A 288,358-nucleotide genomic window follows, 5' to 3' on the forward strand; every position below is an offset into this window, starting at 1 on the left:
ACAAACACCGATACTTTCACAGTTAAAAGAAAATTGTATAGAAACGCTATTATTCGCTAAAAGATTTTGTTAAAGTTATAATAACACTTTTATTGTCAGCAGTAAATGATTTGTTTGCGCATTTGTGGATTGTGCGTGTTAGTAATACTACGTTTAAAATTATAATATGATATCACGTAGTGCCGGTTAATGTTTGTAGTTGTAGAATCTGCTAGTTATTAAGGTAATAACATAAACTTGTAATTTTAGTTTTTAAATTTATCAGTTTCAACTGTTTTTGACGGAATATCTATGGTATGTGGATAGTGTATCTTTGCCAAGGTGAAGTAGTGTCATGGGTTGTTTTGATTTTGGTGTATGTATGGGTGGGCGTGTGTGAAGTTTTAGAATTTTGTGCGAAATAGTATTTGTTTGTGAGGAATAGGTAATTTATGAGCAGGGATTGAAAGTTGTCAATTAACATCATGGCGAACACTGGCGTGTTACCGTTTGTTAGAGGTGTTGACTTCACAAGAAATGACTTCAGTGTAAGTAAACATTTTACTAATTCATTGTGTAGCAACAGTTGCTCCTATTTTGCATCCGGAACAGCTTATGCGCTTCGTGAGTTTTATTCCATAGATCTCGTTGTTATTTATAAAAGGTGGAATAAGTCATTGACCTTGCAGTTGTCAAAATTGTAAACAAATTACGTTTATCATTGTCACCCCGAAAACGGTGGGGCAGATCTCCAGCAATAGATGTTATTGACCATTATGCTCAATACTTGAGCTGCAGTTTGTTAAAATTTGGCCCCTGTCACACCTAGAGAAATATCGATGGGCATTGTCAGTGTCACTATGTTTTTTGTAGTTGATACTGTGTGTGTGTGTGTGTGTGTGTGTTTTGTTAACATTTGGCATTCATGTTTAGATACTTACGCATTATATGCCACTTCTTAACATTTGGCCCTAAGACGTATGAACTGTTAATTCTAGGAGAAAGTGAGGAGCTGTTTGCCATCCATTCAGTAATGTTAGCAATCTGAGCTGTTGATGATAAAATCTATTGAGCTAGGCTATATCAATTTCTCTTTGAAGTCTTTCAGTGCTCCACGTTTCCCTCTGCTGGGATCTTCATAAGGATTGCACTGATTTCTCTCGATGGTTGAACAGTTTTCTTGAAGAAGAAAGTTTACTTTGGAAGAATTTTGAAAAGGCATATGACCTGGCCTAGCGGCTCATAGGATTTTATCATCAGTGACAGTGGCTTTGAAAGCATGTAAACTCATATAAATCTAAGCTATTGTCAGGAGAAATTCCCGGGCAAACATTGTAACTGTGTTGTCAGTTGGCTGGAATGAGCTGCATTCCACGCATGTGCCTTATTGTTCAGATGCAGTGCTTGTCAAAGGAGAGGAAAATGACCATGACTCACAATATCAAATCAATAAATAGATGCATGTAAGGGTACAAAATAAAAACACCTTTATGAATTGAACATAACTACAGATGCATTTGACTATAGTTGGTTTTGTAAAATATCACTTGCTCCTCAGTAGTGCTTTCGGAAGCAAAAACTAAATGTCATTTCAGTTATGGTGCAATGATTACCATGATTGTTAAATTTGAATCTGGTCAAGAGGAATGTTTGATGCTCGTCATCGGCTTTGACCACTGTGAAAATGTTAATCACTGCTGTGATGTTATATTTTGTTGCATCTATTCACAGTTTTATTGTTGTTTTTTCAAAGTCAATGAATGTGAAAGCAAAATAAAGTGTTTGTGGTGATAAACTGATGTATAGCTTAGCGCAAGGTCTAGGTTAGTTATGGTGGTGGGGTATAGAGGAATGTTTGATATGAGTGGTCAGCTCACCAGGGACATTGGAAGCATGCAACAATATGATGACTACAACATGTTACTGGTGTTTTTTTCTAACGGACTAAGCAAAAGATTAGTGTGTCAACACAACCAGGTTTTTTAGTATCACATTCATTGGCTTTGCCAACTCACAACCAAACAATTACCTTCTGACCTAACCTATACCTCGAGGTAAACTACAGATTAATATGTCACCATAGCAGGCTTCTTCCCCCCTCCCCCCCCCCTCCCTTTCCCCTTCACACTTACTTGTTAGCTTTGCCAACTAACAACAAAATGGTGAATATATGTGCCAAAAGGTGACTTGACTGCAGCCATTAACATTATGTCACTTGCCAAAGCCGATGACTTGTACTGAACATTCAGCTTGACATGGAAGATGACAGTTTGATTGTGAGTTGGTGAATCCTACTAATATGAAAGTTAAAAAACCTGGTTGTGGTGAGATACTGATCTTTAGCTTTGCTTGAGGTCTTGGTTAATTGCCGAGTGTGAGAAGTGTTATGTTTGAGGAGAAGATATGAGATTGACCAAAGTCGCTGCACCTCAAACCAGGTTGTCCAGTGTATGTGGGACCGACCAAGGTGGCGAAGCAGTTAGCACATTGGGCTTGCACGTGGGAGGATGACTGTTCAAATCTGCATTCAGTTATACAAATTTAGGTTTTCCCTGATTTACAGAAATCACTTCAGAAAAATGCCGGGATGGTTCCTTTGAAAGGTCATAGCTGATTTCCTTCCCCGTCCTGAAGACAATTTGAGGGAAATGTGTTGCATCCCTGGCTGCTCATGTTGTATGTTGATGACCTTGCAGACAATATTTATAGTAACATCAGGATATTTGCAGATAATGCAGTTTTCTGTCGGAGGAAAAGTTCATAAATATTCAGTCAGATCTTGATAAGATTTCAACGTGTGTCATGACTACTTTCATTGTTTTTCATGATTTTTTGCTAGTTTTATCAATTGTGTCTTTTTTTAAAGTGCTATTTGGTTTAGGATTTTTTGTATTGGTAACCTATTGGTCTTTCGAATGTACTTATGTAGGTTAATTGCTGTTGTTGATACTGCCTTTAGTTATGTTAATGATTTATCAAAATATTGTTGGCCTTTCCTATTCGCTTTGTGTAGTGTGATCTAGTTGACCTTTATAGCTCAGCAGATGTTTTAGATACCAGCTCAGCTGATGCTCTCAATACCAGTTACAGTTTTTTTGCTTTTATTGCTCTTTTTTGCTTTCTTGAAACTATTGTTTTTCCCTGTTTATGTCACGGTTATGCTCTGTATATTTGACTATTAATAGGATTTCCTATTTGTTGTATTAGATTTTAGCACAAAACCCCCACTTTCTTCCAGTAGTCCCATTAACTTCAACAGCCTGTTTGTTGTTACAATTTATATGATTCTGTGCTTGATGTTTGTATTTTTGCACCATAGAAACAATTAAGGTTAATGGTCACTATCTTGAAAGTATGTTTTTGCATTGCATCTTGGGGCTTGATAAGAGTGACATCATTGGTCAAAGCCGATGAGTGGCATTGAACATCTTGGTTTATCTGAAATATATGTACACACAGAATATGTAAGTAGGTTTTTACAATGATAGTATAGATGGTAGGACATGGTCTTGTAGAAGGCACTATCCAGGCATTTACCTTAAATGATTCAGGAAAAAGATGCACAGACAGAGCAAACTGCATCTTTTTGAGTATGAAATCAGAGAGATAACTGCACTACCTCAGTAGGTTGGGCCCTGTTCAACAATGTTCTTTTGACCATACTCAGTTTTCAGTTGATAACTTTTGTGCAGATGGTTTGAAAAGTCTGGTTAATTTCCATTGAAGAATGTAACATATTTGCTGCCCATTCATGATTAGTAAGCTTGACCATATAATTTCATAATGTACAGCATACGGTTCATTTTTGACAGCTATTGTAATTGGTCAATGTGTCGAATGTGACTGAAAATGGATATAAGCGACTTTCATGCTGCTATTAAGTATTTTCATTTGAAGGATTGGACTGCTGCACAAATCAAAACAGAAATGGATGGAATTCATGTGGACTCTGTGCCATTGTTGAAGATCACTTACTTTTGGATTAATGAAATTAAGCACGGTTGGAGAAGCACTGAATATGACACATGCTCTGGCTGCCCAAGTGAGGTCATCACAAACTAAATGATTGAAAAAATCGTGGTACTGCAAGACCACCGAATAAAAATTTACGAGATTGCTGAGACTGCAGGCATCTTAACTGATTGGATAATATCCCGCTTGTAGAATTGGCTATGAAGAAACTGTTTGTCCGGTGTGGGTTCTTCGATTGCTTACAGTTGACCAAAAGTGCATCAGGCATATCATTTCAGCACAGTGTCTTGTGGTGATTAAACACAATCCACAAGACGTTTTGTGCCAATTTGTGACTGTTGGTGAAATCTGGATCTGTCATTGAACACCAGAGTCAAAACAAATGACAAAGGCTGGTGAAAGTGAACTGAAGAAGGCAAAGACCATTTTGTCAGCTGTTAAAATGCTGGCTACTGGTTATTGGGATTCCCAAGGAATAATCCCCAAAGGTTACTTGGAAAAGGGCAGAACCAGAACTGGACATTAATATGCGTCAGTGTTGAATCATCTAAAACTCGCTTTGGCTGAGAAAATACCAATGTTGGCAAAGAAGTGCTCTTTGACCAGGATAATTCACCGTCCCACATATCAGCAGTAACAATGGGGAAAGTGTATGAATTGGGCTCCTCATCCACCAGATGTAATGCCAAGTGATTTCTTCCTTTTCCCTAACTTTGAACTTTTTCTTGCTGGTTATAATTTTTTGTCAAATGAGGAAGTGAAGCTTCCAGTCAGTCAATGAGTATTTTGCAGAGTTTGACAGAAACTATTTTTCCAATGGGATGAAACAGATAGAGGATTGCGGGACAAAGCGTGTATCTCTCAAAGGAGACTATGTTTAGAAGTAAGATGAGTTGCTTACAAAACAACTCTATCTTTCTTTCTTTCTCTTTCTTTTTTTTAAACAAAGCTGACTTATCAAACCTGTATTGGAGGAAGGGAAGAATCAGTCGTAAATTTTTAATCTGTTTATTGCAGATTGCATTCCGCAACTGTGTAGTTATCTTCAGTGCTATTATATCCAAGTCATGATGACTCATCATACATATAATTGCACATGGTACCATTTGATGTTACAGATAAGAAACCTCTGTATCTGTAACTTCAAGTGGTACCATGTGCAATTATATGTGCGACGAGTCATCATGACGTGAATATTATTTCATGGAAGATAGCTACATAATAGCTGAAATCGATCTACAATAAACTGATTAAAAATTTATGATCAGTGCTGCCTTTCCTCTGATCTAGGATCTCATTAATAAGATCAAAAATTAAAGCAATGAATTCAGAGAACTGAGTACTACATTATCTTCGACACAGACTTCAACTCAGAATTGATTTGCCAATGATCTAGAAACAATATGTATTTTTTGTCCTGAGAAGACCTTTATTGTAGGCCTGCAGTTTTGTTGGCTTTACCAAACCTGTCTTTAGCTGTATTATCCAACAATAATGATCAGAGTGTCTAAGGGCTTGTATAAATACTTTACAGTAGCACATAGTTGAAGACTGATACTGAACTTTTTGGTACCACTCAAAGTAGCAGTGTTTAACATTCGTGCCATGCTAAAAGTGTTCAAAATGTTTAGGACATTATTATCAACTTTACACTTAATACAAGTGGTAATATGTCTCCACATTTTAATTGTGTTAGTTTTTGAGGCTGAGACTCTTTTCAGAACTTCCACTAACTTATTGAAAAATTGTCCACGTTACCACCAGGTAATCAATACATGCACAGAATGATTTAACTTCTTCAGGGTTTCTAGCTTCATTAGTTGAACTGCTGCCAGTTCAAAATTTTTGTATGCACTAATTGTGGTCAGATCTTTTCTGGCTTTAAATGTATTCTACTTGAGATGTAAATACATGATCCAGCACCCATTAAGGTAGCTTTACGGTAGCAACTTGACATTCATATTATGATAGCACAGTACTGTTAGGTTGATGCCTAAGTTCGTAGCATCTTTTTGTTGCAAGTTGCTATTCTGGTTCCTATGGGTTTATTTATCAATTGCCATTATTTTTATTTGTTGTTCACTGTTGCTATTTGAGTGTACGTATTGTAATTTTGTCAATTGGGATTAGTGAATGGAGCTGTGGACTCTTAGAAAATGGAGTGCCGAGTGGAGAAATTGGAACATTTCCAACATATTCTTCTTGTTTGAGTTGAATAGACAGGTAACAGCAGTGGAGCCATCCAGAGACATTTTGGACAGAGCACTGCAAGAAAATGGCTTTCTCATTTTAAGGAGGATTGTTTTGACATTAGTGAATCTCCTCATTCAGGAGGACATTTGGCAGTTGATGATGATCATTTAAATACAGTAATCAACAATGATCCACATCATTATACTCGAGAAATAGCAAATGTGATGAACTGTGATCATTGCACCATCTTGCATGCAATGGGGAAAGGTCAAAAATCGGGCGTATGGGTACCGCATGCTCTAAACCAAAATCACAAAAAACAGCAGATGGCCATAAGTGCATCTCTATTTGCTTGTCATCAATTGGCTCATAAACAACACTGACCATCCCTCTCCTTTATTATTACTGGTGATGAAAGTGGTGCCTTTATGCTAACAAAGCCCACACAAAGCAGCAACTCAATATACAAAGATATGTGTGCATCCAAAAAAGATAATGTTATACATCTCTTGGAACAGTGGCAGTGTGGTGTACAACAAATTGCTTCCCTGAGGTGTAACCATCATTGCAGAAATTTGTTGTCAACAACTGAGACATCTTGCAGATGCAACCAAAGAACAATGACCAGGAAGACTGTGTGAAGTGATGCTACTCCACAATAGTGCCCACGTGTTTCCTGCTGGGTTTACAAAATACTCTTTATGGGAGTTGGGTTGGGAAATCGTTCTGCACCTATCTTATTCCCCTGATCTTGCACCCTCAGATTTCCACCTTTTCTACTCTCTATCAAACAACCATCAAGGAACTTACTTTCTGGATAAAAATGCGCTCCAAACATAACAACAATATCTTCACCTCAAAACCATGTGATTTCAACAATCATGGAATCATAAAGTTACCCCAGTGTTGGTAGGCTGTTATAAATAGTGAAGGAAAATATATTACTGATTACTAAAATGTCTGTTATGTGTATCTGTCCTATTGATTTAACTTACAAATAAATATTACGAACTTATGCACTGAACTCCAGTTCATGTGCCTACACCAGTGCTCTGTAATGTATATCAGTGAGCTATTTAAAGACTGTAATTGACCTAAAGCTGGTATATTTTATTTTTAAATGATTACTTATATTGATGAAAAATTGGTACTCAGCATTACTTACAAGTGCTTTGTTGTGTTATTTACAGAATGAAAGATTTCCAGAGGCCGTGCGCCTTATGACAGGAGTCCAGTGGTTGAAACTAGATAGAACTAACCTCTCACAAATTCCAGAAGAGCTTGGGAAGCTGCTTAAGCTAGTAAGTATAAGAATTTGACGTAGTCATCTATTGAATACTGAAATAAAATTACTTTGCCTTCCAATATCTTCTTCAAATAAGAACATTTTAGATTATGCTTAACTGTGAATATTAATTGAAACTGCAAATTATTGTAAATAGACATAATATGTTTTTCCTTCTTTCTTGTATAGAAAGTGAATATAATGTAAATACAACTCTTGTAACACTGAAGGACAATGGCACAGGTTATGTGAAAATCAAACACAGTACTTTCATGGCTCATTAATTGATTTAAATCCACCTGATAGTGGCCAGCTATAATCCTGTGTAGTTTGTAGTGGAAAGAATACTGAATTGTGAAAGGTTAGAATAATTTGTGATATTAATTGATGTTTTCTTTAACAGATATTTGTGACACATTAAAACAGTGTAAAGCCTAAAGTTTGCTCCTGTGCCGAGGAATTTTCCCATCACTGAATTTATTTGCTCACTGGGGCAAGCAGTGTCCAGCTTTCATGAGGACCAGCCAGAAGAAATCGGGCAAGAAGTTGTGTACACATTACATGCCCCTCCCCACAGTAATATCTTATCTGTCAAAGGGCAACAATCCACTCCATGAGAGAAGATCTGTATTTATTAATCTTACCAGCAGACAAAGCTAACACTATGATTCTCCTTTCAATGAACCATTACCTAGACAAAAACATTTTTTTTTTTACTGAAGCACTCAAAGTACTGAAGATTGCAGAATGCTCGTACCAAGTTAGTAAAAGGAAAGGTACCTTCACTCCTGAAGAAGAGTGTGTTAACGAACTATGTGCTTAAGCCTAATGTTGCTGTTCACTGTGATGATACAGTGTGTCAAAAGTTCATAAAGAAGCTGTTGCACTGTATCCCATTGTAAGTAGTTTTAATGTGCCCACTTACAGCTTGGTCAAGTATTTAGCATCTGTTCTTGGGCCTCATGTCAGAAAATGTTAACACCATATTTCCAGTTCTATGATCTTTATTCAGTGGTTGAAGTCGTCTTGTCTTGGTCTCTGTGATTTTCTTGTGAGCCTTGTTGTAGTTTCTTTGTTAACTCTTCTTTTTCTTGAAGAATATTGATGTTAATTAGTTAAAAACTGGACATCAAACTGATAAAATTTTGTCATCATGTTATGACATTGACATAGATTTTCTTGAATGACAAACATACTGAGTGGGTATGGGTGGTAGGTACATTATCCCCAGTAGTCGCCAATTTATTTGTGGAAGATTTTGAAGAAAAGACACTGAGGATGGTGTTTTTAAAACATGCCTGTTTTTGGAGGTACATCAGCGACATCTTTGTGCTGTGGCTACATATAACAGATGCTCAGAATTGTTTCCTGTATCATTTTCATTGCTTTCATTCCAGCATCAGTTTCACAAGGAAGATGTATTGGCCTACAGAAAGGGTGATGGGACTCCAGGATATGGTGTTTGTCAAAAACTGACATAAACAGGGCTTACATCATCTCAGATGCAGAAGCTTGACACAAGAGCTGGAAAACTGTAAGCTCAAGTTCAAGCGGAATGGTTACACAGACAAATAGCTCTGTCATGCCTTTGAGTCTGAACATTCACTAGAACCAGTAGAAGATCAATGGGTTTCCTAACGTGCTGCGGGCCTGTCTTCAAGGACAGGTAGCATTTTAAAAATATACTTGGATCAACCAGCCAAGGTTAAAGCACTCCTTGGCTTGGTGAAAGATGACCTAGGACTGAGGATGACCAGCATGTTCCAAATCCTTTGCCATTGTGTCCAAACAATAGATTGTCCTGACTATAGATGTATTGAGCACCATCACCATTTGGGATTATTGCAGCCTGAGAAATCTGCAGTGGCGGAGCACTGTCTTATGAAGGGCCACATAATGTTGTATAATGAAAGACAACTGTTTGTCTATGCATCTAACTGTTGGGCCTATGTTTTAAAGGAGCAGCTGAAATTGGACTACCAGACAACAATATAAATATACACAACAGTTACCTTTCAACTAAAATTTGAAACCCTGTTTTATCTGACATTAAAAAAACAATGGTTCTTGTCTCAGTGGCAGAAAGTATTGACAGTGGTACTCTGTAGTGATTCACTGTTTTTACCAGCTTACACCAATGTGGTTCTGTACCTTCTCTTGTGTCGGGCAGCAGTGAGAATTTCTGGTGTGCACACAGTTGGTCTCCCACAGCGTATTAAAGTGCTCGGTAAGCCTCGGTAAGCCTTGGTAAGCCCTTGGTATGAATCAGTTTTGTAATGATTGGAAGACAGTTTTCTTATGTGGTAATGGAGGTCAGATGGACTACAGATATATTGTGATTTAAATGATTAATGGAAAATCTCATATAAAGATGTGAAACAAATACTAACAAAGAGATAGAGGGGCTGGCCAGTACTTACCTCGGCTCAGTACAGCTGATAGATACACATAAAACAGAACCGAAAATTTACATTCCTAGCTTTCGGAACAAATGTTCCTTCATCAGGGAGGAGAGAGGGGAAAGAAAGGGAAGAAGGGAAAGGAGATTCAGTTACTCACAACCCAGGCTATGAAGCAACAGGGAAAGGAAAATAGGTAGGGTAGCAAGGATGGAGGCATGGTTGTCAGAGGGAAGCCAAAGATATTCTACTGTAAGTACTGTGCCAGCTTCAAACCAAAGAGGATGCATACAGAAGTAAAGAGGTATATAGTATAAAGATAAACACAACTATGTAGGATGAAAAGATGCGTGAATGGCTAAAGAGGAAAGGGAAAGAGGAGAAGACTGAAGAGTAAATGGGAGTGAGGTTGTTTAACATAGGTTCAGTCCAGGGGGATGGCGGGATGAAAGGATGTGTTGGAGTGCAAGAACTGCGGAGATGGGAACTTGCACTCCAACACATCCTTTCATCCCGCCATCCCCCTGGACTGAACCTACGTTAAACAACCTCACTCCCATTTACTCTTCAGTCTTCTCCTCTTTAGCCATTCACGCATCTTTTCATCCTACATAGTTGTGTTTATCTTTATACTATATACCTCTGTATGCATCCTCTTTGGTTTGAAGCTGGCACAGTACTTACAGTAAAATATCTTTGGCTTCCCTCTGACAACCATGCCTCCATCCTTGCTACCCTCCCTATTTTCCTTTCCCTGTTGCTTCATAACCTGGGTTGTGAGTAACTGAATCTCCTTTCCCTTCTTCCCTTTCTTTCCCCTCTCTCCTCCCTGATGAAGGAACATTTGTTCCGAAAGCTAGGAATGTAAATTTTCGGTTCTGTTTTATGTGTATCTATCGGCTGTACTGAGCTGAGGTAAGTACCGGCCAGCCCCTCTATCTCTTTGTTAGTATTTGTTACAGATATATTGTATCTGTTTGTTTATTTGAAGCCCAGAAATCTTGTACTTTGTAGCCACAAAGATATGGGCCTGATGTTAATTACATGTCTGTACATTGTATTTGCAAACAACAGCAAATGTTTAGTAATGACAGCAATAACCGAACATTTATCTTAAGCAGCTAAATAGATTAAAATGTACATGAAGATTCAGGACACACATTGTGCAAAATACTGCAGTGGCTACAATAGCATGAATGGCCAAAGACTCACAGTCTATTTTAATATCCTAAAATATAGAAGCTACATGATAATATCTTAATAAGACTTGTTACATATAAGTGCAAGCATATTATTTCTGTATACCTCTACAAAGCAGTGACAATTATAAATTCTACCTTAAGTGGGAGGAAAGCATAAAAAGTAATTATCTAGATGATCAGGCTGCAGACCTGACAAAAATATCATTAGTTAATATGCCAGGTAAGTCTACGTAGTTTCATAAGTCTCACTTGCCCTCAGAGGTAAAAGCTTCAGAAAGAATTCATTGCCATGCTGTTCGATGAAGGTATCATACTTAAAATAAAAGTGCTGGCTAGCACAAGAGGTTTTCACATGCTAATGTAAAAAATACTATGTTCAGAAGCAACCTTTGTGATAATCATGCGGTTATTAGCAATATCTAGCACTAACACTGAAAAACCAGATGATATTAACAATGACACTGACTTGGTGTACTCTCTTGGTTGTAAATAGAGCACTGCCGACGCTAAGAACATGACTGTAGTGTTCTTAGCTACTTCATGGTGACTGTATGCCATTTGACGATAAATACATAATAGTGGTCCAGCTTAATAATTTTATTTTTAAAATATACCCTTCTTAGATGATATGTTTTAATAGTCTTGAAATTCGTGAGATTTGTGCTGCAGAGCACCATGTATCTAAAACATTCCAGTGTTCTTTTACAAGTATTCCATTTCCTCTCTATTAAGATTATCACTCCTTTTAAAGCAGTATTCAGCTAAAATGCACTTACAATGTCCACATTGCTAGTGGTATGTGCTGATGTTGGCAATTTATTTATATTGGTCACATTCAGTAGGGTGATAGTCTGTGGAAGCCAGTGGTAGCCAATGATAATAATTGGATCTAATGACTTCTTTTGGTGAAAGATACTAATTTGACTTCTTTTGGAGAAATATACTAATTGATTACATTTGTTTTTTAAATGGAGAGTGGAAAGAAAACTGTGCTGAGAAGAGCGAGCAGTAGTGAAGCCTGAGACCCACGTTATGTTGGAATGTGACAATTTGGTTGTGAGTTGGTGAAGCCAGCAAATCTCATCACAGTAATATAACTGCTATAATAGATTTATGTGTAGTGTAGACCGATTACAACTTTCATCATTATAATAAACTAATTGTGTGTCTTATTTCCAATCTTGCCAAACATGGTTAAATTCTAAACTACTGGAACAAAATGTCAGCTAACTTTATTTGTGAACCATGGGAATTTACGAATGAGTATTGTGACTGACTACTGGTTCTCAGTTTGCCATATTCAGTTCCCATAGCTCATCACGTGAGATGTTACCAATATCGGCATACAATGCAACAGCCACAGTCAGCATAACTGCACTTTTACCCTGTATTCTTAGTATGTTTCAATCTACTTCTTATCTATTTGCTCTTAATAGCACCTCCGTAGGCACAAACCATTGCACGCTGCTCCAAGCCGGCCACGGTGGTCGTGCGGTTCTAGGCGCTCCAGTCCGGAGCCGCGCTGCTGCTACGGTCGCAGGTTCGAATCCTGCCTCGGGCATGGGTGTGTGTGATGTCCTTAGGTTAGTTAGGTTTAAGTAGTTCTAAGTTCTAGGGGACTGATGACCACAGAAGTTGAGTCCCATAGTGCTCAGAGCCATTTGAACCATTTTCACACTGCTCCAAGTTATAACTTTAGCTCAGCCTTTGCTACGAATTTTGAAATTTATATTTTATAGGCCACAAGAAATGAAAGGTTGTGGAAATCTTTGTTTCGTGTCAGTTGCAAATAGGATTGTTACATAATTTATTCTGAATTACATTGTTCTTTGAAACTTCAGTCTTCCCCCCCCCCCCCCCCCCCCCCCAATTTTCTGTTTGTTTCCACTTACCTTCAGTGGATGTGTTTATTCTCATGGCTGGGGAATGTTCTTATATGGAAATCCAAAACTTATGTAGAGCATAAGCTCTCTTACATTCTTGAGCAGTACCTGCATTAGAAGCTAAAATGGATAACTAAATCAAGGAATATTTACAATATATGGTTCTTTCTTGACATATGTCCACACACCTGCAGTCTATTATATCAAGGGACTGATGACCTCAGCCGTTTGGTCCCATAAGACCTTACCACAAATTATTATTATTATTATTGTTGTTGTTGTTGTTGTTGTTATTGTTATTATATCAGTCGGACTTGTTTCCAGTTGAAGTTGGTGTCATATATCCTCATTTTATCCTTCCTGGTTTCTTGAAGACAAGGCTGAAGGTATAATATTTCATTTTCTTGGAGATAATACTGGCTAATGTAGCCAGTGTAACTCTTTCCATGTCATCTGACAAAATTGAGGAAGCTATGAGGAAGCTATGTTTCATAAAGTGTGGTCATTGTAGATAAAGGTAAAGTTTTGTCCTACAGTAACTCATGAATGACAAATGATAGAATTTAGAAGCTGCTTGCATTGTGTTGGTGATTTTACACTTTGTGGTGATGTCTGAACAAAGAAAGCAATCTAAGTATTTGAAGTTCTCTACTATGTTAATTTCCTAATTACCAAACTTCAAGGGGGTTGTTTAGGGATTTCAAGTTACTGACAAGCAAGCTGTTTTTGTTGTACTGCAGATCTTTTCCATTTTCTGAAACTCTATTTGCCAGTGGCCTAGTATGTCATGGATAGCTTCCGATTCTCCTCGTATAAAGTCTTGATCGAAAAACAAGACTTCTGCAATGTGATCTTAACTGTTTTTATTACTGCATCCTTTATAATTGTGAAGAGAAGAAGTGATAAGCAACTTCTTTGTTTGACTCTATTTATAATTTTTAATCTTTTTGTTGTTATTTGAATACAGCTCTTTGTGTTACAACATACTTACGTTATTTGAGACGCGAGTTGAGGTGCCACTGTTATGGATTTCAAACATTCTATTATGTATTATTGCCCATTATGCTGGAAACAACTGCACTGTGGTAATTAAAATTTATTTATAAATCCTACCTATAGCCACAAAAATAAATTTATTGAAAGTTACAAATTGTCACCCTTGAGAATCCGTGGATCAGTTTACAGATGCTTTGGCTATCATATGGTTTCTTGCTTCAGAGTGACATGGAAAAAATGAATGTAACGTAACATAGTTCTTAATTACAACACACATGGAAACTACATGGTATAAAATGTTTGTATCAAAGTCACTCACGTACTGATAACTAGAAACCAGATTATGTGCATCATAAAAACCTTAAAATATGCGTGCAAATATGCATGAAAAATGCTTAAAAATGAATGAAAAGTGTCAAAATATGCAAGGTCAAATAATAATAAACATGGTAGTTACTGCTTGCATTATACCTCAAAGTCGAACCTGTGCATATCAGTTATGAGGAAGAGCGCTGGCCACGCAAAAAATTGGCACATTTAGAATGCTGATATCATTTTCTGAATACTTTGTGGTAGATGTTGGGAAGGAGGCCTTTCTGGGATTATTTTCTAAAAATTTACAAAATGGGGATGCATACTGTGTTTCAAGAATTGTTCCTTCTACGCTGTTGTTGTTGGTAATAAGCGGATGCGTTGCGAGTGAGTTGCAGTGAAACAGTCAATATGTGCAGGACCATCTTTGAGATATATCACACACAGAGGGATATGCTCAAAAACTTCATAATATTTTATTTAAAAAACAACATACAATCATAATTTTTTTGAACAGTATTAACTTTTGATTAACACTGTTGGACCAAAGCATCATTTAAAATTTATTTTACATTTTTCTACTATTGTAAACATCAGTGACCAAGTACTGTTCCAAATGTTTGGTAGTAAGTTTGTCTTTGTTCACTCTAAACATTTTTATAAACAGAAAAGGACCGTTCTACATCAATTGAGGTAACTGGGCTGTACAGTATTTGAATTTAGGTGCTCACTTACTGTTTTTCATAAAAGTTCACCAGTTCCATTAATGAAACTATCAAATTGGCACAAGGGTTCAAACTCCGGGGTTATTGTTTTAAATGTTTTCAAACTTTTGTTGAAGTTTTGTTGGGAATACCTCCGGCAATGTTGACTTCACTAGAATAATTTTATTCTTGAAATGATAATTAAATGGATACCCTCGCTGCAAACAGGCGTTTATGTACTTCATTGGGGACATGTTGAAAATGTGTGCCCCGACCGGGACTCGAACCCGGGAGCTCCTGCTTACATGGCAGATGCTGTATCCATCTGAGCCACCGCGGGCACAGAGGATAGTGCGTCTGCAAGGACTTAACCCTTGCACGCTCCCCGTGAGATCCACATTCCCAACATGTCCACACCACTACATTCGTAGTGTGCCTAATAGATGTTTGCCCATCATACTGCCTGTTTGCAGCTAGGGTATCCATTTAATTATCATTTCATTTCTAGCAAAGCTGCGTGGTCATCCACGGTAACTGTTCTTTCGGGAACAGATACTACTGTCATACATAATTTTATTCATTAACTGAATAGACTCATTCAATGCCAAACCTTGAGTTTCAAGCTTTTTAATTCTTGCAGATAAATGGGAAAAGTGAGTGCTAATCACAGCAATGTCTTTTTTAATACCAGAATCATTAAAAGCCTCCTTGCACTGGCAAACTGCCGAAGTCTGTGTATTATCAAAGTCGTTTACTACCCATTTAATGGCCTCGAAATGTTCATTTTAAACAACACAGCTTTGACCCATGTACCCCAACGAGTTACCACTGGTTAGGGAGGTAAAGGCTCACTTGGTAGTTTCTCTTTGTAGGTCTTGATGCGAGGAACCTTTAGAAACACTTTCTTTGAGGATGAAATCAGTTTATTTACATTCACAAACATGGAATGTACTTCTTCAGCAAGGTGATGTACTCCGTGAGCAAAGCACATCACATGAATCAAATTGGGATAAAATACTCGGAGAGCTTTTCCTGCTTGGATCATATGGGGAGTAGCATCTGAAATAAACACAAACACCCTTTCATCTGCAGAAGATTCTGGAAATATTTTACTAATACCCTCATTCACGAATCTGACGATCGTAGAATGATTTACTTTTTCAAGTTTTTTTGCAGACCGCTAAATAGGAAGAAGGAGGCTCTTCTTTTAAATCACTAACAGTTAAATATTGTTCCTATGTAATTTTTACGCAATGTTGATTCATCTGCTTTATTTTGATTTAAGCAATATTTGCGCAGAAAGTCTTTGAGGATAGGGTTTGTAAGTTTGTGAAGAGAAATATTGCTTGCAATCAGTGCTTCACATAGATCTATGTTAAACTAACTTTTTAGGTTACCTTTGGATTACCTTTTTGGTTACCTTTGGACAAATCCCTGCTTTTCCAACTAGCTGTTGTCAGAAGTTGTTGTCATGGTCCTTTCTTCTGTATTCCTGTGATATGAAGACTTGTCAAACCTCTTTTTTTTTTTTTTTTTTTTTTTTTTTTTTGCATGAAATGTTTTTCTCTCAAACTCAACAATATAAAACAATTCTGTCATATGTACCTTTTACAGGATGGTCAGCTATCCATGACTCGATGTTTTTTTTTTTATTTATTTATTTATTTATTTTTTTTTTTTATTTTCGGGTGGCATGGCACACAACACGTTACACGCTACATGTCGTAAACACGTTCAACTGTGTACAAGTAAATAGAACACTAAATTGAAACAATGGATATGCGGCTGAAAGCTTGCATAATTTAATTTTATTGTTGCTGACACATACAGTATGACAGCGGAGGGGATTAACCGTGGGCACAGGTGCATTGACTCTGTCTACCTGTTCCTGTTCATCCTCTGTAATGATTTTGCTAGGCAGTGGCCTCTCGGTTAGCAATGGCATGCAGTTCTAGGTCGCAGCCAATCTGAGAGATATCAAAACTAGATTGAGCTAGAGACCGCCTGTCTAAATTTTTAAAATATTGTAAACATAGAGCAAAAATATGCATCGTCACTAGTTTTTAGTTGAAATATGCAATAACTGGTGAAAAGGAGCCAAATATGCAAATGCTTATGCAACATGCAAATGCATATAATCCAAGTCTCTACTGAGAACTGTGCCCCTTTGGTGTCAGTGAAGCACATAGACACTAAATTTGCATTTTATTTAATGAATATTCATTGGTTGAACTATGTTTAACACATTCTCTGTAGTCACATTTGCACTGTCTTATATATTATCTAGTTTGGATTCATTCAGACCATTCTTGACAAATGTTGGGTTTTCACAAATGAACACACATCACCCCGGTTTCCAGAACTCCTGAAGATAGACATTGACTGTGGATATTGTATCACAGGCACAGTCCGTTTGACTGTTCAGAGATGTCACTAAACCCTCCAAAAGATATAAAAAACCATGCACGAGCAGCGCCTATTGGACGGAGGGGGTCCGACAGCCGATCAGTTCCAGTCATTCCACCAGGAAGGAGGTGCACGGCATGTGTTGTCTTTAGTTCAACCATACCTAGACGGTCAATACTGCAGTTTGATCACATTCGTATTGTTACTTTTTGCCAGGAAGGGCTCTCAACAAGGGAAGTGTCCAGGCGTCTCGGAGTGAACCAAAGTGACGTTGTTCGGAAATGGAGGAGATACAGAGAGACATGAACTGTCGATGTCATGCCTCGCTCAGGCCGCCCAAGGGCTACTACTGCAGTTGATCACCGCTATCTACAGATTATGGCTCAGAGGAACACTGACAGCAATGCCACCAAATTGAATAATGCTTTTCGTGCAGCCACAGGATGTTGCATCACAACTCAAACTGTGCACAATAGGCTGCATGATGCACAACCTCACCCCCGATGTCCATGATGAGGTCCATCTTTGCAACCACGACACAATGCAGCACGGTGCAGATTGGCCCACAACAAGCTGAATGGACTGCTCAGGATTGGCACTATCGGACATGCCTAGGATAGATTAAAAAGGGCTGTTATGGACAATGTGACCTACCAACCACTCTAAGGTATCTACGCCAAATCGCCGTTGAGAAGTGGGACGATCTGGACCAACAGTGCCTTGATGAACTTGTGGATAGTATGCCATGACGAACACAGGAATGCATCAGTGCAAGAGGACGTGGTACTGGGTATTGGAGATACTGGTGTGTACAGCAGTCTGGACCACCACCTCTGAAGGTCTTGCTGTATGGTGGTACAACATGCAATGTGTGGTTTTCATGAGCAATAAAAAGGGTGGAAATGATGTTTATGTTGATCTCTATTGCAGTTTTCTGTACAGGTTCTGGAACTTTTGGAACCAAAGTGATACAAAACTTTTTTTGATGCGTGTAAAATAAGTGTGTGTTATCTATGCTAGCAGTCTTCCCATGTTATCTGCATACATGTCTGTATGCTGTCTCATTATTGACCAAGCCCTGATGAAGCATATTATTTAAACTATTCATTTCCTGTTTTACTACTAAGTTCACAATTTTTTTGCCTTTTTGTTTGATTCCTGATCAGTCATAAGTTACGGAGCTTTTTACAGTGATGTGATACCATAAGTGACTATCTCAAATCCATAATGGTTTTCAATTGTTTTGAAGTGTTAGCAAATGAGTGGTGTCAAGTAACAGAAGTTACATTGGGATTGGAGGAAATATTAAAGACAGTGATTTCAGAGGTTAGAATGAATAATTCGCCCTGCAGCACACTACATGCGGTTGTGAAAGTCCTCGACATTTAAAATTGCACAGGCAGTGCATGTATTGTATGCTCACATATGGTTTTAATTTTCCAGTAAATTTTTTTTCAGTATCTACTGTATGTACAGTCATTATAAGTGGTCCATAATAGTGATTAGTGGTATTTAATTTCCAGGAACATTTGTCCCTTGTACGGAATGATTTGGAAAAGCTGTATGGTGAATTGACAGAACTTGCATGTCTAAGAACACTCAACATCCGCCATAACAAAGTGAAAAGCTCTGGAATCCCAGCTGATTTGTTTAATCTTGAAGAGCTGACCACACTTGACTTGAGTCACAATAACCTGAAGGAAGTGCCAGAGGGTCTAGAGAGAGCAAAAAGTTTACTTGTCCTTAACCTGAGTCATAATCAGTAAGTATTTGCTTTAGGTGTTTGCATAACTGCATTAGTTTTAGTTAATACTATATATTTAAAAAAAATTTGAGTCTTTTCATGATGCATACTTGTTCACAATGAACAGTTTGTATTTGACAAACTTTTCATATGTAATAATTAGTTGTTTGATTATAATACCTTTCATATTAAGTTGGTACAAAATTCATAGTGTTTTTGTTTTGCATGTTACTACTCCTGTTGCTACGAGTTTTATGTATCGACTGTCAATTTTTATTTGTAGTTCACTGTTACTGTTTGAGTTTATTTATTGTAATTTTGTGATTTTGAGTTAGTGAAGTGAACTGTGGATGCTAGAAACTGGGGAGCCAAGTGGAGAAATCTGAACATTTCTGACATATTCTTCCGTTTGAGTTCAGTAGAGGGGTGACAGCACTAGAGTTGGTCAGAAACATTTGTGCTGTGTATGGGGATAAAGCAAGTGGATAGTGTGGAGCAAGGAAGTGGTTTTCTTGTTTTGAAGAGGATCATTTTGACATTAGTGACTCTCCATGTTCAGGAAGACCGTTGGAGTTTGATGATGATCATTTAAATACATTAATCCACAATAATATACATCAGTATACTCGAGAACTAGTAAATGTGATGAACTTTGATAATTCCACCATCATGTGACGTTTCCATGCAATGGAGAAGATTCAAAACTTGGTTGTATGGGCACCACATGCTCCGAGCCACAAACATAAAAACCAGTGGGTGGTCGCATGGGGTTTCTGCTGGCCCGCCATCAACTGGCTCATGAACAAGAACAACCATTCATATCCTTTATTGTTACTGGTGATGGGAAACAGTGTCTTTGTGCTAACATAAGAAAAAGAAAGGAGTGATCGAACTCAAACAAAGCAACAACTCCCTGTACAAAGACCTGTGCGCATCTACAATAGATAACACTATGCATCTGGTGGAACAGTAATAGTGCAGTGTACAACAAATTGCTTCCCCCAGTTGTAACCATCAGTACTGACATATATTGTCAACACCGAGATGTCTTGCAGATGCAGTACTAGAACAACAATCAGGAAGACTGTGTGAAGTGCTGCTCCTCAGTGATAATGATCGCCTGCTTTCTGCTACACTGACAAAAAACACTGTGCAGGAGTTGGGTTGGAAAGTTATTCCAAGCCTTCTGTATTCACATGATCTTGCGCCGTTAAGAGTTTCACCTTTTCCACACACTATTGAATAACCTTCAGAGAACTTTTTTTCTGGATGAAAATGCTCTCCAAACATGGCTCGACAATTTCTTTGACTCAAAACCACATGATTTCTACAGTTGTAGAATCAAACAGTTACCCCAGTGTTGGCAGACTGTTGTAAATAGCGAATTAGAATATAATGTTATTGTTGGCTAAAGTCTCTGATGTGGGGATCTGTTGTGTTTATTAAATTTATGGATAAATGCCATGGACTTATGCACCAACCTAATACATTGTGATAATTTCTCTTTTCAGTTGATTGATTGGACGGGTGAGAAACTTTAGCCTCTAAGTCTCATTTGTAATTTCTCTCACTTCAAGATTTTTCCTTAACATTTATGCTATTTAAAGAAAGAATTCCATGTTTGGGATCCTGTCTTTAATTTTATATTTAACATGTCTTGCTTAATTTATTAGCTTATAATTTCTAAGTATCTCTTATACGAAAGTGAGAAATATTTTATTTATAACTACAATGGAAATTCCTGGATTGCGCAGTGCATAAAATAAGGAAAAGGCAATCATTCACCAATAGTAGATCGATGCACAGAGCACAGTAACACATAACAAGTTACAGCATTCACACTAGCTTTCGAGCACTAGCTCTTTATCTAGCAATAGAACAGTAATTGTGTGTGTGTGTGTGTGTGTGTGTGTGTTCGCGTGCGCGCGTGCGCGATCACACGCATGCAAGCTAAAAGAAGAGCTCGTGCTTGAAAGCCAGTATGAATGCTTTTTTTCTGTTATATGTTACTGTGCTCCTCGCATCGATCCGCTAGAGGTGAGTTGTTGACTTTCCCTTATTTTATGTACTGCTAAATATTTTGTTTATGAGTTGAAGAATTATAATTTTCAAAATAATCACAACAGCATTTTAGGCATCTCTTCCATTTGCCCATGATTCTTTTTATTCCTCGTTCATAAAAATTATGTGACTGCTGGAGGCATGGTTACATTAATCATTTGTGTATCCAGTGCAAACTTGCACCATCTTGAATCATTCTTCTGACTACTAGAAAAATGAAAATTGCAACATGATGCGTGTAGGGCATAAAGCATAGTCACTCTAATATCTATGCCACTTTTTCTTTATTTTCTTCTTTTTTGTCCCTCTTTCCCCAGGAATGGCACAAAAGTGCATGAAAGGTTACGGAATATCAAAAGAAAGCAATTGATTGACCCATCCTGATAGCCACACTTTGACTTGCTGCTTCTGGTGTTCTGGGAAGTCTGCTGGTTCTAGATCAAATTGTCCTGGTGGATTAATGACGAGGACCAGCGTGCCAGCTAGCCTGGATGTGATTTTTAGGCAGTTCCCCACATCTGACTAGGTAATACTGGGCTAGCACCCGTGTCTCGACTCAGTTATACAATTCGCTAACATTTAAAAAACGTTCCCACGCTCCTACATGAGATAACACTATTTGCAGACAGTTGGGGTACACACATTCCTTCCCAGAGGAGAGGGGGCAAGAGGTCTGGGGTGTGGGGGAGGAGGGGATTAGTGATGACAGGAAGGACAAACTGCCACTCTCTACCATTAACACTGGTAATACCAGTAATTAATATGCTGACCCCATAAAGATGTGGGATAAAAGACCAGGGAAAAGAAGTAGAACAAATCCATTAAGACGGAAGGGATCTTCACACGACATTCAGAAGTTGTTAACAAATTCATTGTCACTTGGTTATTTTCTAGCATTCGTTCACAGAACTGTCATCACATCAGAAGAAGTAGAAGAAGAAGAAGAAGAAGAAGAAGAAGAAAGTAAAAATTATCAGTTTGTAATGAATTCATGCAATAGTAGACTGTATTAGTCAAAGGAAAGGACGAATATGATTTTACCTTGTGTTTGGCAAATGTGTAAGACTCTGAAGGTCGTGTCATGTCGTATTGCACTGCAAGCTGGTTGCTTCCTGTAAAACAACATTCACAAACACTTTACCATCCAATGTGTGACATTCATGACATACAGGATGCAATGGAGAATGACTTTTTCTTTGTTTGCAAATTACTACTGGTCTGAAACTTTGAAAGATGGATCTTGGAGCTAAACATAGACCAACACACCATTATGTTACCGTATTTACTCGAATCTAAGCCGCACCTGAGAAATGTAACTCGAAATCAAGGAAAAAATTTTTCCCCAATCTAAGCTGCACCTGAAATTTGAGACTCAAAATTCAAGGGGAGAGAAAAGTTTTAGGCCGCACCTCCAAATCGAAACAAAGTTGGTCCATTGTAATATGAAACACAATTTAGGTCGAATGAATGACGATACAGCTACAGTTGTTTGGTTCGAGTCGTAAGCTTAGCAGTTAGCTTTACCAGGTAGCCATTGCTATGCGTCAGGCGCTCCGTCTGTGTTTATACGGGTACCCTTCCTTTTTCGCGTGCTTTGTCTGGTTTGAATTGATTGCTTATTTTTCTTTGATCTGACAAGTGCCGTTCTCTTTGTTATAGGTGTTTACGTCACTCTAAGCTGAAAATGCATTACTGTGCTGTGTCATGCATTGTTTGTCGCATTCTGATAATGAGTGTTTACGACCTGTCACCACTCGCGGCATGGCTTGCTCTTGTGCACACTACCGCCGCTTTTTTTTTAAAAAAAAAAGGAATCGTCTTATTGGCGAAACAATGGCAAGAGACTGCTATTTGCTGTTACTTACAATACTGCTTTCTTTGATAATGATCAACAAGAACCAAATAATAGACTGCGTATAATAGAAGATGTTCTGAACGAGAGTTTAGCGGAAATTTTTCTCCATTTGAAAATCTTTGCAGACGCCTCTTTAGTACATTAAATTCTGCACAGAATTTAGAGTCATCTTAGATTTAAAAATCTAGTCAATTGCCGTGCTTCATTTCTGACTGTATCACTATTAGGCATAAGAATAATACGAATATAAACATGACATGATATGTATATTCTTCCGCCTTTGCTGTTGTCTCACTCTGGTTTTGTAGTTTATTAGGCAGACAGGATTTAAATGAGATAGCAGCAAACACGAAAGAATACATGGCAAAATGTTTATGTTCGTATTATTCTTATGGTAAAGAGAATACTGCATATGATTCACAATTCATAATAGTTCCTATTAGCAACCATCTCTTCTCACAGGTAGGAAAAAAATTCAGAAATCAGAATGTAGAGTTGGCCATATTGACAAACATCCCAAACAGCTTTGCCAGTCAGATTTTCGTAGTACATTAAAATGCTGCTGCATTCGAAGATGAACAAAACGGAATTTGTATTTACTTCATTGGATAATGTATGAAAATGCAGTGGTCGAAACTCATGGCGGAGAAAAAAAGCTCGTCTTCCATCTTTTTTTTTAAAAAATTTATTTACTGACGCAGAGGTTTTGGCGCCAGTATTTATCTTTGTGCCTGCAAAGCATGCCTGTGTAGCGCTACATATATTCGACGGCAGAAGTTAATTGTGGCGGCACCTACCAACATTTTTCAGAACGTCCACTTACTTTGCACTCGAATCTAAGCCGCAGGCGGTTTTTTGGATTACAAAAACCGGAAAAAAAAGTGCGGCTTAGATTCGAGTAAATACGGTATACAAAATGAAGGGAAAGATTCTACTCTAACTGTGTATTACTTGTTGCACATATATTATCAGAAGTATCCTAATTATTATTAGATAGTTTATTTTCATTAATTCATACTTAAAAAGCATTAAATAAATGTAAAAAAATGTTTGCCAATTGCAACACATTAATGAACACATAATGGAGCCAGTTCTTACATTACTTTTTGGGGCCATGTCATTTTTCATCCATCACAAGGGAGAAGATAATTTGATTTTTCTTTGCCCATGATTACTACAAAACAAAATGTAATGCCTTGCCTCAACATTAGAAATATGGTAACTAAACACCAAATTCAGTTGTGTTATGTTTTACAGTCTTAACCAGTTTCATTTAGTGACTAATAATCATGAAATGTTGTACCTATATTGGAAATTCTTACCAAACCTTTGAGTCAGTTGAAAGAACAGTGGGACCCAAAAGAGGAAAGATATGAAGTCAGAATTTAGTCATTAGGCTGATTGATGAGTAGTGGGGCTCCCATCTGTAGATCAGAATTGTTCCTAACAATGGCCATGTGCCCTAACAAACACCTATCACAGTTAAATTTTTGATGAAAAGCTTATACAGTTAATGTGGAGAAACTTGGAAATAAGAACAGTTCCTGTGTAAGTTTCACTACAGTTATTTTGTAAACACCAGTTAATTGTTCTTATTAGGTTTAAGTCATACATATTCACTTTTGAAATCACAATACTGCTTTCTTATACACATAAGTCCTATACCATAGACATGCGTTTATTGATTCTCTCTGAATAAATCACTCTTGGTTGCAAAATTTTGTAGTAAATTTCCTACACTTATTGCTATTACAGACATACACTTAAGCATAAAGCTTAATTAAACCCAACACAGTTTGGTCTGTTGTACTTCAATGGGAATGTAAAACTTTGCCAAAAGTCAGTATTTACAGAACACTCTTGATTTTAAGTATGTTTTGTGCTAACCATACTATATGAATCCACTTCGGACTTCACCATCAAAATACGTCGTCATTCACTGCCATGGCAGTTTCCATTCTATAAAGGTTTTCAGCACGTCACATCTTGCATCTCTCAACTGTTGTTGTTGTTGTGGTCTTCAGTCCTGAGACTGGTTTGATGCAGCTCTCCATGCTACTCTATCCTGTGCAAGCTTCTTCATCTCCCAGTATCTACTGCAACCTACATCCTTCTGAATCTGCTTAGTGTATTCATCTCTTGGTCTCCCTCTACGATTTTTACCCTCCACACTGCCCTCCAATGCTAAATTTGTGATCCCTTGATGCCTCAAAACATGTCCTACCAACCGGTCCCTTCTTCTAGTCAAGTTGTGCCACAAACTTCTCTTCTCCCCAATCCTATTCAACACCTCCTCATTAGTTACGTGATCTACCCACCTGATCTTCAGCATTCTTCTGTAGCACCACATTTCGAAAGCTTCTGTTCTCTTCTTGTCCAAACTAGTTATCGTCCATGTTTCACTTCCATACATGGCTACACTCCATACAAATACTTTCAGAAACGACTTCCTGACACTTAAATCTATACTCGATGTTAACAAATTCCTCTTCTTGAGAAACGCTTTCCTTGCCATTGCCAGTCTACATTTTATATCCTCTCTACTTCGACCATCATCGGTTATTTTACTCCCTAAATAGCAAAACTCCTTTACTACTTTAAGTGTCTCATTTCCTAATCTAATTCCCTCAGCATCACCCGACTTAATTTTCCATTATCCTCGTTTTGCTTTTGTTGATGTTCATCTTATATCCTCCTTTCAAGACACTGTCCATTCCGTTCAACTGCTCTTCCAAGTCCTTTGCTGTCTCTGACAGAATTACAATGTCATCGGCGAACCTCAAAGTTTTTACTTCTTCTCCATGAATTTTAATACCTACTCCGAATTTTTCTTTTGTTTCCTTTACTGCTTGCTCAATATACAGATTGAATAACATCGGGGAGAGGCTACAACCCTGTCTTACTCCTTTCCCAACCACTGCTTCCCTTTCATGCCCCTCGACTCTTATAACTGCCATCTGGTTTCTGTACAAACTGTAAATAGCCTTTCGCTCCCTGTATTTTACCCCTGCCACCTTCAGAATTTGAAAGAGAGTATTCCAGTTAACATTGTCAAAAGCTTTCTCTAAGTCTACAAATGCTAGAAACGTAGGTTTGCCTTTTCTTAATCTTTCTTCCAAGATAAGTCGTAAGGTCAGTATTGCCTCACGTGTTCCAACATTTCTACGGAATCCGAACTGATCTTCCCCGAGGTCGGCTTCTACCAGTTTTTCCATTCGTCTGTAAAGAATTCGCGTTAGTATTTTGCAGCTGTGACTTATTAAACTGATAGTTCGGTAATTTTCACATCTGTCAACACCTGCTTTCTTTGGGATTGGAATTATTATATTCTTCGTGAAGTCTGAGGGTATTTCGCCTGTCTCATACATCGTGCTCACCAGATGGTAGAGTTTTGTCATGACTGGCTCTCCCGAGGCCATCAGTAGTTCAAATGGAATGTTGTCTACTCCCGGGGCCTTGTTTCGACTCAGGTCTTTCAGTGCTCTGTCAAACTCTTCACGCAGTATCTTATCTCCCATTTCGTCTTCATCTACATCCTCTTCCATTTCCATAATATTGTCCTCAAGTACATCGCCCTTGTATAAACCCTCTATATACTCCTTCCACCTTTCTGCCTTTCCTTCTTTGCTTAGAACTGGGTTGCCATCTGAGCTCTTGATATTCATACAAGTGGTTCTCTTCTCTCCAAAGGTCTCTTTAATTTTGCTGTAGGCAGTATCTATCTTACCCCTAGTGAGACAAGCCTCTACATCCTTACATTTGTCCTCTAGCCATCCCTGCTTAGCCATTTTGCACTTCCTGTCGATATCATTTTTGAGACGTCTGTATTCCTTTTTGCCTGCTTCATTTACTGCATTTTTGTATTTTCTCCTTTCATCAATTAAATTCAATATTTCTTCTGTTACCCAAGGATTTCTATTAGCCCTCGTCTTTTTACCTACTTGATCCTCTGCTGCCTTCACTACTTCATCTCTCAGAGCTACCCATTCTTCTTCTACTGTATTTCTTTCCCCCATTCCTGTCAATTGTTCCCTTATGCTCTCCCTGAAACTCTCTACAACCTCTGGTTTTTTCAGTTTATCCAGGTCCCATCTCCTTAAATTCCCACCTTTTTGCAGTTTCTTCAGTTTCAATCTGCAGTTCATAACCAATAGATTGTGGTCAGAATCCACATCTGCCCCAGGAAATGTCTTACAATTTAAAACCTGGTTCCTAAATCTCTGTCTTACCATTATATAATCTATCTGATACCTACTAGTATCTCCAGGATTCTTCCACATATACAACATCTCTCTCAACTATTGAAAAAGAAACACTTTTAATTGTTTGCACCAAAGCTGCTACTTATTTATTGTGTAACTAATTTCAGGCTTTCCCCGTTTTCACAAACCAGCATGACACACAATAGAACTCCATCAAGTACAAATTCTCCAATATACGAGGGTGGTTTGAAAAGTTCTTGGAATGGAATAGAAAAAAAGTACTTAGATGCTGAAACTTTTTTATTTTTCAATGCAGTCTCCTTGTAGATTAATGCACTTGGTCCATCGATGTTCCAGTGCCTTGATCCCATCTTGAAAATGAATTTCCTCCTGGCCTGCAAAATAGTTGTCAACTCTGGCTATCAATTCTTTGTTTGAAGCGAATCTTCATCCACCAAGAAAAATTTTCAGTTTTGGGAAGAAATGGAAGTCTGATGGAGCCATATCAGGTGAATAAGGTGAGTGTGGCAACAATTCGTACCTTAGTTCATGTGATTTTGCCATGGCGATGGCACGTGTGTGGGCGTGCATTGTCTTGTTGGAAGATGACTTTCTTCCTTGCCAAACCTGCCCTTTTTTCACCTATTTTTTGTTTCAATTTGTCCAGGAGGTTAGCATAGTATTCTCCACTAATTGTTTGCCTAGTGGGGAGACAATCTAGAAACAGAATCCCCTCCGCATCCAAGAACACTGTTGCCATGACCTTTCGCACTGAAGGAAATGTCTTTTCTTTCTTTGGTGGTGGAGAATCAGTATGTTTCCACTGCTTTGACTGTTGTTTTGTCTCTGGGGTATAGTGGTGCACCCAAGTTTCATCTGTGGTCACAAACCAGTGCAAAAAATCTTGTTCGTTTCTTCTAAAACGGGCCAAACATTGTTCCGATATGTCCATTCTCGTGTGTTTTTGATCCAAAGTCAAGAGTTGTGGCACCCATCTTGCAGATAATTTTTTCATTTCTAATTCTTCAGTTAAAATGCATAAGTTTCAGATGACATCTGGCAGGCGTGAGCAATTTCACGTGCTTTCAGTTGGCAATCTTCCGTGACCAATTTGTGCTCTTTTGCAATGATTTCTGGAGTAGTGACACATCGTGGGTGACCACTGCGTGGATCATCATCTAAGCTCTCCCAACCAAATTTAAATTCATTTGTGCACTTGGCAACAGTTTAATATGAAGGAGCAGAGTCCCCCTGTGTATTCTGGAAGTCGACATGAATGTCTGTTGCTTGCATACCTTTCTTTACGAAGTAGTTGGTCATAGCTTGAATCTCAATTTTTTCCATCTTCACAAATCACTATGTGGGAACAACAACATGGCCACGTCGCTGCCACAGCTCTCTTCCAAGAGCACTAATGTGGCATGTGTTTACAGACAACAGTCCAATGAATATTACGTGAATAACTTGCTGTGCTAGCACTGGCCTCTTGTGATTCTGAGAACTTTTCAAATCACCCTCGTGTAAGAAATATCATTGTCACATGAATCAGATCCGGTGATGATGATGAAGATCTTAGCTAAATCTCCAGTGTGGTGACATAAACTGAACTGTCAATGCCAGGTATATCCCAGATACAAAAGTATGTGGCTTGTGAAACTTTGCAGGTCTTGAAGTAGTCAGCCAATAAATAGACAGCAGCTTTGGATGCAAAAAATTAAAAATGTATTTTTTTCAATGTCCAAACTTGCATTAGCCATGTGGCAACCCTAAAGAGAATTACCAGTGGGGAAAAAAGGTACACCATTCCAACTATGTGGAGCCTGTGTAGTACACTTAGAAGCAGCAGAGCGAGTTTTTGACAAGTTAGAACATAAGTATAGGTGCATAAAGAACTAAGTATAGGTGCGTAAAAAACTAAAGAAAAGCATAGGTAATAACAGAAATCGTAAAATATGAAATATAGAGCTAATTAAATTCAGAAAAAATATTCATCAAATTGAGAGATAACACTAAGGTGCAAGGGAGTTATGGGAGAGAGACAGGAATAACAGTAATATAATAAAGACTAGTGTGAGTTGAGACTGGGTAATTCAAAGCTAACATCAGTGACACAGTATTCTTCTGATTAAGTTGATGAAAAAATTGATTTGAGAGATGTGAATGAGAGAAGATATTGTTGCATAAGCCTTGCCTTCTTTTTACTCTAATTTTCAGACAGTCAAGTTTTAAGAATATGATTGTGATTAAATGTCAGGAAATATGGGTGTAGAAAAGTACTTTACATAGAAATTTTGTAGGAATGTATAGGCCCATTTATTGAAAATATTCTTCTTGACTTCGCCAGCTGCTTTCCAGATTCTTTTTTTATGATGTCCATAATGTTTCTGTTCATTTTATGCTAGATATCTTACTTTTGTGGGATAGTTTTTGTGCCAGTTTCCATTTCAAAGTCATAAAGTCATGATCAGAAGGTGCATGGAAATCCCTGTAAGTCATCTAGATTCAGATTTTCATGATTTCCGTAGATTGCTTCCAAGTAAATGCCAGAACAGCTCCTTTAGCCAAGCTAGGCCCCCATTCAATTCTTCCTACACCTTTGTTGACACTAAGCTTGTACTCCATCTTTAATGATTGTGACTTCTATGACGTGTTAGTACAAGCGCTGTTCAAAAAGTATCCAACTTTTATTTATAAAATCAGTCATTATTTAGTTACAATTGTTTTACACTAGTCATCTTCAAAGTAGTCCCCTTCAGCTTTTACACAACTCTCCCAATGCTGCCAGCACTGCTTGAAGCATCACTGGAAAGCCTCTTTTGGTTGGTCTGCAGCTGCTCCATCGAATTCTGCATAATGTCTTCTCTGTTTTGAAATCTGGTCCCTTTTGGAGTCTTTCAATTTAGGGAAAAGACAGAAGTCACTCAGTGCTAGGTCAATAGAATAGGGAGGCTGACAAATCACAGCAGTCTTGTGTTTTGTCAAGAAACTCTGAAGGGTTGCATTATCATTGTGAAGGTGCTAACTGCCCTCTGCCCACAATTCCGACCATTTGCTTGTCAGTGCTTCATGAAGGTGTCACCAAACCTCTTGGTAGTACTCCTTATTGACATTACTACCTTCTGGGCTGTACTTGTGGTGGACCATGCCGTTGGAGACAATAGAAGTTAGCATGACTTTCACATTGCTATGGACCTGTCTCCTTGATTTGGTTCTTGAGGATGACGAATGCTTCCATTACGATGAGTGGAACTTGAGTCAGTATTACTGCTCAGGGCACATATTTGTTGAAAGCACCGATGATGGCTGTTAATCAATTGAAATCTATTTGCAAAAGTGAATAAATAAAACATGATTTTGTGACTGGTTGCTGCTTATTTGGTAATTTTATGGTTTACGGTTGCTGCACAACTTGGGAACCACGTGGAGCCCACCATTCATGAGTGGAACTTTGTTTATGGGCTGTACCCATAAATGCAGGACTCATCACTAGTGATCACAGCGTTAGGAAAGTTTGGATTACTGTTCACAGTATCCAGCATGTCTTGTGTGATTTCCGAATGAAGTTGCTCCTGTACGGTTGTTTGTAACTATGGCACTAATTTTGCTGAGTTCCTCTGGAGGTCCAGGTGTTCCATTAAAATGGAATGAATAGATACAGTACTAATTTTAACCTTATCGGCAAGTTCTCTGATTGTGATTCATCGATCCTGCATTGCCAGGATTCTTACGTGATCAATAACCACCTTATTTGTGGATGTTAATTGCCTACTTGAATGTGCTTCTCTCTTCATTGATGAGCGGCCACGTTTGACATGGTTGTACTACTCCTTTATCTGTATGGTACCCATTGCTTTGTCCCCAAACACTTTATGAATTTTGTGGATTGTTTCAACTTCAGACTCACAAATCTTAAAACAAAATTTGATGCAATAATATTGTTCCACTTTTTCTTTCATTTTGTCCACAGCACAAATTCAGTTGTATACCACTCACATGTGTTCATTTGTCAATATATAGCCAGTGACTTGTTGTTTCCGTAGTCATGAAAAAAATCAGGCACGCGCACTGCATACGCCTACAAATGTTCAACAACAAAAAATAAGGTTGGATACATTTTGAATAGCCTAAATACTTCATTCCATTAGCAGAAATATAAAATGTATATATTCCAATGAAAAATATGTAGTGGACAATAGGTGAACGAATGTGTAAAGTTGAGTTGTGGAGTTGGCTGGTCAACAGGAACTAATTAATACTGAGTACACATACACTTACACTGAACCAGCATTGCAGCTCTATGCCTATTTTAGTGTTGTGACCCAATGAAACTACTTTCATCCAGCTATAACTGTGGGATCTTTGATTGCTTGATGAGGTGGCATGTAAGAACTGTAACTAATGAAATATTGGTTCACTTTATTACATTAATGAATAAAAGATTTACTTAACTTCAACAGACTTCTTTGCCACAGGAATACTGTATAATTTACAACCTTCATTGACTATAAGAGCATCACTTGATGCGCTAAGTGTAACAGACTGTTCTCTTGAGGTACAAAATTCATCATTTACAACAGTAGAAGTACAGGGTCTACGTAATGTCTGGGAACACTTTCAATTACAGTAGAGCGTCGATTATCCGAAGTAATTGGGGGACATGGGTGTTCGGAAAACTGGTTTGTTCGGATAATCGAACTGTACATGTTTATTTGCCAAAAAGAAGTACTGTACAGTAAATTTATTCATAAAATCCTTCAAACTGTGCGGAGCGGCACGCCTCAACTCTAAGCTGGCGCAGCTGTTGCTGTGAACAGCTTTGATACTGCCGCTACTTCTACTGCCAGTGCCGAGCCGACAGAAGTGTGCTGATTGTTGAAACACAGAGACTGGCAGCTTGGCCGCCTTGTGAAGGCCCCATTAGAAGCAATGTTCCGCCAGCGGTGGCCCAGTGCAGCGACTACTATGGGGAACTTGGTTTGGGAGTGAGGGGGATGATGGACAGTAGGGTGGGAGAGTAACAGGTGCGAGCGAGTACACAGTTCGGTTAAGCGGTCGTTCGGTTGACCGACGTTCGGATAATCGACACTCTACTGTATTTATTGCACAAGAACCAAACATTGTACAGATATCATAGATATGTCATTTTGAAGAGAAACCCTGAAAGTCTTCCCCCCCCCCCCCCCCCCCCCCCCCCTCATGTATACCGCCACAGCGTAGTTTGGTAACTTTCCTATAGTCAGTGCTAGTCACAAACATGGCGAATTCAGGTGCGGAGCAAGCTTTCTGTGTGTTGGAGTTTGACAAAACAAGTGTGCAACAGCTGTTCAATGGATGTTTAGAACCAAGTACAATAAGTAGCCACCAACATCTGGCCATTTACCACTGGCACAACAAATGCGTTACGACGGGTTGCTTGTGCCGGACAAAGAGAAGCGGACGTCCCAGTGTTGCGTGAAGTGAATGTGTAGTGCATACGAGAGACATTCCTAACGAGTCCAAAGATGTTGGTGCATCGTGCATCCCTTGAACTTGAAATGGCTCCAATGACAGAAGCTGTCTATGAAACCATTCAAGTGCAGAAGCTCAATGACGATGACAAGGACAATTCGCAGTTGGAACAATTGATTGAGGATGGGGATGGCATTGTTGATCACTTAATTTTTTGCAACCAAGCCACTTTTCACAATAATGGGAAAGTGAACAGGCATAATTGTCGAATATGGGGTACGAAGCATCCAGACGAATGCATTGAATTTGAGCAAGATTCCCCAAAGGTAAATGATTTTTGTGCCATTCTTCTTCGCGAAGAGCACTGTCACTGGATGTTTCTACTTGGACATATTGCAGCAATGGCTGATGCTTCAAATGCAACCTGACTCTCCATTCAACTTTCAGCAGGATGGGGCTCCACCCCATTTTCATCGTGAAGTTGGTGGGTACCTGAACACGGAGCTGCAGCATTGATGGATCGGCTGTGCTACAGAAGGGGACAGCTGTTTCATGAAATGGCCTCCCCCATCATTAGATCTCACTCTGTGTGACTTTTTTCTGTGGGGACACATTAAAGAGCTGGTTATGTACCGCCTCTGCCACGTGATGTTGCAGAGTTCTGGGAGAGAATACGGGAAGTGACTGCCACAGTTGACGACGCCATGCTGCTATGGGCATGTCAAGAATTCGATTACTGTATTGACGTCTGCCAGGTCACTCATGGTTCGCATTTCGATTGTTTGTAAAAAAAAAAAAAAAAAAACTTTCAGAGTTTCTCTTCAAAATGAAATATGTATGACTTCTGTACAATGTTTAATTCTTGTGCAATAAATAATTGAAAGTGTTCCCGGACTTTATGTACACCCTGTACATCTGAAACTTGAACAACTCAATGGTCGTACACTGTGATGTTGACTGCTTCAGAGAGCATCACAAACTGACAGGAGCACTTCTGTGCTTGGCTTTATGTTGACCTCTGGTGCAATAATGCTGCTGTGCAGAGAGGGGAGGTATGGTGTTTAGTAGTGCCTCCCATCAGTTGTTGTGGATTGCAGTGAGGCCTCAGTAATGTCTGTGGTATCGATATATGTTGCCGAGTTTAGTGTGGCTTGCATTCACAATGGTCTGCCCGTCACGTCCAAATTCATCCATCATGGATTAAGTCATGCAGTAACTGCTGTAACAGCAGGATGGAAACGATGGATTGCTGCACACCACTCAGAGGAGGTGTTGAGTTACAGACAGACACAATGAAAAAGAATTCTACAAATACTTCAGCTTTCAGACAATGTCATTCTTCATTGTGCTTGTCTCTGACTCAACACCTTCACAATGTGAGGAGTAGCAGTCTGTCCATTCCATATTTTTATTATTCCACCCTGGATTTTCCATTGTATCAAGTAACTGCAATACTAGAGGAGCATCCTCTTGGTCCCAAATTATTGTCCCAAGAATAAATTTGCTGTGATACATTTTCACATCCTTGGGAACTTTTTCCCAAGGCATAAGCTGTTTAACAGTATCCGTTGAATATTTTGGTATAACTAAAGTTATTTCTCTCTTTTACAGTATAGACACAATTCCAAATCAGTTATTTATGCAACTGACAGATCTCCTTTTCTTGGATCTGAGTTCTAATAATTTGGAAACTCTGCCTCCACAGACACGGAGACTTGCAAATTTGCAGACACTAGTGTTAAATCATAATCCACTGGGACATTTTCAGCTAAGGTGAGTAGTTTGCTTCGGTTTTGATGTAAAGTAGTATATAATAATTTGCATGCCTCAGACATAATTGGGTGCTAAAACAAGGGAAGTTAATCAATGATAAAAAAAAGTGACACAGGTTGTGTAGTTTTAATAACATTTAATTGCCACGGAATAAATATGAAAAAAAAACCACTTTGAACTTGTAGGTGATTAAAAGCAAAATTATAAGTGTAGGATAACCATAATCTATGCAGCAAGGAAATGAGTCAATGAATTGCCTTTGTAGCTTTTTTACTGCAGATTTACTGTACTTATTTCATTATTTTAAAAATAATGTATTGAAATTCATTCTGTTAAAGTATAATATATAAAATTATAGTTAAGTGAGGAATATTTTTCATTTGTGTTTTTTTTCTTTCCATATGCCATTTGTCATTAGGTCAACGTGTGCTTGTAGATATAGAGATGTATTGAATCTTAAGATCACTTTGTTTTACTCATTATTATTTTACAGGCAGTTACCATCATTAATGAATCTGGAAACTTTGCACATGCGAGACACACAGCGCACATTAAGTAATATACCATCAAACCTTGACAGTCTCACAAATTTAAGGGACCTGGATTTAGCACAGAATGCATTACCAAAGGTTCCTGAAGCCCTGTATGCTCTCCCAAACCTAAGAAGATTGAATCTAAGTGCTAATGAGATAACGGAGCTTTCCCAGGCTGTTGGTAATTATTTTTCCTGCATTTGTATTCTGATGTATTATGGTTTCTGGAGTTATTTAGGACTTAGAGAGTTTGCACAATGGTGTTCCCATAATATATTTTTATTCTAAGTTTGTAACAGCTGTGTAATAATATATAGGACATACTTGTAAATTAAGCAGGAATATTGTTTTGCATATTACTGACAGATATATAAACACACTACGTGAGTTAAGTTACGCACATGTCCAACATCTAGACATTCCCTCTTGTCTGCCAAATTTCTTCAAGCTGTACAGTTATTTTTCTCAGTTTTACCTTACAGTGATACAGTCTTTAGACTCAAAGAAGTTTTTATCCATCTGATGCAGTTTCTCAATTTTGTTTTTTCACGACACTGCGGTGTGATTTGGTTTACTTCTGTCTGGGACAGCTGCAAAGGTGGAAATATATGCACTATCATTCTTGGATTTAAAGTTTGCTTTCCAGATAAAGTAATTTCAATTTATAGTTAATTTATGTATGATTTTGTTGATTTATTGATGTATTATTATGTTGCAAAATGTGGAATCATACATTTTGTTGTAATTTTAATTTGCTATTTGATTTTTCAATTTTCTAGATTTGTGGCAACATCTTGAAACATTAAATTTATGCCGGAATAAATTAACAGCATTGCCAGCCTCATTATGCAAGATCAACACACTCAGGAGATTGTATGTCAATGACAATCAGCTTGACTTTGAAGGAATTCCATCTGGGATTGGGAAGCTGAGTAGTCTCGAAGTTTTCTCAGCTGCCAACAATCAACTTGAGATGATACCAGAGGGTTTGTGCAGGTATACAATGAAGTATTGCTGTAATATGTGCTACCATCATTATTAATTTTCATATAAAGAAATGTTTTTGTATCACATTATTCATTCCATGTTGAGCTTAGCTGTCTCTGAAATAAGCTTCTGAATATTGGAGGGTTTACTCAGCTGTTCTTGTCGTAACAATGTTGAATTTCTCTTGTAAATCTGTTGTTGTTGACATTTAAATCAAACTTGTAACATGACATTGAGAAGCTGCTGTACACACAACTGCGTTCCACAGTGGGACATTCTCCCTTTAAATGGAAATGTTTTGATTAGATCTGACCATTACATTTGTGAAAATCAACACAAAATACAAATTACAGTAATCAGTCGCCAACCACGGTCTGGACTTAAATTGAAGCAAAAATGGGAATAATAGAACAGCCAGCCATTGCAAATGACTATAGCAGCTACACAGTGGACACTTCAAAATACTAAATAATGACTAAGATCAAAGTTTAGGATCTGTTCTACTCAGCTGAATACCCGATATGTCCTGCATTGCAGGACCAGAATATTAAACTCATTCTTGGCTCATGATGGAGTGCTAAGGGCTTGCTCCAGCTCTATTGCAGATTGCCCCAGCTTTGCAGTACTGCTGGGATTGGCCCACCTAAAAATCAATTCAAACATTGTCTCAAAGTCTGAGATGACTTAATGTTCTCAAATGATAGGATAAACTGGGAAAAGGGCCTTGCCAGTGTACTTAAATGCAAACATACAAACATATTTTTCATCACCCACATGAGATTAAGCAGAAATTATCTTATAGCAGCTATACAAGAAACTCAGTACACCATACAGATATGTACAGAATCAGACGTTTGTGGCTGCTTCTACATAGGTGAAATTGGTAGATCATTTGACATCAGATTCAAGGGACACCTGGTAGCAGTAATAAACAAAACAAAAATCACACATCAGCACTAGCCATGACCTAAAAGAAACAAAACACCATGCTACTAACTCAAGCATCAGTATATGAGCATCCTACATATCCAAACTATAGGGAAAAAGCTAGACATCCGGGAAATTTTCAGAGTAGACAAACACCTAAGAAAACCTGGTCCATCCTAAATGGCATTTGAAACAGCCTACATTTTAAAATATGCAGACACAACATGCATGCATCCCCCCCCCCCCCCCCCCCCCCCCCACACACACACACACAGAGAGAGAGAGAGAGAGAGAGAGAGAGAGAGAGAGAAAGCAAGGTGCTTACATTCTACTCTGCCTGGGATGCATTTTTCCCTTTTCACTTCTTTATAATACAACCAATATATGCGAAGTTCGAGTGATTTAGATTGTTAATTTTTTTTAAAATGTAGAAATAAATGAAAGCTTCATTTATTGTATTTAGTGTTACAGAAAAAATTCATGCCTGTGTGATCAGTCATCAAAAGTGTTTTTGGACAGATTTGTGAATATTAACAAACTAAATTTCAAACACTGTAATGATCTGTCTCTGATCAAAAATGCAAAGTTACTTCTAATTCCTTGTTGACTGGGATTGCCTGCCTGATTACTGTATTTTGTCTTTCTATTCGATCTTATATTAACTTTAGTAAATAAGTATTGTGGATGTATTAGAACATTGCAACTGTTGAAATTGAATATAATTTGTAATGAATTAGCTGCAACTAGTTGCTTTTATAGGCATTTATTTTTCCATGATGATGTTTCAAACTGCCTGGCACACCACCTTCAGATATTTACGTATCATAAACATTATTCCTTTCTATTGGCGTCGCAGAATTTTGCAACATGGGTTTTTAAGACAGCTGATGTGGAAACCTTGTATGTAAAGAAACAGTGTTGACAACATGCAAGTAAATGTAAACATCTGAAAACAGGTTGGATATAAGATGAATGTACTCTCAAAAACTTATGTTTTGAGGCATAATTTGTTGGTGCGTGGTGTCAGGAAAATGGTACCATTCATATTGGTGCAATACACCTAAACATTAACATCACAGGTGGTATAGTTTTGACTATGCACTAGGAGCATTACTGTTGTGTTGCATGATGAGCTGGGCCTGTGAACTTAGGTAATCACGTGAACAGTTGCTCTTCTACATACAACACTCAGATTTGCACCAGTGTTATCGTATTGTTTTGTACATACTGGTTTTAAAAAAGAGGCTCCTTGAGAATAGTAATTTTTGAGAACATTTCTCATGGGGAACAGCAGTCTGATAAAAAGTATTTTAAAAATGAACACAAACAGTCTCGACTGCAAAGAGACATTTATTTTGTGGTAACAAATTTTGGTCAGTTTTTGACCATCTTCAGACCTTATATTGAAATATGAACATAGAATGAGGGTAGAGAATGGATTTGGACGGATATATCAAAATAATAGTAACATATAAAATATAACAAATATTACAAGATAAAAATATACCCATTATGGTATGAGGTGGTGATGAACAGAGCATGTGTTATGACTCCAAGAACGTCAGCTGCTAAGGAGAGCAATGCAGCTGTTGCTTAAATATGTGACGCTTCGCCCACTGCATACCAGATTACATTGCTCCCAGATTGTAATGCCAATGAAAATACTGCTTGAGTGAATGAGTGAAGCCACTATTACCATCGAAGCAGCATGGAGGTGTTGATGTTGCCTGTTTCAACAGAAGACGATTTCAAAGTTGCAACAGTGAGTAATTGTTACAAAATAATGGCAACAAAGTAAGACGAATCTCGTAATGCGTGTCAGGTCACCCAGGTGACATTGACCAACCAACTAACAAGATAACAAGTAAAGTAAGGTACGTAATACCTAAAGCATGAAAAAAATATAAGTTACATCTAAAGAGATACAGCACAAAATCTCATTGACAGTCGAGGTAGTCAAAGACATAACACAACGAGCATAAGAAACTGAAGTTTAAAAGAACTGTGAACATAGCTGTTTACAGTCGTAAATATCCCACAAAATTCCATAAAATAGGATGTACAGAAATATATGTTACATCATTACGATATAATACATCGTAGACACATCTAAGTAGTCATAAATGTAAAACAAACACATAAGCATCCAAAAGTTAAAAGACTGAAACCAGTTACTACATAATAAATGGCTTTTGTGGTTGAGGTTGTTCATGTGAATTTTTAAAATCGTTGAGAATAATTTATTTTGAACATATTCTGACTAATCAAAATTACAAACTGTTATATTGACATAAAGTATCTGCCTGAAAAGCTAACATTATACCTATTCTAAACTTATGGCATTTATTGAATTCCTAGATTTTGAGAACACAAGAAGAAAGAAAATAAAGGTAAAGAAATGGTATACATTAATTTACAGACCATTTTCTTTTCTACATTCTTCGTTTATTAACCCTGTCATCTGTGGTATCACTATTTTTAATCATTGTCATAATAGCACGGTTGCGAATTTTATATATTTTTTGTCGCAAATATTTGGATGTTTCTTCAGGTATGTTGTGATTTTGAGGCTTGGTTACAGTGGGGTCTGAGAATGCATCCTATTTTATTTCTTTTTTGATGATTTATTTATCATTCCCCCCCCCCCCCCCCCCCCCCCCCAAATGCATAATGGATTTTGCTTCTATACTGATATTAGTCTGTTACACTGCCTCTCTTGCATCCAAATATATCATCTACCTGCCACTCCCTCATTGGCTGCATAGAACCAGCAGCTGACATACTCCCTTTCATTCCCATAATACGTCATGGTGAATGTTGACAGCATTGTGATACAAAACACTTAAGTATGCCTCTGGATCCTTTCTAGGCTTTTACTGTCTCCTGCAGAAATAATACTGTTGTTGAGTATTTGTATAACTTTAAAATCAATTAAATTCAGACTACAAATTGATTCAGGCAAACCTAGTTAAAAGTGGTAGATGTTCATAAAGAGCTAAAGTATGCAGTGTAGATTTCCATGGTTGGGAGCATGACATAATTGCTGCCCAGTTGCTATTCCCCTCACTTATCGTAGATCTCAGCCAAGCTGGTGTCACTCTTTCCCTTCCAAATTTTCCTTAGTACTGTGCTTGAGCAACTGTGAAATATGGACTGCTGTATCCTCTAGGGTACAATTTATATGTAACAGCAACTAATACATAAGTAAAAGATCACAACCACGATTCAGTCCAATTCTTGAACTTCTGCTTGTCGCACAATCTACTGACATTTGTTGGTATATCTCCAAGATGGGTCTGCCACTGTAATTTAATCTCGCAGTAACAATTACAGTCAGTTTAATATGGTTTGTTTTGTTTGTTAGATATTTCATTCGAGATTAATTTTTCCTTTTTGTTTCATCTGAATGTTACCATCATGTTCTAAAGCTGATAATGTTTTTACCCGTTATACTAATACACAAATAGTGATCAAATTTCTCGTTTGCAACTCACTTAGTAAATCATTACAGTCTCATAATCAAAGAAAATATTGATCTGGGTTCGAAGCAAGTTTTTTGAAGGACAACATTTTCACTTTTTGATGTTACCTTTACTTAAAAAGCAGCATTAATGTTTGTATACAGCGTCTATACATGTATGAGAACTTTTTGTTGCAAATCTGTTTAAATATGACATGAGGCACCGCCTTATCGTAGCACTGTCCGTGTGGGCGGGAGAGTTTGTGTGCTCTAAGGAAGCTGAGAGCTATATCGGCGGTAGCGTAGCTACTGGCAGGTTCAACCTAGCCGGGCAGGTCTCAGCAGAGGAGCCAGACAAAGTGTGCCTCACAACAACCCGTCTTATATCCTATATCCTATTCCCTACCCTCTCCTCAGTTACCATTCCTTTTCTTTCTCTAATTACCTTAACACACCACTGCCTTGTGGTTGGTCTCGGGAGGGATGAAGGCTAAGGGAGAAAACCCTGAAAGAAAATCTGGAGTGGGGCCCCAAAGGCGGTTGGAAGGCGTACTACGTCCCCTTTCGGCAGCTCCTGCAACCGAAGTGATACCGGACGTATTGGCTTGCCTTTCCTCTGGATATTATCACTTGGGTCGAGAGGGAGACCGTGATGATTGGGCAACTCACAAGTCTTCATATTTATCACTCAGGCTTGTAGCATCCTGGAGAGGACACTTCAGCGACATCCAAGGACTTCGGCACAACACGGGAAGAGGCAGTTACTGGTTATAAGCTCTGTCTGATTGGCGTAAGACTTGAGTGCCAGGGGCGACTTCCGACGGTGGGAGAGATCATTGCATCTCATTGGACAGCTACCGCCCGCCTCAAGCTGGGCAGCCCCCAGCCAATAAGGTGCTGTCCGGCCACTATCCGCCTGCTTCACTGGGTGTGTGAAGCTTAGAAGTAATCTTCGACAAGCGGGTTGATATAGTACACCTACCAACAACAAAAATGAAATAATAAAGAAATCACTATTTCGTATTGCCACCTGGAATGTTAGGACCATGTGTCCAAGGTACATTGACGATGCCCAAGAGGTTGATTTCATCCGTAAGACTGCCGTAATTGACAGAGAGCTCCATCGTTTGAATGTAGACATCGCGGGACTGCAGGAGACGCGGCTTCCAGACGCGGGCTCTATCAGGGAGGATAATTACACATTCTTCTGGCAGGGGAAGTCTCAAGACGAGCCAAGACTTCTTGGCGTAGGATTTTCTGTTAAAAACGCCCTCCTGGACTGTACTGTGCCACCATCCGGTGGAACAGAGCGAATTATTGATTTGAAAATATGCTCCTCAAGTGGCACTGTCAACATCCTAAATGTGTACGCTCCTACCTTATCATCCAGCATGGAAGAGAAGGATCTGTTTTATGACTTACTCAGTGACAGAATAGCCAAGGTACCTAGCACTGAGACACTGTATATTCTAGGGGACTTTAATGCTAGAGTTGGATCAGATAACTACATATGGCCGAATTGCCTGGGACATCATGGGGTGGGAAAAATTAATTAAAATGGCAAGAGACTGCTTGAAGTTTGCTGCTTTTATGGACTCTGTACCACAAACACATATTTCCAGCTTAAGGATCAGCACAAGGTGTCTTGGAGACACCCGTGCTCTCATCACTGGCATCAACTTGACTTAGTCATAGCTAGGCGTACTGGTCTCAAAAATGTGCTACTGACACGAAGTTATCATAGTGCTGATTGCAACACAGACCACGCCCTAGTGGCGTGCACATTGAGGCTCACTCCTAAGAAATGTCACCACGCTAAACCGAGAGGTCATCCCCGTATCAATACAGATCATGTTCATGACACACAAAGAAAGCAGGATTTTGCCAGTAATTTTGAAAGTGCTTTCCCAGGAAACGTGCAAGCAGAAAGGAATGTTGATAAGAAATGGGCAAAACTCTCGGGTGCAATCTACAACTCAGCAGTATTGGCCTATGGAATAAAAGGAAAAAGAAATAAGGACTGGTACGAGCAAAATTTGGAAGAAATGGAACCAGTCACTGAGGCTAAACGGAAAGCACTGCTTGCTTACAAAAGAAACCCAAATGAAAGAACTCGAGATGACCTACGAAAAGCAAAGAACAGGGCACAGCTAACATCCAGGAGATGCGCAAATAACTACTGGCTGAATTTATGTGCAGGTATACAGAAAGCGGCCAACTCTGGGAATGCTAAGGCAATGTACGATGGTATTAAGAAAGCAATTGGACCAACTATCAGAAAAACAGCTCCTCTGAAGTCCAAGACAGGTGAAGTCATTACTGATGAAGGCAAACAAATGGAACGCTGGGTTGAACACTACCTCGAGTTGTATGCAGCCGAGAATGAAGTTAGCAAGGATGCATGTGACGCCATCAAACAAATGCCAGTTATGGAAGAACTAGATGCAGTGCCTACTATGGAAGAACTTAGTAGAGAAATAGATTCTCTTGCTAACGGAAAGGCCCCAGGTGAAGATGGGATCCCTGCAGAGGTTATTAAGTATAACAAGTCTGTTCTTCTCAAACATTTATATTCACTTATCACAACCAGCTGGGAAGAAGGTTATGTCCCGATGAGTATGCGGAATTCGAGGATAGTTACTCTATATAAACAGAAAGGGAACAGAAGTGACTGTAACAATTACCGAGGCATTACATTACTAAGTGTAGCCGGGAAAGCTTATGCAAGAGTCATCCTAATGCGATTACAGATCTTAGCTTCCAGAATATACCCAGAATCTCAGTGTGGCTTCAGGCCCGGCCGATCAACCGTAGATATGATCTTCTCCTTAAGACAGCTACAAGAGAAATGTCGTGAACAGCAGAGGCCACTTTATATTGCTTTCATTGACCTTGTTAAAGCGTTTGATTTAGTGAGCAGAAATGGGCTTTTCAAACTGTTGCAGAAGATTGGATGCCCACCTAAACTACTACAGATAATTGTCTCTTTCCATGAGAAAACACAAGCAACAATTTGCTTCAATGGTAAAACATCAGAAGCATTCCCTGTTAATAGCGGTGTGAAACAGGGGTGTGTGTTAGCTCCTACATTATTTGGGATTTTCTTTTCCCTTCTGCTCAGATTTGCCTTTGAAGACTGTGAGGAGGAAGTGTATCTACATACGAGGTCTGATGGAAATCTTTTCAACATTGCTTGCCTCAAGGCCAAGACCAAAGTAAATACAGTTGTTATCCGTGAGTTGTTATATGCGGACGATGCAGCTCTAGTAGCGAACACAGAAGATGAGCTGCAGTATATAATAAACAAATTATCAAATGCCTGTGAAAAGTTTGGTCTTCTCATCAGCCTTCAAAAGACTAAGATCATGGCGCAGAGCACTACCAACCTTCCATCCATTAGCGTTGATGGCAATCCTCTCCAGATAGTTGATGACTTTACCTACTTGGGATCTACAATATGTAGCAACTTGTCCATGGACACTGAACTTACCAACAGAATCGCAAAGGCATCATCTGTCATGGCTAGATTGAAAAACAGAGTATGGAACAACGGACTGCTTACCACAAAAACTAAATTAAAAGTCTACAACGCTTGTGTTATAAGCACCCTTCTATATAGCTGTGAGACATGGACAACTTTTTCTAGGCATGAATCTCGACTAAACAGCTTCCATCTCCGCTGTCTCCGGAAGATCCTTCAGATCTCTTGGAGAGATAGAGTATCCAACACCGAAGTCTTTCATCGTGCAAGCACAACCAGCATCTTTGCACTCCTGAGTCATCGACGTCTAAGATGGTTGGGACATGTCAGGCGCACGGATCCTGAACGGATACCGAAACAACTGCTGTACGGAGAACTTCAGGAGGGTGTGAGGCCAGTGGGATGACCGCATCTGCGTTTCAAGGATGTCTGCAAGAGAGACCTGACCGAGACCAGAATCAATCCAAGTCGCTGGGAAAGCATTGCAGATGGCCGTGTCAAGTGGCGAGTAACTGTGCGCAACGGCGTCAAGCTCTCAGGAACAAATCAGGAAGAGGACAAAGCGAAGAGACAAAGTGGCTTCTGTTCCAAGTCCCTCAAATTTCACATGTCCAAACTGCAGTAGGGACTGCCACTTCCGAGTGGGTCTTTTTAGCCACAGCAGACGCTGCAGACTCTAAACCAAGCATGCTACACCATCATCCCTCAAGGATGGATGGATGCCATTATTATATTGTCACATTTTAAGCAGGGCAAGAGATTGTTGTAGTGACTAGTTCACAGTTTCTTGCATGTCACTTGCACTAGTGTCGCGTGAGCCAAATGACACATGATTGTTAAAACAGCTTTGAAACTGTATCGAGTACTTCAGGATATTGGGAAGTCTCGAGCCTGTTCAAATGAGAGTATAATGTGCCCAGCCCTGCGCTGCCAAATTCTTCAGAATAATCTGCATGTGACTTCAATAGACAAAGCTTAACCTGTAATATAAGACGACCCTTGTATACTGTATTAAACAATGTAAAAATGTTGACCACAGCAAGAATAGTTTAATCTGCAAGTATAAGATAACCTTGTATTTTTTGAATGACAAATTTGGGAAAATATCCTCATCTCATAATCGGGTAAGTATGGTATCTAATATAGATTTTCCTGTTCCAACAAGAAAATTTGTGGATGTACCCCATTTGAGATTAAATTGTGGACTATGTAATCAAAGCTAAGAGGTTCTTAAATTTTTGCATAATAGTACTGTGTAATCATTTACATAAAGAATTCTGTTTAATTAATAGGAATTTGTCATATTTCTCTGCAGATGCGGTTCTTTGAAAAAATTAATACTGGCATCAAATCGCTTAATAACACTTCCTGACGCTGTTCATTTGCTGTCAGATCTTGACGTCCTGGATCTCCGTGATAACCCAGATCTTATCATGCCTCCCAAGCCTGTGGAAGTACAACGTGGAGCAGGCATTGAATTCTATAATATTGATTTTTCTTTACAACACCAGCTGAGACTTGCTGGGGCTAATGTTCCTGCACCAACTCCTTCAGGTGGTAAGTAATGTACAGTAGACAAATACTGTGAAAATTGTTGTTACTGGTTGAAATTATGAGGTGTGTTGATGGGAAATGTATGAAAAAATGTTTGATATTGGCTGTGTGGACAGTACTACGTGACAACCTCCCCCTCCACCTCCCCCTTTATCTTTCTCCCTCCTCGTCTTCATATCAGGTGGGCACATTTCATCCATAGTCTGTGTGACCAGTTTCTCCTTCCCAACCTTCTGGAGTCCATTCCTCTTTCCTCCTGGACTAGGAACTAACAATTCTGGAAACTAGGAATAGATATTTTGTAATTTTTGATGTATCTATCAGTGGTATGGGTATTTTTACTCCTGAATGTAAGTACTGGCCAGCCCTTGTAATTTTCCAGACATTTCGAATCAAGACATCTATATATGGGATTTGTGGGTCCATCTTAAAGGAAAAGCACTGTGCACGTAATGACTAGATTTTTCACATCACATTATAGTGTGGATCAAGTCCGCTGAGATTTCTTCCGCTTTGCGGAACTAAAACAAACTATTTTGTGGCATCAGTTTGAGTCTTCATAAATCTTCCTCACTGAATCATAATATGATGTCTTGACAAATTGTTTTGATGGGATGTGCAAGTGCATTAACAGTGATTCAAATAGAGTACTTTTGATAAGATGTGAAAGCAAGTTCTTGTAAAAAAGTTTCATTACTTTCTCAGAATGCTGAAAAATTCATTCATAGATTTTTGGTGTGAAATGAACAAACAGAACATGGTATTGATTAGTTTTTTGCTAAAAATATGACTTGAGATTAAATTATGTATTTGCAGAATACTGTACCTTATACACTTCTCTTTAAATGAAGTTTTTCCTTCTTGTTTGTCATTCTGTACTGTTCTTCTTTTCTTTTTTTTTTTGCCACTTTTTACTGAGGATCAGAAAATGTGACACATCATCATAATTTTGTATCTTGCTTGTTCCGTTGGTTTTCCTGGTATGTATTACTTCAACAAGTACAGTCAGCTATTTCTTTAAAGTAGTCTGAGGGGATTTCAATTTTTTAATAAGGTCATCATAACTGACTGATTGAATTCAAATTTGTTTTACATTAAGCAAACTGAAGCGTTACTGATGTACAAACAATATTTTAGGCACCAGTAAGGATCCTATTGCAAGGAAGATGCGGCTCAGGAGAGGACGTCGTGACCAGGAAGAAGCAGATCAGGACCAAGCAAAAATTCTTAAGGTAACACAATACAAGATTTTAAGCTTACGAGATGAGAAATAAATGAAAGAATACCCACCAAGTAGAAGACACATTGAGCAGCAAACAGGCACTCACAAAGGACTGTAAGTTACACGCATGTCTGAAAAAACAGATGGTGTTGATGCTCCACAGTTGTGAGAAATAATTCAAAATTATTTCACTAAATGTGAAGTCCTTGATATCAGCTGTGCTGGGTGTAGTTCTACCACCCAGTAGTGACATATGAAAATTTCTACCGGACCAGGACTCAAACCCGAATTTGTTGCTATCGCAATTGGTCACCTTAACACTTTTGGCTGTCCTTGGACTGACCCAAACTTCCATATGTCTCACTGTCTATCACTTGCTTATATTGCAGTCCACTGAATTCGTTACCTACTGCTTGCAACATTACTTGGATTCTCACTTCAAGGGCGTGCCCCCCCCCCTCTCTCACCCCCCCCCCCCCCCACACACACACACACACACATTATGATTCTCACTATTCTATATGATTCTCACTTGAGAGCCAGATACTTAATCATCTACTGTTATCTATATCAGCCATATTTTGTACCATTGTTTCATTGGCCTAATTTTTATTGTAACAGTATCATATATAGGTAAACAAAGTCTAGCACATAAACTGCAGAACCTCATAGGATTTAAGGGAACAAGAAGTGTACATTGCATTTTGAAGTTAGTAGACCTCAGTAGATTATTGAATAGTACAGTAGAATTCTACAACATTTTATACTAAAATATTACACTTTTTTGTGATTATCATAATCTTCAATGGTTTGATGTCAGTTGCTTGATAAAGGCCACCTCTAGACTTTTCCATTTGTTTTGGTCTTTAGTAGTTTTCATCTATTTTGTTTTTGCAGATTTTCTCATGTGATATACAAGCCTTCTGTTAAGTCAATGTCTCAGTATTTTCTTACCTCTTAGAATCCGGCAAAAAATTTCCTTGGTCTATTAATCATTCGTTCACCTGTCTGAATATTTCAACCATCTCCATTTCATTGACATTACACTCGTAATCACATTTCCCATTCCAATCTCATTGGACAAATATATTATACTAGAGCATGACATGTGATTACATTTTCGTGCAATTTGGGTGCATAGATCCTGAGAAATCAGTACCCAGAACAACCACCTCTGGCCATAATAACGGCCTTGATATGCCGGGGCATTGTGTCAAACAGAGCTTGGATGGCGTGTACAGATACAGCTGCCCATGCAGCTTCAACACGATACCACAGTTCATCAAGAGTAGTGACTGGCGTATTGTGACGAGCCAGTTGCTTGGCCACTATTGACCAGACGTTTTCAATTGGTGAGATATCTGGAGAATGTGCTGGCCAGGGCAGCAGTCGAACATTTTCTGTATCCAGAAAGGCCCATACAGGACCTGCAACATGCGGTTGTGCATTATCCTGCTGAAATGCAGGGTTTCGCAGCAATCGAATGAAGGGTAGAGCCACGGGTCATAACACAGTGTAACATCCACTGTTCAAAGAGCCGTCAATGCGAACAAGAAGTTACCGAGACGTGTAGCCAATGGCATCCCATACCATACACGCTTCCAAAAGTGCATTCACCGTGATGTCGTCAAACACGGATGCGACCATCATGATGCTGTAAACAGAACCTGGAAGCATCCGAAAAAATGACGTTGTGCCATTCGTGCACCCAGGTTCGTCGTTGAGTACACCATTGCAGGCACTCCTGTCTGTGGTGCAGCGTCAAGGGTAACCACAGCCATGGTCTCCGAGCTGATAGTCCATGCTGCTGCAAACATTGTCGAACTGTTCATGCAGTTGGTTGTTGTCTTGCAAACGTCTTCATCTGTTGACTCAGGGATCGAGACGTGGCTGCACGATCCGTTACAGCCATGCAGATAAGATTCCTGTCATCTCGACTGCTAGTAATACGAGGCCGTTGGGATCCAGCACGGCGTTCCGTATTACCCTCCTGAACCCACCGTTTCCATATTCTGCTAAAAGTCATTGGATTTCGACCAATGCGAGCAGCAATGTCGCGATACAATAAACCGCAAACACGGTAGGTTGCAATCTGACCTTTATCAAAGTCGGAAACGTGATCGTATGCATTTCTCCTTCTTACACGAGGCATCACAACAACGTTTCACCAGTCAATGCCAGTCAACTGCTGTTTTTATATGAGAAATCGGTTGGAAACTTTCATCATGTCAGCACGTTGTAGGTGTCGCCACCGGTGCCAACCTTGTGTGAATGCTCTGAAAAGCTAATCATTTGCATATCACAGCATCTTCTTCCTGTCGGTTAAATTTCACGTCTGTAGCACATCATCTTCATGGTTAGCAATTTTAATGGCCAGTAGTGTATTTCCCAAAATGTAATCTCTTCATTTCTTGCTGAGTAACCCTAAGTTTTTGAGTGGTTTCTACACCAAGCATCTGTGTGTTAAGTGCTGTGAGTCAGAACTGGTAATAAACACCATTGGTGGTTTGGTTTTGAAGTTCTATTTAGTTTACCAATAAAAAATGAGCCTGATGTCACAACTGTTTACATTTCTAACAGGTTCTGGGAAAATATTGTGAACGGTGTTTTGACATTCATTTGAGATGTAACCCTTGATGAACAGCCATTTAGGAAAATTTTAGGCCCAGAAGACCAGCCATTATTTAAAATATTAGTGGCACATTTGTGTTTTGATATATCTTAAAGGGTAACACATGCCAAAAATGACCAAGCTTCAAGATTAGTTTTTTGTACTTACTTTAGTTCTTTTATAGATTACAAATTATGCAATAACAATGGCAAATAGTGTAATTATCCTTAAAAAAGTGTGAGGTGAGTTCTTGAGCAGTTTTCTGTGGAAAAGTGGAAGCACTTGATGGAACATGTTTTCAACCAGATAACCCATGAAATGTTCGGTGCTAGCGTGGAAATTTATCATCATGCTTGTCAGAATATTCAGCTGCTGCAATTTAAGCATTTTCCTAGGATCCTGCCTAACCACAACCCTGGAAAAAAACCAGCAAAAAATTTTTAGTGACCAATATTATATGTGAAAGCTAAGCTTTTGTTATTGCTATACTTTATGTATTATTAATTTAAACCATTAACTCTTCCTCATGCTGCTTAACAGTGAGGTTGCTATTGGCCGATTACATCACTTGCCCTATGTTCTGAATATCTGTTGTCATTGTCTGGTGAGGTCACGTGACACGAGCTATGATTGCCTGATAAAAGCGCGTCATGCAATGCAATCTCGATTTCAGTGCTTCGGAAGCTATGTACTGTATTTCGTGCAATATGTATTTATTCTTTTATAATATGAAAACATGCAGTGTACATGTTGCAATGCATCCAAGATCGTTCCAAATTGTGTTATTTTTTGCTGAGTTTTGTTTTCTAACTGCCAGAAAGTTCTGTGCCAGTGTATAGATACTTTACCATTCAGAGGATTTATAAGTTTTACAGTTCCAAGGGAAAGTATACTATCACTTGACACAGAATAAATGGACTTTTGCCTGGTGTCTAGTGTATTTTCACCCTGTAAGAGGTGTATGTTCACCCAGGAGAAACTGTATTTTTAATGGGGGAAAAATGCAGGGATTTTTTTCTTCTCCACATGTACACCCTGTTATTGCTCAGTTCTATAATTTCATTGACGACTTGTAAATGGATCATTGTGATATATGATTGATCTTCAATGGTTTTCTTGTATATGGTTGGTGATAATTTTAGTGAATATTTTGTGCATTACAGAGACAAGGCTGATAGCTCTGTTGTTTTTCATGCCATTTCTGTCTTGTTTCTTGTGAAGTAGAAGAATTACAGCATTATTATAGTTTTTGAGATGTGTCTTCATCCACAGACATTATGTAAAAATAAAAATTATTGTAGCTCTTGTTGCTACTTGTTCTGTCAGCCGCCAACAATGGAGGGTGAACCTTTGACAATGCCAATGCCTTGTTTGGCCAAACATCAGAAAAAATTACTGAACAAACAAACGTTGCCAGTGATTCTGTAAAAGTTTTGAAAGTTCCTTTGGTATTACTTTGCCTACATTCTTAACCATTTCTGTTGAAATTCTCTATATTCGTGCCATGTAAAACAGATTAAAAACTGGAGCTTTTGAAGATAATCTACAGTTGACTGTCATAACTGCTGCTACAGTGTCACTGTAATCGACCGTGATTGATCAGCCTACATTATGACTACTCACTGCCAAAATAATGTCGATGTTTGCAGTACTATTGGTGGCCATACAAACGTAAAAACCCTGGTGAATCTCTGTTTAGATTCTCAACGTAGTGTGTTTCAGTGGACCATAAGATTACAGCTACAATCCCAGTTATTGTTGTACATTCTGATTGCTACAGCCTCTTTGATAACAGAATCCTAGTAGATTGATGTGAGGGACAAACATAATTTTGTGTTCATTTGTGAAGCTTTGCTCAGAAAGTGCTGATTTTCCTCTGATTTTGAATCTGCCATGGGTGTTCTATACAACATTCAGAAATAGTTCAAATTGACTGGAAGATACAGTTGTTTCCTCACTGATGAAGCTTGTTGTAAGCTCAAGGGACTGTGAGGTTAAGTATCACCTTAACTGGGTGTGAGGTCTCTTATCGTCTTGAGCAGAAATAAAATGCGTCTTATCCTGTGTCTGCTGTGGATGATACTCTCTATTTGTTAGAAATAAACGTCAAAGAAAAGAAGCAGCACAATACATGAATCACCTTACATTGTTGAACATATATGTTTTTTCCTTTTTTGGAGAGTGATAATTTAATATCACAACTGTGACAACCATTCTTTTGGGTACATATGCTTAAGTTATTTTATCATGGAATCCAAGTGGTACTTAAAAGAAACAGCTGTAGCTCTGTGAGCAACATATCTGGGCTAGGTGATGGAAGCTCTGCACGCTGAGATTTAAGTCAGGATGCTTTGGTGTACAGTACACACATCTGGTGTAGATTCTACTGAAACACTTAAAAATGTCACCTTTGCTGCTCTTGACACTGAACTAGATGTTACGGTGCATGCCATTCATACACTGGAGAAAGTGCTGAAAAACTTTGATGCTGTGTGACCAGATCATAAACATATCATAAACACAGTGCTGGAATGAAGGGTCCCGACCTATTGCATGGCAATTCTTCATACCCCATGTTGCAATTTGCCCCCCATGCAGAATACATAGTCTCTGATTCATGAACTCTGCCACTTTTTTTATGCAGACTGAGCTTATCCAATGTTAGAGCTGAAATATATGTAGCAATCTCTTATTGTGCCTGTATGTGATTCAATATCTCCTCTACCAATAAACACCTAGCACTTTAAAGAATTGAACTACTATTTATGAAACAGCTTCAGATGACTGACTACTTTACAAATAGATTAAATATTTGATGTTAACTGTGCAAGCAAGAGAAAGTTTAGAAGAGGTTTGAAAGTTTGTTGGAAGTTGTGAAACATTCTCATTGGGAAATACTGGATGAATATACTTCGGGTAATTTACACTCATTTTCAAACAAAAGCTACTTTTTTATACTTCTCAATGTTTATGACATCAAATCTCATGAACTGTGTGTCATACAATGATGTAAATTTGCAGGTCTGTTCAGTGATATATGTGGATACTGACAGCAAACTGTATTACGAATAGGCGGAGTAGGAAAGAAGCAACAAACTAAAATATCATGCCTAATGTTGAAATTTGGTAACATGAACAGTGAAAATGTATTAAGCAATAAACATTTTTTCCTTTAATCTTTTTGTGGAGGATATCAATGAGAGAAATATTTTGTAAAATTTTGAAATTATGTGTAAAGTTTGTTGGATGTCACCACTAAGTGATTGTAATCTCAAATACTGGATGAATCAAGGTCAGGTATTTGCGCGCCATCAGTACTGCTGCTCCAAGACAAATGTACCGTTCCTAACTGCACCACATACTTGTCTCATTGTGTTAATCTTTAACAGAAGATCATATCTCGTAAAGTGACTTGCAGTCTGGCCAAAGTGGCCGGAGATAGTGGTCTGTGTGCATGAGGTGTGCCTGCTTGTGTGATTGTGTGTTTGTTTTCCTTTTTTTCTGAAAATGGCTGTGCTCAGTGTGTAACAGTCTTTCTGCTGTGCCTGTCTGCAACTGACTGTGTCATTCTTACAGTTAGTAGTAATTTACCCTTTTTATAATTGTTGATATTCCAACGTGGACTTTCCATTCTTTCATTTGGTAATTGAGATGGAACCTATTAGAAATTTACAATGATTTGTACTTTGCTTAATGAGGAAACTGAAAATATATGAGTTGTGTTGAGTAAAGAGCCATTATCATCATCATCATGACTGAAATAGCAGATTGTGAAGTGGAAGATGACAAAAGACGCTGCTGAGGAAAATAACAGCATCACTGTGAAAGGTAGTTCTGTGTATACTGCCATTAAAGGCCAGATAAGGATACTGTGTGTCACGATTCTGTTGGCATATAGACCTACAGTGTGTAACGGCACTCCACTTGTAAGAATACTCGAGTAATCACTATTACTACCCTATCGACACACACCTCCCCCTCCAACAAACCCCCAACTTGTAAAGGGAGTGGGTGAACAAGAATGAGGAAGAGGTGACAGGACAGGGACTTGAAAATGTTGGATGAAGGTTATCATAAATTGAGGCCAGGTAATTTCTGGAGCAGAAAATGTTTTGTAAGAATAACTCCTATCTGTGCAGTTCAGAAAATCTGGTGGTGGGATAGAGGATCCAAATGGGTTGGGCATTGAATCAGCCCATGAAATCAAATGTGTGATGTTCAGCTGCAAGTTGTGCCACAGGGTGGTCTACTTTGTTCTTGGCCACAGTCTGGCAGAGGCCGTTCATCCTGGTGGACAGCTGGTTGGTAGTCATAGCAATATAAAAAGCTGCGCAATGATTTCAGCAGAGCTGGTATATGACATGGCTTCTTTCACAGGTGGCTTGGCCTCTGCTAGGGTAAAATAAGCCCGTGACAGGACTGGAAAGTGTTGGGTGAATGGATTGTGCAAGTCTTGCACAAGGGTCTTCCACAGGAGTAAGGTTACTGTGGCAAGATGTTGGGATTAGGAGTGGCATGGAGATAGACTAGGATGTTTTGGGGGTTGGGTGAGTGATTAAACACACCTTAGGAGGTGTGGGAAGGCTCTCGGGTAGGCTGTCCCTCATTACACCGTATGATGACAGGAAATCAAAGCTCTAACAAAGAAAGTGGTTCAGTTGTTCCAGTCTAGGGCGGTATTGGGTGAAGAAAGGGGCCTTTGTGGCTGGTTTTTGCGTGTGGTGGGAGGATAGGGGATGTGTGGGGAAATGGCATGGGAGATCTGTTTGCAGACTACGTCTGGGGGATAGTGCCTGTCTGCGAAGGTGATACCCTTAGTGTACTGGGTAAGTGAGTTGTTGTCTCTGCAGATACACTGTCCCCTGGTGGTAGGCTGTATGGGAGGGATTTTTTGTGTGGAAGGAATGACAGCTGTCAAAATGCAGGTACTGTTGGTGGTTGGTGGTTTTAATGTGGACAGAGGTGCAGATGGAGAAATCAGAGAGGAGGAGGTCAACATCCAGGAAAGTGGCATACTAGGTTGGGGGGCACCACATGAAGCAGATGTGAGAAAAGGTGCAGAGGTTGTGAAGAAATGAGGATATGGTGTCTTGGCCCTGAGTCCAGATCATGAAGATATTATTAGTGAACCTGAATCAGACTAGGGGTTTGGCATTTTGCGAGGCTAGGAAGGTCTCCTCTAGATAGCTCGTGTGCCATTTCCCCCAATCCTCCCATCAAACCCAAGGACCAGTGACAAAGGAATTCCCCCTTTCTCACTATTACCGCCTCAGACTGGAACAACTGAACCACATCTTTCATCAAGGCTTTGGTCACCTATCATTATGCCCTGAAATGGACATCCTGCCCAAGATCCTTCCTACCCCTCATAAAGAGATGTTCCATCACCCACCCGTCCTCCACAACGTCATAATCTATCCCTATGCCACTCCCAAACCCAACCTCTTGCCACAGGGATCATATCCCTGTGGAAGATCCAGGTGAAGGACCTGCCCAATGTGCCCACCCAGCAGTTCCTGTTCCAGTACTGTCACAGGCTATCCTACCCCATCACACCTGTGAAGGCAGCCATGTCATTTACCAGCTCTGCTGCAATCATTGCACAGCTTTATATATTGGAACGACTACTACCCAGCAGTCCACCAAGATGAATGGCCACTGCCAAACTGTGGCCAAGAGCAGAGTAGACTATCCTGTGGCAAACGTGCAGCTGAACATAACATACTTGATTTCAATGGCTACTTCATTTCATGAGCCATCTTCAATCCTCCCCTCCACCAGCAGCTTTTCTTTATTGTGCAGATGGGATTTATCCTTACATCACATTCTGTGCTACTGAAATTAGCCGGGTCTCAATTTATGGTAACCTACTGTCCCCACACCCTCCAACCACCAGTTTCCATCCACTCCCTCTGCTCTATCACCCCCTCTCTATTCTCGTATGCCCATCCTCTTCATGTGCTGCCCTCTGCCAATGCAACTGCCTGTCTTTCCCCTTTTCTGCTCCTCTCTTTTTTTGGTCTCCTCCCGTCCCCCTCCCAACCTCCCTGCCCCACAGCCTCCAGATGCTGTGCCTGTTGACTGTCCATTTCCCACATGCTCTGCCAGATAGTGCCTTCTGTTCCACCACCCATACCCTATCATCATCCCTTCCCCTTACCCACCATTGATGCCTCCTTTCTACATGAAATTTGCATTCTGGTCCAAATTGTTGGAGGTGGTACTCGTGTGTGTGTGAGGTGTGCTTGCTTGTGTGAATGAATATGTGTGTTGTTTCCTTTGCTGTAAAAGGCTTTGGCCAAAAGCTAATGTTTAAGTGTCTTTCCATTGTGCCTTTCTGTAGCCCAGTGTGTCATCTTTCTACTGAAAGTGTAGGGAAAGATAAGATTGCTTCTTACTATGAAGAAGACACACTAAGTTGCAGGCAAGCGCTATTAAATGACACTTACACAAAACTTTTGGCCACAGCCTTCATCAGCAAGAGAGAAATAGAGAAACACCCATTATTCATACACAGAAGCAAGCTCACAGTGTCTTTTAATTGTATAAAATGCATGTTTGACCATCAGCTGCTTCTTATGTCTGCTTGTGTCTGTATAATGTGTGGATGGATATGTGTGTGTGTGAGTGTATACCCATCCTTCCCCCCCCCCCCCCCCCCCCCCCCCCCCTCCTCCCTAAGGTAAGTCTCTCCGCTCCCGGGATTGGAATGACTCCTTACCCTCTCCCTTAAAACCCACATCCTTTCGTCTTTCCCTCTCCTTCCCTCTTTCCTGACGAAGCAACCGTTATAATAGAGGGAAACATTCCACGTGGGGAAAATATATCTAAAAAGAAAGATGATGAGACTTACCAAACAAAAGTGCTGGCAGGTCGATAGACACACAAACAAACAAAAACATACACACAAAATTCTAGCTTTCGTAACCAACGGTTGCCTCGTCAGGAAAGAGGGAAGGAGAGGGAAAGACGAAAGGATTTGGGTTTTAAGGGAGAGGGTAAGGAGTCATTCCAATCCCGGGAGCAGAAAGACTTACCTTAGGGGGAAAACAAGGACAGGTATACACTCGCGCACACACACACACACACACACACACACACACACACACACACACACACACATATCCATCCACACATATACAGGCACAAGCAGACATTTGTAAAGACAAAGAGTTTGGGCAGGGATGTCAGTCGAGGCGGAAGTACAGAGGCAAAGATGTTGTTGAAAGACAGGTGAGGTATGAGCGGTGGCAAATTGAAATTAGATATTAGCGGAGATTGAGGCCTACTAGAAATTCCGCTAATTTCTAATTTCAATTTGCCGCCGCTCATACCTCACCTGTCTTTCAACAACATCTTTGCCTCTGTACTTCCGCCTCGACTGACATCCCTGCCCAAACTCTTTGCCTTTACAAATGTCTGCTTGTGCCTGTATATGTGCGGATGGATATGAGTGTGTGTGCGAGTGTATACCTGTCCTTTTTTTCCCCCTAAGGTAAGTCTTTCCGCTCCCGGGATTGGAATGACTCCTTACCCTCTCCCTTAAAACCCAAATCCTTTTGTCTTTCCCTCTCCTTCCCTCTTTCCTGACGAGGCAACCGTTGGTTACGAAAGCTAGAATTTTGTGTGTATGTTTGTGTTTGTTTGTGTGTCTATTGACCTGCCAGCGCTTTTGTTTGGTAAGTCTCATCATCTTTCTTTTTATATATATAGAGGGAATCATTCCACATGGAAAAAATATATCTAAAAAGAAAGATGATGAGACTTACCAAACAAAAGTGCTGGCAGGTCAATAGACACACAAACATACACACAAAGTTCAAGCTTTCGCAACAAACGGTTGCTTCGTCAGGAAAGAGGGAAGGAGAGGGAAAGACGAAAGGATGTGGGTTTTAAGGGAGAGGGGTAAGGAGTCATTCCAATCCCGGGAGCGGAAAGACTTATCTTAGGGGGAAAAAAGGACAGGTATACACTCGCGCGCGCACACACACACACACACATATCCATCCGCATATAAACAGCACAAGCACTGTGAGTCCAGATCATGAAGATGTCATCAATAAATCTGTACCAAACTTTGGGTTGGCAGGCCTGGGTAACCAAGAAGGCTTCCTCTAAGCGACCCATGAATAGGTTGGCGTACGAAGGGGCCATCCTGGTACCCATGGCTGTTCCCTTTAATTGTTGGTATGTCCGGTCTTCAAAAGTGAAGAAGTTGTGGGTCAGGATGAAGCTGGCTAAGATAATGAGGAAAGAGGTTTTAGGTAGGGTGGCAGGTGATCGGCGTGAAAGGAAGTGCTCCATCGCAGCGAGGCCCTGGACATGCGGGATATTTGTGTATAAGGAAGTGGCATCAATGGTTACAAGGATGGTTTCTGGGGGTAACGGATTGGGTAAGGATTCCAGGTCGAGAAAGTGGTTGGTGTCTTTGATGAAGGATGGGAGACTGCATGTAATGTGTTGAAGGTGTTGATCTGCGTAGGCAGAGATACGTTCTGTGGGGGCTTGGTAACCAGCTACAATGGGGCGGCCAGGATGATTGGGTTTGTGAATTTTAGGAAGTAGGTAGAAGGTAGGGGTGCGGGGTGTCGGTGGGGTCAGGAGGTTGATGGAGTCAGGTGAAAGGTTTTGTAGGGGGCCTAAGGTTCTGAGGATTCCTTGAAGCTCTGCCTGGACATCAGGAATGGGATTACCTTGGCAAACTTTGTATGTGTTGTTGTCTGAAAGCTGACGCAGTCCCTCGGCCACATACTCCCGACGATCAAGTACCACGGTCGTGGAACCCTTGTCCGCCGGAAGAATGACGATGAACCGGTCAGCCATCAGATCACGGATAGCCTGGGCTTCAGCAGTGGTGATGTTGGGAGTAGGATTAAGGTTTCTTAAGAAGGATTGAGAGGCAAGGCTGGAAGTCAGAAGTTCCTGGAAGGTTTGGAGAGGGTGATTTTGAGGAAGAGGAGGTGGGTCCCGCTGTGACGGAGAACGGAACTGTTCCAGGCAGGGTTCAATTTGGATAGTGTCTTGGGGAGTTGGATCATTAGGGGTAGGATTAGGATCATTTTTCTTTGTGGCAAAGTGATACTTCCAGCAGAGAGTACGAGTGTAGGACAGTAAATCTTTGACGAGGGCTGTTTGGTTGAATCTGGGAGTGGGGCTGAAGGTGAGGCCTTTGGATAGGACAGAGGTTTCAGATTGGGAGAGAGGTTTGGAGGAAAGGTTAACTACTGAATTACCAGATTGTGTTGATTGGAATTTTGAGGTTTTTAAGGGAGTGGAGCTGGAAGTGGGAGATTGAGTAGATGGGAGAGACTGGGTTTGTGTGCAATGAGAGGAGGTTGAGGTTTGCTGGAAAGGTTGTGAAGGGTGAGTGAGTTGCCTTTCCGGAGGTGGGAAACCAGGAGATTGGATAGTTTTTTGAGGTGAAGGGTGGCATGCTGTTCTAGTTTGCGGTTGGCCTGTAGGAGGATGCTCTGAACAGCCGGTGTGGATGTGGGAGAGGAAAGATTGAGGACTTTTATTAAGGATAGGAGTTGATGTGTAGGTGAAGGATTAGGTGGGTGAGGGCAATGGATTGTTCAGTTTGGAACTGGTATAGGGACTGATGGAAAGAAGGGTTGCAGCCAGAGATGGGAACTTTAAGTGTGAGGCCTTTGGGGGTAATGCCAAATGTCAGACTAGCCTGAGAAAATAAAATATGCGAGCGTAATCTGGCTAGGGTGAAGGCATGTTTGCGGAGGGAATGTAAATAAAACTTAATGGCAAAGAGTTTGGGCAGAGATGTCAGTCGAGGCAGAAGTACAGAGGCAAAGAGGTTGTTGAAAGACAGGTGAGGTATGAGCGGCGGCAAATTGAAATTAGAAATTAGCGGAGATTGAGGCCTGGTGGATAACAAGAAGAGAGGATATACTGAAGGGCAAGTTCCCATCTTCGGAGTTCTGACAGGTTGGTGTTAGTGGGAAGTATCCAGATAACCCGGAGGGTGTAACACTGTGCCAAGATGTGCTGGCCATGCACCAAGGCATGTTTAGCCACAGGGTGATCCTCATTACCAACAAACACTGTCTGCCTGTGTCCATTCATGCAAATGGACAGTTTGTTGCTGGTCATTCCCACATAGAAAGCTTCACAGTGTAGGCAGGTCAGTTGGTAAATCATGTGGGTGCTTTCACATGTGGCTCTGCCTTTGATCGTGTACACCTTCCGGGTTACAGGACTGGAGTTGGTGGTGGTGGGAGGGTGCATGGGACAGGTTTTACACCGGGGGTGGTTACAAGGGTAGGAGCCAGAGGGTAGGGAAGGTGGTTTGGGGATTTCATAGGGATGAACCAAGAGGTTACCTCCTCCCCATTCTTGTCTCCCATCCTGTACATTTGCTGGCCTCTACCAACAGACCAGCCCACTTCCCCCACTCCTCTCCTTTTTCACTCCTTTTTCTCCCCGCCTTCCTCTCCCTCGACATCCAGACACAGCACCTGTTGGCATTCTAGTCATTGCAGTTTCCACCAGACAGCATTCGTCTCTTTCCCCACACATGCACTACTATTCTTCCCCCTTCCCTGCCCCCTACAAATTGCAGCTTGCAGTGCATGTGATAATTGTATTCCGGCCTGAGATGCTGTAGTTAGCTGTCATATGTGCATGAGGTGTGCTTCCTTGTGTGTTTGATTTTTATCTGTCTCTCTTTTACTGATGAAGGCTGTTGCCAAAAGCTTTATGCAACTGTCCTTTAATTGTGCTTGACTGCAACTTGATGGGTCTTCTTTAGGGTAAGTAGCAATCTGTCTTATCCTAATTGTTTATATTCCTTCGTGGAGTTTCTGTTGTTGGAATTATCTTAGAAGTTTTTACATAAGCGTAGTTACTTGCTTGGGGTGAGCAGTCAGATAAGTGTTATGTGCTTCATTTAGGTTTAGTACACTCTTCTGTAACAATGTGTAGGGACACCATCAGTCTGTGCAGAGCTGGAGATAGTTAGTCCTTTTGTTACTTTTACCATTTCATCTTGTATGACAGTGCTGATGTACACTGACCTATTCTGTGTGCTTATTGTATATTTTTTGGGCTGGATGTTTCATTTAAGCTTGAATTTTTCACATTATGTTCAAAACCTGTGAAAAGTTGTTAAAGTGCAGCTGTTGGAGGTGGATTGTTAAATTTTCTGTTTATGTATGATAATGTTAATTTTGCTAATGATCCTTTTTTCACCAGTCCCTATATTTTTATGTAACTCTCGGCGTGAATTTTGCCTTATTTGTTCTGTTGCTTTACCTCTTTTTACCTCTCTTATTACTGTCTTTAATGTTTTGAAATTCTTTTATAGTAATTGTGTAATTAAGGTGAAGAATTATAAACAGTTGCACATTTTAAGTTTTCCCTTCTGACATGGTATCCTTATTCTCCTTCTGATCCAATTGTTTATTCTAGAATTTCCCCTTGTGGTTACAGTTTTCTGGTGAAATGCAATTTGAAAATAATGGGTCAATATGGGGTACAAGTCCAACAAATAACTGAAAGTATGGACTATCTTTGTGTCTATGTTTTTGATGATCCAACAACATCGTTTATATGTTCATCTTGCCTTTGGAGGATCTCTCTTTTTTTCTCCCTAGTGTTTTGTTCCTTGATTTTTGGATTTGACTAAAGCAATAAGGTCATAATTTTTACAATGTCTGTATTCTGTTGTGGCTTATAGTTTCCACAAGTGATGACTTTGACTATGACAGATGCTAAGCTAATCAAGAGCAAGATCATTTTGCTAACTAACGTGGACACTGCACCTCCAAGACACATATCATATACGTTTCAGAAGACCTATAGACTATTCCACAGACGATATTAACTTCTGAGGGAGTCCCGACACTTCACATTATATGCAGTTCACAGCTGCATTACGCCTTCCACACCACATAGTAAATTTGTCACACCTGCTGTACATGCACAAGAGCTTTCTTTTGTGGCCTAGGGCATCTCAGGTGATAACATGCAATTTGTTCTCACTGTTGGAGTATTGGACTCACAAAATTTTATTGTTATTATTAGATGTGGTGCAAAAGAAACAACCTAAGAATGAATACACATACGTCAATATCTGTTTCCTTCATCGATTGCACAAACCGACGGACATCAGCATTCAACAAGTGGAAACTGTTAGTAATGGAGTACCTTCCACTTCTTACATCATCTGCCATCACTGGTTTCCATGACTGAGGTTTCTGATACCACATTCAAATAAATTTGGATGAGCCAGTTACCTTTTGTGGTGAAAAACGGAATGATTTCCAGTATCTCCTCACCTTTCGACTCATAATTACTGATAGCAGATCAACTTTGTCATTCTTGATTATTCAGTGACACAAGTAGCCCCCATAAAGTGGAAAACATGGCATTGTGGAGATGGTTACGGGCACCAGTGCTAAGGAGTAGCAGCACTCACTAGCGGAACAAGTGAGTGCACTACCTTGCTGAGTCGACACTCTTCAGCAGTAACTACAAGGAGCTCCAGCCACTTCCAGCAGCACTCAACCTACCAGACACCGTAGTGCATGAGCTAATGTCATCTAGCCTGCAAAACCGTGTCAGTATCATTATTACTTTGGAAACTTTGTGCATAAATGTGTATTCCCACATTATTACCCAAATGGGAGCAACAATTGGAATTAGGCACAACTGATCGCTCAGTTACTGCAAATAGTTTTGCCCCCACTAGAAGAAAGTGGGTTGCCAATGCTCCGCTATGTGAGAACAGCGTACTCGCTTGTACTGGCGCTCTTGTCTGTGTCAAACACAGCTGACGGGCACTCTATTCTTCACAATGTTCTAATGTCGCAATGACTGCACATCAAGGATAGATGGAATGAGCTAGTTTATGTGATTGACGCAAGTTTCAGTGCCCTACCTACAACGTCAAGAAGTCATTTATCATGGCTCACAGCAGTGCAAAATTTGAGAATTCCTATGTTCTGCCCCCATGATACAGTCATGAATTTACGATTCTCACAGAATTTTCAGTGAATTATCCTGATCTCTGACATCACTGAGCCCATAATCAGTGCAGATTTTCTCCACTGTTATGATGCAATTGTGTCCATATGGGAGGCTGCACTTCACTAGAACAATGAAACTGTTCATGGACACATGATAATTTTGCAACACATTTTTGTGTCCGCAACTAGCACACTCCCACATGAAAGGACTTCAGCATCAGCAGAACACCTGCCCGTGGAACAGTTTCGAGAAAAACATAACACCGTACACCTATATTCCCACTGTGGCAGGGGCCTGTGCTATTTACAAGGTCCTTCAATTGGCTCCTGGTAAATGTGCTGCTGCAAAGAAAGAGAGAAAGAGCATGAAGAATTGTTGGCTATGGTGGTCAACAGACATTCTGACAGCTCTTGGGCATCACCCCTACATTTAGCTCAAAAGACAGTTCACGGTGTTGTGTGAGGTCTGTCGCACTTTGAATTCATGCATCACACCGTATTGTATCCTGTTCCTCACTTACACGATTTTACGGTCACTCTGGCAGGCTTGCAAATATGTAGTGTTGTTGAATTCCTGAAGGCGTATCATCAAATTCTGGTAGCACCGTAGGATATACGATATACAGCAATAATCACGCCTTTTGGTTTGGCCTCTTTGAATATGTTCGGATGCCATTTGGTCTTCAGGATGCCGCAGAAACGTGGCAGCGTTTTATCAGTGAGGTCCTCCATACTCTGGATTTCTGCTTAGTGTCGCTTGCAACATGCCGATTTTTTTCTACATCTGCAGCTGAGCAAAAATTCACCTACAGACTATCTTTCAGAGGCTTTCCAATTATGGATTGAAGATAAACGGTGACAAATGTGTGCTGCTCAAAAGAGGCAATGGACTTGGTGGGACATGGAATGACTCCCAAAGTTATTAAGCTCTTATGATCTGACATGGACTTGTTTCAGTCAGTTCCCCTACCAGAAACATATCAGCAATTACCCCATATCATAGGTGTTACTAATTTCTACAGGCGCCATCTACCGTGAACAGTGATGGTCCAGGCAAATCTCTCAGCAGCGATTTCCGTCAATAGTTCACAAGGAAAATGTCCAGTTGTGTTGACACCTGAAATGTCTGCTTTCCACATAGTGAAATCCTCATTGCAAAAGGCAGTTCTCCTTGCTCATCCTCTGTCTTAAGCGCCACAGGCTGCGGTTGTAGACGTTAGCCAGGTAGCTATAGCTACAGTGCTGTGACAGAATGTAAAAGGGTCATGGCAGCCCCCTCGATTTTTTTTCTCACGAGTTGTCTGACGCGCAGACTAAATGGACTGCCTACGACCATGAAATGTTTGCAGTCTACAAAGCAATTAGATATTTCCGACCACAATTTAAGGGATGCTGCTTCACACTCTTTACAGACCATAAAGGTATTTCATTGGCATTTAACAAACCACACAGTTTGGCTCTCCTTAGCAGTTTCTCCAGTTAGAATTTGTCACACAATTCACTACCAATTTCTGTCGCATGCGAAGAGTTGCAAACATAGTTGGTGACTACTTCTCTAGAATCAACACACTCTCAGCAAGAGTGTATCTAATCCAGCCGGCTATGGCATGGGGAACAGTCGAGAATGTACATGAGTTCCTTACGAAGCAAACAATGGGAATGCAGCTGCAAGAAGTACCTACGGACAACTTCCTGATTTTGTGTGACATTTCACATAGCTGACCTCGACCTTCTGTTACTTTCCATTGTAGGAAGCGATTCACAGTCTCACACATTCTGGAGCCAACACGACTATTCATATGTAACAGACAGATATGTTTGGCTGGGGGTAGGACATAATTGTCATTTGTGGGTTAAGACATGCTTTCCTTGTCAGTTGGCCAAAGTCAGATGCCACATCCATGAATCTCATGGTTCCTTTCGACAATCAATAGGCCATTTTCCTCATGTCCACAGACATCCTGCAGGGCCATTACTGTGGTGCAAGGATTCAAAGATATTCTGATGGCTATTGATAGATCTACTTGCTAGGTCAAAGTCCTGCCTACTATGGAGATTTCTGAAGAGACAGTTGCAAGAGCATTTTTGACAACATAGATTTCGAGTTTTGGGTGCTTGACAGATGTGACAACAGATCAAAGGTGACAATGTGAGCCTTCTTTGTTCAATGAACTAGTTGATTTATGATAGTTCACTCATCAATGTTTCTTCAGCTAGCATCTTCTACCATCTGGCAAGCAAGGGCATGGTAGAATGCTTGAACAGAACATTCAAGTCGTCATTAATGTGTCACAAGTTGTCCTGGTTGGGAGTATTGCCACTGGTATTGCTCAGGCTATGGACTGCTTTCAAAAGCTACCTCGGCACTTAAACAGCAGAAATGTTATACAGTGAAACTCTAAGACTCCCATCATAGTTATTTCTGCACAACAGAGAAATGAAGCTGAAGATTGTTGCTCGTTGGTGCTACAAATTACTACATCACATATTTATGACATTCAGTGGTGTCTCATTGCCATGCAAACTCACCCATTTTTGTTCGTAAAGATCTCTCTCTGTGTACCCATGTCTTTCTCCATATGAATGTCATTAGAGCACTCTTCCAACTGCCTTACAGCAGCCCCTTTCCAGTTGTAGAAAGAGATACTTATATAATGAGGCTCTTAGTTAATGCTTAGCCAAACATGGTTCCCATTGAACTGGTAAAATCTGCATACCTGCTTCTGTTGGTTGACACTGTGCAATGGCAGCCTCTCAATTGGCCAATACCTTCTTCTAGATCTTCTCCTGCTGAGCAGGCCCCCATGCCACTGGCTCCAGATGTCACACTGCTGTCGTCAAAAGTGGAGTCAGCCACTGCAGATGCTCATGTGTTGAAAGCCGTTCTCCACTCAACGAGCACTCACACCCACTGATATCAACACCAGTTCGCACGAGAGCATGCAAGATAATGGTACTTGAACTCTGCTCTACAGGAGGAGGGCTGTATGGCGATGCAAGCAGTCCAACAAGTAACGGAAAATGTGTACTGCCTTTGTGTCTATGTGATGGATGAGCTAACAGAATCTTTGTTTACGTTCTCATTCCTTTTTAAGGTCTCCCTGTTTTCACTACAGGGTATTCCATTCCCTGATTTTCGCTGTTGACTAAGGTAATAAATTTATGATATTTATGACACATATATTCACATGTAGATTATTGTTTCTGCAAATATACCAATGAAAATGTTAAATTTTATCATTTGGATCATTAAATTTATGAACAAATGACAATTTTACTTTGTGTAGTAGTTTGTTATCCTATTTATAGCATCCAAATTTTAATTCTTGAATATATGTTGTTCTCAGTACTGCCGTTTAATAGAAAATACTTTCAGGATTAATGTTTGTTGTTTCTTAAGTGTTACGTAAAAATGAAATGTGTTTCTTCCTGATGTGAAAACATATTACTGTTAGCAGTGTTTTTAGAGCTAACAGTAATGAGAGTGGCTGCTTTGTACTAGCAAGAAAACCACACACAGTTCACCATGTGGCTCAAAGTGAACGCTTAAGTATTGAAAAGCATTCTGAACACTGTGCTGTTGAAATCAAACAATCTACATATACTGTTTATCTAATGGCAGTTAAGTTATCTGAATATATGAACAGAGTTAAAAGTGTTATCTGTTTTTACAAATAGAAATGTAAAGAGATCATTTTATGATGATATTTCATAAATTTCACAAATATCTCATTCATGGTGAGTGCCGTCAAAAATTTCTTGACAACTTTCAGTAACCCAAAACGTAATAATAGAACCAACTACGATAACGTATAATTCAAATACTTAGATGGTGTGTTCTTGGACCCATAATTTGTCTTCTTTATTAATATTCTTAATTAGTCAGTGACCTTCCTGACTATCCAGGTTTCCTTTCAAGTTCCTAGTTCATGATAGTTAAAGTCCATGTAATCATTAGTTTCATCTACAGAAGGTATATCAAAGACCCTGAGATTACCAGCATATTTAAAAATCTATTGCAGTCTCGGTCCTGAGACAGTTGTACAAAGAATATTGTTCTTACAATATTAAGCTGGCTAAATTGTATAAGTGTACAGTAAAATATGGCAAAACAATTTTAATTTAATATATTGTATTCCTATTTGTAATTAACATATTCCATTAGACCACTGAGCTGAAAAACCACTGAAATATGTTTATGCTGGTCTTTATTCTTTTGATCTTATTGTTTTGCAATGTTATGTTTACAACTACAGCTCTAATTCTTGATATCGTCTCTTTACAGGGAATGAAGGATGTTGCAAAAGACAAAAACAAACAGAAGACTGCTGAAGAAGCGAAAGCTGTATCGCTGAAGTAAGTGATAACTGTTATGGGAAACAAAAAGAGAAAAAATAGATTTTTACACTTAATTATAGCATATATTGATTTACTCCTTAAGAAATGGATTACACTTTATTCAATCAAGTTTGAACTATCTTCTGGGCAGTACACCCCCCCCCATTCCTCCTCCACTGCAGGTAACCCCCCCCGACACACATTTTTTAAAAATATTATTATTTGTCTTGATTCTTACGTGTTCCATAAATCCCATCGTGAGTGACAGATTTCAGGGATGTGGGGAGGGTCAAATTGTACACCACATGACAGAAATGCTGGCTGGCGCAAAAGCTTCAGGAGGTGACATGTGTAGTACTGCCAACAGATGCACATAAAAGTGACACATTACCTAGTGTTTCGAACTAACAATTTTATTCATCAGGGAGGGGAGAGGGATTGGTTGGGAGAAATGTAAAAAGGAATGGCTGGTCACTCAGATTCCAAGAATGAGAGGAAGCCACTTGTAATGAGGATGAGGAGAGAGTAAGTCAGAGATGGTACATTGGTAAAACCTGTGCCATCTTCAGTCCAGAGATGAGAAGGGAAGTGTGAAAAGTAAATATAGATTAGAGGGAAGAGAGGTGAATTATGCAATTAAGAAACAGGGGGAAAATGGACCAAAATGTGTCCTGTTATCATCTGAAACATTATGAGCATCTGCTTAACAGCATTGTGGTCCACCTCTGGAATGCAGTACACCAGAATTTTGCATGGCATGGACTCTACTTGAGCTGGTGCACTGACTCGGTGATGGGGCAGATGCTGCACAGGTTCTTCATATGGCTGTGGTGGAGAGCAAGGCCAGCCAGCAGCGTCCCCCATATCTGTGGTGTCCTGGTGGCAGTTGTAGGTTTGCAAACTGGTGGCAGCAGAATTATGGTGACTGAAACAGACTGGGTGTCACTTAACAGCAGAGCTGGTCAAACGTTGATGGGCTGGTTCACGTATCCTTTAATACTGCTTCTCTTTGCTGGTTCCACAGTAAGTGTGTTGCATAACAACCTCTGGAGTGTGTTGATGTCTTGGAGGTGTGGCGTAATCCGGAAGTAGGTCAGCAAAGCTGCATCAGTTCATAGTTCTGGTGCTCATAGTCTTTACTACACAGGAGCTGATCACATAGTTCAATGACCAGCGTCTGTTGTCTGGCTCTGACCTCATTGCAAGTTTGGACTGTGACATCTGCTACAAGTTCTCATATTGTTTTGTCCCCCTTTCAAGCCAATGATGATGTATCCATACATAGTCATCGACCTGGCGTAACAAGGAACATTATTCGTATGATCTGGCAACACTGATGATTCTGTGCCCCCTGCAATCACAACTGAAACCCCCAGGGGACTGGCCGCTCTTTGGTGGGTTTGTGCTTGGCTATCATGGGGCTCCAGCCTTTGCAGCATCTTTTCCCTTCCATGCAGTATGTCTATCCTCTTGCTGTTCTTTTTCCCCTCCTTTTGGAAACATGTCTGGGCTATTTTTGGAAAAGTATTCTGTATTTTCGGTAGTCAATATCAGAACACTCTCCACTGTTTTTTGTTCCTTTTTTTTCTTTCTTTGTTCACCTTCTCCTGTCCTTCCTCCGCTTTCACGTTTGATGGTGTTCTTCTTCTTCTTCTTCTTCCTCCTCCTCCTCCTCCTCCTCCTCCTCCTCCTCCCCCCCTCCCCCTCCCCCCCCCCCACCTTCATGTCTGATGCGTAACAGGTGACTGAATAACGCGTAATTCCCAGCCCTGTGTCAACAGCTAGGGCTCAAATGTACCCATGGTACAGGCCAGGCCCAGGGAGGGGTGATTGCCTGAGCAGCAACCATTCCAAATTGCCGAATGGTCCCTCTGCCACGTGTTTGGGAGGTGTGACCTGAGGTGTGAATCATCACCTAAATTGGGTGAGGCCCCCTCTGAGAGGGGCCCCCAGTTGGAAGGAGTGCGCTATGGAGACGCTGCCAGTCGTGAGGGATTTTCTTGCAATGAGCCAATCATTATGTTTACAGTCCACGTGTACCAAACATAAATGGAATGGAGCTCCCGATTCAAAGACCCTCCCGTCTGCACCACTGTTCCTCACGGTTTCACGTACTCGAGACAGTCAACAACCCTTTGCAACAGTAAATCCAGTAAATGGCAGTTTGCTTTTGGAGAATACTTCTGATTCTTGAGCACAATAACTGCTTGCTGCTTCGCTTCTCCACGGCTATTCTATTCGTGTCGAGGCCCATAGAACTCTCAAATTCTCCCCGTGCTGTTATGTGCACTAGGCTGCTCAGTGGTCTGACAGTGGCAGAAATCCATACGTACCTCTCCGATCAGGGTGACATTGCCATCCGTCGCGTGATGAAAGAGGTAGTGCATCCTTAGTGCCACACAGACTCTTTTTCTCACCTTTGATAGAGTGTTGCTTCCATCCGAGATCAAAGCAATCTGTAAAGTTATCAGTGTCTGACCGTACATTCCGAAGCCGATGCGCTGCTACCGGTATTATCGTTTCAACCACACTCAAATGTCTTGTTGACACCTGGTCAGACGTGTAACCTCTGCTTGCAATTGCCTGCCCTCTTGTTCCCTTCTCTGCAGTGGCGACCGTGCCACCTCCTCCTGCGATTGTTCCGTGTATCTAGATGAGTGGACTGTGTAGGAGATCCTGGTAAAGGAAAAAGTCACTCTCAAGTTATTGGCTAGTCACAAGCTCTGTGCGTTCTGCCATCTGGCTCTTACAGTACTGTTATTGCTGCATCTTGCTTCGTGGAGGACGTGCAACTTCATATTCGGCACTGTGGTTGTGAAATCAACCAGTGTCGTGCTAGCATCGCTGTCTCCTTGTCCGACTGTGCATTGAGCCACCGAATGTTCACCTCCCAGGGTGAAGTCACCAGCTACACAAGTGACACGCAGGAAAGAACAGAAGGAATACTCCCGTGAAGACTTCCTACATCCTTCCAGCCAACAAACATCTAAGTGTTCCTCTGCCAACTGGAAAGGCTCCGAGAAGTCCAACAAAGGCAAACGGTCTTCTCTCTCACCGACTCGGAGATTCTCTTCGACGCTATTGCTGGGTGATACCCTCGCCTAGCCGACCTCCGTGTCACCGGTGCACACTGCCAATTGCTTTTCTGCCCTGGACTGTGCATATCAACAGAGGGAGAATGCCAACACCTCTGTAGAGATTAATTTTAATTTTAAAAATCGACAGCCTCAGTTGCACAGATTACCTAGATTTACCTAGGTCTCAGTCGGGATAACCCAGCCTTCTTCAGAATAAAAGTAACTACCGTTTGTCCGTAGTGGACATCGTCAAGCTAAAACTACAAAGCCATAAATTATATTCAGACTGTAAAAACTTATCTGAATCTGCCTCGGTCCCACTTCACGACCGTGTTGTGGCAGCCACGAGTGCTGTACAGTTCCGGTACATTGGGTGCAGCCTGTATACTAGTGTTTTCAGTACCCCATTCCTCTGTGAAGGGTGGTGACAGTGGTCTGCTTGCAAATAAAGATCAATGTGTGTTTTCTTCCAGTACACACGATGGCCCGGGGTACCGTATGCTCCTCTTAATCGTGACGTCCAGGAATAGTAGTCTTCCTTGTTCTTTGGTCTACATAGTGTGTGACGCCAGGGCCTCTTCCTCAAAGTGTTTCTTATACAAATTTGCAACGACTGCCAATTGTGAATCTTTCCATGTGTTCACCATATTCCCCATTAAGTAGAAAATGGATGGAGGTAAGGACATGCCTGAAAAGGTCAGTGATCTTCCCATTGAATTTCTGACCAAAGAGCTCTAGAGATGCTTGTAGAGGCACTTTGGTGAGCAGCAAACCGATGTCAGAGCTCACCGTGATATCTGAGTCTTTCAGCCTAATGTTGTTGAGGCATTTCACAAAATCCACAGAATTGCAGATGGGATGTGGGCGTTTATCCATATCAGGGCTTAGTATTTCTGACAAGTATTTTGCCACCAAATGTGTTGGAGTCGTGATGTTTTTGACAGTGGGGTGTATCGGCACTCGCATCTTTGTGGACCTCGGGGAGTCCATAAAGTCGTGGTGGACAGACCTTTGTGCTAACAATTTCTTGATGACCACCTCTGATAACTCTGAGTCCTGAGTCCTTTAGAAGTGCCCTGTCTTGTTCTCCGCCTTCTTGGTGGGATCAGCATTTATTGTCCTTTAGGTGTCATCATCTATCAGACCCAGCATCTTCTCAGTGTAGCCCTTGTGGGAGACAACAAAAGTAGTGTTGCATTTGTCAGCAGGTAAGATAACAATCTCAGATTGCTCTCTTGTGTCCCGAATATCCACTCTCTCTCTGCTGGTAATGTTTGACTTTTTAGTCGTAGTTCTTTTCAGAATGCAAGTTTCATGATATACTTCTTCAGCTGTTTCTGGTGGTGGTTGCACTGCAGCTTGTTCAACTGTGATAATGATGTCCATGACTGGTGTGAACTTATGGGTGGGAGAAAAGTTAAATCTCCTCTTCAGAACTGAAACAGTATCACCTCTCAGCTGCATGTTGTCAGATAGATAACAGCTGATGGGGGAGGGGGGGATTTACATCAGCGACATACACCCAGCAGCTCAGTTCATCAACACACCACACACCCAACAGTGACATGTCTGACCATTGAAATATTGTGCCCGTTGGACACTATCAACTGGTAGTACACTCGTGGACTGTTTGTCAGTAGAAAATGGAGAATTACATTTATAGAATTTCTTAGTTATGGTGAAAATAAAGTTGAGTAGATCATTAAAAACATGTTACTAGTTTTATTATTATCATTACTTTTGCTATCTGTATGTTACCAATAATAATTTTCTTGAAAAAAGACATGAAGTTACTAAATGTCATCATTAGCCCTTTGTGCATTGATGAGTGTTCTGACCTCATTTCTGAAGTAATTTTATCTAAACTAAATGTCTTCACCACTGTGGTTCTGCTTTAAATTTTGCCTTGTGAGATCATCTCTTCAAAATGATTCCCCACTTTTCTCAAAATGTGCCCAAACAACTGGAAGTATCTTTGACTGACATGGGAAGATAAAAATCTTGTGATGCTTAGTTTCTTTATAATGGAAGCATTGGTTCTTTGTGCTGTCCTTGGTACACATAACATCTGCAGCCAAAAACACATCTTGAAGGCATCAATTCAACTCTTGTCCTTAGCTTTCATGGTCCAGGTCTCACAGTTGTACAAGAACAAAGGGAACACTAGTGATTCTGCCAAGCATGTTTTGTTGTTTTTGATATTGCCTGTTTCTGCCACATCGTAGTGAGCTTAACCATTCCTACTCACCCATGGCTGATTTCTCATTTTATTTCCTTATCATACTTCCACCGTTATGTGTTTGAGTTTGGGTCTTATTCTTTCTCCAAATTCTTTGAGATAATTTTATCTGTAATATGAACCTGTCTTATCCTTATCTTCTTGAACAATTTCAGTTTTAGCCACATTTTCGTGGATAGCATTGTGTGGTCACTGCCATAGACTGCACCAGGATAGATCTCCCAATCTGGGACTGAAGTATGCTAATGTTTCCTCACCAAAATGAAATCATCTGATTTCTAATGCTACCACCAGGAGAAATCCATGTTTAGTTATGTGAATATTACAGAAAATAAATTATTACTGCAGTAACCACTCTCCACATTCATTCCTCATGCCCAAACTGTAAAATCCAACCACAAGACCCATGTGTCCATCATTTGTAGTCTCACCTGTGGATGGTTTAGACTGATCTCTGCATTCCGAAGATTCTCTCAGCGTTGTCCCCATCAGAGACTGAACTGAGTAACTTACTCTGGAATCTAATTCAAGACTGAGTACAGTCATAAGATTATCTTGAAAAATATCAGTGATGTGTTCCCGTTCCCTTCCTTTATTTAAATATGGCCACTCCTAATGTGAAGTCAAAAGCCTTTCATAGATGCACTTCTTCAGTACAGACTACAGGTTTGTCTCTTCTATCACTGGCACCATACCTTCCCAGCCACAGATACGACTGATGTCTTCACAGTGACCCAGGCAAGGGACCCTCAGACAGGATGCTACCATCCAGCGCCAGATGTACCTCAGTTTATTTAACAAGGTTTAAACTCCTCCCACTAATCTTTCCTCATTATTTACAAGATGACACCTCAGGTTTGTGACCAATAATAGCAGATCTATGAATAGGAGTGCACAAATTCATAATTACAGTACAACACACAGAAGAGACTTTAATATGGTCAGCAGGATGCTGACATTGCAGCAAATAGCTCATATATCAGGGGAGTGATATGTAATTATTAACTGCCAAGTGAACTCATACCATTGTTTTGGACTAATGTTAAAATGAGCTCAAACAATTGCTTGTATTAAAATGAACATATGTCATGGAACTAGAATGAATTTGCCCTGGAAACATGATGATAAACATCCTCAAATGATAAATATCATGTACTGTTGTAGTACAGAACTTGAAGTGTGTGACTTTGGCATGCAAATACCATACATATCACGGCATGGCGTTTGCACATAACAATGTGTGTCAGGAGCAGAAAATTAAATTTGCAGTAGAATATAAAACTTCTCTGTGAATGGTAGACTTGACAGGGATGCTTATCTACATGGAAATTATTTTTACTTCACATATTTTCTTCTTTGTATTCTTGTGCACTTTTACAGATTAGGCCTGTCAGCCCGTTCTGTCCTCAGTTTCATTTTCTAACTGGTCATCCTGTGTGCCTCTTTCCTTTGTGTTTGTATTGTAAGGTCATCTGTCAAATCCCTGTTTCTTCCATTCATTCTACATTTTCCTCCCAGTTTTGTTTGTGTTCTTCTATTTTGTCATTTGCTGTAAAAATAATCAGTTCTTGTTTAACGTTTTCATTAGGAATCATGTCCACCCTATAGTAGACTTTGACTGCTGATAAACATTCCATTTCATCCACCTAAACATGGCTGGAATCTTTTCTCTCCATAACCCAGGATTCAGTGCCTTACAGTAGAACATGTGTAGCTTTTACCCCAGAATTTAATTTTTGTGTCTCTTCATATATTTTTTAATGTTCTGCTTATAGTGGTGCACAGACTTTATATCTCTGGAATTTAACATCTGCATCCTTATCTTCTGCTTCTACATCTGCATCTATTCTATGTGAACCATCATGAAGTGCATGACAGAGAATACATCCAGTTGTACCAGTTATTAGAGTTTCTTCATGTACCATTCATATACGGAGTGCAGGAGTGTACATATTGTAATTGTTCTAATCTTGTCCTTACAATCCCTGTGTGAGTCCTATATAGGGAGTTACAGTATATTCCTAGAGGCATCCTTTGAAGCCAGTTCTTGAAACTTTGTTCAAAAACTTTCTTGGCATAGTTTACGCCTGTCTTCAGGAATCTGCAAGTTCAGTTTCATCAGAATTTCCGTGACACTCCCATGTGTCAAAGAAAGCTATTGCCATTGATGCTGCACTTCTCTGTATATGTTTAGTATCCCCTGTTAGTCCTGTTTGATGTGTGTTCTACACACTTGAGCAATACTCTAGAATGGGTCACACAAGTGATTTGTAAGCAATTTCCTTTGTAGACTCATTGCGTTTTCCCAGTATTCTACTGATAAACCAAAGCGTACTACCTGCTTTACCCATGACTAACCTTATGTGGTCATTCCATTTTATATCCAGGAATTTGTATGAGTTGGCCTACATTAACTGTGTCTCATTGACATTATAATCATAGGAACTATGTTTTTCTTTTTTCATTTTGTGAAGTGCACAATTTTACATTTTTAAACATTTAAGACAAGTTACCCATCTTTGGATCACTTTGAAATCTTATCAATATCTGACTAAATATTTATGTAGCTTCTTTCAGACAGTACTTCGTTATGGATAACTGCATCATCTGCAAAAAATCTGAGGTTATTATTAATATTGTCTGTAAGGTCATTAATATACAATATGTACTTCAAGGGTCCCATCCAACACACTTCCCTGAGGCATACCTGAAGTTACTTTTACATCTGATGATTACACACTATCCATTCACACATGCTGTGTCCTCGCTATCAAAAGCTCCTCAATCCAGTCATCAATTTCACTAGAGATTCCATATGATTGTACTTTTGACAGAAAAAGTACTGGTGTGATACTGAGTCAAATGCTGTTTGGAAATACTGCATGTATGTAGGCATGACAACCAACAAGCTGTCTGTCCACATGAACGGCCACCAACAAACTGTGGCCAAAAAACAAGTGGACCACCCTGTTGCTGAACCCACTGCCAAACATGATATCCTTCATCTCAATGACTGCTTCACAGCCTGTGCCATATGGATCCTTCCCACCAACACCAGCTTTTCTGAATTGTGCAGGTGGGAACTTTCCCTGCAATGCATCCTACGTTCCCGTAACCCTCCTGGCCTGAACCTTCGTTAGTCACGGTGCTCACCCATCCAGCCCCTTGCCTGTTCCCATTCCAGCACTACACAGCCGTCATTTCACCACCACATCCAATCTTTTAATTTCTTTTTATTTCTCTCCTTACCGCTACTTACATGTATTAGCACTGTGGTTCTGAAACTGTTTTTAATGTACAAAAACATAGAAAGCAATAAAATTAACTTATTGTTATTTCTTTCACAGCACAGCTGTGGTAGTAAAATTTTTGGTCTTTGTTAGCTTTAACTCTAACAGATGACTCTAAGGTGACTTTAATTGTTCTGAAACTTTGTCAGTTTTAGCAAACAGGTACAGATTTCTGCTCATACTGCTTGCCAGATTATTTATGTACTGTATCTAGAAAATAATAGGGATCCTGTCAGTCGGCCTGGGGCACTCCTGATGAGGCCCTTGTCTCTGATGAACACTCACCCACAAGGACAACAGACTGGATTCAGATATTTAAGAAGTCTTCGAGCTTGTACCTTTGTTAACAGTCTGTGGTGGGGTACCATGTCAGATGCATTTCAGAAATGTAGGAATATGGAATCTGGCTGCTGCCCTTATCCGTAGTTCGCAGTATAACACATGAGAAGAGGGAAAGCTGAGTTTCACACAAACAATGCTATCTAAATCCGTGCTGTAGATGGACAGAAGCTTCTCAGTCTCTAAGAAATTTATTGTATTCAAACCAGTATATGTTCTAGGATTCTGCAGCAAACTGATGTTAAGGATATTGGTCTGTAATTTTGTGGTCCATTCTTTCACCCTCCTTATATAAAGGAATCACTTGCACTTTTTTTGCACTGGGTGAGAGATTCACAGTAAATGTAAGCTAAGGAGGGAGCCAATGCTGAAGAGTACTCTTTGTAAAACCGAATTGAGATTCCGTCAAGACCTGGTGACCTACCTGTTTTCAATTCTTTCAGTTATTCCTGTATGCCTGATATGTTTATTACTAAGTCATCCATATGGGACCCTGTGTGATGGTCAAGTGATGTTATATTTGTATAGTTGTCCTGCATGAATGATTTCTTAGACACGACAAGACTTGTTAGTGAGTGACTGGATGGAAGCTGTAGACCAACACAACAGTTTTACATTGGATCAGACTCCCAAAAAATTTTGGGTTTTGCTGTCATGATCATGAGACAATTGAGTATATACAAGAGATAAATGAATTGTTGAGTGAGTTTGTGCATTGTTTCAATAGTGATGATTTTGATGTTGAGATGCCAAGCCTGAAATTATCTGTAGTTTTTGTTTGAGAGAAATTCACCCAGCTGCAATTTGTGAATAGACTCAAATCCTTATCTTTAGAAAATACTTGATGCTCTTTCTGATACCAATGATGCATGTACACTTGACAGTAGACATATTGTTTATCTTACTTACTTTCTTGTGAGCTTAGGTTTAATTTATGATTTAACTACTAGTAAATAAAATGTATGGGTGTAAACTCTCAGATTTTCATGATGTTTTTGCATTTATTTATTTATTTATTTATTTATTTATTTATTTTCAGACCTAAGCGCTGGGATGAAAGTCTTGAGAAACCACCTTTGGATTATTCTGAAATCTTTGATGAAGATGCTGGACAGATACCTGGCGTAACAATTTGGGAAATAGAAAATTTTCTTCCTAATCAAATTGAAGAAGCTGTGCATGGGAAGTTTTATGAAGGAGATTGTTACATTGTTCTTAAAACAATAATTGATGAGACTGGTTCTTTATCCTGGCAGATATATTTTTGGATTGGAGAAAAAGCAACAGTGAGTTTTTAGAGCTCTTACTGCTTTGGTAGATGTTCTAACAGCATTCTTAAATATAAAAATGTGAAGTAGATGCAGACTTGTGACTGTCTGTATAACAACTTGTTCTCCACTGCAGTAGTTAACATAAATATCAGAAGCCATTTGCTTGTCAGTTCACCCTGACCAAAACTTCAATTCGGAAAAAAAAAAGAATTGTCCATCAACATGAATCACACCAATTGATTTAAAATTTAAGTTCCAATAACAAAATTTCGTTTTGACCTTTAGGTTTCATAACATCTTGCTGGCACCAGTGAGTAGTTCTGTCAGGTGCTAGTAGTCTGCTGTAGTGTACCTCACTATTTGACAGTGCTGGACATTGGTCATAGTGAAATATTAAACAACCAGAAAGACATCTCCCAGGTTAAAAATTAAATCAATGTTGTATGGCTAACTGTTCATACAATAGCTACAAAAACCTCAATAATGTGCTCTGTAAATGTTTTGGCAGAGAGTATTGTCTGTACACATCTGTAACTCTGAAGCTCTGCCCCATAGTGGCTTCTGTCAGAACATGACAGGAAAGACAAGGTGATAGGCAGTTACCCATACTATTGCAAGGAATCGTAAAAATGAGTGATGACATAATAGCTATATAACGACGTTCAGGAAGTGAAATGTATGGTATTGTTGATAAGGCACCTGTAAAAGTAAGGGGGAACATTACCTTACCTTTTGGAACTAATGATTTCTTCATTGGGGAGGAGAAATGGATATGTTGAGTAAGTTTACAAGGAAGGCAGGTCACTCATCCTAGGGTTTGCCCTTTTAACTTTCTCTAATATCCCTCTCTCCTACTTGATGAAGGAACTGTTACTCATGAAAGCTGTGTTCCTTTCATCTTTGTCTTATCAGCAGCACTGTACATTTTGCAACATGAAGGTTAGGTTTTTTGATTGAATTTTCCTGTGACATGCTTACATATAGAATGATCATTAACAAGTCATCCAGTCTTTGTAAAATAATTGTGCATTAAAAAAAATCCTTCCCCACGAGTCACACACACATTGTAGTGTGATGGATTCAACTTCTAGTGCATACAGCTCTTCATAAGAACTGACTAAAGTCCTGCCAGCATAATTGCATGTAACATCTGAAATAGCCAGCAAAAGCAACCACATTGCTTACACTGTGTTTTATCCTTTGATCTGCTGTACATTTATGCATAATGATATGTATGTGTCCCCTAGAATAATATAAGGAAAGGGTAGATTGCTACTCACTCTAGAGATGAAACGTTGAGTTGCACACAGGAACAACGAAAAGACAAGTTACACATTTAGCTTTTGGCCAAAGCTTTCTTCAGAAAAGGAAAATGGCAGTTCGGATGGTAAATCGTTTCTTGTGGACAACTCTTTCACTTTTGTAGATGAATTTTTATTTAAAAATTGGTAGCTTAGGAAAAACTAATATTTATGTGTAATATGACTGAAAAATAATGTGTTAATGTTAAAACTGACTTGTTCCACACTATTTTAATCAAAAACGCATTCAGATCATACAAGCAACATGTAGCTGACTCAATAACTAGATACCAATCTCGTGTGTCTTGTCACAAATTGTTGAACATACACTACTGGTCAAAAGTTTTCGATTGTCCGTGATGAGAACTATATACTTTATTTCAGTTTTCAAACACTTCATACAAACTAAATAGACCAACCAAAAATGTTTTCTCTCATCATCGTGAAGTACAATACATTTTGGTTTAGACTTAGCCTCTTCATAGAAACCACCTGTTGCCCTTAGAAAGCTGTACAAACTCTTGGCATTCTGGACATTAGATTTTGTAGTGTTTTTGCAGATATTGCAGTCCAACACGTGTGTAAATTATTCCATAAATCTTCAACATTAGTATTGTGACATGCCGATCATTCAAAGTGCCGCCATGCAATTACACGCGTCCTCTACATGTGGCGCTGTCTGCCAGCCATGCAGTAGCCGCGTCACCTAAGTGGCCAGCGGCCGCTAGACTTGGACTCAGTGCTCATATGAATATTACCGTGTTCACATGTCTTGCTTTGTCAACTTGCTCAGTGACTTATATGTGTTGTGTCGTTTTGTAATATATGTGTTCAACTTGACGTTACAACAATTGGCGACGAGGTTGTGGATTTTTCCTTTTCATCGTTGACCCACAAGTTTCCATGGCTACTGTCGAGCAACTATTGTAAGGTCTCATTGAACAGCAAACACTTCTAACATCAGCGATTCGCGATTTCATCGCATCAAATGCGGGACGTTTCTCGTAGTTGTCTATACCTCCTTACGACGAGACGGTGGAAGACTGCTCTGATTACGAAAAACGTCTTCGACAGCACTTCGTGGCATTTCATGTCACGGATGAACAAACATGTTTGTCTCTGTTCCTTTCATGGATTTCACCTCAAATGTATCGGTTGTTGTCGCAATTGGCTCCTTTGAAAGATCCTGCATCTTTGTCCTTTGCTGAAATCTGCTCACTTCTGTCTGTCTATTTTCAAAAGCAAACGCATGTGGTAGCCTCTCATGTTGCCTTTTATCGTTGTCAAAAACAACCGCATCAAGCCTATTGCTCTTGGGCCGCTGAACTTCACGGTCTCAGTCGAAAGTGTCAATTTGTTACTGGCGTACACAAAGAATCCTATGCTGATTCCATGGTACGGGACGCTATTATTCGGTCAGCGCCCGACAAAGAAGTTCGGCAACGTGCCCTTCAGTTGGCAAATCCGACTCTAGATGAAGTCCTCTCCATCGCGCAGTCTTTTGAAATTTCTCACGCCACTGGGGTGCAAATAGAGGCGTGGGGTGACGTCGGGGAAATACAACCTCTGTGCGCTGTTGACGACGTCTGCGGTGCATCCCCGCCAGCCGACGTGGCCGCAGTACGCTCCCACGCGCAGTCTCGGCCTAACCATAAACAACCCTCTAAGAAGCTGCAGCAAAACCCCCGGCAACTTCCTTCATGTCCGCGGTGTTTTACGAAACATTCATGGGATATAACTCTTCAGGCTTTCCCGGCAATCTAATGACATCTTGGGTTGTCTGGTGTTCTGCCGGATATCAGCGTCATCCTTGCACGATATTTCGGTCACGTAGCTCGTGATCTTCATCAGGTGTGACCTGAGACTGCTCCTCGAGTGGACCTGGTCCAGTATTTATGCCTATGGCCTTCCCCCTCCACCAACGGCTACAGCCGCTTCCCTGTGGTCCACGCCAATTCCCTGCGACCAACCAGAACACCCAGAAGTGGGACTGGTGGGTGCGGACCGCAGAGGGAACATCCAGAGCTGCAGCGGATGAAAAACGGAACGGCAACGCTCCAACAGGTCATGATGAGCGGGCGCAGAACGCAGGGGAACGCTTGGTATCCCAGACCGTAGATGACACCCCCAGGAGTGGGTTTGTTGGGTGTGGACCACAGAGGGAACACCTAGAACCGCAGCGGACGGAAAACGGAGTAGCAACGCTCCAGCAGGTCGCAGGGAATGGGCGCGGACCACAGAGGAAGCGCCTGCAGCCGTTGGTGGAGGGGGAAGGCCATAGGCATAAATACTGGACGAGGTCCACTCGAGGAGCAGTCTCAGGTCGCACCTGATGAAGATCACGAGCTACGTGACTGAAATATCGTGCAAGTACGACGCTGATATCCGGCAGAACACCTGACAACCCAAGATGTCATTCATGGGATGATTGTCCCCAACGTTGGGCCGTGTGTCACAATTGCAAAAAGAAGGGTCATGTGTCTGCAAATCCGACCGCATACATGATGTTCATGACTGTGACGCTGATTCTGCTTCTGTGTTGTCTGTCAATTGCACTTCTTCCCTTTCAGGGAAGTTATTCCTCACTGTCCAAATCCTTGGTCGGGATGTTCGCATGTAGGTATACTGGTTCTGCTGCCACTATAATTAATTCTCAGACGTATCTTCAGTTGGGTTCTCCCCTCCTATCACCTGTCACTCAGCAATTACGGACGTACAATAAACAGAAGATTTCTCTCTTGGGACAAGTTAATGCTGAGGTATCTTACATTGGTCATTTGCACTGTTCCCGTATTTGTGGTCGACCAGAGTAACGCAGAGAATCTTTTTGGTTTCGATGCCTTACGTGTTTTTGGATTCTCCATAGATGACTCTGTCAATATTGTCTCTGATGCTATTCCTTATGCTCAATTGAATTCCTTGTCGACGACATTTTCGTCCCTTTTTTCTCCTGGGTTAGGCCGTGCAAATGATTTTGAAGCTCATATCACGCTGAAACCCACTGCTCAGCCTAAGTTTTTTTGGGCTCGGCCCATTCCTGTGGCCTTTCATGATCGGGTAAAGCGGGAGCTAGATCATCTCACTGCTTCAGGGGTCTTGCTTCCTGTCACTTCCAGTGAGTGGTCCTCTCCTGTTGTCGTTGCTAAGCCCAATGGTGATAATCGTCTCTGTGGCGATTTTAAAGCCACTGTAAATGCACAATGCCTCATCGACACTTACCCTTTGCCCCGACCTGAAGAAATGTTCACTAAACTTGTGGGAGGCCAGTATGTTTCTAAAATTGACCTGTCAGAAGCTTATCATTGACTTCCTCTCGACGCTGCTTCCCGGCAGTTTCTGGTCCTTAACACGCCTTTCGGCCGCTATCAATACCAAAAATTGCCATTCGGGGTTGCCAGCGCCCCTGCTCTCTTTCAGCGATTCTTGGAACAGTTATTGCTCCCTGTCCCTGGGTGTATAAATTACGTGGACGACTTTGTTGTCACTGAAGAACATCTTCAGAACCTCCGCACACTTTTTCATGTCTTACAGACTGCCGGTCTTAAGTGTAATCTTCAGAAATCACAATTTTTTCAGGCATCTATCACATACTTGGGGTTTCAACTCTCTCTCGGGATGGTATTCATCCGCTTCAGGAAACTGTCGCTGCGATCGATGCCCTTCCTCGCCCTACATCTTTTAAGGAACTGCATGCCTTCTTGGGGAAAATAGCATACTATCACAAGTTTTTACCGTCTGTGGCTTCGGTGGCTCAGCCGTTGCATCACCTGTTGCATAAAAACGTGCCTTTTCACTGGTCCGCGTCATGCGATGCGGCTTTCCAGAAATTGAAGACTATGCTGAAACAGGCCCCATGCCTGGCTACTTTCCAACCTGGCCAACATCTTGTTCTTGCCACAGACGCCTCTCAATACGGGGTCGGTGCAGTCCTTGCGCACCATTTTTCTGACGGCTCTGAACAACCCATTGCTTAAGCCTCCAAAACGCTCACGGATGCCCAACAAAAGTATTCTCAAATTTAAAAAGAAGCTTTGGCCATTGTTTATGCTCTTCATAAGTTTGGTGTTTTTCTCTATGGATCCAAATTTCATCTTGTTACGGATCACAAACCACTTGTTTCCTTGTTTCATCCATCATCGTCACTTCCCGACAAGGCTGCACACCGCCTCAGGCTGACGGCTCAACATGAGAATGGTGATGCACTGTCTCGTCTTCCCATGGGTCCTGCATTCGATAGGGACGAACTTTTGTGTTTCCACCTGGATGTTGCTGAGCAGCGGGTTGTGGACGGGTTCCCCATCACTGGGGACAGGCTGGCAGCTGCTACGGGTTCTGATCCTACCCTCTCCCAGGTTTTACGCTGTATTCGGAAGGGTTGGCCAGATTGTCCGTCCGCTAAGACTTCTGACCCACTGCGGAACTACTACACTTTGCGCTACCGCCTCACGGCTAGGGATGGTGTTATCCTCCTTTCCACCCGACAATGCTTCGCTGCGAGTTGTGGTACCTGCGTCTTTGCGTGCTTCGGTCTTGCGCCTCCTTCACCAAGGGCACTGGGGTGTGTGTCGCACAAAATCTCTGGCGCTCCGTCATGTGTATTGGCCGCTGCCCCAAAATCATCTTTGTCACCGTGGCCTTCGCCTGAGATGCCCTGGGAGCGCATTCATGTTGACTTCGTGGGACCTTTTTTAGGTACTTATTGGCTCCTCGTAATTGACGCCTACTCTAACTTTCCTTTCATTGTCTGTTGCATGTCGCCTACCAGCGCCCGCCTACCACTCGCCCGCATTTTTTTCTTTGGAAGGCCTTCCCTCTACTCTTGTTACTGATAATAGTCCGCAATTTGTCTCTTCCGAATTTGCGGATTTTTGCGCCCGTCACGGCGTTATGCATGTCACGGCCCCGCCATTCCATCCACAATCAAACGGTGAGGCTGAACAACTGGCCCGCACATTTAAGACTCAGATGTGGAAACTCCTGACTTCTTCTGTTGCTGATGATGCTCTTCCCCAGTTTCTGGCTTCTTACCGTTTCACCCCCATGGGCGACCACAGCCCGGCTGAGCTCTTACATGGCCGACAGCCCCGCACGCTACTTCATCTTCTGCAGCCTTCCACCTCACGGCCGCGGGTGCCTTCGCTTGGCCGGTTCACCGCTGACGACCTCGTCTGAGTACAGGGATATGGCAGGCGGCCAAAATGGAGTCCTGGCCGCATTTTACGACATCTTGGCCGACGCCTGTATGAAATCCAGACGGACACGGGTGTTGCAGTGCGTCATTCAGACCAGCTTCGGCCTCGTGTGCCGGCAACGCCTGTTCCGAATGCCGCTACACCACCTTCGGCTCTACCTGACGCTCGGGATCTTTGGCATCTCTCATTACTCACAACGCAGCCTTCTCACCGTCATCTCGGTGCCAGTACCAGAATGGACGCCACCAGGAGACGTGCCTATGCAGGATGACCATCATCTGTCGGAGCGAATCTCCTCGCCTCCTTCTCCTACGGGTGCCGACACATCGGCCATGTCTCCTGTTATATCAGCTGGACGTGCCACAACAGATTGGTACATGGGGCCCCAGCAGATTCGACCCCTACATCTCCTGTCATCTCGACCCGTTATCATCGGAGACACTTCCGTCCGTACGGGAAGCCTCCTCCTCGAGACTTTACGGCCAGTCAAACAATGCCTATGGACGTTAGCAATCTACAGGCCACCTCCATCAAGACCAGTGCAAAAATTTCAAAGGGGGGAAAAGTGTAAAAGTGTTATGACTCGCCGATCATTCAAAGTGCCGCCGCGGAATTACGTACGTCCTCTACATGTGGCGCTGTCTGCCAGCCATGCAGCAGCCACGCCACCTAAGCGGCCAGCCAGCCAGCGGCCGTTAGACTTGGACTCAGGGCTCATTCAAATGTTCTGTGTTCAAATGTCTTGCTTTATCAACTTGCTCAGTGACTTATATGTGTTGTGTCGTTTTGAAATATATGTGTTCAACTTGACGTTACAACAATTAGATGATCTCAAGTTTCTGATTTCCGTGTCAAGTGCATCCCATAAGAGTTCTGTGGGATTTAAGTCATTTTATTGACTTGGTCAAATATCAGTCTTCTGTTCCTCACATTTCTCTTTTCTATTGACCTATCCTCCGCATAATTTAGAAGCATGTTTGGGATAATTGTCCTGCTGCAGAACAAACCCACTAGCAGTAAGTCTCTTTCAAGGTTGATTGCATTGTTGATCAGCATTCTCTGCTAGCATTCCTTCTTTAATGTTGCATTAATTTTCAGTAGATCACCGACTTTATCACCCACAAAACATCCCCACACCATGACTGACCTGCCATCGTGCTCCACCATTGCCGTCACATGCTGACTCTTTGTACGTTCTTCATGAAGTCGATGAACATACATTCAATGATGGCTTCCAAATTCTTCACACACAGATTTGTCCATGAAGAACACTATGTACCATTGTTGTACTCTTCAGTTTTTTTGTTTTTGCACTCATTGTAACCATAGCAAAAGTTTTTTGACTGCTATACACTCCTTTAAATCTTGTTCAGGAAGACAGCGATGTACTGTCGAGACATAGATTGAAAGTGCTCGCATACTATTTACTTAATCACATATTTCAGGCGCAGTATGAGTCTCTGAAATTTATTCTGTGCGCATATGAACTGATCTTTCATTTATGGTTTTACTCAGGGCCTTCAGATTGTGAAACTTTTGCATTGGTACTAGTTTGTCTGAACCACTGCAAGGTAGACACTGCTCTAGATTGGGCTACATCAACTTTTGTTGCCGTTGCCAACTAGAATAGCTTTTGTGATGCAGAGCTACAGGTATAGCACATTTTTCAATTCCAGTCTCCTGCTTCTCTCTCCTTTGGAGGCTATACGGCTTGAACCTGTCGAGACATACAAACAACTTCTAGATGCACCCAGTGCACTGTAAACTTAGCACAGACTGATTGCTGCATGGACAGCTGAAGGATTGAGGCCTGATGAAACAGAACAGTCTTCTGTAAAGGCACACCAGTGTTTTTGTGGATTGTCATCAGCACCCCTCTATGCGAACAACCGGCCAATTACATAACAAAGCTACCTAGTCTTTACATGTTTGTATTTGTTTTATTGAGTGGGGCTATGATAGAATATTCAAAATGAAAACCCTGTTTTAAGTACAAATCCATAATTGTCTTAGGTGATTGAAAACTTGTGACTGTAGTGTAGAGCATTGCCAAGGCTTTCAGTTGCCAAACTTACATCAATTTCTTCTACAGTAGAAATATCGTAAACTGTTTGACAGGATTTTCTTTTCAGTACACATACTGCATACTTCAACTCCAACATGGGTGAATGGAAAGAAAAGTCACATGGCAAGGCATCCTCATCTTTCTCCTTTTATTAAATTTCACACTTCTCTTCTTTTATGACTTTTGACTCTGTGTATCTCCATTTTCTTCTCTTGTAACAGGTGTCCATCACCAGAATTTCCATTTTCATGCATTACATTGTTTTTTCTTTTTACAGTCACCTTCTTTTCGATTCATTAACATCTGTCTACTTCCAGTTCTGTTATTGCTGCCCATCTCCCCCTCTTCGCTTCTAGTTTTTGTAACTGAGATAGCCTTTCTTAATATGTCTCTCTTTTAAATGTTCCTTCTTGCCATTATGTTTGTTTCTCATGGTCTATACAGTATCTTATTTTCTCATCCCCATTCTAGATTATACCTTGTCTTGGTTTTTCTAAACTGAATAAGCCAATTTCTGGCTGGTTCCTTTTTATAAGACTTGAGCAAATTACTTCCCAATTCTTCCACAGTCTGTGCTTATGCTCTGTTTAAATTTACGTTATCATTTTTGATGGATGTTAAATCTTAATCTTCCTAACGCCTGCTTTGTTCTTACAGTTCTGTATTTCTCTCTGATGTTGCAAGTTCTCAGTTGCTTCTTTCACCCTACACCCTTTGACTTTCTCATTCACTACGCACCTCACTATTAATATCATATATCTGATTATGGCTACTTACAGCCTTACTCACAGCCATGTAAGCGTTTTCAGTGCTATAATCAAGGGGAGATGAGCTGGTGAGAGGTCTGCAAAGATGTAACCAGGATTTTGTCAAAGGCAGGGGGGTTCAGTTTGTTAAAAAGTATCTGACAAAGACTCATGTTTTTCATTTATTCTGAAAATTTCCATAAAGAACAATAAACCATTTTATTTGAAATTGATCTTGGAGTTTTTACCAATTGGAAATATAATTTCTTGCTTAGAAGTGCTGTACATTGGCAAACCACTAAGAAGCAGTCGTGCTCCAATTTCTCTTTACTGTCCGAGGTCATTTTACACTCTTCTTCTCTCAGTCTGGATTTGAGCTGAGGGAGTGATTAGGAACACATGAGAGCTAACATTTTGGGCACCATGATTATTACTGATAGAGCTTTTGGAATAAATAATCTCTGTTCGACAGAGAAGCTAGAATAATTTTTGATAGTGAAAACACAAAGAATCTGTAATTATTTAACCTACGTCTACATCTACATGGATACTCTGCAAATCACATTTTAGAGCCTGGCAGAGGGTTCATCGAACAACCTTCACAGTTCTCTGTATCTTCTATAGCACGCGGAAATAATCAACACCTATATCTTTCTGTACAAGCTCTGATTTCCCTTATTTTATTGTGGTGATTGTTCCTCCCTATGAAGGAACAGCAAAGGGCCTATAACACTACCTTGGGGAATGCCAGAAATCACTTCTGTTTTACTCAATGACTTTCCATCAATTACTACAAACTGTGACCTCTCTGACAGGAAATCACAAATCCAGTCACATAACTGAGATGTTATTCTATAAGCACAGAATTTCGCTACAAGCTGCTTGTGTGGTACAGTGTCAAAAGCCTGCTGGAATGGCTTGAATGGCTACCATCAGACTGTGCTGTGCCCAAGAGCAAAGGAGACCACCCTGTGGCACAACATGCAGCTGAACATAACACACTTGATTTCAAGGGCTGCTTCACTACCTGAGCCATCTGGATCTTTCCCTCCATCACCAGCTTTTCTGAATTGCACAGATGGGAGTTATCATCACAACACATTCTCCGCTTCCGTAATTATCCTGGCCTCTACCTATGGTAATATACTGTCCAGCACAACGTCCACCCAATAAGTGCTCGCCGATCTTTCCCATGCCTCTGCTTTTTCACTCATTCTTCTCCCCACCTCCCTGCCCCCACAAACTCCTGACAATGCACCTGTTGGCGTTCTAGTCTCTGCACTCTCTCTCCTTTCATACACTACTATCCCTTCTTCTTTCCCACCCCTTCCAGATTGCTGCTTGCATCCCACATGATAGCTGCTCGAGATGCTGGAGTTGGTGGTCATTTGTGCATGAGGTGTGTTTGCTTTGTGTATGAATGGTGTCTATTTCTCTTTTGATGGTGAAAGCTGTGGCCAAAACCTTTATGTAAATGTCTTTTAATTGTGCCTGTCTGCAACTTAAGGTGTCTTCTTTATGGTAAGTCTTTTTCTACATTGTTGATATTCATACCTGGAGTTTTCATTGTCTGATTTTTTACCTTATAATTTTATATGTATCTCAAGTGAATTTTGCTTTTGGTAACATTAAGTACTTTATTTTGTTGTGACAAAAGAAAAATATTTTCAACAGACTTGAAAATACTTGTGTTGTAGTAAGCTCTTACAAGGTGCATTCAAGTTCTAAGGCCTCCGATTTTTCTCACCCGAAATCGATGAAACTGGCATTACTTCTCGACGTAGTCACCCTGCAGACGTACACATTTTTCACAACGCTGACGTCATGATTCCATGGCAGCGGCGAAGGCTTCTTTAGGAGTCTGTTTTGACCACTGGAAAATCGCTGAGGCAATAGCAGCACGGCTGGTGAATGTGCGGCCACGGAGAGTGTCTTTTATTGTTGGAAAAAGCCAAAAGTCACTAGGAGCCAGGTCAGGTGAGTAGGGAATGTGGTGTCACCGCCAGACACCACACTTGCTAGGTGGTAGCTTAAAATCGGCCGCGGTCCATTAGTACATGTCGGACCCGCGTGTCGCCACTGTCAGTACTTGCAGACCTAGCGCCACCACATGGCAGGTCTAGAAAGACGGACTAGCACTCGCCCCAGTTGTACGACGACTTTGCTAGCGACTACACTGACGTAGCCTTACTCTCATTAGCCGAGCAGATAGTTAGAATAGCCTTCAGCTAAGTCCATGCCTACGACCTAGCAAGGCGTCATTAGCCTTACAGTGATTGTAATTAACCGTATCTGGAGATAGTCTCATTTGTATCGTCAATAGCGATGTACCACAAGGATGCATTAAAGTTGAGTATTAACTTAGATACGTACTTTTCTTATTAGCATTCAATTACTTATCCTGTTCCAGAACTCACGTCAGCCGGCGTGTGTGTACGCGTGCCTTTCGGCTACCTCCGAGTGGCGTGGCTGTCTTGCTACGCCACAACAGGGAACATGAGGAATCACTTAAAAGTTGTTATCACGAAGAAACTGTTGCGTAACGTTAGCTCGATGTGCGGGTGCATTGTCTTGGTGAAACAGCACACGCGCAGCCCTTCCCGGACGTTTTTGTTGCAGTGCAGGAAGGAATTTGTTCTTCAAAACATTTTTGTAGGATGCACCTGTTACCGTAGTGCCCTTTGGAATGCAATGGGTAAGGATTACGCCCTCGCTGTCCCAGAACATGCACACCATCATTTTTTCAGTACTGGCGGTTACCCGAAATTTTTTTGGTGGCGGTGAATCTGTGTGCTTCCATTGAGCTGACTGGCGATTTGTTTCTGGATTGAAAAATGGCATCCACGTCTCATCCATTGTCACAACCGATGAAAAGAAAGTCCCATTCATGCTGTCGTTGCACGTCAACATTGCTTGGCAACATGCCACACGGGCAGCCATGTGGTCATCCGTCAGCATTCGTGGCACCTACCTGGATGACACTTTTCGCATTTTCAGATCGTCATGCAGGATTGTGTGCACAGAACCCACAGAAATGCCAACTCTGGAGGCGATCTGTTCAACAGTCATTCGGCGATCCCCCAAAACAATTCTCTCCACTTTCTCGATCCTGTCGTCAGACCGGCTTGTGCGAGCCGGAGGTTGTTTCGGTTTGTTGTCACACGATGTTCTGCCTTCATTAAACTGTCGCACCCACGAACGCACTTTCAACACATCCATAACTCCATCACCACATGTCTCCTTCAACTGTCGATGAATTTCAATTGGTTTCACACCACGCAAATTCAGAAAACGAATGATTGCACGCTGTTCAAGTAAGGAAAACGTCACCATTTTAAGTATTTAAAACAGTTCTCATTCTTGCCGCTGGCGGTAAAATTCCATCTGTCATACGGTGCTGCCATCTCTGGGACATATTGACAATGAACGCAGCCTCATTTTAAAACAATGCGCATGTTTCTATCTCTTTCCAGTCCGGAGAAAAAAAATCGGAGGCCTTAGAACTTGAATGCACCTCGTATATGATTTCACTGTAACAAAGATGAATAATTTTTTATTTTTAATATAGTTAAAACAAAATACAAATATTTTCGGTTCACAGCTGGACAAGCGTGCCTGTGCAGCTATTCACGCAGTCAATCTGCGGAACTGTCTTGGTGCACAGTGTCGTACTATACGAGAAGAGCAAGCTGATGAGTCAAATGAATTCCTCAACTTGTTTGACACAGATATCACATATATCGAGGGTGGTCGCACGTCGAGTGGTTTCTTTACAGTGGAAGACACGGTAAGGATGAAAGTTAATACAAATTTTGATCAAGAAAGTCATTACAGTAAACTTCATTCATTACTACTGTACCTGCACTGATTTTTGGACACTGAGCAAGTGGTGCAAAACTATTTACAATCTAACATACGTTGTGTAGTGCCTAGAAACTATTTAGTATAGTATCAGTGGTGATAATATGGGATGTGAATCCCCTGTGAAGTGATGCAGAACTCATAGGCTATGTGTGGTGTTGCTAATAATAGTGTCCGTGAGCCCCGTGGGAATTGAGCACCATTCTTCTCACCGCAACAAGAATCCATGAATACAGGCTGCAAAGCGCACACCTGACAGCATCCAAATGTGCTCTGTGGAACTTGAATCTTGAGATTTAGTTGACTATTCTGTGCACTGAATTGTGTGCGTTTGAAGAAGAGTCCAGTGTGGCCAGAATGTTAACACTTTTAGGGTGAAATCATTATCTATTGCTCTAGTTTAATGTTGTACGTCTAGTTTAATGTTGTACGGAAGTGTCATGTATTTCATTGCTGTAGACGTAGGCAGTCATAGATGCACATATCCAGATATTGCCATATCTGAGGACATCTCTGTCATTACAGATTTGCTGCTCGATAATAGGTTATGTTTATTTCCAAATCAAAATATTTCTCTCATTTTGTAAATTAAGTTGGGTTTCATACACAAACTACTTAGGTAATTGTGATTCTTGAGTTTCTCCCAGCATATCTGATAATCAAAATATCCATGGGTGTACTGCCGGTCTACTGTGTCCAACGGGCACAATATTTCAGCGATCATACATGTCGCCATCACCTGATGATGCCTGTTGGACACTGTAGACCGGCAGTACACCCGTGGATATTTTGATTACTTAGGTAATTGGTTCCTATTCACATACATATGATCTTATTGGTGTCTTCTGCTCACTGTAATGAATATCACACTAATAGGGTTGCAACAGAGGCAGTGTGTTGTCAGTATGGGGTTGTTGTCGTATTCTTCAAGTACAATGCAGCAAATATAAGTTGGATTGACAGAATAGAGAGAGAAGATTCTAAGAGAGCTGTACTATTTACTAGTCAGCACTAAAGGTCACAGAAATACCCAAAAACTACTGAGAAAGCTACGAGGGAGACAGTACTTGCCTAAAAATTCTGAGAGCACCAATCCGTTCAAGAAACATACTTACATTGATATGTGACTGATGGTGACATTTATTTGCGTATTAGATGCTCAGACTACCTCACCATTTGCGCAGTGTATCCATGACATTTTCGTAGATATTTTAGCTTTCCTGTGCCTCAGAGCATAATGTCAGTGGGTCTTCCTTTGTGGCAGATGACAGTGATGCATTCGTCCACAGGAGCAACAGACAGCCATTCATTATTTCTCATTGGTGTCCACAGACTTTCATTTAACATATTAGCTACTGCACGTAGTCCTTCGGAACTTCTCGTACTAGTTGCGGCATCTTAACCTCATGCCTCTTGTGATTGTATCTGAATAAGAGTATAAATTATTCCTTGCATATTCTGATTCTCTGATCTGCTGTTTTACACTGTAGTCACTCATGGTTGCTCTGCAGTTCACTGTATTTACTGTTTGTTAAAAATGATAGCAATTACGACTCTCAAGAACTGCCTGTCAGTGCTTCTTTCATATTCTACTATGTGTCAGTTCAATTGCTTCATTTCCTGTGTGATAATCTCTTCATTTTTTGCTAAGGAGCATATCTATAACTAGTTAAAGTTGCTTCAAGTGAAAGTAATACTTTTTGAAATTTGGAGTAGCTGTTTTCTGTTCCTCTTCCCCATCTGTCTTTGCCTTGAAGTATGTCTAACATTACAAACAATATTTTGCTGAATTTGCCCACAAAGCTTAAGATCCTTCGCTTCCTTATACAGGATTCATGTTGTGCCAGTTGTCCAATTATACTTTGTGCTTTTTTGCTTTTTATTACGTGTCAGTGTAACGCAAGTTCTGCACTTTTACATTCTGCTGCAGTCATGTTCAATAAAGCCAGCATATCTTGACAGTATCGAATTTATTGCCTTGTGAGAACTTACGTGAGTTCAAGTTTCTATTTCATCTGCAGCAAATTGAAATAAAAATAAATAAAAATCCTGCAAGTTAAATTGTAAATTTTCCCATTTTCCATCTTGTCGTAATACGGTGTGGGTGATGACTGGAATTTTGTCATCTCTACAAACGGTCCCGCATTGCTCAACTCCAATTAGCAGGAGAGTAATGCCAATGAAGTAGGATAATGTCAACACCTGGAATTACAAAAATGTCTTCAGTTTGTGAACTGTAAGATACTCATTTCTCATCAGACAGATTACAAAGGTCTTTTCGTTTGTACTACTGTACATGGACCTCACCATTGTGTATCTGGCTTACACAATTTGCTTCATTGTATGCTCTCATCGTACAACAGAACTTTATTGCCAAAGCAGAACTGGTCTGAATTCTGTGTGCTAGCATAATATTCCTTATTTTTTATTTTGCATTGCGCATTCTGTATTCTTGCACATCAGTACATTTCTTGCATGTGCTCTTTAAGCTGTGCCACATAATCATCGGAATTATACCTGTCTGGCCAGATTCCTTTGTGATATCCCCAGAATGTTGCATACTCTTCCAAAGAATAATTCATGTAGCATGTATCGTATCATGTCGCGCATCACATATGGAACCCAAATGTCCTAGACTGATTGCACTCATTTACTTAATGTCGCAACATCTCTGGTAATATTCAATGTGACCTCTTTAATGCTTCATTTGTTTGAAGACTATAGTTTGTAATCCAGATTTGTCGATTCTCAACAATATTCACATTCTTTTCATAGTTTTGCTAATAAAATTGCTTCCTATGTTGCTCAGCGCTACTGACAGTATTCTGTTCCACAGTATAATCTTTTGTGCTAGCATACGCGCCACCGTGTTGGCATTTTGCTGATCAAGAGGTTCAGCTACCGTAAACCTGGTCAGCGTTTTCTGAGATGTAAGGATACACTTATTTCCTCTGTCCATCTGGTTCAGTGGCTCTACTATATCAATACTGCACCTCTTGAAAATGTACCCCACAGTCTTTGTGGTCTCTGAAGTCTTCTTTGTGTGTCTCCTGGTGAGTTTATTCTTTTGACAACTTTTGTATTTACAGATATATTCTTGTATATTTTACTTCATACAGTTCCATACTCCATGTATTTTTCTTACTTCATACGTTTCCATATTCTGTACATTTTTATTTGTTCATGGGTTCTTCCTGTGCCTTCGTGTCCTCTCACTGGAGAAGATACTGTTTTAGTGCTGCAGCTTTGTGATCCTCATTTATTTCTTACATTGGTCCTGGCTCAGCTGTCTTGCATTCTGTGTTCTTCGTGGTCAGAGTTCCTACCTCTTCACTGGCACCAACAGCGCTGCTGTCTTCGCCTGCCTGTGTGTCCCTGACCCATGCAGTGAAGTCCTCTTCTGCTGCCTCCTGACCTTGGCTACTGCCATCTTCCAGTTGCACACCAGCTGCCCTGACTCCTCTCTCTCACGAGCGTGTGTTAGTGACTTGGTTCCTTTTGCCACACTTATAAGTGATCTGATAATCGTATTTCTCCAGATGTAACTTAAACTTAATTAATCTGGATGACAGATCTACTGCCTACATATGTTAGAGCATTGTGGTCAGTACGTACCGGAAATTTCTGCCAAAAACTTACGGTGTTTCGATTGCCCAACAGATGGTTAACATCTTCCTTTCAATATCACTGTACCCTCTTTCTGCCTTATTCAGCATCCTCAAGTTGTAAACAACTGGAAGATCTCTTCTGATCCTTCCGCGACTTAAAACGGCCCAATTAGTTGTCTGACAAGCATCCATTGTGATTATGAGGTCCTTTCCCAAGTCCAGAAACCATATTATTGATGGACTGATCAGTTTCTCTTTCAAATGTTGGAAAGTGTTTTCTTGCTCGACATCCCAGGTGTAAGGTATGTCCTTCTTTAATAATTCATGTAACGGCTTCTCAATTATTCTGAGGTTGCTTATAAAATTTCTACAGTATCCATTGAGGTCTAGATTTTTGTTGTTTAGGCTGTGGATAATCTTTGATTACTTCTGCGAGCCTGGTTTCAGACTCTCGGCCAATAAAATATGACCCAAATAACATACTTCTTTTTGTAAAAGTTCGCACTTGTCCACCATTGCTTTAATTTCTGGAGCTTGCCTTTCAAATATTTTTGTCAGCCACACATTATGTTCCTCTAATGAGAAGCAAATATCATCCAAGTAGATGAACAACTTGTCACCTTGGAACACTGTCAAAACAGAGTTTGTCAGTTTCTGAAGCACATGCTGTTCCTAATTTCTGTTCATAATACTCGTACGGTGTACTGATAGCCATTTTTTCTCAGTCCTCTTCATGTAATAAAACTTGGTAATAGCCTTTCATTAAACTGGGTGTCGAGAAATACTTAGCCTTTCGCAGGCCGTCAAGAATGTCATGCATCCTCGGTGATGGATAAACTCAATTTAGGAAGATCTCATTCAGTCACCTATAGCCCGCAACTGTACCCTGTTTTTGGTTTCCATCTTTTTCAGGACCATTGTCAGTGGAAAGTTTCATCCACTTTTGCTTGATACTATGATGCCATCCTCTAACATTTTTTTAATCTCTGGCTGGAGCATTCTTTTTGAGTTTCCAGTATTCTGCAGGTCTTTGAGCTAACTACCCTACCTTCCGCTTCCAATGTCCAAGTTTAATTCCATGCTTAATACTATCTGTGTAAAATAATTTGTCTCCTGGCAAATGGAAAACCTCATTGCACACCGTGCATAACACTACAACGAGTGCTTTCTCTTCTGTGTTCAGATAACTAACATTAGCATTCAAGGTGGTTATAATTGAACTTCTGCTACTTGAGAGGGCCCCCGCAAAAAACGAGCAATCACGGGACAGTGCAACTTTGTGGAAGCATTTGTAAGGACTTGCGGAAGAGAAATAACAAATAAACTGTTGAAAGAAACACATTTTAATTTTCACTCGAGAGGGTAATATTTGTTAACTGCATACCATGTTTACATTCCAGATTAGAAACGTTGCTCATTGTGATGAATCTTTGCATACACGACAGCCTGGAACTGTATTAGAGGTACCACTTTACAGTTGTTTGCAACACTTCTCAAATGGTGGGCCACAGAATGTTCAGCTGTTATGACAGAGCTCATGCACTACTTGAAGGCTGTACATTGCATCCAGCATTGTCAGCCATGGCAGCAGTAACTTCTTCAACAATTTGTAGTGCAATTGGCCGTGGGCCTAGGGAGCAATTCCCAAATTGACATTTAATTTGAACTTCCGAATTGTGTTCTTCAACTCCGGTGTGGGAAGAGAAACTGTCCATATTCCTGGAATGTGTTTTTTACTGTTTTTCTGATAAACCAGCTTTACGAGTGAAGCCCTGCTCACATGGTCCAGACCCATGTTGAACTGTCTGCAGCTGTAATGCACACTGATGGTTATGTTTCAGCCTTACATCATCGAACCAGCACCAGTGCCTGACAGCAATTCATGACTCGAGCACTTCTAACTATGCACATCCTGCACCATGCAGTCTGCACTTCATTCCTATAAAGTAGCACGCCCGTATGATAAATTGTTGTTCATCATCACTGGCTCAAGTAATAAAAGTTCAGTTTTAAACATCCTGTACTTATTTTGTTTTTTACTTTGGCTTGTCTTTACCCTAGTGACATGACTCACTGTGATCTGTTCTCGCTCCAGTACTGCTTCATCTGGGAGCGGAAGGAATTCTGCTGACATTGTTTCATTGTAATTTTCAGTACATGTGTAATGCATTCACATGATTCTAATGCATCAGGTAGATACACACCCTTGGTGATCTCCTGTTTTTGAATAATGATCTCTCTCATTCCATTCGTCCCTATTATGTTTGGCACACCTATTCTTTTTGAGGCCTTATTCTTAACATTCTTTTGCTTTGCTTGTCTCTATCTTTTCTCTGGCAATTTCTGTTGCATGCTTCTGTTGTAGGACAACAGATTGCTTTCTGCCCCTACTCACTCTAGTATATGTACGTACTTTTAATTTTGTGATTAAACATGTCTCAAAAGGCCTCTTTCCTGTAAATGTGCTGTGCGGAGCTCACATTGTGGCTCTGTCTTAATTTCTCTGCGCGCTTTTCACTCCACTTCCGAACCTATTCTGAAAGAGCCATCTCTTTCCTTTACCTGCAGAACTGAATGAGCAGTTACACAGTCTCTCTAGATACTTCTCAGAATTAGTCTCATTTGTGCCCCATTATCCACAAGAAATCTCAGGTAATTGTCCATGCCTTTCAGGCAGTCCAGTTCTATACACTCACACCTGGTTCTGGAATCAACTATTAACATCTTTCTGGACAAGGAGTAAGATGACTGATTCCTTACCTCCTTACTTACTTTCCCAAAGGACAGGGATTTTTCTGCAGAATTTCCTTCTGTGCATGGAAAGTGCTCTCCGTGCATTATATTGCACATTGATTGGTTCGTTTGGATGTAAAACACGTCATGGATTCTGACTGTACACATTGGCCTACAAGACTTACAGTTACACTGTCAGCATGTCAGTACCCCCAATTCACCCATTCTCCTACAATTTCCTTGCGCAGCTTTCTTATTCTGTTACCTGGACCATAATCTCACACCATGTGATCTGGTTAATTGTGCCTTTACTTAACTTCCACATGAGTGCAAGACTGCCCTCTAATTCCAATTCTCTCCTGCTACCTCTTACAGCCTCTCTACAGTAGTGCTGTATTGCATGCAGCCTTTAACCCCACTTTGTTATGCTATCCCCATGGTCTTGCCGACTCCCAAACATCTGACGTGTGTAGTAAGCGAGTGACCTTTTGCTGTCAATTTTCTATTAATATGGCACACTCATCTCACTAAGTGGTGCTTAGGTTTCTTATTAAAAATTTGTTGTGTGATGCATCTAGTATTTTAGCATTTTACAAATTTTAACAAAGCATCATGCTGCTCTGGATGAACGAGTTCAAATACAATATAGCAATTGTTGAGAGACTCAGAATATTCTTAGTGGTGTAGAACGACTACGGTATTAATTTAAGTGTCTCTGACAAACTGATAATGGCCTGTTGCGCAACTCTTGTGAATCAGTGCCATCGCTTGAGAGGCTCTCTTCATTGCCTGCTAGGCTGTTCCACTCACTGTGGGAATTCATGCTCCTGCTGTTACCAATGTTGCTGCTTTGCACCTTCCACTGAAATGCATTGTCCCCACCCATGCATCACTGTCTGTCACTGCTGGTGCTGCTACACTACCTCTGTGTGCCACATGTGACCTTGCACTGCTATTGGCCATTCCTGGCTGCCTCTCTGGGACATCCATCTTGAGCCCAGGTGCCATCTGTCCACTGCTGCTAAGGTTGCTCTGCCTCTAGCCGCCTTGTAGGATGACTGCCTTGTCCCCAGGTGCCATTTGTCCGCTTGGCTAGTTCCAGACTCTTGTTTCTTCTCAGGACGCCATCTATTCTCTCAGCAAGAGAGCTGTTCTGTTTGCTTGCCTGGATCTGTTATTTTGGTTGACATCACAGTGAGGATGGTGAGCTATTTCAATAATCTGTGGTGCAGCAACAGTGGCTTGCTAATGCACGACCAACTCCACACCTGGCACCAGATATATGTGTTGTGTCCAGATAGCAGTTTGGATGCAGGTGGACAGACTATTGATGAAGGTCCATTCAGTTAGTTAGAGTGGTGGTACTTAACTGAACATTTTAAAGGAATTATAGAACTTGGTTGAGAAATATACAAATGAAAGGTGAGACAAACAAAGACAATCTTTAATGTTCATCTGAGTAAACCTGAATGAATGAATGAATGGAAGTACACTGTCCCTTACTGTGAAGTTCCCCTGGAGAAAGGTACACGGCTAAGCAATGACTTAAGTGGAGCCAGAACGAATACTGCCTCTAGACCTGGACTATGTGGGGTGCTGAGAACTTCAACTAAATTCCCAGAATGCTAAGGCACAGTTCATGCTGAGACAATATGATATGATATGCTATGCTAAGGTGCAGTTGACGCTGACTTGACATGATATGCAATGTGATTCATTGTAATAAAAGTTGCGCAGTGTGATGCTTATTGGTGCAACACCCATGTTCCCACTGGAGCTATATAATATGTGATATGAGACAGCTTCGCAGAGCGTTGCATGTGATCATAGTGTGGAGTGTGGTGCGTCGTAGCTCATTGTGGCAAAATACCAAAATGTATTGTGTATTTACTCAAGACTGGAAAGAGGTACTACTTTCCTTCTGGCATTAAAAACAATTTAGTTATGTTAGGTATATTTCTTATGCAGAAATTTATGCCGTAAAATGCACCAAATATAAACTGGCCAGCATCTACATTTTTCACTGCAAACTTCTCAAAATATGCTCAGTGCTGTACTTTACTTTGAAGTATCATAATAACTGTGAGTAAAATGAAAAGAAAACCAGTTCATTGTCGAGCTGTAATATGTGGCTATAAGATGCAGAAAAATATTTTTTTTATTGAATAGTTTCCTCAGAATTGAATGAGAAAGACTGTTGTGGAGAACATGTTAATACCAGCATTCTACACTGTCAGTGTCCTTCTATGCCTACAGGCTTCTTCATGATTCCACATGAGCTCCATGAGCCAGCACATTTCTGGTGGTGTTTTCTCTGTACTCTGTACAAATAATTTGTTCTTGCTTCTTTCAGGCCTTGCATTGCCCCATATGCAACACTATTGGTGGTGGTATGCTCTTGCTTTCCTCTGAACTTTGAACCGACTTACACAGTATATTAAAAAGAGCCCCCCCCCCCCCCCCCCATAGCTTAACATGTACTCCAAATGACAGTGCATTATAGCATTTTGACAAAAACAAATCATTGCCACAGAAAAAAGAAGTGAAAAGTGACCAAAAATCACAGGATAAATCAAAGTTTGAACCCCATATTGTATTTGTAGTCTGCAATTTATCCAGTTAGCAGAGTCACAGCATACATATTACATTTCAGCTTCAGATTTTCTGTATTGCGTTATTCATTGTGTGAATATTCTGCAATTGTTGAGTAATACAGCTTCTCAAAATTGCAAGGATGATTAAAAAACTACCACTAATAATTAGTTGTGACATATGTAATTGATACTTACTGCATCTAAGTGAATTGTTTTAATGGTGAAGATGTGACTTAAATGTGTTTTTTTGGGTAGCTACATTCTGTGTTAAAACATTGTCCACAGGCATACATCACAAGGCTTTATCGAGTACATGCTGCAGGGTGCTCCTCCATACACATGGAACCAGTGGCAGTTTCAACTGATTCACTGGATCCACGATATGTGTTTGTCCTTGACACTGGTCTCAAAATTTTCATGTGGTATGGCAAGAAATCAAAGAACACCTTCAAATCAAAGGCGAGGTTTGTACTTTTTAAACTGTATTTTTCTTGTTGTATTACATTATTGATACTAGTTGTTAATACATTATTAACTTTGTATGAGAAGAGCTTTGTGATGACAAATTTAAGGTATGAAAAGTAATGTGCTGTGACGTTATCCACTTGGCGTTTCCACTTGCCACTGAATTTAAGCCATTAACTGACCTCTACAGTGGATGCTTGTAGTGGGTAGGGTGTTCTATACAACAATTTTCTCAAAAGTTAAAACTAGTCACTAGAGTCAAAAGCTTAATGTATTCCTTCAAAATTAGCAGTGGCTATTATTGTGGTTATGTAATAGGTAGATGACAGATTTAAGTTGTTTTAGTACTCCAGTGTAACAATGGTAATACGCAGGGGTGCTCAACCTTTCTAGGCTTGAGATCTACTACGTGCAATTTAGTCATAAATGTTTAAGCACAAAACAATGCTGTAGCCCAAATTAACCACTTAACTACACAAAATACATAAATTTCTCTCCATAAGAAGCTGTAGGCCTTCTACTCAGTTTTCAAGATACTACACATGTGAAAAAAATTAAAATATGCACTGTCATAAATGTTGAAGAGGCTTTCGTGAGGTATTTGTCTTTGCCTATTATTGATAAGTTTATTATAATACAATGAATAATTTGTCAGAGCCAACCTTACACAGTCTGAAAGTGAGTATCAGTCAATTTATTTCTACACTTTGATTTCGCTATGTTCATTGTTGAAAACAGTGCCTTATATAGACAAGTTACTCCAAAAAATGATAAAACATTTGATGCCACTTTTACAATGTTAGAGTAAGTTTTTACACTCTAATTCCCAAAAATTGTCTTTGTTCTATTCTGACTTAAAGGAAATGTGATTTTGAAATCAAATCATTTTCTCTTCAAGTTCATTCCCACTACAGGAGTAAAGAATAGTCATTGTGCTTGAAATATCTTCCACGCCCACTTTTTGGAAAGGTTGAACTATGAAAGCTAGAACAGATTCCGTTGTCATGAAATATAAAAATCAATTTTCAGACTCTGTCTTCAATACTTTAGTGTTGACTGCATACTTCTTTTCAGCTTCTTGTTCATTTCAGCCTTGTTTATTGATACCACAGCTGTGAATGTATTTGAGAAAGGTGCTTCACATGTAATGTCTGTAACTGCTATCCAAAGGTCAGATTTTTGCGTAAAACACTTTATGAAAGACATATGAGTTCTAACGGTTTGGTTTTTTCCCTTGAAGTTGTTTGTTTCACTTGTTTAGTCTCACTGTCATATGAGTTACAAATGCCAGATACAACAACCAGCTCAAATCGTACTTTTGTGAGTGATCTTCTTCTCTTTCAGAGACAAAGATTTTATCACTGGGAAGTTATCTAAATCTGTTTGATACCATACCTCTATTCAACCTTCAAATTCCAGTGTACAACAGCAGGTCCCATACTGGCTATCCAATTCTTCTAAATGCGCTCTAAATTTTTTTCCTCTTTAGTGATTGTGACTGAACCGAATTTGCAATTTTTGTGAAGTGCTCATAACATGTTCCATATAAAAATGTGTCCACAGTGCACTTGCTGACACATGATACAATGATACACAGAGAAAGACAGGAATATTTGTTGTCGGCACACAAGGTAACAAGTCCTTTGTGCTTGCCTACCATGCAAGATGGTCCATCAGTAGTAGTAGACACAAGTTTCTGAATTGGCAAACCATCTTCCAAGACGAAGGATTTGAATGCATTGTAAAAATCTTCTCCTTGTGTATTGCCTTTCAAGGTCAAACTTGTAAGCAGTCTTATTTTACACTGAAATCTGAAAAAATAACAACTTGAGGTGAATCAACTCCATCTATTGACTGGTATATCTGCATTCAGAAAAAACAAGCAGGACTTCAAATCTGTTATCAGTTGATCTTTTATATTTCCTGTCATTAATTCCACATTTCGTGTTATAGTAGGTCGTGACAGAGGCATGTCTCTGATGGCTGATATTATCTCTGATTTTTTTTTTTTTTAATGTGGAAAAAACAAGGGCTCAGTGATTTTGCATCTTTCATCAATACTTCTGATACATGAAGTGATGCAGTGTTTGATTAAAGACTTTTCCTCGTCTCCCTGTCAACAGCTGCTTCCAATTCAAAGTCTTTGTGACTTGTTCTAAAATGACGTTCAGTAGTTCAGTTTTAGATATGGTTAAAGTAGCATTACATATCAGTCATAAATACCTATTTTTATGCTTTTAACAAAAACCTTTTATTCCCATTCAGTATGGAAGTGGTACATTTTCCTGTGTTTAGCTGAACTTATTTTTGACAAACACATTACCCCACTATGTAGGAGGAAAGGCTGGCAAGCAATGGAGTGGTGTAATGCAGATGGAGAGGAAAGAGGTGGAGATTGGGTTGTCAGATGTACCACCCACAAATACCATGAGAAACACTCATTGTCAGCAAATTGATATTTTACAAAAACAGCTCATTTACACAGATTTCAGACAGAATTCAAAAGATTGACTCATCAAGCCAAGGCGATCGACTAGTAAATGGCGATTGATGGGTTGAGCATCCCTGGTAATGAGGAGCCTTTTGGTTGAAATTCCAGACAATTTTTCAGTGTTTATATGTTTTGTATCAGAATAACAGTATTCAGTTGATCTTGTCGAGCCACCGTATGTTACTATATCCCTATATACGTTTTCAGAAGAACCACAACTTGCATAATTATTTCTGGGACATTTTAACATGGGGAAGGGAAAGGGGAAAGATGATAGGAGAGACAGGAATGTGTCACAAATCGAGGACAAAGAGAATATCACTGGCAAAAATATTAATAAGCCACCCACTAGGTAGTAGTTGATTCACTTTTAGTATGCGTAATGGCTAAGATTTGTTGTGACATGGATTCTAGAAGTCCTTTGATGTAATTGTGTTGACTGTATAATTTATTGAACTGAAAGGAGTAATAGAGAATACTGTTGCTATATAAATGCTTTACACTTCCTTCATTGTGTTATTGTAATTTTAAATCACTAAAGTTTATTGGAAAGTTTATAGGATGGTTATGTAAAGAAGATACAGAGTTGTTTATCTCTTCCAGACACCCTGATTTTGGTTCTCCATGATTTTCCTAGTGAGCACCATCATGGATCCTACTAATATAGCATAGCCAGTATCTTCCTCTTTCCTTACTGTTATTAAAATGTGTGATATAATTAGATGTTTTATTATGAAAATAAAAGTTGCTACGCACCATATAGCGGAGATGCTGAGTTGCAGTTAGGCATAGCAAAAGGACTGCCACAGATATAGCTTTCGGCCAGTAAGGTCTTCATCAGATTAGACGACAGACACACACATACACACTCACACAAACACAACTCTCATATACATGACATTTATGAATAACTGCCACTGGCAGTTGCCTGAGACTGCTGTGATCCAATCTTTGAATGAAAATTACTTTCATAATGTGCCAATTTTATATAGAAAATGGAATATTTAAGCAGTGGTGTTTTACAACCAATTTTTCATTTGTTCACAGTGTTATGTGTGAAGACAGATTTTTTTATTTTTCTAATTGTTTTCATTCTGTTTTAAGGCTTATGGCTGAAAAAGTAAACAAAAATGAGAGAAAGAATAAAGCAGAAATTCTCACTGAACTTCCTGGGGAGGAATCATCTGATTTTTGGCTGGCTCTCGGTGAGGAGGATGGGCTTGCGCCAGAGGAACCTCCTCAGGTACTCGCATACTGCCCTTAAGTACATATTTGTGACAACATGGTATTAGTAACTGATGCTTCCTTCAACAGAAATTGACATGGATATTAAAAATATTTTTTTATGTATTCAGCTGACAGAGCAGAATAAACAAATGACTTACGATGTTGCATTCAGTTACTCATGCCGATAGCTTTAACCACTTGAAGCATTCTGTGTCCAGAAGTAAATAATGAAACTGGTTCTTTGATGTCTTTTTTATTTCTTTTGGTGAAATTATTTGCGAAACTGAAGGGTTTTTTTGTGAGGCTGAAATTGTATGAATGACTTTGGAGCTCTGAGACAATTACGTAACTGCAATTTATCAAACTATATTAGTGAGTCCAGAATTAATTCTTTGTTCTTCAACCAAAATTACAAAGTTCTTCAGTGTTGAAAATGATTTTTCATCTGAGTATTTTCAGACTTTATTTTAAATATTTTAAAGCAGGAGTGTTTTATTCAGTACATAATCATCATAATCAGCCTCTGAAGGCTCTTATTCATGTGGAAGTTAGAAACTGACTAGCTACTAGAATGGAAACAAGAAGAAAGAAAACTCCTTTATGTTTCTTAGCTGTAGAAGATAGCCCAAAGATACAGGCTGCAGTCACCATTACCTTCTTGGTCAGTTACTCCAGAAAACATTGTTAAAGGATTCTCCCTGTTGGGTGTCTTGTGGAACCATCAAAGAACGCATGTACATAAAATATTTCATGATTTACATTTTATGCAACTTATGTACGCATATTTACAAACATTTTTCATAAGCTCCTGGTTCCAGTAACAGCTTAGGATATAGAAGATACAGAGTAGTCTCTCAAGTTGACAATACTTTCTCTGATTGGAATTTTTGACTCAGAGGTTGCCCTGATGTGTGCAACAAGGGCAGATGCTTCATTTGTTGGATGTTGCACTTCAGGTGGAATAATAATCCTGGAACTGTGTCATATCACATAGTCAACATGTTTGTACTGCTAAAGACTGTTTCTTTCTTCTAGAGTACTCTCAACAGCTGTGAGAAGATACAGTTGGCATTCAACTGCAGGGCCAACATGCAGTGTGGCCAACCTTTAATACTGACAATGTTCCAGCCACGCATAATTTCACCTGAATGTGATTGCCATGGTTTCTGCTACTCTATTACCTGCATACTGTGTTTCTATGACAGTTGTGGAGCTAGCAGTTAGAACTGCTATGCTCAACATCACAGCACATGGGGGCCCTCTAAGGGACTTGATGTGCCTTGTCACATGTTTCATGTTATCCTGTCACAATTGAGCCCACACACTGCTGTCATGACAAAGATTTTTTTTTTTTTTTGCCTTGAAGATCCCTTACTTATGGACACAGAAACGAAACAAAGGTCATCACAATAGATATTATTAGAAACCACTTAACTCTTACAGCAGGAATTTCTTTAAATGTGCAGATGTATTTGCAATTATAATTTGGTTGATTTTTGAAGTGCAAAAATATTGCCATTATAGATTAACAGAAACTTCAGTATGTTGTCCAAAACTTAGATGCAGTTTCATATTTTAGTGTAAGATCTGCTTTGAATTAAAGATTTGGCTATGTTTGCTCAGTCCCTCAGACTTACTTCAATCATCACTGCTGTTAGCATTCATAGGCATTTATTAAATTGTATGTATCAGGTACACATGCAACAACAGTATATAAAGTGTTTCACACATCAGATAGACCAAATATTTCCACTGGGTTGTGCTCTCTCAATTAATCGATGAGCTCTGCTGCTCATCTTCAAAAAATCACACCCTGGTGCCTTAACTTATAAAACAAATTACTGAGTTGTTCATCTACATCTACACAGATATTCTGCAATCCACCTTGTGGCACAGAGCAGAACGTATCCTGTACCACTGGTAGTCATTACTTTCCTGTCCCACTCGCAAATAGGATGAGCGAAAAATGCCTGTTTATGTGCCTCCATTTGAGCCCTAATTTCTCATATCTTATCTCCGTGGTCCTTACGCACAATGTGTGTTGGAGGAAATAGAATCATTCTGCAGTCAGCTTCAAATGTTGGTTCTCTAAATTATCTGAATAGTACTCCTAAAAAGAATGTTGCTTCCCTCCAGGGAATCCCATTTGAGTTCTGCAACCTTGTCCGTAACACCTACGTGTTGTTCAAACCTCTGAATTGCTTTGGTATCTTCCTTTAATCTGACATGGTATAGATCCCAAGCACTCAAGCGGTACTCGAGAATAGGTTGCACTTGTGTCCTATATGTGGTCTCCTTTACAGATGAGCCACACTTTGCTATAATTCTTGCAATGAACCGAAATCGACCATTCACCTTTCCTATCACAATGCTTACATGCTCATTCCATTTTATATTGCTTTGTAGCATAGATATTTAAATGACTTGGCTGTGTCAAGCACAACACTACTAATGCTGCGTCCAAACATTGTTTTTTTTTTCCCTACTTATCTCTGTTAACCTACATTTTTCCACATTTAGAGTTGGCTGCCATACATATTCCCTCATCTTTCTTCAGAGATAACTAATAAAGAAACACACACACAAAATTTGTCTGGGACAACTTCATTGTACAAGCGCTGCAGCTAGTCTGTGACTGTTGATACAGTTTATTTTGTTGACTGGGACTGGGACGAAGTTTTTGTTGTAACGTCAAGTTTAACACATATATTTCAGAATGACACAACACATATAGCTAAAAAAGTAAGTTGACAAGCAAGACATGTGTACACGTTAGCATTCGAATGAGCACTGAGTCCCAGTCTAGCGGCCGCTGCTCGGCTGGCCGCTTAGGTGGCGCAGTTGCTGCATGGCTGCCAGACAGCGCCACACGTAGAGGACGCGCGTAATTGCGTGGCGGCGCTTTGAATGATTGGCGAGTCACATCACTTTTCCCCCCTTTGAAATTGTTGCACTGTTCCTGATGGAGGTGTCCTGGAGAAGGGTAACGTTCATAGGCATTGTTTGACTCGCGGTAAAGTCTCGAGGAGGAGGCTTCCCGTACGGACGGAAGTGTCCCCGATGATAACGAGTTGAGATAACAGGAGACGTAGGAGTCGAATCTGCTGGGGCCCCATTGACCAATCTGCCTGTTGCGGTAAGTCCAGCTGATATAACAGGAGACATAGGCGATGTGTCGGCGCCCGTTGGAGGAGGAGGCGAGTAGATTGGCTCTGACAGAGGATGGTCATCTGGTTCCTGCATGGGCACGTCTCCTGGTGGCGTCCATTCTTGTGCTGGCATTGCGATGAAGGTGAGAGGGCTTCGTTGTGAGTATTGAGAGATGCCAAGATCCCGAGCGTCAGGTAGAGCCGAAGGTGGTATAGGGGCATTCGGAACAGGCGTTGCCGGCACACGAGGCCGAAGCTGGTCCAAATGACGTACTGCAACACCCGTGTCCGTCTGGATTTCATACAGGCATCGGCCACGGTGTCGTAAGATGTGGCCAGGACTCAATTTTGGCCCCCTGCCATATTCCCGTACTCAGACGAGGTCGTCAGCTGTGAACCGGCCAAGCGAAGGCACCCGCGGCCGTGAGGTGGAAGGCTGCAGAAGATGAAGTAGCGTGCGGCGTTGTCGGCCATGTAAAAGCTCAGCCGGGCTGTGGTTGCCCATGGGGGTGAAACGGTAATAAACCAGAAACTGGAGAAGCGCATCATCAGCAACAGAAGAAGTCAGAAGTTACCGCATCTGAGCCTTAAATGTGCGGGCCAGTCGTTCAGCCTCACTGTTTGATTGTGGATGGAATGGCGGGGCCGTGCCATGCATAACGCCGTGACGAGCACAAAAATCCGCAAATTTGGAAGAGGCAAATTGCGGACCATTATCAGTAACGAGTAGAGGGGAGGCCTTCCAAAGAAAAATGCGGGCGAGAGCACTGGTGGTTGCCGCGGTGGTAGGCGACGTGCAACGGACATTGAAAGGAAAGTTAGAGTAGGCGTCAATTACAAGGAGCCAATAAGTACCTAAAAAGGATCCCACAAAGTCAGCATGAATGCGCTCCCAGGGCTTCTCAGGCGAAGACCACGGTGAAAAAGATGACTTCGGGGCAGCGGCCTGTGGCGCACAAGGGCCACAGGCAGCGACCATGTGTGCTATTTCAGAGTCGATGCCAGGCCAGTACACATGACGGCGCGCCAGAGATTTTGTGCGAAACACACCTCAGTGCCCTTGGTGAAGGAGGCGCAAGACCGAAGCACGCAAAGACACAGGTACCACAACACGCGGCGAAGCATTGTCAGTGGAAAGGAGGATAACACCATCCCTAGCCGTGAGGCAGTAGCGCAAAGTGTAGTAGTTCCGCAATGGATCAGAAGTCTAAACGGACGGACGATCTGGCCAACCATTCTGAATACAGCGTAAAACCCGGGAGAGGGTAGGGTCAGAACCCGTAGCAGCCGCCAGCCTGTCCCCAGTGATGGGGAACCCGTCCACAACCTGCTGCTCAGCAACATCCAGGTGGAAACACAAAAGTTCGTCCCTATCGAATGCAGGACCCATGGGAAGGCGAGACAGTGCATCACCATTCTCATGATTAGCCGTCGGACGGAAATGAATCTCATAATTGAAATGAGACAAATAAAGAGCCCAACGCCTGAGGCGGTGTGCAGCCTTGTCGGGAAGTGACGTTGATGGATGAAACAAGGAAACAAGTGGTTTGTGATCCGTAACAAGATGAAATTTGGATCCATAGAGAAAAACACCAAACTTATGAAGAGCATAAATAATGGCCAAAGCTTCTTTTTAAATTTGAGAATACTTTTGTTGGGCATCCGTGAGCGTTTTGGAGGCTTAAGCAATGGGTTGTTCAGAGCCGTCAGAAAAATTGTGCGCAAGGACTGCCCCGACCCCGTATTGAGAAGCGTCTGTGGCAAGAACAAGATGTTGGCCAGGTCGGTAAGTAGCCAGGAACGGGGCCTGTTTCAGCATAGTCTTCAATTTCTGGAAAGCCGCATTGCATGACGCGGACCAGTGAAAAAGCATGTTTTTATGCAACAGGCGATGCAACGGCTGAGCCACCGAAGCCGCAGACGGTAAAAACTTGTGATAGTTTGCTATTTTCCCCAAGAAGGCCTGCAGTTCCTTAACAGATGTAGGGCGAGGAAGGGCATCGATCGCAACGACAGTTTGCTGAAGCGGTCGAATACCATCCCGAGAGAGTTGAAACCCCAAGTACGTGATAGATGCCTGAAAAAATTGTGATTTCTGAAGATTACACTTAAGACCGGCAGTCTGTAAGACATGAAAAAGTGTGCGGAGAGTTTGAAGATGTTCTTCAGTGGTGGAGCCAGTGACAACAATGTCGTCCATGTAATTGATTCAACCAGGGACAGGGAGCAATAATTGTTCCAAGAATCGCTGAAAGAGAGCAGGGGCACTAGCAACCCCGAAGGGTAAGCGTTGGTATTGATAGAGGCCGAAAGGCGTGTTAAGGACCAGAAACTGCCGGGAAGCAGCGTCGAGAGGAAGTTGATGATAAGCTTCTGACAGGTCAATTTTAGAAAAATACTGGCCTCCAGCAAGTTTAGTGAACAGTTCTTCAGGACAGGGCGTAGGGTAAGTGTCGATAAGGCATTGAGTCTGTACAGTGGCTTTGAAATCGCCACAGAGACGAATATCACCATTTGGCTTAGCAACGACAATGACAGGAGAGGACCACTCACTGGAAGTGACAGGAAGCAAGGCCCCTGAAGTAGTGAGATGATCCAGCTCCCGTTTTACCCGATCACGAAGGGCCACAGGAATGGGCTGAGCCCGAAAAAACTTAGGCCGAGCAGTGGGTTTGAGCGTGATATAAGCTTCAAAGTCGTTCGCACGGCCTAACCCAGGAGAAAAAAAGGGACGAAAATGACGTCAACAAGGAATCCAATTGGGCATAAGGAATAGCATCAGAGACGATATTGACAGAGTTATCTATGAAGAACCCAAAAACACGAAAGTCATCGAAACCAAAAAGATTGTCTGCGTTACTCTGGTTGACCACAAATACGGGAACAGTGCGAACGACGGATTTGTAAGATTCCTCAGCATTAAACTGTCCCAAGAGAGAAATCTTCTGTTTATTGTACGTCCGTAATTGCCGAGTGACAGGTGACAGGAGTGGAGAACCCAACTGAAGATACGTCTGAGAATTAATTATAGTGGCAGCAGAACCGGTATCCATCTGCATGCGAACATCTCGACCAAGGATTTGGACAGTGAAGAATAACTTCCCTGAAAGGGAAGAAGTGCAATTGACAAACAACACAGAATCAGCGTCATGTTCATGAACGTCATGTATGCGGTCGGATTTGCAAACGGAAGACACATGAGCTTTCTTTTTGCAGTTGTGACACACAGCCCAACGTTGGGGACAATCCTCGCGTGAATGTTTCGTAAAACACCGTGGACATGAAGGAAGTTGCCGGGGGTTTTGGTGCAGTTTCTTAGCGGGAAGCGCCGCACGCGTCGTCAACAGCGCACAGAGGTTGTATTTCCTCGACATCACCCCACGCCTCTATTTGCACCCCAGCGGCGCGAGAAATTTCAAAAGACTGCGTAATGGAGAGAACTTCATCTAGAGTCGGATTTGCCAACTGAAGGGCACATTGCCGAACTTCTTTGTCGGGCGCCGACCGGATAATAGCATCCTGTACCGTGGAATCGGCATAGGATTCTTTGTGAACGTCAGTAACAAATTGACACTTTCGATTGAGACCGTGAAGTTCAGCGGCCCAAGTGCGATAGGATTGATGTGGCTGTTTTTGACAACGATAAAAGGCAACACGAGAGGCTACCACATGCGTTTGCCTTTGAAAATAGACAGACAGAAGTGAGCACATTTCAGCAAAGGACAAAGATGCAGGATCCTTCAAAGGAGCCAATTGTGACGACAACCGATACATTTGAGGTGAAATCCAGGAAAGGAACAGAGACTTACATGGTTGTTTGTCCGTGACACGAAATGCCAAGAAGTGCTGTCGAAGACGTTTTTCATAATCAGACCAGGCTTGCGCTGTCTCATCGTAAGGAGGAAAAGGAGGTATAGCCAACGACGAGAAACGCCCCGCATTTGACGCCGCGACTAAATCACAAATCGCCGCTGTTAGAAGCATTTGCTGTTCAAGGAGCTTTTGCAATAGTTGCTCGACAGTAGCCATGGAAACCTGTGGGTCAACGGTGAAAAGGAAAAATCCACTACCTCGTCGCCAATTGTTGTAACACCCCCCCCCATGAACCATGGACCTTGCCGTTGGTGGGGAGGCCTGCGTGCCTCAACGATACAGATAGCCGTACTGTAGGTACAACCACAACGGAGGGGTATCTGTTGAGAGGCCAGACAAACGTGTGGTTCCTGAAGAGGGGCAGCAGCCTTTTCAGTAGTTGCAAGGGCAACAGTCTGGATGATTGACTGATCTGGCCTTGTAACAATAACCAAAACGGCCTTGCTGTGCTGGTACTGCGAACGGCTGAAAGCAAGGGGAAACTACGGCCGTAATTTTTCCCGAGGGCATGCAGCTTTACTGTATGATTAAATGATGATGGCGTCCTCTTGGGTAAAATATTCCGGAGGTAAAATAGTCCCCCATTCGGATCTCCGGGCGGGGACTACTCAAGAGGATGTCGTTATCAGCGGAAAGAAAACTGGCGTTCTATGGATCGGAGCGTGGAATGTCAGATCCCTTAATCGGGCAGGTAGGTTAGAAAATTTAAAAAGGGAAATGGATAGGTTAAAGTTAGATATAGCGGGAATTAGTGAAGTTCGGTGGCAGGAGGAACAAGACTTCTGGTCAGGTGACTACAGGGTTATAAACACAAAGTCAAATAGGGGTAATGCAGGAGTAGGTTTAATAATGAATAGGAAAATAGGATTGCGGGTAAGCTACTACAAACAGCATAGTGAACGCATTATTGTGGCCAAGATAGATACGAAGCCCACACCTACTACAGTAGTACAAGTTTATATGCCAACTAGCTCTGCAGATGACGAAGAAATTAAAGAAATGTATGATGAAATAAAAGAAATTATTCAGACAGTGAAGGGAGACGAAAATTTAATAGTCATTGGTGACTGGAATTCGAGTGTAGGAAAAGGGAGAGAAGGAAACGTAGTAGGTGAATATGGATTGGGGCTAAGAAATGAAAGAGGAAGCCGCCTGGTAGAATTTTGCACAGAGCACAACTTAATCATAGCTAACACTTGGTTTAAGATTCATGATAGAAGCTTGTATACATGGAAGAACCCTGGAGACACTAAAAGGTATCAGATAGATTATATAATGGTAAGACAGAGATTTAGGAACCAGGTTTTAAATTGTAAGACATTTCCAGGGGCAGATGTGGACTCTGACCACAATCTATTGGTTATGACTTGTAGATTAAAACTGAAGAAACTGCAAAAAGGTGGGAACTTAAGGAGATGGGACCTGGATAAACTGAAAGAACCAGAGGTTGTACAGAGTTTCAGGGAGAGCATAAGGGAACAACTGACAGGAATGGGGGAAAGAAATACAGTAGAAGAAGAATGGGTAGCTTTGAGGGATGAAGTAGTGAAGGCAGCAGAGGATCAAGTAGGTAAAAAGACGAGGGCTAGTAGAAATCCTTGGATAACAGAAGAAATATTGAATTTAATTGATGAAAGGAGAAAATATAACAATGCAGTAAATGAAGCAGGCAAAAAGGAATACAGACGTCTCAAAAATGAGACCGACAGGAAGTGCAAAATGGCTAAGCAGGCATGGCTACAGGACAAATGTAAGGATGTAGAGGCGTATCTCACTAGGGGTCAGATAGATACTGCCTACAGGAAAATTAAAGACTTTTGGAGATAAGAGAACCACTTGTATGAACATCAAGAGCTCAGATGGAAACCCAGTTCTAAGCAAAGAAGGGAAAGCAGAAAGGTGGAAGGAGTATATAGAGGGTCTATACAAGGGCGATGCACTTGAGGACAATGTTATGGAAATGGAAGAGGATGTAGATGAAGATGAAATGGGAGATACGATACTGCGTGAAGAGTTTGACAGAGCACTGAAAGCCCTGAGTCGAAACAAGGCCCCCGGAGTAGACAACATTCCATTGGAACTAATGACGGCCTTGGGAGAGCCAGTCCTGACAAAACTCTACCATCTGGTGAGCAAGATGTATGAAACAGGCGAAATACCCTCAGACTTCAAGAAGAATATAATAATTCCAATCCCAAAGAAAGCAGGTGTTGACAGATGTGAAAATTACCGAACAATCAGTTTAATAAGCCACAGCTGCAAAATACTAACACGAATTCTTTACAGATGAATGGAAAAACTAGTAGAAGCCGACCTCGGGGAAGATCAGTTTGGATTCCGTAGAAATACTGGAACACGTGAGGCAATACTGACCTTACGACTTATCTTAGAAGAAAGATTAAGGAAAGGCAAACCTACATTTCTAGCATTTGTAGACTTAGAGAAAGCTTTTGACAATGTTGACTGGAATACTCTCTTTCAAATTCTGAAGGTGGCAGGGGTAAAATACAGGGAGCGAAAGGCTATTTACAATTTGTACAGAAAACAGATGGAAGTTATAAGAGTCGAGGGACATGAAAGGGAAGCAGTGGTTGGGAAGGGAGTGAGACAGGGTTGTAGCCTCTCCCCGATGTTATTCAATCTGTATATTGAGCAAGCAGTAAAGGAAACAAAAGAAAAATTCGGGGTAGGTATTAAAATCCATGGAGAAGAAATAAAAACTTTGAGGTTCGCCGATGACATTGTAATTCTTTCAGAGACAGCAAAGGACCTGGAAGAGCAGTTGAACGGAATGGATGGTGTCTTGAAGGGAGGATATAAGATGAACATCAACAAAAACAAAACGAGAATAATGGAATGTAGTCGAATTAAGTCGGGCGATGTTGAGGGTATTAGATTAGGAAATGAGACACTTAAAGTAGTAAAGGAGTTTTGCTATTTGGGGAGCAAAATAACTGATGATGGTCGAAGTAGAGAGGATATAAAATGTAGACTGGCAATGGCAAGGAAAGCGTTTCTGAAGAAGAGAAATTTGTTAACATCGAGTATAGATTTAAGTGTCAGGAAGTCATTTCTGAAAGTATTTGTATGGAGTGTAGCCATGTATGGAAGTGAAACATGGACGATAAATAATTTAGACAAGAAGAGAATAGAAGCTTTTGAAATGTGGTGCTACAGAAGAATGCTGAAGATTAGATGGGTAGATCACATAACTAATGAGGAAGTATTGAATAGGATTGGGGAGAAGAGAGGTTTGTGGCACAACTTGACCAGAAGAAGGGATCGGTTGGTAGGACATGTTCTGAGGCATCAAGGGATCACCAATTTAGTATTGGAGGGCAGCGTGGAGGGTAAAAATCGTAGGGGGAGACCAAGAGATGAATACACTAAGCAGATTCAGAAGGATGTAGGTTGCAGTAGGTACTGGGAGATGAAGAAGCTTGCACAGGATAGAGTAGCATGGAGAGCTGCATCAAACCAGTCTCAGGACTGAAGACCACAACAAGAACAACAACAACAACAACAACAACAACAAGTTTAACACATATATTTCAGAATGACACAACACATATAACTCACAAAGGAAGTTGACAAGCAAGACATGTACATGTTAGCATTCGAATGAGCACTGAGTCCCACTCTAGCGGCCGCTGCTCAGCTGGCCGCTTAGGTGGCGCAGCTGATGCATGGCTGGCAGACAGCGCCGCACGTAGAGGACACGCGTAATTGCGCGGCGGTGCTTTGAATGATCGGCTAGTCACAACAGTTTTCAAAAATGTTCTTTGTGCCAAGTAATTCAATAACATAGCTAGTGTTTGAGAGGACCGCAGATTTTGAATGTCATAAGTAGGAAAACATGCTACCAGAAATTACCTAATTTGATAATTATTCAATATTTTCATCAGTGAAAATCTGGAATTAAGGATAGCACATTTGGGGTAATATGCAGTCTCATAACACCACAATTCTAGACATGTCATCTCAATAAATTATAATTCAAAATGTGGCTTTTCAAGAACATGTTTGGGATATCACATCCAGAAACACTCAAAATTACTTGTTAAAAAACAAGAAGCAAAAAAAGTGTTAAAAATTGCAACATTGTCAAAAATTCAATATATCGAACATGTTCACTTCTGCCATCAGCTGGTTGGAATGCAGGAAGACATGTGATGCAAGAGCATAACCTCTAGCACCCAATACACATATATTGCATATGATTTGGAAAAAATAAAAGTCCATTAAAATCATAACTTGGACCACACTTCTTAAAACAAATGAATGTCAGTCATTTAGCTTCTCTCCATTTGTGAATCACTACCATTAAATGATTAGGAATTGATATTTCAACAAACCATCAGTATATCATATGCCTTGTTAGCGTAACTATACTATGACACAATTTGATACAGTGTATAGTTCTGCCTTCACAAAGGTTTGAAGAACATATCAATAGTGGACTGTTTCTTTTGTCCTAATTTTAATATTGTGTTGTCCATTTTCATTAACATGCTCACCAATTCTTCAGCGACTTAAAACTTAAAATGTAATGCATAACAGTGTCCATTGCTTCAATAGTTTGTTGTCATGGACGTGCCACATTCAAAATATTCATCGAAGAAGAGGTAGTCAGTGTTTGCTCCTTACTCCATTATTTGTTGCCGTTGTTCAGTTGCAGTTTCTTCGTTTTCTGGTGTGTTGTCTTCTTTAATTATCCAATCAAAGCCAGCCTTCTTGAAGCAGTTTGAGATTGTGCTTTCTTCTATGGAATCAGAGGCAGTTTGTACAAAATGCATAGCATCTATGATTGTGGCCTTTCTCATTGTAGTATCAAGACAGTCTGGCCTCATTGCTACAAGAATTTTCCTGCATTTTTGTTTCAGGCATTTTATAATGCACATCTTGTTTAGGCACTGGTCAACAGCATGTAAAAATTTTACAAAATGCATTACACTGTGCTGTGTGTGATAATTATATTTATTCTGCTACTGGTTTCCGTCTTAAACCATTTTCAACAGCAGCTGTCCACTTTGTATGTTGTACAGCTGCCGTTGAAGATGGTTTAAGACTGAAACCGGTAGCAAAATAAATATCATTATCACACACAGCACAGTGAAATGCATTTTATAAAATTTTATAAAGCTTTGATCAAGTGGCTGAAAGTAGCTTGTACAATATGAAGAATAAAACAATACTTTTATAGTATACAGATAGGACATATCTTGGGTGTGTGCCGCAGACTGGTCAATAAGCAAGAGGATTTTCCTGTTTCTAACACCCAGCCTTGCATCCCAGGTATGCAAGAATTGTTGGAATATGGAAGCTGTTATCCATGTGTTCGCTTTAGCTGTATATTTTGATGGAAATGAAAATCAACATTGTGGACTCTTCGCCTTTCCAGTTATTAGTGGCACCAACTTTTCTGTTCCCCTTTCATTACAACATAATAAAACAGTTAGCCTCGTTTTATTAAATACTCTGCCATGGTATTTTTCTCCTCTCTGAACTCGAGCTTTATCAGGCAGAAGGTGAAAAAATAAGACCATTTTATCTGCATTAAAAATCTTTTTGGGACTGTACTTTTCTATCATTGATCGAAGATTATTTTCTCATGAGTGACCAATGTCAGTGTCAATGTTTATGCTTCCAGCCTTACCTCAAACACATTTATGCATTAAATTATGTCTGTTATTGAATCTTTCAATTCAACAATTGGATGCATTGAAATCTTGAATCCCAAGTGTTTGTGCCAAATATATGCTTTAGAATGGAACACACCACCATCAGTTAAAATATTCAAAGCACAAGCTTGTTTAACCACTTCAGTAGCACATTTTCCAGTTCTAGAAGCTGACCATTGTGCACTTGTTTTTGTTTGCTGTTTCACCCTTCAAAAGATGCTGCTTCAGTTACTTTTCATTTGCTCAGTATTGTATTTAATGTTGATGGAGGAATGTTCAGTTTCCATGCCATATCAGTATGCTTCTTGTGGGAATTTTTGTCCATTTCCTGAATAGTACTCCCCTTTTCTTCGTTTGTTAAATGTCTCAATCTGTTTTTATCTGTAAAGTGCCGGTATACTGTTTAACATAAGAAAGAAAAGAAGAAGAAATTATGGCTTGAGTGTCAAAGAAATGCTAAACACGAGAGAACACCAGTGACTGAGTTATGCACTGTTTGGTTCATTGTTTGGCCACTACAGAATTCGGAAGTCGCCGGAACTACTGCCAACTTATATGAACTACTCCCAAACATCATTTCTACCATACCACACAATCTGAATATAATAGAGGGAAACATTCCACGTGGGAAAAATATATTCAAAAAGAAAGATGATGAGACTTACCGAACAAAAGCGCTGGCAGGTCGATAGACACACAAACATACACACAAAATTCTAGCTTTCGCAACCAACGGTTGCCTCATCAGGAAAGAGGGAAGGAGAAGGAAAGACAAAAGGATATGGGTTTTAAGGGAGAGGGTAAGGAGTCATTCCTATCCCGGGAGCGGAAAGACTTACCTTAGGGGGAAAAAAGGACAGGTATACACTCGCACACACACATATCCATCCACACATACACAGACACCTGTCTGTGTATGTGTGGATGGATATGTGTGTGTGTGCGAGTGTATACCTGTCCTTTTTTCCCCCTAAGGTAAGTCTTTCCGCTCCCAGGATTGGAATGACTCCTTACCCTCTCCCTTAAAACCCATATCCTTTTGTCTTTCCTTCTCCTTCCCTCTTTCCTGACGAGGCAACCGTTGGTTGCGAAAGCTAGAATTTTGTGTGTATGTTTGTGTTTGTTTGTGTGTCTATCGACCTGCCAGCGCTTTTGTTCGGTAAGTCTCATCATCTTTCTTTTTGAATACCACACAATCTCTATGACTTGCAAAATTGCTAGCACCGAAAAACACTCTCTCCCTACTCTTTCCATATCCCATGTTCACAAACATTGTGCTCCCATCACTATCAGAACTCTCAGCGGCAAAAGTTGCAGCGGCCAAACAGTACCGATACTGCTGTATTTGAATGCACTAAGTAGGGAGGTAGAACATACAAAGTCATTTTAACATATATTTATTGTAATCGAGACTGAGACTTCCAAAAATGGATGTACTATGCAGGGAAAACATGGTTTGGGTGAGAGACTGTGGCAGCTATTCTCTCAGGTCACACATGTAAGAAGCCTTTAAGAAGAATGCAATAAAAAAAATAAAAAACAGTAGCCTGATGATGACACCACAGCTGTTTAAAGATAAACTAGTTTTAACAGTAGCTTTATATTGCCCATTTCAGATTCGCATTTGTATCTCATCTGTCAAACTAGCTGTAGCTGTACTACACAAATCCTGTACAGAGTTCATTTCATTTGCATTGGCATAATCTGTGCTGTTAGGTACCTTACCAGTTGTTGTTCCTTGCCTGGGATTAATTGATTTTTGACAACTTAGGACTACCTGCTTCCACTCATACAGTTAGAGGCATATTGGTGAACTCCCTCCTGCATCCTCCCCTTGTCAGTTGTGGCTCCATCCCATTGACCTTCAAGTTGATAAGGATGTGTCTCATGATTCCAGCAACATTTTGTTCTTTAATTGACTAATGTTTTCAAGCATTTATTTTCATAATAATTTTTCTTTTTAACTCACTTATTATTTTATAAATTCAATTATACAACTAAGATGTTAGTACTAGAATTCGTTTCACATTTGAGTGATTTCATTATGAAATTTACATTGTTGCCTGATACCTTCTGCACTCCCGTTTGTAATTGTATGTTTGTTTTTCATAGTGCCTGTATATGCTTCCAAAACTGACTGATTTTGTATTGTTCTCTTGTGGAACTGACTGATCATATAGAGTAAACAATTGAGCAAAATTATATAAAAATACCTACAGACCTCATTTGACTACTGCATTTATGGCTTTTCCAAATCCATTGAGTTACCAAAATTCAGGACACTGTACCATTGTGGTGCTTCAGCCAAAATGTCACTCCATTGTACCTTATGGGTAACCTGCATTAAAACTTGTAGTTTGGGTTTAGCAGCATGTGAATTACATGTGTTTCTGTCCTTCTCCTCATCTCTGAAGTTTTCACCAGAAATGAAACACCCATCAATTACCGAATTCAGAGTGGACCCACCAACATGTTGTTGGCTCTGTAAATGTCAACTGTGGTTGAAGCAGAATCCATCACAACCCATCAGTCTCTCAATAACTAAATGTTAAAGACTTTATTGCAGCCTAGCAAACTTGATAGTGGCTGGCAATGATTACAACATATCACTAATAATTTTATTCCGAACTGACTGGCAAACTAATTGGAGGAGTGAACAGAGAAAAAAACAACAAGAATTAACATGTCTGTGTGCTGACATAGTATGATAAATAGAACATAGCTTGAAATTTGTAACATAAATCATGGTAAATAGTAGTGGAACATAATTTCTTATGGCAATTGAGCGCTTTTTTGTAGCGTTCACAGTCAGAAGAGCCTGGCTATGAAGTGCCAAAATGTGGCTCTGTGTTCTTTTGCTGATATTGAACCATTGTTCATCAGTTAAGTTTTATTTCATGCTTACTTAGTTGACTACAGTATTTGTTTTGTATGTTACTTCTTCCATGAATCAAAATTTGTGGAGAACAGTACACACTTTCAGTAATTCACGTTGGCACTAAACATTATAAGAGCGAAGATCGGAAAGTAATGCACAATAATTTAGTACCAAGAAGTTTAACAGGTAAAAAAAAAAAAAACAAAGAAAATCACAAATGAACTTAACATATTTTGCCTACTTTTCCGCATAATCGCCAGTCTTCGTAACATATTTCTCCCATCATGGTACCAGTTTGAGAATACCTTATTTGTAGAAGTCCATTTGTTTGGCGCATAGCCATCTTTGAACTGATCATTTCACTTCAACATCTATCATAAAACGTTGATCGGCCAGGAATTTCTTCACGGTACCAAGTAGATAAAAGTCCGATCTTGCAAGGTCCAGTCTGTATGGTGGATGCTGGAACACCTGCCATCCAATGATTTTTTTTTCATGAACGGGAGCAGCAACAAAGGGATGAACATTGTCATGATGAAGTTTGACACCATCAGCATTGATGTTGTTGGCATATGTCACAAAGGGCATGACGCAACTTAACCAAAGTTTTAACATAAGTTGCATCATTGACAGTGGTCCCGTGTTCAGTGAAGTTCACCAGTAACACACCATGCATATCCCACAACACTGTCATGAGTACTTTCATAGTAGATTGTCACTTTGAATTATTTTCATGCTGGTAAACCAGCATGTTTCCACTCCATACAGGCCTGCTTGGTTTCAGGCTGTTTGTGGTACACCCACGATTCATTCACCAGCGGCAATTCCTTTCTGAAAATCATGTCCTTCTGCAGCATAAAGTGGTAAGCAATCCAAGCATGTCATCACTTGCTGGTCCTTATACTTGTCTGTCAGGTTCTTAGGCACTCAGCGAGCACTAACTTAATGAAATTTCAATGTGTCATGAACAGTATTGTACGCTGCACGTTAGGAAATGTTGAACTGCTGCAATAAGGTGTGCAGTTGCACATGCCTGTCGTTCAAAATTGCTGCGTCAATGGCTCTGACATTCTGCAGTGTTGTAGCTGTAACTGGCCACCCATAGCGTGGCGAATCACTAAGGTTCACAGGCCTCTCCTGGAACAATGTACACCACCTGGAGACACTGTTATGGTCCATACAGTCCCATACACATCACTCATGTCCCTGTGAATTTCACTCAGTTTGTGCCTTTTGGCTTACAAATATCAAATTACACATCGTTGCTATTCGCAAGTTGATGATAATAATATGCGTGACTTGTTTGTTTCGTAGTTCAGGCTTCTCTAACTAGAGCTGCACGCAAACACAAAATACCCTCTGTAGCACAAACTTCAAACTATAGCATTGTGAAATTTCAACATTCCAGCTGCAATACCAGGGGAGAAAAAAATATATATATATATAGTGTGTTGCTTTCCTATCCTACCTTGTACAGTACATCTTCACCACACTGGAGTGAATGTGTATAGTAGAACTGTCCTGAGTGGGATACCAAAGGGTTTTGTTTCACAGCAATTGCTCTTGAGGCTCTAATGTAATGCTGTATGATATAAAGTCCTCTGTGTTGCATTAATTTGTGGATATAGATACTCTTGATGTAAAACATTAGAGGCATAACCTAAATAAATATGCTGGCTGTGATCTAATTTGTGGATATAGATACTCTTGATGTAAAACATTAGAGGCATAACCTAAATAAATATGCTGGCTGTGATCTAGATTAATTTTCTTCTCATCAAAGTTTTTACATAAATCTCATCAGAAAATATGTGCTGAAATTGGTAAAATAATTGTAGGAACATGTAAGCTGCAATTTTGTGCCTGCAACACCTCGCTTATACCAAGTGAGGCTTGGAATGGGCTATTTGGAGCTACCACAAGTTGAGGTTCCTCATGGCAAGCTTGTGAATTCACTGCTGAATAATAGAAATGTATATATACTCGACTGTTACCCCGATGTATATGTTTGGTAAGTCATTCGAGAAGAGTATTGTTTATTTACTTCAGTATTAATGATTGAAAACAAAATTTACTAAGAAAATATTTGCTGTTGAAGGTTTGGGAAAAAGTCTACTCGTCTTGTACGAGCAGCTGCTGTGAAGCTCTCTCAAGAACTATTCAGCATGATTTCAAGACCAGAGTATGCATTAGTAAGCAGAGTCCAAGAAGGAACAGAAACACAGGTATTACATCTTGCTACAACATAATATTTCTTAATTTATGTTATGTAGATTTGTTAGGATTTTTTAAAACCTTCATTTTTGTTTCAGATTTTCAAATCAAAGTTCAGTGGCTGGGATGAAGTTATAGCAGTTGATTTTACACGAACTGCTGAATCAGTACAGAAGACTGGAGCTGATCTTACTAAATGGGCTCGACAGCAAGAAACAAAGGTGAATTACTTGCCTGCATTACTTCATATTGACTTAAGAATATGTTTATTTTTAAAGTTAGCTATTTTTAAGTTGCGTTTTGTTGTAAAGTTCTGACAAAGCTGCAAATATATTCTCTGGGTGTGTTTAAAAACAATGAAGTTAAATAATTTCAAACAATTAGCAAGTTGCTGAAGAAAAACTGCTGATGATATAATAACAGTGAGAAGTGTTTTGACACATTTTAGTTTCAGTGACATGTTTTATTAAACTTTATTCACTGAAAAAGCTATTTCATAGCAAATTGATTAATATTGTTTAAATTACTGCTGACTTCCTAATGTTCAGAGTTAAATGACTAATTGGAAATTAAAACAGTATTACATTTAACTTCTGTACAAACCTGTTTTTACATTCCCAGAATTAACATTTTTTCACTGATTACAACATTGTTTTACGGCACAGAAAATTTGAATTAAATGCCTTCAGCCATAATTTTTTTAATGTTTTATTAAATTGTGCTATGCATTTCAGATCCTGTGGGTCCATCTTTAGGCACAAATCATCTAATACATAATTTACCTTTGCTCTCAAGTGAGGTGAAATGCATTTTCATATTTCGTGAATCGAGTGCAGAAATACCTAAGAAACAGTGGAAAATATGAAACCTATGTCTAAAAACGGCCTTGCTGTGCTGGTACTGCGAACGGCTGAAAGCAAGGGGAAACTACAGCCGTAATTTTTCCCGAGGACATGCAGCTCTACTGTATGATTAAATGATGATGGCGTCCTCTTGGGTAAAATATTCCGGAGGTAAAATAGTCCCCCATTCGGATCTCCGGGCGGGGACTACTCAGGGGGACGTCGTTATCAGGAGAAAGAAAACTGCCGTTCTACGGATCGGAGCGTGGAATGTCAGATCCCTTAATCGGGCAGGTAGGTTAGAAAATTTAAAAAGGGAAATGGATAGGTTAAAGTTAGATATAGTGGGAATTAGTGAAGTTCGGTGGCAGGAGGAACAAGACTTGTGGTCGGGTGATTACAGGGTTATAAATACAAAATCAAATAGGGGTAATGCAGGAGTAGGTTTAATAATGAATAAAAAAATAGGAGTGCGGGTTAGCTACTACAAACAGCATAGTGAACGCATTATTGTGGCCAAGATAGACACAAAGCCCATGCCTACTACAGTAGTACAAGTTTATATGCCAACTACCTCTGCAGATGATGAAGAAATAGATGAAATGTATGACGAGATAAAAGAAATTATTCAGGTAGTGAAAGGAGACGAAAATTTAATAGTCATGGGTGACTGGAATCCGTCAGTAGGAAAAGGGAGAGAAGGAAACATAGTAGGTGAATATGGATTGGGGGGAAGGAATGAAAGAGGAAGCCGCCTTGTAGAATTTTGCACAGAGCATAACTTAATCATAGCTAACACTTGGTTCAAGAATCATAAAAGAAGGTTGTATACCTGGAAGAATCCTGGAGATACTAGAAGGTATCAGATAGATTATATAATGGTAAGACAGAGATTTAGGAACCAGGTTTTAAATTGTAAGACATTTCCTGGGGCAGATGTGGATTCTGACCACAATCTATTGGTTATGAACTGCAGATTGAAACTGAAGAAACTGCAAAAAGGTGGGAATTTAAGGAGATGGGACCTGGATAAACTGAAAGAACCAGAGGTTGTAGAGAGTTTCAGGGAGAGCATAAGGGAACAATTGACAGGAATGGGGGAAAGAAATACAGTAGAAGAAGAATGGGTAGCTCTGAGGGATGAAGTAGTGAAGGCAGCAGAGGATCAAGTAGGTAAAAAGACGAGGGCTAATAGAAATCCTTGGGTAACAGAAGAAATATTGAATTTAATTGATGAAAGGAGAAAATACAAAAATGCAGTAAATGAAGCAGGCAAAAAGGAATACAGACGTCTCAAAAATGATATCGACAGGAAGTGCAAAATGGCTAAGCAGGGATGGCTAGAGGACAAATGTAAGGATGTAGAGGCTTGTCTCACTAGGGGTAAGATAGATACTGCCTACAGGAAAATTAAAGAGACCTTTCGAGAGAAGAGAACCACTTGTATGAATATCAAGAGCTCAGATGGCAACCCAGTTCTAAGCAAAGAAGGGAAGGCAGAAAGGTGGAAAGAGTATATAGAGGGTTTATACAAGGGCGATGTACTTGAGGACAATATTATGGAAATGGAAGAGGATGTAGATGAAGACGAAATGGGAGATAAGATACTGCGTGAAGAGTTTGACAGAGCACTGAAAGACCTGAGTCGAAACAAGGCCCCGGGAGTAGACAATATTCCATTTGAACTACTAATGGCCTCGGGAGAGCCAGTCATGACAAAACTCTACCATCTGGTGAGCACGATGTATGAGACAGGCGAAATACCCTCAGACTTCAAGAAGAATATAATAATTCCAATCCCAAAGAAAGCAGGTGTTGACAGATGTGAAAATTACCGAACTATCAGTTTAATAAGTCACAGCTGCAAAATACTAACGCGAATTCTTTACAGACGAATGGAAAAACTGGTAGAAGCCGACCTCGGGGAAGATCAGTTTGGATTCCGTAGAAATGTTGGAACACGTGAGGCAATACTGACCTTACGACTTATCTTAGAAGAAAGATTAAGAAAAGGCAAACCTACGTTTCTAGCATTTGTAGACTTAGAGAAAGCTTTTGACAATGTTAACTGGAATACTCTCTTTCAAATTCTGAAGGTGGCAGGGGTAAAATACAGGGAACGAAAGGCTATTTACAGTTTGTACAGAAACCAGATGGCAGTTATAAGAGTCGAGGGGCATGAAAGGGAAGCAGTGGTTGGGAAAGGAGTAAGACAGGGTTGTAGCCTCTCCCCGATGTTATTCAATCTGTATATTGAGCAAGCAGTAAAGGAAACAAAAGAAAAATTCGGAGTAGGTATTAAAATTCATGGAGAAGAAGTAAAAACTTTGAGGTTCGCCGATGACATTGTAATTCTGTCAGAGACAGCAAAGGACTTGGAAGAGCAGTTGAACGGAATGGACAGTGTCTTGAAAGGAGGATATAAGATGAACATCAACAAAAGCAAAACGAGGATAATGGAATGTAGTCAAATTAAGTCGGGTGATGCTGAGGGAATTAGATTAGGAAATGAGACACTTAAAGTAGTAAAGGAGTTTTGCTATTTAGGGAGTAAAATAACCGATGATGGTCGAAGTAGAGAGGATATAAAATGTAGACTGGCAATGGCAAGGAAAGCGTTTCTCAAGAAGAGGAATTTGTTAACATCGAGTATAGATTTAAGTGTCAGGAAGTCGTTTCTGAAAGTATTTGTATGGAGTGTAGCCATGTATGGAAGTGAAACATGGACGATAACTAGTTTGGACAAGAAGAGAATAGAAGCTTTCGAAATGTGGTGCTACAGAAGAATGCTGAAGATAAGGTGGGTAGATCACGTAACTAATGAGGAGGTATTGAATAGGATTGGAGAGAAGAGAAGTTTGTGGCACAACTTGACTAGAAGAAGGGATCGGTTGGTAGGACATGTTTTGAGGCATCAAGGGATCACAAATTTAGCATTGGAGGGCAGTGTGGAGGGTAAAAATCGTAGAGGGAGACCAAGAGATGAATACACTAAGCAGATTCAGAAGGATGTAGGTTGCAGTAGATACTGGGAGATGAAGAAGCTTGCACAGGATAGAGTAGCATGGAGAGCTGCATCAAACCAGTCTCAGGACTGAAGACCACAACAACAACATGTCTAAATTTCTCATACAGGAAAATACATTTCACCTCACTAAAGAGCAAAGGTAAATGATGTATTAGACAATTTGTAACTGAAAAAGGACCCACAGGGTCCAAAATGCATTGTGTAATTTAATAAAATATGAAAAAAATGCATCTGAAGGTGTTTTTATTGAAGCTTCCACTATATTGAATACAGTCACATTCACAGCTGCAAATTCTGGATAAAATTAATTTTTTTTATTTGTCCCTTCAAATTCTCTATGTTCAAAATCTTTTGCTTTTGCATTGTTGTAAGTCTCCCACAGTTTACTTTTAATAAACCAACATTAATGAGGCAAAACAAAAATAGAAAAAGAACATGTAATTGAGATACCTACAGCAGGAAAGGCCTGGTAGAATGTGAATACTGTGGGTGTAAAAGACACCATTCACCGAAGTGGAGAAGTGTAGAGACATTGGCAGGCACAAATGAAAAAGATTAGTTTCTGCCTTTTTGTGAGTAATTGAGATATTTATTTAATCCACATATACATTTAGGTACAAGGCTGTACTAATTTTAATTCTCTTGCCAGTGTGAGGTAAATGCATACATTGCTATAAAAGTGAACATCAGAAATTATCAGTTTTTTGTTACAAAAACCAACTTAGAGCAATATACACTAACAGCTTTACAAGAAGACATTACAATTGAAACCTTCTTCCGAGTAACATCATTTCTCTATTAATAAACACTTCAGTTTATTCTGTAAGTTATTGAAATGATCTTTATTTATTCCTGTCAGAGGTACACTAAAATGAACACATATACAATACATACAAAGAAAAATATACAGTATTCAACCAGAATTGGGCAACTTTGATAGCATTGGGTGCTGCAGATGTTAAGTCCTTCATGCTACAGCTGATTGGGCATAAGTTACATTTGAAGAGATGCTGGGTTGTCTGCAATTCACCACATTCGCACAGTGTTGTGTTGGCATTTGGCAGTTGGAAGTTCCATTTAAGGAGATTGTCTCTCGATCTTGCAAGTTCGGTCTGTAGTCTGTTCAAGGACTTCCAGATGACCCACTTCTCCACTTGTCCAGACAGCTGGGATTCTAGTGGTGTCATCCAGTTTGACAGGTGTTGGCATCTTTCTTTCCATGTGGTGAGTCGGGTAGCCACAGCTGATCCTTCTAAGGGCTTTGCAGTTGTTAGGAAACTCTTCCTGGACTTCAGTCTTGGCTTGGCAGGTTGATGTCCAAAGAGTGGATGTGAGGTCACTGTATTTGGTTTATGCCTCTCAATGTTAGCGGCGACCTCTCTTCTGATGTCACATGGAGCAATCCCAGCGAGATATTGAACTTTGTTCATGGGGGTTGGCCTTAGGCAACCTGTAACAATCCTACAGCTGTCATTTACGGCTACATCTACCTGCTTTGCATGTACTGAATTGTACCACACTGGGCTAGAGTACTCTCCTGCAGAATAGCATAAGGCAAGAGCTGTTGTTTTGTGTATCCCAGATTGGTCCCGCCAGTTTCTGAAGAAGGCAGTTTCTGGAGAATACTTTCTGCTTCAGCTTCACACAATGTTCCTTGTAGGTTAGTGTACTGTCAAGAGTGACACCCAAATACCTGGGGTAGGAACAATATTCTAGTGCAACGCCATTCCAGAATATTTCAAGTTTCCTATCAGCTTGTTTATGTTTTTGATGGAAAGAACACACTTGCATTTTCGTACGGTTGGGTGTGAGTTGATTCTTTTCATAGTAAGTACCAAGCTGTTGTAGACCGTGTCCAAGCATTATCTCTACATCTTCAAACTAATTGCCCTGGGCAGCAAGAGCAAGATCATCAGCATATATGAAACTTTTGCATCCTTCTGGCTGTGGTTTATTGTTAGTGTAAACATTAAATAAAATAGGTGACAGTACATTTCCTTGAGGTTAAATGATGGTAGTCTGTTACAAAAATTGTTTCTATTGTATGTAAACTGTGATTGCAGCGTCTTCATTGCTTGCAATTCTGTGAAAGTTTTCCCCTCTCCACCCTGTGTTGTACTTAGGTATGTAAGTGTTCATTACATTATGTTCTGAATTTAGTTTCTCAGATATGGCCTGCAGGTTGTACATAGTGTAGCTAGTAAGTATTTTATATTTTCTGGTGATTTCTTTATTAGGCGCTCTCGCTTGTTTACCTTGGATACCTCTCTTACTGGTTCATTTTATTGTACTTTATTTTATTTTTTTATATATTCTAAGAATTCTGTCTGTATAGACTAATGGTGTCCATCCCAGATCAAAGTACCACACTGAAGATGCAACTGTATGTAACGAAAATATATTTGTTCTAAAATGTCATGGTCCAGGGAGGTTTGGACACTTTTCAGTAAATATACATATTTTTGCTAGCTTTTTTACAAATGTGATGTATATGATCTTTCATGACTGGTGTTCATCCACAATGATACCCAAAAAAATTGTGTTTATATGTATAACTAAGTGCCAGTTTGAAATTGTGGTTCACTCGTTGATATATCAGACTTCATCACCTGCAGGAAAGCACTGTGATAATGTTGTTGTTGTTGTTGTGGTCTTCAGTTCTGGGACTGGTTTGATGCAGCTCTCCATGCTACTCTATCCTGTGCAAGCTTCTTCATCTCCCAGTGCCTACTGCAGCCTACATCCTTCTGAATCTGCTTAGTGTATTCACCTCTTGGTCTCCTTCTACGATTTTTACCCTCCACGCTGCCCTCCAATACTAAATTGGTGACCCCTTGATGTCTCAGAACATGTCCTACCAACCGATCCCTTCTTCTAGTCAAGTTGTGCCTCAAGCTCCTCTTCTCCCCAATTCTATTCAATATCTCCTCATTAGTTATGTGATCTACCCATCTAATCTTCAGCATTCTTCTGTAGCACCACATTTCGAAAGCTTCTATTCTCTTCTTGTCTAAACTATTTATCGTCCACATTTCACTTCCATACATGGCTACACTCCATTCAAATACTTTCAGAAACGACTTCCTGACACTTAAATCTACACTCAATGTTATCAAATTTTTCTTCTTCAGAAACGCTTTCCTTGCCATTGCCGGTCTACATTTTATATCCTCTCTACTTCGATCATCATCAGTTATTTTGCTCCCCAAATAGCAAAACTCCTTTACTACTTTAAGTGTCTCATTCCCTAATCTAATTCCCTCAGCATCACCCGACTTAATTCGACTGCATTCCATTATCCTAGTTTTGCTTTTGTTGATGTTCATCTTATAACCTCCTTTCAAGACACTGTCCATTCCATTCAACTGCTCTTCCAAGTCCTTTGCTGTCTCTGATAGAATTACAATGTCATCGGCGAACCTCAAAGTTTTTATTTCTTCTCCATGGATTTTAATTCCTACTCCGAATTTTTCTTTTGTTTCCTTTATTGCTTGCTCAATATACAAATTGAATAACATTGGGCAGAGGCTACAACCCTGTCACACTCCCTTCCCAACCACTGCTTCCCTTTCATACCCCTCGACTCTTATAACTGCCATCTGTTTTCTGTACAAATTGTAAATAGCCTTTCGCTCCCTGTATTTTACCCCTGCCACCTTCAGAATTTGAAAGAGAGTATTCCAGTCAACATTGTCAAAAGCTTTCTCTAAGTCTACAAATGCTAGAAACGTAGGTTTGCCTGTCCTTAATCTTTCTTCTAAGATAAGTCGTAGGGTCAGTATTGCCTCACGTGTTCCAACATTTCTACGGAATCCAAACTGATCTTCCCCGAGGACGGCATCTATGAGTTTTTCCAGTCGTCTGTAAAGAATTCACGTTAGTATTTTGCAGCTGTGACTTATTAAACTGATAGTTCAGTAATTTTCACATCTGTCAACACCTGCATTCTTTGGGATTGGAATTATTATATTCTTCTTGAAGTCTGAGGGTATTTCGCCTGTCTCATACATCTTGCTCACCAGATGGTAGAGTTTTGTCAGGACTGGCTCTCCCAAGGCTGTCAGTAGTTCTAATGGAATGTTGTCTACTCCGAGGGCCTTGTTTCGACTCATGTCTTTCAGTAATCTGTCAAACTCTTCACGCAGTATCTTATCTCCCATTTTATCTTCATCTACATCCTCTTCCATTTCCATAATATTGTCGTCAAGTACATCGCCCTTGTATAGACCCTCTATATACTCTTTCCACCTTTCTGCTTTCCCTTCTTTGCTTAGAACGGGGTTTCCATCAAAGCTCTTGATATTCATGCAAGTGGTTCTCCTTTCTCCAAAGGTCTCTTTAATTTTCCTATATGCAGTATCTATCTTACCCCTCTACATCCTTACATTTGTCCTCTAGCCATTCCTGCTTAGCCATTTTGCACTAACTGTCGATCTCATTTTTGAGACATTTGTATTGCTTTTTGCCTGCTTCATTTATTGCATTTTTATATTTTCTCCTTTCATCAATTAAATTCAATATCTCTTCTGTTACCCAAGGGTTTCTACTAGCCCTCGTCTTTTTACCTATTTGATCCTCTGCTGCCTTCACTATTTCATCCCTCAAAGTTACCCATTCTTCTTCTACTGTATTTCTTTCCCCCATTCCTGTCAGTTGTTCCCTTATGCTCTCCCTGAAACTCTGTACAATCTCTGGTTCTTTCAGTTTATCCAGGTCCCATCTCCTTAAATTTCCACCTTTTTTGCAGTTTCTTCAGTTTTAATCTACAGTTCATAACCAATAGATTGTGGCCAGAGTCCACATCTGCCCCTGGAAATGTCTTACAATTTAAAACCTGGTTCCTAAATCTCTGTCTTACCATTATATAATCTATCTGATACATTTTAGTATCTCCAGGGTTCTTCCATGTATACAACCTTCTTTCATGATTCTTAAACCAAGTGTTAGCTATGATTAAGTTATGCTCTGCGCAAAATTCTACCAGACGGCTTCCTCTTTCATTTCTTAGCCCCAATCCATATTCACCTACTATGTTTCCTTCTCTCCCTTTTCCTACGCTTGAATTCCAGTCACCCATGACTATTAAATTTTCGTCTCCCTTCACTATTTGAATAATATCTTATATCTCCTCATACATTTCATCAATTTCTTCGTCATCTGCAGAGCTAGTTGGCATATAAACTTTTACTACTGTAGTAGGCGTGGGCTTCGTATCTATCTTGGCCACAATAATGCGTTCACTATGCTGTTTGTAGTAGCTTACCCGCATTCCTATTTTCCTGTTCATTATTAAACCTACTCCTGCATTACCCCTATTTGACTTTGTATTTATAACCCTGTATTCGCCTGACCAAAAGTCTTGTTGCTCCTGCCACCGAACTTCACTAATTCCCACTATATCTAACTTTAACCTATCCATTTCCCTTTTTAAATTTTCTAACCTACCTGCCCGATTAAGGGATCTGACATTCCACACTCCGATCCGTAGAACGCCAGTTTTCTTTCTCCTGATAACAACGTCCTCCTGAGTAGTCCCCACCCGGAGATCCCAATGGGGGACTATTTTACCTCCGGAATATTTTACCCAAGAGGACGCCATCATCATTTAATCATACAGTAAAGCTGCATGCCCTCGGGAAAAATTACGGCCGTAGTTTCCCCTTGCTTGCAGCCGTTCGCAGTACCAGAACAGCAAGGCTATTTTGGTTAGTGTTACAAGGCCAGATCAGTCAATCATCCAGACTGTTGCCCCTGCAACTACTGAAAAGGCTACTGCCCCTCTTCTGGAACCACACGTTTGCCTGGCCTCTCAACAGATACCCCTCCGTTGTGATTGCACCTACGGTACGGCTATCTGTATCGTTTAGGCACGCAAGCCTCCCCACCAACGCCAAGGTCCGTGGTTCATGGGGGGATTATGTAAGTAGTAAGTATGTAATTCGTTAAGTAAATCCACAAAATCTCCCCCCCCCCCCCCTCCTCCAGCACAGCAGCCATAGTCGTCCCAACCTCTTCTTCTTTAGCATCCATGGCACTACCAATTTCTGACATAAAAATGTAAATGGCTTCTTCTCACCAGGAAAACACTCATCCTCCATCGTGCATTGGGGCTGCATGGTGCTGACATTTGCATTTCGCATCTGCATATAAATAAAAAAAAAGCACGCACAGTATGTGCGTCTTTCATCTGCAGAGTAGAAAGGAAGTGGGACATGTAGTTATCTTGAATAGCAACATGTACCACCACACAGTGGTGGTGTAAATAAAGTAACATTTATATTTAGATTATGATGATGCTGGCAAGGTGTTGGCTTTCATGTAGTGTTGACCAACATTCCACAGTAAACTTTCTTGATCTCTGGTCTCCTTAGTTCTGAATTGGAGTCATTAAAATTTGGAACAGTTCATGCTTCTCACACAGCCTGCCTAATAACTGTGCAGTCAGTAGTGTGGCTTGCAGAAGTGTTAAAGAATGAAGTGTTGGTTGGGCCAACACTTCAGAATTAGTCCGCACCGAAGTAAAGTTTGCAACAGTTAATAAGAGCTGTGGTTGTGTTGCTTCCAGATAATATACAAACCACAGTAAAACCTTCACAGACATAGCATTTCTGGCAGTAAAATCTATGAACTATATTGGGAGGGGGAACATTACTTTTGATTTGCAGGGCAATGTTATGAAATAGTATATGGTATATTGTTATGTGACAATTTAGGAAATGATGCTTAGATTGGGAACTAATTACATTCCATGATTTCAGAAGTGTAGGGACCTGACAGCATAGCTAAAATTTTACTAGGTGTTCCACTCTATATCATGTCCTACAGAACTACGTTCATTATGCCACCACATATCTACATACATTTAACTTCATGATAACATTTATAGAACATAATTATGTCATTGGGCCCACAACATTACATAATTGTCATCACCACCCATTGCTGACTGTCATCCTACATTTTGAATATTTCTCTTAAAATATCGTTTTTAACGTTTGATGTAGCAAGTTTTGTAATTTGTATGTAGATATACTTCGTGTCTACGTTTTAATGTTGTGTATATGTACTAGCGGAAAAGGCTAATACGCGCTTGTTTTAAAAGACTCTGACTGAAAAGTGGGGTACCAGCTGCCTCGTTCTATCTTCATCAGTACCTTTAAAAATTTCCCAAAAATTTTGGAATGCAAAAGCATATCACATTCTCTTTTTACATACAACTCGCGTCTCACTCCCAGAAGCTTCCGTGATTGTAACTTGCTCACATCTGTTAGCCCATCGTTGTAAGTTGTTCATACTCATCCATTCCCCCTTGCCCAATCTCTCTCACTCATTCAGCCCAATTGTCAATATCTCTTCGTTCCTCTTTGTCACTGTCTCCTGGCTCACAGCCCAGTCTCTTTCATTCTGTCGTACTACTGCTGTCTCCTCATGTTGTCACTGTCTCCCTCTTGCACTCTGTTACCACTATTACCTCATTCATTCATTCATTCCTTTCCACTGCTGCTGTCTCTTCTCACTGTCACTCATACGTCCTCATTGTCACTGACTCTCTCATTGTTGTTGGCTCTCGCCCACTTCCACTTCCTCCTTTTCTTTATCCCTCTATGACTGGCACTATTCCCTTCACTCTTTTCCTAGTACTGTTCTGTCACTGTCAACCTCATTTTGCTGCTACTGTGCCCCTCTCTTTCTGTCCCATTGCCATTGTCTTCTTCACTCTTTATATGCTATGACCATTGTGTACTATTTTCTAGTATTTATTACTTTTCCATCTCAGTCCCACTGCCAATGTCTCATTCTCTCTCTGCATAAAAAAGCATGATTATGTTCATATTCCAGTATTTTTGAGAAAGTTTTTAAACGTGGTGAGGAGGGTAGAATTAGGCATCCAATATCCCCACTTTCCACTCTTTTAGAAAGGATCATATTCACCTTTTTTGTCCTCTGATAGGAGCTTTTTTCCAATGGAATATATCATTAAAAAATTCAAACATTTTCTGTGTAAAGCCATCTAGGAATGTGTAGTTTTTTGGGTTTTCTCCGGAACTGCCCATGAACAAAACTGCTTTTCCACCCCTTAAGGCACATGATAGACCACATATAATGTGAAAAGAACCAACTGATTTGTTCCATTTGTCTAAGCTGAAGGAACTTTGTAATATTCTACTTTACCCCCGTACTGTAGAATAGTTACAGAAAAGTGATACCGCTCAGGGGGATCACAATTGTTCGGTGAGTTCATGCTTGGCTACCACGGGCCCCCAGCCCTTGCAGCACCTCTTCCCTTCCTGTGCTGCATGTCTATCCTCCTCCTATTCTTTTTTCTATCCCTTGGGGAACACGACTTCGATAGTTTATGGAATGCATTCCAGAGTTTCGATAGCCCGGCTGTGGAACTGTTCCTCATTTATTTTTACTTTCTTTCTTCATTCTCCATCTCAGCCCCTTCCTCTGCTGTAGTGTGGGAGTTTTTTCTCTGTTTCTTCGTCCTCCTCCTGTGCGCTCCTGAAAGCTGGCCAGTGCATTTGACACGTAACAGGTGACTGGGTAACAGATTGTTTTCAACCCCGGGTTGACCGATAGGGTTCACATGTATTCCCTGGTACAGGCCAGGCCCAGGGAGGGATGATTGCCTGATCTGTTACCTTTCCAATTACCAATTAGTCCCTCTGTCAGGAGTTTGGGAGATGCGATTTGAGGTGTGAGCAATCACCCGAGGTGGGTGAACCCCTCTCTGGGATGCACCCAGTTGAAAGGAGTGTGCAATCGTAGATGCTGACAATCAAGGGAGATTTTTTTGCAATGAGGCAATCATCTAAGTCTACATCTACTAAACATAAATGGAAAGAAGCTAAAGATTCAAAGGACTGTCCCAGCTGCATGTCGCTTCCTCCTGGTATCACATACTGTAGGAGGTCAGTCGTTTGCTACAGTTAATCCATTTATTATTCAGAAAAGTACTGATGCAGTTGCCGGCCCTGTGAAATCCTGCTCTTGCTTACATAACGGGACTTTGCTTTTGGAGATCAATTGTGAGTTTCAAGCTTACAACTTCACTCCTCCACAGCTATCCCATCTGTGACAAAGCCCATCATACACTGAATAATTCTCTTGGTGTTATTTACACTCGGCTGCATGATAGTCTTAGCGAGGGAGAAATCCGGACTGATCTCTCTGATCATGGCGTTACTGCAGTCCATCAGGTAATGAAAATATGGATGCACATTTCTAGTGCCTACACACACTCTCTGTCTCACATTTTATCGAGTAGCGCTTCCATCCAAGATTAAGGCAGGCATCCTCTAAAAATACGGCCAAATCTGGTACTTGTGGTGGAGATGCTCATGAGAGCGATTGCCCACCTCCTTCTCCCCACTGTATCAATTGTAATCCCGTGAATGTCCTGTTGCTTGCAAGTTGTTGGCTAGTTGAAAGCCCTGCATCTTACCATCCGGCATTTACAGTACCATTCTTGCTATGCCTCACTCCATGGAGGACATGGCCACACAGAGATGTGACCTTAAATTCATTACTGCAGTTGTGAAAGTGATCAGAATGATGGTAGCATCCCTCTCTCTTTCTCTTACAGCTGTTCAATAAGTCACAAAATCTTGGCCTCCGGCAGCGAAATCGCCTGCTACACAACCAGCAGGTTGAAAAGAACAAAAGGGAGACTTCTGTGAAGACCTTTTTATGTCCTTGCAGCCAACAAACATCTGAGTCTTCATCTGCCAATCAAAAACAATCTAAGAAATCGAACATATTCAAAGGGCCTTCTCCTTCCCCGACTCGGAGATCCTCTTCAACACTGTCACTCGGCCAATCACCTTTTCACTGGTGCACACTGCCAACAGTTTTCCTGCCGTGGAATCTGCACACTAGCCCAGGAAGAATGCTGATCTTCTGTAGATTTCATGGAACGAGACCCTCCAGCCTCTGCGTCCTGCAGCAGTGAGTCTTCGAAGGCTGAGACTTGGTAGCTGGCAAGGTTATTACCCTTCATTTGTTCCCTCCTCCACATTTCCCGTTATGACACTTCTCCAGTGGAAAGTTTGCAGCATTAGATCTAACAAGGAAGAATTACAGCTGCTCTTTGAAACGCAGCATCCAATCGTTTTGTGTCTTCAAGAAACAAAATTGCATCCTCACTTTTCCTTGCGGTCCGCTTTGGCCTTCCTGCCGAGGACAATATTCCATCTCATGGGGGAGTCATGCTGCTCATCCGGGATGATGTTTATAGCCATTTTTTCCTTCCTCATTTCACGTTTTCTCTTTGTAACGTCTTCATCCCTATGTCATTTGCTGTCAGCAGGGCTGACTTACTCCAGGTTATTGGTTAGTTCCCACACCTTTTTAGCTGCTAAGCAACTTTTATGCCCACCATCCCCTCTAGGGCTCTTTGAGAACCTGTCGAAGAGATTCCCTCTTCGCTGACCTTCGCAGTCAACTTGACGTCAACTGGAGCACACACATTCTTTTCAGACTCCACACACACCTATTCCCATTTGGTCTTCTCTTTCTGTACTGCCAATCTCGCCCATCATCTCGAATGGTCCATTGTCTCTGTCACGTACTCTAGTGACCATTTCCCATGTGCCATCCACTTGCTGACTACTACTACACCTGTGTATAAACCCAATTGCTGGCTTTCTAAGGCCGACTGGAGACTTGACTCCTGCCTAACGACCTTTGATGAACAACATTTCCCCAGTTGTGATGACCAGGTAGAGTACTTCATGAATGTTATCCTTACCACTGCAGAACATTCCATACCTCACACGTCACCCTTACCACGCCTTGTCCTGGTCCCCTGGTGGACTAAGCTGCCGCAGTGCGATTTGCATGCAGATACGTCCTTTCTGCGTTTTTAACCATCATCCTAAAATGGCAAACTTCATTTTTTATAAACAGTTGTGTGCTCAATGTTGTCGCATTCTTTGGGATAGCAAAAAAGCTAGTTTGATTTCATTCACTAGTTCTTTTACCAGTTTCACTCCCTCTTCCGTCATGTTGGACAATGTCTGTTGACTCTCTGGGACCAAGGTCCATTCCCCAGTTTCCAGCCTGACCATAGCAGATGATGTCATTGTGGACCCTATTGCTATTTCCAACACCTATTGCTATCCCCAACACCTTGAGCCACTATTTTTTGCCGATTTTGAGCTCAACCTGTTTCCCTCAGAGGCTTGGGCGATGTCCTTGTCTTCTGAGAATCGTGACTGCTACAATGCCGCCTTTGCTATGAGTAAGCTACACCATGTTCTCACTACATCCCGATCTTTCACCCCAAGACTGGACAATGTCCACATTCAGATGTTGCAGCATCTTTCTCTTCTGGGCACACACTTTCTTTTTCGTATGTACAATCGCATTTGGCACATATCTCAGACCTTGGTGTGAAAGCACTGTCAGACCCATACATAAGCCTGGTGAGGACAAACACCTTCCCTCTAGCTACTGCCCTATTTTTTTCACCAGCTGTGTTTGCAAGGGGATGGAACATACAATTCATGGCCGGCTGGTATGGTGGCTCGAGTCTTGCAATCTGCTAACCACTGCGCAAAGTGGACTTCGAGAGTGCCGTGCTGCAATGGACCATTTCATCACTTTGTCAACCGGAGTTGTGAACAGTTTTCTGTGGAAATATCAGACTGTGGCCTTGTTTTTTGATTTGGAGAAAGCCTATGACACCTGCTGGAGAACTGGCACCCTCTGTACTGTGTACATGTGGGGCTTCCAAGGCTGCCAATCCCGTTTCCTGAAGGAATTTTTAAAAGACAGAGTTTTCGAGGCATGCAGGGGTTCGGCCTTGTAGGACACTTTTATCCAGGAGAACGGGGTGCCTCAGAGCTCCATCCTGAGCATCATCCTCTTTGCTGTAGCCATTAACGGGTGGCATGTGGAGCATTGACAATGGTTTATGCTTTTCCACTGACAAAACCGTTTGTGTGAGTTTCTGGCAGCACAATGGGTTTTGCTCCACTGTCTACATTGTGGGCCTGCTGCTGTTCTATTTGCTGAAACTACAAAACTCCTGGGGCTCGTGCTTGATAAGAAACTTTCAAGGTCCTCCCATGTGTCTTATCTGGTTGCATGCTGTGTCTGGTCCCTTTGTGTCCTAAGTGGCACTTCCTGGAGAACGGAACAGATCACCCTCCTCTGTTTGTACCGATCCCGTGTCTGTTTGAAACTAGACTATGGGTGTTTCAGTTATTCCTGTGCATGTCTGTCCATATTGCACTGTCTTTAACAAAATCCACCATCGTGGAATATGTTTGGCCACTGGCGCCTTTTACACTAGCCTGGTTGAGAGTCTCTATGCAGAAGCTACCTAACTACCAGTCTCATACTGGTGTGATTTCCTCCTCAGAAGATATGCATGCTGTTTGTCTTCCATGCCTCGCCACCTGTCCTATGCCCTCCTTTTCGATGACTCCCTTGACCGCCAAAAGGGGCCAAGTTCATCTTCTCTGTTACCTCCCGGAGTTCGTTTTTGGGAACTGCTCCTTACCTTCACACTTCCTGCCACGTTTCCAATGGGTATGAACTCTACATGCGTTGGCCTGTGTTCTCTTGGACTTCATGTGTTTCCTAAGGACTGTACTCCGGATTTCACCTATTGCTGTAAGTTTCTTGACTTTTGGATGCACCTTAGCTGTAGCACCTTCATGTACCTTGATGGCTCTAAGACTGTCTGTGGTGTTGGGTGTGCATTCATCATTGACACCGACCATTTTTGTTATTTGCTTTCAGAACAATGCTAGATTTTTTTACAGGGGAGCTCTACATCCTCTTATCAGACCACCCAGTGCATCTGGCGACGTGTTTCGTATGCTCTGATTCTCTCGGTGTCCTTCAGTCTCTCTGTGTGCTATAAACAGTCCATCCCTTAAAAAAAGTGCTAATGGTCCAAGACAGCTTGCACTTACTCACTGTTGAGGGTGCCACTGTGATGTTCATGTGGGTTTCTGGTCACATTTGTCTGGCCAGAAATGAGGTGCTGACACTGTTGCCAAGGCTGCAGTCCTCATACCTCAGCCTGCTATCTCTTCCATTCCTTCAGATGATCTCCATGCTGCCATCTGTTGGCAGATGGTGTCACTTTGGAATCACCACTGGTCTTCTCTTCATGGGAACAAGTTCCAGGGATTTAAACTTTTCCCGGTGGCTTGGCTGACCACCTCTCGGCCCTCACGTCACAAGGAGATAATTTTAGCTAGGTGGTGTATTGGGTTCTGTCTTTTTAGGCATCACCACTTGTTATGTGGTGATCCCCAGCTCACTTTCCTTCTGCTGATTGAGCGTAATGTGTAGTTGCTTTTAACTTCTTTTACTTATTAGTGTTCTAATGTTATGACATGGAGCTTATGACTGCATTTGTTTTTGTTCCCAATAACAAAAGGGGCAGGATGATCCTACTGTTAGGTATACAAATAGTCCTTGGCCAAAGGGCGATACAAAATGCTTGACACTACCTTTCTGTCACCAATAGAACCTCAGGTATGAGCCCCGAAAAAATCCTGTTTTTATGTGCGACATTTTGGAACATATTAGGCAGTGCGTGCTGTCACACACTTACCGATGTACAATATGTTCAGCTCTTATAACAACTTTTGGACTTAGGCCAAGTTGTTGACATAAACATGAAAACTTTCAAATGTATTTGTGACCTAGATAACCAGATAGGATGAACTTCAACAGAAGAAAATGAAACAACCTATAAATCTGGATTTTTCCATGAAAAAATATGGCCCATCAATGTGTTTATGAAGTGTAAAACTTGTGTACATGCTTAAAAAGTAATTTCCCGAGATTTACATTTGCCTGCAATTTTCACCATTTTTTAAAGTCCTCTGAAAAGTGTAAGTTTTTGTGCTATTTGTAAGGGACACTGCAAACATGACAATTAAAGTCTGTATTTGGCATCAAAGTATTTGTTTTTAATTTTAAATGCAAATCAATTTATTAAATGGTACAGAAAAACTTTACAAGGGCCTGTCTGCACCTTTATCTTCTAGTTTCTGTTGGTGGCACCTGTTACAAGTGATCATGGGAAGTTAAGATAGTGGGACACCAGATCTGCATGGCCAATGGCACGAAGAAAAGTCTGTCAACACAGCTGACACTTCACATTCACATTCAATTCTGTAGTCACATTCCTTGGCATCACCAACTCTCAACCAAACTGTCACCTCCTAACCTTACCTAAACTTGAGGCTACACTACACACCAGTCAGCCACCACAACCAAGATTTCATATTACATGTGACTGACTAGCCAGTCGGCAACTGAACTATCTCTGTCAAACTTAATCTAGACCTCAGGCTATGCTAGAGATCAGTCCGTCACTTCAACTGAGAGTCTGTATTCCAGACGAACTTATTACCGCATTTACTCGAATCTAAGCCGCACTCGAATCTAAGCCGCACCTGAAAAATAAGACTCGAAATCAAGGAAAAATAAATTTCCCGAATCTAAGCCGCACCTGATATTTGAGACTCGAAATTCAAGGGGAGAGAAAAGTTTTAGGCCGCACCTCCAAATCGAAACAAAGTGGGTCCATTGTAATATGAGGCACAATTTAGGTCGAATGAATGACGATACAGCTACAGTAGTTTGGTTAGAGTCGTAAGCTTAGCAGTTAAGCTTTACCAGGTAGCCATTGCTATGTGTCAGGCGCATCCGTATTTATACGGGTACTCTTCCTTTTTCACGTGCTTCGTCTGATTTGAATTGATTGCTTATTTTTCTTTGATCTGATAAGTGCCGTTCTCTCTGTATTAGGTGTTGACGTCACTCTAAGCTGAAGATGCATTACTGTACTGTCTCATGCATTGTTTGTCGCATTCTGATAATGAGTGTTTATGGCCTGTCGCCGCTCGCGGCATGTCTTGCTTTTGTGCGTGCTACCGCCGCGTACAATTAAAAAAATGGAATCGTCTCATTAGCAAAACAATGGCAAGAGACTGCTATTTGTTGTTACTTAACACTGCTGCTTTCTTTAATAATGGTCAACAAGAACCAAATAATAGACTGTGTATGATAGATGATGTTCAGAACGAAAGTTTAGCGAAAATTTTTCTCCGTTTGAAAATCTTTGCAGACGCCTCCTTAGTACATTACATTCTGCACAGAAACTAGAGTCATCTTAAATTTAAAAATCTAGTCAATTGCTGTGCTTCATTTCTGACTGTATCACTATTACGCATAAGAATAATACGAATATAAACATGACGTGATATGTATATTCTTCCGCGTTTGCTGTTGTCTCTCTCTAGTTTCATAGTTTATTAGGCAGGCAGAATTTATACGAGATAGCAGCAAACACGAAAGAATAATGGCAAAATGTTTATATTCGTATTATTCTTATGGTGAAGAGAATACTGCATGTGATTCACAATTAATAAAAGCTCCTATTAGCAACCATCTCTTCTCACAGGTAGGAAAAAATTCAGAACGTAGGGTTGGCCATATTGACAAACATCCCTAACAGTCTTGCCAGTCGGATTTTCGTAGTTCATTGAAACGCTGCAACATTTGAAGATGAACAATACGGAATTTGTATTTACTTCGATGGATAATGTATGGAAATGCAGTGGTCGAAACTCGGGGCGGAGGAAAAAAATGCTCGTATTCCACCTTTTTTTTATTTATTTACTGACGCAGAGGTTTTTTCGCCAGTATTTATCTTTGTGCTTGCAAAGCATGCCTGTGTAGCGGAACATATATTCGACGGCAGAAGTTAGTTTTGGCGGCACCTACCAACATTTTTCAGAACTTCCGCTTACTTTGCACTCAATTCTAAGCCGCAGGCGGTTTTTTGGATTACAAAACCCGGAAAAAAAGTGCGGCTTAGATTTGAGTAAATACAGTAGCCATTTCAACGCTAAAATGACAAATGTACTATGTATGTATTAATGACAGAAATGTCAGTGTGTGGTAAAAGCAAAATATGGAAGAGGGGCATACCATGCAATGTGAATAATTTCTATTTTCTGGCTAAAATTGTTATTTGATAAACGGTTGATCATTCACAGCCTAATACTATCCTTCCATTAGCTGCCTCCAACTTTCAACTCATGATTGCAAATTCCTGTCCAGTCATCCAGATTTAAGTTTTCCATGATTTCCCTAAATTTCTCAAGGTAAATGATGGGATGGTTCTTTTGACAAGGCACAGACAACTTTCTTCCCCTATCCCGGCACCTACTCCATCACTAATTGCCTTTTTGTCTGTGGGACATTAAATTTTAATCTTTCTTCCTTATAACTTGCAATGGAGATGTGTGGAAAGTCCATAGTAATGTTTACCTAAGGATACACATTATTACTTCTGACTGGTTCTTAACAGAATTTATAAAATGATGTTACTTGAAGCAAAATTACAGCTGAGATCAAGCAAACCTTTTTTTTTTTTTTTTTTTTTTTACTAGTCCTCATAGTTATGCACGTTTAACAGTAAAATTTTGTTTCAGTTTGAAACATGATAGACAGTGACTGATACATAAGATAAACTGAACATGACATTTCTTTGATCACAAACTGGCTTTCAGCTTCTTATGCCATCATTGGGTGATAATTAAGTGTCACAACCTCAGATAAAATGGCCTGCAAACCCAGAAATTGTTATGTTTGATAAAAATTGGAAAATAAAGTTTTCAAATAGTGGGAAGTGCTGGATGGAATAACAACAGTATGGAAATGATAGATTGCTACTCACCACATAGAGCAGACATTAAGTTGCATACTTGCACAATGAAAAAGACTGCTAATATATTAAGGTTTCACACAAAATCTTTTTTCTGAACAAGAAAACACACACACTTTCACACAATCACAACTCTCACACAGCTGGTGCAACACTCGTGCACATGCAACAGTTCGCTGATCAAATCATGAAGTTACAAAAGTAACAATTACTACTTTAGTACTCAAATCCCTAAATAGAGGCATTAAATGTGCTACATTTTGCACAGACAGATCTACATAAAGTAAACCTTGAGCTCACATTGTTAGTAAAAAGTCTTTACTAGCCCATGATTTCAAAAGTGCTGCTGCTTGTGAAGTACTTTCTTCGTTTGACTTTATACATTGAGGAAGTTTAAGAAGAAACTCATTTCCAACAGTGCCATCACTACAAAAAGCAAACAATTCAAAAACGTTAGTTTTAGTAAGCAGAAGTGATTGAAGTGGTAAAGTTAAACTCTTTATTGACAATCCAACTTCAGCTTTTAGTGAACATATAAAAACCACATTCGAATCACATAGAAGCGTTATTCATGTTATTATTGTGTAAGTTGCAAATAGTGTTAGCTATGGTAATGACATTAAATTGTCACCTGAAGATGGACTAAGAAGCCAAAAGCAGTTCATGATCAAATAAATAAGATTTTACACAACATCAGGAAAGTGTCCCTATTTAACAGTATGTACTAAACGTTTCATTGCAAAAAAGAAAGTCGATGTTTGAAGTTTCTGTTTCAAATGATTTACTGAAGACAGGTAAACATTCTTCACACCACTGACTAAACATGATGTCAAAGCCCTAGACACATAGCTAGAAGCTACCCTTTCGATGTTTTAAATTGTGAACACAGTTATCCGAGCATAACGTAAAATTGGCAGTTAATTTAGGAAACTGCTTTGTTATCCATATCAAATGTGTGAGAAAATGGTTTCTCAGTAAAATATTTTATGTCATAATTTTTTATGACTAGTTTCTGAGGGAAACATTTTGTCATTGCTAAATCATATACATACAGTGCTGGAACCCAAACTTTCAGTGTCTTAAACTGCCACCACCATCATAGGCAGATGACTACGTGCCAAGATGAGTGAACGTTGTGTGTATGTAAATAGATCGAGGAGAGCTTCTGGAATATTGCGGAGGTTAGCTTTTTAAAATTAGAAGTATATGGACACTAGTGGTGGAAAGACAGTTCCATTCCCACCATTGGAGTGATCGAACAGGTACAGTGGTGATGTGGATCCTGGCAGTATTGCGGTCAAACTCCTTCTCCATTACAGTAACTGTTCCCACACTGTGCCCAGTACGTAACCACAGTTACGTGCACACGCACATGCCAATGCGTCGGGCATCAGATGATGGTACATCCCAGTCTGACATTGCGATCCTCACTAAAGAAACAGTACGACAGTGTTCTTGCTGTGGAAGGCAATCACTGGAAACGATAACAAAAATGAACAGAGATCGTGACACACTCCATTAATGTAATGGCGTGTAAATGAAAAAAAAAGTGTTTGCCAATAGATTGAAGAATTTTCTTTGCTTCATTTCTGTTAGCCACAGTATGAAGCTCTGTGGACAGTTAGCTCCTTGTTGATGCTGTTCTGCCATTCATATATCTCATTGTATGCGAGATTGAATCGAATGTAAACTGGAATTACTTTTATACATTTATTTAGCTTCAGAAAAATTCACACACACGAACCTATTTTGCTATATGCTCTCAGATCAACAGTTTCTTGATCCCATTTTCGTAAAGTGAATGTGCCTATGACAGCAGCCAGTTGTGCATTAATATTTCTACTGTGCCATTGGTTTCTCTCTCTCTCTCTCTCTCTCTCTCTCTCTCTCTCTCTCTCCCCCCCCCCTTTTCCCTCCTCCCCCAACCTCCTTGAAAACAAAAGTTGGCAATAGTATGCAGCATTCACAGTGTGATGTTCATGGAGAAACTTGATGAGAAGAACTCTTTTAAAATACAAAAGACTGTCGCAGGAACCTCATTCAGCCGTGCTGGTCCTCAGCTGATGTTGGTGAGGTGCATTCTCAACGTTTTCACATCCACATAATAACTGTTTGTGCCCTGTGTACTCTTGAATCTTTCTTGTGGTGTTGTCGCTGAACTGTGCCACAAGTATTGTCAAAATTATCTCTTGTAAAAAACCTGATTACAATGCGTCGGGCATCAGATGATGGTACATCCCAGTCTGACATTGCGATCCTCACTAAAGAAACAGTACGACAGTGTTCTTGCTGTGGAAGGCAATCACTGGAAACGATAACAAAAATGAACAGAGATCGTGACACACTCCATTAATGTAATGGCGTGTAAATGAAAAATTCTGCTTTATACTTGATTCACCCTCATAGTTAATGAATGTCTGGTGGGTGGCCCTTTTGTTAACAAAATGGTGATCGGCTTTAATACCTTATTTTTACGAAGGTCATTTGTGTATAAGTACATTGCATTCTCAATTTACTGAAGAAAATATTGCATTTACCATGTGGAGTAATAATATGTATTTATGCAACAGGCTGATTTGGCTGCTCTCTTTACACCTCGACAACCACCGATGTCACTTGCTGAGGCTCAACAACTTATGGAAGAGTGGAATGAAGATTTGGACGCAATGGAGGCTTTTGTTTTAGAAGGAAAGAAGTTTGTTCGACTGCCAGAGGAAGAACTAGGTAAGTACCCTTGAATAGCTTTTAAGGGACAGTATGCTAAGATCTTTTGTAATTTTCACATGTAGTTACTAGACCAATAAATAATAGTTAATAATAACTATTATTATTGTAAATTGCTTACATTGCAGAGTAAATAGTATTGTGAGTGTAAACATCATAGACTTACGTTTAATAGGGTGTGCTGTGTAGCTAGAAAAAAGTTTATGTTTGACGACTCAGACGTGCAAAGTAGTGACACAAAGTGCAGTAGTAGCCTGGAAATTGTCTTCTCCGAGAGCAGTAAGTAAACCGAACTGTGAATGAATACAAGGAAAACACAGGTTAATACTGGTACAGCTTCACAAAAAAAGGCAACTAAGAAATTACACTGAGCAATGTGGTGCCCAAAGATCCTCAAAAAATCCAAAAATTACAATAATATATTACCAGAAAGATTAATAGACAGTCACACAAAACACAAAATTTAATCTCTGCTGAGTTAACACAAAGGCAATGTGAGTAGTGATAACTTTGTGTCAGGAAATCCAAATTCACAGATTTTATTTACCATTATGTTTTCAGAGAAAATAATTGATGATGACAAACTTTATCATGAAGCATATTAGGATAAAAGCAAACAGAAGTGTTCGTGCTAGAAGGCAGGCCCTGTTTTATCATATTAATGGAAACATAAACATGGAGCTTAAGACACAGAATAAAGACTGAAGGTCAGAGCAATGAAAATATGACAGTTGATGTTACAATGAGTTCACCATGTTCTTGTGGTCTTCAGTTTGAAGACTGTTTTGACGCAGCTTTCCACACTAGTCTGTCCTGTGCTGTCAGTCTCTTCTTTTATGTGTAATTACTGCAACCCACAGCCATTTGAAGCTGCTGGCTGTCTATCCTTGGTCTCCCTCTACAATTTTGACACCCCCTTCCCCCCTCCTCCCTCCACCCTTACCCTCTGCCACTGCCACATTTATGATTCCTTGCTGCCTCATGATGTTTCCTAACAATTCATTCCATCTTTTAGTAAAGTTGAGCCACAAATATCTCTCTTTCCCCAATTCAATTAATATTTCTTCATTATTTATTTGATCTACCCATGAAATTTTCAGCATTCTTCTGTAGCACCTCATCTGAGAAGCTTCTATTCTTTTCTTGTGCTGTGCCCATGTTTCACTTTTGTAGCACACTCCACTCCATATAAATACCTTCTCAAAAGATGTCCTAATGCTTGCATTTATATTAGATGCCAAAAAATTTCTCTTTATCTTGGAAACATAATTGAACTAAGTGGAAAAACTGGAGGATACTGTGCGTACAGAAAATATAACAACAGTATACCAGAGTCAGCGCTTCCTTTTGCTTTTCTTCATCTGTGCACTATTTATCATCTTATGAGGTCCCACACAGATTTAACAGGGCTGGCACCAAAATGTGATGCACGGCTTAGTAAATTGCATGTCATTTTACACATTAGCAAGTGATTCTGTTTTTAAAAATACTTTGTAATAGTTGCAAATGTCTGCCCCCAGTAGCTGAGTGGTCAGCGTGACAGAATGTCAATCCTAAGGGCCCGGGTTTGATCCCTGGCTGGGTTGGAGATTTTCCCCGCGCAGGGACTGCGTGTTGTGTTGTCCTAATCATCATCATTTCATCCCCATTGACGCGCAAGTCACCGAAGTGGCATCAAATAGAAAGACATGCACCTGGCGAATGGTCTACCCGACAGGAGGCCCTAGTCACACTACATTTACATTTTTAATAGCTGCAACAGTCCCAGTCTGCCTCCCTTCATCTCTATCTCGCCTCACTTGGTCTCCATCTCTAACCCCCCCCATCTCCAGCATTACCATTAGTGACTGAAATCAACATTCTTTCCATTTCAGTTTTGTTGGAATGAACAAGTTATTCCCAAATTTGGTTGCATGCACAACATTTTGTCTACTCCACAAAGTCAGTTTTGTACAGTAGTATATCCATTAATTTTTATTAAACATAAATCATTGCTATAACTCTAGTGGGTAGTGGAATGTGAATGCTCTGAAGCAATAGTCCCATGTGAATGAACTTGTCTTGAACAGTCATTTTAAGCCTTTGCATAACTTTCTCTAACTACAATGCTGTCATATATAGAAACAATCTTAAGAATGTTTCACATCGTTTTGGGAGATAGTGATCGCACTTCTTCCCACTGTTATCAAAATTTCCTAAGACCACCAATGCACATTTCCAAAAGGACACAGATCTGGTGACTGGCTTGTCATTGTAGTAGATGATCAACCTGTAGAGGACATTGGATGATGCAAAAAACATTGGCATTGTCTTGCTTAATGATAATACGTACATATTGTTCAGTGTTCCTTCAAAGAATACTAAAAACACTGAATCAGTGCAGTCATTGCTGCAAACTATGAGGCAGTAGTGTCCAGCCCAATTTGGCAGTGTGTTTCCAGGTTCTGAGACTTGGATGTGGTTGCATACATTGTCGTGTTGCACTAACATTTCTTTTGGATTCTCGTCTAATTGAATTCACTGGAAACGATTCTTGAATCTGGCAACACATCCATGAGAATTACACCTTCACTTTTTCCAAAAGACTGTCATCATGACTTTGCCAACAGAGGGAGCTGCTTTGAACTGCCCACTTTTTAATGATGACATATGAGTGATTATGGAGCACAGTTCTGCACTTTCTGGTGCTTTAACTCTCTTTACCCATCACCAAACAATATTCCTATCAGCTGTGTCATTACCGTACAGTGCACATTAGCTTTGATGGGTGTTCACCATGATTTCTTTTCCCGCATCAAAGAATTCAATTAAAGCATGTTGCTTGTAATGATTGCCTTGTGTAGACGCTGTTTTGACGGTTCATTACTACTCTGCCATCTGTTGGAATTAATCAAAACTTTGAACATGTGCAGGAGAAACACATTATGCATTGAAGAATCTTTATAATTTGTGTTTCATTCACAAATGGCTGCAAGTTTCATGATGTGACAGTCTAAGTACACATATTTATGCCATTTCTGACTGGAACCTGGATAGTTAGCGAGTGCACATCCAATGAACCATCAGCGTTAACAGTGATGTACAGTTGAAACCTCACTTCCAGTGTGTTAGTAGTCGGTTTATTGAAGGGATCACTCAGCATCACACTTGTCCACTGTGTGACCACACCGAAATTCAGTTAATTGCATAAATTGTGATTTTTGAGAAAATCGTGTCATGTCCACAACCTTTGCTACCCAATCGTGTTGCTCAAAACAATTGACCATTGTTTCTGAAAGTCAAGTATGGAATGAGCCAACCCATTCTATGATCTGTTCCTGTTGTATTCACAGCATGATGATTTGAATAATTGTCTTATCTACTTATCTTATGCTAATAAGGTGTGTTGTTTTTGATTTGTGTCTACAGCAAATAGTATCAGCATGACTGTACATACAGTGTATTGTAGTATACTCAGTAGTTTATTTGCAATCAGTTCATTTTTAATAGGTAGGTTGATGTTAGTGTCAGAGATACAATATGGGTCTCACATTTTGGAGGCACTGAGTGGGACAATGCGTTTTAATTTAGATTTTTTTGATTATCGTAAATCAGTAGAAGTTAGTGCTAGGAAATTTATTTAGTAAGACCACAGGTGACTGCTGTTTCCACACCTATCTGAAGCTTGGCTGGTGCTACACTTTATCTTCAGTTTTGGTGGCGTGTTGAACTCCAGGAATAATTAAATAGAATCATAGATTAGATCATACCTCAGAGTAACTTGTACAAGTAGTTTTGTTAACAGTTAGGCTATGAGTCTACAGTTCTTTTGTGCTTAATTGACAACTGCTGTGTGTTATGTTAAATGGAATTGCCTTTGTTACTTTTTTTTACTGTCCATAGTGAACCAAAAGTATTAGATTACCATATCAGTCCAAACGGTTTATAAAATCTGGATTGGTAAAAAACTGGAAAAGTTAAGGTGATGGTTTTACTGCTTCAGATGTTCTCTAGAGTCTCCCCTTACTTGAGTAGAATGCACAGAACTATCATACAGTTATGTGAAAATGTCAGAAAATTCCTTCTTTTGGATGATGATCAACTCATGTGTCACATTGGTTCGAGTGTAGGAAATGCCATCAAAGCATTTACCCTTCATGTGGGTTTGTATTGATAATACCAATTCTCATCACAGAAAAAAATTGTCCGCATATCACATTTCAATCAAGTCACAGCAGGGACCACATGTTGTCGTGTATGTTTGGGAATCAATGTGTAACTTCCCAACAGAAAAATAGTTATATTATTCACATCTAGTGTAACCTCCCAACAAAAAAATCTCGTTTAAGTTCCCAATAGAGAAATTTCTTTCCAATAATAAAATTTCAAGTTTTAATGTGACCTTCCATTAAAGACTGGATGCATATCGAGATTAATAAGTTTTGATGTCAGCAGCACTGTGTCATGGCCCTGTGAAACCATTCTGAATAAACTGAAAAATTCTTACCTCACAATGATGTCACCGGCTAATGCTATCTATATATCTGCTTCTATAAGAAAATTTTTGGCATAGTCCAGTGCAATGCTGGCCACTAGATTTTCATTTGTAGGAAAACAACTTATTTTCTTTTGCTTAATCAACATGAGTATGCACAGGAAAAATTCATAAAATCTTTAAACGCAGATAAATAACTGGAAAAAGTTTTCTTCAGAACAAAAGTTATTATTGAAAATTTCTCAAAGGAATTACATGGGACTTTAACATTACAGTTGTGGTTAAATCAGTTGTGGCAATTAACATATGCACGCGGCAACAAAGAACAATAATATATGTATTTTTTTTTTTTATTTTACCTTATACCACATTGCTCAGGCACCACCATCGTTCTGCACGACTGGCCCAACACAAGTCAACCACTGCACTGCCCTGTCTGAACTCCACAACTCATGTGCTCTGTGTGAGCTACAAAACATGACTGCTCTCTGCGAGCTACTAAACTCGACTTACTGCCAACAGTGCTTCTATTGTAGCATAGATATTCCATATCGCAGACAGCGCGTGAGCAATCATCAAAATTACATCTGCTCAAGTGCGCTAGCAAATAGTAATGAACCCATTACAAATGTATGTCAGACAAACTTCGCATACATGTTTCTTTTCTTCAGAACATTCTAGAAAATGTCCTGAGCTCTTTTGGAGATGCTCCTCCATTGTGTTCTGTGACACAGTAATGTTGACACACGATGACTGCACGTTCTTAATACTGCATACTGAATGGTCGAATGCAGATCTGTTTACATTTGGTAGTTCAAGCTGCCACTGTAGTTACTGTGTTGATGTCATTTATACCCAAGGAATGAAGTCACTCCATAAATTTTTTGGACAGATGGTGTATGTTAATGATTGTATTAATAATCTAACAAAAGAAATTGTGTTTTTAAAGTGGTGAAACTTGGTATCTTACCATTTTCTATGCATCACTTCCACTTGGAATTTTAGCTAGTTGTTAATAGCAGGTACTGGATATAGAGCAGGTTTTTAGTGTAAAGCATTATGTACACATTTTTTAAAAATTGTTGTAGTAGTTCATGGTGTCTTCAGATGTATTGTATGTTACATAATTTCCCAAATCTCATGTATTTACTGAGTAAAAACTGTTTTCTGTGTATCAGTACACTGAATGCAATACTACAACAGTATATTATAACATTTCTTGAACTCTTTTGATAAGCTGTAGTGATACGTCATGAATTATTAACTATACTGAACATTCTCACATGATGTCCATTTCACTATTAGTTTTGGGAATGTTGTCAGTTAGGAGCATTTGAGGGTTAAGTCAATAGAAAATCATGTATGATAAAACTAATCACTATACTCATTGTTTTGCTGTCCAAGAACAATCACATATTTTATTACTGATATTCTGTCTGAAATTGTCAATCCAGATGCAAATGGCACAGATTGTAAAGCAAACAGTGAAGTCAAGCCTGTGCTCGGTGTCATGTTCTGCAACTAAGTGGTCAGCTCTGCTCTGTGGCACAGACTAGCAATGGACAATCGTTTGGGTGGACAGTTAATTGGTGCTCACACCCACATAATAGTTGTATCTCTGGTAGGACAAGAATAGGTTGAGCTAGATGGGAGCACAGGACAGGTCTCACACCTGGGTCTTACGCAAGAGTATGACCCATTTGGAAAGTTGTTGGGGGTAGGTGTGGCAAAAGGATGGACAAGGATATTTCGTTGGATGAGCAGTGGAGTATATCTGGGTAGAAATAAAAAAGGATTTTCCAGTGCAGTGATCAGTAGTGGAAGCTGTAGTGAAGGATTTGGTTAAGTTGTTACAGTCTGAGGTAATTTTAACTAATAAGGGGATGCTTATTTGCAGTTGGGCCATGAGAATGCGTGGAGGATTAAGGCCTTGTGTGGATGTGGCACAGGGGATCTATTTGTGAAGTATGCTTGGAGGGTAATCCCTGTCTGTGAAGGCCTTGGAAAGACTTTCAGAATGCTGGGACTGAACTGTATAGGAGAGACGTTTGAGTGTGTGGTGGATGGCAGCTACCAAAATGGAGGTACTGCTGATGGTTGCTTTGATGTATATGGGCAGAGCTTTTTATGCAACCATCCGAGAGGTGGGTATCAACATCCAGGAAGATGGCATACTGAGCTGGGGAACACCAAGTACAGTGGATATGATAGAAAGGGTTGAGTTGATGAGGGAATGAGGATAGAGTATCTTGGCCTTGCATCCATATCATGAAGGTATTATCACTGAACCTGAACCAGACAAAGGGGTGTAGGATTTTGGTGACAAGGAATATTTTCCTTAAATGGCCCATAAACAGGTCAGTATATGAGGGCATCATGCTGCAGCACATGTCTGTTACAGAAGATTTGTTTGTATGCGTAATCACCAAATAATACCAAGTTACTCATAAGCATGTAGTCTATCAGGTGCATAAGGTTTTAAGTGGAAAGTTTGGAGTTGGCTGGTGTTGGGAGGGATAGTGTGGTCATGTGCACAGGAGATGTTTGTGTCTAGTGAGGTGGTCTCAGTGGTGTTGTACAGGGCTCCGAGTGATACTGGCCTGGGGATAGTTGAGAGTGAGTGAAGGAGTGGTTCGTGTTCTTGGTATGGAAGGTACACTACTAGCATTAGGTTGGACATTGGACATGGCAGGATACTATTTGAAAGCTCAGCAATGTTTCCAGTCTTACATGCCTGCTCACTGATCAACACATCATGTATGTGGTTAGTGGTTACCTTTACTCTTTCCATCACTTATAATCCACCCACGACTTCCCAGGAACGCATTATGTTAATGATTATAATTGGCTACAAATAGTCACATGGTTGTGTGTTATTAATTCTTTGTTATTTATGCATCTGCTAAATCCTTCAAACATTGTAATTGTCTGTTTCCAGTCTTTGGTATTTACAATGAATAAAACTAATGTAATCTCACTAAATGTCATACAACTTGAGTTTCATGACATTTGCAGATCGAAAAGATTCAGTGAATTTTTTGATTTTCTAAAGAGGCCTTAGTAAAATTAAATGAAATATACTATTAAAGATATATAATTCACTTTTTCAAATACCAAATGAATTATGTGACAATAAAATGAGAACTATTGAGAATAACATTTCATGTGATACAGACCAGCAGAAATTGTCATATGGTGTTAGAAATAATATCCAAAGTTTAATATACCTGTATAGAAGGTAAAGGAGTAAAACAAAGCATGATATCTCACAATAAGAGAGCAGGCTGCTAATATTCTGTGCACATTAACTGATACGCATTTGAAAATTAGTGAAAGATGAATAATGGTCCACCAAAGCAAACTTAGACAAAATCCCATTGCAAACATTAATTCTGTATCATCAATAGTGACAGTGTTTGATGTTTGTGTGTACCTGAAAAGATAATGCCATCATCTTTATGAGTAACATGTGTAATGTTGTTTATTGCTTTGAGACAATGTGTTTAAAGTCGATCATTTCAACAGTGAGCTCTGCTCTGAAAAATGACATCTAAATTTTTAAATTGTATCTTGATAGCAGTAGAAGTGTTTCTTACTAACATTTTCAAATATGAACATATGTTTCTCTTCATATTTTGGTACTAAATATTGAGAAAATTTTCAGGTCACTTCTACAGTCGGGACTGTTATGTGTTCCTTTGCCGTTACTGGGTACCTGGTGAGGTTCCGGATGAAGGAAATGCTGATGATGAAACTGACCAAGGACAGGTTGAAGACGACTTTCAGTGTGTTGTGTATTTCTGGCAAGGACGAGAAGCATCCAACATGGGATGGCTTACTTTTACTTTTAGGTATGTACTGTAAAAGCCAAGGAGACTTTACAAGCAACTGTGGAACGTTTTTGAAAGTGTTTCAACTTGTCATAGATACATGCTAGTCACTGACACTTCATATATTGTCTTTTTCATCATTATTTTAGAGTAAATCTGTTGTACTGTATAAGACAAATAACAATATTTTTGAGTTAATGTAGGCAGTACTTTGCCATCTAATGAGAGAGATTTTTTTTTTACAGTTTGCAGAAAAAATTCAAGTCTTTGTTTGGAGAAAAACTGGAAGTTGTGAGAACTCATCAGCAGCAAGAGAATTTAAAATTTATGGCACATTTCAAAAGAAAATTTGTAATCCACCAAGGAAAACGTAAGGAACCACCACCTTCAACAGGACCTCCAGTGGAATTTTATCATCTTCGTTCCAATGGAAGTCCATTATGTACAAGACTGATACAGATAAGGCCTGATCCACTGGCCCTCAACTCTGCGTTTTGGTAAGAATGCCAGAAATTGTGTAAACATATTTTAAAAGGAGGATTTGCTACTGTGGTCCTCATATTTGTGACACTATTGTCACATCGAAATCACAATCGAGTGTTCATCTGAAGGCAGGGTCATCAGTGAAGTACAACACCTAGAAATTAAAGCAAGTTTATTACTGACGAAGTATACAACCAGAACAGATTTAACCTCCTGGACAGGGAATGCAATTATTTATACAAACATTTAATATTCCAGATGTAAGATATTTCAAGAACCTTAAAAAATAAATAAATAAATGTGAAATAACAAAAAAATCCTGGTGGTCAGGTTTGAATTGGCAATATGCAACATGCACCATATGACACTAACCACTATGCCACACAGTTCACACTAGAGCTTGTGGCAGTATCTTACTGACAATAAATCTAAATTTTCAGAACTTGATAAAGGACGCAAATTCAACTATGTGGTCTTGTAATTCATTTTAGGAATGGTCCTTGTGCTTCATGAACAAAATGAACATTATTACTTTTTCGTGTCTGTAACTTAAGAGATCATGGAGATCTGTGTAACAAAATTAGTCACGGCAAAGTGACAGTGGGCTGTGAGTGGTGTTTAACTGTGTGTGATGATTCTTTGTTGATGGCATGCAGAATGACAATAGGAGATGTGGTGACACCACAGGATGTACATCAACTCCCCATACCTGTTGATCAAGCCTGGTAATACTTTCCAGTGCTGGAGATGTGCTCTCCAGAGATCAGCAGTGGTCCATGGTGATGGCCTTCAGCTTTAACCCTAGCAATACCAACACACTTTCCATAATGTGCATTACAGGGAGTTGGGGAGATACTTTCTGCCTCTCCAAAAAAACTATCTAAGACTTGAATTTTTTGGTTTAACTAAAAAATTTAAACATTTATGGAATCTGGCAGAAGAATTCATTAAAAACATAGAATATTTTTTTCAAAATTTTGAAATATAAAGTAATTGTCTAGATCACAGTATTTTCAAAAGAGTGCCCCCCCCCCCCTACCCACCCAAAAAAAAAAAAATCCTGTCCTCTCCCCCTGCAAGGCTTAGTCCTTTAGCCACAAGGAGTTAGTGCATGTTGGATTGGATTTTTTAAGTGCAGTAAGGAAGCTGCCATTTCAGATGCATGAAGTTCTCAAATTATAATTAGTGGTCCTGTACTTTGGCATTATTTAGGTAGTAATACAGTGAGTTGGGCTCTTGTTGTTGGGCATTATCATTTATTAGATGGAACCCACAAAAAAAGTACATATGGTATTAAAGTATATCATCCTTACAGACAACAGCTGTCATAGTATGCCTAAGAAACACATTAATTATCATATGTATTTCTAACACAATGCCAACTCAGATGTGGGTGCTGACACTGCTGTATTTGTCCCTTTCCATCATATTTTAGTTGCAGTACAAGAGAACATCAGACAAGCAGATAGTGTAAATCACTGTTCAGGCTAAACTTCGACTCACGTAAATTTTTACTGGATATTTCCACAACAGACAATAAATGAGACAAAATAGTGTGCACACCAGAAAAATTAAACCTCTTCACTCTTAGTTTATTTGTTTTTCCTTCTTTACCTTGAACTCCATCTTTCTCCAAACTGTGTTTGGTGGTGTAATTGTAATGCATCTGTACTTGTCTCTTTATTAGCAGATAAATATTTACAGCACTGTGAGGAATATTGTGTTTTGCTTTTCTGATAACAGACAGAAGATTCTACAACACTTTTTATCCATCCCTAATGGTGTCATTGTTCATGGCACATTAAACCATTATGTTCCTTCTTCCTTGTGTGTGTGTGTTATTGCTGCCTTGCAGTTACGTTAGTGTATTCTTTTAAGTTAATTGCTGACTTATTACAAAATTACTTACTCACTTCTTGGTGGTTTGTTGATTTCAGTTATATTTTGAAAGTACCTTTCAACAACGAGGAGTTGACGGGGATAGTTTATGTGTGGTTAGGGTCAAAAGCTGATCCTGATGAGGCAAGACTTGTAGTTGAAATAGCAGAAGAAATGTTTAACAATGTAAGTTTTTGCAGTGTTGTCTGTAAGTATTCACTACATTTAGTTGATAACATCAAATCATTATGTAATTTGTTCATAATAATCTACACTTCCATATGTAATTGAATATATCACACACATCTTTTATAAAATTAGTTTTATGCTACTAAATGAGTATACACAAGTTCTTTCAGACACAGACCTTTTCATTTTCCATTGATATTAATCAATATTTCTGAAACATGGTTATTTAATTCATTATTATGATTCAACATGTGTTTCCATTTGCATTTTGAACTGTCAATAAGTTCTTTACCTTTGTTATGAGTAGTCTGCCATGTATGCCTGGAAAGTGACAACTACCACTTCATTATTACATATGATAAGTTTCCAAAGATTTATGCTTGGAGTCTTAATTTTGAGTTATGTTGTACAGATTCAAGGTTGGTTAGTTGTTTGTCTGTAGTATAAATCACGTGAAATCTGAAGTGTCAAACACACAGTTCTCATACAAATTTAAAATTTCAAAATAGTCTAAGGACAGATCCAGTCATAGTTTCACAGAACAACTTCCATCTTATGTTGGTTTGGTTTCTTCAAAACTGTGTTCAGATACAGCACATGACAGTAAAATAATTATTGTGCAAAGAATCTAACAGAACTTTTAGTGTCTGAAACTAAAGAACTCTCCCTCACATCTTAGGCAAAAACAGAAGATATGACAAGAAACAGACCTAATTACTCCAATGCTAGGTGGCATATCGGGGAACAAGTGCCCTCCTGTGAAATCGATCAGCAACCAGTTTTGAGGTTTGAATTGCTGAATTTGTTGTTTCTGTTGCAGTAAAAAATTTTACAGGGTCAGGTTGCTAACCCGAGCCCAACCCTGCTCCTCTCATTTGAGCTAGGGACCAGCAGTGGTGAAGTTGGACTGTATAGTGGAAGATGGAAATTCAGTGTCTAGTACATTGTTTTGTTCTGTGCCTTTATTAACCTAGGGCTCTGATTTACACTCTGCTCTGTCAGTGTACTACTTGCTGTTATTTTTTGTTCACTTCTGTTTATTCTTTTGTCATGAACAGAAGGAACATCTAATTCTGGAAGTCTTAGTGCTTTTCTTTTTCATTTGTGTTTTTTCTGTTATATTTAAACTTACAGACTTTCTTCAAGAAAATAATGTTGCCGCCTTCTGTACCTGATACTAACATTGCATAGCTTCTCACTTGTCCTCATTTGTACAGTTAACACATTAAATGTTACTACTTGGATTGTTCCTGTAATAGTTTACAGTAGAGTATCTTTTATTCATAAGTACTGTTCAGCTTCTGTGTTTTACTTATACTGGTCACAGTGATTCGGGAATGCATATTTACATAAATACTGTATAAATCTCTGTAAAATGACTGACAGAGTGTACTTAATATGTTACATATTAGGATTTCTTCGCATTCTAATTGTGTATAGTGTGTGGAAAACATGACAGTCCAAATGCCACTGTGTATATTGTAATTAATCTAATCTTGCCATCACAATCTCTAGAGGAGTGATATGTAGGCTGTTGGAGAGTATTCTGTAGATTATTCATTCCATACTGGTTTTTGCCCCCCCATGAACCATGGACCTTGCCGTTGGTGGGGAGCCTTGTGTGCCTCAGCGATACAGATAGCCGTACCGTAGGTACAACAACAACGGAGGGGTATCTGTTGAGAGGCCAGACAAACGTGTGGTTCCTGAAGAGGGGCAGCAGCCTTTTCAGTAGTTGCAAGGGCAACAGTCTGGATGATTGACTGATCTGGCCTTGTAACAATAACCAAAACGGCCTTGCTGTGCTGGTACTGCGAACGGCTGAAAGCAAGGGGAAACTACGGCCGTAATTTTTCCCGAGGGCATGCAGCTTTACTGTATGATTAAATGATGATGGCGTCCTCTTGGGTAAAATATTCCGGAGGTAAAATAGTCCCCCATTCGGATCTCCGGGCGGGGGCTACTCAAGAGGATGTCGTTATCAGGAGAAAGAAAACTGGCGTTCTACGGATCGGAGCGTGGAATGTCAGATCCCTTAATCGGGCAGGTAGGTTAGAAAATTTAAAAAGGGAAATGGATAGGTTAAAGTTAGATATAGTGGGAATTAGTGAAGTTCGGTGGCAGGAGGAACAAGACTTCTGGTCAGGTGACTACAGGGTTATAAACACAAAGTCAAATAGGGGTAATGTAGGAGTAGGTTTAATAATGAATAGGAAAATAGGAATGCGGGTAAGCTACTACAAACAGCATAGTGAACGCATTATTGTGGCCAAGATAGATACGAAGCCCACACCTACTACAGTAGTACAAGTTTATATGCCAACTAGCTCTGCAGATGACGAAGAAATTGAAGAAATGTATGATGAAATAAAAGAAATTATTCAGGGAGACGAAAATTTAATAGTCATGGGCGACTGGAATTCGAGTGTAGGAAAAGGGAGAGAAGGAAACGTAGTAGGTGAATATCGATTGGGGCTAAGAAATGAAAGAGGAAGCCGCCTGGTAGAATTTTGCACAGAGCACAACTTAATCATAGCTAACACTTGGTTTAAGAATCATGATAGAAGGTTCTATACATGGAAGAACCCTGGAGATACTAAAAGGTATCAGATAGATTATATAATGGTAAGACAGAGATTTAGGAACCAAGTTTTAAATTGTAAGACATTTCCAGGGCCAGATGTGGACTCTGACCACAATCTATTGGTTATGACCTGTAGATTAAAACTGAAGAAACTGCAAAAAGGTGGGAATTTAAGGAGATGGGACCTGGATAAACTGAAAGAACCAGAGGTTGTACAGAATTTCAGGGAGAGCATAAGGGAACAATTGACAGGAATGGGGGAAAGAAATACAGTAGAAGAAGAATGGGTAGCTTTGAGGGATGAAATAGTGAAGGCAGCAGAGGATCAAGTAGGTAAAATGATGAGGGCTAGTAGAAATCCCTGGGTAACAGAAGAAATATTGAATTTAATTGATGAAAGGAGAAAATATAAAAATGCAGTAAATGAAGCAGGCAAAAAGGAATACAAACGTATCAAAAATGAGATCGACAGGAAATGCAAAATGGCTAAGCAGGGATGGCTAGAGGACAAATGTAATGATGTAGAGGCTTATCTCACTAGGGGTAAGATAGATACTGCCTACAGGAAAATTAAAGAGACCTTTGGAGATAAGAGAACCACTTGTATGAACATCAAGAGCTCAGATGGAATTCCAGTTCTAAGCAAAGAAGGGAAAGCAGAAAGGTGGAAGGAGTATATAGAGGGTCTATACAAGAGCGATGTACTTGAGGACAATATTATGGAAATGGAAGAGGATGTAGATGAAGATGAAATGGGAGATACGATACTGCGTGAAGAGTTTGACAGAGCACTGAAAGACCTGAGTCGAAACAAGGCCGCAGGAGTAGACACCATTCCATTGGAACTATTGACGGCCTTGGGAGAGCCAGTCCTGACAAAACTCTACCATCTGGTGAGCAAGATGTATGAGACAGGCGAAATACCCTCAGCCTTCAAGAAGAATATAATAATTCCAATCCCAAAGAAAGCAGGTGTTGACAGATGTGAAAATTACCGAACAATCAGTTTAATAAGCCACAGCTGCAAAATACTACCACGAATTCTTTACAGACAAATGGAAAAACTAGTAGAAGCCGACCTCGGGGAAGATCAGTTTGGATTCCGTAGAAATACTGGAACACGTGAGGCAATACTGACCCTACGGCTTATCTTAGAAGCTAGATTAAGGAAAGGCAAACCTACGTTTCTAGCATTTGTAGACTTAGAGAAAGCTTTTGACAATGTTGACTGGAATACTCTCTTTCAAATTCTAAAGGTGCAGGGGTAAAATACAGGGAGCGAAAGGCTATTTACAATTTGTACAGAAAGCAGATGGCAGTTATAAGAGTCGAGGGACATGAAAGGGAAGCAGTGGTTGGGAAGGGAGTCAGACAGGGTTGTAGCCTCTCCCCGATGTTATTCAATCTGTATATTGAGCAAGCAGTAAAGGAAACAAAAGAAAAATTCGGAGTAGGTATTAAAATCCATGGAGAAGAAATAAAAACTTTGAAGTTCGCCGATGACATTGTAATTCTGTCAGAGACAGCAAAGGACTTGGAAGAGCAGTTGAACGGAATGGATGGTGTCTTGAAGGGAGGATATAAGATGAACATCAACAAAAGCAAAACAAGGATAATGAAATGTAGCCAAATTAAGTCGGGTGATGCTGAGGGTATTAGATTAGGAAATGAGACACTTAAAGTAGTAAAGGAGTTTTGCTATTTGGGGAGCAAAATAACTGATGATGGTCGAAGTAGAGAGGATATAAAATGTAGACTGGCAATGGCAAGGAAAGCGTTTCTGAAGAAGAGAAATTTGTTAACATCGAGTATAGATTTAAGTGTGAGGAAGTCATTTCTGAAAGTATTTGTATGGAGTGTAGCCATGTATGGAAGTGGAACATGGACAGTAAATAGTTTGGACAAGAAGAGAATAGAAGCTTTCGAAATGTGGTGCTACAGAAGAATGCTGAAGATTAGATGGGTAGATCACGTAACTAATGAGGAAGTATTGAATAGGATTGGGGAGAAGAGAAGTTTATGGCACAACTTGACCAGAAGAATGGATCGGTTGGTAGAACATGTTCTGAGGCATCAAGGGATCACCATTTTAGTATTGGAGGGCAGCGTGGAGGGTAAAAATCGTAGGAGGAGACCAAGAGATGAATACACTAAGCAGATTCAGAAGGATGTAGGTTGCAGTAGGTACTGGGATATGAAGAAGCTTGCACAGGATAGAGTAGCATGGAGAGCTGCATCAAACCAGTCTCAGGACTGAAGACCACAACAACAACAACAACAACAACAACAACAACTGGTTTTTGAAACTTTGTAAATAGGTTCTGAGGAGATGTTTGGCATCTGTCTTCAAGAGTATACCAATTCAGATTTGTCAACATTAATGGGACACATTTTCATGAGTCAGACAAATCTGTGACCTTTCATACTACTCTTCTTTGCATACATTCAATATTCCCTGTTAATCCTTCTTGGCACGGGTCCCATAAACTTGAGCAGTAGTCTAAGACGAGACACACGAGTTATTTCTAAGCTGCGTCCTTTGTGGACTGGCTGCATTTTCCCAGTATCAAAATATGCACTTGCTTTGTCTATGATGAGGGTATGGGATCATTCCATTTCATACCTGTACAAATTGTTAACTTTGGTATTGAGTTTATTGATTACAGTTGTGATACATTGATATTGTAGTCATAGGATACTGTGTTCTTTTGTTTCGTTAAGTGCACAATGTACATTTCTGAACATTTACAGGAAGTTTTCAATCTCTGCACAACTTTGAAATCTTATCAAGATCTGACTTGAATATTTGTGCAGCTTTTCTTCAGACATAACTGTATCATTTGCAAAGAGTCTGAGGTTACTGATAATATTGTCTGCAAGGTCATTAAGGTACAATGTGAACAATAAGGGTCCCAAGACACTTCCTTGGGTCACGCCTGAAGTTATTTCTACATCAGCCAGTGATTCTCTAACCAAGATGATATGCTGCTTTCTCCCTGCCAAGAAATCATCAGTCTAGTTACAAATTTCTCTCAGTACCCTATACAAATGTATTTTTGTTAGTTATTATAGATGTGATGTTGAGTCAAAGGCTGTTTGGAAGCCAAGAAATACTACTGCTCTTTGAGTGCCTTGATCCATGCCTTGCAAGATGTCACAAGAGAACAGTGCACGTTGGGTTGCATACAACCAAAGTTTTTGGAATTCACACTGGCTGGAATGGAGAGCAGTCATTCCCTATTAGATATCTCATTGCATTTTAGCTCAGAAGTGTTCTAAGTTTATACAACAGATGGATATAAGGCTTACTGAATGGTAGTTTTGTGGATCACTTCTGGTACTCTCCTAGTAGGTGAGTGTGACCTGTGCACTGTTATTTGTTTGAGAGAGATCTACAGCATATTATAGTTGAAGAACGGGCTAACTGGGTCACAAATTCTATATAAAATCTGATAGAGAAGCCACGGAACCTTGGAATTTTGTTCAGTTTTAGCACTTTCTAAATGCCACTGACACTAATAACAATCTCACTCATTTTTGTGTAGGTGCAAGAACTGTGGCAATACCCCTGAATTTTACTTTAGAGGAACAGTGAAAACAGTATGAAGGCTTTCACGACCAGATGACATATCTTCTGGTAAACCTTCCGGGATGTAAGGTCGTGGTCCATGAAACTCTTCAGCTCCTAACGTTTCGTCCAGAGCTGCGCTGGACATCTTCAGAGGGGTGTTTCTCCTCCGGTGAGTCTTGCCGACTGACGAGTCGGACGTCCGAGAGCATCTTATATATCGTAGAAAGTGGGCGTGACCAGAGTTACACATCATATGCAGAGATAATCTTTCTCAAAGATAAAACTTAACTATCGATCGTAATCTCGTCACAGATAAAACTGTCTAGCAATTCTGTAGTGCTACTGTCCAAATATCACTAAGTTTCATGGTCTCTTCTTTCCGATTAAAATTATCCCTATGTTTATATATTTCAATTGCTTCTCTACAAAGCCGTGCTTCAGATGTTTTAATTCGACGTCTAGATACTCCGGCGTGCAAATCCATCTAGCTCTGTCAACGAGACTTTTAATCACACCTCTCGTTTGTTGTGGATGGTGGTTAGAGTTTTTATGTAAGTATCTGTCTGTGTGCGTTATTTTTCTAAAAATCTGTTGTTTCAATCTTCCATCTGTCTGTCTCATAACTAAAACATCCAAAAATGGTATTTTGTTATCATTTTCTCTCTCCATGGTGAACTGGATTCTTGGATTTATATTATTAAGGTAATCAAAAAATTTGTCTAAGGCTTCTCTACCATGTTGCCAGACCACAAATGTATCGTCTACATACCGATACCAGCGAGATGGTTTCTTATCTGCTTTTTCCAAGGCTGACTGTTCGAATTTCTCCATGTAGAAATTAGCTACTGCAGGACTCAATGGGTTACCCATTGCTACGCCATTAAGTTGCTCATAAAATTCTTTATTCCACTGGAACTGACTGGAAGTAAGACAATGTCTGAAAAGAGCAGTCAGATCTTCTGGAAAAATATCTGTTATAAAAACCATAACTTCGTTAACTGGAATCATAGTAAATAAAGACACTACATCAAAACTTACTAAAATATCTTCAGGAGTCAGAATTAAACCTTCAATTTTCTCTATGAAATGACGTGAGTCCTTTATATATGAGTCAGTTTTTCCAATATATGGAAAATTTTGAGAAAAATGGCTACTCAAAGAAAGAAGTAAGCAGAATTCTGCATCCAAACAACAAAAAGCATAAGGACAAGCCCGAAAAACGATGGAAGAATACAGTCTCTCTCCCTTTCATAAAGAAAGTAACGGATCAGATTGGAAAGATTTTAAGTAAACATGATATTAGACCTGTTTTTAGACCAACGAAGAAAATTTGTCATGTTCTCCGGTCCGTAAAAGACAAACACACTCCTCTATCAGCCAGTGGCGTATATAAAATTCCGTGTACATGTGGAAAAGTTTATATTGGAACAACAAAAAGAAGCGTAAATACACGGTTAAAAGAACACAGAAGCCTTTGCCGATTAGGAAAAACAGATAAATCGGCTGTAGCAGAACACGCTTTTCAGTCAGGAAATCATCAAGTGAGGTTTTCCGAAACAAAAATTTTATCTACGACGACGAACTATTACCCACGGCTTTGTAGAGAAGCAATTGAAATATATAAACATAGGGATAATTTTAATCGGAAAGAAGAGACCATGAAACTTAGTGATATTTGGACAGTAGCACTACAGAATTGCTAGACAGTTTTATCTGTGACGAGATTACGATCGATAGTTAAGTTTTATCTTTGACAAAGATTATCTCTGCATATGATGTGTAACTCTGGTCACGACCACTTTCTACGATATATAAGACGCTCTCAGACGTCCGACTCGTCAGTCGGCAAGACTCACCGGAGGAGAAACACCCCTCTGAAGATGTCCAGCGCAGCTCTGGACGAAACGTTAGGCTGAAGAGTTTCATGGACCATGACCTTACATCCCGGAAGGTTTACCAACAGTGAAAACAGTTCATCATTTCTGATTTTGCCTTACTACCCTAAATTTGAATTCCTGTGGTATCCATGAGAACCCATACATGAACTTTGATGCCAGTAACAGCCTTGAAATGTAACCAGAGTTTCTGTAGGTCTTGTGAGAGATCTCGTGATAAGAATCTGCGATGATGATTGTTCAAAGCTTCATGCATTGCCCTCTTGCCAGTGAGATGAATTCATTCAGTATTTGTTTATCTATAGCCCTCTGCTTTATTTTATACCTATTATTCAGTAGTCTGTTTCTTTAGAAATTAAATATTTTTACAAAATTATGAGGAAGTATGTGTTATGTAAAGCTAAGCCTTTAGGTTTCATATGTAACAGGATACACTTAGAGGTACACTGTAATTTACTGGTGCAGATGCTTTAAGTTTCCTTTCTATGCCACCAAAGATACAGAGGAAAGTGTTTGTGTTACTGGTGCAGCTCAGAAATATGTGACCCAACTAATTTATGTTCTGTTTGTATGCATTAAGATTTTTTCAAATGGCTAACATAGCTTTTACCTATTTGGCATGAGTTCGGTGGGCATATTGTTGAGTGTCTGAGGAACATGGTGCTTTTCCATGAGAAGAACACACTATAGCTTTGAAGTGATTTTAGGAGATGTTGGATGGGTTTCAGTGTGATTTGAAATAAATCCTAGTTAGCTTTAATAATAGAGCTTGGATGATCACAGCACCTGGAGGTGTGTGTTGTTATCAACTGAGTTTTATGTGGACAATCATTGTTCTTAATAAAAAGGGAAGATCATCAATAGCACAAACATATAACATACAAGAGAAAGAACTGTTTAATATTTTGAGGTCCATATGTCTCCCAGCACTGCTTCCTACTAACACTGTTAGTTCTCCACCATGATAATGAACTATTTCGTACACAAATGTGAGACTGGAGCTTAAAAAGCAACGGTCTGTGTCTGTTGTTCCTGCAGTGACATTTAAATATGTTCTGTTAATTTGTGTGTGTCCTCTGTTGTGAAATTAAGCATTTCCTACTCTCCCACGAATTTTGTTGCTTCAAACAGTATCCCACCACCTTCCATCCTATCAGCAGTTTGCCATTCTTATAAATCACATTGTTGAGACATTGCACCACCTTTCTTGATCAAAATGAAAACTTTACTCTGTTTATCATAAGAATGAACCTGATGTAAACATTACGCCATGTATTCTTCCACGTTTGCTTGAATCTCATTGGAGATTTTTTTTTTTTTCTTTTCACTTGAGGCGGAAGCCAAGCTGTGACCATTTCTGTCAAGTATGATCACAATGATACATTTTATGCTGTGTTACACACACATAGATTGAGCGATAATGTAGGACAACAGCTTAACCAACGCATTGAACTTGATCAGCACTGGCCAGCCAGCTGGTCCAACTAACCTGCAATGATGTGAGCAGTTGCATTTCAGACGCAAAAAGAGACGAGCAGAGGAACAATATAGCTTCAAATGTTATTTAATTTTTAAAGAGAATGAAATAATATTCGGCAAAACTCCAGCACTACTGCACGCTTCTTAGGTAACCCGACAGAAAGCATAAAATGCTCTTATTCTCACCTAACATAGTATTCTAATTACAAACGAGTGATGAAAACTCCTAACTTAAACACAGGGTAATTTTTCTGAGTGATGCAAAAGCATGCATGATGCAAAAGCGTACTGCAGGGATTTCATCTTACTGTTGAATGCTGAATCCAATTACAGAGAATCCTCTGGTAATCTCTTAGCTCCTTCCTTATCCGAATCTGAAAAATACATTTCAGTTCTGGAACTATCATCTGCTACATTGACAACGAGTCGATCACCAACAGAATCCATGAAGTCAACCAGGCACCGCATTTTCTCCTCTTCTTTTATGACATGCCATTCTTATCCCACTAGCGTTCCGCAGTGACATGTAAAAATGCTGCGTGCATTAGTTCCGGTACATCTGCCAGCTTAACAATTTTGGTATTTCTCAGGCCAAATCCCTTAACTCTGCTTCAGATCAGTTCTGTTGGGTTCGTATTGTAATGGTACAGTGGCAAATGGAGATATGCAGCATTTTTATGGTGTGCTCGATGCTGTGAAAATCATTGTTTTTCATGTTTTTACACCTATTTATCTACATCTGTGCTATAAGAAAATGGACATAGTCCAAATAAAGAGAATTTCGTTTCTCATTTTTAAATACGGACATTGAATCTATACTCCATTCACCATAAGAATGAACCTGATGTAAACAAACACAAAACATTTTTTAAAAAAATGAAATTGTTTATGTTTTCTTGATTTAAGCAACCTTTATTTACAGTCTTTCATAAAATATCAATAACTAAGAATTTATATTTAAAATGAACACAAGAATTTCATGTGCTGTGTGTAACTAGAAACAAGAAGACATGCGTTTGTGATAACAAGTGATGATGAATTTTACAATTAAGAGGCAAAAAGAGAGAGAAAAAAAATAGACTGAAGTGAGACGTGAACCAGCAAACTTTGATCTACAGTATATCATCAATGTACTATGCTTCTGATTCCACTATACTTTAACCGTGTTCCACACATGTTTCACTACAGAACAGGAAGCAGCCTCAGACCATTTTTCATACTGCATATTAACAGTGTCACAATCAGGGCCCAACAGTGCAGAGACTGGGACTGTACACGACTTTTAAAATAAAAACTACATAGCTAAAGCATTATTAAGAAAAACATTGATGGCTGTTAATAAATTTGAACACCTTAAAGTTTCATTTAACATAACTTAGTAAAAATATATCTAATACATACTTCCAAGAGCATACTGACACCTGTGTATGTGTGCTACGGCTTCTGACCAATCATCTCATTTGTGTTTGTTTACATCAGGTTTATTCTTATGTGGAATGCAGTATAGATTCAACGTCAGTATTTGAACTGTGTGTCCATTAATGTCAATCATTTCTTTGACGTTGTTAAATAGAATAAAAGCTGCCACTACTATAGTAAAACTGTGTAGCCTTACTGTCTTGGGCTTAAATATAACTACATGAATCATGATATATTGACTGAGTGACTTAACATTATAAAGAGTGAAAGTCTCTCAAATACTCGTTGCCCAATTTATCTCTATTCTGTGCCTGTTGATACTTTTAGTCTCAGACCTGATTGAATGTAACATTACATGTTGTTGCGGACATTTATTGATATTGTGTATACTCTCACACTGACATAAAATAAGAGTTTAATAATCATTGAATGTTGTGCATCTACAAGATAAAGATTCTCAAAGAAATTATTTTTTGTGTTTCAGCCATGGATAGGATTCCAAACATTAAATGAAGGTGAAGAACCTGACAATTTCTTTTGGGTTGCTCTGGGTGGTCGTAAACCATATGATACGGATGCCGATTTTATGAATTACACACGCCTTTTCCGCTGTTCAAATGAGAAAGGATACTTCACAGTATCTGAAAAATGTTCAGATTTCTGTCAGGTGAATATTACATTTAGTTTATAAATAAAGCAGTAGTTTTTTATGGCATTGGATTAATTATTTGTTTTTACCATACACAACAGGATGACTTAGCAGATGATGATATAATGATTTTGGATAACGGAGAGCAGGTGTTCCTCTGGCTTGGACCAAAATGTAGTGAAGTGGAAGTGAAACTGGCATTCAAGTCAGCACAGGTGAGACAACTGAACACTCCCATGCCAACTTTTAGTAAATATAGTGATTAAACACATTTATGCATAGTTCTGTAGTATGTGTATTTAAGTGACATATGACATTATATCTTTTTGTTTTTAGGTGTACATACAGCATTTAAGAGTCAAGCAACCAGAAAGACCTCGTAAGCTTTTCCTTACAGCGAAAAATAGAGAGTCTCGCAAATTCACAAAGTGCTTCCATGGTTGGGGCCCACACAAAAGGCCTCCAGAATAAAACATTTATCTGTGCATTTTTACTATCTTCCATGCAGGAAACAGCCACAGAGCTACATCTTTTGTGCAAGTTGTCCATTTAAATGTCCCACTGGTCCTGTTTTCTGGTTACAGTGTTTCATGAACAGCCAGTACTGCACAGATTTTTTTATATTTATTATTATTTATTACTTTTTTAATTTAAAGACAGAAGTACTTGGCTGTACAATATTTTCTGATAATGTACATATATTTATGTGTTATTCTGTTAAACTGTACTTTTTGCATGCACAAAATATTTTTAATGGATTGTAAAGACTTTTTGAGTAAAATATAGATGTTTATTACATGTTGACATGAGTTGTTTTCAGCAATATTCTATCAACAGAACTTCACATGAAAAGGATGTATGAGCTCTAATAAACCTTAAGAATTATGACACACACACACACACACACACACACACACACACACACACACACAGAGAGAGAGAGAGAGAGAGAGAGAGAGAGAGAGAGAGAGAGAGAGAGAGAGAGACTCTGCCCAAGCATTAGTGCAAAAAATATGCAACGTTGAGAGGCAAATAAATATTAAAGTTTTGAAGCTTGTATTCAGTTTCTTAATGGTGACATGGAAATAAATGGCAAGAAGGGCGTGGGAAAAGCTCAGTCCCTCAGAACACTGTGCTGGAATGGAAAAAATAAGTTCTGTTGTTTCATCATCTATAGCTTAAAGATTCTTGAATATATTCCACACATTTTAGGCACATATTTGAAAACACCCACTCAAACACACACAAGGTAAGTCAGTTAACACAAATGGTATTATTACCAATTTCAACTTAACACCAAGTTAGCAGCAGATGATTTGAATACATTACACAGTAACTAGTCAACGGAAAAGGCCTGATGAGGCATTAGCAATGTAAACTTATTTGCACTCAAAGCCCTTTCTTTATTTCCTTATAGTTAGTGCAACAATTTCTCAGTGACTAATCTCAACAAAAACTCTGACAAAATTAGGAAAATTTGGTCAAAAAAGTTACAAGAACGTCAACTATAGTGTACCATTGTTAAAGATTCACTTTTGCATGGTATTTGTTGGAGAGCCTTCTGAATGAACTTGTCCAGCTACTGGGTCACAGTTGGAATGCATACTTGTTTCAGTACCAACCATTTATATACAGATACACTTCACTCCATAATATTCTTTACATTGCAGCTAACACATGACTAGTGGTGGAGATTTATATTGCACATTTCTGTCCATTGCATTTACTGTCTTATAATCAAGTGACCTGTGTCAGATCTTTGATTAAGATTAGCAAAATTTTAAATAATAGCAAATAAACAAATTAGTTTATTCACTAACACAAGTTTGAATAAAATCATTGATTAGTTATATAATAATGTGACTTATATACTGATAGGGCCCATATCTCCTTTTTTTAAAATAGCTTGTGTTGTAAGTCTGCTTCCTCAGCAACACCGGTTTTTACTAAGCACAACTTATTTACAATTAAATCACAAAAAGTTATAGTCCCTTACTCTCTCAGAAATACACAAAAGAATTCTGCAGGTGGATACCTCATTTTTGATACAGTACTTTGAGTGGTTTTTGAATATAGTATGAAGGCTTTCATGACCGGATGACATATCTTCTGGTAAACCTTCCGGGATGTAAGGTCGTGGTCCATGAAACTCTTCAGCTCCTAACGTTTCGTCCAGAGCTGTGCTGGACATCTTCAGAGGGGTGTTTATCCTCCGGTGAGTCTTGCCGACTGATGGGTCGGACGTCTGAGAGCGACTTATATATCGTAGAAAGTGGGCGTGGCCAGAGTTACACGTGATATCCAGAGATAATCTTTGTCAGAGATAAAACTTGACTATCGATCATGATCTCGTTTTTGGATGTTTTAGTTATGAGACAGACAGATGGAAGATTGAAACAACAGATTTCTAGAAAAATAACGCACACAGACAGATACTTACATAAAAACTCTAACCACCATCCACAACAAAAGAGAGGTGTGATTAAAAGTCTCGTTGATAGAGCCAGACGGAGTTGCACGCCGGAGTATCTAGACGCCGAATTAAAACATCTGAAGCACGCTTTTGAGAAAAATGGCTACTCAAAGAAAGAAGTAAGCAGAATTATGCACCCAAACAACAAAAAGCCTAAGGACAAGCCCGAAAAACGATGGAAGAATACAGTCTCTCTCCCTTTTATAAAGAAAGTAATGGATCAAATTGGAAAGATTTTAAGTAAACATGATATTAGACCTGTTTTTAGACCAACAAAGAAAATTTGTCATGTTCTCCGGTCTGTAAAAGATAAACGCGCTCCTCTATCAGCTAGTGGCGTATATAAAATTCCGTGTACATGTGGAAAAGTTTATATTGGAACAACAAAAAGAAACGTAAATACACGGTTAAAAGAACACAGAAGTCTTTGCCGATTAGGAAAAACAGATAAATCGGCTGTAGCAGAACACGCTTTTCAGTCAGGAAATCATCAAGTGAAGTTTTCCGAAACAAAAATTTTATCTACGATGACGAACTATTACCCACGGCTTTGTAGAGAAGCAATTGAAATATATAAACATAGGGATAATTTTAATTGGAAAGAAGAGACCATGAAACTTAGTGATATTTGGACAGTAGCACTACAGAACTGCTAGACAGTTTTATCCGTGATGAGATCATGATTGATAGTCAAGTTTTATCTCTGACAAAGATTATCTCTGCGTATCACGTGTAACTCTGGCCATGCCCACTTTCTACAATGTATAAGTCGCTCTCAGATGTCCGACCCGCCAGTCGGCAAGAGTCAGCGGAGGAGAAACACCCCTCTGAAGATGTCCAGCGCAGCTCTGGATGAAACGTTAGGAGCTGAAGAGTTTCATGGACCACGACCTTACATCCCGGAAGGTTTACCAGAAGGTTTTTGAATAACTCCACCATCAGTGATGAAGACTGTAGGTTCAACTAAAAAACTCTCGGATGCAAACAATTTTCTTTCTGCACCATATGGCATTAGTTTGTTCACTGCAATCCCTATGGTCAGGGCCATTGTCAATAGGTGCATTGTGAAACTTAGTGTAAACATCAGGTGATTGACAAGTAAGACCACAGCAACCCCTTAAGTGTGTCGCGGTGTTTTTGCCTGTGACCTGTCACTAGCAGATGTAGCCTTCCAAGTTGCACCTTGTGTCCTCACCTGATGGTTGCGTAATTATATTGAAGCATCTATTAATATGTTTTGTGGGATTACAAGAGCTTGTATAATGTACAGTTGATACCATTTGTAGCGACATCACTTTTATTGACATATCGGCTGTAACAGCGAAATCTAATGGTCTCCTGTAAATCCTATGTACTGTGGCAGCTGCTGTATAAGAGCACATGAACACCCTAACTTTTGACGCCTTGTGGATTTATTGGTTATTTTTCTTGGAATTCTGTTAAACATAATGTAGATGCGGTAATCTGAAATACATGGCACTAAATCAACCACTATGTGCTACATATTGCTTCACTAGACTCGGTGAAACTTGCCATCAGAGTCGTGAGCCCACCTTCACGGTGTGCACTCCTAGCCCTTGCCAGTCAACTACTAGTTCACATCAGTGCCACCAGGTGGTAGCACACTGCAGCAGACTTTTATCTTTGTTCACCATAAAGTCCACTATGTGGTAGCACACTCCACAGATAAAAGAATTCACAGACTGTATACTAAAATTAGATCAGACATCAGCATATGTTATAGTTATACTGAGATAAAGCCTATTTTGTGGGATTCTGAATGAGATATGTTACATGAAGTTTTGGATTTTATCATAGCGTAATGCATTTGAGTCGCTAAAAACCTTAAAGTGCACCACCAGTGATTGTGAGACTGTAGCATTTATTCATGCTTCTGACATCTGTTGATCTTATGGTTTATCTGTACTGTAGGCCCACATTGTACAATATATTTGAACATTCACTAAAAGGGGGGGGGGGGGGTTCAGACAGTATGCTTTTTGGTAGATAGTACTAGTTGAATTTAATTATTTCAGCAAACAGCAGTTTGAGTTTGGAGTTGGTTGTCTATTGCGCAGGAATCGGCTTTCCTGTGGAGTGTCAGCATGAACTCTGTTGAAACTGTATTAAGCACTAATAGAAAATGAAAATCACCACTAGAAGTTAGCTGCAAAGAAAATAGGGCAGTCCAGAACAGATTTGTTGTCCGAGAAAGTGACGAAATCAAATAAGTGTGACTGCAAGTCAACATTTAACAAAGCGTAACTCATTATGTGGTTGCAACCTAAGATTGCCTGATTTTCAGCCCAGACGTTAATTCATCAACTAATACATGAATTAGAGATCTTGTACATTTGTCTGAGAAAATAAAAAGGCACGAAAACTCCCACTTCCACAAAAATGCGAAACCGAGAGCAGCAAAAGCTTAAACATTATTTTGTTCTTGACATAAACTGTACTTAATTATGTACAAAACAACTCAATTCCTCAAAAACAATTCTTCCTTTTTTCAGACAAGTTAGGCATATTATTATTATTATTGACAGCAGCTGAAGTTGTATAATATGTTGATGAACATAACTGTTACACAGCAGATGCTATTAATTTTGTACACTTACATTTAATCTGCCAGGAAGTTTCATATCAGGGCACACGCCGCTGCAGAGTGAAAATTTCATTCTGGACACTCGTATTTGTCTGAATTTAAAGATTTGTGAAAATCAGAATGTATAGCTGCAAGCCGCCACTGTCTATGTAAATGCTATTTTTAAAATATTGCTTAGTTCGACATCACTCATTGTGACTTAGCATATAAAACAACATGTTTCTTATTACATTTTCAGAGAAATATATTGCCTATAACATCCAATCTTCATCTCTGTTTGTTATGTGTTTGAGGATTACTAACAGCAATGTAATGCTTATTTTCAACCTCTTGTTTTCTGCAGGTTGTTGGTAACAACACTACCTTTGCTGTGATTGAAGAAAACTAGAAAATTAAATTCCAGTGTGTGCTATTTTTTAAAAGTATAGAAGTGGAATAATAGTGTATTCAGTATGGGTATGGTCAGTTTTTGGTTATGTGTTTTAGATATTTTCAGTGTGTTAGGTAAGGTGTGTCACATTATTGTATAACATTTTAAAGAGAAACATAGGAGAAAACTTAGGCCTTCATGTATTTTTAATTTAAATGTAAAAATTGCCACTGATTATGAGATAGATGTGAATGATGTTCTCAACGTGTGTGAGAATAAACACGATAGTGTTCACTGTGCAGAATAGGGGGAATGATGACCTCGAAACTGACATAGTTTTCCATGGCGAGATTAACTATTTCACTTGGAGTTTCCGAGTGCCCATTTGTGGCACTAAGACACCACACAAAAATATAATAAAAATTAGATTGCCGTCATGGTTAGGTCCTGCCAATCAGTTAGGTAATGATACAGACCCAGAAGAAATATGGTGTTTGTTTTTCTACACCGAGAAGTTGGATGAGATGGTATGTACTACTAACTCAAAACCACAAATCATAAGTAATAAATTAAGAAATCCTTCATCCTCCAGCTATAAAATACAGACAAAACTGAAATTGAGGTGTTGATTGGTTTGATGATTCTGTGTTCCATTTTCAACTATGGATGTGAAAATTGGCATAACTTTTTGCAAATGCCTGTGCCGGTCGTCCCCATTTTTTGTGCAAACGTGTCTAAAATGATGTGATTGCTGGTGTAATTTTTTTCTTTACTTCAATATATAGCAATATATCTGAGAAACCACATCAACTATTTAATTGGAAACACTAATATTTAGTTTTTTGAATTTTGTAAAAGAAGAATAACCCATTACATGAAGAAAAGATATCTAATTTTGCATAATGTAACACAAATTTTGGTTTAAACACAATAAAAATATTAGTATTACACTGTTAAACTGTTATGTATTTTTTATGTTTACTAAAGTGGACATAAATTGCGAAATGTGGTTATCTTAGTCTCCCAGTGAATGTTACCATTAGTGCACATTTTTTTGTGTGTTACCAACCAAGGTCTTAAATTGCGTGGCCTGGCGGCGAGACCCGGTGGCTATCCAATCTGTCTGCGGACACCGCTGCCTTCAGGTTGGAGCGTTCCTGACATATTTTGTCAAGTGCGGGATTCCACGCTGCAGTGAGCAGAAAATTGCTATCCCTGTTTACTAAATTTAGTAGCACATTGGATGTGGCAACAAGATGATGCCACCACTCAGATGATATCCTGAGAAGAATTTATCAGTGGAATACGCCAAGAAAGACTGCAGTCGCATATGGCCTACATACATTTTTCTATGACTTTTGTATCATCATTTTTGTGAAGTGGCTTCACTATAACTTGTTTTAGGTTTGTGGGGAGTATTCGTGTACCAAATGATGCATTGATTGTATCTGTCAGCTGACAATCTGTTTGCTTCAACTTAATATTGTCATTTGAGTCTCACATTGAACATCAATCAGTGATGGAACCATTTGTTAGAAATGTACAAATAAGCTCGACTCACAACATGCTTTCCAACGTTGGAAAGCTTTTAATTATTGTTTGTTGCTGTTGTTGTAAATATACTACTAGCCTCTACTTTTACAGATCATTTTATTCCTTGTGAGTTATGTATGTAACCTAAAAACTTGACCTCTGTCATAACTGTGATTTTTTTTTTTTTTTTTTTTTTTTTTATATATATATATATATATAATCTAATTGTTAGACTTGCTCAATCGACTGCACTAACAGATCTTCTAACATCTTAAAATGTTCTTCCCGAGTTAGGGAAGCAAAACAAGCATCATAATAGTGTTTGTTCATTCTTTGTCAAGGATGAGATTGTGTCAGTAAGATTGAAGCTGGAATGCGTGGGTATTGCTGCTTACATGTCAGTTGGGTAGTGAGTCGACTTTACTGTCACACCCGTGCACTTTGTTCAGGATGTAGACTACCGTGACAGTGTGGTAATGGGAAATGACAAGTACACTTGCTGAAAATGTATTTAATCTGCCAAAGGTGAATAAATGAACAAGCGACAAAAATGAAATCAGATTGCAATGTCTACTAACCAGCGATCACGATAATTGTGTTTGCGAAACAGCTCCACTCAAATGCCGATCCTCGATCGTGTTAGTGCAGGAGAACAGTGGACACCTGTCTGGAACAAAATGAACCTTTCACTTGCGATCTCAGGGCTCACGTATCTTGTGAACGTGACAAAGTAAAGGCGGAAATGAACAGAGAGCACCAAACAAACTTCGTGTGCATCTGTGAGGAACTCGTGTAAAGCTTGACCCACATTGTCCACAAATTGAAGTTACAGAGACTCGAAAAATGCCTCTTATTATACAGTGGCTCAGTTCGTGCTGCCCTTGCTTTTTTTGCTGACCTGTGCCCGTGCACGCCACGGTATATGTGCCAACAGATGCCTGACACTGCTAACCTGGGCTGGCCGCGGGCAGCTCTGGACCGTTCGTGCATTTTTGTGGTACAGCTACCACACAAATCCCCTCTCGGAGAATGGAGCGAGCTCGGAAGCTGTGAGAAAGTGCAGGTGTCCACCTCGTGTGACACTTTTGGGTTTCAGACGCTCCATTGTGATGTCGGCGTGGGCACGACGGAGACTGGCCAGTCAGCGGCACTCTGGCGGTGGCACGTGATGTCAGCACGCAGGTGTACGGTGGGTGTGTCTTCGTGCAGCCGGCTAGTGTGCTGGCGTAAGCTGTCGCCAGCACACCGGGTGGCAAAGAGGTTGCGAGAAGATTGATAGCAGGCTCAAGCAAAGCGTATAAGGAGAGAGGCCAAATAGAGACTGAGAAATGCATTGCCAGTACTCTCTCGGCCGCCAGTATTTAGATCGCCGCCGCGGACCGGAGGGTTCAGCCAGTCGTCCAGTGAGTCGACTAGTCGAGTCATCAGTCACAGCTCTGTGGGAGTCACAGTTAACTCAGCTTTTAGCTCAGAGTCGGTCAGTACCTAGACACCAGAGTAATCCACGGTGTGGGACTTGTACTTCACCAGAAGCGAGGCTAACGTGGACTGTTACAGAAGAGCTTGTACCACATAGACTAGCTTAAGATAAGTAAATTTAAAGAACCCTTTTAATATATGAGTGCAGTTGTGTTACAGAAAGAGGATACTGGCCATCAAACAATATCCTCTCCTTGCTTCCCACGGAACAAGCCTACAGTGGCAACGAGATGACACAAAAGCTAGTGGCAGGCAGTGATAGCTGGGAGTTAAGTGAAAATATGTTGTCTCGAAAAGAACAAAGATAATGAGACAAAGTGTTCAAGAGTTTCACTGTTTGGTCTGCACAGACATACTCAGTCGTGGGACCACAGCATGCGATTCAATCTGGACTCTACACTTTGCTACAGCTGAAATACAGAGATTGTGCGAAGTGTCTACACTTGCCCGAGTATGGCGTTGTCCAGAGCTCTACAGGAAAGGACATAGAAACGTAGTGCGGAAGTTAATCCGGGCTCAATGCCCAACGTGGCGGAGACACAGGGACGTGAACGCGTCTCCTGGAGCTGTGATGGGCAGGCAGCCACTTATGCTGGAGACGGTTTCCAGAGCTCAACTGGAGACAATCAGGTAAGGACACGGCTCACTGGAGACTGGTTGTCTACAGTAGACTGTTGTCGGTGTGTTGTTATGAGGCAGCACGGGCATTTGAATTGGATACAGTGGTGGGAGCACGTGACGTAGTCCACCGGCAGTTGTGGAGAAAGCCCGGGCGCTTGTGGTGAGCGCAGGCCAGGTGGCTGTGCCTGCTGGCAGGGCGGGTCTGCAGCACACGTGGCAGTGCTGTGACAGCTGGCGGTGTGTGTGCATCGTTGGGAGTAGTGGAGGAAGCATCATTTGTTAACTAGTCTTCCACTGGGTCAAAGAATTGAATAGCAGCAAGAGCAGCCACGATGTAAGCCAGCATAAGTTGGTCGATTGACACTTTGGTCGGCTAGCCATTGCATTCACTGTCGAGCACTCTCCCACCACGGGTGACGATTGGGCGTGGAGCCAAGTACGGTGGCCGACGTGGTGGCTGTACTGTGTCAGTACACAGCATGGTGTGTACAGCAATGTAGGCCAGCATGTACAAACACTCTGCCAGTGCCAACCTGCATCGGTCCTTGTCGTTGGACAAGGGCCGTGTGGGTGTGCAGATGTTCTGCCAGTGGAGGGGCTGATGTTTCACACGGTACCTCATCCACAAAATCACCAGAACGGCGAGAGATTGTCTGTACACGAGGTCGGCAGGTGAAGCGCTGCCCTATTCTTTCGGTGTTACTCGCAGGCCGAGCAGTGTCAACAGAACTGCATCTGTCCAGGCACCACTGTGGCTTTTAGTGTTTGATGGAGCTGCTTAACTGTGCCGTTAGATGATGGGTGGTAGCTGAAAGTTCAGTGTAACTGCACGACACACAGTCGTGAGACTTGTGTGAACAGCGCAGTCTATCTGGTGGCTACGATCCATTGTGACGTGTCTGGGGCAGCCAAAGCGTGACACCCAGGCATCATCGAAGGCTGTGGTGATGGTCTTGGCAGTGATGTCTGCTATGGACATTGCCTCGGACAGCTTGTGAAGCAGTCTACCATTGTAAACTAATCACGCTTGCCTTGGGACAGAGGGAGCAAGTTTATAATGTTGACACAGATGTGTGCAAAATAGCATGTGGCGCACGGGTGTCCCTCCCGACTTTGGATGCACTGCAAGTGCATGCCCATTGATGATATTATTTATATAGTCTTTGGCAGACAAAATGCATGACCATGGTGACATAGTGGTGTTGAAGCTGGGGTTTGACAGTCTGTAGACATGCTCAAAAATAGTGTGCCTGAATTTCTCCAGGAGAAATGGGTGTTGTGTGCCTGTTGAAATGTCACACCAAATTTTATAGGCAGAGCCAGGAATGGGCACTAGCTCGAGCTGTGGGCTGCTAGAGGTGTCGTGGCAGAGACTGTCCAGTTCCTCGTCATTCTCCTGTTCTTAGGCAATGTCCTCAAAGTTCACAGGAGGAGAGGTAATGGCACAAGTGCAAAACAAGCAGTCTGCATTTATGTTATTTCCAGAAATATGGTGGATGTCCAAGTACACTTGGTATTGTTGTTCTGCAATGTGTGAGTTAGGGGCTTGTGGTCAGTGAAATTTATGAATAGACGAACTTCTACGGACGGGTGGAAGTATTTTACTGCCTCAAACACCACAAGCAACTCGCAATCGCAAGCACTCCATGCACGCTGCAACTCTGAAAGCTTCCATGAGAAGAAACAAAATGGCTTCCAGCTGCCACAAGTGAGTGTTGAAGCACTGGGCCTATGGCTGTGGCTAGCGTCCATGAACACAGCCAGTTCAGCATCGTGCACTAGCCATCTGGTAGAATTTTGCGCAGAGCATAACTTAATCATAGCTAACACTTGGTTTAAGAATCGTGAAAGAAGGTTGTATACATGGAAGAACCCTGGAGATACTAAAAGGTATCAGATAGATTATATAATGGTAAGACACAGATTTAGGAACCAGGTTTTAAATTGTAAGACATTTCCAGGGGCAGATGTGGACTCTGACCACAATCTATTGGTTAGGAACTGTAGATTAAAACTGAAGAAACTGCAAAAAGGTGGGAATTTAAGGAGATGGGATCTGGATAAACTGAAAGAACCAGAGGCTGTACAGAATTTCAGGGAGAGCATAAGGGAACAATTGACAGGAATGGGGGAAAGAAATACAGTAGAAGAAGAATGGGTAGTTTTGAGGGACGAAGTAGTGAAGGCAGCAGAGGATAAAGTAGGTAAAAAGACGAGGGCTAGTAGAAATCCTTGGATAACAGAAGAAATATTGAATTTAATTGATGAAAGGAGAAAATATAAAAATGCAGTAAATGAAGCACACAAAAAGGAATACAAACGTCTCAAAAATGAGATCGACCGGAAGTGCAAAATGGCTAAGCAGGGATGGCTAGAGGACAAATGTAAGGGTGTAGAGGCTTATCTCACTAGGGGTAAGATAGATACTGCCTACAGGAAAATTAAAGAGACCTTTGGAGATAAGAGAACCAATTGTATGAATATCAAGAGCTCAGATGGAAACCCAGTTCTAAGCAAAGAAGGGAAAGCAGAAACATGGAAGGAGAATATAGAGGGTCTATACAAGGGCGATGTACTTGAGGACAATATTCTGGAAATGGAAGAGGATGTAGATGAAGATGAAATGGGAGATAAGATACTGCATGAAGAGTTTGACAGAGCACTGAAAGACCTGAGTCGAAACAAGGCCCCGGGAGTAGACAACATTCCATTACAACTACTGACGGCCTTGGGAGAGCCAGTCCTGACAAAACTCTACCATCTGGTGAGCAAGGTGTACGAGAGAGGCGAAATACCCTCAGACTTCAAGAAGAATATAATAATTCCAATCCCAAAGAAAGCAGGTGTTGACAGATGTGAAAATTACCAAACTATCAGTTTAATAAGTCACAGCTGCAAAATACTAACATGAATTATTTACATATGAATGGAAAAACTGGTAGAAGCCGACCTCGGGAAAGACCAGTTTGGATTCCGTAGAAATGTTGGAACACGTGAGGCAATACTGACCTTACGACTTATCTTAGAAGAAAGATTAAGGAAGGGCAAACCTACGTTTCTAGCATTTGTAGACTTAGAGAAAGCTTTTGACAATGTTGACTGGAACACTCTCTTTCAAATTCTAAAGGTGGCAGGGGTAAAATACAGGGAGCAAAAGGCTATTTACAATTTGTACAGAAACCAGATGGCAGTTATAAGAGTCGAGGGGCATGAAAGGGAAGCAGTGGTTGGGAAGGGAGTGAGACAGGGTTGTAGCCTCTCCCCAATGTTATTCAATCTGTATATTGAGCAAGCAGTAAAGGAAACAAAAGAAAATTTTGGAGTAGGTATTAAAATCCAGGGAGAAGAAATAAAAACTTTGAGGTTTGCCGATGACATTGTAATTCTGTCAGAGACAGCATAGGACTTGAAAGAGCAGTTGAATGGAATGGACAGTGTCTTGATAGGAGGATATAAGATGAACATCAACAAAAGCAAAACGAAGATAATGGAATGTAATCGAATTAAGTCGGGTGATGCTGAGGGAATTAGATTAGGAAATGAGACCCTTAAAGTGGTAAAGGAGTTTTGCTATTTGGGGAGCAAAATAACTGATGACGGTCGAAGTAGAGAGGATATAAAATGTAGACTGGCAATGGCAAGGAAAGTGTTTCTGAAGAAGAGAAATTTGTTAACATCGAGTAGAATAGAAGCTTTCAAAATGTGGTGCTACAGAAGAATGTTGAAGATGTTGGGTAGATCACGTAACTAATGAGGAGGTATTGAATAGGATTGGGGCACAACTCGACTAGAAGAAGGGATCGGCTGGTAGGACATGTCCTGAGGCATCAAGGGATCACAAATTTAGCATTGGAGGGCAGTGTGGAGGGTAAAAATCTTAGAGGGAGACCAAGAGATGAATACACTAAGCAGATTCAGAAAGATGTAGGTTGCAGTAGGTGCTGGGAGATGAAGAAGCTTGCACAAGATAGATTAGCATGGAGAGCTGCATCAAACCAATCTCATGACTGAAGACCACAACAACCGTCCACGCAAATGTGTGACACAATCCGAGGTCGAAATTTCAGTGATGTGTGCCATATGTTTTTATTGTTGAATTGTTTGCTGCCATAAGAGGCAGTGCCTTGGGCGACTGGGGTCTCTTATCGTAGATTGGGGGACAATACCCAGATTGGAACCTGTGTTGACAAGGTACTTTACACTGCCAGCCTGTTCCATTAAGAAGAGGCACCCAGATATTGCACTGATGCCAGATGGGCATAAGCCCGGTTAAAAAAAACAGCTGGTATTTGGGTGCTAGCAGGGAGGCCGACAATTTCACTTCATTTCCGAAGCAGGACTGATATCAACAAAACCCACTTGGCTGCTGCTCTAACATCATTGACTTACTGCCAGAGAAGCTGGTACCGCACTGCGTGTTGTGCGACCGGGATCGTGATCTGTTGCCACTGTGGCATCTGCAAGCCATCTTTCCATGAGTGCCCCAACCAGTTAAACTGCATGCTGAGTGCTGCCACCTGTGTGGCCAAGTCCTGAACTAAGTGTGGCAGGTCAGTGTCCATGTTGGTAGCTGTGGGAAGAAACGTGTCACTTGGCACGGCAACTGATGCACCTGTCGTTCCTGTGATGATGAAATTTGTCAGATTAAATCCTCTTTTAGTTGCTTATATGAAGAATTAGTCAATGGGGTGGTGGTTATGCCCCAAACTTTGGCTGCAGTCTTGATCTATCTGGGTCACAGTGTGTCTGAATTTGGTGAGGTCACAGGTGATGTTGCACAGGAAAACAGCCTCCACTTGGCCGAACCACACGATTTGGTCATGGCGCCGAAAGGGCAGGAACAGAGACACATCCTGTGCTTGCCACCACTCCCATAACAGTGGGAGGCGTTGGTGTGGCCGTCCCTTGCACATGGAAGTTTTCCTCAGCTGGTTCCAGGTGGGCAGAGACCGTGCGTGTGGAGAGTTCCCGTAGCTCACTCTCCAGACTCTGGTTGCACACTAGCACCTTATCTTTTGTCTACTGTCTATTGTCTTTTGCAATTTTTCCAAAGGCATCATCATGGTTTGTTCACAAATTCACTCTTCGTACACGAGGACTTAATTGTTAGATCACTTGCAGTTCCACGTCGCCCACTCCGATGAAAGTTCGTCACCATGTATTAAGCCTAGTGTTCGTGTCGGGGTCACCTGTAAAGCGGGAACATGTGGGGGTATGACTGTTTACATGTCAGTCGTGCAGTGAGCCACTTTACCGTTGCACCCAAACACTTTATTCAGGATGTAGGCTATGGTGACAGTGTGCTAACGAGAATGGATACGTACACTTGCCGAAAATGTATTTATTCTGTGAAATCAGTAAATGAACAGGTGACAAAAATGAAATCGTATCGCAATGTCCATTAACTGGCGATTGCAATAATTGTGCTTGCATACCAGATTCACTCTAGCAGTGATCCCAGAGGGTGTACACTCCTCCATGATGAGTGCGTTGTCTGATTGTGTGAGTGCAGGAGAACAGTAGACATGTGTCCGGAACGAAACAAACCTTTTTCTCATGATTGTGGTGTACCATATATTTTGCAGATGTGATGAAGTGAAGATGGAAATGAACAGAGAGCACCAAACAAACTTCCTTATGCATCCGTGGGGAGCTTGCATTAAGCTCAACCCCCATGGTCTGTGCATTTAATTTATGCACTCTAGAAAAATGTGTCTGTACTGTATTGTGGCTCAGTCCGCACAGCCTCTTCACACTGTTTCAGACAAACCCTCAGCTACTGATTGACTTTCTTTTAATCAGCCGTTGTTCAACTTTGCTGTTATAACAGAATTTAATATTCACATCCTTAAAATTCTTTAGCTATAAATGGAACTGCTCTCAACAAAATACGTACATTAGGAGCTGGCATAGGTTTCAAAAACTTATTAGTCCATATTAGAACATGATAGTTTTGTTTTCTTGACAAGTTTTCCTGCTATTCCAGCAATACCAATAATTTTTAATTTAAAAGAGGTAATTTTCCCTGTTTGATGTCACATGATAATCACAAATAAAATAAAATAAAATATGGTACTTAATGTTCGTATGGCATTGTGAATTAGGAAAACTTCTGTTACAACCCTTGTCCCTTTCTATCTCATATTTATTGTTCCTCATTAACTTTCAGTTCCTTGAGACCCCTTTTCTATATTCCATTTATGAGCTCTATTGCCATCTTTTTTTAGTATAAGATTAATTTTTTCTGTGGTGTCAACTTCTTCAAGAAAATTAAGTGAATTTGATGCTTCTCCCTAGTCTCTTCTAAACATCCTTTCCTGAATTTTTAATGGAAATCTATTTTTTTAGTACTTCTAATATGAGGAGTTCTTCACGGTACGTAGCTTTTAAACAGTTCAGTGTGGAGTCTTCTTAAAATACCATATAGGTGCTAAGATTTCAATTTTCTTCTCTTAAGGTTTGAGTTTGCTGATATTGTATATACACTCCTGGAAATGGAAAAAAGAACACATTGACACCGGTGTGTCAGACCCACCATACTTGCTCCGGACACTGCGAGAGGGCTGTACAAGCAATGATCACACGCACGGCACAGCGGACACACCAGGAACCGTGGTGTTGGCCGTTGAATGGCGCTAGCTGCGCAGCATTTGTGCACCGCCGCCGTCAGTGTCAGCCAGTTTGCCGTGGCATACGGAGCTCCATCGCAGTCTTTAACACTGTTAGCATGCCGCGACAGCGTGGACGTGAACCGTATGTGCAGTTGACGGACTTTGAGCGAGGGCGTATAGTGGGCATGCGGGAGGCCGGGTGGACGTACTGCCGAATTGCTCAACATGTGGGGCGTGAGGTCTCCACAGTACATCGATGTTGTCGCCAGTGGTCGGCGGAAGGTGCACGTGCCCGTCGACCTGGGACCGGACCGCAGCGACGCACGGATGCACGCCAAGACCGTAGGATCCTATGCAGTGCCGTAGGGGACCGCACCGCCACTTCCCAGCAAATTAGGGACACTGTTGCTCCTGGGGTATCGGCGAGGACCATTCGCAACCGTCTCCATGAAGCTGGGCTACGGTCCCGCACACCGTTAGGCCGTCTTCCGCTCACGCCCCAACATCGTGCAGCCCGCCTCCAGTGGTGTCGCGACAGGCGTGAATGGAGGGACGAATGGAGACGTGTCGTCTTCAGCGATGAGAGTCGCTTCTGCCTTGGTGCCAATGATGGTCGTATGCGTGTTTGGCGCCGTGCAGGTGAGCGCCACAATCAGGACTGCATACGACCGAGGCACACAGGGCCAACACCCGGCATCATGGTGTGGGGAGCGATCTCCTACACTGGCCGTACACCACTGGTGATCGTCGAGGGGCACTGAATAGTGCACGGTACATCCAAACCGTCATCGAACCCATCGTTCTACCATTCCTAGACCGGCAAGGGAACTTGCTGTTCCAACAGGACAATGCACGTCCGCATGTATCCCGTGCCACCCAACGTGCTCTAGAAGGTGTAAGTCAACTACCCTGGCCAGCAAGATCTCCGGATCTGTCCCCCATTGAGCATGTTTGGGACTGGATGAAGCATCGTCTCACGCGGTCTGCACGTCCAGCACGAACGCTGGTCCAACTGAGGCGCTAGGTGGAAATGGCATGGCAAGCCGTTCCACAGGACTACATCCAGCATCTCTACGATCGTCTCTATGGGAGAATAGCAGCCTGCATTGCTGCGAAAGGTGGATATACACTGTACTAGTGCCGACATTGTGCATGCTCTGTTGCCTGTGTCTATGTGCTTGTGGTTCTGTCAGTGTGATCATGTGATGTATCTGACCCCAGGAATGTGTCAATAAAGTTTCCCCTTCCTGGGACAATGAATTCACGGTGTTCTTATTTCAATTTCCAGGAGTGTATTATCTTTTGTAAGCTTACTTTCTTCTTTTAAAAGTCTTCTATAATATGATTCATCACTGTTTAGGATCTGTTACTACTGGATAAATTCTGCTTACTGTTGCATAAATTCTACTCACATATTTTCACATTTCTTCTTTTCTTGGTTGAAGATTTCTACATTAATCCTGTCACACTCATCACATGAGATATCATCATCTACATTTTTACAGAACCTTTATTTTATACTTTACAAAACCTTTCCATTATTGCATTAGAATTAGCACAAGTTAATAATTTCTCACTAACCAGCCTCAACATCAGCTCCCACAAAACTCAAAATTTTTATAAAAAAAGGTATTGCATAGAAATTAGCAAAGATTTTCTTCTCGATCTCATGGCTGTTCTGTTATAGTTGTTAGGAAGTCATCTGGATAATGTCCTGCAGTAACTATCCCCTGGTTGAAAATCATCTTGTTATCATGTATCAGCCTTGAGCCCAGAAAATATCATTGCAGTGCCATCCAAAATCCTTGAAAGCATGAACAAATCCCACTATGTATATCAGGTATGAATTCTCTAAATCTAAGTGGACATACTTGGTTGAATGTCTTCTTTGTATCAGAACTAACAAATAACCTGTGACAGACAATTATTTTACGACACTCATAAAACAAAGAGCTCATTGATATCACACAGGTTTCAAATACTGATGAGCTTAAAAGTGTGAAGAGGAAAAATTAGGGCAAAGCTGTCAAAGAGTTTAATCTCAAGTTTAGGATTTTAACACTTATTATTAGGAGCAGAGGAGGAGCTGGACAAAGAAAATATAAGCAGCATCATTGTAGAAAAGACTAATACATTCCAAACCATTGCTCAGAATGAAAACATGCTAAATTTTAACAGTTTGGTAGTGGAAACTCATAAGACTTAACAGGATTGAAATAAAAATGAAAGATAAAGGCAGAAAAAAGATGAATAAGAGATTGAGAGGGATGTTCCAGTCAAGTCCAAATAATGACTGGTAAAACACATACTCATATCCCAACATTATGATTCTTTTGGCAAGCCAATAACAGTATATTCCACATTGCATCTCCAGAAAGTTTAACTGTGGCCAGTCATTTTCAATGTAAGCTTGGTAGTGGTCAAGGAATCCATGCTCATGAGACCATAATGCAAGGACATCATAAGTTGTGAGTCACATAAAGGAAGTTTGAAATTTATGATGGTATTCCTCAGCAATTGTTAAAGCTAATATACAAAAAGTAGCTCATGCTAACTTGCTATTTAATTAACACAGACACTGGAAGGGGTGCACAGCATGCTTTAGCTGTCAAAACTAAAAAAAAGAAAGACAACAGTGTCAATGTGGAGGCACTTTAATTTAAGAAGTCTCAACCACAGTTCATCAGCACACGGATAAGTAATTTTGAAGAAACAGATGCAGCAATAAAAAAGAAACTTTCAAGCTGTGTTCGAACCATTTGTACGGAGATACTATCGAAGCTCCTTGAGCTGCTTTTATAAGAAGTCCAATCTGTTGCCATGCACCATGTTTACAGTTGCATAGTTCAAGTATAAAGAATATTGATTCAGAACTTACAATACCATCCATACAAGTTGCAGTTCATCCAAGAATTAAAACCCAATGATCAACTCATGTGATGACAATGAGTTTGTTAACAGCCTCTGGATGCTGAACAAGTTTGTTGTGCTTCTTGCACCTGGCCTTATCACAGGGTTGACATGTTAATCTGGATCTGGCAATGTTAGTGGTAGAGGGTGGTCAGACGCCCATCTTATCGCTGCCCCCCCCCACAAAGGATGGAATTTGTGTACTCCATCTGTCTGCATCTAGCACCATCCCATGCAAAAGTGTGAGAATATTTTTGAAATGTTTGTGTATTGTGTAACTGAGACAGGGCATATGTACCAGCCCAATATTAACCTAGACAGATGTTGGATACTGCCTAAAAACCATATCAGGCTGGCTGGCACACCAGCCCTCGTTGTTAATCTGCCATGTGGATTCAATCTGGAGGGTGGCATGCCTTGCTGAATCCTGGGAGTATTGTGCTAACATACGTGGCTATCCAGGTAAGTCATTGTAAATAAACAAAATTTTCATTATTGATTATTGGGCACAAGAAAATCCAACATAGCTATACCAATGTCCAATCTTACTGTGTGGTGTCCAGTGCCATAATAGCCCCCCTTCCCATCTTTTTTTTTTTTTTTTTTTTAATGACAAGAAGGCCTTGCTGCTACAGTCATATTGTGATCAGTGCGTCATCATGCACGAAAGCTGTTGCACAAAAATTACAGACATTTCCACACGTTATTAATTGTGGCTAGTTTCAGCAAGATGGATCAATGTCAGTCACAGCACAAATATAAATGGGTGCTATAAGCCAGTTGTTAGACAACCATATAATTTTGAGAAATTGTGACATTCTATGGCCTCCCAGATCACCTGGTCTGTCAGCATGTGATTTCTTCTTGCAGTGTAACCTGTTACAATACAAGAATTGAAAACTCAGATTAAAGGAGCAGTTGATCATAAAGATATCATCAAAAAATAATTTTTTTATGTGTTCTTAAACTACATGTTTTGTAGTATTACATGACATAAAAATTATACTGAAACTTTTATTCGTAACAGCTTTTAATTGTTTTAGTATTCTTTTTGTCCGAATTGTCCTGAAGTTACCATTTTAAGGGAGCAACTCAGCGTTTACTTGCAGTGAAAAAGCACACATAATGTGGATCATGCTGGTCAAGAATTCAACTCACTTTCTCCTTACTGTGTCCAATTTTCAGTGAGTTGCACCCATTATGTAGTGAACTTAAGGTACAGCAAGTAAAGTAAACAAATGAATTGTGTTCCTACGGAATAGGAGCGTAACACAGAAGCTTTTCAGTCGATAGTAAAAATCTGTACTTGTATATTGTCAGCATTGATGTCTGTTAAAATGCAGTAGGACTCATGTTGTAGAACATTACTTTCTTTCATGAGTAATAACTGAAGTGATTTTCCACCCCCTCTCTCCTATCATCTCCTCACCATTCTCATCTCCTGCACTGTTTATTTGCAGCCCTCTGGCAATGCACCCACCCGTCTTTCCCTGCTCCTCTCCTTTTTCACTACTTTCTTCCCCACCTCCCTGCTCCACAGCTTCTGATGCTGCAGCTGTTGGCAGTCTAGTCCCTGCACACTCCGCCAGACAACGTTTGTCTCTCTCCCCACCGGTACACTACTATCCCTTCCCCTTTCCTTTTCCCACCCCCTCCAGATTGCTGCTTGCATCCCACATGATGTTGCATTCTGGCCCGAGATGCTGGAGTTGGTGGATGTGTGTGCAATTGTGCTTGTCTGCAGCTTGGAAGTGTCTTCTTTATAGTAAGTAGCAATCTGTCTTTTCCTACATTGTTGATATTCCTGCCTGGTGTTTCCATTGTTTGGCTTTTGCCAAACAGCTTTCTTCGATTGTACAACCCTTTGAAGTTTTTCTTTGTTACTCTTCTCTATAGTATTACTCTTCTCAGTTTCCATTCATTCTCTTCTTTTCTGTGTTTATTCACTGCCTTCCAGACTGCTCCTGCTTGCAAGCCCCACACGGTATCAGTGATCATCCATATCCAACACAGGCTTCATGTCCACATGGGTTGTTGATGCAGCATCAAATGCCCCAGAATCTTACCTGCAATAGTTATAATCACATTTATTCCTACTTATCCCACTGAATCCTTTATTCTGATATACTTTATATGTTTTTTCTCATTTGTGCATATTTTTGCGTATCTATGCATGTTTCTGCGCCTTTGCGTATTTTTATGTGTCTCTACATTTATCCTGCTCCTCTCACAATCATCAACAACTATTTTGCTCGTATCTGCATCATTCCAATTTCCTTTACACCATTCCTGCCACAGTGACTACTGCTACATTTGTATGTGTCAGTTCAGAAAAGTATGCCTTTCTTTGGCTAAAACCCAGGGCCACATCCTGTTTGTCAAATGCTGTCTAAACCATGGATTCCCCCAAATGGCCCAACTGTAAAGATTCCTTTCTCTGGATCCCATCTCTCCTTTCACAATGACCAACACCTTTTCAGATTCTCCCAATCCCTGGCTCTCACAAACTTGGTACTGCAAAAACAAATCTCTATACCACAGACATACCGAGCGAGGTAGTGCAGTGTTTACCACACTGGTCTCGCATTTGCGAGGACAACAGTTCAAACCGCACCCGGCCATTCTGATTTAGGTTTTCCATGATTTCCCTACATCGCTTCAGGCAAATGCCGACATGGCCGATTTCCAACTCCGTCCTTCCCTAATCCGAGTTTGTGTTCTGTCTCTAATGACCTCGTTGTCGAGGGGACGTTAAAATACTAATCTCCTCCTCCACAGGCACCCCAGAACCACCTCGGCTCCCTCTAGAAGATACTACTACTCTGCAATTCCTATTCCATACATCACATCTCTGAAACTAATCCCTTGCTCTCCAGGACCTGGACGAGCACCCCGATACCACCTCCATAAGTCATAGAACCTGCTGATATCCTACTGCTGCTTTCGGATACCACTATCCAACCCCCATCGTACTCACAGTGTTCCTCCTCGTCCACCCCTCATAGCAGCTAGACCCGTCCTAGCTGACCTTTTCAACTAACCGTGCTGGACTTGTCAAAGACCTGCTCTCCTTTTCCTGATCCCAACAATGGAAGCACTTCTTTGCCACCAATCCCTCCAACCAAAACCACCTTATTTCCAACATGGAATCCTACCTCTTCCATTTCATGTTGTTGTGGTCGTCAGTCCTGAGACTGGTTTGATGCAGTTCTCCATGCTACTCTATCCTGTGCAAGCTTCATCTCCCAGTACCTACCGCAACCTACATCCTTCTGAATCTGCTTAGCATATTCATCTCTTGGTCTCCCTCTATGATTTTTACCCTCCACGCTGCCCTCCAATACGAAATTGGTGATCCCTTGATGCCTCAGAACATGTCCTACCAACCAGTCCCTTCTTCTAGTCAAGTTGTGCCACAAACTTCTCTTCTCCCCAATCCTATTCAATACTTCCTCATTAGTTATGTGATCTACCCATCTAATCTTCAGCATTCTTCTGTAGCACAACATTTCAAAAGCTTCTATTCTCTTCTTGTCCAAACTATTTATCGTCCACGTTTCACTTCCATACATCGCTACATTCCAAACAAATACTTTCAGAAATGACTTCCTGACACTTAAATCTATACTCGATGTTAATAAATTTCTCTTCTTCAGAAACGCTTTCCTTGCCATTGCCAGTCTACATTTTATATCCTCTCTACTTCGACCATTATCAGTTATTTTGCTCCCCAAATAGCAAAACTCCTTTACTACTTTAAGTGTCTCATTTCCTAATCTAATTCCCTCAGCATCACCCGACTTAATTTGACTACATTCCATTAGCCTCGTTTTACTTTTGTTGATGTTCATCTTATATCCTCCTTTCAAGACACTGTCCATTCTGTTCAACTGCTCTTCCAAGTCCTTTGCTGTCTCTGACAGAATTACAATGTCATTGGCGAACCTCAAAGTTTTTACTTCTTCTCCATGAATTTTAATACCTACTCCGAATTTTTCTTTTGTTTCCTTTACTGCTTGCTCAATATACAGATTGAATAACATCGGGGAGAGGCTACAACCGTGTCTTACTCCTTTCCCAACCACTGCTTCCCTTTCATGTCCCTCGACTCTTATAACTGCCATCTGGTTTCTGTACAAATTGTAAATAGCCTTTCGCTCCCTTTATTTTACTCCTGCTACCATCAGAATTTGAAAGAGAGTGTTCCAGTCAACATTGTCAAAAGCTTTCTCTAAGTCTACAAATGCTAGAAACGTTGGTTTGCCCTTACTTAATCTAGCTTCTAAGATACGTCGTAGGGTCAGTATTGCCTCACGTGTTCCAACATTTCTATGGAATCCAAACTGATCTTCCCCGAGGTTGGCTTCTACTAGTATTTCCATTCGTCTGTAAAGAATTCACGTTAGTATTTTGTAGCTGTGACTTATTAAACTGATAGTTCGGTAATTTTCACATCTGTCAACATCTGCTTTCTTTGGGATTGGAATTATTATATTCTTCTTGAAGTCTGAGGGTATTTCGCATGTTTCATACATCTTGCTCACAAGATTGTAGAATTTTGTCAGGACTGGCTCTCCCAAGTCCATCAGTAGTTCTAATGGAATGTTGTCTACTCCGGGGGCCTTGTTTCGACTTAGGTCTTTCAGTGCTCTGTCAAACTCTTCACGCAGTATCTTATCTCCCATTTCATCTTCATCTACATCCTCTTCCATTTCCATAATTTTGTCCTCAAGTACATTGCTCTTGTATAGACCCTCTATATACTCCTTCCACCTTTCTGCTTTCCCTTCTTTGCTTAGAACTGGGTTTCCATCTGAGCTCTTGATGTTCATGCAAGTGGTTCTCTTATCTCCAAAGGTCTCTTTAATTTTCCTGTAGGCAGTATCTATCTTACCCCTAGTGAGATAAGCCTCTACATCCTTCCATTTGTCCTCTAGCCATCCCCGCTTAGCCATTTTGCACTTCCGGTCGATCTCATTTTTGAGACGTTTGTATTCCTTTTTGTGTGCTTCATTTACTGCATTTTTATATTTTCTCCTTTCATCAATTAAATTCAATATATCTTCTGTTACCCAAGGATTTCTACTAGCCCTCATCTTTTTACCTACTTTATCCTCTGCTGCCTTCACTATTTCATCCCTCAGAGCTACCCATTCTTCTTCTACTGTATTTGTTTTCCCCATTCCTGTCAATTGTTCCCTTATGCTCTCCCTGAAACTCTGTACAACCTCTGGTTTAGTCAGTTTATCCAGGTCCCATGTCCTTAAATTCCCACCTTTTTGCAGTTTCTTCAGTTTTAATCTACAGATCATAACCAATAGATTGTTGTCAGACTCCACATCTGCCACTGGAAATGTCTTACAATTTAAAACCTGGTTCCTAAATCTCTGTCTTACAATTATATAATCTATCTGAAACCTGTCAGTATCTCCAGGCTTCTTCCATGTATACAGCCTTCTTTTATGATTCTTGAACCAAGTGTTAGCTATGATTAAGTTGTGCTCTGTGCAAAATTCTACCAGGCGGCTTCCTCTTTCATTTCTTAGCACCAATCCATATTCACCTACTTCGTTTCCTTCTCTCCCTTTTCCTGCTACCGAATTCCAGTCACTCATGACTATTAAATTTTCGTCACCTTTCACTATCTGAATAATTTCTTTTATTTCATCATACATTTCTTCAATTTCTTCATCATCTGCAGAGCTAGTTGGCATATAAACTTGTACTACTGTCGTAGGCGTGGGCTTCGTATCTATATTTGCCACAATAATGCGTTCACTATGTTGTTTGTAGTAGCTTACCCGCATTCCTATTTTCCTATTCATTATTAAACCTACTCCTGCATTACCCTTATTTGATTTTGTGTTTATAACCCTGACCAGAAGTCTTGTTCCTCCTGCCACCGAACTTCACTAATTCCCACTATATCTAACTTTAACCCATCCATTTCCCTTTTTAAATTTTCTAACCTACCTGCCCGATTAAGGGATCTGACATTCCACACGCCGATCTGTAGAATGCCAGTTTTCTTTCTCCTGATAACGACATCCTCTTGAGTAGTCCCCACCCAGAGATCCGAATGGGGGACTATTTTACCTCCAGAATATTTTACCCAAGAGGACGCCATCATCATTTAACCATACAGTAAATCTGCATGCCCTCGGGGAAAATTACGGCCGTAGTTTCCCCTTGCTTTCAGCCATTTGCAGTACCAGCACAGCAAGGTCGTTTTGATTAGTTTTGCAAGGCCAGATCAGTCAATCATCCAGACTGTTGCCCTTGCAGCTACTGAAAAGGCTGCTGCCCCTCTTCAGGAACCACACGTTTGTCTGGCCTCTCAACAGATACCCCTCCATTGTGATTGCACCTATGGTATCGCTGAGGCACGCAAGCCTCCCCACCAACGGCAAGGTCCAAGGTTCATTTCACACTACCATCAAACCGTCATCCTCCTCCCATCCCACCTAACCACCCACTGGCCATCTTGCAGGAATTCCTTACCTCCAAGTTAGTCTCACCATCATTCCCCAGGTCTCTTCTTCAGTACACCAACCTTTCAGTAGAAGCAAGAACAGCCATACATAACCTCAAAACAAATCCTGACATAATCATCCTACCTGCAGACAAAGGTTCCACCACTGTTGTAATGAATCACAGTGACTACCTGACAGAAGGCATCCACCAGTTATCTGACTCCTCCACCTATAAACTCTGCCAGAGTGATCCCATCCTGGAAGTCCAACGCAAACTTGCAATTCCTGCTTAAAGCCTTCGGCCCCTCTCAGAACATCTCCCCCAATCCATTTCCATACTGATCCCTAAGACACCCCCTCCCCCACACACACCATCTACATGCTCCCCAAAATCCTAAAAGCTTCATTGTGGCTGGTTATTGTGCCCTTATTGACCATTACCTCCAACTAATTACCCATAATTTAGCTTCCCATATCGGAGACAACAACCACTTCCTTCACCTAACTCCAACATCCCCACCCCTTTACAACCTGGATCCGTAGTCATCACTGTTGATGCCACCTCCCTATACGCCAACATCCCTCATACCCATGGTGCTATTGAACACTACCTTTCCCAACGTCTTCAGACTACATCTTTTTACCTTTATCCTAATCCCACAACTACTTCTCATTTGAAGGGAAGGTATATACATAAATCCACAATACAGCCATAGGCACCCACATGGCACCCTCCTATGCCAATCTTTTTATGGGCCACCTAGAGGAGACCTTCCTAGCCTCACGAAACACCAAAGCCCTAGTCTAGTTCAGGTTCATTGATGATATCTTCATGATATCGACTCAGGACCAAGACATCTTATCTTCATTCCTTGACAACCTCAACATCTTCTCTCCCATCTGCTTCACATGGTCCTCCTCAAACCAGTGTGACACCTTCCTAGATGTTGACCTCCTCCACCCTGATAGTTCCATATGAACCTCTGTCCATGTTAAACCCACCAACCACCAACAGTATCTGCATTTTGACAGCTGTCATCCCCTTCACACCAAAAAATCTCTCCCATATAGCACGGCCACCCGGGGACGGCATATCTGCAGTGACAAAAAAATCCCTTGCTCAGTATTCTGAGGTCTTACCAAGCTCTTCACAGACAGGCACTATCCCCCAGGCCTAGTCCACAAACAGATCTCCCATGCCATTTCTCCCACCACCCCCAAGAACCAGCCACAAAGGAGTGCCTGCTCATCACCCAGTATCAGCCCGGATGAGAACAACTGAACCATAACTTCTTCCAGGGCTTTGATTAGCTATCATCGTGCCCTGAAATGAGGGGCATCATACCCGAGACACCACCCATCCCTCCTAAAGTGGTGTTCCATTGCTCACCCAATTCCACAACATCCTAGTCCACCCCTATGTCACTCCCAATCCCAACCCGTTGCCACAAGGATCGTATCCCTGTGGAAGACCTAGGTGCACAATCCCCCCTCGCAGTACTTCCTATTGCACAACCTGCTGATGCTGCATGTGTTGGCAGCCTAGGCCCCTGCACACCTCACTGGACAGTACTCATCTCTCTCCCCACCCATATACTACTATCCCTTCCTCTTCTCCTTCCCCACCCCTCCAGATTGCTGCTTGCATCCCATGTGATGTTCCATTCCAGCCAGAGGTGCTGGAGATGGTGGTCATGTGTGCTTGCTTGCATGTGTCTCTTTTAGTGACCAAGTCTGTGGCAAAAAGCTATATGTGAATGCCTTTTAATTGTGCCTGTCTGCAACTTGATGTGTCATCTTTATGGTAAGTAGCAGTCTGTCTTTTCCTACATTGTCGATATAGCTAAGTTTTATTGAGACTCGAAGGATTCCTGGTACTTTGACAAGAGCTGTTGCCACCTTCTTAGCTGTACTGTTTGACTGCTGTTTGCCCGTTATTACTGTAGTTGCTTGACTACAATTTATTTTTCACAGAAAATAAATTCTTAGATCATTAAATATTTACAATACATTATTTCTTGTCACGGAGATAAAAAAAAAAAAAAACACTGCTAGTTGCCATGTAGCTAACAAAACTTCTCAGTCTCTGAATTTACATATTCAGATAATTCATAAAAAGAGCAGTTAATGAGATATATTCTAACTTTTGATAGGGATTCCTAATTTCTTGCTGTACATTACGTGGAATTTTGCTGGAAATCTTCCCACCACAGAGCATAACTGCATTCTGAACCCTGGAGAAGGAGATAAAAGTCCACATCAAAATTATTGTTGTGCCTTGTATTGTGACTGTGTAACACACAATTGAGCTAAAACTGATTTTTATTATCAGCTTCAAAAACCGTTAAGGAGTAAATCTATTGAGAAGTGAGTGTAAGGATACTGAGATCCTTTAAAAGGTTTCTGAAGGATGTATGGTTATCTACTAAGTTATTCAATATTCTTCTGCTCGCTTATGCCGAATAAACACTTTATTTAATTTAGGTACACTGCTTCAGAAAGTATTTAAAAAAAGCCAACAGATGATTACAATTTCAGAAACATTGGATGATTTATTGAAGAGAAAGAGCTTCTCAAATTGAACAAGTCGTAATGCACCGGTCCAGCTGTGGTTCTATGCAAGCAGTTATTCAGCTTGGCATTCATTGATTGAGTTGTTGGATGTCCTCCTGAGGGATATTGTGCCAAATTATGTCCATTTGGCATGTTAGATTGTCAAAATCCTGAAATGCAGGGTCCTGCCCATAATGCTCCAAACATTCTCAGTTGGGGAGAGATTCATTGCCCTTGCTGGCCAAGGTAAGGGTTTGGCAACCACGAAGACAAACAGTAGAAACTCTCGCTGTTTGCAGGTGAGTATTATCTTGCTGAAATGTAAGCCGAGAATGGCTTGCCATGAATGGCAACAAAACAGTTTGTAGAATATTGTCAATATACCGCTGTGCTGTGTGGGTGCCACGGATGACAACCAAAGGGGTCTTGCTCCTGGTTGTTGAGCCTTACAGTGGGCAACAGTCAGGTTGGTATCCCACCACTGTTCAGAGCATCGCCAGACACATATTCAGCCTGGAATTTTATTGACTGGAGTAGGATTGTATTCACTGATGACTTCTGCTTCGAACTGAGCTTCAGAGACCAGTGGGGAGAGAAAATGATTTTGAAAGGCAGAATCAGCGGGCAGTACAAGACAGAAGATTTCAAGATTGTTTATCTCCCTGCGATACAGATGACAGACAATGACAAAATGAGCAAATGCCGGTAAACTAAAGTTAGCTCCAGATGAGGCCCGCTCCAGAGCATGTGAACAGTTTAATGAGCCACCTCCGAAAATTCAATTAATAAGGTATGGTAATGAAGACATTAAAGCCAAACTATTAAGGGAAGAAGTACAGATTGTAAGTGATGCTTTAATTCCATTGATTGAATTTAGTGTAAATGGTCAGAAAATTGTAGTTGTCCTAGATTATGGAAGTGATGCTATCTCTCTGTTCAGGAATTTGTAGTGAGAGCTTCACAAAAATAAAGAAATATATGTGTTGTTGTTGTGGTCTTCAGTCCAGAGACCGGTTTGATGCATATCTCCATGCCACTCTATCCTGTGCAAGCTTCTTCATTTCCAAGTAACTACTGCATCCTACATCCTTCTGAATCTGCTTAGTGTCTTCATCTCTTGGTCTCCCTCTACGATTTTTACCCTCCACACTGCTCTTCAATACTAAATTGGTGATCCCTTCATGCCTCAGAACATGTCCTACTAACCAATCCCTTCTTCTAGTCAAGTTGTGCCACAAATTCCTCTTCTCCCCAATTCTATTCAGTACCTCCTCATTAGTTACATGATCTATCCATCTAATCTTCAGCATTCTTCTGTAGCACAACATTTCAAAAGCTTCTATTCCCTTCTCGTCTAAACTACTTATCACCAATGTTTCACTTCAATACATGACTACACTCCATAGAAATACCATCAAATGCCAAGGTTCAAGGTTAAGAAATTGTGGAAAGTTAACAGGGTGATTTGGGGGCAGTGGGGGTGGATCACAGATGGATGGAGGAGTGAACTGAGTCGGCAGAGTCAACATTCATCTTTGGTTGAGTTTGCTTGATAGGGTTGGTGGCGAAAAAGTTTTTCCATTGTGGGGACCAGGACAAGGAGAGAAGGTCTTTGAAAGGTCCTGCATGACTGAATTTGGAAGTGGAGCAAAAGGTGAGGCGTTTGGAAAGGATTGATACCTCTGCGGGCTAAGGCTTTTGGAGGAGGTTCATGACTGTATTTCGAGTCTGTTTTGGTTATGCATTCTGTGTGGTGGTGGGAGATAGTTTTGGTGGATGGTTTAATGTAGTAGGTCTGCTAGACAGGGTTTTTAGGGGTCATTGGGGAGATTTGGAGATTGTTGTAGAGGTGATGGAGAGTGGTAGTCCAAGATGGGAGTAAGATGCATGCAGGTTGGAAAGTTTTTTGAGGTGGCATTCTCCATGTTGCTGGAGGGCAAAAGTTTCAATGTGCTTTGTGGGATCAAGGAATTTGGGACTGCATAGCAGGAGAACTTTATGAATTGAAAGAAGGTATTGCAAGGAGGTTTGGGCCTGATTGATATCGTTTTCCAGGATTGTTGGTGAGGGCTAAGGGTTGAGGGAGTCTGAACTCATGGAGCTCATTGTAGGAAAAAGGGTGGCAGCCGGAGATGGGTAATTTGATGGTAAAGCCATTTGCGGGATTCCATGAACCTTAGCCCCACCTCTCTCCACAATGCGCTGTTGCTTGCAGTCTGGTTCCAGCTGCCAGAGACTTTGGTCAATTGTGAGTGAGTATGTGCATGTGTGTGTATGTAGTCTAATTTTGACAAAGGCCTTGTTGACTGAGAGGTAATTGTGTGACAGTCTTTTTGTTGTGCCTTTCTGTGACTCAGCATCTCCGCTATATGGTGAGTAGCAACTATCCTTTTCATTACATTGAAAAATTGAGAGAAGTTTTGCACATGCTCGCAGAGGTATTGTCAAGTAAATTTGGAGTTATCAAAGGATGTCAGTGTCAAATTAAGATGTGATCACATGAGCCACACAAACTGAGATTGGATCTGGTGCTGCTGGCTAGAAGAGATGTTGTAGAGAAGGAGATCAAACAGATGATGGAAAATTATATAATCAAGAGCTCAGACATTGAATATTACAATCCAATAAACACAGTAATTAAAAGGGGCTGCTCAGTTAGATTTGTTTTGGATGCCCAGACCACTCTGCCTCAGAAAGATCAGCCTGAAAATACAGAGGAGATTTTGTAGTGATTCTGTGGTACATGCTGTTCAGCAGTTCGGATATGACAAATAGGTACTGGCAATTGAAGCTGAAGAGGAACCAAAAGTTCACTACATTCTTGTACAACAGACATTGCTACCACTTCAAATGGATGCCATTCAGTTTAAAAATTTCATCAGTGGCATTTATTCAAACTGTGTATGAAATTCTTAGGGAGAAACTTTTGCAGAATGTAATAGTCTAACAGTATACATGGATGATATTTTGACTGTGTCTACGTCAGGGAATGAACACATGGACAACTGGATAGTTTTGACTATGTTCGAAATGGCTGGAGTCACTGTCTGCAAAAATCAGAATTTTCAAAGAAGACGACGAAATTTTTGGGACATGTCATCTTGTCAGCAGGAACTGAGCCAGATCTGAAGAAATTAGAAGCAATTCAAAACTTTCAGTACCAAACTGTATTGCAGATAATTAAGGAGAAGACAGTTTCGACCTGCTGTTAATAAAAAATATTAATAAAATTAACAAAAATAAAAATTTCTTAATTAATAAAAAATATTTATAAATAACCCATGCACATTAAAATGTCTCCTGTCACAGTACATGAAATTGAGAATATAACTAGAGAGATGAAACACAATAATTCTGTTGGCATTGATGGTCTCTCTTCAAGATTGCTGAAGAAATGCTATAAGCCAATATGCAAAACACTGTGCTATATATTCAATTAATACATCCAGCATGGGATTGTTCCTGAGAGACTAATATTTGCTATTAACAAACCTCTTTTTTTGAAAAAGGTGATAAAACTTAACAATCTTATCTAAAATTCTTGAGAAATTGGTTCACATATGGCTTATTGATCACCTCATTCATTATAAGGAATTAAACACTAGCCAGTTTGGATTTCAACAGGGTATATCAACAGAACCACCTATTTTCTTCTTCACCCATCAAATCTTAGTCTTTTTTAATAATAAATTGTCTCCTGTTGGTACCTTTTGTGACCTTTCTAAGGCCTTTGATAACGTTAACTGTGAAATTCTCTTAGCAAAGGCCGAATATTATGGTATAAGTGCATCAGCTGTCTCATAGATTAAATCCTACCTAACTGGAACTCTGAGGGGCATTTTGTGGCATCTAGCATGTGTCCTGTGCTCCTCTGGGCTCTGTACTTGGCCCGCTTCTCTTCCTCATTTTCATCAGTGACCTTCCTTCGTGTACTAGCTTTGAAACTCATTTTACTCTTTTTGCTGATGCCATCTCCATCCTCATCAACAAAACTCCCAGCCACAATCTTGAGGAATTGGCCAATACTGTCTTTAATGAAGTACTTAACTGGTTTGAAGGTAATGGGTTATCACTAAATGTTAACAAGACCCTGATTGTTCATTTCCAAGTAAGTAAAAAAAGTGGAGGATCAATTAAATATTAAATGTAATGGTAGTGAGTTACTACGAGTTGAGTTATCCAACTTACTGGGTGTACACACTGACAGCAATCTAAAATGCTATCAGCATATTTTACAACTTCTCAAAAAACTGCATATTTTAGTTACTTCCATGCACTATTGGTTGTATGGCATAGTTTTCTTGGTAATCAGCCACTTTCCAAAAAAATATTCGTTGCCCAAAAGAGAGTTATTGGGATAATGAGCAGACTCCAGCCTAGATATTCTTGCAGAAACATTTTTAAAAAATTAGGGATACTGACAACTGCATGTCAATATATCTACTTCCTGTTCTCTTTCATGATTCATACCATACCCACAATACCAGGAGGAAGATGGACCTCCAATATGAATTTTAAAAACCTTAGTATTGTACAAAAATAAGTCCATTACATGAACTGTGAGGTGTTCAATACTCTCCCACCAGCATGTGAAATCACTTGTCCATGAGCTTCGAAAATTTAAACAACAGTTTAAACACTATCTAATAGATAATTCCTTTTATTCGGTTGAAAAATATTTCAATTGTGTTAACTCTAATTGATTTTTTCTTTTAATTAAATCTGATGTGCTCATATGCATTATGATATTTGGAATCATTGTTAACATTACTATGTCTTTTATGAAGCTATTAAGATCTACCTTTATTTTAACTTTTTTTGTGTAATTTTGTGTATACCCATTAATTTGTATTTTGTCTTATACCTATATCTCCTCTTGCAAGAGGACTTTTTATGTGTTTCTTTTGTATAATTTGTAGTAATCTGACACACCCCTGCAAATGTCTCACTGTATTGGATTTTTTGTTGTTGTCTTCAGTCCAGAGACTAGTTTGATGGGGCTCTTCATGCTTCTCAATCCTGTGCAAGCTTCTTCATCTTTGAGTAACTACTGCTACCTACATTCTTCTGAACCTGCGTAGTGTATTCATCTCTTGGACCTCCTCTATGACTTTTACCCTCCACACATCCCTCCAGTACTAAATTGGTGATCCCTTGATGTCTCAGAATGTGACCTACCAACCGATCCTTTTTTCTAGTCAACTGTGCCACAAATTCCTCTTCTCCCCAATTCTTTTCACTGCTTCCTCATTAATTATGTGATCTACCCATCTAATCTTCCGCATTCTTCTGTATCACCACATTTCGAAAGCTTCTATTCTCCTCTTCTCCAAACTACTTATCATCCATGTTTCACTTCCATACATGGCTACACTCAATACAAATACCTTCAGAAAAGACTTCCTGACACTTAAACCTATACCCAAAGTTAACAAATTTTTCTTCTTCAGAAATGCTTTCTTGCCATAGCCAGCCTACATTTTATATCATCTCTACTTTGACCATCATCAGTTATTTTACTCCCCAAATAGCAAAATTCATCTACTACTTTAAGTTTCCTAATTTAATTTACTCAGCATCACCTGATTTAAGTCAATTACATTCCATTATCCTCATTTTGATGTTGTTGCTGTCCATCTTATATCCTGCTTTCAAGACACTGTCCATTCCGTTTTATGGTGCTTAAAGTCATCAACAGAATTACAATGTCATCGGCAAACCTCAGTTTTTGTTTCTCCTCCCTGGACTTTAATTTCTACTCCAAATTTTACTTTTTGTTTCCTTTACTGCTTGCTCAATATACAGATTGAATAACAAAAGGGATAGCCTACAACCCTGTCTCACTCCCTTTCAAACCACTGCTTCCCTTTCATGCCCCTCAACTCTTATAATCGCCGTCTGGTTTCTGTACAAATCGTAAATAGCCTTTCGCTCCCTGTGTTTTACCACTGCCACTTACAGCTGAAAGAGAGTACTCCAGCCAACATTGTAAAAAGCTTTCTCTAAGTCTACAAATGCTAGAAATGTAGGTTTGCTTTTCCTTGATCTGTCTTCTAAGATAAACCAAATGGTCAGTATTGCCTCAGGTGTTCCAACATTTCTATGGAATCCAAAGTGATCTTCCCTGGAGACCATTGGATTTATGGGATGTAAATAAATAAATGAAATAAAATAAATGGGGGAGCAATCAACAGGAAGGGCAATTGACGAGATAAAAGTAACAGCTCTTTAAAGCTCTGTTGTTACACTGCACTAATGCCCCCACCCCCTGCGCCACCCTCTTTGCAGAGTACTTGGTAATATTTGTGACTGATACTAGCAAGTATGAACTGGGAGTCCATTTACACTAAATAATCAGTGATTGTGATTGTTTGAGGCTTTGACTCTTTCCATTATTGTCTGCTCTGATGACACACCATTGTATGGAAAGATCATAGGGAATTACCCTTCCTACTTTAATGCAAATTAATACATATTGACTTGCTATATGGGCCCTCTCCCTACAGGAATTTCAATTTGAGATCCAGTACATTCCTGGCAAAATAAATATGGTACCTGATGCTTTTTCATGTGTTCTGCAACTATGTTTGCACACAGACCCCACGTCAGAGTAATCAAAATTAATCTTATAAGAAGCATGGATGGAGAGTCAAAAATTCATAGGTTCCAGTCTAATACCAATGCAGAGCAGGAGGCTAATGAAATATTCAAAATGATCAAAACTATGCATCAAGACGAAGCGAAGAATGAACTTTGGCCGTGTTATATAATTTGTGATGACATCTTGCACTGCAGAACTGACTTAAAGCCAGAATTGTGGACACTTTGTATACCAAAACACAATACTGATGATCTGATAAATACATTGATACCAGTTTCACACATTTTCATCCAAAGAAACACTTACAGCAACTTCAGAAACAAGAGAATTTTGATAACATATTTCCAGGAGTACAAAGAATTATAAAAGAATGTGACTTATGTCAGCATACAAAGGTGGTGTTAACAATGCATCATAAAATATTAATGCACAGTATTCTCCCACAAACAATAGGTAAAATCATCACTTTGGACATTTGTAGGCATCTCCGTGTCTCTTGTGGGAAGTAGTAGTGGAATTATTCTCAAAATTTGTTTACTTCGTTCCATTCAGAAAAGCTAATAGTAAATTGATAATATTGTGTCAGATAATGGATCACAGTTTTGTTCTAAAATGAGGAACTTATTCATTTAAGAAGATAAGCTCTGTCACAGTGCTATCTCTGCATATCGTCCAGCATCTAATCCCACTAAGTGTCTGTGGAAACTGTTCTGAGCCATCTACATCTACGTGATTACTCTGCTATTCACAATAAAGTGCCTGGCAGAGGGTTCAGTGGAAAGAAACACAAAAACTAGATCAATAAGCTGTCTGATTTTGAATGTGTGATGAACAATGTTACCCATGATAGTATTGGTCTCTCAGTCTGTTTAGTTTTGCATGGCAAAAAAATTGATGATATTTTCGATAAGATTATTAATTTTCTGTCACGAACTGAGTTGACTGCTGAAGAGAGCCAGTGAGTGGCATTACAGAAGATGGCATTGGCTAGGAAATTAAAACATGACCACTTGGTAAATCCCATCTATACTACTATATAAAGACAAGTCATTGTTTAATGTTGTTACCAATTCACTTCGGATTTTTACCGAATACTCTAACAAACGTCTGGATGGACAGACTACATAATTTTTAATACATATACAAACGAGTTGTTTTTTTATCATTGTTACCAAAAATCTTGAAAAGTCCTTGACTGATGTACTTAAAATATTTACACAAAACTCTAATAAACACGCGTGCGTGCCAACAGGCAGATGGTTCCTCCCATATATAACATTTCTCCTTACATATAATTTTAAATGAAAGTTGCATTCATAACTATGTTTTGTTTTGTCTTTATGCTCACAGTCAGTAATTTTCAAGCCCAGATTGGGGGGGGGGGGGGGGGGGTTGCAAACCGGGGTATCTGCCTGGGATACAATTTCAGGGGACACCAAATTCATATTCTTGAAGAAAAAACTTCGTTTCCCAGAGCACTTAGCATCCAGCGCACATTGGTCTGTTGATTATTCTGATTATTCATATGACTTGGAAACAAAGCTCTGTTGGTTTTTGAACACATTCTAAGTTGATTTCTGAACAAATCATAAGCTGATTTTTGAATGCGTGCATAGTGTACATGATGCCTCTGTCATCGGAATCCCTGTCGCATTTGGAAACAGAAAACTTTTTCGTAGACAAAAGGGGACAGGGTTCTACAATCTGAGCTGAATAGTGTGAAAAATGCATTATACAAACATGTAACAACAACTACCTGGAGAATAAGTGTGGGATAAGTAAACTGGCAGGGTTACTGAAGTTAACAGGAGGATAGGTTTTGACAATGGCAGGAGTAGTTACAGAATTTGTGATGACACAATTGGTTATTAGCACGAGGAAGCAATTATACAGAAGACTATGATGATTCCACATTTATGTAAAAATTTCATACAACTACTTTGATCTTATGCTTGATAAACTAGAGTGTATGAATGAAATGTGAAACTACTTCCTAACATAAAACTTTTTGCTTGTTGTAGGCCTAACAGACATTTCATATTGGTACTTTGTGAATTATATTCTGTCGTGTTATTTATGTAAATGAGTTAGATAAAAATGACCATTTGTGCCAAAACTGTCTCACTTATTTGCTGCGTGTTACAATTGCTGCAATATTAGAAAGGCCTATTTCATTTTATCTTGCAGACAGTGACAGAATAGATGTAATAAAATCAAGAAACCACATCAGTCTTGAGTACTATTTATAACAGCCTTTTCAGTATTAGACAATGACATTTGATTTTTAATGTAGAAAAACGTTTGATTAACTTTGATGAAGTAATAGATTCTTTGGGTCAATTTAAGTGTCCGATTGCACCCGTCTGCTATGACCCATGATGTAAGGGGTGTTGTTGGTTGTTTTTGTAGATATCTTGGTTTTTTTTTGTGTGTGTGTGTGTGTGTGTGTGTGTGTGTGTGTGTGTGTGTGTGAGGGGGGGGGGGGGCGGGGCACGTGCAAGCGTTTGGAATGGCCGACCTACTTTGCAGTGCCGAAATATGTTGGTGGTGTAAGTAATTGTTTTTTTGGGTCTATTTTTAATCGAGTTGTAATGCTCTGTGTATTTATTGTGTATTGAATGCGTTTTAATTTACATAGGGATGTTAGACTTTTGAATTTTTGAGGTGTTGTGGCTTTGGTTTTGTTTTTCGTAGTTGAAGGTGTTGATTTTTTCGTATCAATAGTTATGGTTGACCTATATAGGTCAATGGAAATGACCAATTCGATTTTTCGTAGTTTTATATGTAAGTATTAGTGTTTTGGTATCATCAGATGGAGTTGATCTATATAGATCAAGGGAAGTGTCCAATTCCTGTAGATTTTGTAATTTTTTTTTCTTTCTTTTACTGTTATATTTAGCTTGTCCCCTCCCTAAAACCCCCAATTCCTGCCGTTGTCCTGTTAGTTTGGGTTGGGGTTGATTTTGGGGAAGAGACCAAACTGCGAGGTCATCGGTCTCATTGGATTAGGGAAGGAAGTCAGCCGTGCCCTTTCGAGGGAACCATCCCTGCATTTGCCTGAAGCAATTTAGGGAAATCACGGAAAACCTAAATCAGGATGGCCGGACACGGGATTGAATTATCGTACTCCCGAATGCGAGTCCAGTATGCTAACCACTGCGCCACCTCGCTCGGTACTGTTAATTGATTGTATTTTTGGAGGAAGATGTTATTGTCTTATTTATACGTATTTTCATGTTTGTTGCCGTGTGTATGTAGTGACATCATAGGCGCCATATTGGAGACGATTAGAATAGCCATTTCCGCCATACTGATGACGTCATGGGTCAAAGCAGAGGGGTGGAATTGGACACTTCTGAAATCCTGATTCTTTCACATAAAGGAAAGCATACTGTGTAAATCCGCAGCAGGATTAGAGAGAAAAGAATGCTAGGACCTAAGGATTGAAGAAATGTGTACCATCATGCTTGTCTCTGGACTTTATTGGTTTTATGTTTAATTTTATGTCACACAAAAGAGAAAGACATTAGCTAATAGGCAATAAAGGCTGCAAATTTTCTGAAGAGTTCTTATTCTCCCAATTACAAATAATCCCACCAAGTATTAATCATGAGTTTTTTCTTTATTTTAAAGGGAGGTAGAACATCAAACTGGCCAACTGGGAGGAGGAGAGGCACCACAGGACGTTTAATTTCCTCTGACCTGAATATATGTTTGAAGGCTTCCATTAGAAAATATACAAGTTTGAATTCCACAGAGCGAAATTCAGAGATGTGAGATAGAAGAATGCTGTGATGAGGCATGGCACTGCACTTTGGCACACTTAAGACCAAATAACATGCCTTACATTTCCTTGGACGTATGTTTTATATATCAAACTCTTCACAAATATGTGTGCTACAAAATGAACGCAATTTCGAAAAATCAATTTTTATTTTTAATTTTAATTTTATTTTATTTATTTTATTTTTTTTATTTTTTATTTCTGATGTCAAATCTCAAACACTTGTGGCGGGTGAGGGGCCAGGAACACCAATATCAAAAAGTTTTTGTCCCAGTTCAGAAATATCGTAGATCTGGGTCTGGTGGTTTTCGCAGAGAACAGGAAAGGTGTATTTTTATGGCTCTTCAGCTTATGATTAGAATACTACTATGGAATCTGAATCATCTGGAACTTTGTAATCCTGTCCATTTACAAATTCAAACTATGCAAACTACTGACAAAGTGGTTATCCTCACAGGTCCAGCAGCATTCATGGGCAATAACAATGAACGAAACTCAAGATCAGAGAGAAGGGAAGAGGAGGTGGAGAGAAAGGGGGGAGGAAGTGGACGGACAAAAGTGGAAGGAGGTAGAGGGGGAAGAAGGAGATTGGGATCATATATCTGATTCCCATAGATATTTAGCAATTGTGAAGCATTCCCAGGTCTGCTACTTGGGTATAAAGTCATAGATTATGTGCTAATACGATCGCATTTCCCCAAGTGATGTGGCACAGTGGTTAGCACACTGGATTCACATTCAGGAGGATGACAGCCATTCAGATTTAAGGTTTCCATGATTTCCCTAAACTGATCCAAGTGAATGCTGGGATGGTTTCTTTGAAAAGGCCATGACATTTCTTTTCCTTTCATAACCCAAGCTTGTGCTCTGTCTATAATGAATGCGCTTTCGATAGGACATTAGTCTTTAATCTTCTTTCCTTCTTCCTTAGGATTGCAATTCAGTTCTTGACAGGCCTAGGAAGAAATACAAAATGCTGCATTTTATTGGCGATTATTTAGAATTGGAAAGACAGTGCATACAAATTCTGCCAAACTGGAGAGATTAATGGCAAAAAATTTTATGGATTTAATAGCATTAAAGTGTACCATCACTATATGGAAGAGAATGAAAAAGAATAGAAAAGTAGGAACAATATTTTCATGTTGTGCACATACAATTAAGTGCCAAAGAAACTGGTATAGGCATGTGTATTCAAATACAGAGATATGTAAACAGGTTGAATACAGCACTGTGGTTGGCAACTACTATATAAGACAACAAGTACCTGGCGTGATTGAAACTTCCTGGCAGATTAAAACTGTGTGCCCGACCGAGACTCGAACTCGGGACCTTTGCCTTTCGCGGGCAAGTGCTCTACCATCTGAGCTACCGAAGCACGACTCACGCCCGGCACTCACAGCTTTACTTCTGCCAGTACCTCGTCTCCTACCTTCCAAACTTTACAGAAGCTCTCCTGCGAACCTTGCAGAACTAGCACTCCTGAAAGAAAGGATATTGCGGAGACATGGCTTAGCCACAGCCTGGGGGATGTTTCCAGAATGAGATTTTCACTCTGCAGCGGAGTGTGCGCTGATATGAAACTTCCTGGCAGATTAAAACTGTGTGCCCGACCGAGACTCGAACTCGGGACCTTTGCCTTTCGCGGGCAAGCGCTCTACCATCTGAGCTACCGAAGCACGACTCACGCCCGGCACTCACAGCTTTACTTCTGCCAGTACCTCGTCTCCTACCTTCCAAACTTTACAGAAGCTCTCCTGCGAACCTTGCAGAACTAGCACTCCTGAAAGAAAGGATATTGCGGAGACATGGCTTAGCCACAGCCTGGGGGATGTTTCCAGAATGAGATTTTCACTCTGCAGCGGAGTGTGCGCTGATATGAAACTTCCTGGCAGATTAAAACTGTGTGCCCAACCGAGAGGAAGGTAGGAGACGAGGTACTGGCAGAAGTAAAGCTGTGAGAGCCGGGCGTGAGTCGTTCTTCGGTAGCTCAGATGGTAGAGCGCTTGCCCGCGAAAGGCGAAGGTCCCGAGTTCGAGTCTCGGTCGGGCACACAGTTTTAATCTGCCAGGAAGTTTCATATCAGCGCACATTCCGCTGCAGAGTGAAAATCTCATTCTGGAAACATCCCCCAGGCTGTGGCTAAGCCATGTCTCCGCAATATCATTTCTTTCAGGAGTGCTAGTTCTGCAAGGTTCGCAGGAGAGCTTCTGTAAAGTTTGGAAGGTAGGAGACGAGGTACTGGCAGAAGTAAAGCTGTGAGTGCCGGGCGTGAGTCTTGCTTCGGTAGCTCAGATGGTAGAGCGCTTGCCCGCGAAAGGCAAAGGTCCCGAGTTCGAGTCTCGGTCGGTCACACAGTTTTAATCTGCCAGGAAGTTTCATATCAGCGCACACTCCGCTGCAGAGTGAAAATCTCATTCTGGAAACATCCCCCAGGCTGTGGCTAAGCCATGTCTCCGCAATATCCTTTCTTTCAGGAGTGCTAGTTCTGCAAGGTTTGCAGGAGAGCTTCTGTAAAGTTTGGAAGGTAGGAGACGAGGTACTGGCAGAAGTAAAGCTGTGAGTGCCGGGCGTGAGTCATGCTTCGGTAGCTCAGATGGTAGAGCGCTTGCCCGCGAAAGGCAAAGGTCCCGAGTTCGAGTCTCGGTCGGGCACACAGTTTTAATCTGCCAGGAAGTTTCATATCAGCGCACACTCCGCTGCAGATTGAAAATCTCAACCTGGCGTGATTGTTAGATTGGTTACTGCTGCTACAATGGCACGTTATCAAGATTTAAATGAGTTTGAACGTGGTGTTATAGTCAGTACACAATCGATGGGAAACAGAATCTCTAAGGAAGCGATGATGTTCCCGTCAACCATTTCACGACTGTACTGTGAATATCATGAATCCAATAAAAAATCAAATCTCTGACATTGCTATGGCCGGAAAAAGATCTTGCAAGAACAGGACCAACAATGACCGAAAAGAATAGTCAATGTGAAAGAAGTGCAATCCTTCTGCAAATTGCTGCAGATTTCAATGCTGGGCCATCAACAAGTGTTAACGTGCAAACCATTCAACGAAACATCATTGATATTGGCTTTCAAAGCCAAAGGCCCACTCGTATACCCCTGATGACCGCACAACACAAAGCTTTACATCGCACCTGGGTCTATAACACTGACATTGGGCAGTTGATGGCTGGAAACATGTTGCCTTGTCGAACGAGTCTCGTTTTAAATTCTATCGAGCAGATGGACGTGCACGGGAATGGAGACAACCTCATGAATCCATGGTCCCTGCATGTCAGCAGGGCACTGTTCATGCTGGTGGAGGCTCTGTGATGGTGTGGGGAATGTGCAGTTGGAGTAATATGGGACCCCTGATATGTCTAGATATGACTGAGAGGTGACATGTATGTAAGCATCCTGTCTGATCACCTGCATCCATTCATGCCCATTGTGCATTCCTATGGACTAGGGCAATTCCATCAGGACAATGCAACACCCCACACAGCCAGAATTGTTACAGAGTTGCTCCACAAACACTCTTCTGAGTTTAAACACTTCTGCTGGCCACCAAACTCCCCAGACATGAACATTATTGAGTATGTCTAGGATGCCTTGCAACATGCTGTTCAGAAGAGATCTCCACCCCATTGTACTCTTATGGATTTATGGACAGCCCTGCAGAATTCATGGTATCAATTCCCTCCAGCACTACTTCAGACATTAGTTGAGTCCACGCCACATCATGTTGCGGCACTTCTGTGTGCTCACGGGGGCCCTACACGATATTGGGCAGGTCTACCAGTTTCTTTGGCTTTTCAGTGTATTCTGATATGACAGATTGGTTGAGTACCTTTCCTAGTGATAAAGCATAAGGAACTGGATGATTATTCCCTCTGTGATTAGGTTAATGATCCTTATGCAAGTACCATTGAATAGTATGGGTAAATATTTTTTGTGTATGAAGAAATTATTTTAGTAATGAGAGTCTAGTATCCTTTAAGAACATGTTACTGCATAGACAGCAAGTTATATTACACAAATTAACCAGTTTCAGCAAGTTCAATGGCCATCTTCAGATCTGTGAAGGTTTAGAACAAAGTACAGGTCAATACATCTCATCCAAACCAAAAAGTCTGTAAAACAATTAAGTACAATACATAACTTATATGGTAATACTCATGCTTTCAAGTAACATATCACACGTCTGTGTACAGCACACAAAATATGATGATTTATGGAACAGATCCGAAGTCATCACTAACATTACACCATTCTGCTACAAGTACATTACCTATCCATAATCACAGAACTCTTAATAAATTAGACACTGTATAGAGTGCTGAGCTCTTTCACATAATGAAAACTAACTGCCTCAGATCATTTAGATCTTAAGTCATAGCTAATGCCATCAGATGGCAGTACAGTATGATACGATGATATATGATGTTACTCTGCAGCATATACCACTAAAAATTAATTATATTACACTAGTTAACTAAAATGAACCATGGACTTCGGGAGGCTTATATGCCTCAGCGATACAGATAGCCATACCACAGGTGCAACCACAATGAAGGAGTGTATCTTGACAGGCCAGACAAACATGCAATTCATCAAGAGGGGCAGCAGCGTTTTCAGTAGTTGTACAGGCAACAGTCTGGATGACTGACTGATCTGGCCTTGTAACATCAACCAAAACAGTCTTTCTGTGCTGGTACTGAGAATGGCCGACAGCAGAGGAAACTACAGTCATAATTTTTCCTGAGGGCATGCAATTCTACTGTGTGATGAAACGATAATGGCACCCCTTTGGGTAAAATATCCCGAAGGTAAAATAGTCCCCCATTTGGATCTCTGGGTGGGGACAACTCAGGAAGATGTCATCACCAGGAAACACAAAACTGGAATTCTAAGGATCGGAGCATTGAATGTTAAATCCCTTATTCAGGCAGGTATGTTAGAAAATTTAAAAAGGGAAATGGATCGATGGCAGTTAAGATACAGTGGGAATTTGTGAAATTTGGTGGCAGGAGAAACAGGGCTTCTGGCCAGGTGAATACAGGGTTATAAATACAAAATCAGATAGGAGTAGTGTAGGAGCAGGTTTAATAATGAATAAGAAAATAGGAATGTGGGTAAGCTACTATGAACAGCGTAGTGAACACACTATTTTAGCCAAGACAGACATGAAGCCCACACCCACCACAGACAATGACGACATTGAAGAAATGTATGATGAGATAAAAGAAATTACTCAGATAGTTAAGGAAGACCAAAATTTAATAGCGATGGGGGACTGGAATTCGATAGTATGGAAAGGAAGAGAAGGAAAAATAGTAGGTGGGTATGGACTGGTGCAAAGGTATGAGTGAAGAAACCACCTGGTAGAGTTTTGCACAGGGCATAACTTGATCATTGCCAACATTTGGTTTAAGGATCATAAAAGAATGTTGTACATGTGGAAGAGAGCTGCAGACACTAGATGGTTTCCGATTGATTATATACATTACATTGAGCTCAGCATCAAAGATTGTACATTCATATGGAAGTCTAATCCTAAAAACATTGCCAGGGGAAACTACTGAACAGCCTTGTTCAGACCTATCAGTGTAAATAACTGTTAAATTTCACTAAAAATACATAAAAGGCTTGTTTAGAAATAAAATTTGGTGTACATTATTTTTTGCACTTCATCAAATTTAAAAACAGCATTGGGCTCACTACTAGCCAGGGAGGACACTTGCTGCAAACCCACATTAAAACTTTCAGAACCAGCAAATCACGATCTGCGAGTCGCCCCTTTGCTCTAATGTCAAACAGTCTTATGGCTCTTCTGCTATTTAGACAAGAAGAGAAGAGACTGTAGGACTGACCATATGCATGTTGCACTGTGATGCTGAACCATATGGTTAGAAGCAGTTTCGCAGCCTCAGCTCAGAGGCTGGGTATAGGGCTTGTCCAGAAGGGTTCTGTGTTCATGAACAGTCAAAAGGTTTTTAAATACAATGGGTATTGAAAACAACACACAATACATAGTCCACCCATGACCGAAAATGGCTGTGTAAAGCAACAACAGCAGAATTCATCTGGCCCCATTATCCGGCACTTGGGCACATTGATATGAGCAAAGCCCTTTTTTAAAACTGAATGGTGTCCATCATTCACAATGCCAAACTGATTAAAAAAACGAAATATACAACACTCATTTAGGCACACACATTTATCTGGCGAAAAATTTGACTCTGGTTTAAGCTCCTCATTACAGCTTTCTTAGTACTGTTTAAGTTGTCAAGCAGACATTTTGAGATGGGGAGATGAATAAAAGACTGAAAAATCATTCAGAAAAAGAGAGCAATGATTTGTGCTGAATGTGGGCACCAAACTTTTCACAGCTATTACAGAAAGAATAACAAATTCCCCTGAGGGACACTATTACCCATGGTGTGTTGGTCTGAGAGTGCATTGCCAACTTTGAAACTGCCATCCTGGTAGGAAGAGTCAGACTATGAAAGGAAGACAATCCTGGATACATACATACAGTTACTGGGTGATAGGAGGCCTTCATGTAGTGCCGTAGGCCTTTTTCAGAGAGAGAGAAAAAAAAAATTTGTATGAGGTGCTGCCTTCACAGACCAGTCTCTTGCATTACTACCTTAAGAAATATTAGATAATCAAATGTAGAATGGTACCCTCAGAAACTACACTAAAGGTGAATCGGAAATTTTCTGCTTTCTAGAATCCATATATTTTATCCAGTGTCTTCTCTATACGTCTGGTAAATGCTACAATACCATAACTACTTGAGCTGGTGCAATTTTTCCCCAGTTTCAAAATGAGGATCATGACTTGATTCCCTCCAAGAATTATATATTGTCCCTAAGATCAGATTCTGTTGACAGTGTAGCCTTTAAACACAGGCTTATGTGAAGCTCTGAAATGTCTCTTGTATGTGCAGGCACAGGGGTTTATCCCTTGTTAGAAACTTTACTTCTTCCACATGTGTCCTTAAACAATTCTTATTCCATTGCAATATAGGAGCCATTAATCAAAGCGCATATTCTTTCGCAGTCTCTTTCTTTGTGACATGTTGGAAAGTGAACGGAGGAGTATGATGTCATCCAACTTTGTGAACACAGGTATGCAGTTCTATTTCAGAGTTATCTTTGTGAGTAAATACTAACCATCTCCTAATTAAAGGGCTTATGTTTTTTGGGTGTGGATTTTGCCCGTTATATCGTCTTTTTTGTATAATATTAACCTCTTTTCTACCTCTACCATTGTGGTTGAAGTTGTTCTCGGTAGTTTGGTAATAGCCTCTGCCGAGTCTTTTTGCATTAGACATGCAGTTGACACAGTTGTTTCTAGTTTGAAAGTTATTAGGAAAGATTTGAATATTGGGAGGTTAATTATTGAAAAGATCTTTATAGCATAACGCTGTGCTTCAGACTACTATCCAATTTAAGAGACCATTGTAATACCATAATGGTGCCACCTATTTTCAATTGCTAACAAGAGGATTAAAATTTACTAAGGATACAAAATAAATGCAGAACCTTTCTGAGCAAAAACTAGGAATTATAGAGGAAGACAGAAAGGAGAAGTGTGGGATGGTTTTGGGAACCTGCAAAGAAATAGATAACAACAAATATATTGCAACATATTGTTTTATTAACACAGTAAAATTAATAAATAATATTTACAAATTTTACAAACATAATTTCAACAGTTACAGCATTCCAGATGTCCTGGTGAGAAGCTGTGATAATCAGATCTGCAACAAAAAAAGTCTTTCATGAGAAATCGCGTCAATCTAACATCAAGTTTTGTTTCATAAGAATCAGTAACAATGGTACAACTTAGAATTGCCCACATACACAAAGAGAACATACTTTAATTTAGGACTTGAAATAAAAAAGGCTCTAAGTGTCATAATATGGAATGTTGAGATTTCGTGTCAAATGAGATCTACATGCCAAGCCCAATAATGTATAAAAATCTGAAACTGGCATGAATGAAAATGTAGTACTAAATGCAATCAACAGATTGTATGCAGTTTAACAGCCACAGCTGTTAACATATGAAAGGCACTATGTTCCGCAGACTTACTCCTTACTGTTAGATAAAAATGGTGGAGGCAGCAGAGGTTTGTAACATTTTGAGTGGAAACAAATAAAAAATTAAAGGAAAAGGTACTGTAGCAGCAAAAAGGAAAAAGCTGAAAACTGCACATATAAGTTAAAGTAATAAATGTATTTCTGCAAAAGCTCATCCAGCACAAGAGGTAAGTCTCATTTCTGATTGCTAACCTACATCATAACTTGACAACGTTTACTTTTGAGTTACCAAATGTATTGTTCCAGAAGATGTAAGATATGATACAGCTAAACATATCCAAAGTACATTGGCTATACTTGAACAAACAATAGCCTCATGCAGTTATGACCAGCAGAAGCTTAAATGAAACTGAGGCCCAGGAAGATATACATATTTGGAGAAATGGCATATGAATATGGGATGTCAAGAAAATGTCACTACCTGCCCTGGATGTCACAAGCTGTATCTGTGTAGAAAAGAAGAAATATTTGATTGAAAAAATGCAGTAGCTGACAATGATGACAATACAGAGTTTTACAAAAGCAGAAAAAACTTTTACTATCTTTTTGCTGGCTATTGAACTATGGCACTTAGAGCTTTTCATTGCATGTCCACTTTCAGTAAGTTTTCCATACTGTTACAATACAATGTTTGTAATTTACTTTGTAAATTAGATCCATACTATGCTTAACTTTTCTTTAAAACACATTAATAGTGCAATTATGACAATTATTGAGTATACTTCAAATTCATTAAAAAAAAATCATCATTTTGGTAACACAGCCTTTTTTTATTTCTATTCTTCAATTATTATTTTAATCTCATTTTTAAAAGATAATTTCATTCTTTCTTGATTGCTCGCTGGGCAAGTGCCATGATATGAATCCTAAGGTCTAGGTTTTAATCCCGAGTTAGTTCTAGGATTTCTCAACCTTTGGTAATGATTTTTTAATGTGAAAAATGCTAACTTGCACTGTGGTTCAGAGTAACATTAAATTACAGCTCCCCCTACAACTGAGTAAATCAGTTCAAAGGTCAGACAACAGCTTTCCTTAATTTAAGATAATTTTATTTACAGCTAAATAGTTCCATTGGAATCTGACATCCATTAAACAAACTACTATTTATTGCTATCAACTCAAAACTGGTTATTAACTATAAAAAATAAAAGTTGTAACTATAATTAAAGAAGTAACTGCGTTATCTGAGAAAAATGAATAAATTAATGCACATAATAATATCTGAGGCACAGTATGTAGGAGAGACTTAATTTTAATCTTTTGGGTGCAATGTAGAGTATCTACTTGCAGCATAATATGCATTACTTTCCTATTGGAATATGATGCTAAGGAAAGGAAATAATCTCTTCACAATGCCTTGATTAAGTGTTTGTTCTCACCCTAATATAATGCACCAACAAATTCGCTCAAACAGAAATAAATTATTCCTCCATTAATTGTATAAAATAGAGTTGTCAGTTCAGAATATCAGTGCATGCCAGGCAACCATTAATTTTTGAATGGCTTTCACATTAAAGGCCAAGTGTCACTGCCATAATTTAAATCTGGCAGTACACACTTTTCTTCAATTTCCCCATTTATGAATCAGGAAACTTACTCTAGCTTTGCTGAGAATAGTTCTGGCAATGTTAAATTTCCTTTCCCAAACACTTCTTTGAATTCTAGATTCCCCACTATCTTGATGAAGTCTAATGGAAGGTTTGGTATGGCTTCTATACTATTCAATATACTGAAAAGTTAAACCAATGAATTGTTTCTTGAGAGCTGTTAGAACAAAGTTTAATAAAGCCAAGTCAAAAGCTTTCCCCAAATTTATGAATCTAAAGCAATACTTTGTTCTACAATCTTTCCCATAGTCTGCAAATCCACATGTTTGGTTGGTTGGTTGGTTGGTTTGAGGCTGGGGACCAAACAGCGTTTGTTGAAAACAGACAATGGTCCCCATTGTTTTTTTTTTTTTTTTTTTTTTTTTTTTTTTGTGGTTTTAGGGCGCACAACTTCAATGGTCATTAGCGCCCTGACTACTCTAAGAATGCACCGCGAGGCACAAGTTGACAACAACAACTAAAAGGGAAAACACGATAAAAGACAGACTGACAGGCATAGGATTAAAAAACAGCATCATCAAATGTCCTTAGCGAGGTTTGTCAAATTGATAAAACGAAGAACATGAGCAGCTGCTCGTGGGTCATCCGCTAAAATGGCATCGAAAGTATTTGGCAGGTTAAGATCGAGGCGCAGTGTGTTAAGATCTGGACAGGACATTAAAATGTGTCTAACCGTCAGCAAGTGCCCACATGGGCAGAATGGCGCCGGCGCAGCCGTCAGCAGATGGCGATGGCTGAACCGGCAGTGTCCAATTCTTAACCGGGCTAAAACGACCTCCTCCCGCCGAGAAGGGCGTGAGGAGGACGTCCAAGCCACGGGAAGAGGTTTTAAGGCCCGAAGCTTGTTGTCGGTAAGTGCAGCCCAATCGGCATGCCACAGCGATAAGATGCGCCGACAAATGACCCTGCTAAAATCGGACGAAGGGACACAACAAGAAGCTGTCCGAGGCTGGAGGACCGCAGCCTTGGCCGCGGCATCTGCAGCTTCGTTCCCAGGGATACCGACATGGCCAGGAACCCACATAAAGCTAACCGGAGAACCGACGTCCACCAGCTGCTGAAGAGAGCGTCGGATCCGGTGTACGAAAGGGTGAACCGGGTACGGATCACTGAGGCTCTGGATGGCGCTCAGGGAGTCGGAGCAGATGACATAAGCAGAATGTCGGTGGCGGCAGATGTAAAGAACAGCCTGGTAGAGGGCAAACAGCTCAGCTGTGAAGACCGAACAATGGCCATGGAGCCGGTATTTGAAACTTTGTGCCCCGACAATAAAGGAACACCCGACCCCGTCATTGGTCTTAGACCCATCTGTATAAATGAAAGTCATGTTGATGAACTTCGAACGAAGTTCCAAAAAACGGGAGTGGTAGACCGAACCAGGGGTGACCTCTTTTGGGAGCGAGCTGAGGTCAAGGTGAACGCGGACCTGAGCCTGGAGCCAAGGTGGCGTGCGGCTCTCGCCCACTCGAAAGGTTGCAGGGAGTGAAAAATTAAGGTGTTGAAGGAGGCGACGAAAGCGAACTCCAGGGGATAGCAGGGCAGAGACATACAACCCGTATTGACGGTCAAGAGAGTCGTCAAAAAAGGAACGATAAGACGGATGGTCGGGCATTGACAGTAGCCGACAGGCATACCGACAAAGCAGTATATCGCGCTGGTAGGTGAGTGGCAATTCGCCAGCGTCAGCATGAAGACTCTCTACGGGACTGGTATAAAATGCTCCGATCGCAAGTCGTAAACCCCGATGTTGTATGGAGTTGAGGCGGCGAAGATGGATGGCCGTGCAGAGGAGTATACGAAGCTCCCATAATCCAGCTTGGAGCGGACGATCGACCGATATAGACGAAGTAGGACGGTTCGATCCGCTCCCCACGACATACCACTGAGAACACGGAGTACATTTAAAGAACGGGTACAACGGGCGGCCAAATATGACACATGTGGAGACCAGCTAAGTTTCCTGTCAAAGGTAAGGCCTAAAAATTTGGTTGTCTCCACGATTGGGAGAGCAACGGGACCGAGTCGTAAGGACAGTGGGAGAAACTCTTTGTAGCGCCAGAAGTTAATACAGACCGTCTTCTCGGCAGAAAAACGGAAGCCATTGGCGACACTCCAGGAGTAAAGACGGTCAAGAGAACGCTGAAGACAGCGCTCCAGGACACGTGTACACTGCGCGCTGCAATAGATGGTAAAATCGTCCACGAAAAGGGAGCCTGATACATCAGCTGGGAGGCAATCCATTATTGGATTGATCGCGATGGCGAAGAGAGCGACGCTCAAAACTGAGCCCTGTGGCACCCCATTCTCCTGGCGAAAGGTGTCTGACAGGACAGAACCCACACGTACCCTGAACTGTCGATCCATTAAAAAGGAACGAATAAAAAGAGGGAGGCGACCGCGAAGGCCCCATGTATGCATGGTGCGGAGAATGCCCGCCCTCCAACAGGTGTCGTAAGCCTTCTCCAAATCAAAGAACACAGCCGCGGTCGGGCGCTTCCGCAAGAAGTTATTCATAATGAAGGTCGACAAGGTAACCAGATGGTCAACAGCAGAGCGGCGCCTACGAAATCCACATTGTACATTGGTAAGTAGGCGTCGAGACTCGAGCAGCCAAACCAATCGAGAGTTAACCATTCGCTCCATCACTTTACAGACACAGCTGGTAAGCGAGATAGGTCGATAACTGGAAGGCAAGTGCTTGTCCTTCCCCGGCTTAGGAATCGGGACAACAATAGACTCGCGCCAGCATGCGGGAACATGTCCCTCAATCCAGATGCGATTGTATGTACGAAGAAGAAAACCTTTACCCGCAGGAGAAAGGTACTTCAGCATCTGAATATGAATAGAATCAGGCCCTGGAGCGGAGGACCGTGATCGGCCAAGTGCGTGTTCGAGTTCCCGCATGGTGAATGGGGCATTATAACTTTCACAATTCGAGGAGCGGAAGTTAGGTGGCCTAGCCTCCTTGGCCTGTTTGCGGGGGAGGAAGGCAGGGTGGTAATGAGCGGAGCTCGAAACCTCTGCGAAAAAGCGGCCGAAGGCATTGGAGACAGCCTCAGGGGCCACAAGGACGTCATTCGCGACCTTCAAGCCAGAAACTGGTGAGTGGACCGGACCTTAGTGCCAGATAGCCGGCGCAGGCTACCCCAGACAACAGAAGAAGGAGTAAAACGGTTGAAGGTGCTTGTGAAAGCAGCCCAGCTGGCTTTCTTGCTGTCTTTGATAATACGACGACACTGAGCACGTAATCGTTTATAATTGATACAATTCGCCACTGTAGGGTGGCGTTTAAATGTGCGTAAAGCACGTCGACGAGCACGTAAAGCGTCTCTACATGCTGCGGTCCACCAGGGGACCGGTACGCGACGTGGAGAAGGAGGGTGAGGGATGGAATATTCAGCAGCAGCGAGAATGACTTCCGTGAGGTGTGCGACCTGACGTTCGCAGCTTGTGAAGGTTGATCCTGAAAGGTCGCCCTGGAAGAGAAGAGCCCCCAGTCTGCCTTGGAGATGGTCCAATTAGAGAAGCACGGAGAGGGGGTATGCTGCAGGAGATGGATAACACACGGGAAGTGTGTCGCTCGAATATGTATCAGAAAGTGCATACCACTCAAACCGGCGTGCAAGTTGGGGAGTACATATAGAGAGGTCTAAATGGGAATAGGTGTGTGATGTGTCCGAAAGAAAAGTAGGGGCGCCAGTATTGAGGCAGACAAGATTGAGCTGGTTGAAAAGGTCTGCTAACAAGGAGCCCCTTGGGCAGGATGCTGGAGAGCCCCAAAGGGGATGGTGGGCATTGAAGTCTCCAGTTAACAAAAATGGTGCAGGTAGCTGAGCAATAAGTTGCATCATGTCTGCTCTGGTAACGGCAGATGACGATGGAGTGTAAACGGTACAAAAGGAAAACGTAAAGGTGGGGAGAGTAATGCGGATGGCAACTGCCTGCAGGCCGGTGTGCAACTTGATGGGATCGTAGTAAATATCATCCCGGACCAGCAACATAACCCCTCCATGAGCTGGGATACCTACCACAGGGGGTAGGTCAAAATGCACAGAGGTGTAGTGTGCCAAGGCAATTTGATCGCATGGGCGTAGCTTCGTTTCCTGGAGGGCTACGACGAGCGGACGATGCAAGCGGAGCAGCAACTTCAAGTCCTCTCGGTTGGAGCGAATGCTGCGAATATTCCAGTGAATAAGTGCCATCATAAGAAAAGGAAGATGAGAGAAGGGGTCACCTCGAAGGCCGCTTAGGGCCTGGCTTCGAGCGAGCACTGCCGCCGCTATCAGTAGGCGGACAGTCATCGTCCATGGGGTCTATAGGGTCATCGGCCATCTCGGGAGGATGGCCGGGAGGGGGAGCTTCCTCCGCCGGTGAACGGCCAGATGTACGGCTACCAGCGGTGCGGCCAGGCGAAACGGATGACGGCCTGGGGCGGCAACCGCTGGGTGGCGCAGGAGAAGAAATGCGCCGTGGCGGAGAAGGAGAACTGTGCTTCCTATGCGCCTTTTTGGAAGGACGTTTGGTGGAAGTACCGGTCGAAGGCTGGGAGGTCGAGGGACGGAGGAAGTCTGCACGGGATGGTTCCTTCTTGAAGGCCCGTGCATCTGACTTCGGGGTCTTCGACTTAGCAGAAGCTGAGGAAGGGGCTGGTGTCTGTGGGGTGATGGGAGGAAGAGGAGACGTCGACCGCGCAATCTTAGCACTGGCCGAACGGACGACCGTGATGCTGAAGGTCAGATCGCATGTTTGGGTTGCTACCTCCCGGGTAGTCCGAGGAGAGGCGAGGACAGTACTGTATTGCCCCGCTGGGAGCAGCGTGGGCTTCCTACTAGCCAATAGCTTGCGAGCAGCCGAGGTGGACACTTTCTCTTTGACCCGAATTTCTTGGATACAGCGTTCTTCCTTATAGACAGGACAGTCGCGGGAGGATGCGGCATGGTCACCCTGACAGTTCACACAACAAGGAGACGGAGGTGGACAGTCACCCTCATGGGCATCCCTGCCACAAGTGACACATTTAGCCGCATTGGAACAAGACTGTCGAGTGTGATTGAAACGCTGACACTGGTAGCAGCGCGTAGGTGTCGGGACATAGGGGCGAACAGAAATAACCTCGTAGCCCGCCTTGATGCGCGATGGCAGCTTAACACTATCGAAGGTCAAGAAAAGTGTCCGGGTCATTGTTGACCTTTTTCATGACCCGATGGACAGCCGTCACGCCCTGCTCAGCGAGGAAAGATTGAAGCTCCTCGTCAGTCAATCCGTCGAGGGAGCTAGTATAGACTACACCACGAGACGAATTCAAAGTTCGGTGGGCCTCCACCCGGACAGGGAACGTGTACAGGAGGGTGGCCCGAAGCAGTTTTTGTGCCTGAAAGGCACTCTCAGTTTCTAGTAATAAGGTGCCGTTACGCAACCTGGTACAAGATTTGACAGATCAGGCTATGGCATCTACGCCCTTCTGAATAACGAAAGGGTTGACAGAGGAAAAATCCTTTCCGTCCTCAGATCGAGAAACGACGAGAACTGTGGGGCAGGCGGTAGTACTTTTGTCACTGTTGACTGGTCACGTTTCCGTTTTTGGGTCGAAGTCGAGAGAGATGGAGTAGAATCCATTGCGGAGGAATCCCCCATGATTGCCAGCGTCTCCGATGGCGCGCTCCTTCCTTGTGGGGACCCTCTCAGAGGGCACTCCCGCCTTAGGTGAATGTTTACACCTCAGGTCACACCTCCCGAGAAACAGACGGAGGGACCAATCGGCATGGTCAGAAGGTATCAGCTCAGGCAATCACCCCTCCCCGGGCCTGGCCTTTACCAGGGGGTACGCGCGTGCCTTACATGTCTACCCAGGGCGGGGACTTACGCGTTACCCTGTCACCGGCTATGCGTGCGAACGCGTGGGTCGGCCTTCAGGCACGCACAGGGAGGAAGGAAGAAGAGGAAAAAGAAGAGAGAGAGGGAGAAAGAGGACAGACTGTCTCAAACGCCAAGGCGGAGACCAGAGAAGGCAAGGAGAAGAAGGCAATGAGAAGGCAAGGAGAAGAAGGCAAGGAGAAAAAGGCAATGAGAAGGCAAGGAGAAAAAGGCAATGAGAAGGCAAGGAGAAAAAGGCAATGAGAAGGCAAGGAGAAGTCAAGGGAAAGAGTAAGGAAGACAGTGAGGTGGAGAAGAGCAAAGAAAGGAACCAACAAAAGGAAGGAAGAAACGAGAAGTGAAAAACCAAAAAGACCACGATTATAGGACGTGGAACCGTCCGTCTCCGGACGCAGGCGCTAACTACCCCCGTGAGGGGGATGGACTCCTTTTAGTCGCCTCTTACGACAGGCAGGAATACCTCGGGCCTATTCTAATCCCCGGACCCGCAGGGGGGGGGGGGGGGGGGGGGGGGGTCCCCATTGTGTTGGTTAAAACTTCGATGAGCACAGTTAAAATTGACACATGTAGTCTTCTTTGGTGACAACCGAAAACCAGTTGTCCTGGCTCAGGTTTCCAGCCTCCTAAGGGCTGTAGTTGCCTTGTCGTCATTGTAATCATGATAGTCTGATCATTATAAGATCAGAGGAAGAGTAGAAGACTGCAAACTCATCCACAAACAAAGAGCATTTTACAGGGCTCCTGACTGCAGTGGACTGACTGATTGGTTGGCCGGTTGGTTTACAAGGGGGGGGGGGGGGGAGAACAAACTGCTAGGTCATTGGTCCCTTGTTCTGATTAAAATAATCCCACAAGTGACAAAAGAGTTGCACTAAAACTTAGATCAAATGATAAAACCTACCCTCACGAATAAAACGTAAAACAAAGCTGCTGTTGAAGCATTGTCGCCCAACAATAAAGGCAGGGTGCTGGGAAAATTAAAAAACCACTGTAGAGCATCTAAAAGTGGGCAGTCCAGCAAGAAGTGGAAGACCGTCATTTATGAGCCACAGCGACACCGAGGTGGGCCCTCGTGACAGATGAGGTAACCATGCATTAGCCATATATGGCCAATGCGGAGCTGGCAGAGTACAACTGATTCCCTAAGAGAAGATCGCACATTAAGATATTCAGATGATTAGCCACATTATATGGAACTAAATTCAAGTTTAACCCACCATTATTATGAGCTCGCTCCTTAATGACATGCAGTTTGTTGTGTGTGCTGTTATGCCATTCCATCTCCCAAAGCCGAAAAACCCTGCGGCATAAGACAGAATGCAGATCACTTTCGGAGATGCCCATCTCCAGAAGCTGTTTCCGCATAGCCTGGTTTGCCAGCCTGGCGGCAAGTTCATTGGTTGGGATTCCGACGTGTCCTGGGGCCCACACAAACACCACTGAATGATGGGACCGTTCAAGGGGACATATGGACTCCTGAATGGATGTTACCAAAGGATGGCGAGGGTAGCACTGGTCGATAGCTAGTAGGCTGCTCGAGGAGTCAGTACATAGCAGCAATGACTCATCAGGGCATTAGCGGATGTACTCAAGAGCACGAGACATGGCTGCCAGCTCTGCAGTGAAAACACTGCAGCCATCTGGTAAGGAGTGCTGTTCAATATGTCCTTCATGAACATATGCGAAGTCTATGTGATCATCAGCCATCAAGCCGGTGGTGTAAACCATTTCATGGCCCCACTATGTGTCAAAAATCGAGAGGAACTGATAGCGGAGAGCTGCAGGGTTAACGGAATCCTTAGGGCCATGCGAAAGGTAGAGAATAATCTGCGGCCTAGGTGTACACCATAGAGGTGTACGTGAATGGACCTCGAGGACAGGTGGTAATGGGAAGTACTCTTAGTTCAGACAGAAGGGACTGCACGCAAACCGCAATCTTAAGCCCAGACCTGGGCCACCAATGCGGGAGAAGAACCACCGTGGTTGGGAAAAGATGATGGTAATTCGGATATGCAGGAGAGCTACGAACATGTGCAACATAACTGGGGAGCAGTTGTGCACGCCTAACCTTCAATGGAGGGCCTCTGGACTCCACCAGGACACTGTTCACTGGACTCGTTCTAAAAGCTCTCGTTGCTAGGCGAACACCACAGTGGTGCACTGCATCGAGCAGACGCAACCCTGAGGGCACCGCCAAACTGTAAACCAGACTCTCATAGTCAAGGTGGGATTGGGCAACGGCTCTGCAGTAGAGCTGCAGCAGCTCAGAGCGATCTGCACCCCAGTTGGTGCTGCCAGCACTTCCACTTAAGCTGATGAAGGTGAGGTAGCGAAGTCAGTCGGGCATTGAAAACCAGTCCTACGAATCGATACGTCTCACTACAGTGAGTGGATCGTCATTAAGGTAAGTTCTGGTTCTGGGTGAATGGCGCAATGCCAACAGAAATGCATGACACACGACTTTGTGGTAAAAAACTGGAGACCGTGAGCTAGAGTCCATGACTGCGCCTTGTGAATGGCTCCCTGTAGGCGACAGTTCTGAAGGAGTAGTATGAAATGCAGAAGTCATCCACATAAAGAGAAGGTGAGACCTACAGCTTCTGCTGCTAGACCGTTAATAGCCACTACTAAAAAGAGAGACACTCAATATGGAGCCCTGCGGAACACCATTCTCCTGAATACGGGGCAGGGGGGACTATGGAAGGCACCGACTTGGACACACAAAAAGTACGGAGCGACAGGCCCCGCAGACCCCACTCTTACAATGTGCCAAGGACACGACGTCACCAGGTCGTGTCAAAACAGATGGCAACAAGATGCTGGTGTCTGCAAAAGGCTGTATGGATGGCAGACTCGAGGGACACGAGACTATTAGTGGTAGAGCGACCCTGGCAGAAGCCACCCTGTCATGGAGCCAGTAGGCCACATGACTCCAGGACCCAACCCAACCGACAACACACCATACGTTCCAACAGCTTGCAAAGAAAGTTGGTGAGGCTGACGAGCCAGTAGTTGTCCACATCAAGGAGGTTTCGACTGGGTTTGAGCACTGTAATGATCGTGCTCTCCCGCCATTGTGATGGAAAGATGCCATCGCACCAGATCCGGTTGAAAATGACGAGGAGGTGTTGCTTGTAGTCAGACGAGAGATGTTTACTCATCTGACTGTGGATCCGATCTGGCCCAGGAGCTGTGTCAGGGCAAGGGGCAAGGGCGCTAAGGAGCTCCCACTCTGTAAATGGGGCGTTATAGGGTTCACTGTGGCATATAGTGAACACGAGGACTTTCCTTTCCATCCACCGTTCGGGGGTGTGAAAGGCTGAGGGGTAGTTCTCCGATGCAGAGGCTCAAGCATAGTGCTCAGCAAAGTGCTCGGCAATAGCGTTTGCGTCGGTAGATAACACGGCATTGGTGTTAAAGCCAGGGACACCTGTTGGGGTCTAGTACCCAAAAAGATGTCTGATCCTTCGTCCAGACTTGGGAAGGTGATGTATGGCACCCAATGGTCGACACGTACCTCTCCCAATACTCCTGCTTCCATCGTTATATAAGCTGGTGGACGCGGGCATAGAGCCACTTAAAGGCTAATTAGGTGCTCTAGGGAAGGGTGCCACTTATGTCGCTGTAGAGCTTGCCAACGCTTTAATTGCCTCAGTGACTTCCGGCGACCACCAAGGGACTGTCTTTTGCCAGGGGCATCCTAAAGAACAAGGGATCGTGTTTTCCGCTGCTGTAATGATTGTTGTAGTGACCTGCTCAACAACAACATCAAAGGCACCATGTGTGGAAGCTCCAGCAGTGACAGCAGAGGTGAAGGCTTTCCAGTCTGCCTTGTTTAAAGCCCATCTGGGTAGGCGCCCGTAGGCATGATGCCAGCGGAATGACAGGAAGATGGGGAAGTGGTCACTACCACACAGGATGTCGTGTGGATAGATGGGAGAAGGCCAGGACTGCAGACTGAGATCAATGGCCAAATATGTGCCATGTGCCACACTGAAATGTGTGGGGGCACCTGTATTTAAGAGGCAGACATTGAGTTGTGACAGTAAATTTTCAACCTCCCTACCTCGGCCAGTAAGCATGGTGCCACCCCACAAGAGGTCATGCGCATTAAAATCTCCCAAAAGTAGGAAAGGTTTAGGGAGTTGATCAATTAGTGCAGCCAATAAGTTCAGGGGTACTGCACTGTCTGGAGGAAGATATACATTGCAGGCAGTTATTTCCTGCGTCATCCTAATCCTGACAGCCACAGCTTTAAGAGGGATTTGAAGGGGCACAGGTTCACTACATACTGAGTTCGGGACATAGACGCAAAGTCCACCTGACACACTATTATAGTTGCCACAATTCCTGGAATATCCCTTACAGCAGCAGAGGGCAGGGCTCTGCACTGCAAGGGAACCAGGATTCCTAGAGGGCAATGCAGAAAGCAGGTGACAGCTTAACAGTTGCCGTAGCTCAGCCAGGTGGTGGAAAATCAGCCACAATTCCACTGGAGGATTGTGTGATCGTGAGCCTGGGAAGGCATGAAACAATCAATGAGGCAGTCTACACCTCAGGGACACCTGCTGCCACCAGAGCGTACCTGTGCGATAGACATCCATTGTGTCTGAGGGCCCACTGAGATATAGGTCCTCCGCAGAGGCCAGAATCCTTTTTCTTTCTTTCTGCAGAATCCTGCAGTCTGGTGAACAAGGTGAATGGTGCTCTCCACAATTGACACAGATGGGAGGCGGGACACAGAGAGTATTGGGATGTGAAGGACGTCCACAATTCCGACGGGTGACGCTGGAAGTACAGCAGGAACACATATGGCCAAACTTCCAGCACTTAAAGCACTGCATCGGGGGAGGGATGTATGGCTTTATGTCACAGCGGTAGACCACCACCTTGACCTTCTTGGGTAATGTGTCACCGTTGAAGGCCAAGACAAAGGCACTGGTGGCATCCTGATTATCCTTCGGACCCCGGTGGACACTCCAGATGAAACGGACACCTTGCCGCTCTAAATTGGTGCGTGGCTCATCGTCAGACTACAGAAGCAGGTCCTTGTGAAAAATGATACCCTGGACCATATTTCAGCTCTTATGGGGAGTGATGGAAGCAAAAACATCCCCCAGCTTGTCACAGGCAAGTAGTGCCCGTGACTGGGTAGAGGATGCTGTTTTGATCAAGATCGACCCTGACCGCATTTTGGACAAGCCCTCCACCTCCCCAAACTTGTTCTCTAAATGCTCCACAGAAAACTGAGGTTTCATTGACAAGAAAGATTCCCCATCAACTCTCGTACATACAAGGTACTGGGGTGAATAAACTTCGCTGCCATCCTTAGCCTGGCGTTCCTCCCATGGTGTGGCCACCTGGCACGATGGCCACTGCTGAGAGTCCCGATGCTGCAGTGTGAAGGGCACCTACTCCTTGGCATATGTGGGGAGTTAACAGCGCAGGCATCAGCAGAGTGATCCTTGTGTGGTCATGAGGCTACAACCTACAGGGTACATGGCGGCCCCACCACAACGGACTGGCAACTGTGCTGGATATCAGATTCAAATGAGCTAAGAAGTCCAATATCGTCGACAGTGCAGAATATGATACTGCACAGAGGATGGAGGAAATCGCACCCAGGAGGGTGACCTCACCCAACAGCTGGAGAATGAGCAAAAGTGCAGACCCACGTCGACGAAGGATGCAAGAGGTCTCAGCGCATGATGGACAATATGCACCATGTAAGGCACCCTTCCCCAATTGGCTCGCTCTTCGGGAAAATTTTGAAAAATGGTGGTCAAACCCTACAGGGGACCATCACATAAAGGCCGAAACATGGGACATTCTTTTTAGTCACCTCTTATGACAGGCAGGAATACCTTGGGCCTATTCTAACCCCCGGGCTCGTAGGGGGGTCTGCAGAGGAATGCCACTTATAGCGATGGCAAACAATGTGACACTGAGGACACTGCCTTGGGGGACCCCATTCTCCTGAACACAGCAGTCACACAAGGCATCACCAACATGATATCGAAAATGCCGGTCCTCAAGAAAGGATCGGATAAGAAGTGGCAGGCATCCACATAGTCCCCATTCATGAAGTTGGTTAAGGATGTTGTACCTCCAAGTAGTGTCATATGATTTTCCCAGGTCAAAAAAACACACAAACCAAAGAGTTCTGGCGTAAAAAGACTCCTGTATCGCCATCTCCAGTAGAATTAAGTTGTCAAGGGCGGAGTGGTGCGCCTGAAACCACGCTGGAAGCGGTTCAGGTGACTTCGGGATTTGAGCACCCACACGAGGCACAGTGGTTGACCACGCGTTCAAGAGTCTTACCCATACAACTGGTAAGGGCTACATTCCAGTAACTGTTAGGGGTGCTACAGTCCTTGCCTGGTTTTCCAGAATGGAATTAACACTTTGCCATCCGCACATCTCCTGCAAATTTATTCGCTTGGCGCCAGCTGCGCTAATTCGGATTACTTGGCTTGTCGCTGCTTGTCTCCTTTCCGTAGATGACAAGCTTCAAACACATTGACTTTTGCACGCTTTAATTTTTCCGGAAATCCTCTATTATGCCATATTGTTCCACAAATTCGAATTTTCTTTTCAAGTAACTTCTCTGCAAGTTCTACACTGTTATAATAATTATCCATGTAGAGGTGATGTCACTTTCCATAAGAAAGTGTCAATAGTTCCATCACTGCTTTTGCTAAAGGTTGTCCAACACTGGAATATATCTTGAATGAGGAAATGTATCCCATACTCTAATCACACAACATCCGGATGAGTATGCCATATTGCATAATTTTCGACAGATTGTAAACTTTAAAATTTAACTGTCCATGCCATGATATCATTCCTTCATCAATCGATATGTTTTGACTTAGATTAAATGTTTCTTTAAACTTTTTGGAAAAATAGTCAATTAAAAATTGCACTTTGAAAAGCCAGTCAGCATTATCCAGTTTATTGTTGTTGTCGGAAAAATGTAAAAATGATAATATTTGTCTGATTCGGTTGTGGGACATCATTTTGAGAAATATCTGTGCATTTGTCAACGGATTCGTTGACCAGTAATCATCAATCCTTGCTTTTTTTTACAATTCCCATAAGGATAGCAAGCTCAAACCATTTCCTAAGTTTGGGTCCTGTAACGTCGACAAATTTGGCATTTTTTAAATCCAGTTTCCTTCTATTGCAATTTTGACTGTAAGACTTGTTGGTTTCGTTGCTAATATATTCAAATAGATCGTTCCCAATATATAATTCTATGATATCCACGACGCTCCGTGTATCTTTGGGAAATATGTGTGGACCTGGAGATCCTTCAAGATTATTATTGGTGCTCCATAAATCATAGTCTGTCTTCTTCGTCTGATTCATCCAAATCAGTTGGCAGCTGTAGTGTTCACTGAATTCTTCTTGGACGTATTTCACTATCTTCAAATGATTCTGCTTCACTTTCATTTTTTTGACATCTAATGTCTTCTTCCCAATCGGCCAAGTCGTCCGGAACGTCAGACAAGACATCCACTCATTCATTGTAAATAATCGTATAGTCTCTTTTGTCTACCATGATGAAAGTGCACAAGTACTTAAACACACACACACACACACACACACACACACACACACACACACACACACACACACACACACTTGTTCATTTGTGTAACTTATTGTTACCTAAACAAAACACCAACAGAATGAAAAAGATACTAAAGTGCTGTCACTGACCACTGCACGATACTATGCTCATGACACCACTGTGGTGTCGCTGGCCACTGAGCAATACTATGCACATGACACCACTGTCGTGTCGCCGGCCGTTTACCGCTATTTTGCACACGATACCACTGTGGTGTCGCCAGTCGGCAAAGTGTTAATATTGCCTCCTTCCAAGTCATGGGGTACTGTCCATAAAACCAGATCTGATTGAAACAAGATGAGAGCTGTCCTTTCGATTCAGGACACAAGGTGACTGGAACATGGCATAATGGATCTCATCAGATCCTGGAGCAGTGTATCTGGCAGCTATCTCTCTCCCACATGGAGAATGGAAGGTTGTAGATTTCCTCATTATGTGAGAAGAAATTGAACTTCTTCATCTCTGCAGTCCTATGGAACACCTGAAAAAGCAGGAGCTTGTCTGGATGACGTAGTAACAGTAAAGAAGGGTTCAGCTAAAACCTGAGTCATGTCTTCTGGTGTGTCCAACAGAACCCCTTACACCCAAGGGCATAAGGGGACGTGTACTGCTCTTGCCTGAAATCCATCTTATTGATTGCCAAACTTGCGCAGTGGATGTGGACCGATTAATGGAAGCCATGAGTTCCCTCCAGGAAACCCTCTTCCATTCTTTTATCACTCACCTCACATGTGTCTCAGAAATCCTAGGAGCTTAGATATTTAGGCTGAATTAGCAGTTTCAACTAGAAGTGTTTCATTACAAAGTCGTTTCACACTTTTTAGAGACCCAACAACACCTCCCACTGCCTTGTGAATAGTGTTTGCTTGATTGCAACGAAAGTTTTGTGGCACACTAATGCCCTGTTACTATGTATCTGAGACTTCTTTTCAGGAGAACTGACCAACCGAGCTCTCTTTGATGAGTGGGTGTATGTACTGCCTGACGGTACACCCATCCTATTAGGAGTAGTAGTTTGATGAGACCATTCCATAGGGATCCCACGAGATGCTAGGAAAACAACCGTCAACCCCGAGGCAGAGCCCTGCATGCCTGAGGAAGACTTAAACAACTGTGTGTGTGTGTGTGTGTGTGTGTGTGTGTGTGTGTGTGTGTGTAGCAGGTCCCCCACAGGTTGCCTGCTAGAGGCAGTTTTATCTAAACAGCCATTTATCTCATCAGCGCGTAGTACACCTTGAGATTGAAGGATTTTTTTCATAGAGGTGTGTTCGTTCCTCGTGGTCCAGGCAGTGAAGCCAAGACCCCTGTTCTCCGAAACAACACTCCACTGCTGTGCCATGCCCAGAGCTTATGGTGACAGAGGGCTGGTGGCCTTATCAGTCTCCAACTCAGGAATCCTAGGGTCACCAAGCCCATACTCAGCAAACGAATGCTGAGCCCCCGAGGGGAGCCTTGCACGGAAGTGAAACTTTGACAACAAATGGTTTAGACAAGAAGAGAGTAGGTGTTCTTGAAATGTGGTGCTGCAGATCAAATAACTAACAAACTGAATAGGGGATTAAAAAAATACACAACTGGACTAAAAAAAGCCCTGGTTGACAGGACACAACTTAAGGCATCAAGGACTAATCAATCACGTAATGGAAGGAAATAAGGTGGGAAAATTTGTAAAGGGACATCAACATTTGAGTACAGTAAGGAGGCTCACATGTATGCAGGTTGCAGTAGTAAAGCAGAGATGTACATTCTTACTTTCCCTATGAACATCTGGGATTTTGAATTTCCTGCCAGATGTCTACCAGCAATCTGCTACTCATTTTTGCACCAGGAAATGGAATTCCGTTCTGAACCACACAGATAACTACTTTTATCTGCATTAGCAGTTGTTGATTGCACAACCCTTAACTTGATTTTTGTTAATAACTATAATTTCTATTAGGAAGTAAATCAACTGGGACATAAGTGAAAGAATCTGCTGAAGAGTTATGTTCAGTACATTCGGTTATCAACTTTAAACAAAATTCTCACTGCTCACTTATTTAGAATAAGTAATTTTCTGGCCTTAGCTGCATTGTCCCATAATATAATGCTGTATGGAAGTATGAAATGAAAGTATCCAAACAATCTCATCTGCAAGGCAACACAATATGAAAGGTTTCCACGACTAAAACAGGCAAAGCTGCATTGAATTTTTCATTGATTTAGCAACGGTTAGTGCCACCTCCATTTATTACCCATTTGTACGTCTATGACCTTCATGCACTAAATATAGAATCTTATCCAATGTATGCCGATTTTTATGTTTGGAATTTTAAGATATAAGGCTATGCTGTTCGTTGTGAAATAGTTGTAACCCTGTTCCATTATTATCCTGACTGGTATGGATATGTCTGGACCATTTTAGAGCATACTTCTGTCTTTTGAAGAGTTTTCCAATACCCCCAGAAAAACCATGTATGCATGTCAAGCAGTACACATTGTGGGACATCTTCATATTTAATCTTTCTCCATTGCATTTGGTCTTCTTCTCTGAATAGGAAGTGGTTGTAACACCATACCATCAGTTTTCCAGGTGTAATTTTATGACCTGAACATCAGTCACATGAAACAACACATGACAACCTGATTGCTGTTAATCAAGACAATCATGTGGATGCAGGTCCCCACAGCTACAAAGAGTGTGTGTGTGTGTGTGTTTGGGGGGGGGGGGGGGGGGGGCCTTCATTGCAGAGTAAAACCCATGTGTCCGCCCTGTATGGACAATACAAATATGGCAGAGAAAATGAAGAGTCCTGTGAGGAAGGGCAAAGAGAAGGAAGTTTATTATACAGTGAGGTGGCACCCAAGAGTGTGTCAAGGAGAGCTGAGGGCAGATCCAGAAACCATAGTCCAGATGAGACAGAACTAATGCTTGATAAAGGTGGAGAAGATTCGAACGATACACACCCCAAGAGGTGTGGGCAAGAAAGCAAAGAACATTGAATTTACGAAAACAGCCAACTGTCAGATGACAGATATGGGGCAATGACGTAAACTAGAAGTCTGAAAAAATGGAACTGGGGGCTCAGTCAGGTGTTGGGCATCGACACAAAGCTCCAGATCGGGATGGACCGTAGTATAGGGGCAGAAATGCACTGTCCTAGACTTAAGAGGAAACAACTGAAAACCAAGGGATAGTAACCATATGGAAGCACGCCAGACAGTGGCCTCTAAATGTCGTTCCGCAGAGGCTGCTGAGTTGATGCTAGCCCAAATACAGAAATCATCCACATACAGAGCAGGGATGGCCAAAAGTCCACCAGAGGGCACAAGTCCACCAACAGTGATGAGAAAAAGGCAAGACGCTTAGTATGGAGCCCTGTGGAATGCCATTCTTCTGGGTCTGCAGAGAGCTGAGAATGGTGCCAACTTGAACTTCGAATGACTGGTGAGACAGGAACTGGTGAATAAAAATTAGGAGGAAGTCCCAAAGGCCTCATTTGTGGAACATAATGAGGATGTGATTGTGCCAAGCTGTGTTGTGCACCTTAAGATGATCTATGAGAACTGTGACAAGATGGCGGTAACAAGAGAATGCCTGCCAAACTAAGGTTTCTAATCGAAGCAGATGATCAATCTGAGACCATCCCTCCCAAAAGCTGCACTGGTCAGGAGATAAAAGTCCCAAGATTCAAGGTCCCAATTGAGCCAACGCGCCACCATCCATCCTAGTAACGTGCAGGGGACATTGGTCAGGGTAACTCGCCAGTAACTCAAGGTATGACGGATCCTCTCCACTGAGAGGGGAAAATGCCTTGGAGCCTAATACAAATAAACAACTGGAGGAGATACTGCCATTGTGGAGGACGGAGGTGTTGAAGCAATTGGCTATGGATGTAATCAGGGTCAGGGGATGAATCATGGGAAGAAGAGAGTCACAAGGAGCTCCCATTCAATAACAGGTTCATTTTAGGATTCCTCCTGACAAGGGGTAAAACATAAGTGGAAATCTTCAGCCTCATGTTTCCAGAGGAGGAAGGCAGCTGGAGTGGTGGCTGACGCTGATGGTGTCGTAAAGTTGATTGCGAGGTATTCCGTGAGAACTGATGGATCTGTACAAAGGCCACCACAAAGGGCAAGGCCCAGAATGAAAGACTACTGCTGACAACATTGGAGGAAACAGAGTGTAGACAAAACAAAGGGACAGAAGTACCTAGAGAGGAGACAAAATGTTCCCAACACTCCTGCTTGCTTTGTTTGATTAGGTAACGGACTTTGGCAAGAAGGTATTTTAAGGTAATAAGACCAGCAGAAGATGGGTGCCACTTAAGATGTTGCAAAGTGCAGTGACGATCACAGATGGCAGTGGCAATGGCTGTGCTCCACCACGGAACTAGCTGATGGCTAATGGTGCCCATCAGGAGCGGAACGGCAATGCAAGTAGCGCAGATTATTTTATTGGACAGATCACTGACAAAGAAGGTATAAACATGACCTGGAAGGTATATAGAGCCCATTCAACATGAAAGTGAGCCCAGCAGGCCTCCTGGTCATCAAAAGGCAGGAAGGGAATGAGAGAATCAACGTGAAGTGGTCACTGTCACAGAGGTCATCAAGTGGTGTCCAGTGTATGGAAGGAAGAAGGGGAGGGGTGCAAACGATCAATGGAAGGTAAAGAGCCACATGCGGCACTAAAATGACTAGGGGCACCGTCATTAAGAAGGCACAGGGCATGGTCTGCAAGAAATTGGTCAATGAGAAGTCTCCGACTAGATGAAAACGCACTGCCCCACAATGGGTAATAGACATTAAAATACCCGAGGAGGAGGAAGGGATGGGGGAGTTGCTGAAGGAGGGCGGTTAGGGCAGCAGGCACAAGTGACCTGTCAGGAGGGAGATAGAGATTGCACACCATGACTGCAGAGTCGAAGTGAACCCGAATGGCAACTGCTTCTAATGTGGTATGAAGTGGGATCCATGTATTAACAATGTCCGTATCAACCAATGTGCAACCCATGGAGTGGGTATAGGCCTACCTGGTTCTGACAATGCACAGAAACGATGAAGGGTCAATGAGTGAGTATCAGTAAAATAAGATTCTTGGAGAGCGATACAAGCTGCCAAATAAAAGGAAAATGAGCATTGCAACTCTGGAAGGCGATGGTAGTATCCATTACCATTCCATTGAACAAGCACAGAGCAGGTATCCAAATGGGAGGTGAACAAGCTGGAGCCAATCATGCTGCAGGGTCACCGTCCGTCATCAACGAGGATGCGGTGACGTCCAGAAATAAGAGGTTAGACACAGGTTGCAAGGGGGAGAGAGAGCATCTCTGGATGCACTGTGTGCCTTGTCTTGGGACTTGTGCTTCTTTTTTTTCTCTTTCACATGTCAAGGAAGGCAGGGCATGGAGGGAGGAACCTAGGGACAGGTGGAGGGGTGGGGGGGGGGGGAGAGAGAGAGAGAGAGAGAGAGAGAGAGAGAGAGAGAGAGAGAGAGAGTTGGCTTCTGCGAGATCTGGGACTGAAAGAGAGCGATTAAACTTGGGGTGCACAGACTGTGTGTCATGTGACTGAGCTGTGGTAGCAGGTTTGTGGCCTGAGAGATGGCAGGGGAAAGGGTCCTGGGAGGGAGCTCCATCACTGAAGGGCAATGAAGAAGGGGGACACGTCTTCGGCTGGAGAGGCACCCAGAAGGGCAGGGAGGGATGCGAGAACTGCAGAGGAGGGGACAGTAGAAGGGTACAGGACTGGGGTGATAAGAGGGAGGAGGGGTAAAGGATATAACACAGCAAAGGTAGAAGTCATCAGCGCAGGCTGAAGGCGATCATATTTCTGATGAGCGTCAAAGTAAGATAAATGATCAAGGGACTTACACTTCTGTACCTTCTTTTCATGATGGTCTTGACAATTAAAACATACGGGCATCGGAACACAAGAGCTCCCCTCATGGAGTGGGTGTCCAGATTCACTGCATAGAGCATCGGCTGAACAGCGGGACGGCATGTACCCGAAACACAAGCTCCAAAAACACCTCATGGGTGGCAAGAAATATGGTTTAACATCACACCGGTAACACATAACCTTTACCTTCTCCAGAAAGGTATCTCTCTCAAATGCCAGAATAAAGGTGCCAGTGTCAGAGTAGTTGTCCTTTTGTCCTTTCTGAACATGTGGAACAAAATGACTGCACAGTAGTTCCAGATTGAACAACCCCATAGCAGGGTTGATCTGGAGAAGGTGCTACAGTGTTTCTTGTGGGAGAGTGTAGAGAAGCAAGGGGAGAGACAAGGGTGGTGAGCTGCTAGGTGTAGTGTAGTATCAGGAGACTATGCTTTGGGAGTGGGGGCTTTATTGCGGGATATAACATCTGACACATCCTCCCACAACCACCTGCTCCAATCCTGTCACAGGCATCAAAGGCATGGCCACCTGTGAAAGCAGCCATTTTATCTACAAACTTACTTGCGAGCACTGTGCCATATTCTATGTTGGCGTGACAACAACCTGCCTATCCATATGAATGGCCACTGGCCAATTATGGCAAAGAGACAGCTGACAACCCAGTAGCTGGACATGCTACCTGACATGTTGTACCTGCCTTCAACAACTGCTTCACAGCCTGTGCCATTTGGATTTTTCCTACCAACCTTTCTGAATTGTGCAGATTGGAACTCCTCTGCAACATATCCTTTGGCTCCCCAGCCTACACTAGTATCTGTCTAATGTGCCTATCCCCTTTTCTGCTCCCACTCTAGTCCTAAACATGTCTCCTACCCTGCAAATGCACGTGTGTAGTTCTTTCCTCTTCCCATCCCTCCCCCTTTTCCCCCCTCCCTCCCCAAAACACAGTCTCCTGTTGCTGCATCTTGCAGCTCACTGTACCTTCCCCACCACGTCCTTGGACGCTCCCATAGGCAGCACTACCATATTCCCCCCACACCTCCCACTTCCTGTCCCACAACTTCTCTATACCCTCACTACTCACCTGAGCCATAGATCACTGCTCATCTCAGACATAGACACAGTTGGACCTTAGCATCCAGAAACGACACTGGCCATATGTGCGCGAGTTGTGCTTGTGTGAATGTGCACAAGTTTTGTTTCATCTATATCTGATGACCAGCTTTCTCTGATAGCTGAATAAAATCTAACAGTCTCTTTCACTGTGTCTGCCTGCCACTCAACACCTATGTGCTGAGCAGCACCATCTTTTTCGTATTATTACTACTACTACTACTACTTTCATTCTAGATATTCTCTGCAATCATTTACTCATACATGCTTTACTGTTTTTTTACTGACAATGTTTTTCTGTCATCTGTCTAATAGATGATTTGAACAGGGTGTCTACGTGGACAAGAAAGAAATATTCCCGGATTTTTCCCGGATTTCCCGGTTAAAAACACAATTTCTCCCGGATGAAATTACGTATAAAGCGGGTGAAAATACATCCGTGTTAAGTATCAGTATACATTCCCTCGGTGCTTAAAAACCTATCCGTCCTTTGAATCGTAAAGGCCTTATACCGGCGGAGGACGTCCCAGCACTCTAGGAACCGAAATCCAGGAAAAACAATGCGTTTGGGAAGTTGTTTGATGCGAGACAATATACACAGAGTTTATTTTCGTATTTCGAAAGTATATATACAAATTCCACAAATTACAGCATGGTAGCTTCCGAAACTATAAAACAGAGATTGCGTGGAACGACGCACTTTTGTCATCCAGTCATAGCTCATGTCACGTGATCTCGCTAGCGAATGACGGCAGTTATTCAGAGCACGAGGCCTACGAGAAAGACAGGCCGCGGCGCGTACGTTACGAAGATAGGCCGAGCTCGCTCAAGTCAGCAAAGAGCGTTTCTACACCGGTTAACTCTTAAGTAGATGTGTATGTCCGAACGAGAATTGCATCGTTCATTGGCATCCACTGTTATTAGTCCTACAATGATAGGAAGTCCGTAGGCCTACTAACAGGCTCTAATTTGGCAATTAAAATCGTGCCAAAATGATTATCAGTTGCGTAGAAAAGTCGAAGTGTTCTGGCACGAAGAGACTTGATTGCTCAGTAACACATTATGCACATTTTTTTGAAGGTCAATTACACTTTTTACCATCGATTGCATAACTTTTTATCTATGAAAGAACAACATTAAATATGAAAACTAACTTGAAGCTCGGTCTTTTTTTAGCGTGTGTTACACGTTAAGTCATATCAAATACAAATGTGCCGGTAAAATTTTAAATACTGGCATAAATGACTTATCTTCTGGGCCCGACATTTCTCAAATGGCTGATCCTCGAAGTGTTAACGTTTTGAATGAGAGTTATAATGCCTTGTGATTTAAGAAATTCACTACACATTCTCACACGTAACATAAATCATCTTGCGTGGAAATTTACTTTGAAAGTAACGCATCTCAAGCCACTATTCGTAATATTTTCTGTTGATCTGTTAGGAATGTAAACAATTGTGACGTCACGCACATCGAATGCACGTTAGTTGTTACGGACGTATTGCATAATCTTCGACCTAAAGCCTTTGACACTTTTCGGTGTCGGCAAACTGGTCTCTGCATTGTGTAAATTACCCATTTTCTATGCAACTAAACTTTTATTTTGGTGTTACTCTCTGATTTATGTTTCATTGCTGCAGTATTATTCAGCATTAGTGGACTAAAGTTCTTTGTCAGCGTATCAGATCTTACACGTCAAACCTATAAAACTTTAACTGAAATCTAAAACAATGAAAAATCCAGGAATTCTAAAAAAATCCCGGGTTTTTCCCGGATGAAAAAATTCCCGGGTTTTTCCCGATCTCCCGGGCCGTATACACCCTGTTTGAACCAACTGATGTCGGGTGATAGAGTACATAAAGTTTACCTAATCAGATGGTATTTTTTCTGTCCCTGAGTTTTCAAGCACTGTTAGGAAGAAGTCACTGAATATAGTGGACAATGATTTAAATGTAATATCATGTCTCCCTGTCACTGTCATCAGAGAATTTATCATCATTTGCCTTGCAAAATTTGTTTATTTTATGCCTAATAATGCCCCTAACTGTTTTTGCTTTGTTCTTTGTTTGCTCCATGGAAATTTACATTTTTGTGCACAGTTTTTTATTTTATTTTATTAATACAGTGAAGAATTTTGCAATACTGGTTTATTACACCTCAAAGTCTTGATTAGAGCTGCACTAAATAAAACTGTCTTTTTTTGATACACAATATTTTCATATGATAGTCACCATGTGCCTTCTCATACACCTTAATTGTCCCTAACCCTCTGTAAAAAAGAATTGGATTCACAGACAGTGTTGTAAGAATATAACTGGGTATAATTTCTCTGAACAGTGTAACTAAGACAGCACTTAGTTTCTATGTAATTCCACTTTTCTCCTTCTTAGGTAAACTTTAACAATTTGGATGCTTTATATGTGCAATCGGACCATCACAGTCAGATAGAGCACTTATGAGTCTAACATCAAAGTAATGGATTTAGAAATAAATTATCAATCAATATTGTACTATGCCCTTCTGTTCTTACCAACAATGTTATTGTGGGGCACAAATGAGCTGGATACCAGTGCCCTCAATCAGAGCTATCCAAGTTGAAATCAATATTGAAATATCCGCATACAATCACTTTTTAGTTATTTTTACCATTTCTTATTGGTGTCCTATGGAACTGCTAAATGAAGTTTGAAACATTTCTCATAGTGGCTGCACGTTTCAGAATTGCTGCTTGTTAGTCTATTACTGTAGTACAGCACTATAAAAGAGCAGCTCAATATAATACTCATTTACATCTGTGGCCTGGTACTTAACTCTACTTTTTGTGTATACAGTCACTCTCCTTTACCTTAGATTACACTTACAGCAGTCTGTCTAGGTCCATCTTCTCAATTTTGTTGTTTTCAAAATTTCAAGATACAGTGGCGATATGAGATGCTCATCTTTCATAGGGTGCTTATGTTTAGGTGTATTATGGCCATCACATTCTTGCTGTCCAATTTGTTCTCTGTTGCTGTTTCTCCACTAATTGTTGCTGCTTGTCTATGTCTATTTGGCAGAACTGCCTTTCAGAAACATACCATAAAATAGGCCTAACGAAATAATTGGAAGTCCTGTGGATTGGACATACAGCACTCTGCTTATGCTGAATGCTTCTGCAAATTAGTTGTGCAGGTATATTTTTCGGAAACATTGAGGCAATGTTGGGAAAACAGACAACTATAATTTTGCTACAAGAGAGACTACAGAGAAGATACTGATAGAAGATTTCACAGAAACTCGCTCATCCATCAAAATGGTTTGAATAGAATGGAGTGGAGGGTCTCATACCATTTCACTGATTCGCAACCAAACTGTGTCCTTGCAACTGAACCTAGAACTAAGGCTACACTACGTATAACAGTAAATCAAAATACCTACGATTTCATATTCACATCCAATGGTTTCATCAACACATAACCAAACTGTTACCTCAACAATCTAACATTGAACTCCGGGCCATGCCACAGATCACTTTCTCATTACAGTTTACATTCCAAAAACTAATATGGATGTAAAACAAATATTGCATGTTCTGCTCTCTTAATGTTTGTACTCATATGATATCACATACCAGTCCCCCCCCCCCCCTCCCCCCCAATCATTGCAGTAGGGTACGAAGCTGATATCTGGTACCAGTAAGTTCAGTTGACCCAAAATGGTTGTGTGTGAAGCCTAGAGTCGACATCACAGACAGAGTCTGATGAAAGATCTAGTGGAAAACCTAGTTCCAATCACTAGCACAGTCGATGACTATATCCAAACCTTCCATTCAACCTCCAGTGCATCCGCCTAGTCCTAAAGCACCAGGGAGCAGATGCACAAAGTACCACATTAAAAGATGCATCTCAGCATGAGATAGTACTATAGCAGTGGTTGACTACTGCACATACACGAAAATGTGAAGTATTTGTTTAAGAACCTCAGTATTTAAAAAGAATTAACACATCAAAGTCGAGAAGGTGACAAGACCTGCTGGATCTCCTGTTAAATTTTACACTGGACACACTGTGGCATCAGTCCCTTTCCTAGTTAATGTTTGTCACGTACCTCTTCTGCAGTAAATAGCCCCATGTCACTACAACAGAGTCCAGACCACCCCTATTTAAAAAAAAGGTAAAAGATTGCATGCACAGCATTACAGACCATTATTTATGATGCAAGTCTGTTGCAGGAGCCTAGAGCATATTCCAAACTACAACATTACGACAATCCTGAAGGAGAACAAGCTTCTCGCAACATGTACAAATACATGCTCTCACAGTGATATCCATTAATAAAATATTCTTGGGCTTCAAGCTGTATCAGGTGATCAACTGTCCACAAGCTTTTGGCAGAGATATACTTTGTCATTATCAAGTGGTTGACTGTCACGTGAATGTCACTGCCGTACTTATATAGCCACACCACTGCCAGTGACATCAATTGTGCCTAGTCCCACACCATATACGGCAATGTTTTGGCATGAGTTGCAGTGGGCACGGCGGCCATGCCACCAAAACAACTGCCATATTCTGTGCAGGACTGGGTACCTACGACATCACTGGCAGCAGCAGAGCTATGTAAGTACGGTAGCAGCATCACAAGCCAGTCAACCACTTAACTACGGCCATGGAGATCTCTGCCAAAAGCTCGTGAGCAGTTAATCATTTGACACGGCTTGAAACTCAAGAATATTTTATTAATTCTCTCAGCATACCAGCACAGATTCAGGAAAACCTACTGAAGCGAAACACAGGTGGCTTTATTCATACAAAGAATCTTGCAAACAACAGATGCCAGAAATCAGAGTCACATCAGGTGTGCCTCATGGTAACAATAGGACCTCTAATGCTCTCAAAATACACAAACAGAAATAACACATAGGATAAGCAGTACTGTAAGATTTTTCACTGATCCTGCCATTTTCTATGGGATAATAATGATGTCTGCAACTATAAAGAAATGCTGGAAGTTTGACAAAATTTCCACATGGTGTAATAAATGGGCATGTGTCTCTAAATGTGGATGAATAGGAGAAAATGCCTGCAACAAACAGACTGAACCCATATTATCTGACTATAAAATTAAGTAGCAAATGTTTTAAGGATGACATTTTTGGAGTGCTGTGATACTAAGATTTGATATGAAATCGGACAATAGCATAAAATCAGTAAATATTACTGACAAAAAAATGTAGACAGTCACCTGAAGTTATATGTAGAATTGGTGGTGTAAAATGCCTAGGCAAATGCCCAAAATTCATAAACACCTGGGTATTTATGAATTTTAAAGATTAATTGAGAAGTGGCTCCTATAAAAAGAATTTAAGCTGATATTTTGCATTGAAAAACATGTTTTGCACCACTGCTGCTTAAATGATTGGGTAGCCAAGTTGAAAAAGCCACTCAAGAGTTAGGGGAGAGTTATTACGGGAAATAAATTTGACTTTAAACATAACTTTTTAAATCTTTAGTAAGGTCATTTCTTGGGGTAGTATATAAAACAATGACACTCAAGTTTAAAAGCAATTTTTGAAATAAAGTATACTTTGTATTAAGTTGCTAGCTCGTAGGTAGTATTTTTACCTGTACTATCCCGCTGAAAAAAGGTCAATGTATCTATTCAAATTCTAAGGTCACTTTAGAAAATTTTTGATATGTTTTTCCATTTTGCTGGAATGTAAATCTCTGTATATCTTAAACCAATATTTGCAAGATACACATTTAAAAAAAAAAAAAAAAAAAAAAAAAAAAAAAAAAAAAAAAAAAAAAAACCACACACACACACACACACACACACACACACACACACACACACACACATACCATCTTGCAAATGTTCAACAGCCTATTGTCTATAACTATTGTCTATAACACTGTAAACAACACAGATAAGAGTATGTTGCTTCTCACCCACTCAACCACACACCTGAATGGCAGTCAGTCAGATTAATGTTACCAATTCCAACTAACTACATAACCAACAGAATTGCATGCATTACCTGGAATTGCCAGCCTGAAAATTTAATCTACTACCTCTTTGCAATAATAGCAATAGCACTAATTTTTACTTAGATTAATTGGAATTAGAGTAAAAAAATGTTTCTCCATAATAATTTCAGTTAGGGATGTGTCACGTACTGATTCCGATTCCACAATTCCAAGAATCAGGGATTCTCTAGGAATCTACTAGTATCGGAATCTAAAAATTCCAGTCTTGGACATCTATTCTTTGGTATTAAATCTTTATTATGTTTGTGTTCTCATTCTATCTTCACAGCAGTGCATTCATACAAAAGCAAATAAACAAAGGAGCAAAATAGAAAACTATAACCTGTCTCAAATGTTGCTACATTTTACAATAAACTTTTTTCACTGAAAACAATGTAACATTTGAGATTACATTTATCATCAGCTGTTTAATACATTCAGTAAATTCTGTTATCAATAATCATTCTTCAATAATATTCAGAGATGTGACATGGATTATAAAGCAATGACCCAAAGACTTTTTTTTTTATACCGGCTTATTAACACAAGCCCTTCTGTGGTACAGCAAGTTGGAATGCTGAACACACACATGCGCACACACACTCTTCTCTCCCGTCGTTCGTGCAAGGAGATGTCTCCAGCGGTGAGATCAACTTTTTGAAACCAAATAGACTGTGATGTAGCTAAAGATCTCAGACTGGTTGCATGATGTAGTGGATAACATGATAATTTCACATGCAGCTGGTTGTAGGTTTGAATCTTGTCAGGAGCAGGAAATTTTTTATTTTTTAATCTTTATCAAAACAAATGATCACTATTCTTATTCAATTAATTAGATTAACTGTATTTTTTTGTTTCTGTTCCTTTGTCACATAATTTTAATCACTGTATGAACTCTTCATTTGTTTCATTTTTCTTTATATCATTCTTTTTCCAATTGGAATTTTTGTGAATGTTAAGTTAAATATTTATTGAAAATTACGATCTATCAGTAAAACAGCAAAAGACGAAATAACCTATCTATGTTGACTGTGCAGTGGTGTGAAAAAATGTATATTAGGTTACCAGACATGAAACTGTTTTGCACGATAATCATCATACAAACATTAAAACATAATCTAAATTCCTATTGCACAATGGATGAAACAACACATATGAAAAAGTAGATGAAAGAAGGGTTTCTAAGTTCAATGAAATTTGAGGAAAAGGAGAAATAGAAGTAATGACTGCAATAACCTGGACAAAAAACATGATGATAAAACAAAGGAAACAAATCAAAATTAATTGAAAACATTTGAACAAAGATTTCAAGCAGAAAAAGAATGTTAGGAAGCAAAATGAGAGCAAATGAAGAAGTTGATATTATGATTAAAATGTTTGAAAAGAATGGAAATAAAAAAAAAACTTCATTTAAAAAATTAAAAAATATTTACTGCACCTGATGAGATTCGAAACCACAAACTCCTGCATGTGATGCAATTACACTATCCATCACACCACACAGCCAGACTATGTAATACAGCTTTTTTAGCACTACTGAGTGTCACACAAAATTCAAATTTTTTTTCCAACAGTTACTCCGAAATGAGGGCCCACGAGGGTGAATGGCTACAGGATGTGATACCTGAGGTGTTAACCTACACCATTGTATATTTTGTTTCCAAAAATGCATCTCAGCACTGGGGGCCTCTCCTTGTTAGTAAAAAAAAGGCAAGTGTAAGCATTTACTAACTTTTAATATTGGGGAAATTGTCCCACTCCCCTATTTTAATTGGTAAATTACACATCCTATCAGTAAACACTTTACAAACTACTTTTTTCCCACATTTTGTGCATTTAAATCTACTTTGGACAAATTCCCAGGCAACTTACATTTACAAATGCCCTGCATACTGGGCATTTACCTTGTCAACATTACTATGTACAGCTGAACTTTCTATAGGACTATAGAGGTCAAGACCAGATTTTGGTACAAGACTTTCTTATTTATGTCTTTAAGCAGCCATTTCCCATACAACATTTCTGCAATGCAGACAATCAGAAGTTTGCTAAAATTGCCCATCTCTAGATACAGGAGCTGTTGGATAATATTTTTTATCAGTCTGAATAATTTACATCTCTTCAAAATATTCTGAAATAATTTTCAGTTTTCTACATACAAATAAAAAAAATCTTGCTGTTTTCCCTTAAATAATTGCATACCTTGCATCCTTCCTGCCCTCACTCCCTCCAAATCTCATGATTCTAGATTTTGACAGCTGTATCTAATCCTTAGAATATCTTGCCACTATCTGCAGGCAGTTTTTTTTTATCTTTGTTAGGCTTTAGGAAACATTTCAAACTATTGCAAGAAAGCACTGTAAAGGGCAATACTAACAGAGCACAGAAAATAAATCCGTTATTTTTCACAATGAATACTACACCTCTCATTTGTGAAATTTGCAATAAATTACAGCTGGTCTTTAGCATTCTGTATATCAAGATACGGCTGGAACTGGGATGTTATCAAACTCCATATAACACCTATTTACTCATGTAACTGACTAAGTTTAGTTGCCTGTTTCTAGTTCTCAGTAGTGTCTACCCCTTGAAACCACCAAACATCTATCAATGTTGAAAAATGGTAATTTCTTAATAAATAATCACAATCTAATATGGATAAATAAAGAATTTATAGATAAGGAATGTACTCAACAAATGGCAGCAAGCAGACACGCATGTACCCAGAATATGCAATGTGCAAGCTTTTGGAGTCAGTAAAGGGAAAGATGGATTAAAGAAAATGACTGGCAAGGTTTAGGAAATTGGTAGGGTTACAAAAAAGTTGCCTAGGGGCAGACTTACTGAACAGGCTGAGAAGGAAAGACTGAACCAGTCTCCCCTTTTCATCCCATACAGTAAGTCTCCTCTGACCTGGTGTTCTAGGTGACTCTTCCACAACTTTCCTGATTTCCTAAAGCTTACAAGTCCTTTTCCTTCAGCCTTCTTCCTGTGTCTTCAACCCTTCTGCCTCAGTAAGGAGCCACTGGATCCAGAAAAGCTTGCACATTTCCATTTCTTTTTAAATGTGTATTCTTTTGCAACCATTTGGTGAGTAGATATTTTACCTATCTGTATTATATTTTCATACACTGATTATTTTTGTTAATATATAATCAGTAGCATACACGTGAGATAAGTGATGCTAAAACTGTGAAACCTATTTTGGAAACTGTTGCCAAGCTATTTCTTCTTACTGAATTGCATTGTTTGTATTGACAATAACGAAATTATACAGAATTATCCAGTGCTATACCAAAATATTTGAATCTGCATGACTGAACTTAAAACCTAATCCACTGTCGCAAATTGCAACATTAATTATCAGTAAGCTACTTGAAGGATCTGTACCACTTAAATTCTCAAATTTATAGATATTTATCGACTGCGGTCAAATTCCTGAACTATGGGCCTACAAATATAGACGGTTATTTAGCTATAACGATACCACCACCATCATTAGTGGCAGCAGCAGCGGAAAGTACTTCCACTATGCACTTTATATGTTCATACATCAGTATTAGTAAATAATTCTGTCACTATACACACTCAATTTTAATACATTTGGCTTATTAAAATTGTTATTTCTTCGTTAATTATGATGTAAAAAAAGCTATGTGTGTCCAAAAGACTTGTCCGATGTGTGTAGATTAACTCTGTTCGAAGTGAGAGAGCTTTTGAATGACAGCCTTGGCTGAGACCCAAACTATGAAAATCGTGCATAATACGCTGATCGCGAGTAATTGATAACTACAGTTTCTCACATTCGTCGTATACACGATGCACCCTTCATATGAACGTGCTGGACGTCTCTGTGCGTCATTGACGGTACTAACATAAAACCCCAGTCTCAGTTCGCATCAGTTTGTCGTGCGTATTTCCTTGTTGTTTCTTTGACAAAGTTTTAATAAGGAGAATTTGTTAGCTATATTTATCGACCCAGTTATCACTGTCATTGCTTTCACGGTGAATGAAAATTTGTTCGCTCACGGGTTACTAAAATTACAAAGTATTATATTTTATTACCTTCCTAGAAATCAAAGCCTAGGCTCAATCATCATCGTCATCGTCGTCCGAAGGGACAAACAGATCGTTTTCTTCTAAGAAATTTGCAATCTTCTTGCTTATCGTCGCTCCAATCAGTAATCCTGGTACAACGGCAAACAGTAATCCAAACAATCCAAATGGCGTTCTATGTGGTTCAGGCAGTACAGCCCCAGTCGCTGTTGTTGTAGCCTTCCTGGTAACAATAGGAAAATGTTCCGTTTTTACGATCCGAGAATATCCGAGAAGTGTCATAACCCTGCCAGTCGCCATGTTTCACAACACTAGCAGACAATTCTATCCGCTGCGGGTACCAAAGTTAGCAATGGGCAGGAAATGCCGAATATGTACATAGATGTTATAAGAAAACAGAGGATTCCAGACCTTTTTTATTTGTGCATTAAGTCAAATGAAACCAATTCATACATTAATTTTAAGGGAGGCTATATTTAAAACTCTGAAATTATTTACTGGCGCTGGGAGTACTGTTTGCAAAAGGATACTTAGCCGTTAAATTTGAAATTATTTTTAAAATATTTTTTTCTTTGTAAGTACAGTGGACACCTCAGGAAAGATGAGATACCGTTGTCAGTTTCCTCAAATATTGAAAAATTACTAGTCAGTTGTAACAGGCTGCAGTGAATAAAAATCAAACCAAAAATATAGAGTCTCAGTTGCAAAAAGCCAGATAAAAATAAACAGAACACGAAAGAGTGAACAATAAAATAATTTATATTGAATGATAAGCGATCAACTCGATTAGGAAAGTAGGTCCTATTATTTATGCTCGGAAAAGACAACTGACAGCGGTAAACATTAAGCGGCTCCTAGACAGTCAACAATGTTGCACAATAACATTGATGTGCGCCCACAGAATGCTCAAAAATACTGTCAGTTATATTGTCAATAAGATTGTGGTTTGGAATTCTGTGCGGTAAAGACGCTGGTGTTGAGATATTTGCTCTAGTTTGTTGCAAGCAGGACAAATATGTCGATGAACATGTTGAATGGGGTACCTGAGGTGTGATAGCAGAATAGTGACACACTGTTTCTTGCTAAGCACAATTCACAAAACTCGCCCAATCGTTTCAAGCGTACAGAGCACACACAACATACATTATTCGACTGACAAAACCGTATACAGTATGATTGACGTCAGTGAAACCAGCAGTTTAGAATAGCAATATGGTGGCTGGCGCACAGTGTAAACAATTGTTTATTTACTGATAAAACACTATTAAGAAGTGGTAGTAAACTGATACAACTACTTTATCTTCAGAATTTTGGCATAATAGCCAATAATGGCATAGGAGGCGGTGGGCTGAGGCATGTCTGTTGTGTCAGAGCCACTAAAGCCCATGCCAGTTTAAGCTGGTTCACAAGCACTGTTATTTGTTTTCCAGGAATTTTGACTTCAAAAGTGTTTGCGTTGCATTTCAACACTCGGTATGGTGCTTTAAACGACGATTATAGGGTGGGTTTTGCTGTGTCTGTACATATGAAATGAGAACATGTGGCCAGGTCCGTATGAATAAAAATTGGTTGTGTCATCTGATTTGGGGGGGGGGGGGGGGAATGAATAAAAATTGGTTGTGTCATCTGATTTGGGGAGGGGGGGGGGAGGCACATGTATGTTTTGTATATGTGTGCATACGTGAGTGACTAAGTCTAGTAAGTCCTGGTCTTTGTGGACTATTTCATGCACTATGAATTCACTGGGTAGGGCAAGGTACTCGCCATATAGGATTTAGGAGAGCGACTCTTCAAGGTCATCTTTTGTGCCATGCCAATTCCCAAGAGAACCCATGGATGGGCCTCCACCCACAGTTCTGAGTTGAACATGAGAGCAGGTTGCCACCATTCCATATGAAATGAGAACATGTGGCCAGGTCCGTATGAATAAAAATTGGTTGTGTCATCTGATTTGGGGGGGGGGGGGGGAATGAATAAAAATTGGTTGTGTCATCTGATTTGGGGAGGGGGGGGGGGAGGCACATGTATGTTTTGTATATGTGTGCATACGTGAGTGACTAAGTCTAGTAAGTCCTGGTCTTTGTGGACTATTTCATGCACTATGAATTCACTGGGTAGGGCAAGGTACTCGCCATATAGGATTTAGGAGAGCGACTCTTCAAGGTCATCTTTTGTGCCATGCCAATTCCCAAGAGAACCCATGGATGGGCCTCCACCCACAGTTCTGAGTTGAACATGAGAGCAGGTTGCCACCATTCCACAAGCCCATGGGATTGGCGGTGGTAGACGGTTGTGTGGTACTGGTGGCATCCGCATAGGTGTAATAAGTCACTGAACAGTTGGGATTCGAGCTGCATACTCTGGGCTGACATTAAAGAGACTGGGAAGCTGAATCTGGTACTCCAACTGCTGACAAAAGTTTTTGCTACTATCTGTGCTGATATATTGGAAATGGGCATGGCCACCACCCACCGTGTCACATGATCTATCATTGACAGAGTCTAATGGTAACCATGAAATTTGGGGAGTGGCCCTACAGTGTCAATGTGGATGTGCTCCTTTGGAATTGGGAATTTACCAAAATGGGCTGTGTGCATGGCAACCAGTTTTTACCTGCTGGCACGGAATGCAAGTCCTGGCTGATATGGCACAAGCTTTTTAAATGTTAGACCAGACAAACAGTACTGTGATGCTTATGGTAGTACGTACACCCATATGTGCAAGGTTGTGGAGAAGATCAAAAATTATCATGTGATACGGCTCTAGGACTACTGGACGGACCCGTCCATTTGAAACGTCACATCAAACTGGTTTGGTCATGCCGAGTAGCATGCGTTGTTACGATTGGAGCCGTGTGTCTGGTATGTTAAACAAGCTGCGGAAATCACTTGTGTGTCTGTGGTCCTATTGAAATCCAGCTGCGATACAGGAAAGACGGTACACCACAATACTGTCAGCGCCTTTGATCTATCGTACTTTGGTAGTGAACTGTGCTACAAAATCTAGGTGGCAGAATCTCCTGAGTGCAAAATTGTCAGACATGTTACGGAATGCATCTGCCATAATGCCATCTTGAAAGTGATGAACAATTTCATATGCAGCTAGTAGTTCATGATCAAATATGGACTATTTTTTCCGGGTGTTGGTAAGTCTGCACGAGAAAAACCTGGGTGGCTGGATGTTTCCAAGTCTTCTTGCTATGAAGCAGCCTCAATCATGTGATTTCTATCATTGGATGCAATAATTAGATGTGCATTGAGTGATGGGTGGGCAAGGATTGTGGCCTGTAACAGGTGTTCTTTTATTTTGTCAAAGAATGTCTGCATTTGTGGTGTCCAATTGAGACATCATTTACCAGATGTATTCTTGCCGTGTAATGCTTGTGTGAGTGGTAGTTAAATCTCAGGAACCTGTGGCAATTGGTTCCTGTAGAAATTTATAACCCCCAAAAACCTATGCAGTTCTTGGTAGTTGTTGGGAGGTGAGAGGAGGCATATGTGGTCAGATTTCTCAGAAATAGGATGCACTCGAGATGCGTCAACATGGTGTTTGACAAATTTCACATGAGGTTGCCAAGTTTGGCACTTGTCATTATTTATCATGACCCTGTGAAAGGCCAGTTTATCATGAATGATATGCAGGTGGTTGTTGTCTTGCTCGTTTTGCAAAACGATTTTGAAATCATCTAGACAGGTGTAACAAAAAGGCCAAATGAACAGTATGCTATCAATAAATCTTTGGCACATCTGTGCCACGTTTTTTAGTCATTACAGCATATAGAGGAACTTAGAGCAACCGAATAGTGTCATTATTGCAGTTTCTGATACGTCTTCGGCCGCCATCAGAATTTTCAGATACGTAACATTGCAATCAATGACGCAGAAAATTTTTGCCCTGCCAAGACATGGTTAAAACGATGCAAGTTTGGAATAGGGTAGCTGTTAATGATTATACAGGCATTGAGCTAAATGTAGTCACTGCATAAGCTCCAAGTACCATTCTTTCTAGGAACAAGTTTAATTGAGGAGGCCCAAGCACTGTCTGATGGCTCCCAAAAGTTCATCCACCACAGCTTTAGCTGCTTTAAGTTGGTAGGGAGGTAACCGACAGGGATAGCAATGGCATGGGGGCCTGGTGTGGTTGTAATGTGGCGGACTGTATTGCCCCGTGTGGCACACATTGTATGTGATCTAGTGGGGTAGTGTGGAGCAAGTTCAGGAGGCAGGGCATGAAGAGATTTCCCATCGTTGTTAATGTCCCACAGCACTGTGTCAGGAGCACACTTGAGTGGGGGGACACTTCACTGAACTGAGAAGTGTCCATAGTAACGATGCCACGGTAGTCATCAGTGTCGGGATGACAAGTATCATCGATATGCTGTTGAGCTGCACGTAATGATGTGGTGGCGTCCGCAATTTGTCTCCACACATGTTTGTTGTTGATCGGTATCTGGCTGCCTTTAAGTGCTTCGCTTTGTAGCTTAAGGTTGATTGGTGTGTTGAGAGACAGCAGTGTGACTGAGGGCATTATTGTGCCAGTGGATAGTGTATTGCTGACTACACCTCGGATTGGCTGCTGGCTGTTCTGTCGTAATAGGAGGACATGATTTAAATCTGGAAGTAATTTGTAGTGCCAGAGGAAAGTGTGTCCCAGGACTGATTCAACTGTCTCTTCCACTGGGTGTGTCCAAGGTATTTGCGTATCTGTTCTGAGGTCGAGTGTGGTGTGTGCAGTTCCAACAACTGTGATTACAATGTCATTTGCCATGCACAGTTGCAGCAGCAACTTTGACACTGCAGCACGCGTGAAAGCAGGTGATAGAATGCTCACATTACCCCAGAATCAACGAGAAAATATTGGTGCAAGCACCTGTCACGGATGAATAGTCGGGAACTGTCTGCCCATTGAAACACTGCATTGGTGCTGTTTTTTTGTGGTGTGCAGAGGTGTCTTGTTAATGAAAAGCAGCCTGGTATGGCTACATCAGGTCACCAATCTCCATTCTAGTTTGGGTAGTGGCAAGGTTTGCTACAGCACTGTGCATCTTGCCCAAATCTGGTGTAGTATTTCTGTGTGTTGGTCAGTGTGGCATTTGTTCATACACAGAGCTGGGGCGGTGGCCAGCTGGTGGGGTAACAACCTCAACTGTCATGGTGGGAGACTGTTGTATGTTGGAGCCATGAAAGGCGCTTGGGGTGGTAGTGGCAGGGGGTGCAGCCCAATTTGGGTCAGTGTGGCAGTTGTCAGGCAGTCCGTGGCTGCATGCAATGTCAGGGCAACTTGGCTGGGATCATGCAAAATCAGTTTCGGTGCAGGTGTACTGGACGTTGACTACAGTGTAGCACTGTTGATTGTTGATTAGAATCCGGTGTTTTGATAGTGCCTGCATTCAGCAAGCGAGTTTAAGCTCCAGAGGTGCCTTCCCATGTGTTAGCATCACTGTTGGATGTTCTCTGGCAGCGTTAGGAGTCAAAATGACGACAGCATGCAGCCAGGCAGTAGTGTTGGTCATTTAGAACTTGCAGGGAGTGAAGAGCAAAGACGGCATGCCGTTGCCCAAAGTTGATAATGAGATGTGGCTGCTATTCTTCTGGCAGTTTTAGGAGCCAGAGTGACCACAGCATGCAGTCAGGCAGCAGTGTTGGTCATTTAGAACTCACAGGCGGTGCCAGAGCAAAGATGGCATGCTGTTGCCCAAAGTTGATGACGAGATATGGCTGCTATTCAGGCGTGCATGTTAATCATTATAGCAGTATTGTCTTGGCAGTTTCATATTTGTGAGAAGTCAGAATGTCCAAAAGCAAGTCACTAATAAGGTCCGCACTGTCTCCGAGGTGGTTAAGAAGAGTGGTAAACTGCTTGTTGTCCCCAATGATGCCACTGGCAAACCGCTTCATGTGAGAATGCTTGTGGAACAACAGTAGTTTCGGATGGTGGTGGTCAGTATAATGGCCTTCAGTGGCGTGACTGTAAGGCACCATCACGAGGTGTGTGTGATACACAGTGCAGGAGCGTCAGTGCACGAGATGGGCAGGAGATCGACATAGGGAGACGTATGATGAGGCAATCCGTGTCAAGGTGTAGGTTGTGTCTCTGCCATGCAGCTATGTGCATAGGACTCGGGTGGCTGTTTGAAGAATGGCTGTGTATGTGAGTGTACTTCCTTGGCCAAAGCAGTACCTATGACATTCCCAATGTCAGATGTATGAGATGGCGGAAAATATATGTGTGAGTGTGCATGAGTTTGTGACACTGTAAATAAGGAATGCATGCTCCATTTATTATCCAGCACCACAGGCAGTGTCTCATGGAGTTTGTGTGGATGTGTAGTCATTCGTGATGCAGCTGACAGGCGTGTGACATCACTTGAACCGGGAGGCAGTGCTATCTGACCTTGTTGAGGTGTGGTTGTGAAAAACATGTTCTCGGAGTCCATAGTTGGTTTTGGTGCTGGGTGAGGGTGATGCACATGCAAAGCATGGTGCTGGACCAGAAGCAAGTTGGTTGTGATGTCCGGTGCAGCTGGGATACGAGTGATGTCATAGTCTGTCTCACGGAACTCGTGTTTAGTCACAATGGTCAGAACTGGATTTGGAAAATTGGAATGAACAGGTACTGAAATATGATGTACCTCTTCATCCTGCAGTCTGGGTGGCAAAACAGAGCAACAGAATGGTATGGTATGGACCATTGTTGTTCAACCATAACAGCACTGTGGGAGGCATCCAAATAGTTCAAGTTGTTATGTGAGTGTCACGACGCTCATAATTATTAGTACTGGAAAGTTCTAAGGCACGTAGGTTAAGGCACTTAGGTTAACATTTGTTACAAAGGTGAGTGGCCATTGTTTTGTTGTGAGTCTCTGTAGAACTTTTGTCTGAAGTACCAGGCATAGATTCACCCGGTACCAAATCTGGAATGTTTATAGTGAAGTAACTCAGTAAATTCGACACTTGTCATGGAGCAGTTTCCTGCATGGCATTGGTGTCAGTGCAAGGTTGGTCCAAAGACATGGTGAACCATGAAGGCATTGTCACAATTTTGTTTGGCACTGTAGTATCATCCAAGCCTTGGTGGATATTTAGCAATTTTGCACACGGAATGTTAGTGAAATTCACTAGCACTTTCAGAGTAATGTTGTCGACATTGCTGAAGAAACTGTGAGGTTTTCCTGTTTGCAATGGCAGCATTCTTGATGGCATAACCGGCGTGGCAGATCTCCGACTTGACAGAAAAATCACGGTGCAATGCAGAAATTTGGGGGTCACCTCTGTGGGGAGGGGTACAAGAGGTGTGATAGCAGAATAGTGACACAACATTGAAATATGATTTCCACACTATTTATTGCTAATCATCATATACATAACTTGCGTAATCATTACAAGTGTACAGAGCACACTAGCTCTCCTTGTCTCTGGGGGCTGTGATCTTCCTTTTCTCCTGTCAGAGATCTTCCGCTGCCACAAACAATTGGTTCAAGGAGCATGAAAGATTACTCACAAGAACTTGTTGAGACAATTGTGGCTGAACGAAAAAAAGATTTGTGTGTTGATGGTACGGGAATGAGAAACTGACCAATGAAGTACACTGTTTATTTCTTGCAAGCATAGCAGATCTTGGAGTAAGACTTTTATAACTGTTACTTCTGACTGTGTTTGAGAAAAATAAATATAAATATATAAATATAAGTGGGTTTCATTTCTGGCCTACGTAACTGGTAATCCCAAAAACAAGAACAATTTAAGTCACAATAACTTTTTTTGCATATCATATGTTAAACATGGAAGGCACAAATGGCTGTTTACAAACCATTGATGATAAGACCTGGCAGCTGCATAAAGAGGTTGAAGTTTTAGAATTTCAACCCTGAGAGATGACGACAAGATGGGCAAGATGAGATCACAAGCTCCAGCAATCACAGCCACACCATAAATGTACAGCTGCGCCAAAGACTTTTCAAGTGCTGGTTCATTGGTCCGGCCATGCTACATCTACAATTTTGAGCACCATTGTTTACACCCACACAACAGGACATACGGTTTGTGATCTTGGAGAACATTTTTGCACAAAAGATCGCAGAACACAGTGAACAATTGATGCTGGCAGTTGGCGATTTGGACCAGACAGCAGTGATGATAGTTTCCAATGTAATTCTGAACCTGCCTCACCAACAAGCATACCTTCCACTCAAGACTTTGCCAGTCGTATGCTGCACTGAGTTATCTAAGCAGAGGCTTTCACAAGTGTTCCACCAGGAGAATGGAGGGACAGAAACCTGTTGGGATTTTGGATGCAGTGGCTTGCAATAGTGGACATTAGCAAAATATCTGATGAGTTGCTCTTACATAGCTGATGACAACAGGTTCTGCTTCAAGTACAGTTGATGTTAATAGCATGTGAGAAACAATCACTGAATAAGTTACTACAAGCAGCTGATAGAGCATATGTCATACTAGAGTTCACTACCATTGCATCTATATCAGCAACAACCACCCGCATCACAGCAGAATGTGACAAACATGCGCCATAGTTCTTGGAGGAGATGATGCTGAATTGTGCCAAGGCATCTTATCAAGAATCACCGTACACTGATGAGGAACTCTTAGAGTTACAGACTCTTACAGTTCCTGGCAGTGAACACCTCCAGCATCAGCATGTATGGGCTCAAAGAGCTGATGACAGACAGTGGTTTATCTACTCAATATAAGTGGAGTTCTGTGATGGCTGACATCTAACCTACATTAGGTGCTGATTTCCTGTCACACTTTGCACTGACTGTAGAGTTGGTAAATGCCTGCCTTATAAACAAGACACTAAGCTTCAGAGTAAAGGGAATTCAAAGAGTTTATGTGGACAATCAACATCTACATACTAAGAGTAATCAATAACGCAAGTAAACAGCCCACACCACAAGGGTTTGTGCAGCCAGGCAATATTAAGCATAATTCCATACATTATATAAGCATGACTCCAGGTACACCTGTTTCACTACATGTTTGCAGAATAGCTTCAGAGTTGTTGGCTGAGAATAAGGTGATGTTCAAAGAGGCGCTCCACACTGGTGGTATACTAAGGTCAGACAGCCCATGGGCATTCTCTTTACACCTGGCATGCAAGAAGGATGGCACACAGTGATTACCATAGAGTAAACACAATAATGGCCCCAAAGTATGCAATACCTAATATTAACTATGCTCTGGCAGACGCAAAAGACTTCCTAGTGTTGAATTGTCAGAAAGCTTACAACCAGAACCCATAGGTATATAGCGACATGGCAAAGACAGCAGTGATTATGCCTTTTGTCCTGTTTGACTTTTTCTTTATCCCATTTGGTCTTAAAAATGCAGCCCAGACCTATGAGAACTATGGAGTGGTATTTACTGAAGACAACTGCATCATGTGCAAAATCAAGTAACTTTCCTAGGTCATAATGCCTTGGCCAATGGGTTTTGACCTTTGCATGAAAAGACAGCCACACTGCTTAATCTGCCGGAGCCAACTGGATATAAGCAACTAAGAGGGGTTTAGGCATCGTAAATTTTTACTGCCGTCATTTACCGGTAACAGCTGCCACGCAGGCACCATTAACGGACACGGTTGCTGGTAAGAACACCGAGTGCAAGCGATTATTGCAATGGACACCAGAAGTTAGTAACACTTTCAGCCAATTACAAGCCTGCATCGAAGAGGCAATATTACTTGCCCATGTCCATTCACACTATTGAATATTGTGGTAAATACCAGTCAGATAGAGGCTGGAGCAGCAGTACACAAAGATGTTAACAGGCATTGGCAGCCTTTGAGGGTTCTTTTTAAAGAAGCTACATCATGTGCAGACAAAATGGAGTGCTACAGTAGGGAGTTGTGAGTGACATATGAGAATGTGAGACATTTTCACCCTTACATTGAAGCCCAGCAAATGACATACCCTAAACCTATCATATTGGCCTTCTGCAACATCAGTGATAAACGTTCGCTATGGCAGTACTTGCACACGGAGTTGGTCAGCCAGTTCACCACAGACATAGGCATATCACAGGTGCAGGGAACATAGCTGTCGACTATTTGGTGTGAGTATGCAGTTCAGTCAGTGTCTTCAATTATGATGACCTTGCCATAACACAAGTGACAGACTGGCCCACAGGACAGTGAGTGGAGCAAATAGGTGTGCCGGGAAGGAAGGTCAAGACATGATGTGATGGCTGATGACAGAGGCCATGGCCCTACAATACACATTGATACTACAAAGCGGCATTTGGCAGCATCCTAGTGAACCCGGGGGCAAATGCCACTATCATGCTGCTAAGTGAGCAGCTTGTGTGGCCATTGATCCAAAAAGATGCCAGGATTGTTTTTAAGTCAGCATTGTAAAGTAGAACAACATGCCCCTGCACAGGGTGGAAGTTTTGCAGTATCATCAGCAAAGTTCGGTCACGTACATCTTGACTTAGTGGCTGCACTTCCACCCTTAGGGTGTTACAGATACTTGCTCATGACAGTAGAATGGTGCACAAGGTGGGCAGTCACAGACATGGCAGCCAAGACAATAGCAAAGGCATTCGTTGCATATTGGCTAGCATATTTCAGATGCCCATTGCATATTATGACAGACCAGGCCCAACAATTTTAATATAGTCTGTTCAGTGAACTGACTAGACTGTGAGAGCTCCAGCACCATTAGAACTAGTTATCATCTGAAAATTGTGGGGAGGTGGCACAAAACACTGAAGGCATCCCTCATGTGTCAATGATAGAGTTGGGCAGAGGTGCTATCACTGGTAATTCTAGGTTTACAGGCTGCATATAAGGCAGGTACGGATGCATGGGTTGTGGAGATGGTTTACGGGAAGCCATTGACAATTCTGTCAAACCATCTGACAACTGCCCCACTACTACCACCACTACTGGTGCAGTAGATTGATGACCACATGGCAAGGATAAGACAGCAACCTGGGTCCTGCCACAGCAAAAATCTGGTCTTTGTGCACAAAGAATTGGTGGAGTTTTTGCACATCATACTATGTGTACACACTGTCCGTGCTCCTCAACATCCTCCTTATACTGGGCCTTACCGAGGTGTGATGCCTATACTACAGACATCTTGCAAAATGGGAAAAGAACCAAGGTGCCCACTGAAAGGTTGAAGCCAGCACAGTTCATACAATCACTGACACTCAACAGCACTCCTTCGATGAGAAAGTCTGAGGTTCAAATGAACTTACACACTGTTGGACTGACGAGTCAACAAAAATACATCAGAGGACTACAGAACAGCTGGTCACACTTGTGCTTGCACTGACACAATAACAGGTTGTCAGTGCCAGAGCCAGATGACAAATTCAAATACCCCTACATCCCAGGTGCTCCACACTTTAATTGGGGGTGTGTGTGTGTGTGGGGGGGGGGGGGGGGGGGGGCTATGAGAAAGTGACCAGTGAACTGCACTGTTTATTCTTTGCAAAAAGTTGTGCTTGAAAGTAATACTTTTATTCTTTGCTAATTTAAAAGAGTTGCTTCTCATTGTTATTGAGAAAAATAAATGTGAAATTATCATAAGTTTCATTTCTGGCCTACAGTTGATACATTATCAGAAATGTCTCTCCCCACACATTAGTATCACCATTCACATGAATGTCAAAAGTTTTGATGTTCTCAGTATTATTATGTGATCTCTCAATCTATGCCCTACTCTTTGAATATTACTGCAGATCAGGAAATATTGCACAGTATTATTGATCATCTACGGGGTGCTTTGGTGATCTTGCCAGAATTGTTATTGACTGTGAACAATGTTGAACTTGGTGCTATTCATAAATATGTGTGAGGGCTCTTAGAAATTATTATATCAGGCAGCTTCAGAAAGTAAGTGACTGTCACCATAATGGGCTGTGTTTTTTTGTTTTTTCTTTGAGGATTGGCAACACTGGACAGTATAGGGGGAGCCCCTGACCAGAAAGAACATCCCAGGAACATGATAGTATGTAAACTCATGTTGTATTGTCCAGTAGCCTGTAGTAAGAAATCCCGCCAAGTGCAAGCCACATGTTGAGATCCACTTTTTACTCAAAGAAGGAATAATACCTACTGAAATTTTTTTGTGAATCAAAGTGGTGCATTGTGAAGGTCTTGAGAACAAAGCGAGTGTGTTTAAGTGGTTTAGGGAGTTTAATGGAGGGAGAAGAAATGTTCACGATGAACAGAGGAGTAGAGGACTGGTGAGTTGGTGCAAAAAATCAAGCAAACTGTTAATGAATAGCGCCCCTGACAGTGGATGGAGTTTCTGTGATGTTTCCGCAACCCTCCAGAACATTCTGATACGAGAGACTCAGAAATGCTGGGATACCAAAAACTATGTGCAAGATGGGTCCCAAAACAGCTGATGGAGCAGCACAACAAAAATCGGGTCAGTAGCACCTGTGAGTTTCTTGAGTGACTTCAATTGGAAGGTGTGGATTTCCTGAACGCTGTTATGACTGGACATGAAACACAGGTGGCTCATTACATGCCTGAGAGAAAAAGACAATCATCACAGTGGCATAACACCAATTTCCCATATGTCAAAAAAAATCAAAACCACAATTTTGGGCAAAAAAATCATGACCTCAGTGTTTTGGGATGGAAACAGTATCATTTTGGTTGAATTCCTGCCTTTGGTGGAGACCACCAATGCACAACAATATTGTGAGACACTAAGAAAACCTCAAAAGAAGCATTGAGACCAAAAGGAGGGAAAGGCTGATGAGAGGAGTGTTCCTATTGCATGACAACGCCTGTCCTCACACAGCCCTACCCATCAAATTACACTTGGACTCATTTTGGTGGTATGGTTTGAACCACCTCCCATATTCCGGTAACTTGGCACCTTTGGGTCATAATCTTCTCACTTCCCTGAAGGTACATTTCAGTGGAATTAAATTTTCAGCCAACGAGCAGTTGCAGGTTCTGTGAAGTGGGGGAAGGAGTTGACAGGACAGTTCTTCAAGAAGGGCATAAAGGAGCTTCTGGCATGGCTCATTGTATGCAATGAATGGGATGGTGATTATGTTGAACAGTAGTCAACAAGTGTATCAGCAATAACCTGTAATTTTTTTTTTCAAATACACTTTTTCTAAAAAAATATGAAAATTGAATACACTTACTTTCTGGAATATGCCTTGTACTTAAAAATGTTCATAAAAGTAGACCACCAAGCCATGTGAGAAGACTATTGAGAAATAAAAACTGTTTAGTGTAGAAATTCAATAGTCTAAAGGTAGAACGAGACAGCAAATGATCGACTCCTTGAAATGAACGTGTAACAACAAAATGCTAATTTTGAGACAAACCTCAGATACTGAGACAATATGACTATTGAAAAAAAAAAAAAAAAAAACAGCAAAGTGGTTTGTACCACCAACTAAACTGGCAAATTAGGTGAACTAACTAAGCTTATCACTGATTTATCACAATACAGAGTCATGTGCCTCACATGAATGGACTTTTTTGGGAATGACCTGTTATGGTGGGCATATCCCAAGAAACACAACCACATGGATGACCCTGAAAGCAAACTATAAATGAATTCATGATAGATTTGTGATGGCTAGTTGAATAAAATTAGATGGACAAATGGAGGTGGAAAGTGAACATGCATCCTTCTCTTCAAGGGCTCAATGATATTGAGATCTGGTGATTGTGTGGCCAGGGTAGATGCGACATTTCATCCTCATACTCATAAAACTAATCCTGGGTGATGTGAACTGTGTGCACAGGGGCCATGTTGCCTTATAACCTAGCATTATCATTGGAGAACAACCCCACTGAATTGACCTGATAGGCCAAAACCGTCACAGTAATGAGACCCTGCAGAGTAACAAAGGGGTCCATGAAATACCATGATGCGGCTGCCAAAATCACCACCAAACCCCACCATGTTCACTCTTGGGACATAAACTCAGCCAGATGTGAGGAACAAGACTCATCTGATCAAATGACATTCTCCCATTGCTCCACAGTCCATGGTTTACAGCTTCAGTACCACATTACCTGTTATGGGCCTTTGCATCACTTGTGAGTGGTTGTGGGAATCCAGCCCACTTTGCAATTCTCTGCTTATGGAGCTCTCTCTTATTGTTTTGGTGCTGACTGGATATATGATTGTGACATTTAGTTCTGCATTGACTTTTGCAACTGCTGTCCTCTTTTATTTTTCATTACAATCCTCTTGTATTACCATGTGTCACAATGAACACACAATTTTGTCTGTTTTGTGACCTAGTAGATGATTTTCAGTATAGTGATTATGATGAAACAACACACTTGTAAGTACCAGAGGAGGTTGACTGAACATGAAAGTTCATGATAGCTCTAGGGAGCAAGAAAAGCAAATGATTTCCAAATTTTTTGTATGCTTAGTTCAAAAATGTATCAAAATGTGGGAAAAGTATACAATTGATGCAGTCTGAAATCATTGCTACAGCTGTAATTTAAGTAATGATTTGGACTAATAAAAAATATAAATGTTTAGTAGAGGTACTGATAATGATTATAACCAAAGTATTCAACAATTATTGTATAGAAAGCTTTAATGAATATGGTGTATAAAACATGTAAATAGAATTAGCCAACTTGACATGTTTGTGTTCATAGTCTGAAATATAAGGAACAGATTTGGAAAGAAATTGAGTACACGATTTAAAGTTTTATTTCTCTGAAGTTTAAATGAATACTATCTAGTCAAGATAAGGGATTAATGTTTAACTTTTATCTCTACAAAGAATTTTTGGCAATAGTATTTTTTATTCTGTTGTGAATTTTATGTTTTCAGGGGGACATCATTTGTCTAAGGAGAGGCAAATGTGTATTGTACCACTTCAGTGAACTGACGTGTTCCACAGTGTTCATAGTCTGATGAATAATGATCGTCAAACACCCAATTAATTTTTATTTCTTGGCATGTTAAGTTTGGGCACGTGTATTGTGTGGAGATTTCTTATACTGTACAAGTAACTGAGTGTGGATGGACACACAATTTCCTCAAGACACTGGTAGTTCGGTCATGCTATGCAGCAGCTGTTGGCAATTATTCAGTACACCTGCACTGTTGCTCAGAGACATGCAGCACTCCAGGAAATAGCACACACCATAACAGTGCACTACCTCATGAAAGAGAGAGATGGGAGTTAGGCTGCTTTGAAGTATGATAGAGAATTGACTCTGAAATATCTATCAGTTTGTATTACCTGATGTGATTACCAAATCATAATGGCAGCAATTAACATTTATCATCAATATTGTTCTCTATGTGTCATCTGTGTAGGCAGGTGCAAAAGTAGTTGTTCATTTGAACCTGGAAGTAATTCCACCATTTAGACACTTTTGACATGGAATGACACCCTGTCTTGATGTGATAATGAGCAGACACTTTTGCAAACTCTTGTCTATTGAAGTATTTCACAATACTAACATCAATTGTGCAATGTGATGTTACGCTGTGTAGGAGCCATTCTACCAGTGAAATAAATGGATCTCTGTGACTGAATTGTATGTCCAGCATTTTTAGTTCACATAGAATAGTACCTACACTCCTGGAAATGGAAAAAAGAATACATTGACACCGGTGAGTCAGACCCACCATACTTGCTCCGGACACTGCGAGAGGGCTGTACAAGCAATGATCACACGCACGGCACAGCGGACACACCAGGAACCGCGGTGTTGGCCGTCGAATGGCGCTAGCTGCGCAGCATTTGTGCACCGCCGCCGTCAGTGTCAGCCAGTTTGCCGTGGCATACGGAGCTCCATCGCAGTCTTTAACACTGGTAGCATGCCGCGACAGCGTGGACGTGAACCGTATGTGCAGTTGACGGACTTTGAGCGAGGGCGTATAGTGGGCATGCGGGAGGCCGGGTGGACGTACCGCCGAATTGCTCAACACGTGGGGCGTGAGGTCTCCACAGTACATCGATGTTGTCGCCAGTGGTCGGCGGAAGGTGCACGTGCCCGTCGACCTGGGACCGGACCGCAGCAACGCACGGATGCACGCCAAGACCGTAGGATCCTACGCAGTGCCGTAGGGGACCGCACCGCCACTTCCCAGCAAATTAGGGACACTGTTGCTCCTGGGGTATCGGCGAGGACCATTCGCAACCGTCTCCATGAAGCTGGGCTACGGTCCCGCACACCGTTAGGCCGTCTTCCGCTCACGCCCCAACATCGTGCAGCCCGCCTCCAGTGGTGTCGCGACAGGCGTGAATGGAGGGACGAATGGAGACGTGTCGTCTTCAGCGATGAGAGTCGCTTCTGCCTTGGTGCCAATGATGGTCGTATGTGTGTTTGGCGCCGTGCAGGTGAGCGCCACAATCAGGACTGCATACAACCGAGGCACACAGGGCCAACACCCGGCATCATGGTGTGGGGAGCGATCTCCTACACTGGCCGTACACCACTGGTGATCGTCGAGGGGACACTGAACAGTGCACGGTACATCCAAACCGTCATCGAACCCATCGTTCTACCATTCCTAGACCGGCAAGGGAACGTGCTGTTCCAACAGGACAATGCACGTCCGCATGTATCCCGTGCCACCCAACGTGCTCTAGAAGGTGGAAGTCAACTACCCTGGCCAGCAAGATCTCCAGATCTGTCCCCCATTGAGCATGTTTGGGACTGGATGAAGCGTCGTCTCACGCGGTCTGCACGTCCAGCACGAACGCTGGTCCAACTGAGGCGCCAGGTGGAAATGGCATGGCAAGCCGTTCTACAGGACTACATCCAGCATCTCTACGATCGTCTCCATGGGAGAATAGCAGCCTGCATTGCTGCGAAAGGTGGATATACACTGTACTAGTGCCGACATTGTGCATGCTCTGTTGCCTGTGTCTATGTGCCTGTGGTTCTGTCAGTGTGATCATGTGATGTATCTGACCCCAGGAATGTGTCAATAAAGTTTCCCCTTCCTGGGACAATGAATTCACGGTGTTCTTATTTAAATTTCCAGGAGTGTATTACACTAGAACAGTACAGAATTGAAAATGTTGCTGGGAGACTCAACAATGGATTTTCATTGCATTTGGGATTGACATGACAAATGGTAAATAAATTCTTCTTGAAAAGCATTTCGTTTTTCCACACAAATTTGGAGTTTGTTGCGCTAATATCATGTGATGTGTGATAGCAACCATGTGTTCCAGCTAAGAATTGTGAGTGACATTTCAATACAAGAACATGCAGTAAAATGGATAATATCATATGCTGCAAACAGAAAGAAATATGTATGGAATCAGGATGCAGTTCTAAAATCAAGGCCATTAAGTATAATGTACCTCAAGGATCTATAAAAGGTCCATTTTTGTTCAACCAGTTTACAAACAATACAGAAGCGAGAGAGAAGTAACAAAAAATAATGTATATTGATAAAAAATACAGAAAAAAATCTGGTAACACTGAAATAAGTGCACTTATTTCAATAAATAACTCAGTGCAGTAGCTCATACATAATAACTTAATTATAAACTTAAAGAAGACAATGTTTATGGTGTTTATGAATAGACAAAGAGATCACATTCATAGATGGAACAAGATAGATAAAAATTAACTCAATACATTTCTGGGAATTACATTTGATGATAAGCTGTAATGGAGGCAATATGTAGACAATATCAGCAATAGTACAAAGAGAACTTTTGTATTGTAAGGAAAGACCATCAAGACCATCCTGAATAAAAATAAGCTGACTTAAGCAGCTCTGCCTTCCATAATCTAAAACTATTAATGTTTCCATCAATGTACATATACTAAACAATAATTTCATTAATCAAAGGCAATACTATACTGGGAAAAAGGAGATGTTCATTCAAATGACACAAGAAATAAAGGCCAACTGAAAAGTATGTTTCACAGACTGAGATCTGTTGAAAAAGGTTTTAAATATTCATGTGTACAACTGGGAAACTGTCTTCCGAAGATTCTATAGGAGAGTGCTATTCAAAATACATCCCAGAAATTTCTTAAGTATTAATTCATGGTAAAAAAGTCCTGTTGTGTAGAGAAGTTGTTATTGTTATTGTAGTGGTCTTTCGTCTGAAGACAAGTTTGCTGCAACTCTCCATGCTACATTATCATAATAACTACTGTGACCTATATACATTTGAATTTGCTTACTGCATTCATCTCTTGGTCTTCCCCTAAAATTTTTATCCCTCCCCAACACTTCCCTCCAGTACCAAATTGATGATCCCTGATGTTTCAAAATCTGTCTCTCAGGTACTGATCCCTTCCTTTAGTCATGTTGTACCACAAACTTCTTTTGTCTCCAATTCTATTCAGTATTTCCTCATTAGTTGCATGATCTATCCATCTAATCTTCAGCATTCTTCTCCTGTTGCACCACATTTCAAAAACTGCTATTCTCTTCATGTACGAACTGTGGTATCGATAGCTAGGATGCCATGGCGTAGCTGCCAGATAAATTGGCACTATGACTGGCAATGATGACAGCGCCCTCTAGCAGGGCAGTTCAGCACTATGAGCACCACGGTAGATTTCTGCCCATTATCAAGAGCAGACGGCTGGGACACTTCGCTTCAGCTTCGCACCTCAGGGCAAAGTTATGTATTACTCTTGTTGCTAAAGCAAAGGCGATTTTAATTAAGACTGCAGTACTGCCGTGTATTACCTTTTCCTGCTCCTACCCATGCGCCGCCTTTCAGCCAGGATACAAAAGTTGGCGACAAGGTTTCCCCTATCATTTCCTTTTATTTCCTTGGTACTGCTTTCTTTCATACTATCCTCAGTGTAAGACTTTCATATGTGTACACCATGGCTTCACCACAGGAACTAGCTTTGCTGTCCGATCTTGTACGTTTTTAGGCTCAGCAAATGACACAGCTGCTTGCTGCCATAAATGAACTGGTCACACTACAAACTACAGCTACTACGGCGCCTCCGACGCCACCGGCTGTCCCGACACCGTTGCCGATGGCGCTGCCATTTCGTGCCTTCAAACTTCACGTTGAACGCTGGCCAGAATACATTGCCCAGCTCGAGGCACACTTCGCAGCATACAACATACCAGGTACATAGCGGCTTGCCTTTTTCATTGCCAACGCGGGTGTTGTGTTATACTGTGTGCTCGTGAAATTGTTTCCCACCACCCACCCAGAAACTAAAACTTACGATGAAATGATAGATGCTTTGAACTCCCACTTCCGTGACTGTGTAAATGTGGTAGCTGCACATTACAAATTCTTTTGCTCTGGCGTGGCCCTACTCAGTCCAATAAATTTTGGTTAGTGGACCTTCGGGACTAACACCTGATTGTGACTTTAATTGCTCCTGTGGACGCTCATATGCGGATATAATGATTAGAGATGCTATTGCACAGAATGTGGCAGATCACCGCATTCCGTGAACAAATCCTCAGATTTAAAAACCTGTCTTAGCAGGAAGTAGTGGACTTGCTAGACAGTCAGGATACTTTAGACATGGCTACTTCCGCGTTCGATGTGACCCCGGGTGTGTGTACTGTTAGTGCGGCACAACACGTGCCCTCCCGCCCGGCTCCAGCACTGACAGCCACACCGCACCGCTCGCGTGGAAGTAAACACGTTTCAAACCAGGCACCCTCTAAGAAACTGAAATCACGATCGAACAGCTTTCGTGCCCACCCACGGGACAGTTGCCCATCCTGTTAAGCACAGTGTTATTTTTTTAATAAGAAAGGACGTGCAAGCTGTGTGTAGTAAGAGAAACACAACTTGTCTCCCGTTCGTGTCACCCGTGTGGGCATCACCACAACGGCAACCGCCATGATCATGATTCACATCAGCCTATGGATGTTAATGCCATTTGTTCAGAGGCTTCTGCTCCACGTGCTTCAGCAGCTCATCATGTGAATCAAGTTTTGCTAGACACTGCCTCTGACATTCATCACAATGCAAGGAAACTTTCTGTGACTTTGAACATTTGTGGACGTTTTGCTAGACACTGCCTCTGACATTCAGCACAATGCAAGGAAACTTTTTGTGACTTTGAACATTTGTGGACGTTCTGTTCACCTGCAGCTAAACACTGGTGCGTCTGTTTCTTTACTGAACAGATCAACATATGAATTGCTTAGGTTGCCCCCGCAGCGTAGTTCGCATTCCACACTGACTGCATTTACTGGACAAGAAATCTCAGTGCTCAGCATGTGTAGTTTGCAAGCCACGTATGGTACAATGACCCGTACAGTGTCTTTCCGTGTGCTTCGCTCCAGTGATGCTACGAACATTTTTGGCATGGACGCATTTGAACTTTTTGGCCTCGCAATTCAGGACAATGTACTTTGCATCAATGCTAGTGACCATGCAGACAGTGTTGCCGCACTATGCGATGATTTTGTTGAACTCTTTTGTGAGGGCCTTGGTTGTGCCACAGACTTTGCAGTGCATGTTGTAGTTAAAGACAATAACATGCCTGTTTCCTGGAGCACATGCCCACTACCGCCACCTCTGCATGACGCCGTAGCTGCTGAACTTACGCATTTGCAAGACAGTGGTGTCAATGAACCTGTTTCTGCTTCGCCATGGGCTTCGCCTATAGTGTGTGTGAAGAAACCAAACGGTCGTCTCCATATTTGTGCTGACTTTAAGTCTACTGTCAATCCCCAGACGGTGGTAGCTACATTTCCCTTACCGCATCCTGAAAACATTTTTGATAAGCTTGGTGCGGGAAAATTCTTTTCCACGATTGGCTTGTGGGATGCATACTTTCAGGTTCCGCTCGACGAACAGTCGCAACGCTATTTTGTGATCAACACCTACCTTGGATTGTTTAAGTTTCGCCACCTTCCATTCGGTTGTGCTTCGGCTCCTGCTATTTTCAGTCTTACTTGCAGCAGTCGTGTGCCACTGTCCCTGGTTGTTCCAATTATCTAGACAATATAGTTGTATCTGGTCGCACCCCTGACGAACATTTGCAAAATTTGCGTGACAAACATTTGCAGAATTTACGTGCCTTATTTACTGTACTTTTGCAGGTAGGCCTAAAGTGTAACAGAGACAAGTGCGATTACAGACTTGCCAGCACCCAGGAACTTGACAGAACTTAAGTCTGTGTTGTGCAAAATTACATATTATAATCGGTTTATACCCAATGCAGCGCAGATTACAGTGCCTTTGCATCGCCTTGAGTGTAAGAATGTCCCTTTTGTTTGGTCTTCGGAATGTGATGCTGCTTTCCACAAGCTCAAATCTGCTTTGCTGAGTGATCGCTGTTTGATTCCTTTCGATCCCTCCAAACCGTTTGTTTTGGCTGTTGATGCATCTTCTCACGGCACCAGAGTGGTTCTCTCACACCGCATTAATTCTGTGGATCGTCCGATCGCTTTTGTGTCTAATTTGCTCAATTCTGCCCAGCAAAACTATTCTCAAATCGAGAAAGAACTCTTTCTAGCTATTGTCTATGGAGTAACTAAGTTTCACAATTTTTTTGTACGGTCGCAAGTTCTATTTGGTCACCGCCCATAAGCCTTTGACGTCGTTGTTCCACCCGTCAGAACCAGTTCCAGCCCGTACATCACAAAAGTTGCAATGTTGGACTTTCCTTGCTTCATATCGCTCTCAGCCGTGCGACACCCGTTCCCCAGCGCAATTACTACATGGCCGTGCCCATCGGTCGCTCGTGCAGTTACTGCACCCGCCGCAACGTGCTCCCACCGCTTCGCCTCATTCTGGCTTGGCACCACATGCTTTGGTGTTCTATCGTGTTTTCTCTGGCAGGCAGCACTGGGAGCAGAGGCGCATTCTTCGCCAGCTTGGTCACGCCTTATTTGTCATTTCTGGTCCCTCCGGCACTGTCAAGCGACACTGGAACAAGAGCTGTTTGTGCCGTCCTCGGTTTTCTGGCGCTGGGTGTTTTCCAGCGAAATTGAAGGCTTTGCGGCTTCTGCCGCCTCAGCCCATGACCCACCGATGGCGCCTCCGCCACTCGCGCCTCCGCGGGTGCGCCTGCCATTGACGCCGCTGCCGGTCCGGTCACATGCACCGGATGGGCACCTCTTGCTGCCGCCACGGCCCCACCTCCGGCTTTTGCCACCACCACTGCCACCGCTGCTGCTGCTAAGAGATTAAGTAGTGAAGACAGCAGAGGATCAAGTAGGTAAAAAGACAAGGGCTAGTAGAAATCCTTGGATAACACAGGAGATATTGAATTTAACTGATTAAAGGAAACAATATAAATATGTAGCAAATGAAGTGTGGAAGTGAATACAAACATCCAAAAAGATGAGATTGACAGGAAGTGCAAAATGGCTAAGTATGAATGGCTAGAGGACAAATATAAGGATTTAGAAGCATATTCTACTAGGGGAATAGATACCGCCTGTGCAGGAAAATTAAAGAGGTCGTTGGAAGAAAGAGAACTACCAGAGGGAATATCAAGAGCTCAGATGGAAAACCAGTCCTAATGAAAGAAGGGAAAGCTTGAAGGTGGAAAGAATATAGAGAGGGTCTACACAAGGGAGATGAACTTGAAAGCATTATTGTAGAAAGGGAAGAGGATGTAAATGAGGGTGAGATGGGAGATATGATAAAGTGAGAAGAATTTGACAGAGCACTAAAAGACATAAGTCGAAACAAGTCCCCCATTTGGATCTTCCCCCATTAGTAAAACAACTATGCGACCATTTATGCTGTGGTTAAAGTGTGCTTTGGAGCCCATGGCTCTTCCATTGTGTGCTGTTGTTGGCAGTTCATTATTGTCGAATATAGCAATTTCGATAGTAGTGTATGATAGCAGTAACCAATGAGAATTATTGAACCTAATGATTTCTTTCATCATAAGATGTGAATTGATCACTTTTATTTTTATACAGAGATTGTGAGATTAGCTACTGTTGATGTGAGTGGAACAAGCAGCAATTGCATCTAAAGTAATGATAACTGGCTAAAGTGTAATACTACCTCCAACCCCTCCACCCCTGAAACCTAGGTTGTGGTAGCAGATTGATCTATAGTGTTGGCCGAGTTCTACGTCTAGTTGGAATGTAATAATTTGGTTGTGAGTTGGTGAAGCCAACAAATGTGAAAGCCAAAACACAAGAGTGGTAACTGACTGATCTGGAGTGTAGCCTGAGGTAAGCTTAGGTTGGAAAGTGATAAACTGGTTACCAGTTGAAGAAGACAATAAATGTGAACACCATAACTGATCGTGATAACAGACTGATGTTACTGTAGCCTGAGGTGTCTGTTTATCATTGCAATTACTTACTCATGCGTCTTAAATCCGAATTTGCTTGTAGCTGGTTTGAACACATTGGCTGCTGGGAAAATGAGAGATGACAGAATATTTCTGAGTTGTATTGTTGCATGTCACAAAATAATATCACAAAAAACATGTAAATCTATTAATGTTGCATGTTGATAATTCAGTTGCATGCCATTTGTATTGCTTTAAAAACGTGTTGAGGCTAGGACAGAGTAGCACTACTGCTTGACAGCATCCACTTGCAGTATGTGAGTGATGACTGGACTATTTTCATTCCCATGAAAAATTAGATGTGCAATTAGTTGACTGTGCACAGTTTACAACAGTCTACTGTGTATTGGCCAGTGGCAAGAATACATTTGTAAAACTTACTAAGTTAAGCAACAAACTGAAACTGCTTTTGTAATTTATGCTGATACAGAATATGTGTTGGAATCAGGTACTAGTTGCAGTTGTAACAGTGATTCTGAATCCTATTCCAATCAGGTACATCTGCATAAATCATTCACTATTGCCTTTCATGTACACTATGCTATGTTAAGGAATATTCAAAGTTTAAATTGTAGGCCTACAGAGGCAGTGATCACGTAAAATGGTTCACTGAACAGCTCTGCAATTGCAGAGACTGTAAATAGATTTTTATAGCGAAACAGAAAAATGGAAATATGACCTGAGGAAGAATCAGCATTTCACTTAGCAGAGGTCTGCCATATTGACTGCGAACTGTTTGAGGAAGATGATGCATAGCACAGAGATCACTGTCATTTCATCAGTGCATACAGATGTACAGCACATTCCAGCTGCAGTGTCAACTGCAGATCTCACTATACAGTACCCATCACGTTGCACAGTCTGAGCAATTAGTGGACATTTCTTGATCATTAACATTTGTAACTAAAATGCATCATACCTGAAATCAGATGAACTCAAGATAGTGGGTAAATGTTTCTCTGATGATCTGAGTTAATCAGTTGGACTTTTGCCATGGGGGTATTTGAGTAACAAACTGATTTTACTGGAAGATCACAGACTGTCAATCAAAAAGTTTTTTGACTGCCAAAACAATAACAGAGGCTGAGCACCAGAGAACCTGCAACATATGGAATGCATTCAAATGTAAAACACTTGAGGGATATTCTGATTTATATTTGAAAATTGATGTGCTACTCCTTGCCAATGTGTTTGACAGATGAATTGGATCCCACACATTACATTACCCTGCCTGACTTGGAGTGGACTGCTCTGCTGAAAATTACTTAAGTGGAATTGCAGCTTATTACCCATATTGAACAACTCCAGTTTGTTGAAAGAGGCATTAGACTGGAATAGTCCTTTGTTCTTGGAGACATGCAGTTGCCAGCAACAGACTCATGACAAGTTAAGATTATAAAATTTATGAATTTTACATCATATATCTTGACGTGAACAGCCCTATACATCTGGGCAATGATCATGTGTCTGTATGTGAGTAGCCCACACAGCTGAATGAATGTGCAGTGTCTTTTGGTGTCCAAGTTTGAATGCTTTCCTTCACAGAGTGTCAAAAGTTTTGTGGTGGAAAACATACCAGACATTTAAAGCATAGGGCACATTTTGGAAGTGGATCTTTAATACCTCGAGAGTACTCACAATTTACGTTTGAATTTGCCCTTATGTCCAGAAAAAAAGGCACCACCATCTGATAATAACAAACAAAAGAAGTTATTTTTCACTTTAAATGACAGGAAAAATTATACTATTCATTACAGGATCTGAAACAATGTTTACAACATAAGATGGTTTAAAACAAAAATCATCAAAATTTGTCACATAAGCAAACTCCCTGTATGAAGACATACATTGAGATTAACATACAGATATGCATGAGTGCAAACAGCATTTTTCAGTAGAGCCTTTTCAAACTGATAAATAACTGTGTGTTTGAAAAACCATGCAAGAAATGTGGGTCATAAGACTAACAACATCCTGTGAAGGCAGATTTTGGGCAGCTGCATTAATTGCCAAATCAAATTTTCAAAGGAGCACTATTTTTAATGAAAATTTACTTGCCGTTGAATAAGCAGGCTTAATGTGGTTTTCAATAAACTCATTGCAAAAGGAATAGTCATTTTTTTTCTTTTTGACACACTATAACATGTAACGACCTCAGATATTTGTGATGATATGGAAATTGATGTGCATAAGTGGTTTGACACTTCGGCTTATCCTGATAACAATCCCAGGTATCAATAAAAGGAGAAGTTGGCTTGATATTTAAATATGAACTTAATGGTGAACCTATTACAGAATTTGTAGGTCTGTGAGCAAATACATATCCTCTTGAGACCAAGTCTGAGCACATAATGTGCAGAGCTAAAGGTATAAAAACAATCTTCTGTAAATCAATGACTACAGACAGTATGTCTTGGATCCAGAAGTAAAAACCTCTGTGCAGTTTGTCATTCTTTCAAAACAACATGTTGATTCCATTATTAAACAACATAAACTTGCTTTATATGGATAAGATGATAAAAATTCGATACTTCCTGATAAGGTCAACATGTGGCTTGGCAGACATACCACATGAAAAATGATGATGATTGCAAATAATGTAAATACCTGTAAAATTCAAATAGTGTAGATAACTGTCAGAATGTAATTACCTGTAAATAACACCTGAAAAAATGTGAACTGTGGATTGTAACTGAAGGTCAATGCTACATTTCTGAGTGACTCATGTTATCATTATCTTGCTGGAAATTTAGTGAGCCATCATATTTATTTATTTATATGCCATAAATCCAATACTGCGAGGCATTCACGTGGATGTAGGACGTGTCAGAATTATTGTAAATAATACAAAAGGAAGACATAAAAGTACCTCTTGTAAGAGGATATCTGGTATAAGACAAAATACACATTAATAGGTATAGAAAAAATTACATTAAAAATATGGTAGATCTTAATAGCTAAATGAAAGACACAATAATGTTAACAGTGATTGTGAGTATCGTAATGCACAATAGCACATCAAATTAGTAAATGAAAAAATCAATTACAGTTAACTCTACTGAAATATTCTTCTACCAAATAGAAGGAATCATTTAATAAATACTGTTTGAGCTGTTGTTTAAATTTGGGAAGCTTGTGGATAAGTAATTTCAGTGATGGTGGGAGAGCATTGAACACCTTGCAGCTCATGTAATGGACTCCTTTTTGTACAATAGTAAGGCTTTTTGATTCATAATGGACGTCCATCTTCTTCCTGGTATTGTGGGTATCGTATGAATAATTGGTTTTGTACGATTGTCCATTTCTGCCCATGAAACATAACAGAGATTAGATATATTGGCATGCAGTTGTCAGTATCCCTAATTTTCTGAAAAGGTTCCTACAAGAATGTCTAGGCTGGACTCCGCTCATTATCCTAATAACTCTCTTTTGGGCAATGAATATTTTTTTGGATAGTGGCTGATTACCCCAGAAAACTATGTCATACAGCAATAATGTATGGAAATAACTAAAATAAGCAGCTTTTGTGGTGTCTCGTTCACATACAGTGGAAATAATACGAACAGCGAATGTTACTGAGCTGAGTTTTTTGTTGAGGTGCAAAATATGTTCAGACCATTTTAGACTGTTGTCAATGTGTACACCCAGAAACTTCACTAAAGACAATATTGGCCGATTCCTCAAGATTGAGGTTGGGAGTTTTGTTGATGAGGATAGAGGTGTCATCAGCAAAAAGAGTAAAGTGAGTTTTAAAGCTAGTATGCAAGGGAAGGTCATTGATAAAGGTGAGGAAGAGAAGGGGGCCAAGTACAGAGCCCTGAGGAGCACCACAGCCAATAGAGCCCCAGCTAGATGACACAGAGTACCCCTCAGAGTCATTCAACATGACCTTCTGCTTTCTTCCAGCTAGGTAGGATTCAATCCATGAGCCAACTGAGCCACTTATACCAGCCTTTGCTAAGAGGATTTCATGATTGACACTATCAAAGGCCTTAGAAAGGTCACAGAAGATACCAACAGGAGATAATTTATTATTAAAAGACTCTAAGATTTGATGGGTGAAGGAAAAAATAGCTTGTTCTGTTGATACACCCTGTTGAAATCCGAACTGGCTACTCTTTAATGGCTTATAATTCATGAGGTCTTCAGTAAGTCTTTTCTGAACCAATTTCTCAAGAATTTTAGAAAAGGTTGTTAAAGGGAGATAGGCCGATAGTTGGTAATGTTGGCTTTATCGCCTTTTTTAAAGAGAGGTTTGACAATAGCATACTTTAGTCTCTCAGGAACAATCCCGTACTGGATGGATTCATTGAATATGTGGCACAATATTTTGCTTATCGGCTTATAGCACTCCTTTAGTAATCTTGAAGAGATACTATCTACGCCAACAGAATTCTTGCTCTTCATCTCCCTAATTATATTCTCAATTTCATGTACTATGACAGGGGACACATTAATCTGCTCCTTTTTTTATTAATAGCTTTTTGAAGGGATAACATGGCTTCATTAACAGAACATGTTTTTCCAGTTTGTACTGCTGATGCCAGAAAGTGGTTGTTAAAAATGTCAGTGATTATTTCAACAATGTCATGAATGGTATCATTTGTTTTAATTCCTATTGTGTTTTCTGCAGCAGGGATTTTACTGTTTCCCTTTTTATTATTCCGCACATGGTTTTAATTTTGTTATGAGAGATCTCAATTTCTGATTTTATAGAAATACTCTTTGCCCTTCTTAGAACATTTTAAAGGATAGAGCAGTATAGTTTGTAATGTTTTTCCTTTTCTACACTATAACTGGATTTGAGTGGGGCATACAATTCCTTTTCCTTCTGCGAGACGTTTTAATGCCCGGAGTTAGGCAGTTTTTATTAGAGTAGGTCTCACGTTTAGATTTGACAGTCCTTTTAGGAAAGGCTGCTTTGCATAGGCAGATAAATTCATTTAGAAAAGCATTGTACTTGTCATTAACATTGTCAAAGAGCTCAATCTGGTCCCAGTCTACTTCTTGTAGGGAATTACAGAAGCTATTGATAGACTGTGTGTTAATTACTCTGAAAGTTTTACTGCAGAAATTGTTCTTACGTTATCAATTGAAAGTAGTTGACCATTATGGTCTGAGAGCCCATTCAATATACGTTTTACAGTTATGTTTAGAATTCTACTGCTGTCTAAGAAGATGTTATCAATTCGACCTGTAGAATTAGCTGTGACTCTAGTGGGAAAATCCACCAGTGCTGTTAAGTTAAAAAGAGTTCATTAAATGTGATAAATCATTTCTTACCATGTTATCTGTAAGAAAGTCAACATTAAAGTCACCTACAATTATAATATCTTTTGTTTTTGCAAAGAGATGAGTTAACAGAGTCTAACTGTTTTAGAAAAATACAGATTTTGCCTGCAGAAGCCCTACAAAATGAAAGGACAGTAATTTCAGAGAAATCAGTACAGATTACAACTTCACAAACCTCATAATGTTGATAATACAGTATTCATCAAGTCTAAAGATCTATAAGCTATTTTGTTCTTAACATAAATCACCACTCCACCCTTATCTAAAGAATGTCTACAGTAAAGAGCTGCTAAGTTATAGTTATTCAGTTGAAGTGTGTCACAACCAAGTTTCATAAAGTGTTCACTAAAACAGATTACACCAGCATTATTAATAAAGTCCTTATCAAAAATGTTAATGGATAGCTCATCTAGTTTACTTAATAAGCTTTGAATGTTCTGATGGTAAACAGCAAATTTATTAGCTCTGGCTGGAGATTTGAGGTGGTTGATTGGGTTAGTCTCTGTTGTGTACATAGTTCAGCGTAGTCAGTGCGTACACAACTTTCCCACTAGAGTGCGCTCCGCTAAGCACAACAGCGCAGGCGCAGTGCTCGTCCGTCTCCGCACTACAAGATGGCGCTGCCATAAAGACGGACCAAATTCTGCTTCTATCAATCTGCGTATTAATATGTAACGCAGCCAATGAGATTGCTGCTAATGTAGAACCTTTTCTCCTCGCGGATCACACTCGCGCAGTGATACATGAACGCACGAGGTATTATAACGAGTGTACAGACCTCCGATTAGTCAGTCTGCATTAGTCTGTACCAGTCTGCATCTGTCAAGTTTCAGTCTGCGCCTAATAAGATTATCATATTCCTGTACATAGCCATGAAGATAAATGAATAGACACTTTGTCAAGTATCAGAGATATGTGAGAATAAGATTAACATACCAAGACCAAAGGAACAGCATCCAGAATCAAGTTACGTAATCTCTATGATTTTTATTATTTTAATAAATGTGTGTGAAAATTAATCAAGTTCTGTTTAAAGTTGGGCACCAGCTACTCTAAGCGTGCAAGTGGCATTTCTATCGTTTGACCTAACGGCAGAAGATAAACACACCACAATAAGACCACTAGACATATTGCTGACACTCGCCTACTTCGTTAGAGCGACAACTCAAATGATCTGATGGTGTGTGTACTGAAGGTCTTACAGTACGCACACTACAGTCTCTCTTAAAGTATTAACATTAGGATTACTTGGAGGTGTAGTTACGACACAATTTTCCTTTCCTTGTGTTGATACCATAAAAAATTCTCACTATGAACTGCGGCTTTTTTGGACATCTGGCTCCTCCTCCTTGCAGGTGGCACTTCTCCTTAGGTGGGTGAAGAATCCTTGTCTTTTAGCTGTTCTGATGGTTCTGCAACAGCTGCAAATGATACTCTGGGTGCTGATGATGAAGCATCTTTTGGCTCTGGAACTATTCTTGATGCCAGTGTATCTTCCTGAGGTGATGCTGGGAAAGCCTCTTCTGCTTGTGGGAGTGATGATATCCCCTGATCTTCTTCTGAAATTGTTGGTATGTCTATTCTGGATTCTGAAGTGATTTCTTGAATGACCACTGGAGCAACATTATTTGTTAATGCTAGTGCTACTGTTGCAACCACTTTTGACGAGGGTGATTTTCCTTCAGTGGATTCAGGTTTTGCTGCCCTTGGTGAAATCTCTGTTGTGTCAACAATTAATCCTGGTAATGCTGCCACAGGTGTTTAGTCTCTTGAATTTGCTGATGATGGTGAATTTTCTAATGCTATTAATAGTGGGTCCACTGTTGGGAGTTGAGTTGTTGCAGTAATTTTGGAAAGTTGAGCTGCTGCATATGGTGGTGTTTTCTGAGGTACTGAAGGTTGAACTGTTCTAGGCGGGTAATTTATTTTTTTGGTACTTACAGGCAGCATTTCCATAATTTTTCTGCAGACAAGTGCCCTTTCTGTTAAGGTGCAACCCATGTCTCGTGAAGCTGTCTCTAAATAGAAAGTAGACAGACAGAAACTTAGTATTTAGATATAGTTTACATATATTTTCGAACAGTTCATTAACCTTGGTTATTTCTTTGTTTACGCACGATTCAAATGTAAGGTCATATCTATGTGGAATTCCCATGACTATCATTGCTTTACTATTATTATATTGGCTCAGTTAGTGGAAACATGGTATGTAAAAAAACTGAATGCAAATACACTGCATTGTAAGAAAACTGTATGTAAAAAAGTTACAATAAGTTTTATCTGAGCATATTTTCTGGTTTCATTCCTTCCCATTCTGTCTGTAGTTTGTGCTAGCAAGCCCCACACGGACTCTCTCTCTCTCTCTCTCTCTCTCTCTCTCTCTGTGTGTGTGTGTGTGTGTGTGTGTGTGTGTTTTTCAATTTAAAGTGGAGATTACATAATTTTTAATGCATATCTGGCACCATTTTTATTTCTCATTTTAATTCTCTACTTTGATTGGCTGGAGAGTAGGTGGAGAGCTGCATGGGCTACAAACCACAATTTAGATAGTTTTGACATTTTGTATTTTTTAATGTAACCTCTTGATTACTTCTGTCGTCTTGGATTTTGACTGGCTGGAGATAGTGGGAGGGGAGAGAGATGGGAAGAGGACATGTCATGATGACCTCACTGATAAGGATGGTGATATCACTGATAAGATTGCTCCTGCATGTAGGCAACCCACACCAACACTTGCACTTTTTTAAGGTCAAGTATGAAAACAGCTCTCCAGCTGTAGAGTGCGCCACAACACATAGCATGAACTATAATGACCGTCACAGAAGAACTTAAACTATATACTAGTGTCAGAAAGAAAATGCATTGACTACTGTAAATCAGCTCTACAGCTGTAGTGAAAACCACAATTCACAGTTACAGAAAAAGAAATAAAATAAAAAAATAAAAAAAGAGAATTTAACGTAAATATGTTGATGCCAGAATCAAAAATACATTTCAGCTGTGTACCTCAAGTGGAGACTGCAATATGGAGTTATGAACAGCGCTGGGATAACAATACTCGTGTTTGAATGGGCTCGAGACTTCTGAAAGCTCTGCAGAGTTCAACACAGCATCACGCCTCCTCAAACAACTATGTGAGATTTGATTTGCGCAGTGCGAGTGAAAGTGGTAGGCCTACTGTACATGAGAAATGGCTAGTCACAATAACCTATAGTTCTTCTTAAAACTGACAGTTCCATGAAACACATGAAGAAATAGCATTAAATCCTGCCACTTTACAAACTGCCAGTGGCCTTGCCACAGCGGTAACACTGGTTCCCATCAGATCACAGAGTTAAGTGCTGTCAGGCTGAGCTAGCACTTGGGTGGGTGACCATCCAGTCTGTCAATTGCTGTTGGCAGGTGGGCTGCACTCAGCCCTTGTGAGGCAAACTGAGGAGTTCTACTCGATCGAGAAGTAGCGGCTCCAGTCTCGTAAGCTGATATACGACCAGGAGAGCAGTGTGCTGACCACACGCCCCTTCATATTCGCATCCCGTGACACCTGTGGGCTGAGGATGACACAGCGGCCAGTCAGTGCCATTGGGCCTTCTAAGGCCTATTCAGACAGAGTTTAGGGTTTTTTTTTTTTTTTTAAGTTTACTTTACAAACTCCTCTTGTATTTGAACGAATCTGCAATAAGACTTCCTGTGCAGTACTGAAATATTCTGGTATAAATATTCATTTTTCTTTTAAGTAAAGCTAATGGTCAAAGGTGCAAATGTTGTCTTTCAAAAAATATTATTTGGCTCTGAACCAAGCTATATTTGGTTATGCCAGACAGTAATGATTTGGTAAATGGGTTGTAAAGGGGAATTTCAATCCTTGTTCACATACGATAGCTATAGGAAACCCAGAAGTATCAGTGTAAGATTGAAAGAAATGTCTCCCACAGGTGAGAGTATTAAAATCCTGAGGAAGTTAGACCAAGCATACCAACTGATAAAGAATACCTACAACAAAAAGTCGTTGAGTGTAGGGGCCAAGTTCTGACATTATACTACAGTTGTAAAACCTGAGGGCTTATATGTGTCCAAAACTTTGACCATGAATAGACAAGGTCAAGCTGAGCAGCTGAAAAAACTAGAGCTTAGGATATTAAGGAAAATCCTAGGTGGCTCGATGGACAATGGCGGATGAGAGCAAATGAGGATTTGTACAGCAAGACAGAACCTATCACAGCATCCGTGGTCATCTCATGAGGATGGACGGTGACCGACTAACAAAAAGAAGATGGAGTTTCATCCAATCTAGGAAAACAAGGCCAAGATGGTTCGAAGAATGTGAAAAAGGTCTTAGGCAGATTGGTATCTCAGAGAGAGAAATTCCTGACAGGAACAAATTTACGCAGTCCATAGAGGTTCAACTCAATAAAAAGAATCCTAATGATTAACTGCTGAAGCATTTGGAACAAAGTTCCAGAGTTTGAAGCTCTCCTGAAAAGCAGTGAAGCTCACATACTATTAGGTGCAAAAAGCTGCTTGAAACCTGAAATTGATAGCTGTGAGATTTTTAGGGAAAATTTATGCAATTATATTGAACGGATAGGCAAATGGGAAATGGAAGTGGTGTATTTGTCACTGGAGACAAGAAACTCATATCCACCGAGATAGAAACTGAATCAGCATGTGAGATTCTTTGGGCAAGCCTCAGTATCTGGAGTGGACATAAAATGATAATTGGATACCGTATTTACTCGAATCTAAGCCGCACTCGAATCTAAGCCGCACCTGAAAAATGAGACTCGAAATCAAGGAAAAAAAAAAATTCCCGAATCTAAGCCGCACCTGAAATTTGAGACTCGAAATTCAAGGGGAGAGAAAAGTTTTAGGGCACACCTCCAAATTGAAACAAAGTTGGTCCATTGTAATACGAGACACAATTTAGTTCGAATGAATGACAATACAGCTACAGTAGTTTGGTTCGAGTCGTAAGCTTAGCAGTTAAGCTTTACCACGTAGCCATTGCTATGCGTCAGGCGCTCCATCCGTATTTATACGGGTACCCTTCCTTTTTCACGTGCTTTGTCTGGTTTGAATCGATTGCCTATTTTGCTTTGATCTGATAAGTGCCGTTTTCTTTGTTATAGGTGTTTGCGTCACTCTTTAGCTGAAAATGCATTACTGCACTGTGTCATGCATTGTTTGTCGCATTCTGATAGTGCGTGTTTACGGCCTGTCGCGGCTCGCGACATGGCTTGCTTTTGTGCGTGCTACCGCCGCGTACAATTAAAACAAAAAAGAGAGGAATCGTCTCATTAGCGAAAAAATGGCAAGAGACTGCTATTTGTTATTACTTACACTGCTGCTTTCTTTGATAATGATCAACAAGAATCAAATAATAGACTGCGTATGATAGAACATGTTCTGAACGAGAGTTAGGCGAAAATTTTTCTCCGTTTGAAAATCTTTGCGGCCGCTTCTTTATTACATCAAATTCTGCACAGAAATTATAGAGTCATCTTAGATTTAAAAATCTAGTCACTTGCCGTGCTTCATTTCAGACTGTATCATTATTAGGCATAAGAATAATACGAATATAAACATGACACGATACGTATATTCTTCCGCGTTTGCTGTTGTCTCACTCTAGTTTCGTAGTTTATTAGGCAGACAGGATTTAAATGAGATAGCAGCAAACATGAAAGAATACATGGCAAAATGTTTATATTCGTATTATTCTTATGGTGAAGAGAATACTGTATGTGATTCAAATTTCATCAGGTTCCTATTAGCAACCATCTCTTCTCACAGATAGGAAAAAATTCAGAACGTGGAGTTGGCCATATTGACAAACATCCCAAACAGTCTTGCCAGTCAGATTTTCGTAGTACACTGAAATTGTGCTACATTCGAAGATGAACAATACGGAATTTGTATTTACTTCGTTGGATAATGTATGAAAATGCAGTGGTCGAAACTCGCGGCGGAGAAAAAAAACTCGTCTTCCACTTTTTTTTTTTAAATTTATTTACTGACGCAGAGGTTTTGGCGCCAGTATTTATGTATGTGCCTACAAAGTATGCCTGTGTCGCGCTACATATATTCGACGGCAGAAGTTAGTTGTGGCGGCACCTACCAACATTTTTCATAACTTCTGCTTGCTTTGCACTCGATTCTAAGCCGCAGCCGGTTTTTTGGATTACGAAAACCGGAAAAAAAGTGCGGCTTAGATTCGAGTAAATACGGTAATTCTATTGCCTACCAGACTCATATCCTGCTATAACCAAAAATTTTAGAAAAAGTTTCAGTTCATCTGTACATAAGTTCCCCAATCACACTGCAATCATTGGTGGAGACTTTAATCATCCAACAACCAACTGGGAAAATTACAATTTTATTAGTGGCATCCTGATAAGGACCCTGTGAAACATTACTAAATGCCTTCACTGAAAACTATCTACAAAAGATTGTTCAAAAACCCCTCATGCTGGAAATATATTGGCATTTGACAACAACAAATAGACCTGACCTCTTTGATGATGTCCACATCGAAACTTGTATTAGGGATCATGACGTGGTTTATGGCAACAATGATTACCAAAGTACAAAGGATAATCAAATAAGCAGAAAGATGTATCTGTTCAGCAAACTAGGCAAAAATCAGAAGTGCCATATCTCAATAAGGAACTTGAAACATTCAGTATAGGGCAGGAGCATATAGATGAACTATGGCTGAAATTTAAATGAGTAATTGACTATGCACTGGGTAGACATGTACTCCACAGTGTACAGTCAGTATGAAGAAACATTTAAAGAAACAGATATCACTGCATAATAGGTGTTAAACAAAGCACAGGGCTATAGACTGAGAGATGCTGACTGAAACACATTTGGATGTCAAGAGAGCAATGTGTGATGCCTCCAATGGCTACCACAGCAGAGTATTGTCAAGTGATCTTCCAGAGAACTCCAAGAAAGTAGGCTGTATGTCAAGGCTGTTAGTGGCACCAAAGTTAGTGTCCAGTCCCTGCTGAATGACATAGGAACTGAAATAGAGGGTAGCAAAGCAAAAGCTTAAATTATTAACTCCATTTGCAAAGAAAAGCCCATGAGAATTGCCCCAGTTCAATCCTCATAACACTGAAAAGATAACTGAAATAAGTGTTAGTAACAGTGGTGTTGAGAAACATCTAAAATCATTAAAATTGAACAAAGCCTCCAGGCCTGATGGAAATGCTGTCAGATTCTATACTGAATTTGTGGCTGAGTAAGCCCCTTTTGTAACTGTAATCTATTGTGGATCCATCAAACAAAATACTGAGCCCAGTTCTCGGAAAAAATCACAGGTCATGCCCATCTACAAGAATGGTAGTAGAAATGATACACAAAACTACTATCCAAAATCCTTAACAATGATTTGTTGTAGAATCTCAGAAAATATTCTGAGCTCAAACATAATGAACAGAATGATCTCCTTCATGCCAACCAGTATGGATACTGAAATCATCAATCATGTGAAACCGAACACATTTTTCTCACATGATGTAGATGAAAGCTTTGGATCAAGGCAGTCACATACGTGCAGTATTTCTTCATTTCTGAAAATCATTTGACATGTACCACAGTTGTGCCCACTGTGAAAAAAATTATCATATGGGGTCTCAAGTTAAATTTGTGACTGGATTGAGGACTTTTTGGTAGGGAGGATGCAGCAGTTATATTGGATGGAGAGTTGTTGTCAGACGTAGAAGTAACTTCGGGTGTTCCCCATGGAAATGAATTGGGACCCTTGCTTTTCATGTTGTATATTAACGATCTTGCAGACAATATTAGAACTAACCTCAAACTTTTTGCTGATGATGCAGTTATCTATTATCAAGAACAGTTTGAAAGAAGCTGCATAAATATTCAATCAGATCTTGATAAGATTTCAAAGACGTGCAAAGATTGGCAGCTTGCTTTAAATGTTCTGAAATGTAAAACTGTCTTCACAAAACAAAAAATGTAGTATCCTATGACTATAATGTCAATGAGTCACTGATGGAATTGGCCAACTCATTCAAACACTTTGTAGGGATATGATATGGAATTATCACGTAACCTCAGTTGTTGGTAAAGCAAGTGGTAGACTGTGGTTTATTGATAGAATACTGGGGAAGTTAAATTTGTCTACAAAGGAGATTGGTTATAAATCACTCATGTGACTGGTTGTAGAAAATTGCTCAAGAGTGTGGGACCCGTACCAAATGGGGCTAACAGGGGATACTGAAAATAAATAGAGAAGCACAGTGTGGAGTAGTGTCACAGAGATACTGAAGGAACTGAACTGGCAGACTCTTGAAGATAGATATAAACTATCCTTAGATAGTCTGTTAACAAAGTTTCAAGAACTGCCTTTAAATGATGACTCAAGGAATATACTACAACCCCCTACATATTGCTCACATAGGATTGCAAGGAAAAGATTAGAATAATTAATCATGAGGATAAGTTTAGAGTAATTATGGCCCGCACAGATGCATTCAAACGATCACTCTTCCCACACTCCATACAGAAATGGAATGGGAAGAAACTGTAATAAGTGGTGCAACGGGACATAACCTCTTGCCATGTGCTTCACGGTGGTTTGCAGAGTATATATGTAGATACAGATGCAGATGTAAATGTAGATGTGTTGTTGTTGTGGTCTTCAGTCAAAAGACTGGTTTAATGCAGCTCTCCATGCTAGTGTGTCTTGTGCAAGCCTCTTCATCCCTCTGAATCTGCTTACTGTATTCATTTCTTGGCCTCACTCTATGATTTTTAGCCACCACACTTCCCTCCAGTACTAAATTGGTGATCCCTCGATGCCTCAACATGTGTCCTAGTGCTCTTCTCCCCAATTCTATTTAGTACCTCCTTATTAGTTATGCTCTCTACCCACCCAATCTTCAGCATTCTTCTGTAGCAACACATTTCAAAAGCTTCTATTATCTTCTTGTCTAAACTGTTTATCATCCGTGTTTCACTTCCATACATGGCTATACTTCATATAAATACTTTCAGAAAGGACTTCGTGACACTTAAATGTATATTTGATGTTAACAAATTTCTCATCTTACCAATGCTTTTCTTGCCATTGCCAGTCTACATTTTATATCCTCCTTACTTCAACCACCATCAGTTATTTTGCTTCACAAATAACAAAACTCATTTACTACTTTAAGTGTCTCATTTCCTAATCTTATTCCCTCAGCATCACCTGGTTTAATCTGACTACATTCCATTATCCTCATTTTGCTTTTGTTGATGTTCTTCTTGCATCCTCCTTTCAAGATACTGTCCATTCCTTTCAACTGATTTTCCTTAACTTATCTTCTATAAGAATCAGTATTGCCTCATGTGTTCATACATTTCAACGGAATCCAAACTGAGCTTCTCTCAGGTCCGTTTATACCAGCTTTTCCATTATTCTGCAGAGGATTCATGCTAGTATTCTGCAGTTGCAACTTCTTATTAAACTGATAGGTCAGTAATTTCCACACCTGTCAGCACCTGCTTTCTTTGGAATTGATATTATTATATTCTTCTTGTAGTCCGATGGTATTTCTCCGGCCTCATCAGATGGCCAAGTTATGTCATGGCTGACTTGCCCAAAGCTGTCAGTAACTCTAATTTTGTGTTGTCTACTCTTGGGGCCTTCTTTGACTTAAGTCTTACAGTGCTTTGTGAAATTCTTCATGCAGTATCATATCTCCCTTCTCGTCTTCCTTTACGTTTTCTTCCATTTTCATAATAATGCCCTCAAGTACAATTCCCTTGTATAGACCATCTATACACTCCTCCCACCTTTCCATTGCTACACTCCATACAAATACTTTCAGAAAGGACTTCTTCACAAACGCTCTTCTTGCCATTGCCAGACTGGTTTTACATCTGAGCTCTCGATATTCATACAGGTGGTTCTCTTTTCTTCAAAGCTCTCTTTAAATATCCTGTAGGCAGTATCAGTCTTACCCCTTGTGATAAATGCTACTAAATTCTTGCATTTGTCTGCTAGCCATTTCTGCTTAGCCATTTTGCACTCATTTTTTAGACATTTGTATTGCCTTTCTCCTGATTCATTTATTACATTTTTGTGTTTTCTCCTTTCATTGATTAATTCAATATCTCTGGGGCTACCCAAGGACCGCTACTAGACCTAATCTTTTACCTACTTGATCCTGTGGTGCGTTCACCATTTCATGTCTCAAAGCTACCCATTCTTCTTCTATGGTATTCCTTTCCCCTGCTCTTGTCAATTGTTCCCTAATGCTCCTTCTGAAACCCTCTACAACCTCTGATTCTTTCAGTTATCCAGGTCTCATCTCCTTAAATTCCAATTTGCAGTTTCTTCAGTTTTAATCTGCAGTTCATAACCAGTAAATTGTGATTCTTAAATCTCTGTCTATATGTGGCCTAGACTAAGACTGAAGAAACTGCAAAAAGGTAGGAATTTAAGGAGATGGGACCTGGATAAACTAAAAGAACCAGAGACTGTAGAGAGTTTCAGAGAGAACATTGGTGAATGAGTGACAAGAAGATGTGAAAGAGATACAGTAGAAGAAGAGTCAATAGTTTTGAGAGATGAAATAGTGAAGGCAGCAGAGAATCAAGTAGGTAAAAAGACGAGGGCTAGTAGAAATCCATGGTTAAGAGAAGAGATATTGAATTTAATTGATCAAAGGAGAAAATATAAAAATGCAATAAATGAAGCAGCTGAAAAAGAATACAAATGTCTCAAAAGTGAGATCAACAGGAAGTGCAAAATGGCTAAGAAGAGATGGCTAGAGGACGTGGAAGCATGTATCGCTAGGGGTAAGACAGATACTGCCTACACGAAAATTCAAGAGACATGTGGGGGAAAGAGAACCACATGTATGAATGTCAAGAGCTCAGATCGAAAGCCAGTCCTAAGTAAAGGAGGGAAAGCAGAAATGTGGAAGGAGTATATAGTGAGTCTATACAAGGGCAATATACTTGTGGGCAATATTATGGAAATGGAAGAGGATGTAGATGAAGTTGAAATGGGAGGCATGATACTGCATGAAGAATTTGACAGAGCACTGAAAGACCCAAGTCAAAACAAGGCCCCAGGAGTAGACAGCATTCTGTTATAACTACTGATAGCCTTGGGAGAACTAGCCATGATAAAACTCTTCCATCTGATGAGCAAGATGTGTGAGACTGGTTAAATACCATCAGACTTCAAGAAGAATGTAATAATTCCAATCCCAAAGAAAGCAGGTGATGGAAGATATGAAAATTACTGAACTATCAGCTTAATAAATCACAGTTGCAAAATACTAACATGAATTCTTTACAGAAAATGGAAAAACTGGTACAAGCCGTTCTCGGGGAAGATCAGTTTGGATTCTGTAGAAATGTTGGAAAACGCAATTCAATACTGATCCACACACCTCATCTTAGAAGATAAGTTAAGGAAACGTAAAGCTACGTTTCTAGCATTTGAAGACTTAGAGAAAGTTTTTGGCAGTGTTGACTGGAATACTCTCCTTCAAATTCTGAAGGTGGCAGGAGTAAAATACTGGGAACAAAAGGCTATTTACAATTTGTACAGAAACCAGATGGCATTTATAAGAGTCAAGGGGCACGAAAGGGAAGCAGTGGTTGAGAAGGGAGTGAGATGTTATTCAATCTGTATATTGAACAAGCATTAAGGGAAACGAAAGAAAAATTTGGAGTAGGAATTAAAATTGATGGAGAAGAAATAAAAACCTTGAGGTTTGCCAAAAATATTGTAATTCTGTCAGAGACAGCAAAGGACCTAGAAGAGCAGTTTAAAAGAATGGAAAGTGTCTTGAAAGGAGGATATAAGATGATGTAATGGCAAAATTGTACAGCCGTAGCGGACAGCGCCAGAGTCACTACACTGAGCGCTTATCACGCGGAATGCTGACGGGAAATGAAATCTGATTTGCGCGCCGTGGCGTGTACACAGCCACCGGCTACGAAGAGCAGTCTGAGACCGGCCAGTTGCGAACATGTATCGCTCTCGACACAGTGATGACGGGTTACGAGACGCGCGTAATGCATTGCCGTACCGTCTTTAGTAATAAATGGTAAAACTAAGTTTTCTGTGTTCCCCATTCTGCACTACTCGGAACTACTGCCCACGCATCCCATCCTAACAGCAAATGGATGCAATAACATTTTGCTCAGCCGTCCAAAAGACCACGTTAGAAAAGTGGTGCCAGGTGTGGGATTATTTTCGGAAAACCTACAGTACTGAAAAGTGCAGCAATGTGTAAACTTAGCATTGGAGCATCTTCACGACAATACAGCAAGCAGCAGCAGCCGAGGACATTGTCCGACAACACGGGGACATCCAGCGCTGGAATTCAGGTTAGTCTACTCAGATTGGCTTAAACCGAAAGGCAGTGATGGATTTTAAATTTTTCTGTATTGAGTGACCGGTATAGACTGCATTCAAAATGGTAGATGCAAATGCGAGTAACACGGTCGATCTCCAAACCGTTATAGAAGAACTATGAAGAGAGATTCAACAATTAAAAGCAGATAAAAGTGAACATAGCCTCCCGTTTGATTTGTCACATGACGGCACTTCTGTTCTAATAAAGAATTTTTCACTGTTGCCATCTCTACCAGTGTTCAGTGGAAAACCTGAGGAAGATGTGAAAGTATTTTTTCGGAAACTCGAAGGCGCTGCTCTGTTGGGCTGATTCAGATAAGCTAGCAGTTGCTAAATTGAGAATCCAAGGAGCCACCCAAGATTTCATTAGCGCGGAGCCAATTTGCATGAAAACAGAAGTTTACAATGATTTTAAAACGGTAGTGGTTCAGAGGTTCAAATGCAAAAATGCAATCAGATTCTACCGTGAGCAACTTCATAGTTTGTGCATGCGGCACGATGAATCTATCGAGAAATTCACTGATAGAATCTGGAACATAAATGCTCAGACTTACGAGCTTGTAGAGGACAAAAATGAGAACCGGATCTAGCTTTTCGAAGCCGATCAGAGAGCACTTGACACATTCATCCGTGAGTTGTATGGGAAAGAAGTAAACAAAGCACTCAGACTCGCACGCTGTAAAACATTTCAAGAAGCAGTAGAGGCAGCTGTCGGTTTTGTCGAAGCATTGAGATGCCCAAATGACATGCGAGAAGAAGAACGTCGTGTGTTCAACTCAAATGTGGAATGTTACCGATGCAATAGGCCCGGTCAGAAGCGCAAGGACTGTAAGGAGAACAGGACCTGCCACAACTGTGGGATACAGGGTCAATTATCGAGGAACTGTCACAACAAAAAGAAACCAAATGTGAGCAGCAGACAACTTGGTAGATCTTTAAATGAGTGCAGGGATGTACTTTCCACCACAGCATCCGCCCCTTGCTCGAGGCAGTGATTCCCGTTAGTGCAGCTGAAAATCAATTTGATAATGACTTCGTGATAGGTGCTGTTTATTACAGAAAAAAATATTAAATTATTGATTGACACGGGAGCACAGACCTCATTGATGTGGTGTTCTATAGACAAAAGGGACAAGCTGAGACCGCCAATGTTTAATGTGCGGGGGCTGAACAGTGGGAAACTACGTAACTACGGAGAAGTTGATGTAGAATTGTGCCCAGACCAGGACAAATACACAGCAACAGTGCAAGTGGTTTCTAATAATGAAACACGCTACGATGGTGTACTTGGATTTGATTTCTTGTCCGCTAACAGGGCAGAGATATTTGTCACAGCGGGACTAGGTCGTAACAATTACAACCTGGAAAATCATTTTTCATGTCACACTCAAAGGAGCCGAAATTCTGATGTCGAGGGACTGATCACCCTGACCGACGCATCAGTTGGAACCCTCTGAGTCGAAGTACAAATTACTCAGCCGCAACAAATTCCTCAGGGAACAGGAAAGACAATCCATGTTGAAGTAAAGTCGCCACTGATCAGAAAAGGAGCTCTGTTGTTGACCGAACAGTCGGAACAATGCATTGTTATGTTGACCGAAGTATAGGCGTAGCTACAACGGTGAGGCCGAACGTGGCGCGAGTCTCAATGACAATAACGAATATGAGCAATACAGATGTCGTTTTGTCACGAGGAACGAAGGTTGCTGAAGTGTCGAGCATATGTAAAGATGATGTAATACCAATTCCAAATGAAGCAGCAGATGTAGCAGTCATGAAAACAGATTCTTGTAGTCATATTGAAACATTGAAACAAGGAGCTCAAAATGAAATCCAATTAAAGAACAAAATGTGGAAGAAGATTGAACATTTGTCAGCTGATGATCAGAAGATTTTAGCACCTGTTTTGTTAGAGCATTCAGATCTTTTCAGAGAATGTTCAAATTTACCTGTTACTCACTTAGTGCAGCATTGCATACACACTGGAAATGCAGCACCAATCACGCAGAAGCCTTACCGAATTCCATTCAGTCAAAGAGAAATGGTTGAAGATATGGTCAAGGAACAACTAGAGGCAGGCATTATTAAACCAAGAGATCCTGCTGATCAACCATGGTCACCATCAGTGGTCCTAGTAAAGAAGAAATCTGTTTCGGGCGAACCACAGTTCCGATTTTCTGTTGACTATCGTGCATTAAATGCCGTCACCACACCAGACATTTACCCATTACCAAACTTGATAGAAACCCTGGACTACTTGGCAGATGTCGCATATTCTCAGTCTGTGATCTAACTAGCGGATATCACCAATTAACAGTGCATCCAGATGATCAAGCAAAAACTTCATTTGTAACTGCAACAGGAGTGTACAAATACCTCCGTGTGCCCTTTGGACTATGTAACACCCCAGCTACCTTCCAATGCCTAATGGATTCTGTTTTACGTGGGCTCACCCAAACACAAGCTCTTGTATACCTAGACGATGTGATAATTTTTGGTGAAAGCATGAGACAACACACTGAGAGAGACTTCAAGCAGTATTTGAGCATATCAGAAGTGCGAACTTGTCTTTATCAAGTGACTTTGCACAAAGTGAAGTG

At 40.9% G+C, this 288,358-nt stretch overlaps 1 protein-coding gene and 1 non-coding gene across 2 annotated transcripts; both read left to right on the forward strand.

Moving 5' to 3' along the window:
- The first annotated feature begins 325 nt into the window (after positions 1 to 325).
- LOC126164465 (protein flightless-1) lies at positions 326 to 167,361 on the forward strand. The gene is made up of 23 exons (XM_049920242.1): positions 326 to 527; positions 7,335 to 7,445; positions 18,855 to 19,093; positions 34,253 to 34,414; positions 34,908 to 35,128; positions 35,727 to 35,943; positions 45,118 to 45,359; positions 46,494 to 46,588; positions 66,458 to 66,528; positions 76,495 to 76,741; positions 89,632 to 89,817; positions 99,112 to 99,290; positions 102,887 to 103,025; positions 120,429 to 120,601; positions 120,689 to 120,815; positions 120,903 to 121,025; positions 143,953 to 144,106; positions 152,245 to 152,431; positions 152,656 to 152,907; positions 154,831 to 154,957; positions 166,393 to 166,575; positions 166,659 to 166,772; positions 166,894 to 167,361. Exons 1-23 carry the CDS (start codon positions 465 to 467, stop codon positions 167,026 to 167,028), a joined length of 3,747 nt encoding a protein of 1,248 aa, XP_049776199.1. The 5' UTR covers positions 326 to 464; the 3' UTR covers positions 167,029 to 167,361.
- On the forward strand, positions 36,385 to 36,582 carry LOC126096471 (U2 spliceosomal RNA). The gene has a single exon (XR_007522055.1). It is a non-coding gene; the product is annotated as a U2 spliceosomal RNA (small nuclear RNA).
- Positions 167,362 to 288,358: the final 120,997 nt, after the last annotated feature.

This window comes from Schistocerca cancellata, chromosome 1, assembly GCF_023864275.1.
Source record: "Schistocerca cancellata isolate TAMUIC-IGC-003103 chromosome 1, iqSchCanc2.1, whole genome shotgun sequence".
In the NCBI taxonomy this organism is placed as follows: domain Eukaryota; kingdom Metazoa; phylum Arthropoda; class Insecta; order Orthoptera; family Acrididae; genus Schistocerca; species Schistocerca cancellata.

What these genes read in the sequence shown, in the direction of transcription:
- LOC126164465 (XM_049920242.1), top strand. Translation starts at nt 465, where the DNA reads ATGGCGAACACTGGCGTGTTACCGTTTGTTAGAGGTGTTGACTTCACA. An exon ending in ACTGCCAGAGGAAGAACTAG is followed by an intron (nt 144,107 to 152,244) that starts GTAAGTACCCTT and finishes GAAAATTTTCAG; the next exon opens with GTCACTTCTACAGTCGGGAC. An exon ending in AATGTTCAGATTTCTGTCAG is followed by an intron (nt 166,576 to 166,658) that starts GTGAATATTACA and finishes CATACACAACAG; the next exon opens with GATGACTTAGCAGATGATGA.